At 45.2% G+C, this 248,520-nt stretch overlaps 1 protein-coding gene across 1 annotated transcript; it reads right to left on the minus strand.

Annotated features, from left to right (window-relative positions):
- Positions 1 to 65,954: 65,954 nt before the first annotated feature.
- On the minus strand, positions 65,955 to 231,563 carry Znf536 (zinc finger protein 536). Its single transcript, XM_077792817.1, has 4 exons — positions 231,545 to 231,563; positions 230,439 to 230,591; positions 216,606 to 218,171; positions 65,955 to 66,199 (listed from the first exon to the last, which is right to left on the minus strand). The coding sequence occupies exons 1-4, from the start codon at positions 231,561 to 231,563 to the stop codon at positions 65,955 to 65,957; spliced, it is 1,983 nt and encodes a 660-aa protein (XP_077648943.1).
- Between the last annotated feature and the right edge of the window lie 16,957 nt (positions 231,564 to 248,520).

A 248,520-nucleotide genomic window follows, 5' to 3' on the forward strand; every position in this document is an offset into this window, starting at 1 on the left:
CTCTTGTATCTCAAGATGGTTAGCCCCAAAATACCAAAATGCACTAGAAATTAGAAGGTCTAGAGGCTTGAGTATTTGCTTCTCTCTCACATCTTCTTTTAAGGACAAGGAATCATTTTGTGGACACTCCTATCCTCCACTCTGTTTTTGACAGATGCTTGCTTATGTCTCATGGGTCAGAAGGGAGTCTGTTTCTGTTTCTAAGCCCATCGATGACCACTGAACCAAGGACAGTGACCATGGTTAGTGTAGACAAATCAAACCAGAGGGCTGAATGATATGGAGTTCATCATCAAGGACATTACAGAGGAGGGCCACATTTGCAACAAAGCTTTTTTTTTTAAGAAGAAAGGATGTTTTGGTGAGTCTATGGAAACATCTGAGTGTGGCCTTCATGGATTAGACAATGCCCTACAACCAGGGGAAGCCCTGGAAGTCTTCTGCTATGGGTTTCAGTGACACTAAGAGATTGCTACCTTCCTTCTGGATCTCACTTTCCTTTCTAAACAAAACAGGTTTGGGTCAGAGTATCTCTAAGTTCAATAATATCAGACATACATTTAGTATGTGAAATACACATGCTTCTCATCATGATCATCAGAACTGTCAGGGGAATATTTGTTAGGGTTCTTCCCTTTAATAATTAAGAAGGAAAAAAGGAAGGCAATCCAAGAAGGGAAATTACCCGTATGTCCCCTCATTCTTTTTTAACTAGAACTCCTTACTCAAAGTAATATTGGGGGAAATGTTGTCAAGTGAGGAAACTGGGCTTGACTCAATCTAGACCCTTGGCTATAAGAGATAGAAGAGGCAATTTAGATAAACTTAAGTAAAAAGTATGTGTTGGGAAGATGGCGGGGGGGGGTGTCTTGGCCAATAACCATGGGAAATATAGTTTCCCCAAGGGAAATTCAGGAAATTCTGTGATCTACAGGAAGGCAATGTGTATGGGATGTGAAGAAAATAATCTAGGAGCACCCATATATGGGACTGTAAATACTCCAAATGTGTAATGTCCTCCGGATGAAAGTATGGTTAAACACAATTTTGCACCCACTTCCCATCTTTCAGGCAAACAAACAACTGGTTTCATTTGATTTGATGGAGACACGGAGGCTTGGGGTAGTAAAGAAACTTGTCCAAATCAATGGCACAGCTAGAATTAATACGCTAGATGAAAAAAGTCTCTCTAGACTTTTTAGATGTCCTCTGGGTGAGCATGTGCTTTGGACATTTGTGGCATAATAGAGAGAAATAGTTGTGATCTCTGACCCTCACATTGACCTCTGTCATGAAGGGGAAGCCTAAAGAGACCTCCTGGACAACATTGGAGACTGTGTCCATTAAAGACTCACACCCCATAGTCTCCATGTTTTCTGAAGTTCTCCCAGGCAATTTCTTTCTATACTATGAAAATCATCCTCGTGGTACAAAGAGTTGAAGTAAAACGTGTGCAAAAGGGGGTTCATTATGGGGGGGGGGGGTCTGCTTCACTGCAACCTGTGACATAAGTCCAGATTGCCTCCACCCCACCCAGGGGACCTTCCCACCTCAAGGGGGTAGCAGGCATATGTACATGGAGTAAGCGGGTAGCTGGCAAGGAGGCTCCCCAGAGGGGCCAGCCTCACTCTGACTCCTGACTAGGCCTGGCCTTTGCTACAGCTGGACTCTTGGGGCCAGGACAAAGTCTGGCAAAGTGGCAATGTGTGTGGGGGCTGGGTGTGGATGGGAAGGACACAGAACGCTTTGTAAGCACATCTGGGCTGCTCTGCGAGGAGAAGCTGCTGACAGACTGTTTGCCAATGAAGAAAGTCGCGCAGCCTAATAACAATCAGATGGCTCTCCAGCCCATCTCTGTCTTGGCTGGGCTTTGCAGGATGTACCTAGGCGGGTCCAAACAGCTCTTCCCTTGGGGAACCCAATACAGTGGAGTCTTGTGGGCCCTTCCACCAGCCAACAGCCAAGAAACCTCTGTCCCTTGTACAAAGGTCAGGAGTTTGTACTTTGGCCCTGATTCTTCTGAAACACTACTCCCAAAGCTCTGGCCCATGCAGTTGGTTTCTCTTGGACCATTTCTTGATTTAGCCTATTACTGTCTGAAGCCAAAAATCTCTGACACCCAGAATTCATTGCCGGCTCGTTATCTCAAATGGTCTTCTTCCCAAGGTGACTCCCAGAAATGAAATTTGTCTAACTTAACAAAATATGTTTCCAGCTTCCTGGAGGCAGAGTTCCCATTTTGTTTTTTCCGTCCCCTGCTTGGTCTCATAAGACTGAGACAAGAATGAGTTACCCAAATGGTTGGGAATGTTCATCAATGGCTTCAGCCACCCAATAGTGGACATGCAACCTGCAACACAGAGGAGACAAGAAGCCAAAAGCAGCCCATGGAATAATTTGGCCAGCTGCAAGACTTGGATGGGAGATCACTGAATACTCATTAAATCTCCTACATTCAAAATTTTCAAAACCTTCTAAAATCAAAAATTTACCTAAAGGCTCAGTAAATAAAACAGAGAAGAGTGGGGTGCCCTGAACAGGAGTATAGGGTTTTAAATGGTTCACCTGATCCCTCTGCTTCTCTACTCCTTCTTCCAAGTGTCTTTTTGAGGGAACCCAATGGAAATTCCAAGAATGTCTCTGGGCCCAGTGTGGAAATCCTTGCATTGACCCTGCTCCCACCTCCTGCTACCTACCTTGTAGCAGATTCAGATAAGCAGGTGCCTCCCCCAGGCTCGTCTGAAACTAGGAAATTGATGAGCATTGTTTATGCCTGGACTTCAATCCAGAAGCCCTGACTTCCAGTTCTAGCCTTGACACCGACTGGTTAAGCACCCTTGGACTTAACATCCTGAACTTCAACTCTCTTATTGTAAAACAGGTTGGTGCTGCCCACCTTGCAAAGAAGCAGCACCTGCTAAAATCCTAGCCCAGACTTGGCACTTGACAGCTGCAGATTTTGTAAACCCACTTGTGCCCCTGTGATGTCTGATCTTTGCAGAAGCAGAAGCAAGACAAAGAAGGTATACGTGGGACGAAACCTTAAGAGCAATAAATCCAGGAGGCCACTGCACTTTCATAGGACCATGGAGCAAAAGTGGAAAAAGCAGTGTTTGGGTACTTTTCCTTGGACACATTTGGTGAGGCCGCTGCAAGACATCCTGTACATTCTATTATTAGGAAAGGAACCCAGCCCGGGACACAATCATCACAAACCTCAAACTGCTGTTTACAAATGCGGGGAGTTTGGTGAGACCTAAAATGCTCTTCCCCAAATGCATTCTCCCCCGCCCCCTTGGTTTTTAAACCCATGTGGATTCCAAGGGAAATTGAATCCATATGTTTCTGGTTCATTTACACTGAACTCATCAAAATGTAATTTTGCAACATCTAGTTGACGTCCAGGATGTCTTTAGAAGCCTCATTTTTATGCCTTTTTATAAGCCCCTCTCCCTTGGAGACAGGAAGTTAAGCCTTGCCAAGAGTGGATGGAATTCAAGCCAAGCAGGAGTTCTGCCTGGAAGACCCAGGAGGCTGGAAGGGCTTCTTATCTCTGAGTCGAGGACCTTTGCCCAGGTCCCCATCTTCATTCCCAGAGCAGGAAGCTGTCAGAGGTGCCCAGCGGGGAGGTGCTGGACTTCCAACTCAGGCTTCAGTGAAGCGCAGGCTCCTTCCATTGAAGCTTGACATTCTCTCACCTCCCTGATAATTTCAACCACATCAAAACAAACAAACAAACAAACAAACAAAAAACTAGTTGCATTCGGTTGATGGAGATGCTGAGGCTCAGGGTAGTAAAGAAACTTGTCCAAATAGATGGCATAGCTGGGATTAATAAGCTAGATGAAAAAAAGTCTTTCTAGACTGAGATGTCCTATGGGTGAGCATGTGCCTTGGACATCTGTGGGATAATGGAGAGAAATAGATGTGGTCTCTGACCTGCTTCACTCTGAGGCCCGACAGGATCCTGAGGTATTACATTATCAGTGTGCTCTGGGCTCCGAGTAGGTTAATGGTCCATTTAAAAGTAAAATTTTGACCAGCTAATAAGGCTTCGGTCACAGGCTGCAGTTTACACATAAATACGAATGCAGGGAAGGAGAGGTGCACCTCAGGGTCGCCGTGGTGGAGGCAGATAAGTGGGAAATTTGGATTCTGGTCCTGAGTCCGGCACGCAGTGGCATCCTCAAATACCTGCTCTAATTAATTAGAACACCTTCTCTGGCTCCCTGCTCAACAATTATGCAGGCAGAGAAAAATAGCATGTCTTCCAAGGGTTTGCAAAGGTCCTGGTATGTTTTGCATTGGTCATCTGCGGGGTAGTGACTGCCAGCTAGCCGCCTGCAGAGGAGGGTCTGAATGCAAGATGTGGGCTGGAACAGCAGCCCACAGAGAGAGAGGCCTCTTGGTCCCTTTTGGCATATATTTGGAGGAAGTGAGGGGCACCCAGACTTCGGCAGCTATGACAAAGTCAGGTCCAGTTTCGGTCATCTCTATGCCCCTACCCCTAGCATTCACCAGGGACATGAAATTAACAGGAAATGCCTGAGGCCAGGTGATCCATATTCACTATTATGGATTGGTAGCCTTTGGCAGAAGGCAGACTGTGGATCTGCAGCATTATGACCCATAGTGTCTCCCAGATACCATGAAAATGACTTTATCTTCCATTAACCTCAGTCCCCTTCCTCCCCCAAAAGCCTAAGACTGGGTCTGCCCTTCAGTGGGTTGTTCCATGGAAAACCCGGAACTTGCCAGAACTGCACTGGCTCTCTGAAAAAATCCGGCCACCATGTGGGTGGTCTGCAGCAACCATTTCCAGTAGAGAGATGAGTATCTGCCAAGTGTTTTCCCAGATGAATGGAAAAGTCTCAACCATCACTGCCCTTCTTTCTTTTTCCTGCCTTAAATGTAGATATGATACCCGAGGGCTTAGCAGCTATCTTGCCACCATGAGGCAACAAGCATGAGGGGAAAATCCAATATACCAAGGAAGGTGGAGTAGGCACACGGCACAGGGCATTGCCGATAAACTGAGGCATCTATAACTAGGATAATTGCTACATGAGTTAAAGAAGCCCTCTGTGCCTCCAAACTCTTTGCTAGGTTTTCTATTTATTGAAGCTCAAGGTGTTCTTCAGCTAGTTCTAGTTATAAAGAAACAGAGTTGAAATACTGCAAGATGTTGAGGCAGAAGTTATTGAGAACAGGGACTCAAAGTTCTCAAGGCAAACTTGTAAGTCCAGAGAGACCATATGTCAGTCCAAGAACCTGGGGTTCAAAGAGAGCTGGGAGCCCAGGACAGCCATACAAGAAGGAGTAGTTAGCCAGTCCATGTGTCCCAAGCACTTGAAGCATGTGTAAAGACAAAGAGTCTGCTCCTAGCACAACCCCAGGGACTTGACCTATGAGAGGGGCTTCTGTCATGTCCATGCACACACCACAATGTGATGCTAAAGCTTTAGGAGTGACATTCTCTGATGATGTTCCCATTGGACACGGTACAGCCAGCAGCCTCGGAGAGCAGGTTCCTAGAATAGAAGCCGTATCCTGGTAACTAGCCATACACCGGGGCTGAAGCCAGATCCTCCCTGGGTGCTGGCCACATCAGTTGTGAGAATGGATAAAAACTTTGCTCTCTCCAGATAAGTGAGTGGGGAGAGGGACAGAACCAAGCCTAAGCACAAGGTAGATCCTGGGGATGCTGGAAACACTGGGGGGCGGGGAGGTGGGGCAATCTTCAGGCAACCCAAATCTAGACAACAGGTAGACATAAGACATTAGCCCCCTTCATTTTGACCCAAAACATGAATGCATTGGGGACTGTCTGGGTTATGTGGATAAAACGGTCATCCCTCAGCACATGCATGATTTGAAAATGTAGGACTTGGGAGCTTCCTAGTATCTTTGTTGGTGCTCATGTTTTCTCTTCTTCCCCCTAACATGTTCTCTTCCTACAGAATCCATGAGTCCTGGAGCTAACCCAAGGGTCTGAATAGACTGTGGGGTACTTGTCCCCTCCTCACCAAATCTTGTTTCCTCTGAACCCTTTCTTTCTTTGCACCATAAATCTCAAATCTATTCTGTTAATCTAATAATGAGAATAACCATTAGTACTGACTCCACCTGTAAAGGAGAGTATGGGTGAGAGCATGAGCAAGAGTGGCCTCTTGGTCCCTTTGGGCACATATTTGGAGAAAGATGGGGCACCCAGACTTAGGCAGATATGACAAATCAGGTCTAATTTTGGTCATCACCAGGGACAAGAAATTAACAGTCTTCCATGAGTTCACTGAGTCCCTCAAGGATAGGTTCTCCAGCACCTCTCTATATCTAGCTGCATTTGGGACATTTCAGACCCTTCCTCATCCAGAGTAGTTCCCTTGCTGAGCCACTCCTAGCAGGGCTGAGGCAGGGTGGTGCCCAGAAAATGCATACCAAACAGCCTGGCATGATTCTTCTGCTGGGTGATGGATGCACTCTGGTGGCCCTCTGGTCTCTGGAAAGCACCTGAGTTCTGCAGAACTCCGTGCATTGGTCACCTGGACAGCTAGAACCTGGATCCCAGAAGGGGAAAGCAAACCCTGCCCTAGTGCCCCTCCTGCCCTGATTCCCATCAGCAGGTAACTTCACGCTTATTTCCACTGTCTAGATATTTGGTCCACAGAAAATTGAATTAGCTCCATTATTGATTCTCACAGCACAGTGGGTCCAGCAAAGTGACTGTCTTTTCTGCCCATGAAGGAGGTAATAGTCAGCAATAGAGCAGAGGCCAACATTATTTTGAATTAACTACTAATGGATAGGATTTCTATAGCTATTTTTTAATACCTGTACAATTTGATGAAAATCAGACACAAGAGGAACTCAATTTTGTTTTTCATTAATATTCACTTTGTTAACACGAACAGATGATTTCTGGGAGCTCTCCTCGCCCTTTTAATTTGTTTCCGCATAATGCGGCAAAGATATTCTCCATTATTAAACTGATTAGCAAGTGCCACAAATCTTTTCTTGTAGATTTCTTCATTATTACTTATGCAGGACAATGTGTTTGCATTTTGTGAACCGGAAGGCTGGGGATGGGAGTGCTGGGGATCAGGGGGAGAATGGCTAACAAGAGCATGCTACAGGGACACTGCTACATCGATGTTCATAGCAGCTCAATTCACGATAGCAAGACTGTGGAACCAGCCTAGATGCCCTTCAATAGATGAATGGATAAAAAAAATGTGGCATTTATATACTATGGAGTATTATTCTGCATTAAAAAATGACAAAATCATAGAATTTGGAGGGAAATGGATGGCATTAGAGCAGATTATGCTAAGTGAAGCTAGTCAATCTTTAAAAAACAAATACCAAATGACTCCTTTGATATAAGGGGAGTAAACAAGGACAGGGTAGGGACGAAGAGCTTGAGAAGAAGATTTACATTAAACAGGGATGAGAGGTGGGAGGGAAAGGGAGTGAGAAGGGAAATTGCATGGAAATGGAAGGCGATCCTCAGGGTTATACAAAATGTCATATAAGAGGAAAGGAGGGGTAAGACAAGTTAATACAAATGGAAGAAATGATTTACAGTAGAAGGGGTAGAGAGAGAAAAGGGGAGGGGAGGGGAGGGGAGGGGGGATAGAAGAGAATAGGACAGACAGCAGAATACATCAGAATCTAGAAAGGCAATATGTCAATCAATGGAAGGGAAACTGATGTGATACAGCAATCTGTATACGGGGTAAAAGCGGGAGTTCATAATCCACTTGAATCAAACTGTGTAATATGATGTATTAAGAACTATGTAATGTTATGAACGACCAATAAAAATTTAAAAAAAAAAAAGAATAAACCTAACCAAGGAAGTGAAATGCTTGTATACTGAAAACTATAAAATATTACTAAAAGAAATTAAAGGAGACAAATTAATGGTGAAAAAAAAAAAAAAAGAAAATCCAAAGAAGTGTGCTAAATGACAACAGCACATCTGTCATCAGACGGCACACTTTGAATTCCTTTAATTAGGGGGATGATATGGCACAGGTCACAAGTGGGAAATCACATTCTTGAAGACTCAAAGACTACACAGGGCCTGGCCATAGCATCCAAAGTAAGGAAAATACTGACCTTTGTTCACGAGGAGAGAAAACTTTTCATGGACCCTCTGATAGTGCTTGATCCTCCCTGTAATGGGCAGCTCATCACCTCACAGGATAGCCATGACCAATTTAAGATCTCATATTGTCCAATCCTTCATGAAAGCATTTGAAGCCACTTTCTCCAAGGTGACAACCTAGAACAGTGACAGAACACTTTGGAAGCAGGAAGCTTGGCTGTTCTGTGAGGTGTTTGGAGACCCAAAATCCAGAGAAAAAGGGAGAATCAGACTCATCTTAAGCATCTCTCAAGTAACTTTTCCTTGGACTGATTGAAATCTTCTTACTCCCAAAGCCCCTTTAGAGTTCATTTCATTTCAAGTTCAAAGCATAACCTCAACTGAACAGGACAAAAATTAGTACTAAACAAACAAACAAACAGCAACAACAACAAAAGAAAATAGAGATCTCTGAGGAAAGTAAGGCCAAGTTAAATGACCTGTTTCAAAGTTACCAGAGCTAGTACAGGTGTGGCTTGAGTGGTGTATTAGTCAGCTTTCCACAACTGAGACAAAATACTTGAAATAAAAAACTAATAAAGAAAAAAGGTTTATCTTGGCTCATAGTTTCGGAAGTTTCAATCCATGATCCCTTGGTCCTGTCACTTTGGACCTGTGGTAACACCAATTGTCATGGCAGGAGTGCATGGTGGCTGGAGAGCAAAGAGAAAGGAAGAAGCATGGATCTCCATATCCCCTTCAAAAGCACACCCTCAACAACCTGACTAGGCCCCACCTCTTAAAGATCCCACCACCTCCCCAAAAAGCCACAGGCCAGTGACAAACCCTTCAAACCTGGTCCTTCTGGAGTCACCTATTCACTACAGCATATGGTTCTACAGCTTGGATCCTTGGGCTCACCAGGCTCTAAATAAAAATGCTGATTTTTCCAGGTTGCCTGAAAAGAAGTCATCTGCCCAGCACCTGGTACAAGACTTAGTGCTGTAGGTCACTATTCCAGCATTGCTAGAGCAACCGATGGCTAGCCCACCTTTTATTTCAAGGGGATCTCTGCTCAATTCTTCATCCAACATTTGCTGCTCAATGAACTTGCATTTTCTGAGAAACCTAAAGCTGCATTCGCTCAGCTCAGGGAGCTCTCATTGTCCTCTGTCTTCAAGAAAAGAAAAATCAAATGTCTTGGCCTGGTGGAATACAGACCAAGACCTGGTAAACAGATTCATGTTATTTCATACTTCATTGTTCCTCACTTTTATGGTAGTGGTCTCTATTCAGTTCCCCAGGCGTCCAGGCCCATTCTTGGCTTTTTCCCTCTGGTAGACAGTTGATCTTGTTAGTCCACCTTGCTACCAGACTGGGCTGGCGAAGAAATTCAGCTCACGCTAGTCTGAGCACAAAGAGAGTGTATTGATGTCAGTGAATGAAAACAAAACAAAACAAAAATATATATATAAGAGTTACTGGCTTCTGGCATGGCTGAATCCAGAGTCTCAAACAACATCTCTAGACTCTGGATGTCCCCATGTCCTTGTCCCCAGGTCCTTTGGCATTGACTTCACTCTCCAGAAGCTCTTCCCTCATTATGACAAAGATGGCCACCAAGAGCATCAGACTGTCATTTTGCCTTCTTTTCTGTAATTTTTCTAGATTGAAAGACTCTGTGAAGGATTGTCATGTGGCCAATCCTGAACTGATCCCTGTGGCAAAGATGAAATATGCTGATTTTCTTTTTTTTATATTAGTTACACATGACAGTACAATGATCTTGACAATTCATACATTTGAATCAAATGGGGGTATTTTCTACTGAGTCTTCTGTCTACTTCCCAGCTGGTCAATGGTTAGTTAAGTGTCGTGAAAATACAAGGATAGAATGTATGGGAGTGATGGTTGAGGTTGGTGTTACCAGAAGAGAAAAGATCTGTTAGAACCCTTAAAATAAGAGTTATCTGCCACACCCAGTGTTATTAAATCTCACATAACCGTCACATAGAACAGAACTTGAATCTCACTCATTTTGCATAGGATGATATCTGTGACACCTAGTCTTCTTAGTTCTCTTCTTTTATTGACCCTTTGGAAGTCATCTTTCCCCAGTCCTAGAAGGAAAGAATTTCAGCATTAGAGATTGTTCTACAAATAAGCAGACTAAGATCCTAAAATAGGTACAGTATTGTCAAAGGGCTTCAGACAAATAAATAATACAGTACAGGCTTCTTCTCAACCTCCAATCAAAGGATCTTACTATCATAACTCACAAACTAAAGCAGATCACTGCATCCGTACTTCAGTCTCTGTTCTATAGCTCCAAGTTGGGTCTAGATTTTTTTTTTTTTTTGAGCTGGCACTTGGTAGGTAGATGAATGACATTGGAATGAGATAAAGGATAATATCCTTATCTGTCATTTAGTGCTATTAGATTTTAGAAAAAAAAACACAACAAAAGGAAACAAATAATCTTTTGGAACATCTGTATTCTCAACTACAAAATTGAAATAAGAACAGCTACTCAGGTTCTAGTTCGATTTTACATGCAGAAAGTACACTTTGACCTGTCTCCCTCATTAACTAAAACTGAAATCCTGGACTGGGTGGATGGTTCATTCCCTTAAGGATTCTAAAAAGAAAATGGTAGAAGTCAAATTGGGGAAGGAAAACAGATATTAAAGGGCTACTAAAATGGCAATGAATCTCCCTTATTTATTCCTCCCTCTGTTTTTTTTTCCAGGCAAACTCACATGCAGCTCACATTCTTCAACTGTAAACCAAGTACAGGCAGGAAAGAGACATTTCCAAGGTAAGATCTCTCTTTCTGATCAGAAAAGCAGAGAGGGGGACCCTAGGATTCCCAGACAGTGGAGGAAATTCTCTGCTTTGTTTGTTTGTATTTCATTCTTTCCTGCTCCAATCACTAAGAAATCCCTCAGTGACAGAGAAAGAATGAGAGAGGGAAACCCTTCTCTCTGACCAGAGAAACTGTGGTCCCCAAAACATATGGATAACCACATTTTTTCCCCTATCATTTTGCCATTTGTCCTTGAGAAAGGGAAGAATGGAACAGAACAAGTCAGAAAACCAGGAAGGAAAGTCTTCAGGAGCAAGAAAGTATTGAGGAGAAGCCGAGAGAAGGGATACCATGAAAATGATCCAGTGAAGTTGCGTATGAACTGGGTGGTTGACACCCCAGCAGCATATGCCTGGGTCTGATGTTAAGCAGCACACTAAGGCGTTGAGATCCACATTACAGAATAGATTACTTTCCAGGTCTCAGACAACGTAGTTAGCGACAAACACAGCGACTGTATTTGAATACCCTTGTAAAAGCCTTGAAAATTGAACTTAAATTGGAACCAGAACTCACAGAATATGGGCTTTTGTGTTAAACATAACTGCCTTATAATCTAGTGAAAAAAATGAACCAATAAAAAAAATAATAAGGATTCAATGTTCTTCAAAAGATTCAGTATTCTTCAAAACAAGATCCAGAGTCCCATAGTATAATAATCAAAATGCCTTATGTATATTCAAAAATTACTTGAAAATGGAAAAGCAAAAAAAAAAAAAAAACCAACTTTACATTGCTGAAGAAAAAGATGATGAACAGACATCACCAAACCTATGATGACATGGAGTTGCAACTATCAAATAAAGACAAAGCAGTTATTACAACTATATTCCAGGAAATAAGGGACAACACTCTTGAAATGAATGAAATCTACAAAGTCTTAGCACAGAAATAGAAAACATATAAAAGAATGGAATAAAAAAATCATAAAATTGAAGAATATAATAAAAATGTCTTAAAAATTCATTGGACTGTCTCAATATTAGGATGGGTTTATCAGAAAGGACCACTGAACTTGGAAGTAGATCAATAAAACTTTTCTAATCCAAACAACAGATAGAAAAATAATTATGAACAGATATTTATTTCCATGCATATATAGGTTTAATGAGATGAACCCAACTACTATGTATAACCCTAAAATTTTAATTAAAAAAAGAAGTTGAAAAATAAAAATAAATAAACAGAGCCTGAAATACCCATGGGAAAATACCAAAATATCTAATATTTATGTCATTAAAATCCCACAAAAAGAAGAAAAGCAAGGTGGTGTATCAGATATTAGATATATATTTAATAAACTGAGAAATAATGGCTGAAAATTTTCTAAGTTTGATAAAAGATATAAACTGATTTGAGAAACTCATAAAGCTCAAAAAGATAAACTCCAATAAATATATATTCAGATACTTCGTTATCAAACCACTGAAAATTAAAAATAAAGAAAAAACATTCAAAGCAGCCAAAGACGAAAGATACATTACCTACAGAGAAACAACTACTTGAATGATTTTTAGATTTATTATCAAAAAGCATGGATATGAGAGGTATGTGGAAGAATGTTTTTATAAGGTTTAAAACTATGATTCTTATCCTGAAATTCTATATCAAGTGAAAATAATTCTTCATAAATAAAAGAAAATAAAGATAATCTCAGATTAATGGAAAAAACAATAAAACAACAACAACAAAAGAAAAATCACAAAGATGTTTAGAATGACAAGAATAAAGAAAAAGTAAAGAATTGTAAGTACTTGGGTAAATATAATCGACTGTTTTCTTGTATTTCTTGTTTCTTATAATGTAATAAAAGTTGAAAGCAGAGTTTTCAATGCATATAAATTTTAAACAACATAAATGAGAGAGGGTCAAAGTTTCTACATCCAACTTCAAGTAATACAATAAAAGGAGGCTGTGAGAATTTCTGTACACTGTAATCCTTAGAATAATCATTAAATATAACTGTTCAGACACATAGAGTCAAACACAGAAAATTGTGTTGTTTTCCTTTTTGTTGTTAACTCATAGGAGTTCAGTATATATTCTGGATTCTAGGCTCTAAATATATTGAGATACATAATTTGCAAACATTCTCTTCCCTATGTAGTTTTTTCCCCCCACTTTCTTGGTCGTGTCTTTTTAAATATCTAATTGTTTTCATTTGGAACAATATCAATGTACGTATTTTTTTCTTCTGTTGCTCATGCTTTTGAAGTCAGATCTAAGACTTCATTGACAAATACAAGATTATGAAGATTTACCCATTTTATTCTATGAGTTTTATGATTTTCACTCTTAGATTTAGGTCATTGATCCATTTTGAGCTCTATTTATTTATTTATTCATTTATTTATTTAGTATAGAACTTGAGGTAGTATTCCAGCTTCATTCTTTTGAATGTGCATAGCCAGTTGTTGTTTCCCTATTGAATGTTCTTGGTACTTATGTAAAAAATAAATCAACTTAAGATGTAGAGACTTACTGATGCACTCTCATATTATCCTTTGGTCTCTATCTTTATAGACATCAAATTGTTTTGATTATTGCAGCAAAGTGTTAATTTTATTTTTTGTAATTTTTACTCCAAAATTGAAAATATAAAAATAAAAAAATAACACAAAACTATTTAAATAATACAAAAAAAAGAGAAGGGGAAAGAGAAGAATAGAAAAAAAAATTTAGGAATCACTGTTCCTTCTCAGACTCTTCCAAGACATTGAAGAGTTCACCCCCTAATTCTTTCTACTTAGCCAACATTACCCTACTACATAACTAACCAAAGTTATGACTCAGTAAGGTATATTTCTGGAATTTATTTTCTTATTATGCCCCTTATTCAATATACAATGTGTAAATATTTTCCCCCAATCTTTGGGTTGTTTTTTTAATCAATTGTTCCTTTTTCTGTACAGAAGTTTTTTAATTGGACACAGTGTCCTTTGTCTATTTCTGCTTTTGTAAGCAGTGTTTTGGGGATTATATCCAAGAAATACTGCCCTGATCAATGTTGTAGAACTTCCCTTTATTTTCTTCTAATAGTTTTACATTTTTAGATCTTGCATTCCAGTTTTTCATCCATTTTGAGTTGATGGTTGAGTTAGGGTTCCTTTTTATTCTTTTCCATGTGGATATACAATTTTTCCAACAGTGTTTATTGTAGAAACTATCTTTTCCCTATTTCGTGTTTCTGCAACAATGAAATATCACTTCATACCATTAATGCCATTACATTGGCTCTTATCAAAATAATGAAGAATAACAAATGTTGGAAAGGATGTGGAGAAAAGATATATATATATATATACACATATATATATGTGTGTGTGTGTGTATATATATGTGTGTGTATTAGTATATAATATATTTATGTGCATAATATATAACATGTGTATAATATACAGTATGCGTATATATACACTAATATTGTCAACTAAAAATAAGTATTTAAAAACAAATAGAACTTTAAAAAAATAGAAGTTTAGCAACTTAGTGAGGCCCTATCTCAAAATAAAAAATAAAAAAGGCTGGGGACATAACCTCAGTGGTAAAGTGCCCCGGGTTCAATCCCAGTACAAAAAAAAAATGAACAATATCTGAGTACTATGGGAGTGATTATAAAACATGTACCAAACATGTAATGTGAATACCAAAGGAGAATAAAGATATGAAACAATAAAGTATTTAAATTTCAAATGGTTGAGAAATTTCCAAAATTATTGAGAGGCACCCAATTGCAGATCCGGAAAGTACCAAGCAAGATAAATACCAAAAAGTACTCCAAGACAAATCATATTCAAAATAGTAGAAAATCAATAACAAAGAGAAAAATATTAAAAGAAGTCACAGGGGAAAATTAGCTTCTCTTGACCTCTCTTCAGTAATCATGTAAGCAAGGGGAGAGTGAAGTAGAAATATATTGAAAGAAGATTCTGTGTCCGTAAAATAATCCTTCAAGAATGAAGATGTTATAAAAGACTTTCTCAGACAAATAAAAATCAAGGAATTTATTACCAGTAGATTTGCCCTGCAAGAAATGTGGGGAAAAAAAATAGTCAGGGAGAAGGCAAGTGATAAAGGTCAGAAACTCAAAGCTAAATAAAGAAAAGAGAATTGGAGAAGGGATAAATAAAATAAAATATATTTTTATTCTTAATTTTCATAACAATAATAGCAAGAGTGTTTAGCTAATGGATGATGAACAGGAATGACAGTTGTTAATTAGAGATGGGAAGGAAGAATGGAGAGTATTCTTAGATATACTACCCTTGAAATGATATACAGTTATTTGTTAGTAAGTGGACTTGAATGAGTTACAAAAGTATATTGCAAACTCTAAGGCACTCACTTAAAAAATTTTTTAAAGTCTGATTGATATACTAAAAAAGAGAAAAAAATGGAATATAGAAAATAATGAAGAGCAGAAATGGGAGGGGAAAATGGAAGACAAAAAGAAATGAAAAATAAGGGCAACAAATTAAAAATAAATTATAAATTTGATAAATACTGATCCAATTCTGAATTAGTAATCACTTTAAATGTGAATGGTCTAATTATGACAATCAAAAGACAGACACCTCAAAAGTAAATTTAAAAAAAGGAAGACTCCACTATATGTTGTTTATAAGAAGCCTACTTTAAGCTACAGCTAGACTAAGAGTAAAGGAATATAGAAATATATACCATACTAACATTACAAAAAAGAAAGTTGGAGTAACTTTATGTGTTTCAGACAAATCTGATGTTGGAGCAAGGAAAATTATAGGAGATAAGAGGGATACTACATGATAAAGGAGTCAATTTTTCAAGAAGACATAACCATCCTTAATATGTGTATTCTCCCCCCAAAAAAAGCATAAAAAAAACTGCAAGGAGAAATAGACAAATCCACTATTATAATTGAAGATTTCAACACTCTATCAGTAATTGACAGATTCAGCAGGCAGAAAATCAGTAAGGATATGGTTGAACTGACAACACCATCAATCAACTCTATCTAACTGACTTTTATAGACTACTTCATTCAAAAATGCCAGAATGCACATTCTTTTCAAACCCACATGGAACATTTACCAAGATGGAACACATTCTGGACCATAAACACACCTTCACAATTTCAAAAGAATAGAAATCATACCAAGTATGTTCTCAGACCACAATGGGACCCAAGTAGATACCAATATCAGAAAGATAGCTAAAAAGTCCCCAAATCTCTTGAAAATAAATGTACTTCTTATAAAATATGGATCAAAGAAGACTCAAGGGAAATTTCAAAATATTTTCAACTAAAAGAAAATGAAAATTCAAACTTTTAAAATGTTCATAATGAAGTGAAAGGCATTGATTAGAGGGTATTTGTGTCATTGACTATGTAGTATTTATGTATTTTTAAAAAGAAATATTTAGAATCAATAATCTAAGCATCTGCCAAAGGGAACAAGAAAAAAAAGAAGAGCAAGTTAAATTCAGTCTAAAAAGAAAAAATAACCAATAATAGTATTAATAGAAAAAGCAATGAAATGTATATAATAAAAAGCACAGAGAAAACCAATGGAATCGAAACAAGTTTCTTTGAAAATACCAAATAAGCAGGTTAACCAAGAAAAAGAGAAAGAATACACAAGCTACATTGACCAGAAATGAAAGGGGCCATCACTATTGATCCATGGACTTTAAAAGGAGAAAAAAATGGATTACTACAAACAATTCTATGCTCACAAATGTGATAACTTAAATCTGAGACTGACCAATTCCTTGAAAGATACAATCTACTAAAATTTCTACAAGTGGAAAAAGATGATCTCAACAGTTCTATATTTATTTGGAGAAATTAGATAAATAATAATAACTTTCCAGCACCATATCAAGATGGTTCCATGGGTGAATTCTACAATAACAATAAAGAAAAAAAATGATAAAATTTCTCAAACCTTGGTTGCAGAAAGTAGAAGATGCGTGAACACTTTCTTATTCTAAGAGGCCAGCATTACCTTCTTATCAGAATCCAACAAAAATACAAGAAAGGTAATATCAACATCAGATCAATATTTCTCTTGGGCACGGATGCCAAAAATCCTCAACAACACATTTAACAAATTGAATCAAACAATGTGTAAGAAAAATTAGACACTGTGATCAAGTGGGACTTAACCACAGTAATCAGGGCTGGTTCAACATTCAATAATAAATTAACCCATCAATACCAAAGACTAAGGGATAAAAATCACACCAAAAAGTGCAGACCAAGTACTAGATTGAACTCCAATTCCTATGAATTTATGAGTGAAGAAAGAAACTCTCTGGAAACTAGGAATACAGGAGGTCATCCTCAAATATACAAAAACCCTATAGCCAATATACTTAGTGGTGGCATCACTAAACAGGTAAGGGTGTTCCTTCTCACCTTTATTATTCAAAATTATACTAGAAATAATAACTAAACCAATAAGACAAGACAATGCTTTCCTATATACCAGCACTGAATAGTTGAAATTCAAAAATAAAAACAATATTACTTATATTAACACCAAAAAAAAAGACACACAAGTAGAGATCTTACAAAGTATGTTTGAGAAATAGATGAGAAAAACTAAAAATCTCTAATTTTTTTAAAAAGAGTTAAATAAATGGAAATATATTTATTTAATATATATATTTATAAATAAAATATATTTATCTATACTGCTTATAGATAAGAAAAAAAATCAATATTTTAAGGATATCAGTTCTTCCCAATTTAATCTATAGGTAAAATGAATTCCCAATCAACACTTCAAAAAGTTACTTTGTAAATACGGAACATATGATTTGAAACTTTATGTGGAAAGCAAAGACTCAAAACAGCCAATCTTTACAATTTTGAAGAAGAGCAGGGTTAAAATGACTGCCATTACCCAATTTTCAATCTCAGTAATCAGGACAATGTGGTATTAGGAAAAGAATAAACAAAGAGATAAATGTAATAGAACAGTATGCCCAGAAATAGAACATGCAAATATAGTCAACTGATCTCTGACAGAAGAGGGAAGACAATCAGATGAAGAAAAGATAGTCATTTCAACTTACTGCTAGAATAACTGGATATCCACATTTAAAAAAAAATCTTAACACTAACTTTAATCCTTTCACAAAATTAATTCAAAATGTATCATAGACCTGAATATAAAATGCACAACTATAAATAAAGGTGCTAGAAGATATCATAGAGGGGGGAAGACCTTGAGTTTGAAAATGAACAATGCATGAAAGAAAAATAAAGAGATACATTGAACTTTACGAACACTGAAAATTTATCTTTGAAAGACACTATTAAGAGAACTAAAAGACAAATCACAGATTAGGGGTGGAATGCAAAACAGGTATCTAAGAAAGGACTTGTATCAAAAATTTACAAAATATTTTCACAATTATGAAAATAAATAAGAAAATAAACTAACCCAATCAGAAAGTGAACCAATGATCTGAATAGACCTCTGACCAAAGGACAGACACAGATGACCAATAAGCATATAAAAATGCACAGCATTACACATCACTAGGGAATTAAAAATTAAAACAATAAGGCAATACCACCGCATGCCTATCAGAATGGCTAAAATTCAGAGCACTGACATCACCAGATGTGAGTGAGGACGTGAAGCAACTAGAACTCTCATTTGCCGCTGGTGGGAATTCCAAGTGGAGCAGTCACTTTGGAAGATAGTTTGGTCATTTCTTACACAACTAATATAAATTTCCCATGCAATCCAGCAAGCAGTTCCTAGGTATTTAGCCAGTTGGGTTGAAGATACATCTACAAAACAACCCTGCACACCATGCTTACCGCAACTTTATTTATAATGAGGGAGAACCAAAATCTCTTTCACTGAGTTAAGTAATAAATAGCAGTACATGCACACAAGGGAATATGATTCAGTGACATAAAGAAATGAATCATCAAAAGGTGAAAGAAGGTAGCTTAATAATATATTTCTCAGTGAAAGAACCCAGGCTGGGAAGTATACGTACTGTATGATGCCAAACTACATGACATTTTGAGAATGTAAAACTGTGGAGACAGTTTAAAAAAAAATCCATGATTTTCAGAGCTCAGGCATGACCTAGTGACAAGATGAATAGGGAATACAGGAGATGATTTAGAGCAGTGGATCCATTTTGCAGGGTAATGCAATGGTGTAGTCTAACCCATGACATTATGCACTTGGCAAAACCCACAGAACTGTACAACACAAAGACAGAACCCTAAATATAAATTCTAGGCTTTAATTAATAATAAGATATCGACATCAGTTCATCAATTATAACAAATGAACTGTACCCCATAGAAGATGTTAATAATAACAGAAACCATGGGGGGTGGATGTGGGAACTCTGTACTTTCTGTTCAACATCTCTGTAAACCTACGACTGCACTGAATATTTCTATTAAGAATCGTATGGGTCACAGAAGAAATCTCAAAAAAAAAAAAATTAGGAAATAACTTTTAATGGAACACAAATGAAAAGACACCACATCAAAATATGTGGGATGCACTTAAATCAAGGCTTGATGGAAATTTTATAGGATTTAAAGTTTATATTAGGAAAGAAGAAAGAGCTCACATCAACAGGGTATGTTTCCACATTAAGAAACCAACTAATGACGGAAGGAGGCAGGGAGGACCTTCTCCTGCAGGGTGGTCTCTGCTGTCCTCCACTCTAGTTGCTAAATATGGGGCATCCCTGGAGAGTGTCCATTCTTCATGGAGGCTGCTCCAGGCTGCTCCCGAGCAGTGGCCAGGCTGAGCCACAGAGGCCATGTGCTGCCAGTTCTGGGGCTCCTTCTTGGAAGCCGGGAGACCAGGCACACCCCATCCAAAGGTTTTTCTTCCCAGCTCATTTGTACTTTCTCCTAAGTTAATTTCCTCTTCTGGGTCTTCATATTTGCTCTCAAAATATGAGGAAGGGAGTGGAATATCTGAAAACCACATATCACAGGGGGCAGCCTTGGAAGGCTTGCAAGGCATCGAGTCCACAAACCGATGTTAGTTACCCTTGCTACTTTGGCTGTGTTACCTTCAGCAACCTGTTGATCTCTCTGATGCCTGACTGGAGATTTTCATAAAAGAAAGCCAAATAAATAAATAAAAACCTCCCTTGTTGGGGCAAAAGTGAAGGTTTATAAAGATGCTGTTGTTAAGAGCATTGCTTTAAGGAGACGAACAAGGGATAGGCCAGGTTTCCTTTCCAGATGGGTCTAGATAACATGCAAGGAACTGAATAAAACAGCAACCCACAGGGACTTTTAGTTAAAAATGAAAAGCAAAAGCAAAATGTGAATGTAAGAGGAGAATAAAGAGAGCATTAAAGAGGTACGACCATCAGGATTGAGTGACCAATCCCGGACCCACCTGTGCAGGAAAGTGGGTTAGAAAGAGGTCCAGCCCAACCTCAGACCCAAATACCAGAGTCCAGAATCCTCGGGCCATCGGGAATCCAAGAGGAAGTTTCTGCAGGGTCCTCTCTGAACCTCAGAACTTGCTCAGGACCCATTTCCTCACTCCTTCTCATTTACAAGATAAATAATTTTAAAATGTAACTAAAATTATTTTACAATCTTTTAATCACTAGAAATGGTGCATAATTATTTTACCTCCACTCCAGTGCCAAGAACTGCTGTGAATTACTTGGCTTCTCAAAGTGTAGAAAGAAAATGCTTCACTTCTGCATTAATTAAGGTTTTTTTTTTTTTTTTCCATTCCTGTCCATTAGCCGCCACCACACTATGGCTATGAATGGTCATTACAACAGACAGAAATAGGAACATAAATTTCCTGCTAATGAAAATGTCAGTAGGAGATGCCGTCGATCACAGAAGGTTCTGATAGGGAGAGGGCTTTTTTTCCCTGCCTCGTGCCTTTTCCCAGTTTCTGGGAGCCCCACGTGGAAGGGCAAGCATCTTTTATTTATAGATACCTGCGCCGCATCCTTGACAATAGATGGAGGACTGTACTCAGGTCTCTAGTAAATATTCCATTGATTTTTAAAATTGCTCCCTTTCTTATCAGACCTCGCAGGGTCTCGGCCTGGGAAACCTTGCTGACCTTCTCCCCTCCTTATGAGGCCAGTTTTCTTGAGATTGGAGGCAGCATGTGCATCTGTCGCCTGATAGTTCCCCTTGCCGTTTCATGAGGTGCGCCGTGCCCATCAGTCAGTGTGTGCGTGGTCTCCACTCTGCTCTTTCCCCTTGGAGTGGGGAGCTCCGTGGTCACTCATGGTTTTGAGAGCTTGCTCAGAAACACCCTCAGTTCTTCCATAAGCCGATGAATGGATGAATATCGGGTGGTGGGCCACACTAGCTGTCACCGACCTATTGTCTGGTTTCACTGGGTGACCTGGGCAGATGACTGAGGACTAGATCATTGTACCCACGTAGGGCTAAAAGGTCCCTGGCTGGGGTTTTTTGCCTCTTTCTGGAGAAAGCCATTTCTCTTCTGTGCTTGTCAATCCCATGGAAGCTGTTAAAAGCCATGAAGCTTTTTTTCATAACTGAACCCAAAGTGGTGATCAGCTGTGTGTGGAGGTGCACACCTGTAATCCTAGCGGCTCAGGAAGCTGAGGCAGGTGCAACAAGAGTGAGAGGCCAGCCTCCTCGGCTACTTAGCAAGGCCCTAAGTGATTTAGGGAGACCCTGTCTTCAAATAAAAAATAAAAATAGAAAGCACTGGAGATGTAGCTCAGTGGTAAAGTGTCTCTGGATTCAACTCCCAGTAAACATTTGTCCCCACCAAAAAAATAAATAAAATAAAGTCATGGTATTGCCCATTTTAGAAAACAACAATTTATTCATAGGATTATATGGAGTCAAGGAAGTGCTTTTGCTTTTGGAAAACGTGTGTGCACCAGCCTATGCATGGGTATATGGTGGATTCTGAATTACCTTTGCCCAGTATGACTATGGAGAGGCCTCTACTGTGGACATTGCTATAGAGCAGTGTGTGGGGGGGTCTCTTCACTTGGGACAGATGTCAACACCCAGGAGTTCACAGGGCTTGTCCACTGCAAAATCATGCCTAGCATTCTGTATGCACTCAACAAAGCTCACACAAGAAGCGGGGCTAAGAGGCAAACTGACTACTCATTAGTCATTCTCTACCACAATTGCCTGGCCTGACTGTCAAAAAGATTCCAAAAATATCTATTCTCTCCAGAAAATTTCCAGACAGGTTGTGTTAGATGACTATTTCAGAAATAATATTTCAACGTGTTAAAGTGACTACCACAGGCCACCCGTTTGGATCCAGTTCAACTCAAAGATGAATAGATGAAATCAATTTGCTGGATCAGAAGGTCTTGGGTTCCAATGACTACTAGAGTAACTGGTTCTACCTAATTTTTTATATTGCGCCTGAAGTAGAGATGACCTAAAGGTTGAACCACAAAGCATTATAGAAATCCTTCCCCTCTTTCAACTCGTGTTAATGAGTACTTAATACATACTGTCACCAAGACTCTCCATATTTAAGGACTGGGATACCTCGAGAGCTTCCCTCCATCAGCTGTTGTCATTCATCATTAATACCTGAAGGAGGAGGGAGCCTGAGGCCACTAAGAAGTAGGATGAGTCAAGCAGGAATGAGTAGATTAAGAAAAGCAAGGGCTATGCACAGACTTGGACTCAGATCATCCAGGATACAGACGCTGGAACCGGGGATGGGCGACTGAGGCAGGCCAGGCTGAGCAGGTCTCGGTCAGCTGTCTTTGGCCAGAATGCTATTAAGGCTCTTTGGACCTTGATGATGTTGTACCTTTTCCACATCAAAAAGGAAATTTTGGATATACACATTACCAGGTGCTTAAAAGAACTGTCATTCTTCAACAGTTACAACGGTAAAGGCTATACAGCACTTTGTCTCAGAAGTATAGGGTGACTTTTGCTCCTGAAATAATCCCCCCAAACCAATAGAAACCCCCAAACTCAAGAGGACCTTAGAAAACACAGCTCTTCTGGATAATTGATCAAAACTCAGGAGTGATGGTAGTAGAAGTGTTAAGGTTAGATTAAGGCTGGGATCGTCTCTGCAAAGTGTCACATGCCCACTAGAGACCCTGTCAAGTCCATCTCTTTATAAAATACCTCCTTCACCTCAGGATCCAGAAAACACCAATATTTATTAGTCACCAACCCATCAGAGCCACCTGGCAGCCTTGAGGCCCCCAAACAACTTCATAGAAAAAGGAAGCAATGAGACAAGCATGAGCCCTAATTTCCTCTCGTGACCTCATGTGGTAGCCCAGTGGGTGCTATATATCAAACTGGGGTTTTCTTCCCAGACATAGAAAATTTTCAGTACACTTTTCCTGAATCCTTGCCCCATCCTATGCACCATGTTAATCACTAAAAGATGAATAAGATACAAAGTGCACCCTCTAGGAATTCACAGAACCATCAGAAAACAAAGTAGCCAAATAATGACGGCATAAAAATAGAATACTATGCCTCAAGGGCTTTATGGGATAACAGGATAGAAGGTTCTCCTACTGCTAAGCCAGGTATAGGGCTTTCCTATAGGATCAGAGCTGAGCACCATCTTTGGAGCACCAAGATGGAAAATGACGCACCCCATTGCTCTGCTGTGTAAGATCCAAGACTTAGAGCTGGATTGGATCAGAGGGTTCCTGCATTCCAGAAAATCCCAGCAATGGTAGGGTTGTATTTGGGAGGCAGAGAGCAGCCTCATGGGCTTAAGGAAAGTTCAATAGGAAGGTGAGGTTGCCCCCAAACTTCAGAAATCTTTACAGGGTTTTCTGAGATTGTAACCACCATCCTGCCTCAAGGGGTGCACCCTGATGCGTGGAGTTTCCTGGGCACCTTCAACATGCCACAGGGCCCGGTAGAACTGGGTCTCCAAGCAACAAGACAGAAACACAGATGCAACTTGCCCACCATGACTGTGCTCAGCCCCTCCTTCCCTGTTCTGCACTCCAAGTGGGAGAAGAATAATCGTAATAAATAATAACAGGTAATATTATTGGTTGTTCTGTGCCAAGTACTTTGCAAAGCATTTTGAACACACTGTGTCATGGTAGCTCTGTGGTATTTATTACTCATCTTATAGAAACAAAGGCTGGGAAAGTAAAGTCCCTGATAAAGGGCACGGCTGGCAGGTGGAGGAGCCAGGATGTGAGCCTGCCTGTGAGTCGAGATTCCTGCCTCTTGAAATCCAAGCTCCAGTTCTCAAGAGTAGCATCTTGCTTCACTAAGGCCCTTCCTTGTCTTTTGTGCCAAACTTTTGTCGATATTGTTATTTAAAGGGACACAGCCCAATTTATTCCCATATCAATTCTCTATATCATTTACCTCAGCACTGATGGTATCATTCGCAAATTAGCATTAGGCAGCAATTTCGGGTTCCATATAAAACTATTTAGCAATCTAGCCAAGAAAATGAAAGATGCAAAGCAAGAAGCCAGGGTGCCGAACCTAATTCTCTTCCTTATCTTCTTGTTACATATTGACATATCTGAGGCCATTCAAAAGCATCCAACTTGTCTTGCCTGAGTGCAAATCAGATTATTGACAAGGAAGAGCCATTTAACAGGTTATTTAAATGTGGGAGTCCTATCTGGATGGGATCTGCTTCTTGACTGCCTTCTACTGCGGAATGGTCAACTTTTGTTTCTAGGGAACAGAATGTTGGTTTATTCTGCCAGCCAAACGCGGTATCCCAACAGACCATCTTCTGACACACGCTTATCCTAGATGCGGCTTGCATCTCCATAAATTCTGTGATGGCTAGCTACCCTGCTGAGAGGGGACAAGCCGGGAAACAGACCCAGAACCACTTGACCTGGTGGGTCTTGAGTTCATCAGCCAGACCCACAGCTCTGTGGCTCCAACTGATACCCAGCACAGAACCATTTTCTATAAAGGATGTTCTAGAAACATTTTTGCCCACTTCTATTCATGATGTTGTACACTGTTCTAATGGATGGGAGAGAGGAACAATAATGCCAGTAAGAGCTATCACGGTGTATACTGTGAGGGACACTGTGGGGGACACTCATGCTGTGTGGTCCAGATTTCTCTTCAGTGAAACCCTATAGACAGCCTTCCTCCGTCAGTCCTTCTGGAATTATCTCAGCTGTAGATAGTCACTTTACCCAAGGTCATGTCCTTTTCTGGGTACCTCACGTTCAGTGACATGACCTGGGGTAAAAAAAGTTTGGCCATGTCTGTCTGCTTCAGAGCTCCCTGGGTATTGCAGTTTGATCACCCTACTGCTTGAAGGACCTTCCGCTCCCTCCTTCCCACAGCTATTGAGCCCAAGTGCACACCTGCATAAACATGAGGCCTGCTATTTTAGACTAAATGCTTGTGTACCCTAAAAGTTTATGATGAACCACTACTGACATGTGTGCATTCCAACCCCCCACCACACACACACACACACACACACACACACACACACACACTTCATGTGATAGTATTAAGAGGTGGAATCTTTGGGAAGTCATTAGGACATGATGTGGTCCTACTAGTGAAGCCTTCATACATGGAATTAATGTCCTCATTAGAGTCCTATTAGAGCTGGTTTCCTTTTTCCACCATGTTAGAAAACAACAAAAAGACCACCATCTATGAAACAGGTAGCCCGCCCTCTAGCCCTGCCAGAACCTTAATCTTGGACTTTGTGGGTTGCTGCTGTAACAAACATAGTCATGTGTCACGATGACGGGTATGTTCTAAGAAATGCATCATAGGTGACTTCATAGCTGAGCAAACATCATAAAGTGCACTTACATGGACGGAGATGGCTCTGCTGTTGCTGGGCAACACAGTCCAGTGGGATCACTGTCAATTACGCCATCCATCACTTATTGAAACCTTTCTATGAGGCATATGACTATAAATAAGAATGTGAACGCAGATTTGAGACTAGAAAGCAGAAGCTCTAAGGAGTTTGAGGTGTGTGGTAGAAAAGATCTACATCATGATGTGTGGGTTATCATGGGTGATTCTGGTGAAGTCTCAGAAAGAAAAAAAGGAGCTATCTAGAGAAAGCCTCAATCTACTTAGAGAATACCTGTGTAATCCTGAACAGAGTATTGGAAGAAATTTAGCCAATCAAGGATATTTTAACAAGGTCTCAGATGGAAATGAGGAACATGCTATTGCAAACTAGAGGAAAGGCCATCCTTATTACCATGTGGCAAAGAACTTCGCTGAATTGTGTTCATCTTCTACCGTTTTGTGGAAAGTGGAACTTGTGAATGATAAATTGATATTTAGCGGAAGCTATTTCTAAGCAAAGTGTAGAAGGCACAGCTTGGCTCCTCCTGGCTGTTTCCAGTAAATTATGAAAAGAGAGAAATGACTTTAAAAATGGAATTGCTACTCAAAAAGAAAGCAGAACTTAAAGATTTAAAAAAAAAAAAATCCCAGTCTATCTAAATTGAAAGGAATGAGGAAAAACTGTTCCTGAGAGAAAGCCAAGGTTGTGGACAAGCAAGCGTTTGATAAGGAGATGGGCCAGGAGCTAGCGTTCCACACAATGGAAGCATTCTTCCTGAGTGCAATTCAGAAAACCTCAGGGTTGTTCTAAGGATGTCGCTCAGAAGAAGAGCCATAGAGCAGCACTTGCCTACCATGCAAGAGGCCCTGGGTTCATCCCTAGCACTGCCAAAAGGAAAAAAAAGAAAGAAAGAAAGAAATCTTCAGGGCTACTCCTGGAATTACAAAGCCAGCAGGAAGCAACCCCAGAAGCAAAATGGTTTCAAAGGCGGGGCCAACTGGAATCAGTGAGACCCTGGACATGCTGCCTTAGGCAATTCACCTCTTAGGCTCTGCTCTTTGCACTCTAGTGCCCCATTCTCTAGCTGCCCCAGGTGCAGCTCCAGGGGACCCCAATGTGGCACTGATCATAGTGGCTACTGCTCCGGAAAGCATGGGAAACTTTGGTAACTTCGAGGACAGGAGCATCATGAAGAACCCTCAATAGAGCACTGCCCAGTAGAGCCATAGCAGTAGGGATAGCCCTCAACTTCAGACCAGTAGAGCCACTGAGGCATGATTTTCACCTGGGGAAACTACAGGTGCAGGATTCCAAACCAGAAGAGTTACAGAAATGGAACCACTGGTGGTCCAATAGGCAGAGTATCAAGTCAAATAATATTATTCGCAAGGCTTAAGTTTGCCATGTTGGGTTTTAGACTCATTTGGTACTGGTTACCCCTTCTTTCCTTCATGAGTTTTTTTTTTTCTTTTTTTCTTTTTTTTTTTTTTTTTGGCTTTCAGAATGAAAATGTCTATCCTATCCTGTCCCACAACTATATTTTGAAAACACATATCATGTTGGTTTCACAGGTTCTGGAGAGCAATGTGCCTCAGGATGAATCATATTCTCAGTCTTATCCATATCTGATTTAGATGATATTTAGATGAGACTTTGGACTTGGATTCTAAAGTTAATGCTAGAACAAGTTAAGATTCTTAGGACCGTTGGAATGTTATGAATGTATTTTGCAATCAAGAAGATCACAAATTTGGGGAACCCAGGGGTCAAATGTTATAGACTGAATGTATGGGTCCCTAAAATGTTGAAACTTAATCCCCAATATGATTGTATAAGGAAGTAGGGCTTTTGGAGGCAATTAATGTACTTATTAAAGAAGTCCCCAAGAGTTTCCTCATCTCTTCCACACTGTAAAGTAACAGTAAGAAGATAGCCCTCTAATGAGCCAGGGACATGACCCTCACCAGACACCCAATTTGTCAGCCTCTTGGTTGTTATAGCAGCACACATGGACACATGCACTCTATCTCAGTATCTGCTTCCCAGACTACCCACCTTATGACCCCTGGAAACAGGAACAATCCAAGAAAAAAGCAAGTGTTAAGGTGGAGTGTTGAAGCTGGACCATTTAATCACCACTCCACTAGCAAAAAAGGACCTCATCACCTGGTGTTAGTCTGCCTCTCATAGATGCTAAACAAGAATGGTGTACCTATACAACACGAACATTCATTCATGGTATTTATCAAGTAGTTAGCAAATATGGAAGAAATAAAACTAAAAGGAAAGGGATCCATCTATACTAGACTGTCATCTGGAAAAAAGATAAGAGCAGTTAATCATTAATGGAAAGCTACTGTGACGCTAGTGGCCTCTGTGATATCAAGACCTCATTTCCTACAGCAAGAGGGTAAACAAATGGGGATGAGGCCCAGAATGGAATCATCAGAGAAGCTGAGCTGTTAAAGGATAGTTTCCCAGTCCTTGACCTAGGCAGGTCTGCTATACCAAGGCCAAAGCTCGTGCTGGGAAAAGTGGGTCCTGAGCCTGGGAAAAGCATGTGTGAGTTCATGTCTTCAAAAATCTTAAATCTCCAGAGCCCTCTGAATCTGCAGATGTGGACCACCCTTCCCTATAAAAAGGCAACCCCTTGTAAGCAATGTAGAAGCCTCACCCAGATCAAGAGGTAAATGACCCTCAATGTTTGCCTGTATTTCTGCTGTTTTTCAACTAGGATTGAGTCATAAGAAAACCCAACTGGGTCATTCTGGTTCTGATAAGAGAAGAAAAAGATCTCACAGGACTTGATTGAGAAGACCAAAACAAGAGGTTGAATCAGACAAATATTATCATGCGGGTGTACTCTTCCAGAATACAGGACTTCATGCCCTGACCAGAACCCCAGAAGATGGAGAAATGTGCTACTAAGGTAGCTTGTAGGAGCATAGAAGAAAAAAATCCCACACTGAATGAAATCTAAATATCAGAAACTTCATAAGCTGAAAACACAAGTGAAGCTCTTTAGGAACTCTTAGAGAGTGAGCCATTCACAAAGGTGTATGAAACCCACAAGTGAGAAGGGCACTAAGGTCACTATGAAGTTCAATGCTAACTCCCCTTGGCAGACCAAAGACAGAAGTAGAGGAGGCTGTTAAAATAGCAGGGCTCTTTTTTTTTATGGTTTGGATCTGGAGTGTCCTCCAAAAAGTCCATGTTTTGAAAGCATGGTCTGAAAGAAAAATGGTGCAGGACTAATCACACACATACCTGGGATAAGTAGTGGATTTATTTGTCAGAAGTCTGACAGGCTGCTCTAGGCAGGGAGAGGGAGAGCAACAGCAACTCCTTCTTGAATGTTAGTCCTGACTGACATAGTAAGCATCCTGTGATCTTGTGGAAGGCAAGTTTTGTTTCTTGGGAACAAAGACAGGCTGTTTTCCTAGGTCTCAGAACGGGGGAACAGGGAAACTGGTGTGTCCTTTCATCTTCTCAAGGAGAGAACATGAAAATCAGGGGCCGGTAAGTTGTTCCTTATCTCTCAGTGAGAGAAGAAGGAGAGACCAGCAGGTCTCCAGACCAGTAGGTTTTATCTCAGGCTAGTTTCTATTTCTTGGGTATAAGAACAGTATTCATAAAGTGGGGGTAGAGGGAAGGAAGATGGCTGCAATTATGCCAACTTGGTCCCCAAAGCGGCAAGAATCAGAGGTGGAACTTTTAGGAAAAGATTGGACCATGAGGGCTCTAACCTCATTCATGGATTAATCCACTTAATGGATTCATAATTTGAATGGACTACTGGGTAATTGTAGTCAAGAGAGGCATAGCTGAAGAAAGTAGATCACTGGGGGAGTGGCCTTGGGGACTATATCGGTCCCTTTGCTCTTTTTCTCTCTGTGTCCTTCCCAGCTACCATGAGCTGAGCAGCTTTCTCCTAACATGCCCTTCCATCAGGATTTTCTCTAGTTCCTCTGGTGGAGTCAGTTGACCATGGACACCTAGAGCCAAATTGAATGTTTTTCTCCTCTTTTTTTTTTTTAGTTGTTGATAGACCTTCATTTTATTTAATTATATGCAGTGCATCACACATGCCAGGCAAGAGCACTACAGCTGAGCCACCGCCCTAGCCCGGTCTCTAAGTTGTTCTTATTAGATATTTGGTCATCTCAATGAATAGTTAACACACACTTGTAGCAATGGGGATGACAGAACGATGTAACAATAGAGGAAGAATCACAATGTGGCACTTTATTGTCAGAAACCAAGAGAGTGTACTGTTGTGGGAAGTGTCAAGGTTCTGAAGTAGCTTGGGACCCTGATGGGCAAAGTTACAGAGATCAGTAACTGAACAGAGTGCCCATGGGGGGAAAAATAGAAGAAGAGCAACTTGCAAGGTATGATTCGATCTGTAATATTAAGAGAAAAAGAACCAAAGATGAATGAACAAAAGACTGAGGGCCGTTGCCCTAACAAAGCCATGATTCTTTGTCTCCTTTGGAGACTTGGAACCTGTTGAATGAAGATGAAGACACCGGTCATGACAAGCGTACCTTCTAATATCCTCCAAGTTCTTTCCTAGAGAAGATTGCTGTGAAGTTCCAAACATGTCGAAGGCTATTGGTCACAGAGTTTGAATTGACACTGATGCTCAGAGACTCAGAGTTATCACAGCCCCTATTACAGGACAAAGGGAGCCAGGTAATCAATCAGTGGAGTCCTGGACACAGTCTGCCTCACAGAGACTCCATTAGATTCCCACTCTGATGTAACTTTTCCAGTTCTCTAATGGATGTCAGTAGAGATGTACTAGGAAATTGAATCCCTTGATTGGAAACCCTCCTCAAAAAGTCACGTTTAAACATAAACCAAAGAATAGTTTTCTAGGGAGACGACTAAAATTAGTGCTCCTTTCAAATATCTAAAATATGCAAGACTGACAGTTTCTATCACATCTCCATTTAATTCACTGCTCTAATCCCTGCAAACACCAGATGGACCCCGAAGTGTGACAGTGGACTTCTCACATGCAACCAAGAAGTTGCCTCAGTTGCCATTCCCTTCCCAGCTATAGTATCCTCACTACAGCAGATCACTACGTCCATCCTCAAGAACATAATAGGTAGCCTTTGATTTAGTGAATGTATTTTTTTTCCTTATCATCAGATTTTCTGTTTCTGATCAGAAACAGTTCTAGGATGAACAACAGTATTGATTGACAGCTTTCCCCAAGAGCTATATTTAACATTTCCTCCCTCTGTCACAATATCATCAAAGTGATTGGAAACATCAGGACATCTCACAGAACATTCCACTGATCTCCTTGTATTCATGACATCAGCTCATCAGACTTAATAAGCAAGGAGTGGCTAGCAACTTGGAGGCTATTACAGATTGTGTAGTTGTGGCCCTCTAAAATTCACAGGCTGAAACCCTAACCCCTAATTGGATAGTGGTAGGAGATAACCATTGGGATAGTATTAGGTTCAGATGAGGTCATGAGGGTAGAGATCCCATGACGGCGTACTTAGGAAAAGAGACTAGAGCTTTCTCCCATGCTCCGTGTGTCCGTGTTCTCCTCCTCCTTCCCTCCCTCATTTCTTCCCCCTTTCTGTGAGGACGCTGTAAGAATGCATCTGCAAACCAGGAAGAAGGACTTTACCAAAAACCAAATCAGTCACCGCCATAATCTTTGACTTCCAGGCCTCCGTAACTGAAAGGAATATTTTTCTGTTGTTTGAGCTACCCAGTCTATGGTACATGGGTTATAACAGCCCAAACTGACCAAGACAGGGGCCTTTGGTAAGACCCATGCATTCCAGAGGGTAGGAAAATACTGCTTCAAAGATTGAGGAAACAGTCATATCAGTAACATTTTTAGCTCAGTGTTCAAGAGCATAGCAGGACATCCCTTCCACAGCAAAAGATAAATTGTCACCTCTCCTCATGAAGATTGCAGCACAACACCTGGTTCTAGATCTGGACTCCAGAGGCACCATTTGCCACATATGTAAATACGGCTCTTACCAACGTTACTCAGAAACATGAAAGCTCTGTAGCAGGTCCAACCCGTGATACAAGTGGCCCTGTTGCATGGGTCCTCTGATCTGAACCACCCCCTATGGTATATGAGGTTCTCAGTGATAGCAAATGATACTACATGGGGTTTATGGCAAAGCTCAAAGGAAGAATCACAATGTAGATCCCTAGAATATGGGATCAAGGTCATACCATCTGTAGTAAAGAATGAGCCCTTTGAAAAACACAAGGTGTAAATATGGAGCTCTAATAATAAAAAGGGGATGGCTGACTGTGGGGCCCCAATGACTGGCCCCATCATCAGCTGTGTTCTATCAGGTCCACTCATCACAATGACGGGAGGCCCAACAATAATTCCAGGAGGACAGACGTGGTTCATCCGAGACCACACAGCAGGACCAGAGGACACAGGGAAGTGGCATGAGTAGGTAGATTCGACCTTGGGGTGCTCACCACCGGTACCAACACTCCCTGAGCTCACCCTATGACTTTGTGGACCCCTTGTGGCCTCCTGGTAGGTGAGGAGCAAGACCAGGCCTGGTCCACAGATGGGTAAACTCAGCATGTGGGCGAACGATGACACATTGGTCAGCAGCTACTCCATAGTCCACACCTGGGAATACCTCTGAAAGACAGAAGTGAGGGAAGAGCCTCCCAAGGGACAGAGTTTAGGCAGTATGTCTGTTTATCTACTTTGTCTGAACAAAAAGGAATTCAAGGTTACCGTGTATGTGAACTTTGGGGCAGTAAGAAGAGAAATTAGTGGGGTTTTGTTTGTTTGCTTGTTTGCTTTGCTTTGTTTTGCTTTTCTGTATTCTAGGATGCTTTGACATCTTGAGCATTGCTGACCCAGGAGAGAATTTTCCTTCCAGAGCTACCCAATTCTTAGAAAACTATTTCCCTGTGGGAATATTTCAATGAAAACTAACCAATCTGAAGCTCCCACTCTTGCCCCCAGCCACCTCATTTATTGGACTCTCAACAGTTCTCACACTCTGGGCCCTAATCACTCAAGAACCAGGTACCAGACAATTCAGAACAGTCCCTGAACCTTGGTGTACACCAAGTATTCCTATACCAAAATCATTCAAATTAGTCAATCCTAAACCTCTCAGTCTGCTTACACTGCTTCATAATTTCTCCCCATGAAAACCACAATAGAGACTCACCCAGGGCTTCCCCTCACTCCTTCACCCTCCTGGTCACCTGTGGTACTTACTGTCCAGGTGGCCCTGCATAATGTGACATCCCCCACCCCCATAGGAACTGTGAGTAGCAGACTATATTTTCAATGTCAGTCATCTTCTGATCAGTTGGCCTTGCCATACCTGAATAAAAGGTTTATTTAAAGCAATTAAAAGATCACAGATAAAGAGGTTGGAGCAGAGGCACACGGATACACATGTGGAAGGAGATCTAAGATCTTCATATCATTTTAATGCTCACACCATGGAAGGGACACTCCACAGACAAACAGAAGAAGCATTGTGGTCCACGGACATTACCAGCTCTTGTGAGTCACCCGAGCGTTATGCAATGGGCAAGGGAACAACAGAGGCAAGGTGAGCAAGGGATGGAAAATTACGCCTAGACTTCCATTTATCAAAGATACTGCATCTGTCAAATGTGCAACCTGATCCACAGCGAGAGAGAGAACACAAGACCCAGAGACAGCATCATGCCATGATAGCACCAACCAGCTCTGTGGTGATAAGTGGGTCCCACTTCACCCTGGAAGTTCTACAGTTGCTTCTGCCAGAAATAAATACCTTTGCTCTTTTTACTGACAAGGCCTCATCCACCCCATTATTAAAGGGCTTATGAAGGGTTTCAACTCCTACCTAACAGCTCCTCTGACCAGGAACTAATTTTATCCTGGAGAATATGTGGTACTGGGTTTGTGACCACGGCATCCACCAGTTTTATCATATACTGCATCATCTGGAAGCTACCAACCTGATAGAAAGAAACAGCCTGCCGAAGCCCCCCGCCCCCTCCCACCCCGGAAGGGCAAACTTAAAAGCAATAGTTTATGAGGATGCAAAGCCATCCTGGACATGCAGTGAATTAAAGATTATGGCACAAACTCATGCACCCAACATGAAAGATTGATGGCTCCAGAGACCCAGGTGGTAGGGTACTTACTACCATCTCCTGTGACTCTTGAGGAGATTTGTGCTTCCTGCACCACACAACTCTCGCTTTTCAGTTTTAAAGATTATGGTTACCAATGAGGGATACACTCCCGTTAGAAGGGTTTCATTTAATTACAAGCAACAGCTGTCTCCTGGGCACCTCAGATGTCTGTGTTAAGTGACCAGCAGGTAAGAAGAGCAGTCACCATTTTAGCAGGGTGTTTAACCCTGATCCTCAAGAGAAGACCAGGCGGCTCTTATATAATTCAGGCACAGAGGAATGTGCAGTCAGGGGATCTATTTGAGTGCATATTGGCACTTCTTTACCCATTGTAGAAAATGGTCAAATACAGCAACCTTAACCTAAAAAAGAAAAAGGTGTGCGGACAAGAAATTCAAACCCTTGATGCCTTCCTAGGTAAGGTTTTGGATAATGGCCCCCAGTAAACCTCTGAGACCAGTGTAGAGGCAAGCTGAGGCTGAGGAAAACTGAGAATGGAGGGCTGGTGGAATCAATTGAGACCTAAGACCAGGAACTGTAGTTTATCTCCCTAATCTTCCTCTTCTAGGTTTTCTTTAGGAAGAAAACCCAATGAGAATTCTGGAGAAGATTCTTGAATACGTAGACAGAAGTGGATCTAAGCCAAAGGGGTAGACAGTGGTGGGCAGTATGACTCGCTGCCTAGATTCCCTGACCAAGCAAAGGATCATTGCCCTCACTTCTACCAGATGACCTCCAGCGAGACAATCTCTTCCAGAATGGCCTCAGCTGCACAGAGCTTCCTCAACCATTGTCATGTCATGTCACATCCAGTGAATGGTTGACAAAGTATAAAGGCCTGTCATCTCAGGCCAGCTCTGAGCCATTCAGATGCTGCAGGGTCAGTCAGGCATAATGTCACCGGCATCCTCCTCTGCCCCATCGTCTTCTCTTCCCTTCCCTAGCTTTCCCCGAGTGTTGATCCCCAGGGCTCTCCCTAATGCACCTGATTCCCCACTTCAGAGCCTGCTTCCCAAGCAATGCTACAGGCAACACATACATGTGTGTTCTCATAGAGGGCTCATCTGTGAACATACCTCCATTTCTTCTTCAAGAGGACACTGAGGCATGCAGAAAAGAAGCAACTTAGCTATGGTCACAGAGGCTGTAGAGCATGGCCCTATTGGCAACCAAGGGCAGGCAGGCTCCAGATGGCATGCTCCTGAGTTGTTGGACCAGAGCCTTAAGGAGCTCAGAAGCTAATGGCAGAGAAACAGATATAGGGGCAGGAGACCATCCCACTGACTAGGGCAGAAGAGATCTGACTGTCAACCCTCTGGTGATGGAGGTCTTGACAGAGGAGTGGTGGGTCTCAGAAACCCAACTCCCTAGAAGGTCAGGAAGGGACAGTCTCAGTGCAGAGCGGCATAATGATCCCCCTGTGGCATAGAAGAGGATGACCCTACGCTGGCCTGGACAAGAGTCCCATCTGGACATGCTCTTATGACACCTTCATGAAGTTTCTACAGCTAAATAGGTAATTTTCACTCAGTCCAGAACAAAGATCCATGTTCATCCCTAATTATGAAGGGCAATGGCATCACTTCTTTGGCTAACAAGAAATGCCTGCCCCAGACCAGCCTCTGTGCACAGAGCTTGTGTGGACCTCAGTCCCACTGTGGAGTCAGAGCCTGGCATCAGCTGCACATGATGCCTTCCCCAGGACCAACTCCTCCGACTTGCCTCAGGGCAAGGTGACTCTCAGATCCACCTGTGTGAAGATGATCCTATCCCCTGTCTCTCTGACATCCCCTGCTACTTCCTTCAACATGCAGCTATTGGAATGGAGCCTCCTGTTTCTTACCACCTATTCATAGGTTCCCCTTAGGCAACCCAATGCTATGTCTTTTAAAACTTTTAAGTGCATTCAAGTTTCATTTGTATATGCTACAATATAATGATTCTTGGCATATATCCATTTTGATCAATTATCTATTCATTTATTTTTTGCTCCTTTATTGCATTCAGAAAATATTCAATAAGAGTCAGTTTCCCTCCTTGATGATCAAATAATCCTGTCTTGGAGATAGATGTATGACCAGAGAAGGTCTAAAAAAATGTGTTCAATAAAACACTCAAGATCCAGGCACACCTGTAATCCCAGCAGTTTGGGAGGCTGAGGCAGGAGGATCTCGAGTTCCAAGCCAGCCTCAACAAAAGCAAGGTGTTAAGCAACTCAACGAGTTGCTGTCTCTAAATAAAATACAAAATTGAGCTGGGGACGTGACTCAGTGGTCCAGTGCCCCTGAGTTTAATCCCTAGTACCCTAAAATAAATAAAGCAATCAAGAAATAATGGTGAGAGTTACTGCTCTCCTTCAAAATGCATGAGCACTATGTTGCACTGCTGCTGTTGTTTTGCAGCACTGGGGGATCAATCCCAGAGCTTCACATGTGCTAAGCAAGTGCACTACCACTGGGCTACACCCCCAGCCCAAACGCCCTATCCAAGTCATCTGGATCCTTCAGATTTCTAATTGTTCCCATTCCTGTCCAGTACAGCTGTCCAGCTGTCCCCATTTTGAAGAAGCCATGCTGCCTCTTAGCTCCTTGCTGTTCTCCTTCATCCCTGTGGTCTTATTCCTAAATGGATCTTCCACATGCCACCTCACCTCCCTCCAGCTCAACTCCTGCCCTCTCCTTCAGTTCCCTCAAGATACTGAGTACTGGCCTGGGATTGGGGACAGGGGAGGAACTAGTAGCATGTAAGAGTCTTCCCCCGTAAGTTGAGCCTGTGGGGGGCAGACAGTTGGCCCTCCTGCCCCTGCCCAGCCTGCCCCTCCTGCCCTGGGCACCCACCCAGCCCATAGCTGCCTCCCAATCCCAGCACCATGCCTACTGCTTGCTGAGATCTGGCTTCCACTGGACTCCACTACCAAACAGGAAAAGAAAATTGAGAATGGCCTTTCTCGCCCTTTCATTCTAACATGGAAACTCCTCTCTAAATAGGTCTGCTCTTTCCAGTTATGTCAGGAGGCAAATACTCAGGGTTTTCTGTTTATTTCTTATCCCTCTGGATCTTAGGGTCACATAAGGAAAGGAGGGAGAGATGAGGGGAGAGGAGAAAGAAGAGGAGGAGGAATAGGAAGAGAGACCGTATCCTGTTGGTAGTATCTGGAATCATTGAAATATTTAAAAATATAAAGCCAAAGTAAGAAGAGGTCGATGCGCTGGACTCAGTTCCCAAGATCCCCCACACACACTCCTCGTCCTCCTCGCAGTCCCCCTGTGCTATCGCAGCCTGCAGCACCTTTCTTCCAGAATGATCCTTTGGGACCTCCCCAGCTTCCCGGCTCGACCAGTCACATATCCTCTGCCCTGTGAGCCCATGCGCCTCCTTTCAGGCTTGCACATCACATGCCCTCCGTGTGACCCTCAGATGGCTTCATCCCCAGGGGACTGAAACCACAACTGAGCTTCCGACACCTCCCGCTCCCGCCCCTGGTTCTGACACAGAGCCGTCGCCTCTCCATCACCCCGGCCTCTGCTGAATTCCTGGCAGCGACCATCTGTCTCGTCAATCTCATTATTGCAGAATCCATCAAACTCTCTTCCACGCCAAAAATGATAGCTAAGGACGTGGTACTAAATTGTCAGCCCCACCCAGCTTTTCCCAAAAGGCCTTCGCTACCCATTAATTTATTCTTTTATCCTCTCATTTAAGACAGAGGTAGAGCTCTTCCCAGAGCTGATAATGTGTCAGGCACTGTACTTGGTGCTGGGGTAGCAGTGACAAGTGACCAAGGTCCTGGTGCCAGAGGAGTCCGTTACTGGAATAACTAAATAACCCATTGTGAGTGATCTGAAAGGTCATCCAGAGAAGGACGGGGTACTGAAAACTCAGTATCAAGAATCTCCAGCATCTCTCAGTTCCACATCCACCTGCCGGCCAGTCTTGGCTGGCTGAGGTACCCAACCCTGGGGCAGGGTGGATTTCCAAGCTGACGGGGAAAAATCTGGAAAGGATAACCGCTGGCCACACAAAAAGGTGGACAAGAAGCTGCTGTGACTCTATCTAAAGAGGAGGCTAGCCGCCAGCCCAGAGATGGCTCAGGGTACCACTCATCATCTCAAAGCAATTTCGTTGGTCGGTGAAAAGGTTGCTATTTTATTTGGGGGACAGGAATCCAACGTGCTCAGGAGAGGATTTGTGTATTCCTCACTCCCACATTCCCCTGGAGACACACTCCAATCACAGTGTTTCTCTGGAAAAAAAAAAAAAACTTTTGAGTCCTCTCCTAAGTCCCACAAGTGCCTGAGAGCACACGGCTGCCAGGCAGGGGTGGTTTCTGCCTTCACCCACGTCCACGTGGGCCCCCCTCTGGAGCCCAGAATGCACCTTCTCCCAACATGCAATAAAGAACCAGAGCACAGGCAATTTCCTTTCAAATTAAGAAATACAAATATTTCTGGCATGAAGAAAACCCGAGTAGCAACTCCGAAAAGTGTGCAGTTAAGTCCCTCTTATCCATTCACAGTATAAAAACATCTCATGCATATAAAAGTGAATTTGGGTAGCAGCGGACTCACAACCATCTCTGGGTGTTTTTCTGCACCCAGGTTAGTACATATTTACACGTCGAATGCACACAGGATTATGCCAGGACCAAATCCTGAAAGAAAACATGCGGTAAATGGTTGCTTTAATAAGTCCTGTTCCATTGAAAGGAAATAAAACCTGAGTATTAATGAGATATAATTATATATTTAAAATCTTTTCCCTTGTGCAGTATATAGGATTAATGCCAGTAAACTCACAAACTGCAACATTCTACTCCATTACATCTGCAATGATTAGAGATAGTTTGAACATCTGGCATATAATCTGTGATACAAAGCAGCATTCTGCACTTTAATGGACGTCTGGAGGCTACACATATCTGATTTTATTTCTTTCTGTTAACTCTTTCGTGAGAGAGGAGGAGTGTTACCAGGATGACACTCTTTCACTCTTTTCTTCCCTTCTTGGAACAGGGTCCCGCACTACTCCTGTTTGTGAATTTGTCACATGCTCCTTGCATTTTCAACAGGGGGCTCAAGATGGAAGCCACCGGATTTGTCCAAAGTTATTTATAAACAGCAAAAAGGGAGCGGCATTAGTATTCAGATTTTTACAAACCTTGAAGAATCCCTACCAATGAAAACAAGGACGTTTTTCTTATTCTGTGTGAAATCAAAAGCACACACACAAAAAAAATGAAGGGCGTTCACAGTCTCTGATATTTCAAAGGCGTTCTGCACACACTCTCTGAATCCCGCTCCCTTCATAATTGTGTACGCGGTAACGTGCCTGTCAATGCTGAAGATTCCAATAGTTGTACATTTTTGATGCATCTTAAGTGTGAGTAGGTAAGAATGTCTTTGACTGGCACAGGCTTTCATTGAAAAAATTAGATGATTTTTCTGCTTCCTGTAGGGTGTGTTTAGCCCCAAGCTAAACAAGGAAGGTTCTAGCCCTACTGGGTTTCTATAGGGAAAAGACAGACAGCTTTGTTGAAACAGGGGGAGAGTGATAGCACTAGCTTTTGCTTTATTTACTGAAATATTGGCTAATGCCACCACCTAAGGAAACCTTGAACTTGGACTCCATGAACAGTAATGAAGAATGATTGACATGCAACCTCAACAAATCAGGTGTTGTCACTGAGTAGCCTCAGCATTTGAGGGCCTGAGATAGAGTGCTCCCAGGCTTGGTTTTGCTATGAGAACATGCTGGAAATGTGCCAGTGGTAAGTGGATTTGGGGTGAAATAATCATTTTCATGCCTCAAATTTAATGGCTGGTGCTGAATGTTGTAATAAAGGCCGTAGTTACTGCTCATAACTACAGGTGTAATAAGGCGATGCTGGGCCTTCATACCCTTCCAGCAATAATTCATGTGGGAATTAAGAAGCCTTAATGAGTTGAATGTGTCACTTGGGACCTCAGAAATATAGTTCTTAGAAAAGAAGAAAGCAGAAAGCACTCGTCAGAATAGAGATTATGAGGACACTGACTAGAGACCGCGAATGGAGGCTTTTCTCTCCCTGGGTTTTTTGATTCAATGGCCTATGTGCTTCTCACTCACATGTGTTGCCATTAATAGTAAAAGTTTAAGCTCTTTGAGGGCAGGTTCTTGTGAGTATCCGGCACAAGATCAATGATTCCCAGCTAGGGGCAAATCTGTGCTCCCCCTGCCCCCCGCCCGGAGATATTAGACAATGTCGAGACCTTTTAGGTTGTCACAGCTTGTGGGGATGGATGTCCTAAAGGACCTATGGGTTCAACCTGAGGATGCCGCTAAACTTCCTACGATACACACACAGAGCCGTCTCCGTGGCAAAAAGTTATCAGGAGCATAACGTCAACCGTGCCCCAGCTGTTGGGCTTCTACTAAGCCAAAGTGCTTAGACTAAATAATTCTTCCCCTTCTCCAGAGCATGCCCTTTCAAAGGCAGAGTCTTTCTCTGGACTCCACAGAAGGCAACAGTTCCTTTTGCTATAAGGTAGTAAATGGAGGTCCATCCCCACCCCTTGATGGATCCACCACGTTGATTTGAAGGCCGTGGGATTCCTGATCCAATCGCTTTCATAAATTTGCTCCTAATTATTATTTTGGAAGATGTGGAAATTCAGATATGGACCAGACAGACTGTGTCTTATTCTGTCTGTGCACAAAAGATTTGCTGAGCAAGGGCTCTGTGAGCAGACACCATGGGGCACCATAAGAACCTTTTAAGACAAGGAGTTTTCAAGTGTCTCTGGCCTGCCCCGGGGGGTGCCAGCCATTCTTGCACTAGTCACAGTGGTCCTCGGTCCTTCAGGAGCAGATTCAGCAGGACACCCACTTGTCCATACTTAGGAGCCATTAGCACAGGTTACTAAGCATACTCAGATTTAATGAACGGTTTGGTTCAAAACAGTCCTAGAATTCTCATTTTTAACCCTCTTAAAATCAGACGACTGTTAGTACCAGATCCCTAAATAGTTTCTTTCTGCATCTCCAGTTCCCTGCCTTAATGTGATCCAGATGTCAGGTGGATATCAACCCCAGCCCCAGCCTGATGACCTGAGAGTTCCAGAATCTAGAACTCCAAAAATTCCAGCTCTGGACAAACTAACTAACTTCTGGAGTCTTTATTTCCACCAGCTTCTACTGTCATCCAAACCCCTCTGCTTCCCACTTAAAGTAACACTCCCTGGAGGAAGCTGGCTGTGATGAATCCAGGGTAATAGTGTTGAGGAGGTTGGGGGGGGGGGGGGGCTCACTTCGACATAGCAGATAATTTAAAACAGAATGATAATTTAAAACAAAAGAGCTTCATTTCTTCTTCTTTTTTTTTTTTCCAGGACATCTCTTTCCGGGGACTCATGTTAATAAGTGCATACCTGCACATCCTAGTACTTTAGTGTGCAAAGCAAATTAGCCTCCCTCACCTGCTCCCCCAGGCTCTGGGCCAGGCTCCACTGCCCTTATGCCATTTCCATGCCCATGAACCTATTCCTAAGTCCAGTAGTCACAGCCCTCGCCAGACCAATTCTCGAAATTTCAGCTTCCGAAACAAAGGCCGTTATTCCCTCCCCGATATGAATTCTGTCACCGTAAATACACATCCTTAGCAGCCACTTTTTGCTCTGCAGTATTTGTTCCTGTTAAAGCCCAATGTGATAGGGAAGGCTGACTCTGACCTTCCCGAAACTGGGTCAGGTGACAGGACATCATCTGTCCTCCTCAGCCAGGTGCCTTTTCTTTCCTTCCTCGAAAACAGCCTGGAGTGTGATTGGAGTGGGTCTGATTGTCTGATAGCGTGTGTCTCTCCCACTAGGCTTTGAGTTCTTCAAGGGGCGGGGGGGGGGCCATACTGCTCTCTGTTGACCCCCTGACACATTGCCCGACCTCAGTGGTCAGTAGTCCATATGTGTGGAGGGAAGGAGGCAGTACACATCACAGTCTTTGGTCTGACCACGTCGGTGGGGGACATGAGTGTGAGGGCGTGAATGTGTGCAGCGCTTAACACTTAACACTACATTATATGATGGACACACTCCTGTCTTTTAGGATTCCTGAGACACAGTGACCTTGTGAATGCCCCTAAGCTGACCATAGAGTAAATGGCCCCTGATTTGGTTTGGTACCTGCCAGGGTGACTGGAAACAGGCTTTTTTATTGGTTGGACATATGCAATAGAGCTTCTAGAAACTTCCTCCCCTGGGGATTTATTTCCTTTTTTATTTCCCAACTTCCTCACCTGCCTTCCCAAGGTCTTTGGAACCACCATTCCCAATCTCAAGTGGCCTGGTCTCCAAGGTAGAAAAGCATTTCATAAGCCCAAAGACTCAAAAGGTAAAGATAAAAATATCTGCGTGTAATGTGATTTGTGCGGCATCATCCGGAGCTGGAAGCTCCTGGCATCCCCTTAGTCTCACCGGCCTCCATAGTTGGAATCATCTGTTCAATGGGAAGTCCAGGCCCAAGGCCATGGCTGCTGTCACCCTCAGAGAAGGGGACTTTATGCCTTGTCCTTTCTCCCTCTCTTCCAACTACTGTTTTCCCCTCATGCTCTTTCTGAGTCCAGGAGCACATACTTGGATGTTGTCCCCATGTACTGGATCAGCCTCATGGCGCCCTATAGGAAGCAGTCCCTGGCTCATCCCCAAACCCAAGGGGTTCTTCTCTCTCCAGCTCACAAAAACTATCGCTGCTGCTTGTTTCATTCCTCCTCTCCATTCTAGAACAGTGACTGATCCCCTTCCACTGAGGGGCAAACACAGAAGCCCCAGCTCTGCTAATGCCCACAGAGGAATGGTCGATCCCCTGGGAGGAAGGAAGCTCCCAGGATATGCTGACTCGCCCCGGGACAGGTGTTGTTAAGTGCCTGAAGGGCATGACAGGAAACCTTTGGGGTCATTCTGCTGGGGATTTGGAAAGGCTTTCTCTAGGAGATGTCCCTGGCATTGGCCCTAAAAGTCCTGTAGGATTGAAAGCAGAAGACATGGAAGAAAGCCAGCCAGGCAAAGTGAATCAGTTTAATCAGTTCATCAGACCTGTCACACCTTGACTTTGAAATTTACCCAGATGATAAAGATCTTCCTATAGTCTGGTCTTTGTTTCCCATTACACTATGGGGTTTTTCTCTTTTATTCAGTTGTTAAACATTGATCTGGAACTGCAGAAGAGCTGATTCTTCCAGGGGTCTGGAAATAGTGAAAATATTACAACTTCTCAGAAAAAGAGGAGCAGGCAGCCCCACAGGCAGAGGATTCCTTGTGGGGCCTGCAACTATGGGTGGACAAGTCTGTGGGGTGGACACAGATGAGATCAGGGCTTGGAGGCTGGCCTCAGCCCTGTGGGGAAAATACCTGAGGCCTCTGTCTGCGGTCTGACACCTCCTTGCTTACAGAAGAGTGATTATTTCTAAGTGACTCCAAGTGCAGAGAAGGATAAGGGGTCTCCTCAGTGTTGATCACTGCAGCTAGATTTCTATTGAAAATTTATTTTACTGGTTCCTATTTTATGTCCATCCTATTTCCAAATGGATCTGAGACCACTTCTCATAAAAACGGATATAGCTATTTATATCAGCTGTTGAAAATGCAGGTACGTGTTAAAACTCAGAAGGCAGATACGGTGTGATAAGCAAATGGCTCATGGACCAACATCACCCTCCTCCTCCATGTCTCTGATCTCTCTAGGGTCTGATCCTCAAGACTTTTGAAGACCTTGTCTCCAGGGTTCCCCTCTATGGACAAACTAGGTGGGGCCCATTATCTCCATTTTAGCTGAGCGACCTGAAAAGTTAAGGGATGAGCTCGAGATCCAATTAGCAGTAGAGCTGGGGCAAGTACCTGTCCTCAGATTCTCTTTAATTCCTTCTCCTTTACTCTGAGAGCATCTGTGGGCAGACAGAAGGGGCCTTGGTCCTCAGGCTTCATTGTGCCTTCTGCACTGACATTCCCAAACGGCTGCACTTTGAAGCAAACCTGTCTGAGCAAACAGGCATTTGCATCTTTCAAAGAAGGGCCTTTGAAGTCCTGGGTCCGATGCCTGAAGATACCTTCCTGTGGCTGGAGCAGGGCCATGGACACACACACATGCACTTCCTCCCAAGGCCCTGTGTTGGGCAGGGCTGGCCCTTTAAGGGCTCACTTCCTCCTCCTGATCTGTATGGCATGTCTGTGACTGCAGCTTTCTCTTCCCTATTACCCATTCATCCTCCCTGGGTTTCTCTGGAATGGTCACTGGAAGTTCCACATATGGCCTATCACAATCTGTTAGGAGAATAACAGAGGATTCAAAGTGAGAATCAGTAAGAAATATGTTTTATTCTCCCCACGGTCTAGTCCAGGGTGTGAGCGGCTGAGCTGTTTTCTTTCCTCCCTGTAGTTCCATGCTCCCCCCCCCCACCCAAGCCCGCCACCCCCGCCCCAGCACAAGAGAAAGGCAAGCTGATGTCTACGGAGAGCCAGGCAGATTGAGAACAAACACATGGCTTTAAATACTTGTCTTTCTGCATTATGAATTGTCCCGTGAGACTTTGGTCCACAAGGCTGGGGTCCAGCAGAACCCAGGATTCAGGCACCATGGGGGGAGCAGGCACACTTTGGGGGTTGAATGAACTCAGTGCCCGCTTATCCTCAGAAAGATTCCAGTCAATGCAGAAATGAACATTTGTGCATTTTTTTTTCTCTTACTGAAATTATCATTTTTTTTTCTTGCTAAGAGAAACAGCTCCCACACCTTAAGGGAGGGAGCCAGAGACAGAGTGTTATCTAATGCAAATCCATTCTAAGAAGGTTGTGGGGGCCATCTGGTGTCCGATGCAGACAGGACCTGCTGCGAGATGAATTGGGAGGACAGGGGACAGGGTGAGAGTGAGGGATGAGGGGTGAGAGGCTAATTTCCTTTCATCCGTGTCAAAAAGCAGCCCATTTGGGAGGATAAGAAGAGGGGGAAAAATCACCTTATGTCGTGGGAAGCAGATCAAAGCAGAAAAGATAATATGTCTAAAAGGAGAGGCCGTTGATGAACAAAGCCAGGGAGAGGTAGAGGCGGGGGCCACCTGGGGCCAAGCTGGCCCTAGCAACCGTCTGGATGGGCTCCTCTGGACAGCAGGAATCCCGACACCACTTGTTCAGGGTTCAGACCCACAGACACTAGCACTTCCTGCGAGTTTTCCCTCTGGGCTTTATGTTTCCTGGAAAAAAAAATGTAGTCCCCATTGCCGCTTTCTCTGCGAAGCTGAAATAATTCATCAAATATTTGGAATGTGTAATTAAATATCTAATGCCAATTAGCAAATTACTAATGAAATAATCAGGGACTTTTATGGTTTATAGTTCGGCTCGAATTTTAACTCTAAGTGGTTATTGATTCTAAATAGAGCATAATCTGAGCTGCACAACATTAGGTAGGTATATGGATATGAAATGAGAAAGAAGAAGAAGGTTCAGGGTCACGGTGATGAGCACGGCAGGTGCTAATCATCATAATGCATCCTGCGCAAGGGAGGGCCAAGGCCATGGGCTGTCCACTATCCAGCATCAGTGCTGAGAGCAGGGAGGGCGACACAGAGGTCTGCTTGCTTCTCGGGGCCCGGGAATACTGTATACACCTCCCATCCCGGGGAGCTAAGGGTCATGGCTATGTGACCTCAGACTGATGAACTGATACCCCACCATGCTTCAGTTACACCATACCCAGGCTCCAGGGTAAGCAGGGGTGGGCCAGAGTATGGGAGCTTCTAAAGCTTGTTCCTTTAAGGTAGAAGGTGATGGCAACACTCTTGAAAATTTGTGTGTGTGTGAGAGAGAGAGAGAGAAAGAGAGAGAGAGAAAAAAAAAAACAGCTCAGACTACAAGGAAAACATCACTTAATTCTAAGATGGTTGAGGCACATGATGTTCAGGGATACATGGTTACCCATAGGATGTGGGGGTACATGTTCCTCTGTAGGGTTCTGGGAGTTCACAGTTATTTATGGGGTACAGGCTTACTTAGGGCATACTGGGGACCCATGGTTCCCTATGAAATGAGAGTGAACGTGATTTCTTATGGGAGTACATGAGTCCATTTGGGATGTGGAAGTACGGAGTTTCTTGTAGAGTTCAGGAGCTGATTGGTGACTTTGGGGAGTCAGGACCATAAATATGTACAAGCCGCTTGTGACAGTTTGTTATCAAATGTCCTTCTCTTCTTGTATGAGAAATAAAGTGGTAATCACACGCACACACCCATTTTAAACACTGAAGCAGGGCCCCTTCAGGATATCATTTTGCCAGAGTGTTTAAAAAAGCTAATGTCACGAGAAGGTATGAAAAATAATGCAATTTCATTTTTTTGTGAGAGAGATTTTTTTTCACCCATCTTATTTCACCTGTTCCCTACACAATAAGATTTATCGTGGTTGCAAACAGTAATCATCCCTGTTGCCCTTAATTGTCTTTCTATCCAGTCCCTATTCCTGCAATTCTTCATAGAGGCTAGTTCATGTAATTTTCATAAATGACACTTTGGCCTCTATATTTTCATCACCCCATTTCACAGATAAAGAAATCGAGACCCAGAGAATTTCAACAACTTGACCACGTTTGGGACCCTGTTAAGTGCTAAAGCCAAGCCTAAAGCCCATGCACATCTAACACCAGCACTGGGACTTTTACCAGGCTGCCACTTGGCTGTCACTTACAACAAACCAACCAACAATGTGAAGAGTAAACCTGAAGACACAAGAAGCCCAGGGGATGGGGGGAATGGGGCAGAAGTGAGCTCCAAGGTGAACCTGGACCCAAGTCTGGCCAAGCTGGTCCTCCAGGGCCAACGGTGAAGGAGGAGCTGGCCCAGGCCTCTGCCAACTGTGAGGTGGTCCAGGGATGAGATGCAGATGGCCCTCGGGTTGTCTGGCACAGGTCTCATGGCTGCCTCTCCTGCTCCCGCCTGGGCCAGACCTGGCTGCCCTCCCCCAAACCTCGATGGCATCTCTTAACAAGAGGGGACGAGACGGCTCTCTATACAGCTCAGGAGTGATTTAAATACTCCTCCGGCTCAAAGGGGAATCTTGGATTTCATTAATTAATACATCAATAGGAGCCAATGGAGAAAAACATGTCTTGTTATCTGGCTTCTCAGATGCTAGACATGGGCTCATTAGCCTTAAGCATATCAGCCCGATAACACTATTTATTCCATACAGAATAATGATCTACTTTCAGGAATACCGCAGTGAACCGAAAGGCCGAGTCCATCCATTACCGCGGCTCCCCCGCACACACGTGCGTGGTTGCCACCCTCCATCAGAAGGGCTAAGGGGGGCACAGCCCCAGCCCTCGACCCTGTGGGCCACCTCAACACGCTGCTCTGCACAACAGACCTGCAGACACACACAGTCACCCCCCCACTTCAGAGATGAGCTTAAGTAGCCTAGGCAAGGTCCGTCATAGCTTGAATCAAGGCAGATTCCAACCTGGGCCAGATGCACAAAAGGGATCTGAGTTGTTTCCACGGATCCATCCAAACTCCTTCCCCCAGAGAGGAGGGAGAGCAGCGTAGGAAAAAAAGAAGAAGAAAGTGGTCAACCCACGAGTACTTCTCGCTGACCATTGTCTAATAAGGAGAAGCAATTTAAGATTGTGCCATTGTTATTTCTGTTTTAAATTACATAATCTGTTTAATGACAGTGTCTTCAGAAGGGGCCATTAGAATTATAATGCAGTCCTGAACCAGTCAGCCTTGAAAGCCAATGCAGAAAAATAAGCATAATGTGGTGTTCGCGGGGCCATTCTGAGAGGCTAAGGACCCTGGTAGAGAAAGCGGCTATCAGCTAAACGATGACCCCTTTAGTGGGCAAAGGAGTTTATTCAGCCAGACTGGTGACAACTGAGCAGAATTTAGTGCCCCTGTAGTTCTAAGGTACTTAATGTGGGACTATAGAACTGCAGGACAAAAGACTTCTAGAAAGATCTGCCTCCATGTGGTTCTCAGCTCACCTTGTGCTTTCTGACCTGGGAAACCCCAAGGGGGTTCCTAATTCACCAAACTGTGCAAACCACAGGGTCCTGGGATCCATATCTCCATCCATGGGTCACCCCCCCACACACAGGATGAGCGTGTTTTGGTCCCTCCTCTGCGTGTACTCTGAAGACACAGAACAAGAATGATCTGAAAGCCTGGTCCCAGAGCCCTTCGAGGTCAGGGAGGCCAGATGTGAGCTGAGACTGTCTTGATCATTGAGGAGCCATTACTAGGGCAGGCATAGGACATTCACCCTGACCAGAAACACCCACCGCTGCAGGCAGTGGCCTTGTTTACCAAAAAGAGGGGTAAACATTCTAAGGAGCAGATGCATCTCCATCTTGGTAGTGGGTCTTTAGTAGTACAGGTAAGGGGACTGGTCAGTCTTGTGCAGAAAACAAGACGTTGTGGGGTGTCATTGAAAGTGCCATATATTGTCCAGTAAATTACTTCCCAGAGGCACAAATACTGCAGCCCTGCTCATGGCGACAACCCAAGGAAAGCACCGTGATGTTTAACAGCACCAGCTCTACAGTCACGCACTGCCCACAGCAGGCTGTTCATGATCCCGACAATAAAAAGTCCAAACAAAAGGCTCCTCTATGCGGGCAACAGCCATGCGGGAGGAGGGAGATCTGGCTCCGGGAGTCATTAAAAATATTTTTTTTTCAAATTAATAAAATGCAACCGTCCACACTCAAGACCAACAGCTTGTAAAATTGGATTTCCAAAAGATGAAGGGGAAAGGAGACCAGCATTGGGCAGAGGCTGCAAAACAGAGACTCGGGAAGGAGCAGGACCAATAGCTACCAGCCAGGAAGCCCTAATGGGTGTCAGTCTTAGTGACATTAATGTGGTCACTCTGCTCGGGGATGACAATTTCTAAATCCCACCAACTAGAAGGAACTGTGTGGCAAGAGAAAAGTGGGGGTTCCTGCTGCCCTCACCTCCTTAGGTCCTTCTATTGAAAGGTGGCAGGCAGAGCTGGAGGCCCCACGTGAGGGAAATCACCATAAAATCACTGGCGATCTTTATTGGTCTTTGAGATGAAGTTCCTTAAAAATCCTCATGTATTTCTTTCTCTCCTCCAAAAGACTGAGCTTTCACACAGGAAGAAGCCTGGATAAACATCTATCACAGAGAAGGATTTTAAAATACATTTGAAGACTGAACTAAGGAAAGAAGGGATAAAGTTAGTGTCCTGTGTCTATGCTTACCCCAGTGTCCCCTGGGAGCAGAAGGACTGAGCCCATGCATGGGCTGCTCCTCACTGTATCCTAAGCCCAGCATCATGTCTTACATATGGTAAATGTTTAGGAAACACCAACCAAAGAAACAAGTGTGGTCAGCCACAGAAGCCATCCAGGGCCACCCTCAGGCTGCACTCGGTGTTCCCAGTGTCAAAGTTATGGTCACCCCGGGCAGACCAGGGAGCCCAGCACATCTATGTTGGTTACCATCTTTAGAAAAGTCAATCCTTCAGTTCCAGTCCTGTTCAAACCATCCCAGTTTATGAGTGGAGCAACTCTTTAACAAAAGCTAGAATTGTCAGTGAAATGAGTGGGTGACAAGTCTCCTGTGAGAGGAAAGAGCACAGCATGTGCTAAATGGATGGGTGCATTGGGGTTGGGGGGCCGTGTGCTTCTTAATTGACAGCATGAGCAGCACAGGTCGACTCAACCCAAGAAAGCAGTGGTGTAGCACTCTGCAATCTGACCTCGTGTTCCACGGGCCCTGGATATCACCTGTCCTGGTCTGCTTTGTGTCTCTATTTAAAAAAAAAAAAAAACTGAGACTGGGTACTGTATAAGAATAAGAGATTTATTTAGCTCCTAGTTCTGGAGGTCCAGGAACACAGCTTTGGGTGAGAGCCCCATGGTGGGTAGTGCCATATGGTAGGACTGTGAGCAAGGCAGAGAGATAGAGACAGGAGTGCTGTGTGGCAAGGGAGTGAACAAGAGAATGGTGAGGGCCCGGGCTCACTCTTTTGTAAGAGCTCACTCTTGCCTCCTGAAGATCCGCATTAAGCTGGGAGTGGTGGCACATGCCTGTCATCTCACGGGCGGGGGAGAGTGAGGCAGGAGAATCACAAGTTTAAGGCCAGCCTCAGCAGCTTAGTGAGCCCCTAAGCCACTTAGGGAGACCCTGCTTAAAAACTGAGAAATGAAAAGGACTGGGGATGTAGCTCCGTGGCAAAGTGACTCTGGGCTCAATCCTCAGTAACCCCCCCCCCAAAAAAAAGACCAGCATTAATTCCATCAGGAGGGCTGTCACCATCTGACCACCTCCAATGAAGCCCTGCTTCTAGAGGTCCCACCCCCTTTCAGCACTGTTACATTGGAGACTGTGTTTCTAGCACATGAATCTTTGGGGGAACAAACCGTATTCAAACCAGACCACCTTCTCCTCCATTTGTCACCCAATATCCCAGAGAAGTCCTCTGGCTTACTCCTCTCACCTCCTTCAGCAGCCTCTGTTTCCACCCAGCCCATCCCTGCCAATCTTTTCTAAGTGCATGGTCTCTGCTTCCACCCACCCCTCAAGCCTATACCCAGAACATTCGTTGATGGTCTTATGTGCTCCACTGAGTGGTCTCCTGGGCAGTTCTGCTATTCAGGGCTCCAGAAAGACCCCTAAGTCTCCACCTGAATCTAAGACTCAGCTTCTCCTGACCTCTTTCCTACTATTCCAGCCACCCCAGTGACCGCTGCCGTGGCTTCTCTTCCCACTTGGAATAAGGTGGACTTCTTGGCGGTCTCTGGTCGGCCTCTTACCTTCACTACTCCACTTATTCATCTTGTCCCTCCAAGTAGAATCCATGTTCTCCAGAGGCTGGGATGTCTTCCCTACCCTGTGGGTCCCTCAGTGCCAAGCAAGGGACAATGCACCCAATAGCCTCTGGTGACAGACATGGCCATTTATGTCACTCAGTGGAGGCAGAATGAAGGAGCCTGTGGTAGGGAGGTGAGGCCATTGTTCCTGCTATGAATGCTGCACCGTTTGCTTTCAAAAGCGATGGCTTTGCCTGCAGTCAAACAGGCAGAGGACTGTGCTGTAGGCTGAAGGTTTATATCCTTTCAAAATTCCTGGGTGGAAACCTAATCCCGAATGCAATGGTATCTGGAGGTGGGGAGTTGGGGAGGGGGTTAGTCATGAGGAAAGACCTCTTGAATGGGATTAGTGCCCCTATGAAAGGAACCTCAGAGAAGTCCCTTTTGCATGAGAAGACACAGAGAAATCAGAAAGTGAACCCTCACCCAGCACTGGATCACCCAGCACCTTGACCTTGGATTTTCCTGCCTCCAGAACCGTGAGAAATAAACTGTTTACAAACCACCCAGCCTCTGGTACTTTGTTATAGCAACCCAAAGGGACGAAGACACACTCTGAGCCCCCTTCACAACCAGGCTGAGGCAGAGTAGGGGCTGTGCTGCGGGGTTCAGACCGTTCCCAGGAAGTCTTAGGGAGCAAGAGTTCCTTCGCCATTCGGGGCTGGGTCTATTCTTAGCCAAGCTCACAGCCGGCCCTGGGGAGAAGGCTGGTTGTCGTTAAGCGCTCACCAGCGTCTGGCTTTCTCTGTCCAATCTTCAGTGGCGCCTTCTGTTTCCGCCTTCAGGTATATGGTTTGTTCCTGTCCTCGTATCAAAATGGGTGTGGGGGGTGGGAAGGAGCCATCTGGAAGAGGTGCCGAATCCTCTCCTCATTCGGCACCAGCTCCTCCATATTTCCCCCTCCCACCTCGGCTATCTGGGCCTTTCTGTTATTTTTTTACAAGACTTGGCTCAAAACCCATGGTCTTACTAGAGCCTGGATGATAATTCCCCCTCTGGGGTGACCACCATCTTTGTTAATGAAGTTCCACGGGGACTTCAGGCTCAGACCAGTCACAGAGAGGCATGTCCCAGGGGCAGGTCACTAACTGGCAGCCCCATCTCCACACGAGGCCTTCTGGGCTGCCTCCTGACCCCTGTGATCCCGCCAAGAGCAAGCCTGCTGAGACCTGGACCTCCACCGTGCCTCCCTCTCTGTCAATCCTTGGTATCCCGTTCTGAACAAGGAGGACGGAATGTGCAGAGGCAGAGCCTTCTAGAATCCTCTCATCGCTCCACAATCTCATTCATTCATTCATTCAATATTTATCCACTTATTCATTTTGTTCCTGCCCTCATTCAGTTGTCCCCAACAAGCAAGCACCTGTGGGTCAAGGGCACCTGACACAGGTACTTTACTTAAAGAGATGATCCCAGGAAACTCAAAGGAAGGAGTGGGAATGTGAGACAGGGAAGGTGACCCTGGGGGCATTCATGGGTAGGTGACCAGTGTGGGCAACTAGGATTCTCAATCCTGCAGAGGACCCTCCGAGAAACTGGGGAGAATTTCAGAGAATATAAGTTCCCGGGTGCTTATTCACAGACTCCTAAATCCCATTGATTGAGTCTTGACCTGGGGATATTAAATCCCCAACACCTTTATGTGTTTCTATTTTTTCTTTTTATTTATTTATTTTTTTTTAGTTGTAGATGGACATGATGCCTTTACTTAATTTATTTTTATGTAGTGCTAAGGATTGGACCCAGTACCTCACATACGCTAGGCAAGCACACTGCCACTGAGCCACATCCCCAGCCCTATTTTAATTTTTCTTTCCTTTTTTATTTTATTTTATTTATTTATTTTTTTGGTAAGCAGCTAAGCAAGCTTCCATGGTTTTTTCATGGAGGGAAGAAGTTGTCAGTGGCTGGGAAGTGTCCACAGCAGTTACTAAGAGATTCAAAGACCAAGAGGACACAGGGCAGGGCATTGAGAGCATGGGCTACGGCCAAAAGGTGATCCTTTTGCTGACATTGATGGGTTCACCTTGATGCCAGGGGCTGTGTTAGACTGTGAGAATGCACTTTTCTGGTTCTGAACAAACTTACCATCTAAGAGTCAACTCTACCTTTTGATGGGTTGAGGATTTTCTTTCGCAGAACTCCATGGGGGGGAGTGTGGTCCTGTTAAACGGAAGTTCAAGAAGTCTAGACTCTACTTCTTGCATGAACTTATTAATAAATGTGGAACCATGAGACATACTGAGGCTCCCATCACGGACCACCATGGGGGCCAAGCATGAACCAGCCAAGGTCACTGCTTCCCAAATGACCCATCCTAGTCTAGGTGGAGACAAACACGACCCTCCATGACATCACAATAGTGAGAGTTCCACACTCTGGTCCAGAGAGATATACTTTGGAACCACGGAGGAAATAATGAACCCAAAGTTGACCAGGAAAGACTTAGTGGAAGGGATGTTACCTAATTTTATACCCTTGAGGAACAATAATCATCAACCCTCTCAGGGGATTCCTTCTGTGGGGTACAATTTTAATTTTCACTTGAAAATTCTCCTGGGGTTTAGCATGAGTGATTTCCTTACAGGACAACCTAACTTCAGTCACAGGATCTGTCAGTCTCCCCTTGTTCTGCGTGACAATGAAAAATATTCAGAAAACAGTGAAGTGATCCTCTACAAGCTGACCTGCCTGCAGAAGCTTTACTCCCTAACCCTCACTGGATAACTCAGCAACCAAAACCAGACATTTATTTTTTGCAGTTCTGGAGTCTCAAAGTCAGATATCAGGATGCCAACATGGTTGGTGTCTGGTGAGGGCCTGCTTCCTAGTTCATAAATGGCCGTCTAATCAATTTGTCCTCACCTGGAGAAAAAAATGATGAGAGAGCTCCCTAGGGTCCCTTATCAATCTGATTTGTAAGGCTCCACCCTCCGTGACTTAATTGTCTTCCAAAGACCTCACCTGTTAATATGACCAAATTGGAAGCTAAGAAAGATCTCAAAACAGAAACAACTGGGGGCGAGAGTTTGCAGGGGAGACCGGCATGCAATATTCAGTCCATAATAACCCAGCATCCTGGTCTTTGGGCCCCAGTCTTCCTGGTCTGCTTGCTGATGGCAAGCAGGAGTCTTTAGATCTGCTTTGGAGCACACTGACACTCCCTGCTGGCACTTCCTCACCTACCCTCTCTCGTCCCCTCATATCCAAATTCTATTCTTCATTCAAGGTCCATCGCTTCATGTCACGGTGCTTTCCTGGGAAGTGTTTTCTCTCTTTAATTTTCTGTTCCCACTGCTCTTATGCTCAGTCACATCAACTTTGATGTGCATGACTGAACTCACTGAGGGAGGAATTGCAGACACAGATGGACAGGCCATCAAGGAGCTATCTGTGCAGGGAGACTGGTCCCAGGACGCAGTAGAGCACATTACATGAGTCACTGCAGCTTTTCTGATCTGGGTCCTTCCCAAGATCATCCAGCAGTTGTGAGTTTCCAGAGAACAGGGCCCATGTGTTGCTGGCCCAGCTAGGAACTGTGCAACCAAGGTCCAGCACCTACCAGAAACTAGTGAATGATCCATGAAATGTTGAGTTGCGTAGGGTCCTCACCAGGCATGAGACAACCAACAGGCCCTGTTCCCACGTTTCGCCTGACCATAAGGGATCAGAGTATCACATTCTGGAATCCGTGCATTCTTCTCTCTGGGACCACAAGTTTACTTCGGCGCCACAACAATCTTTAGATGTCGCCCTATAAATATGGCATAGATAATCCTCAGAGAGTGCAAGTGGGTTTATTTCCATTCTAGTGACACTGAACTTTCCTGAGCACTCAGCTTTCTTGTCTCTGGAATGGGTGTGTTGAACACGATAACCTCTAAGATTTCTTCCTGCAATAACACGCCAATGACTCTAAATGGAAAGTGTCGCCTGTTGATGACCTGCACTGGAACATTAGTCTTGCTGCCCAACATTTTCAAGGGACACAAAATACTTTAAATGCTTGGTGCCACATTCCTCACACCCCCCTCGAGAGCGGCAGACAATGAATGGAAGGCAGGGTGCGGGTCAGGCCATCATCATTGCTAACAAATGCTCTCACACTGCCTCATCTGTCTCCTGGCTCCTGGCTCCGCCTGGCCAGACACGTGGACACGTTCCCATCCTCTCCTCAGGTTAGCAGGACCTAAGTGCTGGAGGATAGGTCTTTGGAGAGAGAAATGATTCACGCCCCAGCAGAGCAGGCTCCCAGCCACCTGCTCCCACCACCCTCTGGGCCCCAGGGGTGAAGAGGCATGACCTGCAGGGGCTCAAGTCTCCCTGGGCGGATCTATTACATGCATTAAAATAATTTACGCCCGGCCCTATAAAGCGTTTAATTCGTTGTGCCATCATCTATTCCAGAAGCGTTCCTCTTCATCGTGAATTATTTTTGAAGTATTTATGGGGACCTCACCGAAAATCACCCCAGTCAGCAAACTGAGAAATGGAAAGGCATTAAGAGGAGGCGTTGACCCCAGGGCCACCAGCATGAGTGTGGTCGGGGTCAACAGGGTGGGAGAGGGAGCTGGGGTGGCCCGAGCTGATGCTGACCGGGCTTCTGGGCTCTGTCCTCTGCGCCCACACCTTGGCGTGAGGAGGGCACGCGTAGTTTTTACCACTGATGGCTGCAGTGACCGCTAATGGTGGAATACTTCTGTTTGGAAAGCCCCCGGGTTTGTGGGTAGCAGCAAGCAGGTGCGGCAGATTGGACGGCACAGATGAGGAAACTGACCCGCCGAGAGATGGAGGGAGGTACCCAGTGTAGCGGATTTGGAGTTGATTCCAGGTCTCCTACCTGAGGCTACCTGTTGGCAGCTGCCAGTCCTTCTGTAGGGAGGGAGCTGGTGGTCTCAGACAACCCCCTTGCACAGGGCTATCAGGTCAGCTTTGTTAGGACAGTGACCACCACCAGCCTCTCTCCACCGCGCCCAGATAACACCCACACTAAAGGCAACAAAGACCACACCCAAGTGGTCCCAGCCGCTTTGGGTCTCTGAGTGAGTTGAGTCAATGTACCTCTTTGTCTTCTGGGGGCCAGGGGCTCTTTCCTGGAGACTGCCAAAATAATTTCTTTCTTTTATTTTTTTAAACAAGCACATTCTAGTGATTACCACCAAAGATAATTGGGCCTGGAATCTTTATTTATTTAATAAGTATTTAATTGAGGTCCTATGTGGTACCAGGCAATATGTATGTGTACCAGGATTCCAAAATACAGGGCCCTAAGGTCATGGAATTTACATTCCAGTAAGGAAACTAGAACACAAGCATGTAAAGAGAGAGAGAGAGAGAGAGAGAGAGAGAGAGAAATGATAAGGAGACTGATTCATAGTGGGGTTGGGAGGGGGAGCATGGGATAGGGCAAAAGGAAAGGGAGGGGGCATGGGGGTAAAAAGATGGTGGAATGAGATGAACATCATTACCCTAAGTACATGTATGAAGACACGAATGGTGTGAATATACTTTATATACAACCAGAGATATGAAAAATTGAGCTGTATCTGTGTAATATGAATTGTAATGCATTCTACTGTCATATATAACAAATTAGAATTTTAAAAAAATTGAAGAGAGAAATGAGAAATTTGCAGAGTGATTGCTAACACAGGAAGATATAAATAGGGTGTTGGTCTGTCCCGTGATAAAGGGATCAGGGACATATAGATCCAGTGGTGACAGGAAGCTTCTTTGATGGACATCTGGGTGCCAAACATAGAGAGGGCAAGAAGAAACAGAACATACAAAGGCCTTGGGGGCAGGGATGGGTTTGGTCAGAGCTGGAGTATGGAGGGAGGGTGAAGGATAAAGTTGGAGAATGGCAGGGCTGGATCAAGCCTTCTTTATAGGAAGGAAAGACATGTGGAATGCATGAATGGATGTGCATGAACCTCACAAACATCATGCCAAGTGAAATAAGCCAGACACAGAAGGTCACTCACCATATCACTTCACATAAAGCAGGCTTATGGTCCGTAAAAGCTGGGGCAGGAGAAAATGGAGCTGATTCCTCCATGGGTATGGAGTTTTCTTTGGAGGTAATGAGGATATGTAGGATTAAGATAGTCTGTGGTTGCACACATGGTGAATGTTCTAGATGTCACTCTGTTGTGCACTTTAAAAGGATTAATTCCATGTTATGTGAATTCCACCCCCATACGTTTTTTTTGAACTGATTTTCCTTATCTTCCTTATCATTTCCACGTCTGTAGTTTTCCTCCCAAACCCCTGGAGGCCCTGCTTGGGCACCATCTCTACCCCTGGACCTTGGCACACCACACTCGGTTTCCTCCTCAATGCAGGCCTCTCTGTTTAAACAAGGCTTTCATGGATCTGCTTCGGAGACCAGGGACCACTAACGTGAAGGGGCTCTCCGCGCCCACTTTACCATGTTCTGTGGCCCCACAAATCACTTGTCTTTGGGGTTCTGCGGTGAATAACGAGGACACTCTTTGGTCCTCCGCTTTGTCCCCAGCACAGACAGTGCCTTGTGCCTTGAGCAAGAAAGTGTGCCCCCCACCCGGCTCCTCCCAGCAGCGCCCCTCCCCACGCCCCACCACCCCTAGTGCTGCTCCTACGCAATTTCTTACAACAGCAGTGATTCTGGAGAGGGAATGGGCAGCGATTTGATGGAAAACAGAGTTAAGTATCAATAACGTAAAAGCTACGAGGCTCTGACACGGCTTCCGCGGTAAAGGCGTTAACCCGGGCTGTTCGGGATCCGCGCTCACCCCGCGATGGCCCACGCCTCGGTGGCCCTGTTGCAGCGCGCTTGTCCCCGCCTCGCCCAAAGCCAGTCCTCTAGGGACTGGCGGCTCCCGGGGGGGGGGGGACCACACTTTTTTCTTGGGGCCAGAGGAGCTCCTCCCTTTCGGGCGAAGCTCTTTGGGGCTCCGATCTCTCATTGCTGCAGGACTGGTGGAGAGGCCCGCGCTGCAGCCGGCCCCGCCCGAGGACACCCCCCCCAGCCCCGCGGCGACACGAAGGCCCCGGGCGCCCCCGCCTGGCGCCGCGCCCCGCTCAGTGCCCGGCCCGGGCCACCTCTCCAGGCGCTCTGCCAAGCGCGGGGTCACCGAACTGACAGTGACCCGCCCCATTAGTCCTCAGGGGCTGCAGGAGGAAAAAAATGAAAACGAAGCGCTACCCAAGCCAGAGCTTCCGTGTTTGGCTAATTTGCTTGGGGGGGGGGGGGGTTCTCGATGGCTCCCCTCAACTGGGCTTGAATGTGGGTGCCTGTCGCCTTGCACTCCAGGAGAATAGTCCATCAAACAGGGTGGAGCCCACCAGGACCCACAGTGACTTTTATCAATTTTCTGGTATCCAATAGCCAAAAAGGGAATCTTAGTGTGCAGTGGAAAAAGAAGCAAGCCAGTTCAGAAGAGGCAAGGAATACCAACCTTCAGACAAAAGAGTACACCCAACTCGGACCTTCTTCGCAGGTGACTTGGAAATTCTTCCTGCCTCCATCTCTTTGAACTTGAACCTTTTGACAGTAGTTTCTGGTTTCTTCCAAGCCATTTGTCTGAACCTGCCACCAAAAATCACTCTGTAAACAAAGGAAAAAGGCACGAACCGCCTCCAGGTACTATGAACAATTTCCAGAGGTTTCTTTGGGGTTCCTTGAACCTCAAACCTGCATCCTAGGTTTCAAACAAATGTGACCCCTGACCTTCAGCTTGGCTATCTCTCTTTGCTCCACGGTCTGGTTTGTCTGGGAACAGGAGCCAGGCTGACACTTTTCAGACAAATCCCAGCAGCCCACTTCCTGTCCCAGCCCAATTTCTACAGGGAAGCCCTCCCTCCACCTCTCCTTGGGTACCAGGTAACTGGATTGATGGAGCCTCCTTCACCGCCTCTCCCAGCGAACTTCTCATAACCCGATGCATAAATAATCACATGTTTTATAAATAGCTGTGGACAAGAGGCTGTAAAACAACGAAGATATATTTGTGCCTTTATGTCCTAGGAATATTTTCTAAAACGACTGTTTTATTTGGTGTGGGTTGAATGGGGGCCTGTGTATACATAACAATCCCCAAAGTTTTCCTCTGCCCCCTCCCCCTTGGCAGGTCAGGCCAGCACTATAGTTAGCAAATTGATAAGGTTCCATGGGCAAGCTTTATTCGTTCTGACACAAGCCTATGACACTTTATAAAAAGAAGTAATCCAGAACAATCTCTAGGTAATTAACACCTAGATAAACAAACATAAATTTCTATATTGCATTTATTTGGACTACCACTCAAATATGCGTGAACCATGCTTTTTTAATTAAAAGATAAATCCATGTGACACTTAGCCTCAAACTTAATTATTCAGCATAGTATAATAAAAAATAGAGCCCATTAAATGTGTCTTGCACTGTATTTCTGTATTAACAGCAAAACAGTTCGGTCTGGGATCATTTAAATTTTCCCCCTCCTCTTTGCTTGTGATTTCCCTGTTCACATAAGCCTTTCCTCTCTCTCTCTTTCTCTCTTTCTCTCTCTCCTTTGCTCCCCCCTCCCACTCCACCAATATCGCTCCTTTCTCTTAACACCAACAGGTGAAGAGATTAAAACTCTGCACAAGCCCCTACGTGGAATGCTCAGCTGGGCGACATTTTTAATATTGCATTACAATATGAATTTTTTCCTTCCCCATGGAAACATACCTCTAGTTTGGTGGAACGTGCCCAGCCCTTCTATCTTGAAATGAAGATCACAATATTTAATACTAATTTCCTTGGGATTGTGCTTACAACCCACCAGGTGAGGTTTTCATAATATACTGTTACAATACAGATGTTAAACAGAGATGGGGAAGTATGCAAATCCCAAACTACAAAAGACATCAGGGTTATCATCTTTATAAAAGTTTCTCAGCACAAAACAGTATCTTAATGCTCAGCAGCTTCTGGTTACTGGGAAGAGAAATTCATGCTTGAACCATTCCTCACCTGGGTGTCTGTTCAGTCACTCAAGAAGAATGTATCAAGTGATGCTCATGTGCCAGGCCCCAAGAAAAGCACTCTGTGTACGCCGTGACCTTTCATCCTTTGCAGCAAATGTACCAGGGCAAGAAAGAGTCTAATCCAAGTTACACATTGACGAATGACTCTGATACCCCTGGTTCCCATGGCTCCCCTGCATGGGCCTTACAGTGGTGTCCTCTGTCACAGACAACTGTGGCTTTGGTTTAGCCAAGACGTATGCCCTGAGAAGAAGTGGGCTTCGATCTAGGATGATCAAACATTTGGTTTTTTCCAGGATGTCCCTGGTGTTAGCCCTGAAAATCTCATGACCTGGGAAACCCCTGAGTCCCTGGCAAACCCTATGTAGGCTCCACCAGTAGATGATGTTGTAATTGGCGTTGGCCAGTCGCTCACAGAGGGATCAGCTGGAATGGATGAAGATCCTGCACAGGAGCCCGGAGACTTCCTCCTATCTGCTCCTTTTCCCAGGGGACTGGGGTACCTAGATGCAAGAGATATCAGGCGTCCTCTCAGATCCTGTTCCTCTATTGGAGACGTCATATGCATTGTGTTGCGTTGACTCTTATCTTGCCTGAGCAGGGTCAGGAAGCTGTGCCTCTGTAGAATGACACCACTATTTCCATCTTGTCAGGGGTTGCTAGCCATTGTCATTTTGGAGAATAGTCTTTCTGATTTGGTGGCATCCAGCTTATTGTCCACACAGCTCTCTGTGTACACTCTCATTTAACCTGAGAAAGAATCTTGTGCTGTTAACGGTTATTTTCCAACTTATAGATGAATCAGTAGATTTGAAGAAATGCCTGGGCTTTGTGAGCACATCTTCCACCACCTAGCCAGCTCTCCTTCATCTCTGAGTTTGCCTTTGCCTCTGCAGGAAGTCTTCCATCACCTGGGAAATCCCTGTTCTCCTTGAATATCCTCTTCCAGATAGTTCATATTTTTTAAAATATGTTTTAGACATTGATGGACCTTTATTTTATTCACTTATTTATATGTGGTGCTGAGAATCAAACCCAGTGCCTCACACATACTAGGCAAGCACTCTGACACTGAGCTACAGCCCCAGCCCCTCATATTTATTTATATGATGATCTTATTAAAGTCTGTTTTCTCCTTAGACAGTGGTTTGGGGGGCTGAATTGACAATGTATCTCTATCTCATAGTGCAATGCCTGGCACATAGTAGTTCCTTGGTAAATATTTGTTGAACTAGTGGGACAACATCTAACCCCAAGATCTGTCTTTTCTTCTTGGATTCCCTCTTTCCCCAGCCATCTCTCTCCTACCCTCAAGAATGGTAAAAGACTTACTAATACTCCAACTTTCCAAATGAAGAAATTAGAAAACAAAAATGTAAGACATTTTTTCCAGGTTTATCTTACCTGAAGGAAACAGGTGTGGAGGAATTCCACTCAACTGACGACAAGGACCCTTTCCAAAGCATGAGGATTTTATTTAGTGTATAGCTTTTGTGGGCATGAAATTAATATCCAATGTATCCATAACTTATTATGCCACAGGAGTCAGGAACCCTAAGCATTTGCAGAGTACTTTACAAAATGTGCACATAATTTCCCCACCTTCTTTCATTTAATTCTCATAATTTTTCTGATATGATCAATGAACTCAAAACAGTTAAATTGTTCATGATCGTGCATTCAATAAGTGGGTAGAGTTAGTGCTCAAATTTAGGTCATTACACCCCAAATTTTGTATTCTTCACACTGTGCTGAATTTATCAGTCAATTCTCCAATTGTCTATGACTATTAGCTCAAAAATATGTTGATGGGAAGTATGTATATGGATGCTTATACATATCTTAAAAATACCTCCTACTTCCAATTTTATTTTTATTTTCTATAACAGTTTTATTGAGATATAATTCACATACCATAAAACTCACTCTCTTAAAATGTACAATTCAGTGGGTTTTAGTATATTCACAAAGTAGGCCAACCATCATTCCTATCTAATTTTAGAACATTTTTATCACCTCGAAAAGAAACTTCATCTTCATTAGAGGTCACCCTCCACTCTTCCCCACCCCCAGCCCCTGATGACCACTAATCCTCTTTCTGTCCTTATAGATTTGCCTATTCTGGACATTGCATAGAAAGGAAATCATATTACATGTGGCTTTTTGTAACTGGCTTTTTTCCATGTTTTCAAGGTTCATGTTGTAATATTTCTCAGTGTTCTTTATTCCTTTTTGTGGAAGAATAATATCACTTTCTTTTGATTCAGCACACTTTGTTCATCCACCACCCATTGCAGTTTTTTAAAACAAAATTTGAGCCAAAATGGAAAAATTAGAAGACTTGACCAAAAAAAAAAAAAAATCTAAGTGACTAGTACCTCATAATGCCACATATCAAAAGGTGCTCTCTCAGCCCACAGGAGATCCTATCTTTCTTGGGCTTCTCTCCTTGCCACCATGATGTCTCTCTGGCCCCTGTGGGTTTATTCCCCACCATGGATGTAGTTTGGGCAAAAGTTAGGACCTCTCCTGCAAACTTCTACATGAGCCTTTCTTCCCTAATGTGTTCATCCTAACAGTAAGGACTGTTAACCTTCCACTACACCTGTGATGTTCGTAATAACACGCAGCCCAGACTGATGACAATGTCATTGAACTCATCTGCTTTCACCCAAGGACCCCAATAGTCTCACTCTCTGAAACACAGTGAGCTTACAAATTCCTGTGGAATATGAGCAGCTGCGTGTGCTTTCAATACTCCAGGGCCCTCCATATTCCAGAACCTCGGCGTGCACTATACAAGCTTGTTTTTGAGACCAAAATAAAACAACACACACAAAAAAAGAAAAAAAAATCAAAAAGAAGCTCTGTACATCAAGCATTGAGCATACACTTCAAATCCTTTCAAATCAATGTCAGGGATCTGCTTTTCTGTAGTCCCTGATACCATAGACTTTATTATTCTTTGTTCTATTCCTTTTCTTCTAGAGGAAGAATTCAGACTCTCCTTTGATAATTTGGAGGTAAAAGACTTCCTTGCACGTAATGATTTTTTTTTTTTAGAAAAATAAAAAAGAAAAAAAAAACTTACTATACCAGCAAAGGGGAATATCAGACCCCAATGCTTTAAGTGTTTTATATAATTAATATGAGAAGCATAAGTATTTTCATAAGTTTACATTACTGAAACCAATGTCTGCAAACACTTAAAAAAGTATAGTGCATCCATGAACTTGCATGTGCACACATACACGCGCACTCACACACACACACTGCAGAGATACTCATTCAACTTGAAAAAGTAGACTGAAGATCATCCATACTACACAATATTACAGGACTTTTTATACGTGGTGTTTCACCCAGTCTTGCCAAAGTCTGACCGACCTAGAAAAATATGTTTTACTCTCCATAGTAAACATAAGCAAATAGGAAAAAGATGTTTCTTTCTTTCTTTTTTTTTTTTTTAATCTGGAGGTAGAGGTTTTATTGCATAAAACACTGGATAAAACCGGTCTGCTTCAAAGACATTTTATTCTAACAGCAGAAAGAAAACAGTCATTGCTGAAAAAACAACTTTTAATACTTTCTATACCAGAATAAAGTTCTGTCAACTGATGTATTATAATAATAAATAATGACCAAGAATAAACTTTAAATACAAAGTCTTCTACTTGTTACAAGCATAGCAACAAAATCCTCTACTCTATTGATCTCAGATTTCCTCCAAGATAGATTTTTTTGTTGTTGTTGTTCTTTGCGTAGGAATGTAGACAGTATTATGACCAGCATCACAGACTACAGAAGTTACAGGGAAAAAACTTGACATGTTTAGATATGAGAACCTGATGACATTCAGAAACTGACACTGTATCACGGCGGCTGTCACTTGTTTGTATTACAAGTTACAAATGTTCTGGAAAAGAGGCCTGTGTCAGAGGGGGGGGAATAAGGACGGTAGCACTGGACAAAATGGAATCAACACACACGCCACAAAGAAGAGGGGATGTTCCCGGTGTCACAAACAGAATTATTGCCTGTCGTATCTGACGATGCCCAGAAGACACGAGAGAGAATACTGAAAAAGAGCTCCGAAAGTGCTAGAAATGGAATGTGGCTCTCATTTTTTTTTCCACTTTTTTTTCCTCTTTTTTTTTTCATTTTTCTTTGTTTTTTTTTTTTCTTCTTTTTTTCTTTTTTTAAATTTTCTTTGCTAAGATACCAAAGGCGGGGCAAACACACAGAAAGCAAGCGACTGGCACAGTCACCAAACACAGTAGTGCAGTTAAAATCCTAAAGCTTAACTACAGTCAGAAAGTTTTCAATAACATTTTCAGTCCTTTCTCTAGGATCATAGAAACAGTTGCATTAAGTTTATCAACTCGATTTTAAGTAAGGCAGTGAAAACTAGACTAGAAAAACAAGAAAGCAGCCTGCTCTATGCCAGATGGGTCCAAGTTGCACATCGACCTCATTTACACTGAAACCTCCATTAGATGACACCCTTTTGACAGCATATGCAAACCGGATTCCTTATTAGCCTGAGATTCTTTCTGGTCTCAGGATAGCTCTAAGAATTATATTTACATTGATTGCAGTTTAGTATTTTTGTAAACTGCTGTAGGCAGAGCTAAAGTTTTTAAGGCCCTGGGGTTTTATTGTGTGCTCCCAGCCTGCAAGGAAATATTGACTATTTTTTTTTTTTTAAGTCTGAAGGATTCTGTTTTAGAAGAAGTTAAGACTTCAATACTTCTCTACCATCACAAGCAACAGCACCAATTTCATGTCACTCAAAGAAGTATATGGTAAAGGCAGAACTTTTAGACTGTTCGTGCGGATTCAAGAATAAACCTTGGACTAGTTTTCTTAAATCTGTCTTAAAAAAAACAAATTGAGTGTTTTATTGTTGACCCTCAAAATCTCCCTCTGTGTGGTGCAGAACTTGATAAAATTTTGGAGTATCCAATCAGTAGAAAAATCTAAAATCTACAAAAATATAGAACACATTTGTTTTACAAAAACAGACATTTTAACTCAAACAGTTTTCTTCATCAGAGATAGAGAGCAGGATGTTTAGATTCATATTTTAATACAAGCTATTTCATAAGTGCTTGCTGGAGAAGAAAATCGTGCTTCATGTCTGCGACACTCATAAAAACTAACATACGGGGGAAAAAAATCTGATAACGGGGGACCAGAACAGCCTTCGAAGTTCAAGTAAAATTTAAAAAATCATAATCAAAGACAATCTTTCCGTTATGACATAATTGCCATTTCTCACCGACACTTTTTATGGATAGGGTTGGCTGATTTTCCTAACAGCATTTGGTATAATATACCCTTTAAAATATTTTTTTTAATATCAACCTTCATCCAAAATTAAAAAAAAAAAAAGAAATCAACAAGAAAAAAAAATGTCTCTCAATACTGCAATTTGATCTAAAAAAAGGAATTACTCATCAAGCCTGCAATGGACAATTGTCTGCAGACACTTCCTGACCATTGATTCATTTGGCTGTGTATTTTTTTTTTTTTTTAAAATGCACATTTAAGATGGCAATCCTCTGCAGTGCCGGTCAGCCCTGGCGCTGGCTGCGGGCCGTCTAAGGTTTCTCCCAGAGTGCAGAACGACACCACGTGAATTGATTTTTCTCTGCAGTGACCGCTCCAGCCTGACTGGCACCGCAGCTGCCTCCCAACACATCTCATTAGGGTGCTAGGCAAATGGCAGCAGCTGGTGTCAGATTATAGAGGTGTTTTCAACAACGAAAACACAGCCCCTTCCATCTTCAAGGCAACGTTAAATCATTTAGATGGTATCGCTTTTCGGTTAAGAGCATTATTTTTGGACAAAGACGACTTTCCAGTTGGAAGGGACCCCAGCTTTCTCGAAGGACACCAAGCGTATTATTTTATTCTTATTATTATTTTTTTTTTTTTGAAATCACTTTTCTCCTACCTGCATTGTTTGGAAGTACTTGTTGCCGGGTAACAGTTTAGCAGCCATGTTCAAGGGCTGGGGGATTTTTTTTTTTTTAATATATATATAGATATCTTTTAAAATTTTTTTTAAATGTTCTATACACTAGTGGGGCGGGGGGGTTGTACATGATTTTTTTCCCCCCCTTGGAATTCAGTTAGCAAACTCTTTTAGGAGATGCATCATCTTAAAACTGGGTAAAATGATATTGCGGTGTACAGCAGGTCTGCTCAGTTGGTCTCCTCTTGGCCCTTGCTGACCTCCTCCGTGAGCTCCGCTGAGCTCCCCGCCTTGAGACCTGCGGGCTCCTCAAAGTTCCCTGAAGCCTCCGAGTCGACCCTGGAGCGCTTGAACCTGCGATCGGGATACTGGCTGTTGTCAAAAGGCATGCGATGGACGCAGAGGACGTGGGTCTTCAAGTTCCCCTTCTGAGAGGCACTGTAGGGACAGTAGCGGCACTGGAAAGGCCTGTGACCTAAGAGGGAGAAAAAGTGGTCGGTCAGTGCTGTGCTCACACCTCCCTGCCCCAACGCTCAAAGGACCATTATCACCAACACGTCGTCATGTTATTCTTAATAAGGCTTTTTGAAAATCAAATAGGAAATGATAGGAAAGCAACCGGTACAGTCGACCCATGAACTAGGATTTAAAATAACTCTTCATTGTAAACCCAGAGTTTTTAACCCAGACTTTTTAGGGGAAGAAGAGAAAGCACCTGATACCTGCATTTTTTTTTTTCTATAAAGAGTTAGATTAAAAAAAAAAAAAAAAAGTTTAGGCCAAGAAAGAGGTGAAATTAAAGATATTCTGTAAGTACTTTCAGAACAGAAAATAAATTACCCCACCTTTTCTATGGATGGAACGTTAAAACTTTAGTGATGGACACTGAAATTCAATTTTCGGGTGTGATGGAATATTCTCATTTGGGATTTTTTTCCAAATTTTTTTTTTTTTTAATGTAAAAACCATTCTCACCAAGCTCACCGGCTGTACTAAAACAAACCAGAGGCGGATCCGGCCCACAAACTATACTTCGCCGACTCTGGCTCTAACACAAAAACCGTAAATCCCTCCATCTGGGAGACTGACTCAGGTCTCAATGCAAAACCAGTTCACTTTCTTATCCTCCCCATGAACTCTTTATGGACGAGCAAAGCAAGCATGACGAGGGAGTGCGTTTGGAGGGTGAAGTGTGAGAGGGATGTTAACCGAGCTTGCTCTGAGGCAGGGGTGGGAAGGGCTGAGCTGGGGGGATTTGTAGAAGCTGAGAATTTTCAGGGGAGACAGCAGAAGGTATCAGGGGAGTGACCAGGCCGATCAGGGCTGATCAGATAGTCAAGGCCCAGTGAGAGTTTTAAAGAAGTTAGATTTCAAGAGTGACCCCTGAAATGGAACTCTTCCAGAAAGGTTCTAATTTAGAACAGAAGGACTCTTATGGCAATCCACCTAATCCTCCCTGTTTGATCTCTGCTTTTCCTCCTTATACAGGAGCACAGGAGACTCACATCTGCCTTTTTTTTTTTGTATTAGGGTTCTAACCCAGGTGTGCTGTACCACTGAGACACATTCCCAACCTTATTTTATTTTTCTTTATTTTAAGATAGTCTCACTAAGCTGCTGAGGCTAGCCTCCAACTTGCGATCCTCCTGTCTCAGCCTCTCAGGTCACTGGAATTACAGACATGTGTCACCACGCCCAGCTCATTCTGCTGCCTTGAAGAACTGTGGGTCAAGTACCTGGTTTGGAAACTTACAATGGACTGATGGCATTTCCTCCGATGCTGGGAAGTTGATGTCCCACTCCTGGGGGGGTTCATGAACGCTGTCCCACCCCTGAGAGGTCAAAACCCACAGCTGGACTTCATTTGCTCAGAAAAATAAACAAGCAAATATGTGGGCCAAACCATTTACCCCAGAAAATATCCAAACAGCCTAGTCAGCACCCTTTTCTAGAACAGTCATAGCATAAATCCTGTGTGTCTGATTAACAAAACAGTCTTGTCCCTGAGAATGTAGAAGCCACCAAATGTTGGTTGTTGGAGCTCAACTTCCCACCAAATGGGACCCAAGGCTGCATTCTTGCTTCACACGAACCCGTCTCTAGGACCCATCTGTTCTACTGGTCGAGTCCTTCTCTTTTCAATCCCCCCTTCAGAGCTGGGTACCCCAGGCACCAACTCTGGCCTGGACTGTGACCATGGCAGTCTCAGGAAACGTCTTCATGCTTCTGACTTCCCAATCTCCAGTCCATCCTCCCCAGGGCCACCAGAGTGAGCACTGGAGGAGAAGCTCAGTCTGTGATTTCTTTGACCCAAATCCTTGATGGCAAATCCTACCCCAAAGGAGTAACCAGCGTAGTCCTGGTTCAGCCCGATCATCTTTCCAGACTCTTCTAGAGCATCCTCCTCATCCCACAGGTGGCCTCTGCCAATAGGCTTCATTCTGAAGGGTCTTTTTTTTTTTTTTTTTTTTTTTTTTTTTTTTTTTTTTAAAGAGAGAGTGAGAGAGGAGAGAAAGAGAGAGAGAGAGAGAGAGAGAATTTTTAATATTTTATTTTTTAGTTCTCGGCAGACACAACATCTTTGTTGGTATGTGGTGCTGAGGATCGAACCCGGGCCGCACGAACGCCAGGCGAGCGCGCTACCGCTTGAGCCACATCCCCAGCCCCCTGAAGGGTCTTTTTGACCTTGCTGGAGTCACTCTCCCTGAAAGGTCATTTCCATTCTCTGCAGGTCTAAACCCCAGTCCTCTTCTGAGGCTCTGCTCAACGAGGTGCCTGCTTTGTGGACTCCTGTGTCTATACATAGGGATCCCCCGAGAGGCCACGCATTCCTGAGGCAGGAGTCATGCCCCAGCACCCAGCACGGAGGGAGCTGAACTATGATTATCTTTCTGCTTCACCTTGTCTTTGTTCAAGGCAATTCTAAGTTTGGGGGCAGAATTTTTGCTTCTTTTGCTTCCACCGTTGTACCCGACACAAGGCTCAAGTTGATCAGCTTTCCCACTGGCATAAGCCAACGTGCAGACATCTTGGATGTTGGACATAAGAACAAAATGAAGCACAAGAAAAATGCACTTGTCTTTGGTTTTTCCCTGACACCCCACCAGGGCAAGAGGAACGCAGAGCATTAGCGGCCAGGACTTGGGCCATGATGGCCAAGAAAGAGAAAGTTTCCCCAGCAGGATTCCTCTCCTGCCTTTCCCCTTACCCAGATCTGCCCGTGGGGTTTGGTCACCTCTCCACAGATGCAGAGAAGGCCCTGGGTTGGGTGGGGAAGAAAACTGAAACTAATATTTCTAGTGCAGATCTGGGATTGTACAAGGAATAGAGATGGTCCTTGTTCGTCACCATCTTGGAATTGGGGCAGAGACCCAGGGCAGAATTAGGATGCTACTGTGGTTCTGACAGGATCTAATTGTGTTCCCCAAAGTTTCCTGCATTGGAAGCTTAGTTCCCAGTGTGGTGACGTCAAGAGGTGGTTGAACCTTTAAGAGGTGGGGACTGGGGGACACTGGTTAGGTCCCTGGGGTCACTGTCCTCAGAAGAGATTCATGCTGTTCTCAAGGGAGCCTGATTAGCTCATGTTAAAGCAAGTTGTTATAAAAGGAGAAAGTCTGACCTCTAAATATCTCTTCGCTCTTATTTTTCCATATGACTCTCTCCCTCTTGAACATGCTCATGCCATGATGCTGTCTTCCATGTTGTGATATGGCCAGAAGTCACAACAGAGTCAAACAGAAGCCAATCCTGTGCCCTTACATCTCCAGAACTATTAACTAAATAAACTTTTTTTTTCTCTACAGCATACTCAGTCTCAGGGATTTTGTTACAGCAATGGATGAAAGACGAAGATGAGTGCCAGTTGGAAGCACTGGCATAGAGAAAACCATGCTTATTTTCACTACCGGAATAGTGGACCTAAGTCAGGGCTAACTTGGATTCCAGTGAGTTTCAAGAGGTCTTCCGCTCCAAACAGCTCTGAGAGAATATTGAGCCTCTAGAATTCTACCATCAATACATGAAGTTGCCATCTCTGTGCCCATTAAGCTGTGTCTAGCTCTTACTGAGAAAGGACTTGAGTTTTTCTAAAAGAAAAATTAGCAGGAGAAAGTAGAGCTCAAAATTATAGCTGGAGACCTAAGGCATAGAAGATCATTAAAAAAAAAAAATCAGGAAAATCTGAAATGCCAGGAAACCCAAGAAATACTTGTTTAAGGTTTTGTCCAAATCCTTTCACAAATGGATGGTACTCTAATGTTCCCACCAAGGGCAACTGACTGTGGCAACTCACATGTTAGGAGAGAACACTGTCCACCATTTGATTTAACATCATGGTAACAATTTGGTCGTAGAAAACATCACCACGATGACGCGTCTTTGGAGTTAAGCACTCCAATTGATAAGTAAATGAAAATTAAAAATAAAGTCAAAGCTTTTGGCACCGTGATGCAACGAGAGTAGCTGAGCTATGAAGCCAGATGACCCAGGCATGGATGGTTGGAGTCTATCTCAGTTCACTAAGATCAGATAGGCTCTTCCCTTCTTCAGCTGTTTCTGTTCATCGGCCAAAGCTGTTTATTATATTTTCTATCATCATGGCTGAATAATAACTTCATTTAGGAATCGCACTCTGCAACCTTTGGAAAAGCTGCCCTCTCTGCAAACATTATCTCCCCAGGAGCCAGGCAACTTGCCTCTTGGCACACTCAGCGAAGGACTTCAGATATCACCTTTATTTGCAATGAGAGCCTTTTTGAATTGGCCAACTTGGTATAAAAGCACTTAGTACATTTTTCCCCACCAATCGATTTTAAAATATTCATCACGATTTGATCCTATGGTTACATTCTGAAACTCCACTTCTTGGTAGAGTCAAAGATGATGTACGATAATTCTGGCAGATTTGGATACTTCAGCGGTCAAACCATTATTGAATTGGTTTTCTTTTTAACTTTGGTGCGATGGAAATCTATTTGTAAATGCATCTAAAGCTAGGCGTGCCTGCGTTTGTAGAAGGACGTCCATGCGATACGGGAATCATAAGAAATCCTGATCTTATAATATGCCTTGTAAGTAGAAACATTTTAGATAATAATAGTAGCTCCCCAAGACCCCAAAGACCTACATTCTACAATTCTTCACATTTGTTTCTGCATGTTTATCCTCATACAGGGGCTTTATGGCAATGCTGTCAAGGGGAAATGTACACTTCTTTGGACAGACAAGAAAGTTAAGATGCAGCAAACCTGCAAGATTTAATTTTAGAACAAATTTCCAGTGAATATAAAATGCTCAGATCCTTTAATTCTCCAAAATCCTTACAAGGATTATGATTACAATGTGTTTTCATGGGATAAAACACACACACACACACAAAATACATCATCTATGCATGATTATAATACAATTCTGTTATTTTTAACATTTACATATGCATCCATACACACGTGTTGCTTAGTGTATAATTATAATGCATTTTGTTATATAGATTAATATATTATTTAAACACTCACACACATCCTCCTGGGATGTTGGTGGAAATTTTCCATGAGACTCAATTAAAAGCAAGTGCTGGGAAGAAACTTGGGGTTCCCTCTGTGGGAAGGGGATTGGAGAAGTCATGATATATCCAGAGGAAAGCATTCTGATCTCCCAAGAATCAAATTTCAGCAAAAGGCTGATCCTTTGGTGATGGGAACCTTGATTCTCAAACAGAAAGCTGTTATTATGCAAAGCACTTCTGGACACTTGACACATTTCTGAGTCCAGCTAAATCGGGATGAAAAGTTTCAAACTTTTCTGTTCCCATCTGTGCATGTAAAGCCCCTGATATTGGCGCAAACACAATGACACTGAGGTCTGTTGGCTTTTGGTCAGAGAATATAAGCAAGGGATTGAGAAGGAGCCCCAGGAGCGAGGGCTCCTTCACATTATGTTCCCAGTGGCTGTGAGTGGGGAAGTCGGGCCACCGGAAGCCACAGGCAGCTGGAGAGACCCATGCAGTTCTGCTGGGAATTTGCTGACCTTCCACCGAAGTGGCTGTGGATCCAGGGGAAATCAGATCTCTAGATGGGTAGAGGTCATCCTGTGGCCAGAAAAGAAGCCATTTTCCCCCATCCCATTATAATGGGATACCCGCCATGTTGCCTGGGCCATCTTGTTAGACTAGAAATCAAATTGGTGATTCCCCAGGTTTAAAGGTGGCAACAAAGAGTTAGTAGAGTTTGTCTGTTTCTAAGAAGCCAGAAGAAAATTCAAGAACAAGGTGATACCTGTAATCCCAGCTCTGGAGGCTGAGGCAGGAGGATCGTAAGTTCAGAGCCAGCCTCAGCAACTTAGCAAGACCCTAAGCAACTTAGTGAGACCCTGGGTCTAAATAAAATATTTTTAAAAGGGCTGGGGATGCAGCTTAGTGGTTAAGCACCCTGGGTTCAATCCCTGTTTAAAGAAAAAAACAAGGTGAATCCAACAGTCTTTCATGGTGGTTGAACTGAAGGGAATAAGGAGCTCTCTGGTCAGTTTCCCATTGGAGAGTAGCATTAAGACCATGGCCTCTCCCAAATTTGACCCCACTGAGAAGCACCACACTCCAGCTTTGGCTAAATGCAAAGCCTTGGGGTCTGGCACCTTAGCCTTCTTTTGGGCATCCTCCTTGGCAGTGGGCAGGGTCAGATCTGGTAAGGAACTTGGGTTCAGAGGGTCACGTCCCTCCTGTCCTTCCTTCATGAGGTGGGTAGGACGCTTGCGGCTGAACTTCAGTCTCCCTCCCCTCTGTCTGGCTTTGAGCTAGCTCTCTCAAGGCTCCGGTCTGCACCCCCTGAAAATGAGGAGGACTAGTACCACCTCCCAGGAGCAGCATGGGGAGCCCCGAGGTGAAGAACTAACTACACAGAGCGTGGACAGAGTGGCTTTGTTACGGTCACAGTTTCCTTGTCGTCATTAGGTTGTTACCTAAGCTCCATTAGGGGAGGAGAGGTTTGTCTTTCATCTAAAGGACTGACCCCACAAGCCCTTGGTGGGCCGCTCTCTGGTGCCAACTGCCCCCAATTGCCTTGGTCCAAGCGTCAGAGATTGCCTCTCCTTGAGCCACTGCCTCAGACTGGGGTCTCCGGGAAACTGAGAGGTTCAGAGTCTAAAGGAACCAGAGAGGACAGGGTGAGGACAGTGAGGGGCTAGATCCAAGACAGCACTTGGAAACAATGCCGATTGTGACATGGTAGAGGTAATTAGGGGTTCCGCGAGTCCAGCCAGGAGGAATGGGGTCCCTGAACATCCTTCTATTCCCCTCTCCCTCAAAGCCCCCACCTTTTGTGGGTCTCCAAATGCTTCATGCTCTTTCCTGCCTCAGGACCTTTGCATAATCCTTCCTCATTTCTTTAATCTGTAATTCTCCATGCCCCGTGATCTCATCCTTCGGTCCTCCATGGCTCTGCCTCTACCTCTGGAAGCCCTTCCTTAATGATTCTAAACCTGCCAAGGTGGCCATGAGACACATTATAGCAAACTCAGTAGAGAGGCTATCCCGAGTATCAGTAGAGCAATCAATAAACTATCAGTAGATGAACAAATAGAGCCATCATGGCTGTTTTCATCCCCCGATGGATTGTCAGTTCTACAGGGTCAGGGGCTGGGCTTTTACTTGGGTAGTTTGCTTGCTTTGATTATTGCTGTTACCGCTCAGCACAACGCTTGGCACATAACAGATGTCCATCACCTACTTCTCGGGTCCAGAAACATGGAGGAGAAGCCAACAGGAGAGGGGAAAGGGAGAGAGCCCAGTGCTCCTGCAGACAGAGGGACCTGCCTGAGCCAGGGCGCAGGGACAGGAAGCCAGGGATCAGCTCAGGTTTCTAGGAAAAGGTCAGGTGGTCGAGGAGAGGTGGACAGGTGCCAGGCTCACAGGCCCCCTGGGAAGGTGGGACCCCATCCCATGGGAGAAAAGAAGTGACGGTCCTCATCTGCCTGTAGCCAGGGCCCCCGAGCCCTCAAAGGTGCCAGATGGATTCCCCCCTCCCTGGCCGCCCGCCCGCCCGCCCTCGCTCTTCTCTCTCTACCTCTCACTTTGAGGCCATCAACATTTCCCATCACTGCCATGCAAAAAGTAAGTACATCATACGTTAATTTGTATTGTCACTGCGCCGTAGAGCCGTGGTAAAGAGCACATTCATTTTTAATCCACTATGAATAATATATAAATATGTATACAGTGTGGAGGGTCAAGAGGGGTAAGGAGAAAGCAAGTCGTACATTGTTTATAACAAAAGTGGGGAAACGAGATATTTTTCTTACTTGGTACGATGGAAATGTCTGTTCTTTCCCTGCACCTAAGGGGGAGAGGAAAATTCTTGCCCTTGGGGGGACCATCCATTCATTTACAGCTCAACACTGTGGGCAGCTGGTTGCGTGGGAGAGATGGGGGCTGCATCTTGGGGCCTCCAGACTTTCCAAACTAATGGATCCTCCTCAGGTGTGGGTGACGGATGAGAGAGTGGGGAGAGGGTCGGTGACCAGCCCCTGGTGATCCGTCCTGCTGGGTGAGAATGTGCCGATGCCCTCTCCTCAAAGCGCAGTAGCGGGAGGTTCCTGACAAGTGCCCTCAGGGAGGCAGCCTGGCAGAGAGGGCCTCCCGTGTCCCACGTAGGAAAAGCTGGCCAGGGAAGTGAATGACCGACCAGAGTCGGGGATGTACCGTGAACTGGTTTCTGATCGGGTAGTTTCTAAGCACATTCTTGTCTTGCCGCTCACTCCTGTCCTGTCTGCAGCCTCCTTCCAGAGGATTCTCTGCAGACTGGGATGTTTAATTAGGAACTAAAGGTGCTCCCAGAGGTAGTCCATGAACACACGTGAAGGGCGTGGATTGTGCATGTGTGTATGCTTATGTGTGTGGGAGAGACAGAGAGAGAGAGAGGGAGGGGGAGATGGAGAGATGCCATTTGGTCATCACATACCACTCCCCTTATAGGCACTGGATACTCCAGTGGTCTCCAGAAGCCCATCAAATTCCGGGACTTGAGAAATCGTCATTGGAATTATGGAATCAAGGAGTACAGTTGACTCTGGGTATCTGGAAGAGACTGACTCCAAGACACCTCCCACCATGGATACTAAAATCTGTGGCTGCTCAAGTCCCTTATATAAAATGACAGTTATATTTGTATATAACTTACATTCTCCCACATACTTTAAATCATATCTAGATTACTTAAAATACCTAATACAACTTTCAGTACTCGAAAAATAGTTGCTATGCTGTACTGTTTAGGGAACAATAGCAAGAGAAAAAAGTCCTTACTCGTTCAGTACAGACCCAACCATCATAGGACCATCATAGGCCTAACTACAGGACCCACAAGCCAGATATGAGGTCGGCAATGTGCAAACAAGAAGGGCTGGAGAGACTGAGGGTTTGTGAAATGTCAGGAGACTGCAGGAAGGCGTGTTCCGATATCACTTCATTCATGGTGCTCAGCATGTGGCAAAATCAAGTTTTGCTTTTTGGAACATTCTGGAATTTTTTTTCCCAAATATTTTTGGTCCACAGTTGGTTGACTCCACAGACGCAGAACCCACTGATCCATGATGTGCCGATCTAGAGAGCCAATTGTATTCTAAGCTACTCCAGACGGCTTCCATATTGTATGGCCTTGTCTTCTAGATTGGACCAGGTGAAAAGGTGGAGGGCAGTAACCTTCAGAGGCAGCTTCCACACACAGAGCTTGGGAGGAGCTGCCTCCATATGGCACCAGGAAGCTCCTAATAATGCCAGGTCTCCCCGCTGTACCCAAACCAGAGCCCACTGGATTCCTAAAAACCAAAGACATCTGCAAAATGCATGCCGGTTGGTAAAAACTGGCTCACCTCTGGGGCCAGTTGGGTATGTTAGAAATTCGGTCCCCATAGGTAGACCTGCCCGCTTGGGAGGAATCCATAGGTATGGTGGTGACAGCAAGTTCATGGGCCCGGTGGTGGTCTGGTGTCCATCTGGGTCTAGAATTCCTCCCAGACCTCATCTGCTGCTTCTTCTTGTACATTCCCTGCTTTAACCCTGAAGCTACAAATTGAGAGGCCCAGGACCGTCAGTCATCTTTTCCCAGGTTCACGAGGCCAGCAGGGGCAATGAGATCAGTAAGAATGTACATAAACAAGTACCAACCAGGCCTACATAAAGAGCCATTTTCTCAATTGCATATATTAGACCTCTTTTTTAATTTCCTTAATTCCAAATAGGCATGAATGGTTCCAATCAGGTACATAATTTATGTTTTCAGTTTTTTTAAAAAATATTCATCCATCTAATCAAAGATGCTAAAACACTCTGGAATATCCTTAGTACAAATAATTTTAGGTTTTAAATTTCCTGTGATTCGGGTTTTAATTTAAAAGGCTACTCAAAAAAAGGTACTTATTTTAAAAGTGAATTTTGATCCGGGTGGTAATAGATTAGAGACATCACTGTTAACTCATGTTTGGCTTAATATATGGAATATAGATAGGTTTGAAGAGAGGGATTAATATACATGCATATTTTTCCTTGTTTATCAACCGAGAGGGTCTAGTAGTTATGACATTGATTTCCAGTACCACTCTAAAAAAAAAAAAAAAAAGTTCAGACACAGTGGCACACATCTATACTCTCAGTTACACAGGAGGCTGAGTCAGGAGAATCATAGGTTCAAGGCCAGACTGAGCAACTTAGCAACACCTTACTTCAAATAAAACATATATATATATATATATATTTTTTTTTTTTTTTAAAAAAAGCTATATATAGTTCAGTGGTAGAGTGCTTGCCTAATAGGAGCAAAGCCCTGAGTTAAATCCCTAGCACTGCAAAAATAAATAAATGAATGAATGAATGAATAAATAAATAAATAAATAAATAAATAAAAAGACTCTTCAGAGAAATGGCTGATTCTAGGGCTTAGCAGGTAATGTACAAAATAATTCCGGAATATTTTGTCCTGGAAAATAAGAAATTGTACATATATGCATATAATTTCTTATCTCATATGTATCATATATATGTCATATATATATATATATATATATATATATATATATATATATTTTTTTTTTAAAAAAAAGGCACACATTGATGTGTATTTCAAAATGGCAAGGAAACAACTGAAGATCTCCCCGAAGCTCAAAGCTGGAACAATTTAAGTGAGAAAGTAGATGATGTGTCAAATCATAACCGCCCCCCCCCCAAAAAAAAAAAAACAAATCCACACATCATACGGACATCAATGATTGATTGAATCAGTCAATACACAGGAGAGCAGAATCAAATGCCCTGTGCATTCTGTGTAATCCACGTAGCTACTACCCCTGGAGGAGGTGGAGCATGTGTTCTCCCTTCTGAAGCATGAGCTGCACATGGTGACTTCTTTCCAAAGCGCATAGTGTGAAAAGGGAGCACAGAGTAACTTGACAGTGGAGAAACCTGACCCAGAGCACCTCAGCCAGGTGACCAGGGTCATGTTGATGGTGGGCACCCTTGATCTGATCTGAGAAGAGCACATCACCTCTATCATCTTTCTTCCCTAAACCCGTAACTTCAGTCCAATCCTGAGAAATTGCAATAGCCGGTCATTCTGCAAAACACTCTTCTGATCTGTCAAGGTCATCAACAGCAGGAAAAATCTGAGAAACTGTCACAGCCAAGAGGAGCCCAAAGAGAGACCTGACAACTAATGCAATATGGTCTCTGGATGGGATCCTGGAGCAGGAAAAGGACATTAGGTAAAAAGTAAGGAAATATGAATAAAATATGTACTCTGCTTAATAGCAATGTATCAATATTGGTTCATTAATTGTGACAAATGTACTGTACTAATGTAAGATGTTAATAATAGGGGAAACTGGCTGGGAGACATATGGGAATTCTCTGTGCTACCTATGCAACTCTTTGGTAAACCCAAATCCATGCTAAAATGTTTTTAAAAAATTACTTTTTAAAGTTTCTTAAAAAGTGAATCTGGTTGATTTGCAGTGAATAGGGAGATCCCAACACCCCACACAGGGAGATGGCCAGAACTGAGAATGATCCCAATGTCACAGACACGAGTCGGCGGCTCTTAACTTTCCTGGGTGACACTTAAAATTCAGCAGAAGGAAGAAGCCCATGGACTCCCAGCTGGGCCCACTATCTCAGGGCCCAACTGGGACCCTGCATCATTTATGACTCAAGCATGGTGGTTAGGACTGGCTGAGTCTCAGCTCACACAGCCACACTCAGACCTCACCTGTGTCTCTTCTGGGCTGTGTATGCTCTTTAATTTTTCTGAGTCTCAGTTTTCTTATCTATAAAATGGTCATCATCATAATAGCTTGGGCATAGAGCTGTTTGTTGTGAGGTTTAAATGAGAACAGGTGTTAATGCTTGGTCAATGCGTGGCCTGGTGAAAAGGTGACATAAACATTTAATAGATGACGATTGATGGGTATCAAGATACTCTCATTATTAAGTGCCTATGACACGGGAGCCATGATCTATGCACATTTTGATTCCTCTGACAGTGCTTAAGTCAAATGTTAGAATCTCCACTTGCCAAATAGGGACATCGAGGTTCTGAGAGGCTGCACGTTTGTCCAGGACCCCAAAGCCAAAGAATGGCGGAGCCTAGCTTCGGTCTGCAGCCAGAGTTTAGCCTACTGTGATTTACTGTCTCCCTGTAGCTTCAGGTTCAAGTTGAGTGCATATGCATGCCTGGAGGAAGACAGATTCCAGGAGGGGTCTGAAGAGAGCGTCTCTAGTGGGCGGCTGGTAGGGTGTGGGGCCCAGCTCAGCCCCTGTCCTACCTCACACACAGCCCAGGGGCTTCCTGCCCTTCCTTGGCCTGGGCTCAGGGAGGCCACCTTCCTTGGTGACTTCCTTCCCAGGCTGGGGCCACACCTTATGGGCTTGGCCTCCCATGTCTATTGTCTGCCCCAGGCTGCTGTGGTCCTTGGAGGCACCGGCCTGCCTGGGTGGTCAGTCCACCGCCCCGGCAGCGAGCGCTCAACAGCCGCTATTGATCCAGGATCTTAAATCATCCCCTGGATTGTATGAAAGCATTTATGTTTATCATTAAATAACCTTCAAAGGGTCGATGAACTTACTTTCCTTTTTTGAAGATTTTTAGATGTGTAATATAATAATACTCTAATGATACCCAGAGTTTGTCTCTGGGTGAGCGCATTTAATCCAGAAAGAAATGCTGGAGAGGCCAAAGTGAGAGGACAGTGGCCCCAATGTGAGAGGAACCCTGGGAGCACAGGGGCTGGCAGCCCCCCTCCCACAGGCAGAGACTGTCTTCTGTCTCCCAATATTGGGGGGGGGGGGGCTGTAACACTGCACTGGGAAGGGAGATTTTAAATGGAAGGAAGCAGAATTCTTCTTAATTTAATAGCCTTAGGAAAAAACGCTAGTGAATCAGACTTGGATATTATTATCACTAAAATAAATAAATAAAGGATTTTTTAAAAAAGTTTTTAATAAATCAATTTTTAAATATTAAGTAAAAATTATTAAGGCGGTACTCAAAATGGCAGAAAAATACCCACATCCCCCCTTCTTAGGGATACTGGGATAAACACAGTTATCTGAAGTCCCTGCGCAACAAGACAGGCCATGAGGACGGAGGGAATTTAGCAGCAGTGACAGCCAGTCCTGCCCTGTGTGAACTGTCCTCTGGGCACCATGAGGCTCACTGGGTCGACAGCCCATCTCAAAGCCACAGTGCCAGAGGATGCAGAGCACCTTCCAAGCCAACTCCCCAAATCCCATGTGTGCTTGTGTCCACCCCTCCTCTCTAAAACCTTCGATGGCTCCTTGTTTCGCCCACATCCATCTTGACTCCTCTGCATGGCTTTCCAAATGGAAAATCCTTCCTGCCTAATGCACCTTGCCACTCCTGCTCCAAACCTGCCTACTTCCAGCCCCAAAATCTCCTTCCAGTGAGACTTGCCAAAATCCTGACTCCTCCTTGAAGCACTTACCTAATGCACCACACAATTAGGCACTTCATTATGTCCTTTAAGGACTGCTCACAGAGGGCTTCACAGGATGTGGATTTGGTGAGTGACTTCCCCTGCCCAACCCAAATTTTCACTTTTACAAGAACCCGGGAGACATCCTGAGGTGGGAGATGAGAGACTGAGCCCCAACAAGGCAGCCCTGACCTTGGTCAGGAGAATCTTAGCTCCCGATCAAGTGGGGAGCACACATCTGCACCTTGCTTCCCTTCACCCTGAACTAGACTTCCTTCCTCAGCACAGGCCATCCCTTAGGATCAAGCAGGACCCTCCTCTGCTTGCTGCCGGTCCTTGCTGGTGCTGGTAGGTAGAACGCCCCACCTCTCCTGCTAATTGCTTCTCCAAGAAAATCTAAGTGTTCCATGTCTCCTTAATGCTGCCATACTCTGCCTGTCATTCTCCAGGAGTGCTGAAGGTCATGGCCATATTCAGGTGCACCTTGGCTCACTGGATGGCTTTGCATTTTCCTCTGTTTCCTACAGCAAGGCTCAGTTTCCCACTCACAGCTCCATGAACTCTGCTCTTTCCTGGCCACGGTACCCTCCAACTCCACCACTTCCTGGGGAGAGTTGGCATGGCACCACCCACTCTGACCTGAGTCCCCACAGCCCACAGATTGTCCCATGCAGTGGTCAAGTGGCAGTACCATGGATCCCACCACTACACTGAACACCCATTCTCCTAAGAGGTCACAAGCTGGAAGTTAACACACAATTTTTTTTGTCCCCAACACTATTTATTTTTTTTTAATTATAATGCACCCTCAATGTTTAAAAACAAAAAGATTTCACATAGAAATGTAGATTTCCAGTTTCTCTTAAAAACTCAGAGGTCTGGCAAGATCTTCCCAGAGGCAGTCACTGTGGAGCTAGGTCCCGGTTCCTCCTGCTTCCTGGAACTCGGTGCCTGGCACCCTCTTGCCCCTTGGCTCACTATACCCCTGGCCATCTCCAGCTGGGAACCGGAGGGCATCAGAGTTCTCAATCTCTCCAGTCTCCCAAACCCACGTCTCACCTTACTCAGGGGTGGGGTAGGGAAGCTGGGTGCGGCTTTTGTGTGTTTTCTCATTCAGCAGATGGGTTGCATTCCGGTACACACCCTGCGAAATAAACAAGTGGGTGGTCTCCGCTGGTTCAATGGTTTCCTGTTTTCCATTGTGTCGCTTAAAATGAACACATCAGCCTTTAATTGTACTTTCTGTTTTATTGTACAATTTAAATATGGGAGGGGGGCCAATATCGGAACTCCACTCGTGCCAAGGGTGTGCTGTTCGCGCTGTGTCGCACTGGCACAGACTCGGGTGGGGGCACACAATCCTTTCGGTAAATAAATATCAGTGCACTAAAAGCTGGTATCCAAGATTATCTGCGGGTAATCCGCTATCTACCCATATCTTTCATAAAAACATGAGTGCGTTTCTTAGGAGGTGGAGGTGCCTATGGGTTAGAGAGCATCTCACCAAAGATAGTGTTGTGGGAGCAGGCACACGCCATCAAAATCCAGTGCTGTTGTGTGGTGTTAATGAGAGTTTTATGTGTGAGGGAGAGAATCGCACATCCCTCTTTTCCAAAAAGGAACCAACATCAACCCTCGGTACCCGAGGTATAGATCCATACAGACAGGCACATGGATTAATTGAAAGCAGCTACTTTTTTATCGTGCCCCATTCAACAAATTGGTACCGTGAACAATAGAAAAATTACAAAGAAGAAAGGGAAGATGGAAGCCTAAACTTTCCAGCCTTCAGCCGTGGCTGAGTGCCACATGCCCAAAAATAAATAAATAAAAGGAAGCCTGGAAGAGAGGTGTTTTTATTTTTTTTCTTTCATGAAGTCACAAAGGAAATGCTACTCCTTTCTTCTCTTTTTTCCCCCCTATAAAAGGCTCTCTCTAAAAAATCAAAGGTGTCAGACTTTGCTTTCTCTGGCTGGCATGATCTGGAATATGGCTGAGGAATGACAGATGTCGGCACCCAGCTGCAATGAAGCATGCTAAAGTTTCCGTCTAATCCACTTATTTCTCTGTAGTCACGTAAACCAAAACAAATGGGCAGGGCTTTACATTAGGAAAAAAAAAAAAAAAGAGCCCACAGCAGCAGGACTTTGTTGCATAATGCAGTCTCCACGCCATCTTGGTATTACTTTCCCTTCTGCAGAGGGAAAGGCACCTTGCAGTTGAGAGCAGGTCTCTCAATGTGCTGCCCCAAAGGGGCCAATTTGTGTACCCCTTTATCCCGTGCCAGACACGGTTTCCCAAGGGAGAAGGAAGCTGGGCCAGGGTGCAGGGGGCGTGTCAGAGGCCTCAGAACAAGCACCCATGTGCCGGCACACACCGGCACCCCGTTGCACACTTACACACTAACCCACTCCCAGGTTTTGTAGCTGCTAAACTAAGATGATCGGTTTAATCACCAGCACCATCGTTTTCAACTACTTGAATAAATCCAGAGGAATTATAAACGGAGCCCGTGTGTAATTAAAGTGAGGGTTGTTAGACTCTTCATTTAATAAAACACTTGAAAAGAAAAGCCCTCGTAGGTTTAGCTGGGCCTCCGGGAGCAGGAGGGTAAGCGCAGGCAGCAGGCAGGAGGAGGCAGAGCTCCCTCCTTGGAGCGTGTAGGGCAGCCACCTCCTGAACCCAATCCCCTTTAAATCTTGTAAGGAGCGAGCAAGGATCAGGGGTCTTGGGGCTCTGTCACCGCCAGCCGTTCCAACAGCTGCGAAGCACTCTTTCAGCGCAAGTCACAAGAAGAGATGTGACGGATTTCGCCCATGGCAGAATGGCGTACAGTTTCTGGCCCTTCAGGCAAAAACAGTAAAGGCAAAGAGGAGAATTTGAGATTTCCCCCCTTAAACTTCCCACAACAACCTCAGCAAAACCACATGACTTGCCTTCTACAATCTCCCTGGTGTGTTCACTGCTACTTTGGCAGGGAATCAGAATTACTGTTATATAAATTCCATCTGATGCCAGATCGACCATCTGTGAGTAAAACTGCTTCACCTACGTCTGCCTGCAAAGCCACTCTCCCAGAGACAAGGGAGAAGGGGGAAAAAAAATTTGATTAATTTGCAGAATGCTTGTGATTTGCTCATATATTATTATAACTGCTCATCAGCACATGACAAATTCCCAGCCCTCGGTGCGGGCACCCGTTTGGTTTCAGCAGTTTCTTGCGTCGACACCTGACAGACTGCAGGGCCTCTAATGACTTTCAGATGCTTACAAACAGTAATTCTATCTTCAGAATAAAAAAGAAAAATCCGTAGGAAGAAAAGAGGAGCGAGTTCGTCTATTTCATTTCCTTCCTGTATATCAACATGATTTAACTGTAAGGGCGGCCACAGCTCCAAGAGGGGGCCCTCCCAGGCCTGACCAGGACCGCCTGCAGAGACAAAGACCCCCAGTTTCTGGACACAGAAGCGGACAGAGGCCACTCTAGGGGTGGGGGGGGGTGATGTCAGGCGGTGCTGGGTGCCTGCCACCGCGGGGTGGCTCTTTCCCTCCCTCTGCTTTGCAGAATCCCTTTCACGGCGGACACACTTTTAATACCCTGGTAACCTCTCCTGTTCTCTGCAAACACATCTGCCTCCTAAATGCAGTTGGATTTCTGGCTTTCCCCCTCCCACCCCACCCCACCCCCGCCTTTTTTTTTTTTTTTTTCCCTTTGCTTTTAAAACTCTGATTATGGCTTCTGAAGCCCTGCCTCTGTGCTTGATTGCCTGTTTTAGATTAGAGATTTTAGCAAGGAGACAAAGAGTTCAGAATGCACATCAGTCCCGCATATGAGGACCCACAGAAGGAAAAGCGATAAAATGCGATGTGCCATCTGTCCACAAACAATAACCTGCGTGTTTGGAGGCTCACAAATTATTTAGCACACAACCTTCCCAAATTACAGAGCCTTGAAACAGAGCAGAGTCTGGGAGTGAGACCCTCTTTGATGTCCCCTGGTATTTCCCACCACCACCCCCTCACCCTCACCCCTCAAATTGATTGCTAACAGTTGAGGAATGTCCCAGTGACAAGTAGATTTTTATTATCCGGATCTTCCTATTACATTTGGCCTGGGATCCCAGCAGGCACAGACTTCCCCCACCCCCACCCCCACGCTCACCCCTGACACAGACCTTTGGGGACAACTGGCCCAGATGAAAAGTCTGTCTCCTTTGGCCTGCCTATGTGCTTGGGAGAGAGGGGAGGTGGGCTCCTAAGCAGACCCCAGGACCAATGCAGAAAGATCCTGCTAATCAGCCTGCTCAACATCTGCCTGAGGATATGCGAGAGGGTGTTTAGGAGGCATCCAGTCTGCCCAAGTTAGTCTCCCTCCCACCTCCTGCCCTCCCTCCAGCATGTCCTAATACCTTTCCCAGCTCAGACTGTTAGGAAAAGTCTCACTGACCCACGGGCCATAAACCACTCATAATAGTTAGCCAGTGTCTTTACTCAAGCTATGAAATTCCTTCCAAGATGATTTACTAAAACGGTAGAGAAAGAAGGAGTGAGCATCACTGAAAAGGAAAAAAAAAATATTTTTTTTTATTTGCAGTGGGTACATATTTTAGCACACACTCCTTACTCTTTGTTTCCAGAGTGGGATGGCAGATGAGGTGCCAGGCTATGACAAAGCATCTCATTTAGCCCTCAGACAACCCTGGAAGTTAGGTCCTGTTCTTATGATCCTCCCATTTCGCAGATGGGGAAACTGAGATACAAGATCAAACAGAAATCAGGGCAGTAGTGTTTGAGACCAGGGGCATCTGACTCCAAAAGCCGCCTCTCCAAACCACCAAGAGCCTCCAAGTTCCTGCTTGAAGAGGAGGCAGCAATGTGGTGTCAAAGAACCCAATGGAAAACTTTGCATGATTATTAATAAACAACCCAACAAACATGTACTTTGCAAATGGAAGCATTTCTTTCCTGAGTCTCAAAATAGACACGTCGTCGTTACAGAGGGAGGAGAGAGAGAGAGAGAGAGAGAGAGAGAGAGAGAGAGAGAGAGAGACTAGACCTGAATGTGAACTAAATGAGGCTTCATTACCAAATTCATTGCAAGTTTAATTATTCAGATTCAAGCCCCTTTCCAGACGCTTCCTCCCAGGGTCCAGCAGACTTCAATGCTCCCTAACCTCTGTAGGACTTGAGTCTGCCTTGGGTCCCTTGATAGGAATGCTCTTCTCTCCTCTTATGTGACAGTGACCCAATCTTACTGGTGTTTGTTCCCAATCACAAATGTACACTATAGGTGGCCATTTCTATGGCGAAACTACTGGAGAGATCTCAAGGATGTCCACTGGAGCATCCTGAATGCGAGATTGTTTTGCAGCCCCCACTTACCTGAAGTCAACTAGGACGGGGAAGTTTGGCTGAAACCTGGGTGCGGGGATGGGGGGGTAGGGAGGTGGCAGTGGAGGGAGGAAGAAGAGGAGCTCACTAGCATTCAAACAACCAGATGTTTGTTTTGTTTTTTTAAACACAAGATGACAAACGACAAGCCACACTAAGTTCCCTCTTCGGGTAGCTAGCAGTGAAACAGAACTCTGTGTGTTTCAGTCCCAGGTAGAAAGCATGGATGGCTATTCTGTTCTTCTTCTTTTCACTATTGCTATCACTGCCTTCTCTTACATGCACATGCATCAAACTTTATAATTCGCTAAGAGCCTTTGCACACAAGAGTTCACAGAACACAGGGCCTGGGAAGCTGCCCCAGGAAGTTGAGGGCTGCCCAGTGGCTCTGCACTCGCTGGGCATTGAAAACACAAAGGGACATGCAGGCACCTTCCCAAGCCGGGAGCTAGCTTTCTTTCAGAGGAAATCTCCTAATTTTTATTTCCTTTGTGATAACCATGTTATCACAAAAGTAATCCCAGGTACTCAGAAATCTTAACCCAAATAAGTGAATTTTCCAAACTCCTTTCTCTCCTAAAATAGATTTTTTAAAATTGGAAAGGGAAAGAAGAAATGAATCTCTTTTTCAAAGAGAAAGTTTCTGTTATGGGTGGGGGCATGTGCCTGTCTGTCACATGCCCCTCCCTCCCTCCGCATCATTTTTTTGGGTTTTGTGCTCAAGTACTGTACAAGGATCATCATCTCATTGATTCTTCAAAAGAACAGAATAGTTAGTATCCAGTGTTAGGATAAAGCCCAAAATTAGTCCAATCATGGGCAAACAGGTTCCAGCAACACAGAGGATACCTTGAGCAGGCTGTTCAGGGCAAACAGCTCTAACTCCTGCACCTGGATGTATGACCTTGAGCAGGCTCCTTCAGATTCCCAAAGCCTCAGTTTCCCCATTTATCAAAGAAGTGAATGCTAGTGCCTCTCTCAGACAGCATGGCTAGGCGAAACGGGGTCCTTAGCATGGAGCACAGAGCATGGAGTAGACAGGGCTGACCTCATCTATAGCTATCATCATAAATTTCAGCTGCTGTTATTCATCAGAGGCCAATGTCCCTGGAGGTTCTGGCCACCATCACTCCAACCAAAATATTTCTTCATTCTGGGGAGAACAGGGGGCAGCTATGTGCAGCCCCATGTGCTGATCTTGCTCCAAAGCAGAGCTGCCACTAGCCTTGGATATGTGTTGCTTCTTCTCAGGTACACACTTAAATGATATATTGAAGTCCATCAGTATAAAGTGGAGGTTTCAGAGGCTGTAGTAAGAAAATTAAAGCAACCAAGTGAGAGCATTTTATGCATGCAGGATAACTGCCTTTTGATATAGCTTTTTACTACACATTTGCTATTATGGATCCATAACAGATAAATGTGTATCGTGGAATATATAAAAGTGCCAGCAATTGTCAATATGCATTCACATGCTGTATTAAGAATATTCTATAAAAGACTCTCAAAATATGATGGATGTGCATAACTCAGTGAGTGATACTCTTGATGAAAATTTGGGAAAGTGCATCTTAAGCCCTAAGGAGGTTTATTAGACACAGCAGCCCAAACTCAGCTGACATTTAAAAAAGTCCCTTGATACACAGAACAAAGAGTCCTCAAGCACACACTTTTCTGCAAAGCAAGGATTCAAAAACACACATAACAATGAAATGTATAAATTCCAAATTCTGGGCTTGGGTGGGAGGAGGGAAAGGATTTGGTCACCTGAGTTATTAACCTAGAACAAACGTGAACATCCATTCTTCAGACACTTGCTGGGCCCCCTGTGTAACCCAGGGCGGGAGAGAGCTGGGGTGCATTGAACTGACATGGGCTCTGTCCTCCCATCTTTAATCTACATATTTGCTGGGCGTCTAATCCTCAGAATGAATTTTAAACTTGGACATGGTTGTTCTGCTGCCTTCACTTTCCTGGCAACCATAAACACATTGTTATGCTCTTAAAAAAAAAATAATAAAGTAAAACACTACTAGCTTCCTATACACATAATAAAATCAATCTTTTGCCTCTAGTGCATTCAACAAAATCGCATGTCTGAAGAAAACACGTAATTGTCACTGTCTACAAGAATCATGGAAATAAAAACCAAAAAAAATTAAATTAAAAATTTAAATCCAAAGGTCAGAATAAAATACTAAGCCTATCCTACGAAAATAGATATAAATATTTGCATGTATTTTTATACACCATGTGTCCTGAAAAGTGCCCATCAAAATGGATGCCCAAATTCCTAATATGCATGTTCCTTTTTTTTTTTTGATAGTTTGATTTGTTTGTGAAGTCTTCCTATTTTCCCCAAGATATAGACATTATACACATCAACAGTAAATATACCTTTTTAATTGAACTGGTAGGTTGAAGGCGATGTGCCCTTGAATTTGCACTGAAAGATAGACAGTGATTATTTATAATAAGGGATTTATCACTTCTCGCCCTTTTGGCTAAGATCAAGTGCATAATAAAGGATTCAACCACCGATTTCCCTTTTGTGTGACGAGGAATTATCAACAGACCATATTTAAGTAAATAGTGCCAAATAAAATTCTGCAGTAAAGGACAAATTCTCCCCAGGCCGGATGTGGGTTGCACAAGGCCCCATTGATGCCATGTCCTCTATTCCACACCAGAGAAGGGAGACCAGCAGACACAGGGCTCAAATCCATCAAAGTTCACATTTGACTCGCTCCTCCAAGCCCAGAGTGTGGGAATGTGGCAATCTGCGATTTATTTAATTTTAATTAAATTTTGTTTCACATCCTGTTTTGCAAGTCAGCAAGATGGACTCGATTTGCCAAAAGGGGGATGGAAATAAAAGAAGCAAAGAAGTTTCCCCCCCTCTGCCCCGGTGTAGGCATGAATTAGCAGCCCAGTGTTTGCCTGGCTGGGGCTGAAGCCTTTCTCTGGAACACACAACTCTGTCGGTGGAGCCTGTCTTGCCCACAGTATCACAGCCCTGCTATCTCCTCGCTGAAGGGCCTATTTGTCTGCTTTAAGTGAAATCACTCAATTCTCAAAAGTCAGTGGAGGACTCTAGAAGGGGGAGGGTTTGGATAGGCTACTCCAAATAAGTTCCATTAATCAAAAGACACAGTGTAATGTAACTAATATTTTACAATTAGGGGAGACAAGATGGAACTAAAAGCCATCTATCTCTCTTATACCACATGATCATCGATTCATAATCGGGGACTGAGAGTTGCACAAAGATGCATTTACTGGATGGGGGGAGTGGGGGGAGGGCCGGCCTGAGCCGAGATAATGAACGCGATGAGAGAGCGCAGCGCTGAAGGCTGAGGAGAGATGACAGAGGAGCTCAATGCTGACGGATGACATGAAGACACGAGCAGATACCTGACAGCCCGCGGGAGCCGCTGCGCTCCTTCCCCAGCATTATGATCCTCAATTATCTTGGTAAGGGACTAAGAGGGGGAGAGAAGGAACGAGGAGGCTGGCTGAGCTTGGCGGTCACTCAGCGCTGGGCCGATGCGCGACCGTGCCACGCTGCCAAGGCGAGCCCGTCGTCGGTCCCCCGTGCGAGCACCACTTTGTGCAGCCGCGGTTCCCATTGTCAGCGCTCCTGGGCACACCGGGGACAACGGGGGATGCCCGGCGCTCCATCTGTTTTGTAATAAAATTCCTAACTCTTCAAAGGGACACATTTTTTTTCTTTCACTGCCACCTTCAGGAAAAAAAAAAAAAAGAGTTGGCCCTTTCCAAAATAAATAAATAAATAAAAGGAAAAGAGAGTGGGGAAGGGGCTTCCTGGGGGCTTGGGGAGGGGAGGTTCTCCGCTGCTGCAGCAGGAGCTGGCTGGAGACAGCTCACTCTCTGGAATGGTCTTCAGAGAACTCCTGCAAATGAGTAATGGGAGGAGGGAAATGAGCCTGTGGGAGCTTAAAGACAGAAGCTGAGAAAATTCGAGAGTGGAGCAGGAGGGAAGTTTGGCAGGCCCCATCCGTGAACCTGGGGAATTACGAATGAGGAGAAGGAGAAACTTTCTCTCCCCCTTTTGTCCCGTCTTGTATACATGGGTGTGTGAGTGCGGGCGCACAACACAACACTCAAATGAAAACACTGCCCAGTTTTCAGAGCCTCCAGTCCCTGCCAGAGGCCAGGGTGTCCCATTCCCAGGCATTTCCTACCCTGCCCCCAAGATTTCTTTGTAAAGGTACAGATGGCCTCACGCCAATGCTCCTGTACCATGTCTTCTCAACAAAGAGAAACCAAATGATGCTCTCTGGGAGGCAGCGAAACTTGGGGTGTCAGCAAAATGGCGGGACCCAGGGCAGGTGGCCGAAAACAGAACCCAAATCCTTGATGGAGGTGGAGGCAGCTGCGGCCTGGAAGGTGTCCTGATTCCCTTGGCTACCTTCGCATGGGCCCTTTCTTTAATACCCGATATGATAGTACTATGGTGACACAAATATGCACAAATCCCAAAGTGGAGCCAGAGGGCCCGAGAAAACACGATTTTTATGGCATTTGATTTTTTGAATCAAAACTTGACTACTGGATGGGTTACCTAGGGATGGTGCCCTGACTCCTCCCCCTCCCGTCTGTCTGGCTGCCTGAATCTTTTCACCTTGCAGGGGTCTCTGTGCCCAGTGTGCAAGGGAGAGTCAAGCCAGATAGACACCCTAGAGTTTGATTTCCCTACAGAGCAGAGGGAATTCTTGTATATACGGGTGTGTAAGTGTGCACACACAACACAACACACAAATGAAAACACTGCCCAGTTTTAAGAGCCTCCAGTCACTCTGGCCTCCTTGCTCAACTGGAGAATCCAACAGCTCCGATGGGCTAAGGCAAGGGCAGGTGATAAAATTCCAAAAAGTCTTCTTCCAAACCACCCTCGATCCATCTTGCCTCACCCCTGGGGAAGGTGGGTGGAGCATGGGAGACAGGTACACCACTCCCACAGCTGGGAATCCAGAGACCCAGGGTCTTAGATGGAACAACACTCATCCCTGTTCAGTGTTTTGCCTACTTTTTTCTAAAAACTTGGTGAAGTCTTCCCTAACCCTTGCTGCACTGCCAAAGTTGCCTAAAGGTGCCAAGGATAAGGGACCTCTGGGTATCCAAAAAAAGGTGTTGAATGCAATATGGTAGGCTTATCAGAGGGCAAAGGTACTAAACAAAATCCATCTGTCTGGCCCAAGCAACTGTAATCCCCTTCCCACTTGACCCTCTGGAACCTGCATTGAAGCTATAAGTGGTCCCAGGAGGCTAAGTTTGAGTGTCCCAGGTTTGAGTGCATAAATAGGGTGCGAGTGTGTCTGCCCTGGGAGGCTCGGCGAGGGCCGCTTTGCTGGTCAGCCAGGGGTCAGGTCCCGGCTGCTGCAGGCGGTTCTGCAGCATCAATCAACCCCTATGAAGTCATCCTGTGAAGCCAACAGCCCTCTCCCTTGCCTGAACTTAAGATTTCCTAGTTCACATGTAGATCCTTTGATGCAGAACGACTGAACCAAGCTGTAGCTGGGTAAAATGAAGCATGAAAGCCAGCAAAGCCAAGCCTTTGAAAATGAAGTTCCAGGGCGAGAGTCCTTACTCGTGGTTTTAACCTTTCCATGGCCACGATTTTGCCCTTCAGCAGAAATGAAATGAGAACGAAGAATTTTCAGGGAGGGTGAACAGATTGACTGAAACCTCTTTACCCTGGAATCCATGGAAATTCAATTTATTGTCTTTGGAAGCAGTCTATGCAACGAGACATTTGTGTACGTGTGGATCATTGTGGGTGCTGGCTGGTGGCATGATTCTTTTATCTGTGGCTTGATCAGATACAAGATTCAGAAGATAAACAGTGTTCTAACAGGCATTTCTAAAGTGAGCTCTTCTTACAAAATACCTACATATATAAAGTCCCGCAAGCTTGTCAATGCATTTTTTAAAAGCAGTGTTATGAGCCTGCATTCTTAACTTGAATGAGGGAAGAATAAAGGTGTGAATTCCGAGTTGGTCTAATTAACTGAGCTATGTTGATTGATAAGAAATGAAAGTTGAGTGGATCCCAGTGACAGTCCCCTTGTGTTTGAGAAGTTACAGAATGGAATCGAGTAGACGAGGTGATCGCTCGGTGAAATGCTTTAAGATTCCACAGGTTCTAGAAAATTCAGTCTGTGATGATCATGGATTGTGGTCACATAACTCTCCAGTTCCTGCATTGGAAAGTCCGTGTCTTTGAAAAGATATTTAGTGAGCAATTCTCCTCCCCTTTATGGGGACATCCGAATTTCAGATATGGCTAACCCTAGTGTGGAAGGCCAGTGGAAGACATCAAAGAGCAGAAAGATGGCCACTCGGCTTGCCCTCTTAAGTCTCAGACTAGGTGGGCTGGCGGCCACTAAAAATTAAATAGGAGAGGCTCTCAAAATGAAAACTGAACATTTCCACAATCATAAAATCAGCTCTAACACTGTAATACTCCTTGAACTCCAAACAAATTATTTGGAAGGATATTAAGCCTGGAAGGTCTTTCAAATTCCTTATTAGAATGGAGATTACTTAGAGCTCATGGCCAAATCACATACAATTTGACCCAATTCTTTTCCACCCTTTCATATCATTTGATATTAGACAGAAACTATTGTTCGAATGCAGAAATTCATTATCCTCTTCTCCAGCCAAGGCCAGGCTGAGAAAATTCCCTGAGACCTGGCTTTCAACCTTTTATTGCAGCCATAAAGGTGGTCTTTCGTGCCACCTAGCGGAGAGATGGGAGCATAGCAAGTGAGTCACTCGGAGGAAAATTAAATACAGCTGAATAATTGAATGAGAGGGCAAGTTGAATCAGGGGTCACCATCTGTTTGACTAGAATTGTTGGCACATTTCAGCTAAGCCTCGCGCGCCTCGTAAACATGCTTACAGTTATCATAGCTCGCATTGCCCTAAAATAAAAGAAAATTGGTCCTAAAATAAGCCTGAACTAATTAAACATATACCATCTTGTCGTCATGGAGACCAGAGTGAAGGTCATCAGATTCTGATGGCATGCAGGAGGGTGTTGGTGCCAAGAAGAGACAGGTGATTCTTTCAACTCCTGGAGAGAGGGCATCTCGGGGGCTGGATGGTGGGGAGGTGGGGAGGGAAGGACCACCAACCATTCCTGTCCCTCTTTCCTCTCTGGGCCTGAGGGGAGGCGGGGAGGGAGAGCAGGGAAGAAATGGCACCATCTCTGCAGAATCCAGGAGGCAGTGAGTGTCAGGAGGGACGGTGAGGTGCCCCCTGCCAACATTACTTCACGTTATGCCCAATTGGCACATTTGCCCCGGGGGTGGGGGTGGGGAAGGCATCTTTCCAAAGAAATGGGGTGTCATGTCTGAAGCGGATCACTCTGCCAGCTTCATCTGAGAGCTGGTCCTTTACCAAGAATCTAGATGCGGCTGGTTGGGAGTGCACGTGTGTGTGCGCGCGCGCGTGTGTGTGTGTGTGTGTGTGTGTGTGAGAGATACTGTACTCTGCATGCACATACAACCAGCACAAATGAATGTTTTGGGGGAGATTCACCAATTCAAATTGTACATCTCGTAAATTTCCTTGAGAGTTGGATCCCCACGACCTTGGAGAAAACATGCAGGACTGGAGTCCTCAGCACACAGTGGGCTCTCTGGGGCGGGGGGGGGCATCTCGGGACCATCTAGAAGCAATCCCCAAACTTGGAGAATTGTAGAATTGGGGTTAAGATTTAATGTCTTTGCATGGCTGGGTGAGGAACAGATGATCCATGGTTTGGAGATATAAAGATGAGGCTCCCCTTCCTGGGGGCTTCCGGTCCCTCCCTCTCTGTCTCTTCTGCGCCCTATAAAAACCCTTTTCCTTTTCCCTCCCACCCTGCTGGGCTGGGACTGCTCTTCCTTTCTCTCTTCCCTTTTGCACTGTCGATTATGCACAAATCACTTATGGAAGCCACAGTGGAGTGACCCCAACTTCAGAGAAGCCTCCTCGGGGACACAATTAACGTTTGCTGTCGCCCACGTTGGCCGGGCTGACACCGGCTCAGATTCCAGAGGTGCTGTTCTCTCTCATGTGGCAGAGATGCCACTGAGAGGGGGGCCACTGCCCAGAGACCAGAGGTTGGAAATGGACCGTGAGGACTTACGCCACTTCTGTTCCTAAGTAATTAGGACCCATCCAATGAGGCTGGTGAGCACCAGCCTCCCATCTCCTAAACCAGACTGCAGGCTGACTTCTCAGAGTCCAAATGATGACGATAGGAGAGAAAGGATCAAAGAAATGCCTCTAGAACCTGTTGGGCAGAGTGGTGCCTCACGGCTGGGAGAAAGTACCCGGAGACCGCTGCAGAGTTTCCACAGACTAGTGTCCCAACAAAAGTGGGTCGGGAGCACCGATGTAGAATTTCTTGTGCTTTGGACCAAGAGCTCACTTGCTGTGCTGTCTGCTGGTGAGGTCCCCTCATACCTTGCTGACGCCCATGGGCTCCTCCTCCGGGTGGCCCTTCCTGTTGCTCCATGTCCCACAAGTGGGCACACATGCATCCTTGAAGGTGCTTGTTCTCTCCTACTTTCAACACTCAACTTCCTCGGCACCTTGCACGGGCCTGGCACAGGGGTCTGCCTGAAGCCTGACAAATCAAGACCCTCCATGTTCCTCTGCCCTGGGCAGACCGGGTAGGGCCATCCTGCCCGTGCTCTGCATTTCATTTCTGCACATAGATTTCCAGTGTCCACAAAAGATACAGACCTATTCACTCCAGATCAAGTGGGGTTTCCCTGGGGCTTGGAAATTCAGGATGAAGCTGTCGTAAACCATGGGAAACATAAAGAGTTGGGGTAAGGGGCACCTTCAGGCAGGTCCCACCATGATTCCAGGACAATTGTGGTCATGAAACAACAGAGTCCCTGCCTCTCCCTCCCTTGTTTCTGATGTGACCGAAAGGAGTTAGATCTGAGAGCATTTTTCCCACTCAGCCTGGCCCTTTTTCTGCCACACCATCCACCCCAGCCTTGTCCAGAATCTCTATCCCTGCACGGTGAAGACAGGAGCAGTGGGTACCAAAACCTCACCTCACCCGGAGGTAGGAATCCCACCGTCTGTTCTCCAAACAAATATCTCCAATTTCTGACATAGGACAGGCAGTGCTGGGTACCCAGAGTCCCAGGCCCATCTACAGGGACAGCAGCTGCCCACTCAGGGTGACTGCTGCCTCACAGCAAAACAGACGAGTCTTGTGAGGCCTCTGAATTTTCCAGAGAAGTCAGAAACACAGCTTTCCATGTGAAATCCCCTGAGTTCTAAATGTTAACTACCAATTCCAGGCTTTCAGAGGCTCCGTGGGGGCCAAAACAATCAGGTCTGTAGACTGTTGGGAGCCAACACACACCTGCCTTTGACCTTCCCACCGAGACAGCCTGGGGCCCCTCACCCACCTGGCCCTTTCCTGCCGCCCTACATCAAGGGCCGGGCTCCCGCATGAAGGGAGGCGATACTCCCCAGAAGTCCTGAGAGGCAGCTGGCGTGGGAGACACTTAGAAAACAACCTCCCATGATCACGGGCCACCCTTTGGGATTTGCTCCTGGCACCACCGGCTGCTGGGACTCACCCCCCAGGGGTCCCCTGAGCACCCTCCTCAGTACGACTGGTGTCTCTGCCGACATCTCCTTCCCCTTCCTTCACGGCCCTGGGCCTCACCTCGGGAGTCTAGCTGTGGGCCCTGAAATTGCTCTCTGTTTGGAGATTATTGTGGAGCAGCGGTGAAGGGGAAGGAACTATTGATAATCCACCTCACGGATGGATTAACTCTCAGAAATAAAAAAAAATCAGGCTGGTGCTTGGATAAAGGGAGAGCTGAGCCTTTATGGAAGCAGCCTCTGCACACACATCTGCGTGGCAACAGGATTTAAGGCTCGGGCGGCCACTCCACCCCTCTCTCTACATGGAAGAATAAATCACCTGTTGCCAGCACCCAAGGAAGCCACTCCCACCCTGCTGGCTCGGCGTGGAAGAGCGCTGCAGGGCTCCTGCAGCTATTTCCCAGGACTTGTCCCATCTATAACATGAAGCTCCCTTCATTTCTGAATGAGGATGTAACTATCACATCGCTGGAATGCAGAAAGAACAGTGAACCCTGAGCAGTAAGGATATGAGGTTCGGGGAGTGAACTGGGGGTGGAGGGGTCACCTTGGAACCCAGGAACCCCAGAGGCAGCTCTAGAACTAGAACCCGCCCCAGGCATCATTATGCCACCCTTTCTTTGTGAGTCTGAAGCTGAAAGCTAACTGGCTTCCGAGGATCGGGGGCTTCCTCCCTTTACCATGTCTTCTCCAATGGCCCAGGCACAGGTGAGAATCACCTGGGGGAGGAAGGGAGTGGCTCAGCCTTGAGAAAATGCAGATTCCCTGGCCCTCTGCAGCAGCAGCTCTGTCTCCATGGGAAGTTGGGTGGAATTCAAGGTGAATCCTGAGCTCGGGGAGTCGGGTGGGGCTCTTAGGACCATCCTGACTTCTCCCAATGTGCCCTCTCTGATCCTGGGGGCCAGCAGACAGGACAGTAGCTCTGGAGGCTGGTGGCTGTGTCTGTGGATGGCACTTTGAGCTGAAGGGAATGCTGAGCTGGAATAGGTGGGTTTTCGGGTGAAGAAGAAAGAGGGGCCAGAAAGACAGGAGAGGTGGGACCTCAACCTTGTGGGCATCTCTGCCTACTGCTCAATGCGAGATGTCTCTCCTTTCCGTTCCTCTGGCCCCTCTGGAAATGGAAACCAGAGATCGTCTGGACCGTGAGCCTCTCTGGCCCCTGCCAGAGACCCCAAGCACCCCACAAAACCTGTTGCCCCTTCCCAACCCTGCGAGCCTTCCAGATTTCATTCAGAGCCTGATGCAGAGGAAACCACAGAGTCCCTTGAGGCTTCTGTGGGTCTGTGGATTCAGGTCCCCTGGCTTCTCTTGGCAGGGGCTGCGTACTTCTAGATGCTGTACATCCTGTTTTTTCATGGACCTTTCACAGTCCGATTTCTCACCCCAGACCCTCTTGAAATATTTTGCTTTTTAAATGTAAACTCTCACTCAACATGCAAACTCTTGACATTCCCAACCACAGCAGGGAGATGTCTCTAGAGTCTGCCTCGTAGGCGCCCATGGAAGGAAATATGGTGGTTTGGGGTGACAGCTGGGGCTACCAAGCTGAGAGGAGAGGGAGCCAACAGCCCTCTGCAAGAGCCCTTCCTCTCCTGGACAGCCTCCCACCCAGGGCTTACCAAATTCCTGGAATCGGAGCGCCCGGACTTGGGTCTTCATCAAGTTCTTAGTGGGCTTTTAAGAGGGTTTCTCGGTGCCGAGGAAGACAAAATACCCAAATGATCAGTCACTGGTCGTCTCTGATGTTCACAATATGTCATACACCAAGTAGCACAGTTACATATTCCTGCAACCTCCGGGGCTCAGAACCAGTTGAGACCCAAGAGGTCAGTGTGCTCCAGCTTCTCCTGTCCACAGGAAGCCTTGCTACTGGTGAAGAGCCGTGGACATCCCAAAAAGGTAGATTTGCTATGGTGGAAAGGGCTGTGGCCCAAGATCCCCATGTGGGTAGACAAGTGGCTGAGATGGTCATGTGGGTCCAGAGAGATGGGTGAGCAGTGCCCTGTCCTCTCAGCCTGCCAGGCATTCTGTAGGTCCATTAGGAGCTGACCCAGGACCTTTCAGAGGGCAAATTAATGGTGCCAACTGTAACTCCGCACACTGGTCACCTGACTGCTAACATCATGTCTGCAAAACCAATAAATGGGCAACCTTGAGATATCAAGGTCACCATGTAGATAAAGTCTGGGGTCCAGGAACCTGAGATTTCTTCCAAGACCAGATAGTTGACTGGTTTCTGCATAGGTCCAACCTGACTCAGCCACAGGGTGATCAAGGGCAATACCACTCGATAAGAACCAATGTTTGCTTTAATTTGGACTCACCATCTTTAAGAAACTATTATGCAAAACTTCATAACTTTCTCTGACTGTCAAAAAGTCATGAGTTTGCTTCTTCCACAAATAAGTTCTGTGCCCTAAAAACTGTTCACCTCAAAAGAAACTTTCTTGATAATACTCTGTTTTAAGTCCTTGTTAAAGGGCCTCCCTGCAAGAAGTTCCTCAAAAATATATTAAAAATCATATTAAAGTCATTTTCATAAAAATGTGTGTTGAGAAAAGACAAGTTTAATTCTCAAAGGCTCCATTATTGGAGCAAAAATTAATATTTGTACTGTTTCTAAATTGGAATAAAATTGCAAAGATGCAAACACCATCCTATATCATAATCTATAAACCAGTCACAAATGTTAAATCAACTGTAAAAATGATTTAAAATCTACATGAATAATTTTATTAAACTGATTTGAAATCATATTTTGTGCTACCTTCATTTATTAACCGAGTCTCCAACAACAATGGGGTTAGAATGGATTTTTGCAAATAGAGATGTTCTGCTCCCAAATAATGCCATCTATGAACAGGCTCCCCTCTCCCGGTGGGCGTGTCCTTCCACCACATGGCATAGAGAATGGACTTTTGGAAAGAAAGCTACTGTAATCACACATTACAAATTGCCACAGAGTCCCAATCAGCACACTTAAGAAACGGTACACAAGGGTTCTCGTTCATACTGTATAGAAAATTATTTCCTGTGAGCACTCAGTATAGACTGTGTGCAAAGACCTTACATGTGAAGGAATTTCTCAAAATATTTTGAATTTAAAAGTAAGGTTATGTAGGCCTGGTTTGGTGGTTCAGGCCTGTAATCCCAGCAGCTTGGAAGGCTGAGGCTGGAGGACCTGGAGTTCAAACCCAGCCTCAGCAGCTTAGCAAGTCTCTAAGCAAGTTGGCAAGACCCTGTCTCAAAATAAAAAATAAAAAGGGCTGGGAACGTGGTTCAGTGGTTGAGCACCCCTGGGGTCAATCTCAAGGTTACATACACAAACGCGCCCGTGCGCGCGCGCGCACACACACGCAGTAAAGTTATGTAGCCATGTTTAGTTATCCTTTGCTGGAGAGGGCCTGGGGCTCCTTAAGCATGCAGCCCTCGTTAATCACTTAAACTAGCAGCCTAGGGTCGATCTTTCTGAGACTTCTGAGGTCCCTCTCCTCTGCCTTCAACGCTGATGCAGATCCGCAGAGCACCAGATACCAGTTTGCCTCTTAAGAATAAGAGGAGTTTAGAACCTGTGTTAGGATGGCCCTTCAGGATGCTGGTCTGACGTTCTTTGCAGACTTGTTGGCTTGCTGAACAAATCCTTTTCCTTGCCCCAACAACTTAACCTCAGTCATTGGGCCCTTTTCGAGTGATAAGTAAACAGACCTGGATTGGGTAGCAGGTAAACTTCTGAAAGGCCTCATTGTTGAATATCCACTTGTGAGAGAAGCTCAGAGAGCTGTTGTCTCTACATTCCTCATTGTGCATGAAGAACAATAGCTAAACCAAAATGTTAAGGAATATCTTCCCTCTGGGTGCCAGGAGACACAGAAATCAGAGTGGCGCACACACTACCTTGGCTCTGAAAATAGGAACTCTCAAGCAGAGAACTCTTCCACTAATATACCCCAGCTTAGAATGTCCCCCACCTCCCTCTCCAAGGCTTTTCTTACTGGCCCCAGGATAACAGAATGATTGGGGACTCAAGGCTCATTGCACCCAAACACTAAGTCAGCAAACTCAGGGGCAAGCCCTTTGGCCCCAGTACACAGCAGAAGAGAGGATGTCTTGCTAAACTTGCTCCACATCTCCCTGGAAATGTCTAATGACCCCAAATTCAAAATTGCATAACCAGTTCCTAAGAGGTGGAACAAAAGAACTCCAAGACCAATAGGCACTGTCCTGTAGACAGCACCAGGACTTAAAACCATAAAATATGAGGCCAGCTGGGGAAACTGTGCCCCAGGAGGCTTTGGACTGCTTGCTGCACCTCTTGGGGAACTTGGTAATCATGGCCTCCTGCCACCACAGCTACAGGAGTTTCTCAAGGGGACAGAAAGGGGTGTTAGAGATGTGGTCAGGACAGCAGAAAAGATGGCAGTGGAGCCACAATCCCATGCTCACATGACCTGTTCACACAGCAAGTGTCATTCTCCTTGGCCACTCACTGGGTGTGGCAGGAGGGACCATCTCTGTGTATTTAGACACCTCCTTGGCCCTGGTGTCTGACCTCTGTTCCCAGCCAGAAGCAGGAGGAAACGGTGGTGCCTGACAGTGAATGCCCCCAGATGCCCAGCTGATGATCAGGGATGTGTGAGGCAAACCCCACGCCCTCCACCTCTCAGGTGGGGTCACTCTGAGGGGTGTTCCATAGCAGCTCTCCGAGTCCCCAATGCCCCATCCACCCCCGGGACTGGACTCGACAAAGGGTGCACTTTGCTGGATTCCTTCCCTTCCCAAAGGGTCCTCCCTGCAAAACTCAGATGATCCTGGAGGACCTGAATCCTTACCTCCAGTTCTGCTTCCCCAGAAACCACCACCAGAGAGCGATAAACAGATTCCCACCGGCAAAGTATCTTTCTCCTGCCCTGATGGTATTCTTTTCTGCCTGATACTCTGAAACCACTCCTGTTTTAGCCCCCGAGGCTGCACTGCAGGGTGCCTGGGACAGGGACACCCAGAGAGCACACCAGCACTACTTAGCAGACAGAGACTCGGACTATTACCTATTCCCCTTAAGGAGCGCGTCCCCTGACCATGCCCCCCACCCAGGCCCCTATCAAGTCTCCCACTGCCAGCCTGCCAACCTGCCTCTCCCAGATAAATAATTCAGAGCGCCTCATCTCTGAAACACAATATCTGCCTCTTGGAGGTGTCGTGTGACCTTTCACATCATTTCCCCCAAAAGTTAATTTCTGTGATGAATGCAATATACTCAAACCCATAAATCGGACTGTCTGAAGGATTCAAATTAGGAATTATTGACAGCTGATGGAACCCAAGTGCAGAGATGAAGCGGGTTTTCACATCTGTCCGTCTCAATGTTGGAATGTGTATTGATTAAAATATGACGCGCTACAGAACCCAACATAAATCTAAACTCTATTAGATTAACACGAGCATTCAATTAACATAAAATGACAACGGAGGAGAAAAGGGCTGCGTGTCGGTCACTGGTAATATTTTAGCCATAAACATGGGGAACCTGCAATCGCGACGTGTGTTTGTTGCGTGTGTTGGGCTGGGTGGGGGCAGCGCCCGAGGGTCAGGTGGGCTGTGATCCCGGAGGTGGGTCCCACCGGACAAGGAAGAAAGGGCAGCTGTGACTGGTTGGTTAGGGTCTGTGTTACCATCACGTTTACTTACGTGGTAGCAGGCAATGGTGCCCACGGTGTAGGGGGACACTGCCCTGGAGGACATGCCACCAGACCAGACTACACGCAGAAAATCTGAGTCAGCTTCTAAGAGACAAAGAGGACACTCTGGGTGAATTTAGGACCCCAGGGTGGGGCATCTCAAATTATCCCAAGGAAAGGAAGGTAGGCATTTGAAAATGAACTGAAAAGATTAGTAGAGAGAGAAAAGGGGAGAGGAGGGGAGGGGAGGGGGGATAGTAGAGAATAGGACAGACAGCAGAATACATCAGACACTAGAAAGGCAATATGTCAATCAATGGAAGGGTAACTGATGTGATTCAGCAATCTGTATACGGGGTAAAATTGGGAGTTCATAACCCACTTGAACCAAACCGTGTAATATGATGTATTAAGAACTATGTAATATTTTGAGAGACCAATAAAAAAAATAAAATAAAATAATAAAAAAAAAAAAAGATTAGTCCCTTCGTGGATGGAGGAGGATGGAGCAGAAAGGGGGTAATGGGAGAAAAGTGATATTTTTCAAAGCCTCTGAAATACCAGGCTCAGCTCCCCCTGGTGAGGAGGACTCTATCACATGTCACGCGTCACGTGTGTCATGTATCACCTGGAACAGCTGGCTTTGCAGATGGGGAAGTCGAGGCTCAGAAAAGTTGGATTCCCATGTGTCCCGGGCACTTGGGCTGCCCACCCATTCCCCTGCCCCAGCAGACTGTTCTCATATGTTCCCCAAGCTCCCAGGGTCTCTGCTAAGGGTGTTCTCCAGCCATGGGGTGTCCTTGGATTGAAGGGCCCAGGGGCTAACACTCCTGGAATACATACAATCAAAAAAGGAGGCTACTTTATAAACACCCCTGTTCTTATCTGGACAACCCTGAGACCCACTCCATGGGGTTCCTCAGAGGGTCCCCAGTGGGACTGAGACGAGGTCTCCCACAGCAGTTACCTGTTCCAAAATGCAACCGCCCCAGCATATCTCTCTCTCTCTCTCTCTCTCTCTCTCTCTCTCTCTCTCTCTCTCCCTCCCTCCCTCCCTCTCTCCCTCTTATCTCCTATCTGCACTCCTTCCTTGGGCTTCCTACAAAAACCCCATCTGTGCCCAACTCCTTTCTCAGAGTTTAATTCTAGAAGAATCCAAGCAAAGAACTGAGATCACATTTTGTAGTAAAAGAGTTTTATTTGTTTGTATGTTTTGTAGTCTAGAGCCTCTCTTCGGCCTCCTGTGTTCATACTAACAGATTCTCTAGCTAGGAATAACAAGGAACCAGGAGAAAACGTCCCTATAATTGAGGAGCGGGTTTGGGGACTCTATGTGTCAGTTGTGACCCTGTTTGCCAAACGGGTCCTAAAATAGACTTCTCTGTAGAAACAATGCCCCAAGTCGAACTGAATGCCCAAGACAGTCCTCCCCATGAAGCACCTAGTTTATGTGTTCACCGATGACCATTCTAAAGTCATGTGTTGCTGTATAACATATCACATTTGAGAGCACCTAGTTGGGAACACTGAGGAAACACCTGGGAGGTGACAGCCCTGGGGGCTGTGATGGGATGCTCTGGATCATCAGTACAATCATGGCCTCCCCAGGCACCCAGACACCTTCGTAAGAAAAGACACCCACGTGACCACCTCTCCCAGGTTCCTAGTTGCAGAACTTTCTAAGTTCAGTTTTTCTGGCCATGGAATTGATCTTACTATGAATAAAATATTCTTCCAAGAGAAACATACACATTGGGTTAGGAAGGAGGTGACCCAGGTCAAGACCTAGAAGGCCCCACGGTGGGGCCTGGCTTTGAGGAGCTGGGGCTCCGTCCGTGTTCATGAGCACCTGCAGCTGCCAGCTGCGGACCACATTCTTTAGAGTCCCACTGACAAGGGCAGACTTGGGGCAGGCCTGTCCTGAAGAGGAGAGGGTGGTGGAACCCTCCCTTCTAGCTGCACCAGACCTGGGGGATGCTCTTGCAGAACTTGTCAAGCCAAGGTATTGGCAGCGTCCCTGGAGGAATACATTTTGCGATGGAACTCAGTTGAGTTGAGGCTGTTCATGGCTGCAGCCGACGTCGACTGAGTATCTTGTCTCTTTATACTTCGTGCTTTTTATGGGACAGTACCACGCTAGGAACATGATGAGTTAGACACATCTCAGTGTCACTACAAACCACCCACCTCCTCCCTAACTCAGGTCACCAATGAGGAGCCACCTCCCTTCAGTCTCAGGTCAGGACTTCTCAGGGTTTGGGGTCTCTGCTCAACTCTTCTCTGGTTCCACTAATGGTCCCTGCTCTACCCTCTGCCATCCAGAGCACCCTAGATGAGATGGACAAGATAGCTCACAAGATCACCTTGACCTGGCTGCTGTCTATTCAACCCTGACCCAGCCACTGCCTCCACCCCACACCCTCTGTTCCAGTATGGGCCTTTTAGCTGCCTGGCTGGACCAGCCTCTCATGACTCATCTGTGCCACTCCCTCAGCTAAGGAGCTCTCTGAAGGCTTCACCAGCATCTAGCGATTCCCCTCTTGGATTCCAGTTGACCCCTTCCTTCAGGAACTTCAGACCAGACCTCCCTCTGGGCCTCAGGTGTGAACAGTATCACGGGGCATTGCCCAAGAGCATGACCCACCGTGAATGACAACCACCCAGGTACTCGCCCATTACACCATGGTGATCTCCTAGCAAATAACCGTCCAGCCAGCCTTGTTTCTCCAGGGCCTACCGTGGGCCTGCCAGGAAGTCTGAGGCTGGCAGATGTTCATCCAGGGCTTACTGTGTGCCAGGCTCCACACTGAGAGCCTCCTCCATGCCGATTTCCCCATTCCGTCCATATGACCTTCCTAAGCAGGAACACTAATTGTGACTCTCCTCATTTAACAGGCAGAACAATCCAGCCTAAAGAAATGCCTTAGCTTTCCGACATCACTCAGGTTGTGAGGGCAAAAGTCAGGATTCAAACCCAGACCTGACCCCAGAGCACACTCTGAGCCTCCCTTGTACCAGGCCTCAAGGCACCTGGGTAAACCCTCCATGCTTGTCCTGGGAAGAGCCCAGAGGGATGCCCAAGGTGAGGATAGCCTCCGGCATGAAGTGACCCAGAGCTCATGCAGCTACCAGGAGAAGGCACTGTGGGATTCCTTGAACCCTGGGCCAGCCCGTGCCCACCCAAGCACAATGAGCAGAAAAAGAAGTGGTTAGTTTGGGGTGAGGCGGGTGTAGACCTGTGTGACTCGAGCCCAGCTCTCCTACCATGTTCTCCTGCCTCCACTGAGAAAAAGGAACAGCCTAGGCTTGCTCCACATTACACCCTTAAGTTTTGCACACAGCAAACATTCCACGAACGCACACTGTCTCAATGAGCACATAATCGAACAAAGCGATCAGCCTGAGGTCTCTTTTACTTGTTTCTATGCATTTATTTTTTTGTATCTCTCTATATTTTCCCAATACTCTGGTGATGACAAACCTGAACATTTGTGGGTTGAATCTACATACCCCATGCAGCCCCCAGCAGAGCCATCTTGCAGGGGTTATAAACAGCAGAGCCCAGTCCTTCTGTAAGTATTGGGTGCCCTCTAGTGGCCATTTTGGGATTGAAACGCACTAGGGTCCTTGCAGAGTGAGATTCTCTGGAGCTAAGGACAGGGACACCACCTGCTTAGGAGAGTGGTCTGCCACCCCCAGATTCCCCGGAGCCTGTCCCTTCTTTCTTCAGTCAAGTTGGATACTGAGGCTGAGCCCCCAGAGAAGTTGACCACAGACAGACCAGGGCAGGCCTTCCCTCATGCACTGGGCTCTGAGCTGTCCAGTCTCCAGTGGTCCTGGGGACACATCTGCACAGCTCAACCTGACAGATGCCCAGTTTGGGGGATTAGGAGAGGAGACCTGACCAGAGAGGACACAGTTCCCACAACCCCAGGCCAGCCTTGGCGCACTTCAATGTGACATCCGGGCCACTGCTCCTGCTATAGCTCCTGCTCCAACCATGGTCTAGCTGGGTTTAAGAGGCCTTTGGTCCTACCACTGATGACTCCTGGGCACGAACCACCTGGGGAATGATGCCCCAGGAGTGTGAGTGGCCACTCTCTCACCTCTCGGCTGCCCACAGAGCCCACACCCCTGAGCTGGGACCAAGGCCAGGTCCTCAGTGGCATGGGCCCCTGAACTTTTGGCTCCTTCTTCTAGACATTCGGGGTATGGAATTCGTTTCTAATAGAACTCAGATTCCTCCGTCTAGCACTGTGGGAACGAGGCCTGGGCACCCAGGAGGTTCCCAGGAAGCTGAGCTGAGTTGGAGAAGGTGGGATTGGGAGCCTCTTGACAGCTCCCGTGGTATCAGCTGGGAAGACCTTGCCACCCGTTAGGACCTGGACAACACTCAGGCTGCTGCTGCCACACATGGCCTGGGGGCTGGCACTGCTACTCAGATCACCCTATGGCAGGGCCACCCACGGAGCCTCTGAGCAGCCGTCCGCAGTGACATGCAGGGCAGAGGCTAGACAGCCTCAGACCCTGCCGCAGGCCTGACTCCACACTAAAGCTTGGGTGGCCCCACTTACCAGATGCCTGGCCTCTGTCTGCACAGCTCCTTGGGGTTGCCATGAACTCCCAACGTGGACCCCAGGGTCCCGGATGAGAGCTCCCAGCACTGTACCCAGGTGGGACCTCCACTGTCCAGACCCCAGGAAGCACCAACAGCCTGGCCTGGGCCAGAGGATGCAGTTTATTGGGGGACAAAAAACTCTATAAAAGATTGGACCAGGGATACCGGATGCACCCCAGTAAGAAAGAGAGAGAGAGAGAGAGAGAGAGAGAGAGAGAGAGAGAGAGAGAGAATCAGTCTCCCCTGGGAGAGTTATTTAAGGCAAGGTCAGAAGCTCCCAACCTAAAGTGACTCCGCAAAGCATCAGGGATAATCCCTAGAGCAAATGTCCAAATTTTGCCAACTCTTATTTCCTGGAGAGAGGGGCTAAAATGTGACCAGGGCCATTATCATGAACTGAAAATTGAATATTTTTCTAATACTGTGTTTAACATCCCAAAAGAATCCAGATTGCTTGGGGCAGTTAGTACTTCTAAAGAGCACTGCAGTCATTTTAGAGATAAATTACACACCTATTTAAATGATATGACTTGAAATGACGGTGCCCTCAGGACCTCGTTTCAAAGCTGCCTGTTCTGATGGCCAGCTGTGTGACCTGAGGTAGAGTTACTTAACCTCGCTGAGCCTGATTTTTCCCCATTTTGTGAGATGAGGCTAATAATAATTCATGACTGGCAGGGTTTTAAGTTCACAGCATAGTTTTGAGCACATTGGAAGCTATCAGCCCAAGCTGGATACACTACTGCTCAACTATTATCATCTACTACTATAATGAATGGGTCGGTAGGTGTTCATGCATCACTCTGTGTCTAAGATCACTTGACATGCTCCAGGCTCACAGAGCAGGTAGGTGTTCACTTAGGAATTTGAAAATCGTGGGATTATCTCATTTCTTATTATTGGGAAAAAAAAAAAAGGTTAAAAAATCTGTATCCAGTCTTGGGCCATGGTCTTATACACAATGTTTGTCAGTTATTTCAATTAACCTTGATACAAGATCTTCCAGATGCTTTGCTATCCTGGTGTCTCCTAACCACCCACCTCTCCATCTCAGGCCACTTCAGCATGGACAAGGCCCCTAGATGGACACAGAGCAGGAAACACAGGTGGGGAGACCATTGGTGCGGGAGGGCGAACTTTCCCAGCCCAGGGGCCCTTCCTGTCCCTGTTAGCCTGGCAGCACAAGGAGCCAACTCCCCACGCGCCAGACCTGTGCACATCCCAGCTCTGCCCCTGGGGCCCTCGACAGTTCCTCTGAACCTGTTTCTTCTTCTGCAAAATCAGGACAATGACACCTGTCCAGAAGGGCAAATGCTGCCGTGTGAAGAATACCCCCTGATGCTGGGAGTCCTGGAACACACAGTGGTAGGTGTTGATGTCACAGTGTCGCAAGATGCCAACAAGTTAGCTTCGACAAGAGGCTCCTCGCTCACAATTCCTGGCAGAAGCACACACCAAGGTGTATTTGAAAGTACCTGAGCGGCACAAAGAGGCAAGAGACACTCAGCCCCTGACCCAGGGTCAAGCAGATCTGAGTTCTATGTTTCTGTGTCTTTCGTTTTTCTTTTTGTACCAGGGATTGAACCCAGAGACACGTAACCACTGAGCTACATCCCCAGCCTCTGTTATTTTCAGACAGGGTCTTGCTAAGACACTTAGGGTCTAACTAAGTTGCTGAGGCTGGCTTTGAACTCACCATCCTCCTGTCTCAGCCTCCCAAGCCTCTGAGGATTACAGGCATGTGCCACCATTCCTGGTTTTTTTCTAGACCTTTCCAGAAATTGACTGATCTGCTCTGTAAAATATCCTGGATTTAGAATGCAAGTCAGCCCTCCCCCTCACACACACACACACACACACACACACACACACACACACACACACAAATGGAGAAAATAAAACACGTTCCTGGGCCTCAACTCTGAGACTGGGGAGACTGGACCAGTGATATCTCTGGCTCCCCTCTCACCCCAGGTGTGGGGTTCTGGAACTCTGTCACCCTCGCGGGGTTTCCACCCTCAGCCCAGGACTCTAGGGATCCGAATGCCTAGAGGGACTCAAGGGGAGCTGAGCTGGCTGGATTTTAGCCGAACAGAAATAGGAGTTCCCATTGCTGTGCAGAGGCCGCCATCTACTGGTCAGATGAGGTAATAGCAGCCAACTCCCGCCAGCATCCCCAGGAGAGGATCAGGAATAAAGAGGGAGGGGAGAAGGAGGAGGGGAAGGAAGAGGAGAGGGCAGGAGGGAACATGTCCAGCCCAGCCAGTAGCTGATGCAGGAAGGAACCCAGCGGCAGGGCCCTGAGCCACCTGGGGCATCAAAGCTGAGAAGCAGCTGAGTGCTGGGGGGCGGGGGGCAGGGGAGGCAGGCCTGCACCTGCTGCTGGGAGGGCTGGGCCTGAGCACTGGGTCTCCTGGGAGACAAGTACCAATGAAGCAGGGAGCATGCATGCGCATTCCTGCCTGTGGCGTGTCTGCAGACAGGCACCTTCCGTCCCTGGCCAATGACCCCTCCTTCTCCCTCAGCTCTCTGATCCCAAATGATGTACCTGCTGCTCAGGGTCCCTCAGAATCCTGCCCCCAAGTTCTTGCTTCTGCTGGTCCCCCATCAGGTTTACAGGGGTGTTTTGTGCAGCTCGAGGAAAACCTGTCTTGATGCTTTGGGCCTGGCTCTGATATGTAAAGGAGAAGAAAGAGTCTCCCCATGGCTTTAAAACAATTGGCTGGGTGCATCCTCTCTTGCTGGGCCAGCCACCCAGATTTGGACCAGCCAGGATCTTCAGGAGTCCCCTTCAGGAAACCCAGACCAGCAACAGTGGTGTGGCCCTGCGGAAGCCCAAGCCCAGGCAGGCCTCCCACAGCCCACAGGGCCACATAGCCAGGCTGAGCTGAGTGGAGCTACCCCAATTGGTGCCCTGGCCTCTGTGTGTAGGAAGTCACAGGGAAATGTCCCCTGAGATAGCACTGAAAACGATGCAATTCTGTTTATCTCTTTTAAATTTTTCAATTTTTTTTTTTTAGATTTTTTTTCAACCCCAAGCGTTTCCTGTAGGTTAATTCAGGGTTCCCTCCAAATATTTCGGAAGCAGGTTGTGCCCTTTTCACAGGTGGATACACAGAGGCCTGGGGCAGAGAGGTGGATAACTGCCAGCCTGCTCATCTCAGCCAGCAGCTGGGGCCTCAGTCCTCAGCCCTCCCAGCCAAGGAGTCCACACAGTGCACCTGGAATCAGAGATCTTTCTAGCAGAAAGCTTTCTTTGATACCAGTTGCACTGACTCACCAGGGAGCAGAGTGTGTTTAAAAGCCCGAATTTTATTCCCCAGCTCCACCCTCAAAGACTCTTACCACTTGCCAATTAAAAACAAAAACAGATAAAACCAGCTGTGTCCACCCCAGTCATTGTGTGGCAGGAACTTTCTATACATGCACACTGTCCCGAGACTACCATCCCGTGAAGGCAGACAATTTTTGTCTCCTCCGTTTTGGTACGAAGAATTTGAGACTCAGAGGAGTTAAGTGACGGACCTGAGGTTACACAGGCAGTGTGAGTGGAGCCACAGTCTGGTGCCTGCTTTTATTCATGGCTTGTTCCCAGAGCCTGCAAATGCCACCCACCTCCAGCAGCCCTTTCCTCTATTGGAAGCACCCTGGCATGATCCAAATGTTAGGACTCCCAGTTCCTAAAACACAGGGTCCGGCAGCCCAAGGTCAGGGTTATTACAGTTTATACAACTGCAATCACTAAAGAAGAACTAAGACAGAACAGGCAGATTCTGGCAGCTGTTGAGAGATCGACTTGGTGGGGGTGGGAGGGACGCGGCAGGAATTCCTCCAGATAACACCCTTTGAAATCTTCCCATGATGAAATTAAAAGTGGGCCTTAAGTGATTTATTTTTTCAATCTGTGAATCTAAACAAATGATCTCCCTTCTAGGTACATCTATCATATGATCTCCTTCGCAGCTGTGAAAAAAAAATGCTATTAGTGCTTTCAAAGCAGTTTTATCACAGATTAAAGAAGCCCAGGGGAAAAAAAAAAAAAATTGGCAGCCAGAGTCAGCCATATGCCTACTTGACCTAGGACCGTAAACCTGTTGTTCATTCCAGAGAGGGGATTACGGCATTACTTTTAGTAAGTTGCTTTTCATATGGAAATTTCTTTTCACAGTAAAGATCTGTCTTTAATAGCATCATCCTAAAAACATGCCTATTTTTTAATTCCCTGATCATGGACATATAGATTTTTATAGTGTCTGCAAGCATACATTAATGTTAATTTCTCCATTCTCCTTTGTATTTTGTTAATGTCACAATCTGCTGTAAAACCTTGCCAAGTTTCTTAACTGTCATGGTAATTCCAAGACCTATTCTGCACTCTTTGACATTTCAGGACAGAACAAGGCAGTAAAAATAGATTAGAAACAGCTTATAAGTATTATAAAATCTAGAACTTTACAGATGGCGGAATTAGGTCTGCTGAATGGAAATTTAGCAACTCTGAACACAATAATATTAGAAAAAGGCTATTCATTTCGAAGGTAAATATTTGGAAGTGGTGGTATAATGGCGACCAGAGGAGTGGGGGGGGGGACCTATAACATGCAGCGGGGTTATATTATTTTAAGCAGCTTACTGGATGCATAGACCACATCCTGAAGAGTTTCTGGTTTCAAAGGTTCTCTCTCCCCGCTACCCCCATATAAATAAAGGACACATAGTAAGAGTTTGATTTTATTCATGGTCAGTTCAAAGATCACACCAATTATTTCACTCAGAGGATTTGTCTGCGTTTTCCTAAGTTAAAGCAGAGCGTTACTGTACTTAGATATTAAATGACACTACCACATGCTAAGAAATTTGCACGAACCGACAGGAAATTAGACACTGTTTTCTTAAACTGATTGCTACAGAATGCACACGGTTTAAATGTGCACTATCCATTTCAAAGGGAAGCGTTGGTTGATTTCAGGAAGTTTAAAATCAGCTCATGGTAAAGCAGGACAGAGTGAGGGTTAAATGTGTTTTTCTTCCCCCCTAAAGGGAAACTATTTCTTAAAAAAAAAAGAAAGAAAGAAAAGAAAAGAAAAGAAAGAAAAAAGAAAGAGAAAAACTTTCCCCTTTCTCTTTAAGGACTTATTATTTCCATCATCCTCGTTGAGTTGTTGATGAATAGTCCGCATCCCTTGCCAAGCCCCACCCTCGTCTTTTTTCTAAGCTCTTTTCTCATTATTTGCCCAGTCATTTTCCCACAGCCCCAACTGGCCGTCAGGGCGGCTTAAATACAACACTGTATTAACATGGGGGAAATGGCTTTCAGTTCCCAATTGATCCCCTAATACGTTATGTTGAAATGATAATTGGTACACTCTTCATTGAAAAATAAGAGAAAAACTACTTTTCAGTCACCGTGAGGTATTATCTTAGCCCATGTATTCAGCACTAACTGATACATTTTTTTTTAATACAAAAAAAAAAAAAAAAACTATACCCCCATCTGCGGGAGAGACTGCAGTCCGCAATTCCTTTCAGTTGACATAATCCAGATTGATTCGTTCAGCAGATAAAATTCAGGCCACTTCTGCCCTTTATGGGAGCAACATAATACCAGTCTTTATTCAGTAACAATGTAACATAATGGGATCGGAATGTGCAAGATGACTGTTCTTAAATTACTGAGCCTCACAAGGGCCCAACACAAGCTGGGGCTTAATGTAAAAAATCATTAGGCACAGATTTCTAAAGTGCTCCTGCATTAAGGAGGTCAAACCGAGCCTGTTTATGGAATTTTTCAGGACAGAAACTCTTTGCTAATATCTTGATTATGGCTGTGTCCTTGGGGGGGGTGGCCATCCAGGCACCCACAGCTCAGCTCAGCACTCCAGCTCCATGCCACCGCCACCCTGAGAGGGACAGGGCCAGATCAGGTGGAAATGAGGGATCAGCAGGGACCCCACACTCAGAGGCTATTTTCAGGACGGTTTGGTGCATCAAATAATTTAGGGTAGGAGCTATTAAACTATGCTAATTTCAAGATCTTCGGGGCTGGTTATTTAAACACACAAGAAGGTTTAGAAAATAAAGAAAGGATAAAGAAAAATCGCTTACTATCTCAATACCTAGAAAAGACACCCTGGGCTTTCTGAAAGTAAATTCACCCCATCTTTATACTGTGCACAGTGACAGTGACTGTTTCCTATGTTTTTATAAAATTTATGCTTCGAGCACAGCCTTTCACTAAATGTTACAGGTACTGTCAATATTTCTCCATGCCATTAATTATTCCTCTGCAATATAATTTTATGGCTACATGGTGTTCTTTCATGTGAAGACACCCTAATTTAACTTTATTCCTATCCTTGGGCATATAGGGTGTTTCCTAAGTGTCCCCTGTTATAAAGGATGTGTCAATCAACATCCTTATACAAAAAAATTTCCCCCCATGTTGGATGATTTTCTTTGGAGACATTATGAGAAGTAGGATTGCTGGGTGAAAGAGCACACACATTTTATATCTACTTGAGACGTATCTCTTCTTTGGCCTCCAGAAGTCTTGTACCCATTTGTGCCGCAGTGTTTAGAGTTGGGGCCCATAACATCAGCCTCTTTCTTTGCCTGAACAACAAACCACAAAGACTTCTTAAATGTTGCTTTGTATCTGCTGATTCATACCACTCAAAGAATATGGTGAAAATTATTTGATTCCACACATTCACATAAAAAAAAAAAATCTACCATCAGGAGAAAGACTATATATAAAGAGAGACAGGGAGTACCAGTTCTCCCAAACCTAAGGTTACCTAAGAAAATTCTAGAGAAGTAAAATGGAATAAAACGGAACAGAGAGATTGTCCCTGAATGGAAATGATTTCTTTCAACTTGCAAGTCCAAACCTCATGCAATTTAATTTTTGAATTTGAGAGCATTGCTGGTCTCTTATCTTGTTTAAATAGAAGAGTTCCAAAATTCGAATCACGGAATCATCGGGGGGCCTCCGAGATGATGCAGTTACTCTTCGGAACACTGGGTTCACGTCTGGAGTGGGGCTGAGATTTGGTCAATGTTTGCAATAAATGAACCAAGCACCATGTGTATGCACAAGGCCACCGGCGCACGAGTTCGAGGCAGAAATTTTGCGCATGTCTGTGTACACACATGCGCGTAAATATATTTATCTCCAAAACGAACATCGCCATTGTGGTCTCATCGTTGAGACTCACACCATCAGAAATATTTGCATGAGATTACTGGCCTCTGCTGTCAATCATGTCGGCATAAATCCAATACTCAGGCCATATGGCCTTGAAACTTTCAATCGATAGGAACCTTTTAAAGCTGAAGCTTCAAAAAGTTGTATCAAATATATATTCAATGAGAAGAAGGTTAATTGAATAATTGATTACTCAGTAACAATTAAGTGCTCTTCAGATATCTTTGGGAAATTGTGAAATGTAATGGTGATAGATATTTATTAGTTTATCAGTTATTACCGCCTTATATATTTATTTTTAGGCCTCAAGTCAATTTCTTTCATTTATATATTTTATTCTATATTTTACCATCAGAGCCTCTGGGGTGAAATGATACATCTATTTTTGCTACCACAGGGCCAAGGAAATGGCAGTCAGGAGAGCATCTGCAAATGCACTCAACACTGCAGCCTTTCCCACCAGAAACAAATTCCTCCTGAGGAATTTGTCTTCTCAGGTCAAATAGTCAAAAGGCACCTTTCAGAAAGGTCCCTGCTCCAACATACAGTCATTTTTTGTAAAGAATGTATGGGTGCCAAGGACTATATGTGACCAGGGCTCTTGAAGTATGGTTGGGGGAGGTCTTCTGCCTCGTTTCCCTTCAGAATCAATCAGATTTGGGGGCCCTCCAAAGACAAAAATACAACTATTATATCTCCACAGAGAAGTAGAGGGAACCGTGTATCCCTAACCTTTGTTAATATGTCCCTGTGATCTGCCACCTATGGGTTTTCCAAAGAGGTGAAATCACTGAGAATTTATCAAAGAGGACAACTACACATACACATGCCTCTGTGTCCAAGGAGATGGGAGCAACAACTGAATCTGGTTCTATTCTGCAGGAAAAAAAAAAAAAAAAGAGAGACCAAGGGCTCCTTCTGTAGAGCATGATGGTATGCATCTCTACCAGTTTTGCCCAAGCACTCAGAGGAACGTAAGTGGTAGAAGGAATCTCTGAAAAACCCCCCATGCAAATTGTAAAGTCCAGCCTCCTGGATAAGGCTTCGGTATTCATCTCAGGCAATACCAAAGAGAAGACTTGCTGTCCAGGCCCCAAACACCAATTCTAAATTCGAGGGAAAACTGAAGTGGACTTGAGTACTTGTGAACCAAGCCAGAGCTCAGCGCATGCTACCCACTTCCTTCTCTCTCTCTCTCTCTCTCTCTCTCTCTCTTTCTCTCTCTCTCTCTCTCTCTCTCTCTCTCTCTCTCTCTCTCTCTCTCTCTCTCTTCCCCCTCCCTACTCTCCATTCATCCAGGCACAGGACTGAACCTCCTCTGTGGGCTGGGTACCCGGATGGCATAAAGGGATTAACAAGACAGATAAGATGGTACGATCTCTGACTGCTTGGAGTTTCTAGTTTGGTGAGAGAGTCAAACTAAACAAACATCAGTGATGGAGAAACTGAACACATACAAGTTTTTAAAAACTGCTAAGAAGGAAGGAGGGAATGTAGACCAGGAAGAAGAGCGTGATGAGGCATTTTGGATGATCATAAAAAGCCTTTGTCAAAGTGTAAAAGGTCAACTGAGAATGAGGAGTTGGCCAGGAAAAGCTTTGTGTGTGTGTGTGTGTGTGTGTGTGTGTGTGTGAGAGAGAGAGAGAGAGAGAGAGAGAGAGAGAGAGAGAGAGAGAGATTGAGATGGGCTGTGAAGGGAGAACTTGGCATTCATTCCAAGTGGTGGGAACTGCACATTCAAAGACCCTAAATATCATCGAAGAGCTGGAGGTGTTCAGACGTCAGAGAGAAGCTCAGTGTGACCCGAGTGCAGTGTGAATGAGGCCGCAGGGTGGGCAGGGACCTGCTCATTCTGGGTTTTATAGCCAAGGGGAGAAGAGTTTCAATCAAAGGTCAATCAAAAGGGGTCGGAAAGCCAGGAAGGGGTGCTAAACAAGAGGAGAGGTGTATGGCCTGATTCACGTCTTTAGAAGCTCACTCCAGCTGAAGGGCATAAAAAGGTCTGGACTAAGGTCTGTCCAGTTGAGCGTGGTCCAGTAAGACAGGGAGGTCACCCACATTGACTGGGTGAACAGGGGAATCCTCAAGTCCCTGTTGAGATGGGATCAACAGGTCTTTCTGGTTGGGTGGGTTCTGAGGATAAGGAGGTGGATGTTGTGAGACATTCAAGTGGGAAAGTCTCCGATGGCCTTGAGCAGAAGTCCTGGAGGAGAGAACGGGATGATGGGACGCTCGTTTCTGAGGGTCCTCCACGGAAGAAAGGCGTGAGATCTTGGAGGAAGCATCCGATCACCCAGGAAAACAGAACAGAGGAGAAGAAGAGGAAGCGGGTCCTAGTCTCCAGGACCCCGAGGAGGACAAAGGGAAGAGGAAGAGGAAGAGTATCAGAAAGAAGACCCAGAGAGAGAGTGACTTCAAAGCCCCCCGGAGAGTGGTGGCCTAGGCAGAGGGTCTGTCCCTGGCCCTTCCTAAGGACGCTGCTGCTTTCTTAACTCGTGTCCTCCTGGAGCCTTGTTGTCTTTGGCCTCTTGGGATCCCAGAGTGATGAACTCTCAGAGGTGGGTTCTAGGCTCATGGTCATTCCTCAGAAAAGACGGCATAAGGTTCACAAGGCTCGGTGACCAAGGGACATTGCGGACTAGCTGGAACCCGGGCACTGCCAGCTCCTAAGCTCTTGCTTTCTTTCCTCTTTGAAAGACATTCCAGGATTGTGGGTCTAGTTTGCCAAGTGTGGCCAAGACATGCCACTGGGAGAGTGGAGGAACGTGCCCTGAATACCTTCTTGATTTTTAACACTTTCCCGGCCACCACCTGTGGGGTGTCCGGGTGAAACATGGAGCCCTGTGTGTCCCACCTTGCCACTTCAAAAGGACCAGCCTCAGCCGGGCGTGGTGGCGCACATCTGTAATCCCAGTGACCCAGGAGGCTGAGGCAGGAGGATCTCGAGTTCAAAGCCAGCTTCAGCAAAAGCAAAGCGCTAAGCAACTCAGTGAGACCCTGTCTCTAAATAAAATATAAAATAGGGCTGGGATGTGGCTCAGTGGTCGAGCGACCCTGAGTTCAATTTCTGATACCTTCCCCTCCAAAAAAAAAGGCCAGCTACAGATGACCTGTGGATTGCCTCCAGGAGAAAGAACTCTGTGAAGTAGATAAACTAAAGGAAGGAGAGCTCTGTAAAGTGGGTTCTCAGCTTCCAGTCAGGCTCTGTGCCCAGCCCTTAAGTCTCCCCCCAGCAATTGACATGGTTCAAGCCAATCCTAGCTGTAGAAGAGACATCCAAATGAGGCCCTCCAAGTCCCAGGGCATCTAATGACACTGACTTGGTGGCCCTACACTTTCCGCCACGTCAAGGGTGAACCAGGTTTCTCTGATGCCTTATGAATGGATGACAGGCATCCCTGTCCGGGGACATAGCTAAAGAAGACAGTGAGGCGTCACAGACCAGAGAGCAGATGTATTATCACGTCCCTGCCGAGACAGGAGTGACATCCTTCGACTCTGGAGTGTGTGCTGCAGAGAAGCTGACCTTCCTGTCACAGTCGTGCACACCATAGTATTGACCGTTCACCATCCCAGGTCATCATGGTCACACAGGGCGTCGGGAGGCCACGCGCTTCACAACAGGGCTGTCCTGGAGAAGGCCCAGTGTGCTCCAGCAAAAGGGCTCACCAAAACCATGCCGGAGTTTTAGGATCGTTTCAACGTGATTTTAAGATGCTAAGTTAATTTATTTCCTGATGCTAGAAAATAGTCCGGCACCGCCCTATTGTAACCTGTACCCTGAAGAGCAGTCTGATAAAATTCATTAGAAAAGAATTAAATGGATCACAGAAAACTCAAGTCACTTTATCTTAAGTAGTTCCCGATTCCGAAGACCACGCAGTCATTTCTTTGAGTAATGCCAAGGACAACACCCGAGAGGAAGCCCGTGGAAGGGCCCCACGGCACTGTGACCTGTTGCAGCATGAGGACCTGCCTCTTCTTCAGGCCCTCCCAAATGTCCCAGCCATCAGGGTAAAGTGGGATCCCTAACTAACTGTTCAGAGAAAAGAACACCGGAGCCAAAAGGATATCCTTGCTCCCATAGGAAGAATTCTAAGACATCAGTTTTTGAATGGAACCCTTTCCATCGTTGGAGGCCCAGCGCGATCCCGTCCTCTCCCTGCCCTCCTGAGCCTCACTTCCTTGCCACTGCTTACTCTGACTTTATCACTAGGTGTCTCAGGTAGCACTGTTCCCTTCCCCCACGTAGACGGCAGACTCCTTTCAGGAGAGCGCTAAATCCATCCTTAGTTTTCCCCAGCCCTTCCCCATGTAATGACTGACAGCTTCTGTCCCTCAGCACACGGGCTCCTGCTACGCTTTTCCTCTTGCCTGTGGCTACAGTTGGGTGGCATTTTCTTTGAGTGCAACATGTAATAGATTCTCTTGTCCATATTCACAAATGGAAATGAGCAGAGCCCTTTGAGAATACGATTAAGAGAGGGGGGGACCCTCTTGCTATCAGCTGGCTATCCCCAAGCAATCTGTCATCAAACTAACTATAGCAGCTCCCTTAGTCACAGTTTCACAGTCCAAGATTTTTATTTACTTTTTTTAACCTGTGGTCAACCGTGGTCTGCAAATACTAAATGGAACATTCCAGAAATATACGATTCTTAACTTTTACATAACTTTTATTATGGTAGGTTGTTACAATTATTCTATTTTATTAACAGTTATTATCATTAATCTCTTACTGTGTCTAATTTATAAATTGAAATTTTATCATAGGTATGTGTGTAGGAAGAAACTTAGTTTGTATAGGGTTTGTTACTATCCAAGATTTCAGGCAACCATTTAAATTTTTAGAACGTAATTCCTGTCGTTAAGGAGGACTACAGTATAACCCATTTGGTGATGGTCTTACTCCATCTTATCATGAAAGAGAAGTTTTAATTCACATGAGATTAATTTGACCAGCAACAAAATGCTGACAGCCGCCAAATTCGGTGACCTGTGTGAGCCTTCTCTCTAGATGCACCCAACATTAACATCCCTAAAAGCAGAGTGCTCAGTCACAGGAGTGTGCCAGGCACCTGGGGCCACTTGTTCACTCTGCAGGGGGTGGCAGAAGGAACTTGGCAGCAGGAAGACCCTGCTCTAACCAGCACCCGACAGTGAAAACTTCTGAACTGTTTTCCCTGAATTCTTCTTGGAAATAAAAATGCCGCGGCTCTAAGCAGTCTTGGCCCAGCACCGCGGGGCAGACACAGCTGATACGCAGCAGAGGCATCTGCTCGAGATCCAGCAGGACCTGCCCAAGGCAGGCTCTCAGATCCACCTGCGGCGTCCATCTTCATTTACACTCTGGGCTCCTGGTCCACATGCAGAGAAAACCAAGCCTTGGTCTGGTCTGCTGACCCGTTACAATGACCATTCCTGTTAAAGGGGCCAGAGACCAAGATGGACACTGCCTGGAAAGGCAGGAGGATCCTTATAGTTTCACCTTAATTTCATCCAGACCCTGTGGCAGTCATGGGGAAACCTTTTGGATGAAAGCATCCCATGTTTTTTTTTTTTTTTTTAACCATTAGCAGCCACGGACTTTAGCTGCTTTTTACCACATCAAACCCCGACACAACCCCTTGGTTTCCAGGAGTGACTGGATTAAGTGGTGGAGAAGTGCAAGAGACCAAGAGGAAAATGATCGGATGAGCACACTTTTTCTCCCTAAGTACTAATGAACATTCCAGACTACCTCTCTAGGAACAGGATTGCTGGAGCCACCTGCCACACCTTGTGCATGCACAGCCTACCAGACCTCACACAGCCTGGGCACCCAGGACACAGGACTCAGAGCTGCTACCAGGAAGCAGCAAGGGAGCTCCCCCAGCCAGCCGGCTTGCTTCCAGCAGGTGTTGGCCACGGGGAGGGGGGGTTCACAGGCCTTTAATTAGCTGAGAATTTCACACTCTCTGGTGGCTTGCAAGTGACAAGGGGAGCCAAGGAACAGCTCCACAGACTGAGCTGCCTGCAGGCAGAGCCCAAGCCCAGGGAGAGCTCCGACCTGGGGTGGGGGCAAGAGTTCTCGCTTCTCTGCAGAGAAGAACCTGCAGCAGGTGGTCCCGCACCACAGCCTCTGCAGACTTCCCTACCCCAGTGTGTGCCAGGTCGGGGGCCTCTGTCCTCTGGATCTCAGACTCCATCTGCAAATCTTTGTTTAATGAGCCAGCAGCCTGGGCGGAACACGTTGGTGTGAAGAGCCCTGTGCAGAGTCGGGGGGCTGCCTGGCAGCCCCCCGCCCCGCTTCTGTCACGTGTCCTGCACATTCCACTTTTCCAGAGGATCTGGAAACCTGGATTTGTGAGTAAAAATCTCACAGTTTTAGGCTGTTTGCAACTAATTGGAACCAAAAGTGTAAACATGGTACGAGCCAAATGAAACACATCTGTGAGCTGGACCCAGCCACTAGGCCACCCTTACAGCTCTAATGACTCTCGAGTCCCGCAGAGGGCCTTGTCTCACCCTCCATACCTCAAGTGGGTGAGCGACAAGAAGATGGTGAAGACCCTACTCAGGGTCACCGGGTGGTCCATGGACCATCAGCATGGACATGACCTGGAAGCCGAGAGAGACAGAACTTTCCACCACTCCCAGACCTGCATCAGAATCGGCATTGCAATGAGATCCACAGCGACTCATTTGCACTTGACTTTGAGAAATAGACCCAAGTAGGACAACGGGGTTGAGAGTGGTAAAAACCCTTTCTTCCTCCGCAGATGCAAACGCCCACCCCCAGCACCTTCTCTGGAGTTGTATCTTTTCCATCCACTTCCTAGACCAGGCACAATCTCCGTTTGGTCCTGGAACATTGATTGACTTTGAGAATGAATGCAGCACGGTCGCTCCGGTCACTGCCTGGTGACCAGTCACTGCTTCTGTAGCCTAGATGGGGAGCAGGATGTAGGTTCCAGGAAAAAATAAAAATCCCCCTCTGGCTTCCACCACGACAGGAGACTTGACACTTGCAGAGAGATGACCCCTAAGCTCCCACCAGGATAAAAGTCAAGTAGCCAGAATGATACCGCTCAACTCAAATGACCAGGCGGTGTATCCCAGAAAAATTTTTCTTATAGACGAGCCTTTCGTAAAACCAGAAGTTTCATGCTACTGACTCCAGACTCCAGAGAAGACAGCCTGGACAGAGTGAAGAAGGAAAAGTTTCAGAGGGAGTTATAAGGAACACCAGGGTTCATTTGATTCTTAGAAAAAGTCCTTCTCCTTAGTGTCTTGAGGGGCCTAAGGAAGGCAGTAGAAAGGGGACTTTTTTTTTCAGTTTTGCTTTCCCGACTCTCCCCAAATCCCCAGGCCTTGTCAGCAGAGACCCATCTCTCGATAATTACAGAATACACAGCTTTGGGGGCATTTCACTTCTATTCACGACATTTACTGGTGTCAGTCTGAGCATAAATACAATTAGATTTGAGAGTTCTATTACAAAAGCCAATAAAGCGGGCCTCAGTAGAGATTCTAAAATTACTTAACTTTTCTTTAGAAAAATATTAAAACAGTATTATCACATCAATGAGAAGAAAAGACAGGAAGATAATAAAGTTATGTTAAACCTCCCTGTATTTACTCATGTGTGAAACAGTTATGTCTGGTCACATAATTGCAATGGTTCTGAGAAATATTTCATATTTTATAATGAACATTAAAAGAGTTTGTGGATCATTACTTTATATGAGTTCCAAAGTTATTACATAAAACCCAATAGGAATGGTTATAAATTATCGGATCCTCCGGCCTGGCCTTGGTAAACATAACGTGAAGACTGAGACATTTCAGCAGACAAGATTCATGAGAGGAGGTAAAATCCGCTCTCCCCACCCCCTCTGCATTTTAAGGGGAATGGAGGACCAGCTCTTAACATTTTTGTTTCTGTTTCAAAGAAATCCTATTGAGCCACTAGCTTAAGCCACACACAAAAAAAGCTTCCATTAGAACAAAAGAGAACTGGCTTTCAGACACTGCGCCCATCTTCCTATCTTTCATCATCCTATCTCTGGCCTTAAGGTCATTGCAAAATTCTTGAACTTTTCAACACAGCATGGGTTTAGAATACTGTACTTAGCAGAGGCTCATCTGATCGCCGACAATTACTTATTTTCAAAAGCAGATCCTGTCTTTGAAATCTGAAAATGCAGCATCTTTGCAGAAACCAGAGAATTGATAACATTCTCAAGAATTTTTCTTGTGGGGTCTGCAAAATAGGGTGGAAGAAGGCAGCACTTCCATTGGAAAAAAACAATCGTCTGAGAATCGCATTTAAGAGGAGAGCGGGTGTTCCTCTCTTATTTATGCTTATTCTCTTTTTGCTAACCACCGTTTTATATTTGATTTTTGAAAAAAATCACACCTGGAGCTTCCTTTGGACCCCCAGTTTCTGCTTAGTGGGAGAGTGAAATACCAGAAGAGTAGCAGCCAGGATATAAAGATGAGGACCAGAACAGGGAAGTTTAGATCCTCTGGTCAGTATCTAAGAAGTGTAGCATCAGACTGGCCCCTTTACGGATGCTGCAAACTGGGGAGAACTCTCCAAGGAAGCACAGAAGGCAACATTTGCTACCTGGCTCTAAGTAAAACAGGCATCTCCCTCACCTACGTCAAAGCCATGCCTCTCTCTCTACCTGTGGAATGCAAGTGGTCACTGGCTTTCCCCAAACCCTTTGCCTGACACCTGGGAGGCTCCTGTACCTGCAGGATTCCTACCTTACCCTGGGCTACCCCCCCCCCAATGACTTGGAGCAGCTGTTAGTGAGGCCCTCTCAGCAAACAGATGTCTTTTGGAGAATTTAAAGCTCTGAGTTGGAGGCCAGCTTCTGACTGTACTTTGAATTATGTCTGCCTTGATCATTATGCAGTCATTCACATATATTTTCGACATCAATATTGTCTGGAAATATTCTCCAGTTCTCAATGCTATTTATATGCTTCGATTCTCCTCTTTGCTTCTGTTCTGACGGTATGCTCCAGCTTCCCAGAGCCACCGACTGCTTGCAGATCATCTTAATAAATATTTTTATTGGAGAAGGGTTTGCCATTTCCTTCTGAAAGCTTTTCTCTCTGAATTTAAACTAAACCCAGACATTCTCGAGACCTCTACCAAGGCTCCTAACCTGTTTGGAGGAAGAATTTACCAGTTTCAGTATGTTTAAAGATGAAACAATGTCACATGCTGCATCTTCCCACAGAGAGCAAGTTTGACCAACAACAAAAGATTATGAAAATGCCAACTTACAGCGTGGGAGAAAAAAAAAATCTCTTCTTGTTTGTTTCAGAAATGCTAGTTCGGCTAAAATCCTAGTATTTGACATAATGTAAGTCTGAAGGTGGTTTAAAAAAAAAAAACAACTCAAAAGTGTGAAGGGGAAAAGAACCAGAGATTTTCAGGACTTAGTAACATGAAGAAAGTAGAAATCTTTGGGGTGTTATAGGACATTTAAAAATAGGCCAACTTTACAAAGCCCTTTGTGGGACCCTCAGAAGCTTACAGAAAAACCACACAAGCCAGCTAGATTCAATGCCTGTGTTCTTACTTTCCAATGGGGTCAGGGCTCCGACAGGCTCACACTCATCTTCAGATCACCATGTCCTTGTTTAGAGAGCATCCTTTTTCAAGTATCTTCATAGTGGCCTCTAGGTGGCGCTAACACTGCATAGCTTCAGCTTTTGGGCACAATGAAAACATTAATTTGCTATGAGATAATTTTTGACGTAAATGTAAAATGGTGCCCATTCGAACTCAGTAATGAAGCATGGTGCATTTCTGCAGCTCCTAATTTGACTAGTTAAATGACTCCATTACGTGTCTAACAGACAGAAGCAAATAATTTCTGGTCAGTTGATGTTCACTTATCCGTATCATTTTGCCCTGAAAATAAAGTCTCTAATCTACAATTCCTTTGTCTTAGGGTTTTTTTTTTTTTGGTTAAGATTATTAAAGCAAATATATTTAAATAATTCAGATTAAACGGGCACAAACTAACAATTAAAACGTCAGAGAGCACAGGCAAATCAAATACGTGTAATAGAGGAGGCAGAAAACTGGAAATCCCTCCTGTATTACTCCAACCTTTGCCCCTATCACTAGGTCTGGGGGTTAGGCTGAGTCTTGGGCTTCCAAAAAACAAGTGTCCGTCTTCCAAGTCCATTGTTTTTGGATGGTCTAAAAGGGACTGCTAGCCGTTTGGTCCTTCTTTTCACTTTACCACATAACTTTAAGGATGTTTGGAAATTTTTCAGCAGGATGCGTCTCACTATAGCAAAAAAAAAAATGTTGCTTTAATAAATATCAAGTGATGAATAATTTTGCCCAAAGGGGAAAAAATGGTTAATATTGAATCTTAATGTTCCTCATCTAAATGCTTTTTTCTTCCTGCTAAAAACAAGTTTAGAATTAAAGCGTATCAGTTTACACATATTGCATGCATATTAGTGAGACACAGCTGTGTATGTCCCCCTCTTAAGAGCCATATGATTAAGTTATGGGATATCATATAATCCAAACTCCGTTTCTATTGGTCACCTTTCACAGACAAAAGCTTTTTAGTTTTAGGTCTATTAAATGACAGAATGTCCGATTCTGTAAATGTGCAAGTAATTATTATGAAGCACCTGTGACTTTTATTTTTGCTTACAAAATCCATCTATAAATTGCTTTTGGAGTGGCACTGGGAGTGGACAGTGGACTCTACTCCCCGTCTGGGGCAGCTGTCAGTTGCTCAGTGAGATGGATCAAGATCCTGGGCCCAGGTATCAGGATCTTGGGGAACTATGGAATTACAAGCTCAAACCATTTCATTCTACAGCCATGAAGTGAAGAGACAGTTGCCTCTTTTGGTAAAGAAACAGAGAGTGGAGAAGAAAACCTCAAAACTCAGAGAGACTCTATGCTTATCCACTTTTCATTGGTGTGTCTGGGTAGACTGTCCGCTAGGACTGCACTGAGCAATCTGTTTTTAAAAGACAACATGAGAACAGAAAGAACCAGTTTAAACGATGTTCATTTTTCCCCAATGTAACATGCTATTTGACCCAATTAAATGCACTTAAAAAAAAAAAAAACTGACTCAAGTGTGTGTATACACTGCCTTTATTAAGCTTTCAAATTTTCAAATCCCTCTGTGTGTGCAAATTTCAGCCATTTCCAGGTTGGGGAAGAGGGATGAGGGACCCAGAACACAGATTGTGTGCCTTTTGATGTGAAACAAAGTCAAAAGGAACTATTTATGACTCATACTTTGTTGAAATTTTTGGCTGATGTCGTTTCTGCAACTTGACTGGGGTAAGTTGCCTTCCCGGGGAAGGGCAGTGGCTTGCCCTTAGAGGGGTGGGACCTCGCCACCTCCACTGTCCCTGCAGAATGGGTACTGATAGCCGTCAGTTACAGAGTTATGTAGGTCGAGCGGCCTGTGGGTTTCCAGGAAGGATTTGGCTTTTTGATTTGGTGTAGAATTCACAACCGGCGAGTGATGTTTCAGCACACAGATCTATCTGGGTTGTGTTCCGGAAAAGGAAATGAGGTCAAGCTGGAAAGCAGCAGTGCATCCAAGGAGGGTTCCATGGGGGCCTTGGGTCAGGGGCTCAAAACCTTCCCCTGGGGCCCGCCCCCCTGACAAGGGCACCTGTTGCTCGAAGCATCTGATCGCTGGGCACCTTCCACGGATGCAGCTCTTTAGATGCGTCCTGGGAAGACAGGCTGGAAAGGAAAGAAATTCCACTGGAGGATGAGCCCAGGATACTGCCTGAAGGTGAGAGAGCCCCGGGAGAGTAGAAATACATCCATCAGGCAGGCAGGGAAATCAGAGACGCTGTGTAAAGGAAAGCAAAGAGGAACTTCCAGGCTGCGGCTAAGTTCAGATGAGAGACTTCCAGAATGACACGTGGGAAACTCTACGACTCTCCCAAACCCGAAGTGGGAGCTGGGTTCTCCTCGTACTGGCCGATGGGGAGGCCTCTGGTCTTTAGCCTCCCCTGGATCATCAGCTGAGGCATTGAAAGTATGAGAACCGCCCCACGCTCAGCACTCCCAGCCCTGAGCTGAGAGTTGATAATGCTACCAGCCCTTGGGGAAGGAAATGCTGGCTTCTGAATTGGGGGCTCAGCAAGGTGATGCTGGCTTTTACAAATACTTTTTCTTAAAATGCCAGACGGCGGAGAGCCGAGTTTGTGGGAATAAGGGGGTGATGGCTGCTAAATAAATGTGAAAGATAAATTATTTGTCTTCCTGTCCATAAAGGGAAGACGAGAGAGCAGATGCCAGCCGCAGACAAGCATTTCCCAAAGAGAGGAAAATATTTCCGAAGGAAATCGGCATCAGGTGAGAAAGAAATGAGAGTATCTAAGGACTGATAACTCCGGGAGCAGATGGGAACCATCTTAGACTTTGTGCAAGGGAAGGCAAGGAAACGGGGGAACGATTAGCAAATACCTTTTAAAAATATCCTGGGAAACTGGAGAAGCTCCGGTGGACGAGAGCCCTTATGCAACACCTATATTTAATAACGACTCTGAGGGAGATCAAGGAAATTAAACACCAGTAAGCTTGACTTGAGCGGTGGGGAAGATATTGGAAACACTAATCAGGGACAAAATAGGGAAAGTTATGATTTAATTAAAGATATTCAGCATGGATTCACAAAAGGGAGATCATACGTAACAAAACTAATAGAATATTTTGAAAAAGTAACAAAAAGGAATTGAAGAGGGAAACCAGGGGTATAATTTACTGGGACTTTAAAAAAGCTTTTGATGCACTGCCTCACAAAAGACTAATCTCCAGCAGTGGGGAGTTTGGGTGTGAGTGTGGTGGGGGGTGGAGAATGAATGAAGAATTGTCTGGACTGAGGGTACTTGTGAGCATTACCATGAAGAGATTAGGATAAAGGGAGGAGACTGACTGCTGGAATTTCCCGAGATCTGAATTTTTTTTTAATTAATTTTTTTTTTTTTTTTAAGCATAGTGCCTCCACAGTGTTGCTTCGGAAATGTGCCCAAATGTGGTGACATTTTCTTGCAGGCATAATTTTGGAAGGCAGGTGCCAGTTAACACCACACGGACAACAACATCGGGAAAAAATTGTTTTGAAATTTGATGAATATATGACTGTTCTTTAAATATGATGAGGCGATTTGTGACTAAGTGTGTATGGGGGGGGCGGTGCTGAGCTACTAATTGCCACATGAATAATTAACGCAAATAAAGACGGAGAATATGGCTGTAAGGAGCAAAACTCCACAATCTGGGCAGCTCAAGTTCAACAGCAGTGCACACACTGTTGGGTAAAGTCACACATTTACATGCACACGGGGACAGCTTCACACACAGCATGCACATACCCACATGCACACATTCACATATTATGTGGGGACACTCACAAGCCCACCCTGATGCTTCCCAAAGATGTGCACTTTTGTGCACCTCATGGCCACGTGCACACCTTCATGAACACGCTCACTGTCCACATTCATGCTATAGACTTGTGCAAACACATCGTCAGGAACCTGTATACACGGGTTCTTGTCTCTTTCCCTAGAAATCACTCACAAATGCATAGGTGGACACAAATAGCCCCACAGGATAGGAGAACATGCTGTTCTCCACCAGGAAATATTGGGAAGCACATTGGAGTGGGGGAAAGGTCCCTTTAGTCACATTACTGTAATAATAGATGCCACTGGAATGAAAGAAGACGCAGAGGGCAGAGGATCCACAGGACACAAAAAGATCTTTGTTAGTACAAGCCAGACCAGATCTGAATACCTTCTCTGAAAAAAAATAAATAATAATGGCAGGACTCTCCAAAGGGGCCCAATGCCTAGATGGGGACAGAGCTGCAGATGCGGTAGCAGGAGCCTGAGGAAGATGGTGATGACCAGGTCTGGACCTGCTGTCCGCAGGGCTCCACCCCAAAGCTGGAGCACAGGCAGAGAACTAGAGAACTCTCCCCCAACTCTGATTTGGTGTTCAGCAAACAAATGACTCTTCGTTCTTAGGAACATACGAATGATGTTTGGGTCAGAGTATGGCCAATGGCACCAGAACACAGGTGTATTTATGGGACACCCCAGGCTGCAGCGTGATCACCATCATCTAAGCGAGTGGCAGCCACCCACAGACAACTCCCATCCATCGTGGGGGTCGGTGCTAATGTCTCCTTGCTGCTTACAGAGTTTTGACAAGCCTACAGAGAAGATACAGATGCTGACGACACAGATTCTAACATGTGAGTATTTGAGTAACTTGAACTTCATTTACCTTTGACATTATTCATTAATGTTAAAATGTGACTTGGACAGTATCCATATTTAAAAGGTCACTTAGGATGAAGTCTACATGTCCTCCCCATTAATAATCACAGGAATATCGCCCCCGTGGTCACCTCCCCCATTGCAGAAGGAGACAATGCCTTCGTTCCTAAATCAAATATTTTTAAAAGCAAATGTCCACTACAACCTTCTTCTGTTTCTATAGTTCCAACTCTGGAGATGTACATCTCTTAAATGCAACAGTGACAAAGTAATATGCAGAGACTACAAAAAGTGAAGGACAAAAGGAAACTTTTAATAAGGAAAAAAAAGAGGAGGTACCAGCAGATTTGACTGCACCCAGCCATGCAGTTACAGCTGAGTCCCTCTTCCAACATCTCCCAGAGACATGGTAAGTGGATGAGCACTTCTCTTATAGGTGAAGTTCAAATGCAGGACTCACTGGGGACCTGTGGCTTCACTGACATTTGACACGCTCATTTCTGAATCTCTCACCACTATGGGGATGAGTTTTATAACACTCTTTATTAAAAAAAAAGACATGGAAGAGATAACAGCCCTCTTTCCCTGACGCCCCCCACCCCACACACACCCACAAAAACCAACCCAACCAAAGCAACAAAACAGAATCCTGTCTTTCAATATGATCCATTCTATCGATCACTTCCCCACAATTTCTCATTCAAATAAAATTTGGGGATTTCTACATTGTCTTTTTCTTTTTTGTACCAGGGATTGGAACCCAGGGACTTTTAAGCACTGAGCCTTTTTTAAATTTTTTTTTTTTTTATTTTGAGAGAGATTCTCACTAAGTTGTTTTGGCCCTTGCTAAGTGGCTAAGGCTGGCCTCCATCTTGCGGTACTCCTGCCTCAGCCTCTCGAGTGGCTGGGATTATTACAGTTGTGCACCACCATGCCAGGCCTACTTTGTCTTTCAAAGCAAGGAAAATCTTTTCCAGTATCCAGAATCAACCCAGGCAGTATCCAGCAAAAGGAGCAAAGGGTTAAAAAGGGGGACGTTTAAGCCTTCCTCAGTCTCCATTGTTCACTCAAAGCAACTCTAAATACACATACAAGGGAGACCTCACCTCCCACCTCAAACACCCCCAGCACCCCCATGGCATTGCTGTTGCTGAGAATATCCAGAGTAGAACAAGGCAGACAAAGTGTTAAAAAGTACCTGTCAGGAATGTCTCTTGAAATCAGTCTTTGAGAATCATCTGTCAGCAAGACAAAATTGATTACTACATGTAAAATGAAGAGAGCAACGTAAATTAAACACTGTATAAATGGTAGAAAAGTTTAGGACAACTTGATTGTTAAATAATCACTGATACACGTATGAATTCCCAACAAGCCCCCATAGGGAGGTGACTCCACGGGATTCCCTCCCAATCTTCCCAGAGTCAAGTTTGGGTTTCGGAGTGTTCCTCCCACATTCCCCTGCGATAGAGTTAGGAGATTCGAGCAATCCCCCAGCAACTACAGAGTAACTTGCAAAGTTCAGTGACATTTTAGCACGGTTGTCAGCGTTCCCAAGCTGGTACGGAAGACACAATCTCTGATGAAAGGTTAGATTCGTGAACTGAGCAGAAGGAAAAGCATCCCCTGCCACGGGATCCCCAAGAACTTAGAAGATTATGCCACCTGATGAAAATATTGTATTAATGGAGGTGAAGCTGGCTTTACTTATAAAGTCAAATCAGTCATTACAAATACTTGAAACACGGTCATCATTTAACAGGTGCATTTCACACTCTGTTGAGTTTCCAAGGGCCACCTCCATGACTTCTTGGGGTGGATTATAAAAGGATAAAGAGAAAACCCAACACTGAGGCTATTGCAGGTTGCACCCTTAGACATGGCCCTCAGGGAGCTGGGCTCTGACCCTCCAGGCCAGCATCTTTCACTTGGGTTCTTGGGACAAAGGGACCCAAGCCTGCTGATACTTGATCCGCCGTGTAAGAACTCAGAGAAGGTTCTGGAGGAGGCTCTCATCTCATCCTGTGTCAGAGCCCTGGGCACCACCTCCTCTGGCCCTCCTGGGACACTCTGTGGCTCTCTCCTCTCTCAGTGGGATCTCATCTTTTGGTGGAATGGAAGAAGTGCCTGCAGGCACCTCTGACGATCAAAGTTTCCTTCTGAAACTTCAGTCTTCTCTCCTAGTGAGAGCCCAGGGCTTTCTCTCACACCTTGAGTTCTCTCTAGTCTCCCCGACAGTCTACCTGCTAACCAGCCAACCCATTTCATTTTCCTCTGAAGCCTATGGGGACATTTCCTCCTTAGTTGTTCTGGTCCCAGCATTGGGCTCCACCAGGAAGACAAATGCCATCAGCCTTCAGCCAGAGGTCAAGGACAGGCTGTCCACCCTCCAAGGAGAACTAATTAGAAGAAGCTTTCTCCCACCGAGACCTCCAGACTCCCTGGCTGAAATGGACTGCAAGTGTCCTCCAAGTGTACTTTGCAAAAAAAAAAAAAAAAAAAACCCGATATACAAACATAAAAATTTCACAATATACAATTTGTAAAATTAAGGAGCTGAAGATTACTTCGGAAAGGAAGATTTGCAATGCAAACGAACTTTCTGATTTATAGAGTCACCACGGGGGTTCCGTACATGAGTCAATCTAAAATAGACTTCAGCTCGCAGTGCATCTAAAAGAGGATTCAGTCGCCAAAATTCAATAAGGCACACCGTGTCCGCCACAGCCCCCACCAATACAACCACTGCAAAGAGCGAGGGGTGCCGGAAAACTCTGTTTCACTTCTTTCTCAAGATGTTTTTCAGCAGAGGCGGGATCAGATTCGTTATCCTTTGGTCTGTAATGCTGTCCTTAGCTTTTGGTATGCAGGGTCCCTTTTCCATTCACCACTGTGATGGTTTAAATGTGAGGTGTCCCCCAAAAGCTCATGTGTGAGACAATGCAAGAAGGTTCAGAGGAGAAATGATTGGGTTGTAGGAGTCTTGACCCAATCAGTGATTTAATCCCCTGGTAGGGATTAACTGAGGAGTAACTGAAGTGGTAGGTGTGGCTGGAGGAGGTGGGAATTCAGGTGTGGCTTTGGGTATATATTTGTATCTGGTCAGATCCTTCAGTCCCAGCAGGGAAAAAGCTGACTAAAACAACCACTCACCCTTCACACGCCTTCCTAGACTTGTCTCACGCAACAGAGGGCCTCGCAACCTTTAGGCAAAGGCTGGGTCTCAGTAGGGGGAAGTTGGCCAATTTCTGCCTGGCGTCCTATCTGAGATGTGGTGGGAAGTGACTTGCCATTGGAGGGGTTAATTCGAGGCTTCAAATTTCAGCTAAAGAGCCTATAAATATCCCATTATTTTGTTGTAGCAATTCCAGCTTTGCTAATCTGCCTTGGAGAAAAACTCAAGGATGCAGAGGGAGGGGAGCCGAGAGGTGATACCTTTACATTCAAAGACTTTCTCTATGTTAATTTGGTAATTTTTTAAAAATTGGCAACAACCTAACTATTCAACAGTAGGGGATGTAACTATAAAATCCTAAGCAGGGTATTTTAGGATAGCCATGAATCTATGCATACAAAGGATTTTAATAATTTGAAAAAAAATCGTAGTATGCACATATTTTACACATGTGACATGCAAAAATCACATGTACGTAGGATACAGTTACATAAGACATAAGTACAGGAAGAAACCTAGAAGAAAATAGACTGAAATAGAAATCTTTATGTAGTAAAAACTAGCTAGGAGATTTTGTTTTTGTTTTCCCCCTCCTATATTCTTACCAACTCAGAAAGGAAAATTTGCATTTATTTTAAGAAAAAAATGCAAGTCGATTTCTTTTTTATAAAGAAAAATATATTGGGTTAAAAGTAGCAAATTAAAAGTAAACTTCAATTTAACTTCAAGATTTATTGTAATTTATTGTAAAATTAAAAAGTAAAATTTCTATGAATGCTAAATAGTTTCTCTAAAATGATAAAATTCTTATCTTATATACCTTGTATTTGAGATATTATGAGGTCCTAGCTGCCAGTCCAGAGATAACTATGCCAGATTGAAAGTGAGACTGGAGCCTCATGCGGTTAGGAATATGCACAGTTTCATAGGGTTGTGATGTTTCCATAGCATTTTGGGCCTACATCCTACATCCTGGTACCCAGCCAGTGGAGGTACAGACCCTGGTATAAAGCAATATCTCAATAAAGCAGCAGAAGAAATGAGGGTCTTTTGAATATGCCTCCTGCTGTCTAACTCCCAGCTTTCCCCAAGTGACAGCCAGTGTGGCCATCTTTACACATTCCTACATGGTGAGCTTGCAGGGAGGGCAGTTCAGGAGATGCTGGTTCAGCACCAGGTCAGCAAACCTCTCTGTCACCAAGCAGGCTGACAGGCAGTGGGACACCCTTGGGGTGAAGACCAAGACAAGACTGACAGTTTGGATCTTGGCCTTGACTCCTATTAGGTACAATCTCCTGGTCACATTTTGCCTATCTTTAGAATTTGGAAATAATCCTATTTCCCAGGTGCTGTGGTTTGCATAGCAATTGTTCCCAGTGAGGTTCATGCCCCAGGGTCTTGGTCCCCAGCATGGTGTGCTGAGTTGGTGGTGAGGCTCAGCCTGCGCTGTGAATCACGCTAATAATCCCAGCGATTTGGGAGGCTGAGGCAGGAGGATTGCAAGTTGAAAGCCAGCCTCAGCAAAAGCGAGGCAATAAACAACTCAGTGAGACCCCGTCTCTAAATAAAACACAAAATAGGGCTGGGGGTGTGGCTCAGTGGTTGAGTGCCCTTAAATTCAATCCCTGGTATCAAAAAAAAAAAAAAAAAGAGAGAGAGAGAGATGAGACTTAGTAATTAGGTCGTGGGTACTCCACCCTCAGAAGGGATTAATGCTGTCTCACAGGAGTGGGTCAGGTCTGGTTGGAGTGGATTAATTCATGAGAGAGAAGCTTGTCCCAAAAGGAACAAGCCTGGTCCCTCTCGGTCTTTTGCTTCCTGCCTCACCATGTGATCTCTTCTGCAATTGTGATGTCATCAGCGATAAGTCTTTCATCAGAGCTGAGCAGATATCAGTGCCATGGCTCTCAAATCTACAGAACTGCGAGCTAAATAAACCTTTTTTATTTATAAAGCACCTATTCTCTGGTATTCTGTTGTAGAACTATAGAACCAACTGAGACACTCGATTTGGTGTACTGAATCAGAGAGAAAGAAATAACCCTTCTTTCAAAGGCTGAAATAGTATTGATTGCCAAATAGAAAAGAAATATATGGTTTTAGCTGATTAAGATGTTATTTTACTCCCACTTCTGGCCATCACTTGCACCAAATCAGCTATCTATTGAGAACAACTATGTAAGTTGCATTAGAAAATAGGAAGAGAGGGAAGATGGGAGGGGAGGGGAGGGGAGTGGGGATAGTAGGGGATAGGAAAGGTAGCAGAATACAACAGTCACTAATATGCCATCATGTAAAAATGTGAGTATGTAACAGATGTGATTCTGCAATCTGTATTTGGGGTAAAAAAGGGAGTTCAAAACCCAATTGAGTCAAATGTATGAAAGATGATATATCATGAGCTCTGTAATGTTTTGAACAATCAATAATAAAAAAAAGAATACAAGTAAAAATAAATGTTGGCTAGGATGTGAGGGAAAAGGTACACATATACATTGCTGATGTGACTGCAAATAGGTGCAAGCACTTTGGAAAGCACTGTGGTGATTCCTCAGAAAACTTGGAATGAAACCATCATTTGATCCAGTTATCCTCCTCCTCAGTATATATCCCAAAGGATTTAAAATCAGCATACCTATACTGACGTGGCACATCAATATTTACAACAGCTCAATTCACAATAGCTAAACTATCGAACCAACATAGGCGCCCTTTAACAGAAGTGTGGATAAAAAAAATATGGTATATATACACAATAGAATATTATAAAGTTATAAAGAACAATAAAATTATGGTATTTGCCAGTAAATAATGAATCTGTAGACTAACATGCTAAGTGAAATAAACCAGTCCCAATAAAAAAAAAATAGGAATAAAAGGTGAGATCAAAGAGACCAGGACTTGAAGGTTCAAGATTCTAAAAAGAAGGGAGCTCAGAGACCTTGTTTTCCTGTGCGTCTTTCCTCTTAGGGCTATTGGAATCCACAAGTGGCAGCTAGACTCTGAGAGGCTAAGCAGAGATTTCTATGAAATCTTGGTCCAAGGGACCAAGAAGACAAAAATTAGAATCGAGGACCAGGGAAAGTACAGGTTTATTGGTGAGCACTCTACACATATAGTTGTGATCCCTTCAGGAACACAGGTAGGACTAAAAACACACAAGAAATAAACTAATCTTTGACATCTACTTAATTTCTGATTGATTTAAGGTGATCTGCCCCAAGTAGAATACATTGCTGGAGAAAAGCCAATCTTCCCTGGAGGAATGTGACATGGTCTAGCGTGCTGTCTGATAGGGCAACTCCTGGCCACATGGCTATTGGACACTTGGGATGTGGTTTTGTAAGAACTGAAAAGTGCTGTGGGTGTAAAAATTTCAAGACTTAGTACAAAAATGTGTGTAAAGTAGTGATTTTATATTGGTTAGATGATCAAGTGATTTTATATAGTTGGGGGGCAAGTACTAGGAATTCTACCACTGAGTTGTGTACCCCCCCCCCCCGTTTTGTGACAGGGTCTGGCTAATTTGACCAGGCTGACCTTGAATTTGCTATCCTCCTGCCTCAGTCTTCCAAAATGTTGGGATTTCAGGCATGCCCCATGGCATCCGGCTGCAAATAATATTTTGTACATACTAGGTTCAAGAAAGTATATTATTAAATTTTAATTTAACTATCTCTTTGAACTTATTTAATGAGGCTACTACAAAAATGACATTCATGGTACACATTACATTTCTGCCTTTCTCTATTTAACTATTCTGATCTAGAGCCCAGACTTATCTCTATGATTTTTATATTCAACCTCTACTGTTTGATTAAAAGTTGCCAGACATACCGGAAAAGGAGACCAAATGAACAAGGACCCGATGGAAAATCAGGCAACAGGTAATAGAAGCAGACCCACAGAGCATCCACAAGTTAAGCTACAGGCTTAAAAAAAAAAAAAACTATAATCAACATATTCAAGAAAGTAATTGACAAGAGAAAATTGAGGTGAAAATTGGAATCCACAAAAGGAATCACATAGAAATTATGATACTAAGAATACAATGTCTGAAATTGAGAACTAGATGTGTTTTTTTTTTCCTGGAGTCCTAAAAATATTTTATTTGTTGATTTTGGTGTTGGTTATAGATGTTCCACTTATATTTATTCTTTTTTAATTTTTTAATATTTTTTATTTGTTTAATTAGTTATACAAGATAATAGAATGCATCTGACACATCATACATAGAGTATAACTTCTCATTCGTCTGCTGTACATGATGTAGAGTCACACAGGTTCTGTGATCATATATGCACATAGGGTCATAATGTCCAATTCATTCTACTATCCTTCCTACCCTCCTGCCTGCTCCGCTCCCTTCACTCCCCTATGTCTAGTTTATAGCATTTGTTTTACTAGTATAGCCTTACAAGCAGTTATGTCTTAGATTCAATGAGAATAGTCATATGGGCGTGAATGCCTTACAGTTTAAATAGTTGGCTCATTTTGATCATCATTATAACCTTGTGATATTTTACCTATATCCCCAATTTCACCTATGAAAAAAAAAGTAAGACAGATTTCAAATACCATAGAGTCAGGATCTAAGGACCCATCTGAATTCAGTCCTGAGAACTAGATAGTTTTGAAACAACTAAATAAAGAAAGCAAACTAGAAATACATTCCAGTTACTTGGCATTCCAGTATGTCCTGTTGCTGGCCCTAACTGTGATCAGTTTTGCAGTTGTTGGTCTGGCCCACGGCTCCCTGACTGTCCCTTCAGAGCGAGATCGACTCCCAGAGAGTCTGAGGGTGGATCAGTATTAGGTGTCCAAACCCTCAAAGGTCGTCATGACAAATTCAGAAGACATGGTCAAACAGGATGGAGCAGTGTCCAGACCTTAGACAGGACCAGCCATACTGGCCAGGGATTTCTGGCCTTCCAATAGCTTTGACCTCGGTGCTCCCTAGAAATCGGGAGCACTGCTGACACAGGAATCCTGTAGGCAGTACAAGGTTTCCTGCAGCTGTCTGGAACCTTCATGGGGGAACCTTCTGGGGACATAGAAACCGCCTCTGGGTAGTTCATGAGGAAGCCACAGATATGTTTACGTTGCCCTGTGGTGTGACACAGTCACAGCAGAGGGAGAAGGACACAATGGATTGGTCGTTGAGCCTCACAAAACCCTCAGAAATACCTTTCTGCCTTTGTCTAACCCTCATCATAAAAAAATAAAAGGACACAGCCTTTCTCAGGAAAGCAAGGTGAGAGGTAACTAGCGCAATCAATTTTTATGTACCAGAGGGTTGTTGTAAGTGCAGAACTAATAAACTCTCCCCACGGATCTAACAGGAAGAGGAACGGAGACTCCAGAAGAAGAGATTTGAGTTTAGATTCTAAAAAGGGCTTCGTGATAACCGAGGATGTTGGAATATAGGTTTCTGGAGCTCTTTAGGTAGAAGCTCCAAAAGGCCCATCATGAAGCCAAATGGATGAGTCTGGCTTTATCCAAATTGAGATGCAGGGCTGGCAAAGGAGAGTCAGCAATGCTCTGCCAAGGCCCAGTTCGAGGCTACAGAAGGATTGTATTGGAAAAGGCAGAGAGCGTTAAAATAAAGGGGTTCTTTGCGACGAGTGGGTGGACAAGGGTGATCGCCAACCCTCCTTCACTGGGGAAAAGACAGGGGTTGCTTCCTCCACTTCAAACCTGGTGAGAGGCACCTCAAAGGCAGCCTTTCCCATGGCCCTTGAAATCAGGTGGACCTGAGTCCATTCCAAGATTCAGCTCTGGATAAACCAGAGGGCTGGTGGCTGCTCAGACAGAGGGTGGAGAAGAAGAGCTGCCTGGGGAATGGCTCCACTTGGAGCTCGTTGGAACAGATGAAGAGCGTTCCCTAAGGTCCAGATGTAGGTCACTGTGGAAGGAATCCTCTGCCTAAAGCCACTACAATGGATTTTGTCCAAATGGGTCTCATAGAAAGACACTAAACCACCTCAAACCAGAGATGACAGAATCCTAGAGATGCAGGTGGGTCCCCCAGAGGGCTCAGAAAGCATCCAGGGGAGGTGCCTCTACTGTGTCTATGTGTCTAGACCCCATCCAAACCCCAGAAAACACGGGAGAAAGCGGAGGAGGCAGGGAGAGGAAGAAGAAAGGCATTGACTTGTTCCACCCCTGAGCTAAAGCAGGATGAGCCAGCTCTGGGAGAAGACTCAACTCTAAATAAGTTTTGTTTGGAATTTTGATGGTTGCCTAGACACATGTGATATCATGACCCCAACGAGGCTCTTTCACAACTCAAAGGGACATAAGACCTCTGTAATAATTTTAAAAAGTGACTAAAGATTGTTGTGGGACCTCTCCTAGACTTTATCCCAAATGGTTGGGGAAAGATTGGAATGGGGAGAAAGAATGACATTGTTCCATGCCTCCAACCCTGTGGACACTTTTAGACATGAAGATTATAAATGTTTATTTGTTAACTGGTCAAGAAGGAAAGAAGGAGGCTGTTCGAGGAACATTCAGAAACATCAGCAACACCTTCTAACACCTTCTGACCCTTCAGTTTTATCAGTGAAGAGATGGAGACCCAATAAGGAGTGGAACCACAGCAATAGCAGAGGGTGACAAGCATCTGGTCCCTAGTCCCTTCAGATGTCCCCAAACCACACCATCAGAGGGAAGATGGCCATGCATCTTGGAATCAGTGGACAGGGCCAATGACTTTCTCATGTAACGCTGTCTGTGTGACCCAGATTGTCTCATTCTCTTGATCACTAAAAATGTGAGTGTCCAGGTCCAGATAAGAAAAACCAACTCCTATTATTATGTGGTGACCATTTTTAATGACTGGCCACTATTTTTGAAGTGCTGACCCCACCAACCAAGAATCTCAAACCCAGAGTGACCGGGGTGAGAAGACGGACTTCAGCCAGGCTTATTCTTGATGCAATCCCTTGAGAGACCCTCGTGGATAATGTTGCAGCCCCAGGCATCCTGCACAGTACCCCAGCGGCCACCAGAAGGGCTGCACCCAGTACCTGGGGTGCCCAGGAAGATACGCAGCCGCCAGCTCAGAAGCGCCACATGGCAGGGAGCTGGGCTTCCAGCAGGCAGAAGAGGAGGTAAGCTCTCTCCGTAGTGTCCTGCTGTGTTTGGAAACCCCATCCAAGAGGCAGCGTATGGATCTGTGTATGGATCTGCTGTCGCGTAATGAAATGGTAATGGGAGGCAGTCCGGAACTCCTCTTTACGCAGCCACCAACGGATGCCATCCGCAAGGAGGGCAGCTGCTCCTCCAATCTGCCCTGCATTTTCAAGTCAACACTCTCTTTGGAGACCAAGGACACCCCCAGCCACACCCAGGAGCTCTCCTTGCCTTAGAGAACCGTCTGCACTTAGATGACCTCCCTGCACCCTCCAGGCACTCCCTGCTCCAGGCCAGTGTGCCTGGATTGCTGAGAAGCCGTCCAGGGTGAACAGGAGAGAGCCTCACAAGAAGGACAGCTCCGGGCACAGGCAGGGAGCCATCTTGGAGAGCAGTTGTCCCCGTGCCCAGTTCTGAGAACTGCACACTCTCCCTCTCTTTGTTAAGATAATCATAAACACAGAGACACAACAACAGCAACCACAAAATCCAAATAACGATAAGCTCCAAAAAGAGCAGGATGGGATTGTTGTCTTTTCCAGATACCTGTTCACCACGGCGGATGTCCTGTGCCAATGCTGAGCCACCTCCAATACACGCCATATGCCTGTTTCTTTACTTAGCGTTGTTTGGGATGGGAATCCTTCAGAGGATGGAAGGTCCCCAAATATTTGGCAAGCCACCCAAGGACACCAGCAGAATGTGCACAGGGATAGTGTGTCCCTGAACACACACCCCCCCACACACATGCACACACACACACACACACACACACACACACAGCTCTCTCTCCCAGGCTGTTTGTAACTCTGCTCATGAGTTGTTTTTGCTAAGTATAGCAACCAAATTAAAATAAGCCCAGTGCTAGGAAAGCAGATCAAATTAAGACTGACTTGTTCATCCTTTTGGTGAAATCACCCAGCTGAGAGTTTGGCCAAGACACACGTGCACCCCAGGTACACAGACACTCACGTGCAATCCACTTGTGGTTCTGATTGGTCCAGAAAAGAGTTGGGAGAGACAACAGTCATGAGCTGTACCCCCCAAGATGAAAACCCTTTCTGGGGGGGGGGATTGTCTCAGTGTGTCATGTGGGCCAGACTGGGGTCTGGCCTCTTTGGACATGCGTGGATGCAACGTCCCCGGCATTAAGTGGTGAGAACCACAGCCAGAACAAACTTAAGCCAGCAGGTAATCGATGGTGTTTTATCATCTTGGGACTTTCCATTATGCCGGTTGTCAGCAGGGGATGTGCTCGGCTGCCACTGGCCGACTGGCCGTGGTGTGTGGGAGACTCTCCTTAGCAAACGCCTTCTGTGATATCCTGGAGGGACTGCCCTGACTGGTGGGTTGTGGACTCTGGCTGGGACCCAGGAAATGGTCCTCTTTGATTTTTTTTTTTTTTCCCCAGGAAATCAGGAAACTGGAAACATGGCAAGAACCTCTCAAGGGTAATCGTTTTTTCCTGACTGGTATCTTAAGCTTGTCAAGTTCTTAGCCAGAGCCTTCCAAGGCGAGTTTGGAGGAAGCATATGGTGTTCGCCCGGTCCATATGACTGGCTGAGCGTCGACCACTACTGTTGATACAATATCTCACTTTTTCCTCAATATTATGACAGCATTTGTCAATGAAAATTAAATTACTGTCAAACTTATCCTGCTAACTTACGGCACAACCATCAGAGAAAGCCAGCGCCGTGCCTTAAGCCAATGGGACCTTGTCGTTATGCTCCACCAAGAGGCAGGAGAGAAAGACATAGGGACTTCAGTGCCAGTAGGGATGGCCTGCCAAGCTAGTGCCAGGAGGCAATAGAAGGTACCTTCCTGCAGCCCAAGCTACGGGGAAGGGAGTGTGCCTGGGCAGGGGCAGGGGAAGTGTCACGTTGGCCACAGACTTAGGACCCGCAATCCTTTATAAGACAAATAGCACCACACGTTGCAAGTACATGCTGGTTAAAAGGAGGGAGGAAAAGATTGCATCTTAAAAATCAAAGATCCTTGGGCTATGTTTAAAATCTACTGTAGACATACTGGAGCAATCATATGGGAACATTTAAAAAAGCTAGGTGACATCAGAAACTAATTTCACTTTTTTCTATACTTTGGAACAAGCTCGGTTCTCATTCATTCTGGTAGCCAGGACTGAAGACTTGGAGGTTGAATTTTCCCACTAAGGAAGTGGATGCACTTTGAAATTGTGCAAGTTCCAAAAATTTCCACATTAAAATTGAGTGGTTTCCACCTTAGGCACCTTACAGGAAAGCGCTTGAAAGCAAAAGGGTGGCTGGTGGGATACTGGCAGGAACATCGAGGAGGCCCATGTAGGAATTTATAAACTTGTGGGCTCCTTCCTGCCTGACTCCTACCTTTCAGCTCCCCTTCCCCAGGAATCCAATGGTCCATGTCATCTGAAGAAGATGCCTTGGAACGGAGAAGAACTGATCAGGTCAGTTTGGGTTTTTGACTTTTTAATTTATTTCTCTGCATCTTTCAAGAGCAAAATATATCACTAACCTCAGCATTCAGTGACTTCAGCAAAATCAAACTAACTGTCACGATTAGTATTCAAACTTCCTGGCAGAGGAAGAGACAGACTAGGCCTGAGCAGGACTTCTGGTGTTTATGGAACCCTTTCTTTGCATTTCTTCACGTCAGAAGACTCTAAAGTAATGCCTATGGCTCATCTAGAAACAGAAAACGCATCTCCACACGTAGTAGCACATCACTTTCCTCTTTAAGATCACACTGAGCAATCAAAAACAAACCAACAGCAACAAAAAAGACAGCTCTCAATAAACTATTATTCACCATTTAATAGTTTCGAATGGGACCCATTCTGTCCCCTAAAAAAAACAAAAACAAACAAACAAAAAAAACTTTACCTTGCTTCCCCTCTAAGAGAAGAGCTCTCTAAATGCCATGTTCATGGGCTCTGACATGGGGGGAGACAGTGTCCCTCTGCACCCTCCTCACCCCCATTGTTTGGAGTGGTTGCCTGCGGAGTTATGTTTAAAAGACTGAAAAGCAAAGAGTAGCACCAGTCTTTGCAATGAGTCCCCAGCTAACAAGTGCGTCCTCAGTGGTTCGGGAAATGCAATGGGTTCTCCCTTGACCCTTAAGTAGAATTACCCCCCCGTTAAACCTTGAGCGCTCTTCTAGGTATGTTCAAGCAGAAGCAAAGGATGTTTCATCATTAGGAATAAACACGTTGCCTTCTAAGACCTTGGGTTGGAACGGGAAAGGAAGTGGCCTGAGGATCAGAGCCTAAGCCTCCCATACCCCCTTCCTGGTGGCCCCAGAGAACCACCCTTGGAAAGGTCTCATCACTCAGGGACAGCTGTGACAGTGGAAACAGGTCCCTCTTTTCTTATTAAATAAAGCTGTCATACATATATATATATATATATATATTATATATGATATATTATACATGATATATTATACATGAATATAATATATGTATTCACCTTTACTTTGTGTATATAAATATCCACCTTTATTTTACACACACACACACACACACACACAATGCTACTGCAAATTTCTCCTTTATGGCTGGATCCAAATGTTTGTGAACTGCTTTACCCAGCAAAGTAAAGAAAAAAATCAAGGAGCAGTAGTCTCTCCACTCGTCAAAGCCCTAGCCCTCTGATAGAGACAGGTCCATGGATCCTGACTGGGAGAGCCAGGTCTGGAGACCCAGCCAGCCTCTGGCTGCGGGATCTCAGCGCAGCCCTGGTGAACTCCCGGCGCCAGCAGTCAGATTTCCATCCCAAAACTGTTCTCCCCAACACAAAGAGGGGCAGCCTGGCATGGTAACAAAAGCCAGTGTGGGTGGCAAGGTGACTGCACATTTCAGCTTGAATGCTCCGGTGTGGGGCTTGCACCTGATCACCAGATGCTTCAAGCAGATGGCCAGGGAGGGGAGAGCCGGCTCCTGGTTGCTTCTGAGGGGCTACGGGAGAACCAATCCAGAGAGCCGGTCGGGAGTGCCCGGCTGCCCGGCCCAGCCTCCGCTCCAGGAGCCCTTGCAGGATGGAGTCCTGAGCCTCCAGTTCCGGGGAGCCTTCCAAGTACCCACAAGCCAGCCTCGAGTGAGGCGTTCAAACAAGGAGCAAGCTCAGCCAGCAGCCGTCCTTTTGTCCACTGCATGTTTTCAGGGTTTCTTCTCTGGATGGTCTTCTGGAACAGGCCAGACTGCATCTGTTCTCTGATCCAGAAGGTCTCAATAAATGTGATTCATTTGCAAATTAATTTTTCAGCAAGTGACTGGGTGAGCAATAAAAAAGGAGCCTCCCGGTGGTGCCCAGAGCAGACTCACCTGCAGCCTTGGGTGGCTGCTTTTGCTGACCTTGGTCCTGTGAGTGGTGCGTCCGGACAGGGACCTAGCCTGGAAGGTGGGAGCAGCCCCCAAGATAGAGGGCAAATGGGATGGAGGCAGAAAGGATGGAGGCTTTGCCAAGGGGGGGCTTCCTAGAGAACAGAGGATTTTTCAAGCTTCCCTCTCAGCAGAAGCTGCTGGCAAGGTCTGCAGGCCAGGGCTGAAAGGGGGGCTCAGCCTGCTCTTGTTCCTGCCCAGGGTCTCCTTTCTCTTCCAGGAAATCCATGTTCGTGCATGCCCAGGCACACACAGCCATGCAAATGCAGGAACACGTGCACACAGGCAGGTACACACACACGCACACACACACACACATGCACAGAGGACACCTCATTAAGAACACAGGCTTTGGCTGTTTTATTTATTGACGTATTCCCCCTCCCCCACCCTAACTCAGAAAATGCCGGAGACATACAAGATGCTCAGTAAATATTGCTGAATGAATAAATGAATGAGTGAAGACTGGGTGACGCCCTCTTTCAACCTCCAGCACCTGTCCAGCCCAGCGGGGGTAGCAGCTAAGGCCCCTGGTGCTCTCCGGGCCCAGGGAGCCTCTAACCTATCGCTGCCTCAACAGATGATCTTGTAAAGAGAATGACACCTTCTGCCCCTCCAACAGTGTCGGCTTCCCAAGTTCACACTTCCTCAAAGTTAGGCCTGAGCTGGCCCAATGTCTGGGCCCAGTGTCCCTCCTGCAGAAGCAGGAAAACAGAGCCCGCCCCTATGGTTTTGATGGCTGAGCAGGAGCCATTATGCCCGTGTCCCTGAGAACTCCTGGGCAGGAGGGCCCTCGTTCTCCTTGTTCTAACCCTTCTTCCTGCCAGGTAAGGGCGGGGTGCCCTGGTGGATGCAGGACACAGGAGTTCCAGGTGAGCAGACAGAAATCCCAGCCTGTTCTGGGCCATGAGCCGGACCAATGCTTATGAGAGCTAGGACAGGTCACACTCCCTTTCCCTGTGACCATTCACCAGCTCTGCAAGCTTGAGCGAGTCACCTGACCTCAATGACTTTGCCTCCTCGTTGATAACCTGGAGATAAGGAGGACGCCCACTTCATCGGACTGCTGGGAGGATTTGAAAGGCAATTGCGGTCCACTGCACAGCCCAGACTGTGGCACTCTGCATTTGGTGACAATCCTTCACAGCCCCTCTTCCCCATACCCTCCCCATGCCAGACAAGGTCTAAGTGCCATCCATAGTATCTGCAGAGGGCCTGGTCTCCTCTGTCTCTAATGACGACCCCTCCCTCCCATAGGCATGAGCATCCAGTAGGTGCTTACGAAGTGACCCCTAAAAGGACTGGGACGAGGCAGCCTATAGTGTGACATTCTCCATCTGCCTGGGCACAGGTGGGTGCCTTTCTGTGTCCGCAGCATGTTCAGAGAACAGGGAGTGGAAGGGGTGAGCAGGGGCCCTCCAAGGTCCTTGGGGCAGTGACAGGGCTGCGGGGGCCAGCACTGCAGCAGGAGGCTGTGACTGGTGGCAGACCCTCCGGCCCCAGGCTCTCCTATAAAGGCAAGGATTAGCCCTGCCGCCCTGGCCAGCGGCCAGCTCAGATCATTTCATTTGGCCTACTTAGTGATCCCCCAGGGGTGCTGGGAAGGGGATGATTCATCACTGTCTGGGGCACCCTCATGCAGAGAGGCTTCTACCCAAGAGGGGGCCGCGTCCCCGTCAGTCCGTGTGACATGACAGCCGCGGGCCCCAGGCCCTCCCCACAGGAAGCCAAAGCAGGCAGGGGTGAGAGTGGTCCTGGGATGAGGCGAGATGGGTGTTCAGGAAATCAGCAGTGAGTCGGGAACGTGCAGCTCCTCCTGGCTGCAGGATTGGATTTGAACCGCCCAGCCCCGGGCAAGCTGTAGGTGGGTCTTGTTGATGCTGAGCCCTGTCACAATCACCGTGTGGGGTCAGGACCCTGCAGAGGGGTAATGCTCCCCACACAGTCACCCCTTCTCATTGGTCTCCTGTCAATCTCAGTCCACCTCTACAATCAGATGGATGCTGGGGGGAAAGTAAAGCAGGAAAACTCCTGATCTCTGCCTGTGGCAACGCAGCACCTCACAGAATCTGAGAACCCCAAAGGCTGTACCATACAGAACACAGTTCAGAGAGCTGAAGCCACCTTCCCAAAGTCACACAGCCCCATAGAGGCAGGGCTGAAATCCTGTTCTCTTGTCTTCTGAGAGAGAGCTTTGACAGTTTCACCCCAGGGACAACAGAATCTGTCTCAGAGACAGACTGGTGAGTGGAGGCTGTGGGGAGTTGGACCCTGGAGTGGCTTAGGGGGACACCCTCAGGCAGGAGCTCTACCAAGATGAAAGCAGGAGCCAAACCTCCCCTAGGCTGGGGCTTGAGCCCTGGACATGGTAGTGCCACTCTGAGTAGCCTGCCTCCTTTCCCACATTTCAAGAATTCGGCTGATTCTTAAAATATCCACAGCCCCAATCGGGTGGGGACTGGAGCTGAGGCTTCCCCCCTGCGGGGACCGAGCTGGCCGAGGTGGGCGGCCACCAGGGCAGCAGCGGGTTGACGCTGACGGACTGGCTGGCCGGGGTCCCCAGCCTGGCGCGGTCACCATTACTGCACATCCGCTCAGCATTACCTCCCCTTCTGCACTAGTAATTAAGAAACACCTGGGTTTCTGCGTCAGGCTGCGCGTTTGCAGAGAGCGCCCCCTCCCACCGTGGAGGGGACCCTAGTCCTCCCCTCCAGGCCCTGGTGTGGCCCCCGGGTCTCCTCCCAGGGTCTCCCACGGTGGGGGTCGAGGCCGGGGACTCCAAGGCTGCACCCACCCCCTTCAAAATGGCCGAAGCCCCCCCAGAACTTGGAGGCCGATCGGGCTCCTCGAGGTGCGTGGTTGCCAGCGCTCTCGCCCATGCCAGCTTTCTCACAAACGAACAGCTTGTATCCCCATGAAAATCAATGGATGGAACAAATTGTATTAAATTATGTAAAATGATACTAAAGAGCACATTCTACCAGTGAATAGGAAAAAGAAATCACACCCCCCCACACACACCCCCACCCCCAGAAAATCTTATTTTAATAAATCTGGCAAAAAATTATAGAAGACAATTAGGAAGAGGTGGGGGGGGTGCGGAACCATGCTTAAATTTTTATGACACTTAAAGATACTTCTCCTGGCCCATCAGCAGAGACTCGGGGATTTATCCCCTCGTAGGTCAGACACGCGTAATTCTTTTGTGTGTCTGACACCTGTGAGTTATTTATCGCCCCTGCACTCTAGCCAGAGACATCTCCTGCCCGGCTCCCTTCCATGGCGACAGACTGGACCGGGCAGCAGAAAACCAGCACACATTTTTTTTTTTTTTTTTTTTGGAACCAGATTTCCTTCGCTTTTACATGGATTATTATTATTTTTTTTTTTCTTGGTAAATAACTGTAATTAGCATTGAACTTGCAATATAACCTCTCGCCTATATGAGGGGGGTAAAAATCATTTAAAAATATTTTAGCCATTTCCATCCCTCCAAGTCCCTAGTGCAGCTGCCATTAACAAAAGAAAAACAAAACAAAACAAAACAAGACAAGAACATCCTGAGACATGAGGTCTAATAGGTTGGGAGGCCTTCCTCAGCCTGAAAAAACTCCAGCCCCAACCCCAAGCCCCCAAAAGGGCTGTGCCAACCACCAGGGCAAGTCTGGTGCCCACCTGTAAGGCACAAGACAATCAGAAGGGGAGGATATGCTGGTCTAGGGATTGTTTCTGCTCAGAATCTATTTGAGCAAACTTAGGGGTGGGGCTGAGGGGTGGGGCTCCCCTAAATGAGGTACATGGAGGAAGGGACAATTTTGAATCTTGATTCCTTCACGTCTTAGCTGAATGATCTTGAACAAAGTTTTAAGCCTAGCTCCAACTCTTTCCTTATCTGCAAAGTGGGTACATTCATGCTAATTCTGCCCCATGCTTATGAAAATTAAAATGATTCAAATAATATCAAATTTCTAGCACAATTTCTGTCACCAAGAAAGCATGTCATAAATGGTTGCTTCTAATGTTGTTGTTGTTTGTAATAATAATTATCACTTTTCCTGTTTTAGTCAGCTGTTTTGCTACTGTGACTAAAAGACCCAATTAGAACAAGTTTAGAGGACGAAAAGTTTATTTGGGTATTCATGGTTTGAAACAGGCGGCTCCATTCCTCAGGGCTCCTGGGAAGCAGAACACCATGGTGGGAGAGTACGGCAGAGGGAAATGGCTCACATGACAGTCAAGAAGCAGAGAGAGAAAATCTCCACTCACCAGATACAAAATATAGATTCCAAAAGGATGCTCCCAATGCCCACCTCCTCCAGCCACACCATACCCAAACCTTCAGTTCCCACTCAGTTAATCTCATCAGGGAATTCACTGATTTGATTAAGGCTCTCATAACCCAATCATTTCTCCTCTAAAACTTCTTGTATTGTCTCAAACCTAAGCTTCTGGGGGATACCTCACATCCAAACTGTAATACCGACTGTAACATATAATAGGGATAACTGTCCCTTTAGACCCTATTTGGAAAAGTGTTATCACTTGGGAAGTCCAAACAGGCGATTTGTAAAATCAAATGTTTGTTAAGCATCCATTGGTCAAGTGAATGACAATTCCCTTGAGTGGTGAGTGACCTCAGAGTAGAGCCTGGTGGCCACACTCCTGTGGTGTGGTGGGCAGAGCTCACCCACGCTCAGTCACCTGTGCTCACCTGGGGGCCCACCCCGGGTTCTGTCCTCATTCTGAGCCCTGACTCTGGCTCCCTGGGCCTCCTGCTGTCCTGGCCTGCAGAGGACAGAGCCAGATGCCTGAGCTCCTATCAGCTCTGCTCTTTCGCAGGCCCATGAGTCTATATTTTAACAATGCTAAGACTCACTAGCATTTTAAACATTGAAGGAATAATGAGTCTTATGATAGATGTAGTGTTTTTAAGTTTCCCCCTAATTTGAGAGTGCCTGAAAATCAACAGTGATAATAAAAATGCTGCCATGGAGGCCAGCAAAGTGTACGCGGAGGGCCTCCTCAGCACTGGAGGATCATCCGGGGCCTTGGTCCAGCTCCCTAGGGGAGCACGTGACCAGGGAGGTGTGTGAAGAAGCCTGAGGTTCAGGGCAGGCCCTGCATTTGGGGAGCAGGCGCTGGTACTCTGACTGGAATGAAGAAGCTCCAAGCTGCCATAGGTGCTCCTGCCCGAGAAGGCAGGCAGGCATGGCTGGGAAAGCAGGTGGGCATGGCTGGGAAGGCAGGTGGGAGTGGAGGGGCGCCAATTCTGAGAGCCAAGCAGGGCCACATGGGCGAATGGCCAAGCCTGGGCACCCTCTTCTGACTGCTGTACCATCTGAGGGCTCCCACAGCATGCCTACACCCCAGAGTACAGCATGCCCCACGGTGCTCCCCAGTCAGGTCCTGGACCTATGTGAGCCATTTACTAGGGAGGCCAGAGAGGTCACCCCAAGTGTTGCTATGGTTTGTACATGGACTGTCCTTCACACATCCCGACTAGGTCCCCGTTGTGGCAGTGTTGAGACAGAAGAACCCTTAGCAGGAATGCCCAGCGAAAGGGAATGAGTGTCCCATCCTAGGGAGTGAATTGGGGCTGCCCGGGCTGCCAGAGTTCTTGAGGGAGCAGGTTAGCACCAAGCCAGGCTGTCCCATGTGCTCAGACTCTTCCGCATGTAGCCGTTTCCCCTTGTGACTCACCCTCAGATTGTGACACAGCCAGGGGTCCTTTCCCAGGATGCTGGTGCCCTACTCCATGGCTCCTCCAGCCACAAGAATCATGAGCTAAATAAACCTCTCTCTAAGTTACCCCGCCTTGGGTGTTTTGAGTAGCAGCACAAACCAAACCAATACAATAATCATGTCCACACAGCTCACTCTAAAGCTCTTTTCCAATAAGGCACACAGCCTCTTGCACTATGAAACATGGGACTCTGTGGAGTTGATTGTTCATTCATTCATTCATTCATTCATTCATTCATTCAATATGCATTGAATACTCACTGATACCAGGTACTGGTTCAAGTTCTGGATGTCCATTAACCAAAGAACAGACAACACCCTAGCCCTTGCAGAGGATCACGAATGTTTAATTGCAAATGGTGATAAAGGTCCTAGAGACAAACTAAGCAGAAGGGAGATCTAGGGTGGGAGTGGCCCAAACTTTAAATGGGAGTGGGGCACTCAGGGAAGGACTCACTGAGATGTCACAGTTCAGCAAAGACTGGAGGTGTGTTGATAATATTGCAAATGGCAGAGGGTGCAGTTAAGCAAAGGCCCCCGAGACGGGAGCCAGGCAGCCTTCACATAAAGAAACCAGTGTGGGGCTGGGATTGTGGCTCAGCGGTGGAGCGCTTGCCTAGCATGGGCGAGACCCAGGTTCAATTCTCTGCACCACATAAAAAAAAAAAAAAAAAACAAAGGCATTGTGTTGTGTCCATCTACAAAAAAAAAAAAAAAAGATATTCTCTCTCTCTCTCTCTCTCTCACAGAAAGAAAGAAAGAAAGAAAGAAAGAAAGAAAGAAAGAAAGAAAGAAAGAAAGAAACCAGTGTGCCCAGAAAGAGTTGGGAGATACCAAGACTCAAAATCATGGGCATGCCAGTCAATGTGCCCATGCCATGCCTCGTGACACAAAGAGACATGGACAAGGATCTGAGCATAGTGGGGAGGAGATCTAGCATACTATTTAAGAGTCACTCTGATCAGTGTTGAGACTAGGGACTTGGGACAGAGGTAGGGAGACGGCTGGAAGATTGCCAATGGTGTGAATAATGGTCACCCCGCTTGGGACCAGGTAGTGGAGCACAAGAGGGGGAAGCGAGTGGATTCAGTCTCTGGATGTATTTTGAAGGTGGAATTGGGGTGGGAGGCAAAGGGGGGGTGTCAAGAATGATACAACTTGCTTATCTAGAGACAGAGGGAGGATGCTGCTGTCAGCAGAGAGAAGGCTGGAGGAGGAGAAAGCTCTGGAAGTAAGATGGGCAGGGGCTTCCCAGGTGTTTTTGCTCTGGGACAGACAGAGGGTCCAGAAGGATGAGGCACTGGGGACCCCGGAGTCTCAGGAGACCAATTTGGGCCCATCAGGGCCAGCAGCCTGCTGTTCCTTCCTGAAGCACCACCTGGAACATCTGGCCGCCTCCTCCCCCAGGTGACTGCCAACCACCAGGCAGCCATAACGGCATAGTGAGGGGCCAGGGAGGCACAGGTGAAGAAGGAACATTTGATCTTCTTCAAATTTCCAAAAATACAGAGGCGGAAAGCACCACATCCGGCCTCCCCCACCCCCCAAGCCTCCCTCTAGAGGGACTGATTTTAAAGAGACCTTAAGAGGTGTGGAAGTGAAGCTGTCTATTATGTTTCCCCAGCAGGGCACCAAATCTTAGGTTTTCTAACAACCCTCACGGAGCAGCCACTTCTGACCCACCAGTGGCCAGGAGGCTCCTGCCCACGTGTGGCCCCAAGCCAAGTACGTCTCCAGGGGGAAATAAGGGACCTCAGGGCCCCAGACGGCCCAAACAATCCAAAGGAAAATGGACCTCTTCTAACACTGTGGGTTCATAGAATCTGAATTAAGCTGGAAGTTCACTGATGTCGCTGAGAGTTCGTTCCTGCTGAACACCGTTTAAGTCTGCGTTATTAGTCCCCTCCTCGAGGAAGTCCAGCTGCTGCCGTACTTACAGCTTTTATATCCAGCAAATTGCCCAAAACACCCAAATAAATAACAGGGAACCTATTCTTCCCTCCTGCCTAAGGGTCAGTTGAAAGCCGGTGGAAATAACTAACTCTCTCTCTCGCATCAGCGGGAGAAATGGACATTTCAAGCCGGGAAGTTCATGGTGAGCCAGTTTTGATGACTAAAGGTTTCCGTTTAAGTGCAGAGGCCAGAAACTTATTTTTCATCCTTTGTTTTGAGGCTATGAATTGGAGGGCATTGTACAACATCTAGAAAACCTACTCAAACTGCTTTAGATGGAAATGCAAATTAATCAAGGAGAGGAATCCCAGGAGGGCAGAGTTTGAAAGAGAGACAGAGACCTAAGCAGCCAGGTGGTTGCAGATGACATTGGGAGTGTCTCAGCCCATGAGGGGCTGCAGTGCTCCCTTCTGGTCAGCTGCTCCCTCCATCCTGGCCCCAGAACCCCCTGAATGGGGTCTTTCCTGCTTTGGAGCCTCAGCTCCCACTGTCAGGCCTTCCGCAACCAATTTTAACGTTTATCATAGCCTTAAGAGCTATTTGGTTTAAAATGAAAACGTGGTTACTTAATCATAATAAATTATGGTTGGTGGTGTAAAGATATGTTTTTAGTTCTAGCATTTAGAGGCCACTCTGCTTAGCTTTCCAAAAAATGGAGTGCTCACAATGGAGGTGCATGCCTGTAATCCCAGTGACTCAGGAGGCTGAGACAGGAGGATCACAAGGTCAAGGTCACGCTCAGAAACTTATCGAGATCTGTCTTAAAATGAAAACTAAAAAAGGCTGGGGATGTAGCTCAGTGGTAAAGCACCCCTGGATTTAATCCCCAGTTGGAAAGAAAAGAGAAGGTAAGGAGAGAAAAAAAATGGAGTGCTCTTAGGCTCAAATTTTATCTCTCATGGACTGTTGGATTCATGCAGAGAGGGAAAGGGATGCTTGATTTCAGCCTCTGGGTTCCCCCAACTGAGGCACAGCCCCTTTACAACACAGAGAGGCCGTAGCCCCCTCCTGCAATGGAAGACCTGGCATTATTTGCGATGAGAGAGGTCACTTCCCCCCAGGAAAACCTTCAAATCGTTTATAATGATCTATAAAAGACACTTTTGACTGTTCCTAGGAGAAAAAAAATGTATCTAATCATAGAAGTCGAGAATAGAATGGTAGGTACCAGAGTCTGAGCAGAACAATGGAGAGGGAGGGAAGTACTAAGTTATAGTTAAGTAGGGGAAATAAGTTCTGGTGTTTTCATTGCAAAATAGGATGGTGCTAGCAATGGTGTACCGTATATTTCAAAAAAGCTACAAGAAATCTATTTGAATATTTAAATATAATTTGAATGTTTTCATCACAAAGAAATGATAGACAAGGACATAGATATGCATGCGCTGATTTGAACATCGAACCATATATACATTTATCAAAACATGACATGGTACCTCACAAAAAAATAGATACGATTTTTAGGCACCAATTTAAAAAAAATAAAAACATTTAAAAACTGATTCAAACATCTAATATGCAGCTGCTTGATTCTTTGTAAATTTTTTTGTTTTTAAGTCTAATACCTCCTAAATTTATCTATTCACCCCGACCCCACCTGGAAAGTATGTTAGATGCTGCTCTTCAAATGCAACTAAAAATACTTTCTAAAGACAAACATGCTATTCTAAATGTCACCGCAGAAGACTATAAGAGCAGTTATTTTCTATTTATCACAAATATTGTCTGATGCTCCATACCTAAAGAATACTCTTGATTAGAGAGGCCCTTCTTTTTGTTCTGTGTTTCTAAAAATATAAAGACTATCATGAAAAATAAAATAAAATAAATTCCTAGTACAGGTGACACAAATCTTTCCCATCAGACTTTTAATTTTTTTTTTTGCCAGAATTGGGGTACTGCATTATTATGAGAATTCAAAAAGAATAATTAAAGATCTACATGGACACAGATCTGCCTGAGGGAGGACCTTTTATGTTGTTTTGCATTTTGTGTGTCATTCAAAAGGTTTGCAACTGGGAAATGATGTTGAACTAAAATAAGACAAGAACACATTGACTGAAATTATACCCTGTCCAATGAGTTGACACCCCCTTTAGACAGCTCACCACGACGGCTCTGGAGCCACCACTGCTTTACATGGGGGTGACATTTAGACTCCGCTTGGTGGTGCAGGGAGAAACCGCGTCAGAGCAGGGAGCATGCCATAGATCCCCGGACGGCAGAAGGAGAAGCCAGGAGTCACCTGGTCGCTGCGACTGTGTGAGCATCACCACCCAGCAGCCCTCCTGGCCATGGTCCCATTTAGACCCTCATAATTTTGATTGGTGCCCATGGTGGTGGCGGTGATGGTTTCATGGTTTTGTTTTGCTTTTGTAATATTTGAGCCACTTTTAGCAAACAGGAGTTCTCCCACAAATATGCAGAGGCTTCATTTTTTAAACTGGCAGCTGGGGCAGTGCTGGGCAGGTCAGTTGACCTTTCTGGCAACACTGTAGAGCAGAGGGGCAAGCTGCCCTTTAGGCAGGGCACTTGTTCTCCAATTGTCTGCAGTCCCCACCACTCCCCATTGCACCTCAATATTACAACTGCCAGCCAGCAATTGTCCTTGCACTTGAGTGTTCTTTGTGTGTAGCTGGTGCTGTGGCGCACACCTGAAATCCCGGAAGCTCCGGAGGCTGAGGCAGGAGAATCAGAAGTTGGAGGCCAGCCTCAGGAACGTAGCAAGCCCTTATGCAACTTATTGAGACCCTATCTTAAAAAGTTAAAAGGGTTGGAGATATGGCTCAGTGGTAAAGCACCTCTGGGTTCAATATCCAGTATTCAAAAAAAAAAAAAAATCTGTGCACTATATGATTATAACATTTAAAAGAATACAGTAGAAAGAAAAAGAAAAAAAGGAAAAAGAAGATATGAGGAATTGCTTCTAAGAAAGATATGACCAAGTGTTCTTTGTAAAAGTAAAGAACAACCCAGTAAATAAATATAGCAATTCCCACTTTATCACAGGGGATATATTTCCATTCCAAGTCCTCAGTAGATTCCTGAAACCAAGGATACTACAAAACCCTACATCTACTACTTTTATCCTATACATGTATGCCCGTGATAAAGTTTAATTTATCAATCAGACACAGTAAAATATTAACAATGATGCCTAGTGATAAAATAATTCAACAATATATTGTAGTAAAATTACAGATGTTCTCTCTCTCTCTCTCTCTCTCTCTCTCTCTCTCTATATATATATATATATATATATATATATCATACAGTACAGTAGCTGCCTTCTGATGATGATGATGATGATGATGATGTGACATGCTACAGTGGACCTAGATAATGAGATGAATGACATGGGTCAAGGGCTACTTAAACACAAGCACTGAGGTGCTACACCAGTCCAAGTGATAACCGAGAAGCCTACTAAATGACTAATGGCCAGATGGTGTATACAGTGTGGATATGATGGACAAAGTAGTGATTCGCATCCTGAGTAGGACACAGCACAAGACTTTATCATGCAGCTCAAACTGATGATGTGCAATTTAAAACTTTTGTTTCTTTCTGGAATTTTCCACTTAATATTTTTGGACCACAGTTGACTGCAACTAAACTGAAACTGCTGAGAGTAAAATCATTAAAAATGGAACCCTGATGTATATGTAGATATCAGGCTACGTCACTTATTCATGTAACTCACCTGACCCCTGTAGACATTTATGCATTCAACAAATATTAACTGAGCATCTACTGAGCACCAGACACTGCTCCAGGTACCACAAATATATCAACTGGAAAAAGTAAACAAATTTCTTCCCACATAGAATTTGCTTTCCCAAAAGGGAGGGCAAGAAATTAACAAACTTAGACATATAAGTGAGTCATAAAAATGCTAGGTAGTGAAAAATGCTAGAGGGGAAGAATGGAATAGAAAAAGAGATATGTGGAGTGGAGAGGGTTGCAATTTTAGTATGCTTTGGGGTTTGTGAGCTCTGGCTTTGCTGTGGCTGCCGTCCGGATCCTATGGAAGGAAGTCTTCCCTGCCTGTCTCTTCCCACTCAGCTCTCTCCCCTTCCCTGGGAACCACGGCGCTCACACAAGGCCACACGCTTTGGTTCTAAATGAAGGATATCTGTTTTGCTCTTGCAAAGACCTTGGTCCTCCAGTGACTTCAAACAGGAAGCTGAATCCCTGACCTTTAGGAGCTGACTCTAGCACTGAGATGAGGCAAGTGCATGAGTCACTTTCACATTCCGTAGGGAGTGCAAAGCATCCTGAGAGAGGTAAGGAAAAGGTGGAGGTGAAGTTGACAGGGAAGGCCTTGCCTAGAGCCCAGAGTAAGGGAAGGAGCAACTTTGAAACTGTGATCTTCCCACCTCTTTGCTCTTCCACTCAGGAACTTGGTCTTGACTCCTGTTCCCTATGGGAGGCCTTCAGCCTCGACCTCAGCCTTTTCCAACCCAATTTCCCCAACCCGTTGCTTCTAGCGAATGTCTTCACTGATACTGACACATGCAAAAAAAAGTCATCAGAAACGCATCTACAATCAATGAATAAATAAATAAATAGGATGGAGAATAGAGAGTGTGTATCAAGAGGAACATTTTTTCCAGGAAAGATTTAAAAAACAAAAACAAAACAAAAAAAGTCTTGTGAAAATGTTTCAACTTGTAAATAAACTAAATATGAGACCTTGAAACAATTCATGAGAAAAAAAAGATTCATATTACTAAACAGGGGAAGGACCTCAGGAAAGAATGAAAGGGGAAAAAAAATAAAGTCATATGTTTAGAAATAAAGCCCTATTAGAAGCAGAATGAATGGAACAGCTACTGCTAAGAAAACTAGGAAGAAGGGCTTGATAAAAATCAAGGAAAATAAAGTTTAAAAACTGAAAACTAAGATTTATGAAACAGAAAATGACAGACAAGATTAATAAAATGCAACATATACATAACTGGAGTACCTGAAGAAAAGAATATTTAAAAAGTAACAAAAAAATTAGAAAATAAACTCACAAGGATAATAATAATAATAATAATAATAATAAATGTTCTTAAGTAAAGAAATGCAATGTTGAGTTTGAAAGAACCCAAGGAGTCTTAGGAAACCCTGAGGTATTTTGGATCTCAATAATGAAAAAAAAACAAAAAGAACCCCACAGATTCCATATTAAAATAACAGCAAACTAACAAACTAAATGAATAAGACAAAAACTGGACAATAAGCTCCAAGAATATTGATAAAATATTAAAATATTTTAAATAAAAGGATATTTAAGACACTGGAAATTTTTCATCTGTTAGTGAGAAACACAAGAAAACAGAGAAAGCTCAGAAAATACAGCAGAAGATGAAGGAAGGTTCCAGAAAATTTAACCGATCATTACAGAACGAGAACCAAACATGCTTCTCACTTCAGTGAGGACAAATGAGCTAATTTCCTGGTGTGGTTCAGATCTTGAACGTCCCCCAAATGTCCCCCAAATGTCCATGTAGGGTCCAGCCTGGTGCCCAGGATGGTCCTATGGAGAGGTGGTGGGACCTGGGAGAGGTAGACCTGGTGGGAACTCTTCAGGTCTTTGGGGGTGTGCCCTTCAAGGGGAACACAGATGCTCCCTCTTCCTCTTCCTCTTTCCGGTTTTTGCTTCTTGGCCCAGGGAGGAGGGGTTTTGCCCCACTACATACCCACCCTGGTGGGCTGCCTCACCACAGGCCCAAAGCAACAGAGCCAGCCTGTTATGAACTGGAACCTCTAGAACTGTGAACCCAAGTAAACCTTTTCTCTTTATGAATGGACTACTCCGGGTGTTTTTTAATAGGGATGAAACTAACTAATACTCCTACCTATCAAGAGAAAGCAGATACATAGTCAATGAGACAATTGTGCTTGTCACTGGATACATAGTCAATGAGATAATCCATACGTATCATTGGATGATAAAAATAAAACCAAGTGTTGGACTATACATGTGACTCATCTGAGGAAAAGTAACTCAGAAAGAGCAAAATCATGATGCTTGACAAAGGCATAAAAAGCAAGTTGGAGACCAGCCTCAGCAACTTAGCAAGACCCTAAGCAACTTAGTGAGATGCTGTTTCAAAATAAAAAAAATGAAAAAGGGCTGAGAGTGTGGCTCAGTGGTTAAGTACTCCTGGGTTCAATCCCTGGTAAAGAGAGAGAGAGAGAGAGAGAGAGAGAGAGAGAGAGAGAGAGAGGGGAGAGAGATTTGATAATTATTTTCAGGTAAGTTTAAGTTGAAGGTGAAAGGTAAATTTAAGAAAAACAGACCAAGAGAGACACTTCATAATGATCAATTGAACTAGACGCCTAGACACATTTATCTAAGTGGATCATGTGCAACCAAAAATTTCAAAAAGGAAAGAAAAAAACCACAAAGTAGAAATCATCAAAACAAAATAGTAATAGATTTTAATTCATGTGCAGTTTGTCACAAATCAAGTAGATAAAAATTAGGAAGGATGTGAAAAATGTAAGGAACACAACTGAAGAGAGGCATCAGATGCCATTCTCTTAAAATAGAAAGCAATCTTTTCGAGCGCCCACGGAACACAAGCACAATTGACCATGATTTGGTTATAAGAAAATCTAGCACATGATCGAACTGGAGACAGAGAGATCACAATCTGTGGGCAGGATGTTAGTGGATCTAGATTTGAAATTCTAAAAGAGCAAAACAGACAAAAACAAAAATAATCAAACACTTAAAAGCTTTTAAAGACGAAAATGACTCAGGATAAAGTAGAAATTAAAACAGAAACTGCAGAATCTCTGGTTTGAAAATGATTGTACATCAAGGAGTGAGAGCTGAGGGGGAAAACACAAACTTTAAAACCTAGATCATCCAATAAGAAAGGAAAAAATCAGGTAAACTAAGCGTGCAATTCACAACGTAGAAAAAGAAGGACCCAATGTATTTAAGTAAAGCCAGAAGAAACATTCACGAACCAGCAGAAAATGAATGAAAATGAATCTCGCAGATATGTCTCTTTGTAGTGGGGAGTACCAAAAAAAAACAAAGATCAACCACTAGCCATCTCAGTGGCCCTCGCTGGAATGACAGGTTTTCTTTTTTTTTTTTTTTTATTGTTGGTCGTTCAAAACATTACATAGTTCTTAATACATCATATTTCACAATTTGATTCAAGTGGGTTATGAACTCCCAATTATACCCCGTATACAGATTGCTGAATCACATCAGTTACCCTTCCATTGATTGACAAATTGCCTTTCTAGTGTCTGATGTATTCTGCTGTCTGTCCTATTCTCTACTATCCCCCCTCCCCTCCCCTCCCCTCCCCTCCCCTTTTCTCTCTCTACCCCTTCTACTGTAAATCATTTCTTCGATTTGTATTATCTTGTCTTACCCCTCCTTTCCTCTTATATGTCCTTATGTATAATCCTGAGGATCGCCTTCCATTTCCATGCGATTTCCCTTCTCACTCCATTTCCCTCCCACCTCTCATCCCTGTTTAATGTACATCTTCTTCTCAAGCTCTTCGTCCTTACCCTGTCCTTGTTTACTCCCCTTATATCAAAGGGGTCATTTGGTATTTGTTTTTTAAAGATTGGCTAGCTTCACTTAGCATAATCTGCTCTAATGCCATCCATTTCCCTCCAAATTCTATGATTTTGTCATTTTTTAATGCAGAGTAATACTCCATTGTGTATAAATGCTACATTTTTTTTTATCCATTCATCTATTGAAGGGCATCTAGGCTGATTCCACAATCTTGCTATCGTGAATTGTGCTGCTATGAACATTGATGTAGCAGTGTCCCTGTAGCATGCTCTTATTAGGTCTTTAGGGAATAAACCGAGAAGGGGAATAGCTGGGTCAAATGGTGGTTCCATTCCCAGCTTTCCAAGAAATCTCCATACTGCTTTCCAAATTGGCTGCACCATTTTGCAGTCCCACCAGCAATGAACAAGAGTGCCCTTTTCCCCGCATCCTCTCCAGCACTTATTGTTGTTTGACTTCCTAATGGCTGCCAATCTTACTGGAGTGAGATGGTATCTTAGGGTAGTTTTGATTTGCATTTCTCTGACTGCTAGAGATGGTGAGCATTTTTTCATGTACTTATTGATTGATTGCATGTCCTCCTCTGAGAAGTGTCTGTTCAGGTCCTTGGCCCATTTATTGATTGGGTTATTTGTAATCTTATTGTCTAATTTTTTGAGTTCTTTGTATATTCTGGTTATTAGGGCTCTATCTGAAGTGTGTGAAGTAAAGATTTGTTCCCAGGATGTAGGCTCCCTGTTTATCTCTCTTATTGTTTCTTTTGCTGAGAAGAAACTTTTTAGTTTGAGTAAGTCCCATTTGTTGATTCTAGTTGTTAACTCTTGCGCTATGGGTGTCCTATTGAGGAATTTGGGGCCCGATCCCACAGTATGTAGATCATAACCAACTTTTTTTTCTATCAGATGCCGTGTCTCTGATTTAATATCAAGCTCCTTGATCCATTTTGAGTTAACTTTTGTGCATGGCGAGAGATAGGGATTCAGCTTCTTTTTGATGCAAATGGATTGGAATGACAGGTTTTCTAATGAGAATGTCTGGAGACATTTTGGCTTGGTTGCCCCATTAGGGAGAAGCTTGGGCATCTCTTGAGCAAGGCCAGGGATTCTGCTAAGTACAGATGTCAGGCCCCTTACCCAGCAGAGAATCATCCTGTCTAAAATGTGAAATGTAAATAGTGCTGACCTGAGTAATCTTGATCTATCTTAATAAAGAAAAAAGAAGGAAATTCACCAATTCACAACATTAGGAAGGAACCACGACATTAGGAATAAGCGCAGATGAAAGCAATATTATAGGAAACAATACATTATTTAATTTTGTGCAAATGATTTTCAACCAACACAATGGACACCTCTGTAGGAAAGGAGAAATCACCAAAGTTGACCGTGGAAGAGAAAGAAAAACATGTAAACGGGCCAATGACCACGAAAAAAAAAATTAATTTGAGAGAATCATGAGCTACCTGAAAAATGCACCAGGCCCAGATGTTTTCACAAGTTAATTCTAACAATCCTTCTAAACACAGAGGATACAAAGGCTATTTTAACAACTCAAGGACTTAAGGAGAAAAGGGAAAAATCTCCAAATTATTTTTTTTGAAGGTGGTATATATAACATTGATACCAGAACCCAACAAAGAGATTCTAAAAACTCCCCATCCATCATACGTCTGAAGAGCAACATGACAAATTCTAAATAGTATTTTAAGAAAGTGGCTTAAAAATAATACTGAGCCTTGATCAAATAGGGCTAATTCTGTAAATAAAAAGATGGTTGAATATAAGGGTATCTATTAATATGATTCACTCTTTTAATATGTCAGAGAAAAAATATTTGATCCTCTTCACAAATTCTGTAAAGAGGCATTTATAAATTTAAACACGAATCCCTGATTAAAACAAATAAACAATCAACCAAACAGTGATAGCAGGGTATTTCTGTAACATGCAGATACAAACGCTTAGTAGTGAAGTGGAAATCATGCACATTGAAGTTGGAAACAGGAGGCTGCCTCCACACACTTCCACCCAGCATTTTTCCCCAACAGATTCATCATTGCAAGGGAAAAGGGAAAGAAATATGAAGTTCTAAATTTGTTTAAAAAAAAAAAAGAAAAGAAAATTATTATTTGCCAAGGATATGATTCCGTGCCAGAATCCTTATGAAAACCTGATGAACAGGGAGAAAGAGAGACAGACGCAGAAACAATAAGAAAATGTAGCAAGGTGGCTGGTTTTAAAAGGAATATGAAGAAAACTCTGTAGTTGAAGTCCCCCTCCCCCACATAATAAATAACCAATCAGAAAAACATAATGGAAGAAAAGATTGGATTTATAATTTAACACCATGTGAAAGAGAGAAAGACAGACACAGAGAACGTAAAGAGGAGACAGAGGAGAGCACCTACCTAGAAATAAACCTAAACATGAATCTGGGGCCTAAATAAATAAATGTCATTTAGAATGACTAAGCAGCATGACTAAAAAGTCTCATTTTTTTTCTTAAACGGAAGACACCAACTCATAACAATGTTAATTCTCCTTATAAACTTATTGCATTTCTTAAACCCGCATCCTCAAAAGAATCTGCTAAATATTTTCTGGGGAAGATAATTTTTAATCTCTGATGAAGGAAAATATAATAATAATGTGAAACCAGATATCAAAATTCTAAGAAAGAGAAAGAATAGCGTTCCAGATAGTACATTGAATTCTATAATTATTAATTTGGTTGGAACAGGTGCAGAAAGAGCTGACAGGTCAACTCAGTCAAATAGAGTGCAGAAGTAGATGTGAATGCATATGAGAATTTAGTAAATGATAAAGGTGCCTTTTTTAATGAGTGAAAGGAAAAAGGATTATTTAATAAAAAAAAAAAAGTGTTTGAGCAACTGGCTAGCCACTGGGGAGAAGTATCAAAAGAATAAAACTGGAATCCTAAAACACTTCCTATATCAAAATAATATCAAGATGATTACAGGTAAAAAGGTGGGAGTGGGAAGAATAAAAGAAAACATGAAATTGATATCTCAGATGAAGCACATCACAGAAGCCCTAATATGACAGACAAATCTAAGTCTAAAAATCCTAAAAACCTCACTATGATAAAAACATAAGCAGAATCAAAAGGCATATGACAAACTGGGGAAAATATTTATAACATAAATGACAGGAAAAGGCTAATTCCCTTAATATATAATAAGCTCTTGCAAATCAGTGAGAAAGATATCAATCATTCAATAGAAAAAAATAATAATGGGCAAAGGATATGAAGAGCCAATTCACAGAGCAAGAAATATAAATGAATTTAAAACATATGGAAAGATGTTAAATGTCACTCATAATTAAAGATATGCAAATAAAAACAATGAGAAACCTGTCCGATGGGCAAAGGTTTCTATCTTGGATCAGTGCTGCTTCTCTCTCGCTTTCTCCCCCACCCCTCTAAAGGTGGCCGGTTATAAACAAAACAATCTAAATACCTTCTCTCTCTCTCTCTCTCTCTCTCTCTCACACACACACACACACACACACACACACACACATATGAATAATCAAATTGCTCATGAACAAGGCACTGGTTATATAAATTATGATAGATTTTTACAAAGAAGCTAGAAATTCTCTGTGATTAGGAACACAACTATAAAATAGATGCAAAGATGTGTTTCACATATTAATAAAGAACAAAGGGTTATGATTTAGATTTCAATTGTCACCAAAGTTTTTATACTAGAGTCTTGATCAGCAGCTTTTAGCATTATTGGGAGGTGGTGAAACCTTTAGAAGGAGGAGCCTAGTGGAACAAAGTTAGGTCATTGAGGATCTGGCCTTGAAGAAGATATTGGGACCCTGGCCTTTTCCTGTCTCTCTCTTTGCATCCTGGGTACCATGAGGTGAAAGGCTTCCTCTGCCATGTGTTTCTGCCATGATAAACCACCTCACCAGAGGCCCAAAGTGTTAGGGCCAAGCAACCTGAATATATAACACCAAATAAACTTTTCCATCTTTAAGTTGTTTTATCTCAGGTGTTTTTGTCACAGCAACAGAAAGCCAATTAATACAGAGAGGCATAAACCAATGTGTATGGTAGGTTTCACTTTGTATTTTAAAATGAACACATACACGTACACATTTGTATAGAAAATATATCAAAATATATACATTGACTATCTCTGATATCAATGGGCTTGGACTAAGATTTGGAGGGTAGGGAGAAGATTCAATTCTCCTTATATCTATACTTCAGTCATTCAAATATACAGAACAAAACGCCTTCCTGAGTCCTTAACCGTGATCTAGGTATGTCAAGAGGATACAGCCAACTTGAAGCTGCTTCTAATGGTCAAATCCGAAATAATTTGAGTGAAAAAACATCGACAGCAATGGTTTTTAAACCACAGGCTAAAATACATATTGGAGAGTCCATACTAATTCAAAACATTGAATAACTAATAGGTGAGACTCAACAGCTTTCCTTTACAGAAGAATTGTGACTTAAGAAACATAGGAGCTAAGTATTACCATAGTGTTTCTCAAAGTCATCATATCGGCAAGATCCCCCCAGTGGACATAAAAATCAGGGGGCAAAAATAAGAAAAGAAAAGAACATTTACATTGTCTCAAAGTAACACCCCACAGATACTTTTTCTTTACAAAGGGAAAAAAAAATGATCACATTACAGTTGAGAACCCCAGAAGACAAGATCTTAACCCAGTGATCAAACGTGAACCTCACCAGTAACGAGCCACGGAGGCTCCTGTGCTCCCTGATACGGGCACCTAGAGGACAAGACACCCTTCCTGCGACCTTCTTGCCTCAAGTGCCCAGCCTCATTCTTATCCTAAGAAAACAGCAGGCAACCTGAGCAGAGGTGCGTTCTGCAAATCCACTGGCTGTTAACTCTCCAAAAGGGTCAAGGTCATGAAAGTCAAAGGAAGACTGAAGAACTGTCCCAGATCTGGAGGAGGCTCAGGAGACAGACAGCTAAGTGCAACGTGGAATGCTGGATTGGATCCTAGCCCAGAAAAAAGGACATTAGTGGGACACTGGTGAAATCCAAACATGGTCGGTCTGTAGATTAATTAATAATATTGTATCGAGGTTAATTTCCTGGTTTTGATTTTTCTTGAACTAAGGAAAAATAAAGATGTTAATAGTTAGGGAAACAGGGTGAAGGGTAGGAGAGAATTCTTTGTCTGGGTTTCTTTCTTTCTTTCTTTTTTTTTTCCAAGGGGGGCTAGTTCTGATATTATTTCAAAAAACAAAGTTTAAAAAGTAAATTGGAAAAATTTCTTCTTGGAAATTCCATGGATATCAGCAATCAAAGGTACAATGAATAAAAAAAAAAAGAAGAAGAAAAGGTCTGAAAGTCACTAAAACAAAGTAGAAAATTCCAACAGTGTGACCACGTTTCCCTGGGATGTTGAGCCTCCCTGTGGGAAGAATTCCTGATTATTTCTCGCCAGCATAACTGCCACTTAGATAGCTCAGACAGATGCAGGTGGGCACCCGTTTTCTCTGGCTGGAAAAGAGATTGGTGGTCCTTCAAAAATTAGGCCAGTCACTTGTGAATAGGAATCTATGCGACCTCAATCATATGTCTAAGCCCTACCCTGAAATCTAAGCAGAACTAAGTATTTCTAGCCAAGGGTCTCAACAGACCCTGTTGGATCTGGAGTACAGGGCAGATTTCTAAAACGACCTACCTCTTCTCCATTTGAGTGGCCTTGGGAAGTGACCCACCCTTTCACAATTTTCCACTTTGAAATGCATAAAAGGTAGAGAATAAAACTCACTAGAAGGACAAAACTTGATTCCATTTGGGAGCCCTGAATCCATAAGATGACTGCTCGTTTGATGACCTCCAATCCCCCGTTAGGAAAATAGAGGGGTAACTAAGGTCATGAGACCCATCCTCAGTTCAGTGTATAAACCCAGGAAACGAAAACTAACACCCCAAATGCCCAGGACCAGACTGCAAAAGAAGACCAGTACAGGGGAGCATTGACTCCTCGCTCTCGGGGCAGCCACCGATTCACGCTGAAGAGATGAAAATTATTTTGAAAACCAAGGCCAAAGGCCACAGGCATATATTTGCAACAGATTATTGACACGAGTGTGCCATGGACCTAGCCAATCAGAAAGTAATTTTATAAACACTGTTATTAAACAGAAGGGCAATTACTTTAAGTACTGGAAAAATGTCAGGGTCATACATGAATTTTGTGGGTATCACGTTTTATTTGACACTCGGTGGATCAATGACTCCAAGGAAATTTATTCAGAAATAATAGGCGCCGTGTCACACCAACCTTAAAGCGAAACCTCCCCTACAGAGATGGCCCAAATTTAGAGAGAAGAATGATTTCTGGTTTAGTCCATTCCGTAAGTATCCAGAAAAGCAGCCCAAGCTCTGTATATATAAAAGTCTGAAAGTCATTAGGATTATGTGGCAAGTATACAAATAGAGTTTATAGGACTGCGTCTTAGGAAGGACCCTTTTTTATTCCTGTCTTTGTAAATGGGACAGAGCAGAGGGTTTAATATACTGTAATAAGAATGTGTAAGAGGGGCCCAAGGGCAGCTGTTCTGCAATGCCTGTTTATAAACGGAGTGGCACTGAGGTCCTTCGCTGCCATGCTCCCCGACTCTTGAGGCTTCTGCTGTGACCAGAGATGTCTCCACTGCATTAATGACAATCACATCAGTGCACTGAGAGAGGGAGAAGAGGGGACTCCAGGATTCTGCTTCCTATCACCTTGGAGGACAGATTCCCTGTAGTTTCAAGTGGTCAGGAAACTTATTCTACCCCAAGGGAGTGTGGAAGGACTCCCAGTAGTTCCAGGGTCCCTAGGCCTCCCCTTCCCCTAACCCTGCCGTAAAAATGACGTTTCTATTTTGCCATGAGTGGTCTGTTCATTAACTACAGGAAAGCAGAACATGGGGGAAGAACATTCCATGTGCTTATAGTAGACCCTCAATAAAAATACAGTGACTGAACTGCCGAGCTCTTAAAAGTCAGCAAATACTGTAAGAGTAAATAATAGAGATTAAGATAGTCCTCTCTCGTCCAGTTTTGCTTTCCAAAGTTTCAACTGTGGCCCAAACATATTAAATGGAAAACTCAAAAAATCAACAAGTCATGAGTTTTAAATTGTGCACTGTTCTGAGTAGCGTGAGGAAATGTCATACTGTCCTGCTGTCCCGCAGGGGATGTGAAACATTCCTTTGTCCAGAGTCTCCACACCGTATATACTATCTTCCCGTTAGTCACCTGGTACCCATCTCAGGTATTAGATCAGCTGTTGCCACCTTGCACTATTTGTATTCAAGAAGTCCTTATATACCATCCTAACACTACATCACAGCACCTAAATCCCTGAAAAGCCACTGTGTTACCTCACATAATCACAAAAAGAAGAAAGGTGAGTATAGGACAATAAAGTATTTTGAGAGAGAGAGAGAGAGACCACATTCATGTAACAGCATATTATAATAATTGTTCTATTTTATTATCAGCTACTGCTGCTTTTAGTGTGAGTTCTTTATAAATTAAACTTCATGATAGAAGTCTGGACCCTGCTTAGATTTAAACAGAAACAGTAGAAGCACCTTATCTCAGATAAACCCAGCGGGGAGTCCTAAAACAGGCTGTCAGGACAGAGCAGGCTACAGATTTCACTTTCTCAGTCCTCCAGGGAGGACTGTGAGTCAGGCCCCCCAGGTCACCAAGGAGGTCATTGTGATCCCCAAAAGTAGCCCAGCCCCAGGTATGGAAAGGACCATTGGGAAGCCTCTTAGAAACTGCCTGCCAAATGGTAGTGTATTTTTATGCTCACGGTGACACCCCTCTTTGTCCCCAGCACTGTACACAAGGCAGCATTTCAGCTGATTTTTTTTATATCTAAGTAAATTATAAGCATTTTATTTTCTTTTTAGTTAGAAAAAGAGAAAAAAAATGTGTTTTGGTACATTGTAACGTCTTCTCTTTTTATTTGACTTCCCCACTAGAAAGAAGCTTCTGGGCTGGGAATGTGCTTCTGTCTTTCATCTTTGTATCCACAGTGCCTAGCATATAGTAGGTTCTCAATAAATAGGTGTAGCATGGATGGATGGACAGACAGAATGATAAACGAGTGGGTGAGCAAGAGCAGAGGGGTGGGTAGACGGGTGAGTGGATGAATGAATGAATGACTATGAATGAATGAATGTGAATGAGTGCCTCAAAGCCCTGAGTTAATTGGCAGCGTAGCAAAAACACTTCTGTGTTTCTCAGTGCTGATGACCGGTCTAAATATATAAGCCTCATCACAGGCTAGGACCAAGAACCTCTTAATCATTTCCAGAGCTTTCTAGTTAAGAAAGCACTTTAAAAAAAAAAAAAAAAAAAAAAAAAAAACCACATCTCATTGGGCCCTTACCATAGATGTGTGAGAGAGGCCTGGTGGGAATTAGTATCCCATTTGCCAGCTGCAAAAATTGAGATTCAACAACATTAAGGCCCAGTCACAGAGCCCTAGAGAAGCTGAATCAGAAGTAGAATTTAGCTATAGAAAAATACAGTTGGGTTTCTTTATAGTCAAACTCATAAAAAAGCAATTAGAGATCATAGAGGAAGTGTCCAAACGTGATTATCCACAAGAGATATTTCGTTGGGTTTTGGTGACTCATACACCCGGTCATGTTTCCATTTTGGCATCAACTGCTAGAAAACTCAGATCTCAAATTGTAGCCTACCTTGTAGAGGCAAAAAAAATCTCATTTTAATATGTGGCTATGCATGTGGAGAGCAATGGAAACATTTAAAAAGCACAATTCCACTCTCAGGGTCTAGAAGGGCTCTCTTTACGAGCTGCTGCCATCCAGCAGACTCAGCAAGCACTTATCATGCTATAGTGAGCAAACAGAAGGAGACCAGGCATGCACGGGGCCTGGGTCACCTGACCTGCTCCAATTCTGAGCCTGGCTCCTGGTTTTGAGATGAGAGTGAACATTCCCCCACAAGTGACCACATGACAGTTTTAGTTTCTGTTCATAGCTCCGTGGCAACATTAGGACTCCCATGTCCACTCCTTTGGCATCCAGAAAGCCTGCAGATGCTCATGCAAAGGATTCCCTTCTTCACTCCAGGAAACGTTTACCTGCAAAAAGGGGTCCCAGGCAAATTCTTCCCGTGATGTCGAGGGGAAGAGGGACAGAGGACCATCACACAGAGTAGAAATCCATTTCATCTGCCCGTGATTATCTTTTGTCAGATTTCCAGGTTCATTCTGGTCTGACACTTGATTTTAAAAAGTCCATTTTCATGCTAATTATACCATTTAAGATTTCATAAATATTATTCCAAACAAATCCATTAAAAAAAATCAATCGTAATTTCTCTTCTATGAATTTATTGTATAAATAAAATTGCACAAGTACACAAAAGATATTTGGTAAGGTATTGTTTGAAGTAACAAAAACTCACAACAAACTAATATCCTGTGTAGATATGCATCAATATGAGACCAGTTAAATAACATAGCACAGTGTATAATAGAATACTACACAACTAGTAACAATATAACTTGAGACTAAAGTAAATACTTCTACATATTTCTCATTCATTTTTAAGTGAAAAAGCAAGTCGTACAAAATATTAATTGTATGATCAAATTTTCAGAAATAATAACTATAAAGTGATACATGTACACATGTGTTTCTATTATACTATGCATATATGCAGAGATTTTTTTTTTCTGAGAGCATGTTAATTTATTTTAAAAATATAATTATTTCAGTAGAGAGAGAATGTGTAAGAAAGCTATTGATGGACAAAGAAAGGCCTAAATACAATTATCAATAAAAATATCTCTATGACAAAATATTAATAAAAATCCTCACTTTACACACAAAAAAAAATTAAGATAAAGAAAATGACATAAACATTGTTAAAATCATTGGAGGGTATGTTATTGTACACTTAGCCCCAAGGAAAGTGTGAGGAAATACTGATTTAAGAATTTTTCTTCCATAAATAAGTTTGACAAAAATCATTACATTGTGGATCTATAAGAGTTGAGGGCATCCTTTGATCTAAGCTGATCAATCTGTAGATGAAGAATAAATTTTTGGCACCTGAGATGGATGCGTTATGCAGAGACAGCCTGGGTGAGGGGAAGTCTCAGCCTGGCACCCTGGTGCCCCCAAACCTGGTCAGTGTGCCCTACATCACCCTGGGGGACCTATGAGCATACCTTCATGACCACTCTGCTTTTTTTTTATTTTCTGTTCCTTCTTCTATTCCACATAGTGGCCCCACTCTGGCCACTGTTCCCTAAATCTTTGGACTCTCCATCAAGGCCACCCTCAGTACCTCACAAGCACTGAGGAGACCCTGGCTCCGTGCCTAGCACTTTACAAGAATTCCCTTCATGTCCACCCATTTCTTCGATGGAGTTCACCATGCAACTCTTTGCTAACAGAGGAGGAAACCGAGGCATGCAGAAGCTAACTTCCACAAGAGCTTAGGAGGCACCTGCTGGACTGGAGCCCACACTCTGCACAGTCCTGGTTCCTTCCTCCCTCTCCTGCATGCATGCACTCAGCGCCATTCCTCCCTGTGTCCTTCACAGAATGTGACCATTTCATCGTGGCTCTACAGTCACACAAGATAGAGGACAACCATCCTTGCCTTCTGTGATATTGTAAAATACATGTTTTGTCTTTGTCCCCATTTCCCAGTTAGATTCTTAAAATCCTTAGTATCTCCCAAGTGACAAGTGTCTCTGTATATGCTAATGAGCTGGCTGATGGTTGACAGTCTCTAGGTACCTCAGAGATGTGGCTGGTCACCAGAAAGATCAAGGCAGGATGAGAGGGTTGGGATTTTCAGACACCTCACCCCCAACATCTAGGGAGGGGAGAAGAGAAGTCCTGAAGACTAAGTTGGTTAATGATGTCATCAATCATGCCTGTGTCATGAAGCCCTCATAAAACCCCAAAAAGACAGGATTAAGAGGGTTTCTCAATTGCCTGGAGTGGGGAACACCCTCTGTGCCCCTTCCTATATGACTGGCCCTATGCATCTCTTCTTCCGTATCCTTTACAATACTCCTTATAATAAACAAGTAGTTCATTTATTAACACAACAATAGTCAGTCTTGCCCTAAATTCTGTGAGTCACTCTAGCAAATTAATAGATCCTAGCCAGGGACTGTGGGAACCTTGATTTATGGCTAGATGGTCAAGTAAAAAATAATCTGGGGCTTTTGACTGGCACCTGAAGTGGGGAGTGGGGGGGGCAGGCATGGGGTCTGAGCCCTGAACTTGTGGGATTTCATGCCATCTCCAGGTAAAGAGTGTCAGAAATGAACCAAACAGAATTAGAGAACACCCAGCTGGGATCTGCTGCCGGGCCATCTCCACACACTTCTTGGTGATCAGAGGTCACAGAAGTCCTTTAGGTTGATCAGCTAGGTAAGAGAATAGAAAAACTATTTAGGTTTTCTCCTCTAGATTTTCAGACCTTCAAGTAGAGTCTTGACATAAATGCTGCCAGGTGCTCAGCAGTGGGGTAAGCATGGCCCTGCTGAATTCAGGAGCCTCAGCACCGTCCCATGCCCTCAGAGCAAACAATCCACTCTACCTGCGTAGCCCTAGAGCCCCCACGGGATGCCACTAGAAGCCATGGGATGCCACTGACAGCTGAAAGCATCCACCACTTAAAGAAAGGAGCAGTGCCACTCCAAGGCCTGAGAGGTGTGTGCCTTGCAGATCCAATGTTCTAATAACATCTGCTCTTGTCCCCAGCTCAAGGTCTCAGGAGAAAGGTTACCTGGACCCTCCTAGCTCCTCTTCTCTAACGCCTGGCTTTTAAAAAATGGCATGCCTCTCTAGTGATTTGACTCCCTTGACACATGAACGAAAAGTCTGTCTGAATGACCCTGATCTTTTCTTCTCAGGAAATCATCAAAGGGGGATCAGTCATAGAATTAGGAGAGGAGTCGGGTGATGGAAGGATATCACCCCTGTCTGTCTGCCAGATACAGCCATGTCAAAAGTCACCCCGTGGCATCTGCCATTACCTCCCCAGGGGATCAGCAACAGGAATATCTGCAACCCAGTGGAGGATGAGTTTACATATATGTTAAATGGGCACAGTGGAGTCCTTAATCAGTTGAGCGAGAAGGCGCTGTTTTAACAAGATAATGAACACAAAAATCTACGGTGGGGTGAGTTAGTTGAAAAGCAGGCCACGTGGGTGCATGCCTGGAAATCTTACTGTCTCTGAAGGGACTGCAGATCACCGCAGAGATGTCCCTTCTCCGGACACCCTGTCGTGCTGAGCACACAGGTGTCCCAACTCTTCTTCAAGCTTTTCGAGCAACCTCAATCTGGCTACTTGCCCTTTTTAAACATCAACACCTCCATAAGAGAAGTAATCGTGTTCACTTCATGACCTTAGTGCTGACCACCTTTGAATCCAACAACTCTATCTTGATGCACCCCGTAAGCCTCGACTTCTTGACAGGTTTTATCTACCAAGAAAAAGCTCATTGATTATGGAACAATTCATTCATTTTCCCATGTTTACTCCTCAAGTGCATATAAGATGACCAATCAGTGCTCATGATAAGAAAGAAGAAGCCAGTTATCCTACCAAGTGGCTTCTGTTCTCACCCTGCTTGACATTTCTGTAAAGCTTGGTAGGCTTCTTTTTAAAACCATGTCGTTATTAATTTTTTTTATTTCCCAGAACGAAAAGATATTTTTCCTATTATAAATGTAATATACACACATTATGAAAATATAAAATACTACTCAAGTGTATAGATAGACTTGGAATATAGTCTTCAAAATGTCCCCATGCATACATAAATACTATCGATGCAAATATTTTTTTACAGAACTGAACTTTACTGTATGTATTTTTCATCATTTAAAAAAGTTTAATAACATATTATTGACAGCTTTCCATGCGTATTCACAGAAATTTCTTTTATTGTTTCAGTGTCTTACCAATTATTCAATGAATCCCTCTCCCTGGATGTCTAGTTTGTTTCTATGTACAACAGTGTGATGAGCATCCTCGTTGTTTACTCTGTGCATATATTTAATTATTTGCTTGATATTAATTTTTAGAAGTGTGATTAATGCTTCAAATCACATGCACTTGTTTTTAAAAAGAGATTTTACTATGTACATTACTGTTTTATGAAGTCACCCTTCACCAATAACATACTAATTTTTATTCCAGTCATCAGTATGCAGGACGGGTGGTGCTTCCTTGTTTTTCTCTTTTAAATTAATTTAAAAATTATAGGTTTAATAGATACAAAATCATATCCATAATGTTCAATAAGACGATAACAGCAAGAAATTCAATACCTGGATACTTTCCACCTAGCCTAAGAAACAAACACCACATGAATTTTTATAGGTAGATAGGTGGTTTCTTTTCATTTTTTTTGTGTGTGTTTGTTTTGTCTTGTTTTAATTCAAAAGTTGAAGACCATTCTATCCCTATTGAATCTCTGGGTTAGAGGACACAGGTTGGGCACCAAAGAATGCACAATTTCTGTTGTCATAAAATACTGATTTTTTTTTCATCTGTCAATCCATCCATCTACCCACCCACCCATCTATGAATTCTTTCTTCCCTTCATTCACTAATTTTTCTCATCTTGTAATTCCTAAGTGCCCCAACATAATTTTACACATTGTGCCAGACCCTAAGACCTTCAGATGACTAAAGTGGACCATCCCTGACCTCCTGGAGCCCCTAGTCTAGAGTACCTGGCAGTTATTCAACGTGTCCAAGCCACAGATCTCCCTGTATGATTACGATTTTCCCTGCATGTGCTCAAAAGCACAACGTCAGAATGTCACAAGAGCCCAGAATAGGGGGGGCCACCTGGACACGCCTCTCAGGCCATGCCATGAGCAGGCACCTAACACCATTTCTGATTGCAGCTTCTAATCTCTTCTTGTTTGCTGGGGGCGGGGGGGGGGATGGGAACAGATGTCTAGCTTCTCCCATCCACTGTGAAGATTTATTTAGTAGTATTATTTTTAAGCAGCTTTTCAAAGGCAGGATTAAGGTCTCTCAGGAGAACCCAGCCAGCAGCTTGCTCCCAAATCCCAGGTCACAGCAGCCACATTCCAAGCACAAAGCACCTCTCCTCCTCTGCAAAGACTTGATACTGATTAGGGTTCTCAGACTTGGGCTCCTCTCCATCTGTGACACAGCTAGAGCAGACCTTGCATCAGCTGCTCCTTGAACCCTGCTCCTTTGGCCCTCTGGCCCCGTAATTTCAGAGAGATGAAGATGTCTTCACAGGCTTGGTGGGCCCAAGCTTTCGGCACGACTGACTCAACCTTTTTTTGCACAAGCAGGCTAGCCTTCTGGAAGGAACGATATCACCCACCTGATGAGGACTTTAGGGTATCCATGGGAATCAGATCTTCCCATATAGTTCTAAAGAGAAATAAATGCATTGTGTGGTGTTAGCATGCCACATAGCCCACATTGTGGGCTGCACAAGGTCAGGCAGGACTTTATCTGCCTTTTCGCTATTTTATCTCCACTGTCTTAAACAAAGTAGGGCATAGAGCAGACACTCAAGGTAAGAAAGATGTCAAACATGTGATCCATGAGCAGATGTCAATATCCACCAGCTTTCTTAAAACTCAGCATTTTATCAAAAGGAAAAGCCACCAAGACTCCAAGACCCTACCCACCACTCCAACTCTGAGATGTTGTCACCATTGCAATAAAACTAATGAGTGAAGAGAAGCTTTTCAACAGAAATTTGCTGTGTTCAGATCCTGGATCTCCTGCTCAGGGGTGAATTGAGGTTGAGTGACATCACTTCCTAGTGACCATGGGAAGGTATCATTTCAAGTCTCTCAGCTTTCCTTTTCTGAGTCAAAGGCCGGAGGCACGGTGCACAGTTCTCATCCTCGGCTGGCAGGTCCTTGCATGGGGATTCTGAGTTTCCTACTAATCCCTCATCTACTGCACTTGCTGCATCCCCTCCCTCTTTTTAGCATCATAAAAACTGCAGAATCTTGCAGACCTGCCCCAAGTCTTTACTCATAAAAGTGTATTGATAGCTCAGTTTCTCCCTAGGATAGCCAGGTCTCTTGGAGACCTTTCTATTTGTCTCTTTATTTATTTAGGTACCAGGGTTTGAACCCAGGGGTACGTAACCACTGAGCCACACCCCCAGCCCATTTTTAGTTTATATATATATATATATATATATATATATATATATATAATTTATATATATAATTTATATATAATATATAATTTATATATATTATATATATAATATATATAATTTTGAGATAGAATCTCACTAAGTTGCTGAGAGGCTGGCTTTGAACTTAAGATCCTCCTGCCTCTGCCTCCTGAGCTCCTTGGATTACAGGTGTGCATCACCATACCCCCGTGCTTGGTGTTTCTTAAGGATGGGTTTCAGGAAGGGAATCTTACTGCCCCATGAGTCAGGGGTTCATCTGAGGATCTACTGACTCTTTTAAGTTCTTCCCCACTTCAGAGATGCCCATATTCCAATTTTATCTGCAGTTTAAGGGGTTCCCACATTCCCTGAAACCACTCGCAACCCCCAAAGTCGCACTGCAGTCTGTTGCTAGCAGCTGAAGATCAGAGAGCAACTCAGGATGGCCTGAATGTGGGCGCGGCTCCAGTCCCTTGGATTGCAGGTACCAACCAGGCTGTATCCCCATCCTGGGCTTCCTTGCTGACACAATGTATCCAGGGCTCTTCCTCCCTCAAATATACACCAACTGGGTGTTCAGGAGATGAGGGAGGATAACATGGAGCGTGGAAGTGAGGAAGTGTCCTGAACCCTGAAGAACCACATTAGGTACATTCAGGAACTAGCCACCCCGAGAGGGGAGCCTGACACCCCGACCCTGCCCTGGGCTTGGCCTTGATCATCCCTTAGATTCTTTTTGTTTATTTGTTTGTAGCTTTTAGAAATGAAAATCAACAAACACAACAATTTGGGTGGAACACAGGCCCAGATTCATAACCCCCCCCACCCCACCCCCCGTCCCAGTGACTCTGGGAGAGAATCCTTCCATCAAAACCGTGGTACACGCACATGGTGGCTGAGGCTCAGATCCAGATTGGGGAGTTGTCACTTAATTTTGGAGGGGACTCTATGGCTTTTCAGGAAACAACAGAAAGATGAAACTCCTGTTGGTCCACTAAACAGCCTGAATAGGGCAGAATGCCTCGAGGTTGCCAGGGAACACGGAGACAAATGTGCTTTGTGAAATTCATCCGCCACATCAGGTCCTGTCCGTCCGGCCATTGTTGGCTAAATTCAATGCCTCACTTGTAACTCTCATTTTTCATATGGCTAGAAAAGAACCTACAGTCTCTGTCGTGTCTTGTGAAGGGGCTGCAAATGGTACAGGTCTGAAGAAATGGAATAGTCCATTTTTAGGTTCTGTAGACCAGGCTACATGGCAGAGGTCTACAGAGTGAATAAAGAAATGAATAGACCAAGGCTGGTGGAAGGAAAGAAGGAAGGGAGGAAGGGAGGAAGGGAGGAAAACCAATTCATTTCTAAGAAAAATACTTAGTAAACTAAGGAGACAAACCTCTGCTGTCTCTTAAGTTTAAATATAAAATATACTATTTCCAAATTAAAGCTTCAGATTAGAGTTTTGCTGTTCAGCACAATAAATCATGGAAAATAATGTTCCACCGGGTAAAATCACCATGTTTACCCAGCTCAAAACATGGTAGAGTGAACAATTTTTCTATAGATAGGACTCGTCTGGGTAGATGGAGTGGATAATTACATTTCATTCTCTCTCCCCCACACCTACCCATTTGTTTTTCTTTAATTTTGTCTTAATTACACAGAAAATTAAGAAGAAAGTACAGTCCCTAGGTTCTTGAAACATCTAGACGATGATGGATACTCAGTGTGACTTTAAAAGGGATTCCCAAATTATTTATGTGGCTCAGGGTGGAAGGGTTTCCATGGGACCTGGCTCTGTAGAGATTCTCCTGGATGGCACTTGGGTACCCCCATTTTCCTTCTCTATCAGAGAACATGAGGGGAAGTTACAGTGAATGGAAGCTTTGTTAGCTAGGTGGGGCACCTGAAGAGGTGAGGATCGTCTCTCAGTTGATGGAGCCGGGAGGTGACTTGGAGTTTCTCTACCCTCCTGCAGAGTTGGTGGAGGAGGGGATAATTCCAAAGCAAGGACATGGGGAAACCGCTCAGGGCCTTCTTGTATCCTCCAAGTCAGAAAGATGGTGGGCAATTTCACCAGCTGCATCACTGATGCCATCCGTCCTGCCCTGAGTACCATGTTGTCACTATACTGCAAGGGACAGTGACAACTGCAGTAGCTAGGCTCTTGATGGCTCAATACACCACTTCATTCAACTCATGGGGTAACTTTATCCCTAATTTAGCATCTGAGGCAGCAAACAGCTCATTTGAGCTCACACAACTTACAAAGTGGAAGAGCCGGTCTTCAGATGCAGGTCATCTATCTGTTTCCAAAAAATGGTGCTGTTCACATGAATAGAAGAAAAACCATGGGTATCCATTGCATTCCTGGGGAGATGAGACCTAAAAAAGGCAACGACTCAGGGTCCTAGGGAGACCCCATCATAAAAGTCCCTGGAACCATGGACCTCCAAGCCCTGAGATGGAGGTAGGAGTGCACACTCTCGCCACTTGTGGGCCTCACCACTAGCATGACTGGTTCAGGGACTGGGGGTCTTCCAACAAAATGCCCAGATAGGGAAGCCAAGCAAATTTCAGAGGTTATATAACAAACAAAAATATTCCTTCTCCTTTCACTTAAATATCACAGGAAACCGGAAAGGATTCAGCCTCTGCCTTGGCCCCAGGATGCAATGGTTCCCCCAGCAAAGGCCAACCTAAGTGCACAGAGAAACGAATCCACTAACATGACAGCCTTCTCCAACAGGACAAATTTCTTTTTTCCCAGCTATAAAAAGAGACTATAGCATATGAAATCTGCCTCATCTCACAGCCTCAGTTAACCTATGTGGTCACCAGACCCAAAAAGAAAAAAAAAAAAGTTTCCTTAAATATGGCTTGGCCATCTACTGTGCAGAGAGCCTCTTCTCCCCGCAACGGAACATGACTACTTTTTTTTTTCTTTTTGCAGCTTTAGAAAAATAGATAATTACTTCAGTTAATTTCAGCAAAACAGTTCAAACTCATCAGGGCTGAACAAGTATAATTTACTGCTCCTTCTGACTTATTGTTGTGACTAGATGTGGATTGATGATTAAAGTGGTAAACAGTAACATTTTTGCAAAATGGCTGACTCGGCTGCCAGTGTGTCAGAGGGAGACACCTGCCCCCATGGCTGTGCCGCGATTGTGGCTGTGCCCAGGCTGTCAACAAAGAATATAAGTATTTGACAAGGTGTTATCTAATTGTGTTTTTAAAAGCCGCGATACATACATCTTTTAATGTGTCACTTGGAGCAGCCGGAGAAATTTCTTTTATTACAAAGTACAAAGGAAAAATGAATGCCTTGCAGTTTCATTCCCCCCACCCCTTCTCTCTCTCTCTCTCTCTCTCTCTCTCTCTCTCTCTCTCTCTCTCTCTCCTCTCTCTCTCTCTCCCCTCTTTTTTTTCCTCCTCCTTTTCTTTTCCGGGCTCTGCCCTTTTGCCATCGTTTATTGGAATATATTTTTGATTTTTAGTCAATTTGGCTTTTATTTAAATGGTTGCCCAAAATAGCTCAGCTGCAGTAAGTCTATAAGAAGAAAGAACAGGATGTCCCATGGACCATCTTCCCTTTGGTCCACGGTCACAGAAGAGCAAAGATCTTCTCGGATGCTGTAAGCCCTAAAGCGAGGGGCCCATGGGGCTTCCTCTGGATGTGTCTTCTTGATCTTTTCATTCCCTGGGTCTCCAAGGCTTGCTCTCTCCTGCCTTCCTCTCCCCAGCCTGATGCTCACTAAGGCTCAGTCCAGAGAACCGGAAGCCGGAAGAAGATGCCTCCTCCCTCCAAGAAACATGGGCAGAGGGGAGCAGGAGAACCTCAAGGAGTTGGTTGGCTAGAGGCCTGAGCACACCCAGCTAGAAAACCATGCAAGCTGAAGGTCCCCTGCAGAGTTGAGATATTTAAAAAAGATCTTAAGATTCTCCCCCAGGAAAAGTGCTTAGAGAAGGCAGATGGCGACTTGGGTGGAGAAGGTCAGAGGCACAAGGAACCACAGTCCATCAGGAGCAGCGAGTTTCTTCCTGGTCACCACTTTCTGAGGGGTGGAAGGAGGGAGGGCAATAGGGCAGAGCCCAGTCCCTCCTCTGCCCCTGGAGAAACTGAGGTCTCAGTTCATACAGTCAGAAAGTAGAAGCCCAGCCTGGGAGTCAGACTAACTAAGCTGTGGCTGGACAGGCCTGCCTTCATTGGTCTCCTAGCTGTGGCACCTTGGTCCCCACTTTGAGACTCCTTCTGGGCTGTGTCCTGCTACACTGCCCTGTGCCCTGGGTCCCTCCTGTCCAAACAGGAAGCATCTGAGAGGGAGGACACACTTCCTGGAAGATCTAAGCTGGAAGGGAGAGACTGAGCACACAGGCATGGCTCCTCTGTGGGGGACTTTGGGCTGCTATGGGGGGGGGACAGGTTCCTGGGGGAGGAAGGGGTGTCTGGAATCCCAGCCCTCATATCCACGTCCAGTCCTCCTCCATTGGTCCTCGGAGCCAGCCTGACTCCAACATTGACTTTGGTTTTCACTGAATCAACTACAGATTCTGCAGAGTGGTTTCTGTCTTATAGGAGATGGGACAGGGGGGCGGGGAATGAGGACAGGAGGAAGCAGGGCAGGCCAGCTCTATGCCACCAGCGAGGGAAGCAGGACCCCCACCCCCAGCCAGGAAGCCACCAGGGGCATCCCTGCCTCCCTTCAACAGGCTCTACCGGGGCATGCTGGGGACAAGGGCCTAATGATCTGGTCAAAGCAGCTATTCAATCTGTCATAGTCGACGTCATGTGGAGAGTAAAGCAATTTGTTCGCAGCTATGCAAAGAAGGCAGTGGTGGTGAGTGAAGGAGGTGGGAGAGAGGAGGTCGGCAGGCCACGGTTTTTACCTGGAAGTGGGGACAGACTGAAAAGCAAGGAACAGGAGGGAGAACCTGCATCCATGGCCTGGAAGGCCACCCCCGCCAGTCTGGGGCCGATCCTGCTTCTTGCAGGGGCCTCTCCAAGAAGTACCCAGAGGTGCCTGTGGAGCCCCTGGCTGCTGGCCGGGTGTGGATGCTGGGAGGCTGGGTCCCACGTTGCTGGGCTTGGTGACTGTGATAGGCAAAGGAGATCTGAGGCAAGCCGTTCTCTGAGCACCCTCAGTGTTGAACGCCTATTGATTGCTCTTCCTGGGGAACACGGAAAAGTCTCTAGATCATTCATTGAACTCTGGTGTTTGGTTTGGTTTTTTGTTGATGTTTTTAGTGTGTGTGTGTGTGTGTGTGTGTGCACGTGCAGTACAATGTAGTTCATCACAGTTCCAGGAAAGACACTATAGGTGACACAGATATAGCTGATATGAATGAGAGGGTGATAGTGAGCTAAAGGGACAGAGGTCAGACTCTGGGAGGCTGGCTTCTCTCCAGGCACAGTTGATGCTATCATTAAGTCTAGCCTTTTTCTCCTCCTCCTCCTCCTCTTCTTCCTCCTCCTCCTGCTCTATGTGGCTGTACCTTGAAAGTTTCACTCTATCCAATTACTTAATTTCATCCCTTCTCTGAAGACCAGCCAGGTTGGCAGGCCCCAGGTCTCAAGACCAAGGAGAAAGGCTTGATGTCTCAGAGGTCACTGCAAGTTGGGTAGATGATGGCCAGCTCTGGTACTGATAGCCTTTCTCCCATGTTAGGGTTCTCATGTGCCAAATAGGGGTTGGGGCATGGAGGCATGGGGGGGAAACCCAGAACAGCAAGATGACATGGCTCTCTTTACCAGGTGGGGTCAGAGCCAAGGTTGACTTTTGCCAAAGACTAGAAGGATTTTTGCTTTGCCAAAGAGTCGCCACAGGGTTTGCCCTGCCTGTCTGCCTGTCTTTTTAGGAAATGCTCCGTTTTAGAAAATGGAAGTCATTTATGAGAGATGAGCCTGTGGGATGCTGGCCAAGGATGGCCAGTCTGTTGCAGCATCACAAGAGTTTGCTGGACCAAATGCACAGAAGGTTTGAGGTACCTGCCCCAAATCTCTCCCCATATGGAATACTGGGTGATTCAACATGGAGTTCTCCTCAAATCAGCACCAGGATGATCCTTCCTTGTTACTCAAGTCCAAGGACCTACTGTCTTAGGATATAGGGAGCTTTCCTGGAGTCTCGGGAATACTCCAAACTGGAACCCAGGAAATCTGAGACTGGCCTGCGATTGGATCTGAAAACAATAAAGAGAAACCAAAAGTCGAGAAAGAGAAGGAAACCATACAGAGGGAGGGACCACTGTTTCATTTGGAGAACAGGCCCCAGCCCCACATTGTTAGATGCAGGTATTTGTGACCAGTTTGAGGCAGTATGGTTTTCTAACAGCATCTTCTCTCTGATCCACCGGGCTGTAGTTATAAATACTTGGTAGAGTTTGCATGAAAGATCTTTTTTACAGAAGGTTTAATGAAGGGTTCTGCTCTAGATACATGGAAGAGATGCTGAACCCGACGATGGCTTGTAAATGGTATGAATGTGAAAACCCTCAGCAAATAATAAACGCATTTCAAGCTTTATACCTGTTTATTTCACACTTTCTTTAATATACCAATTATTCATGTAACACCTAACTGAGAAATGTGTTATATCTAGCAATCACTTATAAGAATTTGCTAAACAGTAGCACAACGGATATGTCCATCACCCAATCACTTATCATCCTTCTATAACCATGAACTTGCTGGCAAATGGGGGGTAAAGTTGATTTAATCTTTGGGTTTAGAAAAAAAAAAACAAACTCAGAAGATATTTGTGATTATGAGACATTTGCTTTTCATTTCCACAGCCAGTTAGGATTCACAAACATGAAAATCCATTATGGAATGGTGTATAAAGTGTGACCGCATCTTGTTCAGTCAATTAGTGAGCTGAGCTTGAGTGTGCTGCTTATCTGAAAATCTGCATCTTTAGTCCTGACAAAGGTAAAGAAGATATTCAGAGAAGGGGGCAGGGTCATAGAAGGCCTTGGTTCATCCAGCCATATTTTACATCCGGTTATCTACCTGCCTGACCTATTTTCATTCCACATCCTATGAAATGGGTCCAGCAAAGGAATACGATCAAATAAGTTGGCAGAAGACGATTAGATGGAAAAATCCCTCTGCTTTCCTGGAGCATTGGCGCCGCTTGATTTAAACATCTCCCCGTATTCTACTACTTGAAATCCTTTGTGCCACTTTGACACCTTTATGCAACACCAATGGATAATTTATCCCAAAACGGATGCTATTTTTGCTTTGCAAGAATTTGATGCATAGTGACTTGTGCATGGAAATTACCCCGCACATCTGTATTCTGATTATGATATTTAGTGCAAGGGTCATGAATAATAATATTGCTAAATATGCTTATTGCCATCTATAAATAAAGGTTATCACACCAGAGAAGGTTTTGTTTTGGAGTGGCAGAACAAGGCAGGTTAGTTGCAAGACAATAGAGCTTTAATTTTAATATGAAAATAAATACTTAAATTTATAAATATTCAAATGATTTCCAAAGTGTAGGAGAAATGCTTCCATACCTGCTCAGCAAGTGAGGACTAAACTCTCCAAACTTGGCTGAGAAAGTTTTCCAAGGCCACCTTCTTCATGTTGAAAAGAAATTCTCAAGGGCAGAGCCCCTCTCCAAGGGATGTGTTTCTCCTATATGTTAATAGAATTACAGTTTGTGATTGAAAGCCCAGTGCAGACTGTTGTTTCTCCTTGAGCTGCTTCAGCAACCTGTCCAAGGTGGTTGTGAATCAGACAGAAGAGATTCTCTGGAATTGTTAGAAGAGATTCTCTGGAATCGTTGAACAAGGTGCCTGAGGGAGGTTAGAGGTTATGGAAGAGAGGTAGTAGCAAGTAGAAAATGTGGGCAGCAAGAACACCTGCAGGCCCTTACCCTGACATCTCCTGCATGCCCACTGCCTTTGCAAAAGGAAGGGCCATTTTACCTCTGGTGGCATCTGCTTCTGATCTGAATTTTTTCCTCCAAATGAGTGAGCAACATTTATCTTTGTCCCCCCTACCACCACCGCCATTGAATTATCAGTGTCTAATTGGTACCCATTCATCTGCTCGGGAAGTATCTCCCATTTATTCACACCTGGATCCTGTGTGGGGCCATACGGCTCAGGATGCATGAGATTTTCTTGGTCTTCCCCCCTTTTTCTATAGGCACCCTTTGCCACTTGCCAGCTTTCCCTCATACGGCTAGACATCAAAGAACTGTGCTGGATAAGCAAGTTATACGAACTGACTTATTAAGAACAGCAGAATTAGGAGGGTCATTTGGCACAATCATGTCCAAAGTCTTTGCTCTTTTGCGATGGGCCCAAGAGTAAAAAGGGCCTGGAAAGGTACTGGTACAGTGAAGTCCATGTCTTGACCCCTCTGGGGCTGAAATGTCAGGGAGAAAGAGGAGTGTTCATGTCTCCCTATGCAAGCAGATTGTGGACTTCAGTCCAAGCTGATAGAACATGGGGGAAAAGGAGAGTCCAAAATCTACTATAGGAAGGCTCTGACCTTCCCAAAACCAACGGCAAAGCAAAAGCTTTGACAGTCAAGAAAGCCATGCTGAAAGTCATTAAAGCCATAAAGAGATTTGCATGTCACCCACTTTCTTTTGCCCAGGACACCAGGGACCAAGTACCCTGGGAACAGGCAGTAAAGAAGAGAGAAAGACAGCACTGGGGTTGTGGCTCAGTGGTAGCACACTCGTCTGGCACGTGTGAGGCACTGGGTTGGATCCTCAGCACCACATAAAAATAAATAAACAGACAAACAAATACATAAAGGTAGCGTGTCCATCAACAACTAAAAAAAAAAATAAATGAAAGAAAGAAGAGAGAAAGATGGATGTGAAGCCACAGTCCAACACCTCTCCACCATGGATCAGCCATAATGAGAGCACAGCAGCACCCTGGTGTCCACCGAGGCCAGCAAGGCCCACACGCATCAGATCAAAGAGCCGCGGGGGAACTCCATGGCACGGGCAGGACCAAAGTCTCCAGTGTCCCGGCCTAATGGAGAGGAGGTACAGGTTTGAGTCTCCTGGCCCCATCACACTTTGGGAGTCACCAAGAAAAGGGAGTCACCTGGATGGAATCCAAGAGCTGATTTTAATTAAAATCAACTTTTTATCACCTTAAAAGAAGACTTTGGGGGCAGATGATAATAGTGTCCCATCCAAAGTCCTCTCTACAGGCATCTCTATGCACCAAAGGCTGAGAGTTTTGTTCTGAAGGCATTTCTATGGACAGGAAAATGTGCTCACCTATGTGCAGGGCAGAGCAGAAGTGCCAGAAGGTTGATCCATCTGGGAGCAACCATAAGCCTATGATGGATGGAGAGTTGGAGGGTACATGCCCCAGCTTTCTTGCAGCTAGATGGTGATAACTCTGAGGCAAGTTCAACATTTTCTCCTGGCTTTCTCAGGAGAATGGAATCCCAGTTGCCCACAATATCTGGCTTGGTGATATATCCTCTGTGGATTCCAGTCCTTTCTTTGACTCACAACCCTCCCAACCCCAAACTTGTTCTTCCTGAACAAGTAAGCCATTTGCACTTGATTCTCAGATATCCATAACCTGGGGACCACCCCTAGAAGGAGGTGGTTAGTATGAGAACTAGTTCTTCCAACAGCATCCATAGTCAAACAAAACGTGGCTTATAGGTGGACCCCTCAAGTTCATGGCTCAAAGCAACCTCTTTAATTGCCGTCTCCAGCAGCAAGAGTCAACACCACTGCCCTTCTGGGTTTGCAAGAGCAACCACCTGGGAACCAGCAGGGTCCTCAGATTGACACAGAGCCCCTGTCTCCAGGTAGATGCAGCCACTACAAAGAGAGCTCCACACCGTCTCCCAGGCTCCTCCCAGGTTGGAAGGTGGTCATCAAAAGGGGATCTCTTCCTATTCTGAACTTCAATCTCACGTCTTCCAGCTTTCCAGGAGATTCTTCAGCGTATCCAAAGACCCCCACCCTTCACCAACACACCATCCCAGCAGCTTGATGAACAGCCTGCTCTTCTGGCCACACCTCGTATCACAGTGTTCCCAAACTCTGCTTGTCTTCCTAATGCCTCTGTGACTCTGGCCATAATCTCATATTACCTGTACAATTATTTCCTTACTTAAAAAAAAAAACAGCTCTTTTTACTTTTTAATAAATTTATTCTGAAAGAAAGCTTTATATCAGAACCATAAGTGGAAACCCAGTACTACTTGACATAATTAGAAAATAGTCACACTAATGAAACAATGAAAACAGGAGAGTGTTATTAAATTCCAGCCAGAATCAACTGCCTGAAAAGGCTCTGGGCCTAAGACCTTCTCCCTCTGGGTTAAAAACTGTGATTAGCAAGTGTTGGAGAGGTGTTAAAGACAGAGCAGCACCGAACTGATATTTCCTTTTTAGTTTTAGTCAAAAAGACCAGAAGAGAATGAGAGAGAGGATGCATTTCCCATGTTTCCATGGGCAGTGGATCCTAGGTGAACGGCATGTGCCCCACATTGGAAAACTGTCACCTCATGCGATTCTACACCTAGCATCCTCTTGCTTCTTTTCTTCAGCTGACCCCCCATTCTATCAATCTCTTCCTCAAATGGGGTATTGGGACTGCACCAATAATACCTTGGTCCTGTCACTGACCAGAGCGAAGAGAACACACTCAGCTTTTACTGACGCAGTCGGGACCACATCAGTATCTGAACAGGACCTGTGCTCCGGGGCTGCACCCCATCCTGTGGTGATGCCCATGATCCGGCGTGAGAGCACCCTGCTCATTCTGCAAAAGTGCTGCTCTCTGCTAGGACAGCCCCAGACTGCAGCATTCCATTCGCTGGTAAAGATCGGTTCCTAAGCAATTTGACCTCCAGCCCAGCAGGTGCATCTGCAATTCAAGGCACAGCTGCCGCCTGAGGGAGCTCCCCGGGAAGCCACATGTTGCTACTGGATGAAGATTGAGTGCACTTTGCAGCTGGGGCCTGTGAGATCTACTAGGACTCCCACAGGAGGAAGCAGAGTGCCACAAGTAGAAAGGCCACATGGCAAAACCACACCTGCATCCACCAAATGCAATAAGTTAGTAAACATAAGTGGCTTTCTAATGCTCCAATTACAGAAGCCTCTCCAAGTTAACCTTGTGAACCTCAGAGTTAGCACTGCTGAAGGCTGCAAATTTAATGGGGAATAAGCAGGTCAGGAAGGGTTTGCACACAAGCAGACTCTAGGCTTCTCCCCAGCCCTGACCCCGTTAGCAGCACAAACACCAAGCACCGCTCCCACAGGCCTTCCTCTGTGGGTGCATTGTCCCTTAGAAGGCTGCCACCTAAAACATGACATGAGCAATGAGTTCGGGGAATGAGCTCTTTGGGTGACCAGGCTGAAGATCAATAGCTCAGTTGAAAATAAAGGGTGTGAGTGACTGTCTGCAGAAGGGGGCTTCCCAGGAGCCTGAGGAGGCCTATCCCACCTGCTGATAAAGGATGCAGATGCCGGCGGCAGCACGGGGAGACCAGCACCTCCAGAGCTTCGGAATGGGTGGTGGAGAACGTGCTTGCCATTCTTGAGAGCTTTGGAGGATGGGAAAGCAAGGCCAACAGATCTTGATTTAGTTGGGGAAAATGCATCCTATCATTTGCTGTTAACTATTAAAGTCATTTCAACCCTTTAGAGAATAGATCTAACAATGGGTAGCTTTGAAGGTTTGATATGTCTTGTAATCCATAGATTATTGAAGCAAATTTCTCTGCTGAGATCTTACTATCAGTACAATTGCATGCATACTCAAAAATTGCGGGGATGGGGAGGAAGAAACAAAGAGAGATTTTTTTTTAAATTGGATTTCTGGATTTCTGCTATGCCTCCATCCAGAAAAGTAGCAATGGTGGCAATGGCTGGTTGATGGTCCAGAAGGATAATGGTATCTTAACTCCCTTCAAATCTTTTCTCAAGATTTGGGTGGACAGGGTTATATTATTTGCATCAATATGTCCTTTGCTCATTCAGGAGTCTTTTTTGGTTGTTGTTAGAGAGTCCCTTATAGGATAAGATAAAGTGGGCAATAACCGTGTGCTGATTTATATCATTGTGAATCATTTTTTCCATACTTTAAATTAATTTTAATTGAATCTCATCCTCTTGACTTTCATTTACTTTTAAATGAGTTTCGGTTGTAGAGTTAGAATGCAACTGACTCTGGGAGTTGACAAGTTTTAGTGTTTTGATCATAGATTATTATATAATGTTGACAAATGTTTCTTGGACTACAATACTGCATATTAAATACTATACGATACTCGCGCTACTCTCAATCCACACAATATTTCACAGGTAGGCAAAAAGCAGGCTAACTGTGTTAAAAATGTAATTAATTTCCAGAGGGTACAACTGCTTCAAGAGGGGATAGCAAATAATTTCCTGCCTTGCAACTACCTTCTAAGAAGTTGGCTGGCCGGGAAAGCTTTTTTTTAAAAAATGATATTTGATATTGGAAATGATTCCAAGTGCCAGAAGGAGAAAGGAAAGAAGAAAATGAGGAAGAAAGGAAAGCACACAGTTTACCAGGTTGGTTTTCAAAGGTGCTTTTCCACCAATTCCTCTTCCAGCTACATTGGTCCATTTGGCTCTGAGTTTCCGTGGTGTTCCTCTACAGAAGGTGAGACTTAGGAGCTGGGAAGCTCCCACATGATTGTGGACACTCAATAGAACATGCAGGTAAGATGTTCTTGCCAACTAGTCTATGCCGGTTCCCAATTATGGTGTTACCTTCTTGATACAGCCTGAAGTTACCTGCCAGAACCTCCTCCATCCAGGGACAGAACAAGGAGACGCAGAGGGCACTCAGGTGTCCTGGACTAGGACACAGTCCTGGACCCAGTGCATGTGAGTTTCATTTTTTTTCCCTTATGAAAACCCTGGAGGCAGAGGTGGTTCTGGATGATAAAACACAGTCTTAGATCTTACAACCCACCCAAAGACACATTGCTGTTCAGTGCTAGATCTGGGTTTCTAAGTGGAAGCTCCAGGAGGTCTGTGGTTATTTTGAGGGGGTGTGTAAGGGGTAGGGGATCTTTGTCTGACTGACATATAGAAGCTTAATGTACATTTCTTGAATAAATGAGGAATTTAGGTCAAGCCCTTTCCACATCAGTATGACAAACACTGAAGTTGATGTTTCCAATGTCAATCGGTTTTGCAGACAAATGGGAGAACGTTCTTATGGTCGTCAAGTGGGAGAAAGGCTCTTGTTACCTAGAGTGACAGGAAAGGCTGTGAGGCCTGACGGGCCTTGAATAATGGGTGTGGGTGAGGAGGGAGGCACCCCAAGTGGGATGCATCTCAGGAAAGAGGGGAGAGTGCAGAGGTGACATGAGAAAGGAATGTGTGTCACAGAAGCAGTGAGACAGCTTGGAAGAGGGCTTAAGGCTCCAGATGACTGTTTTGACTCAACACACAAAAGGCTTGGTAACCCCACACCTTAGCATCCCACCCTGAGCCAAAGGACGGTTTCTGTGAGTGAGAGGACTGCTTCCTAAATTTCCAACCCACACTCCCAACGATCGCTAGATCACTAGAGTCAAAACTACAGTTCTTGTGTCTCCATCCATAGCCAAGCTTGTCAAGCCAAGCTCATTAACACTTCCATCCATTCATTCATCATTTTATTTATTATTCTATACTTTCTTGAGGGCCTACTGTGTGCTCAACACTGTGCCATGAACTGACAATACAGTGACTGATGCTGTCATGATGATTCCCCATCCCTCCAAGAGGCTATTACACAGAGCACTGCTTTAAGTTCCCATTAAGCCAGGATTGCCACGTACGAATAATTTCAACATATTTCTTGGGCATTCTCAATGTGTCTAAGACTGGGTCTTTGAGTAGTTATGATCTGAGAGAAAAGGTGGACTCAACAGCAGACGGCAAGGTGAAAAATTTACAAACAAAGATCCAAGTTCTGCAAGGTGCAGATTTGAGAATTGATGAGGAGGTTAACAGGGCAGAAACCTGTAGGGTTTTGGAAGGCTTTTTAGAGAACTGAAAAAGAGTTCATTCTGAAGATTGGGCATGGATTGGCTGAGAGGAGCGAGAGAGCATCCGGGCTAAGTCTCTAGTATCTTTGAATACTCTGAACAGTGCTTTGCATAGATATATTTCCACATGTAGAGATATTCACACACACTTCTATTTAACCAGGAGTAATGTCACACTACAGGGAGAGAAATCGCAATGGCTGGGCCGTCGGGGGAACCACATTTTCACTACACCCAGACTAAACACACAGCACCTTCACCAACAGCTTTCTTACCACTGATCCCTTATCCTCCTGCTGCCAGGGGATTTGAGAGTGTAAATAACACAGAAGCTAAGTGGCATTATCTGCCCAAGTCCCTCAAGGAGCAGTGGAGAGGAAGCCCCTCCGCCTGCTGCTAGCTGCTTGCAGTAGGGTGAGCTCTGCACGCCAGAGCCCAGCCTTGGGGACCAGCCCTGGCCAGCGCCCCAATTTGGAAGTGTGCATCCACTGTCTTGAGCAAGCCCCAGGTGTGGAGTGCCCCTGAGGGTCTGGGCTGGGTTGCAGCAGTGCACCATACACACACACACACACACACACACACACACACACACCCCACAACCATGCCCCTGCCGGATTCCGAGGAAGCCCTTCTACAAATAAGGCACAGCATCTGCGGGCCCCCTTGGCCTTGCTTATGAACTCTCCTCATCTCAAAAGCCTCCCTCCCAGCACTGCAGCTGTGAGGAGTCCTCTATTGGAGTCCTCTGGGGAGGTCAGACTATCCCAGAAAGGGCCAAAGGTGCCGAGTCCCCTTCTCCCTAAACCATCCCTTAGCATGACCCCAGCTTGCTAGGGAACCCCCTCCTGAGACTCCCCGCTTCTGCCTTAGCAAAGCTGCTCAGTGACTGGGGTCTCCTCCCAACAGGTCCTGTGACTAACAATGCTTCTGAGGCCACAGGGATGCCATAGTGCCACCCCTTTCATGTCACAAACAGAGAACCTGATAGAGTTGGAAGCTTTCCCAAGGTCAGTCAAAGAAGGAACTGGTGAGAGAACTCCGATCATCAGCCACAGTAACCAGGGAAACTGCAGTGTGTTTCTGTTGCTTTCGATAGTTTAGCAGCAGCATCTCCTCCTGATCATGACCCCTGGGCAGCAGGTGTCCCAGACAGCTTGGGCTCCCTCCCTTTTATTTGGGGGATGAGCTGCCCACTCTGAATGTTTCCCTGCACTAACAGGTTCTGTGGCTTTTCAGCTGCTGGCCAAAGTTTCTGGAAGCAAATAGAGAGTTTTTCCTACCAGGAACACAGCTAAAAGCTGCTTCATTCATGCTAAGACACTTGTCCTCTTTCTATCTCAGTTTGGTCCCTTAGAGAATTCCACTTGGAATCCTGTGACATCCAACTGCCTTGGATTCTTGGGCACCTGTTCTGGGACACAACTTCTTCATTCCTTTATCATCCTGTTTCCAGCCAGAAGAGGTCCTGAAAGTCCTCCTCAGGAGGAATGCAGCCATCATCTGATCTTGGCCACTCTTCCTCTTTCAAGAAAAAAATCATTTCTAGCCAGGCACAGTGGCGCACGCTGTAATCCCAGCGGCTACAAGGCTGAGGCAGGAGTTCAAAGCCAGCCTCAACAAAAGCAAGGCGCTAAGCAACTCAGTGAGATCCTGTCTCTATGTAAAATACAAAATAGGGCTGGGGATGTGGTTCAGTGGTTAAGTACCACTGAGTTCAATCCCCAGTACCTCGCCCCCCCAAAAAATTTCATTAAAGAAAAAATCGTTTCTGAGCCTCAAAGAAAAATCTTCTACTATAGCCAACGACTATAAGTTCATGATGAATATCCAGGCAGGGGGAGTTAGTTTGAACTTATCAGTTGGTTATTGCTTCTTTTCCTAAAAAAGCTCTTGTATTCCTATTGGTGGATTTTCTAAGGCCAAGTTCTCTAGGTTCAAGTGGAATCCTGAATTTGTGGGCTTCTAAATAAAGAAGGTTGTTAATGCTTATAATTCCAGAATTTAATACTAAATTCTTCTGGCAAACTATGTATATGTTAAATGGGGCCTAATGGGCTCATACAGATCTTGGAAAATGTTGGGCCAACCTGCGGCACCAGTTGCTCCCTTCCTGTGGACACAGCCTCTGCCCTGCCCCGCCCCCACCCAACCTTCAGGGTTCTGGGCAGGTATTTGTGGGGTTGCTCAGTAGGAAGGGTTTCAAGCAGTCAGGAATTGGGCTTGCCCTGTCTACCCTGGTGGATACCCAGGTGAGAAAAATGCAGGCCCCCTTGGCCTTGCCTATGGACAAAGGAAAAGACACAAAGCCTCCTGGGGTTTGGGGATAAGCAAGGATTCTCTTAAGTCCCCATTTTTTCTGCAAGTCCCTGCAGAGTCATAGTCACCTGAACTCGGAGGGCTTTGATGATGGCTACTTCCCTGCCAGAGCATCTATCAGTGGCTCCTGGGCTCACCCAGTCCTCCTTTGGAGAAGTGGATGAGGGAGTCTTGTTCCCATTCCCGCCTCCCTTGCCCACAGGCTCACATGGGTACCCTGCTCCATAAGCAGAGTGTGCCTTGCTCCCTGCTGCCTCTCAGGCATCTGCCCACAGCTGCCCTAAGGAGACCCACACTTCCCGGGGTCAGATTTCTGATGCCCTGAAAGACATCAGTTCCCATCCATCAGGGACAGGAGGCCCATTCCAGGGACCTGTTGTGTAGACTCTAGTTGTCTTTAGTGCTAGTCCTTTACTGCAATGCAGACCCAGACAGCACAAGGGGGCGTCAGAGCTCAGAGAGGGGTACAGCAGGGAAGGGCTCCTCAGCCAGCTGCTCTCAGTGTCGTCCCCCAGGGGGACTGGAATGCATGGTCTGTCCCAGGAGCCCTGGGTGAGAGACGGTCCTTAGGGCAAGATGGAAGAGAGGAAAGAGAGAAAGGTCAACAAGGAACAAGAGGAAGAGGAAGGGCGGGGATTTTCACACTCAGCAAGTGGCATTGTGGGATCCCAGCCACACACCTTTGGGACTGGAGCAGCCCGGGTCTGTCGAGAAGCTGCAAATCCTTTCAAGACAGCCTTTTAAAAGACAGCCTGCCAGCAGACAGGGGGCCCAGTGGCATCAAAGCAGCAGCTGCAGGAAGGACCTCAGAACGAACGCATCCGAAAAGCCTAACGGAGCATCTCATTGTAGAGGAGCCCTGAGATTGAAGGAATTAAAATAATAACCTGTAAAGCATTTGATCCCGACCTGTCCACACTGCTGTTCCTACTGCGTGACGGGCCCCTCGGGAACTTGGGCATGGAAAGAGACTGATTATGCTTGGGGCTACCGTTTTCATGCTTCTCTTCATTCATGCCCTTTGCTAGTCTCCTGTCATGCTGACTCTGGGCCTACCTGTGTAACTTGGACCAGTGGGACAATAGTTTGCCATATAAGCAGAATCATGTAAAAGTGTTTGTATATTTCTACTTGCTCTCTTGGAAGAGTCTCTGGCATGAGAACTAGCCCAGGCTGTTCTGCTGGAGAATGAGAAAATGCATGGTTCACCAAGACATAGTCCCAGCCAAAACCATTCTAGACCAGTTAGCCCCCAACCAATCCTCTAATGATTGACAGAAGCCTGAGTTAGTCCAGTTAAAGTCAGTTGAGTCTAGCCAGGACCAGCTGACTCAAAGACCTGTGAGAAAACATAAATTGCCATTGTTTTAAACTACTAAGTTATAGGATAATTTGTTACACAGCAGTAGCTAACTGCTACACCTGTAGTGGGAAAAGCATGCTTATTAATCATTCAATCAAGGATAAATCACTTATTTTATCTCTCTAAAATCTTTTGCATAAGGATGTAACTTAGCTAGTGATTTTCTGGATTTGGTCAAAACAACAGCTGTTTTTACCCCCACAACCCTATAGCCAGCAATTCATACCCAATAATAAATAACTAAGTGTCAGAAACAGGGCTAAACCATTCACAGGCATAATCATACTCAGTCAAGTCAGATCCTTACTACAGATGGTCCCCAACTTAACGATTATTTGACTTAGGATTTTTTCAACTATACAGTGATGCAAAAGTACTACACATCTAGTAGAAACCATAAATTTAAATTTTGAATTTTGTTCTTGTCCATGACTAGTACATAAGATGATGTCTTTTCAAGATGCCAGGCAACAGCAGTGAGTCACAACTCCCAATCAGTCATGTGATCACAAAAGACATCACCCAAAACTATACAGTATGCTGTGTTGCCACAACATGCAATAAATTACATGAGCTATTCTACACTCTACCATAAAAGCAGCTTTGCATTATATGGTTTTGCACAAATGTAGGTGATTGTAGGGGTTCCAAGCACACTTAAGCTATGTGAGGCTAAGAAATGGTGGCAGATTAGGTATACAGTAAGTGCATTTTTTTTTAACTAACTCTATCTTCGTCAAGATATCACCCATTGTAGGTTGGGGAAGTTCTGTGAGATGATCCCTCCAAAGCATCTGAAACTCAGCCAAGTTAACAGTAAACAACCCAACCATGGTCACATAGCTACAAGTGGCAGAAATGGAGCCAAATCTCAATTCCAGTTGATATCCAAGCTTGTGCTCTTAAGTGGTGCATCAAGGCATAAACCGAGATAGTCCAGAACCTGGGTAATCCTCTTTTGACAAACTGCAGAGTCTAATAAATGATAAACTAAGCCCCTTCTCAGGAACCAACTTGCACGTGGCGCATGCTGAGTGCTACACACGAGGTAAACAGCATCTGGCTTCTAGTTAGGGTCCCGCACCAGGGAGTGGACAACTTCCCAACCCAGAAATGTCTTGGAGATGCTGCTCTTTCCAAAGCTCAAGAGGTGCATTAACAATCTGTAAAAATCCGGACTTTGCAACCATTCTTCTGCACTAGCAGCGCCCGGCATAAGGAGAGAGCTTGTTCACGCTCATCACCCTCATGCATCAGCAGGATCAGCAGGAAAAAACTGGAATCCAGGCCACATTCCCAATGCTCAGATGTGACCAAGACACATCCAAGAAGCCCAGACTACCCCCAAGAGGCAATCTGAACCAGAAGGCCTGAGGATACTGTCCTAGCCAAGCCAGGCATTCAGCTGGGGCTCAGAATTCCCAGGTCCCTCCATGTGACCCATCTCTTAGGTGACTGAGATGGGTCATAGGTGAAACTCGTGTCTCCATTTCTTGGAGCAGCCCCAGTGTTTAGCTGGCCAACCTCCCCCCCTGGAATCCGAAAGTGACTCGGTTTCTAAAATATCAGGTCTCTAAGTCAGAAGAATGTTTTATAAAAAAAAAAAAAAAATCTGAAATTGACAGACCGATTTTTACAGCTTTCATCCAGAAACCTCTTTGGATTCCACCTCTGAACTTTAAAACAACAATTTTATTTTGAGAGCTGATTTATTCATAAGTAAATAGGATACAGGGTGGGTGAAGTCAAAGAAACCGGGAGGCAGTTATTGGATTTATCAGCACAAAAGCCTCACTGTTGCCGGCAGCGGAGGCTCTCCCGTCCCTGTACCTTTCAAAACTAATATGTAACCATATCTGTTTTAAAAGAGTGATTCATTTTCCTACCATCGCCTGCGAAACTCTCTTCATCCCCACCACAGGAAACTTGAGTCTGATTTTAATGAGCTTCAATTGGAATGTGGCCTTTGAAAAGTAGTGCATTTGAAAAGATGGAACATTAAATTTTGTAATGATGTAAAACATCTTCAATTTTTGACAGGACAATGGTGCTTATTGTACTTTATGAGTCCACTGGCGATTCAAAGGTCACTTTGTATATGACTCCACAGACAGGGGCAGCACTGAATGAAAATTAGGTTACATGTGATCAGCTTTATTATTAATCAGACGAAAATGGATTTTTAACATTTTTCTAATGAGCAACAGAGAAGGAAGAAAATACCAGGAATAAAACTACAGAAGAAGGAGAATGGCCGAGGCTTAAAAAAATGTGCCAGGGCCATATCTAAAAATGGGCTTTAAATCTAAAATACTTAAATACTATCTCAAGGAATAAAATGCGGCCGCATATTTTCATGTCATAAATACATACAAAACGGCTGAAATACCTTCTCTAATTTACTATCTCTGTCCTTTGTTTATAACTAACTAATGAACTGATTTCTCTGCACAGTATATTACCAGGGCCCCCAAGAACACCAGGCTGGGTGAGGTTCTGTCACTATTTCCATGATAAATCCTGTTTTCCAGGGGCGTATAACTCAGCGGTAAATATGTAATTCAGACTAAAACTTGGCATACAAGGCCTCAGCCAGGAAGCAAATTTACACTACAACCACCACTCCACCCCCATTTAATTTTTTAAAGCTTTTCTATGTGGGATATTTTGGCATTGAAGAGATGAGGTATTGAAATAAAGGAGAGAGAAGAAACAATAAATAAATGCGCAAGAGTTGGTGATTTTTTTGTTTTCATTTCTTATTCAACTCATAAAGCTATTTTTCAAGGTACTCCTTGTGAAGTATATCAAAGTGTTTATATATATATATATATATATATAAAAAAAAGACTTCAAATTCCCAACAAATAAAATCTGGCCGCAGAGGTGTATTTGAAGTGCAGCTCCTCTGAAGGAGTCTGTGATCAGGGAAACTGAGGCACAGACATTCAGGCTTGATGGTGGGTAGCCAGGTCCTCTCAGCTGACCATCCACCTGGAAAGAGAGCAACCCCGGGACCAGAGACGGACTAGGATGAATGCGCAGGGTAAGTCACAGCAGGAAGCAGGGGAGAGAGTGAGGATGGTGTGGGCAGCGGTTCTCCCTGCTATGAACACAACCCTGCTGTGTGGCCCAAAGTATCAGATATGAAAAGGATGAGTGTAGACGCTGCTCTGTGAGAGCTCAGCACCACCCACATGCAGCTAGTGGACACCCATTTGTCTCCCCAGAAAGTCAGAGAAGAGGGTGCATAAGAAGACAGAATAAAGAGATTGAAGTTAAACCATGAAACCAGGTCTCCCAACATATCAAGGCCAGTACTAGGGCCTGGGGAAAGGGAAGACCCTGGTCAGACCTGACATAGCAGCGGGGAGAGGAAAGGAAGGAGACCGAGGGGATGCCTGAGCTTCAGCCAACAGAGGGCACACATGCAGGCTCAGGGGGCAATGTCCTATCTGCGGGCCACTTGTCGCGTCACCACTGATACCCCAGGGAGGAGCTGCCATCCTTCCCTCCATCAGAATAGCAGCTTCCCGCTTGGACTCCCACCTTCCCAGTTTGGGCCCCTACCTCCATCAGGCAGCACGGTCCAGATCTTATCTGGACACTTCTCCTCCCTTCCAGAGGCTTCTCATTTCCCTGGTAGAAAAGCCAGGGTCAAGACTGCAGTATGATTTGTGGGCGTGGTTCAAACACAATGCAGACTTCTGGGTGCCTGTCAGACATGATTCAGGATGTCAAGACTGGGCAGTAGAGCATTGCACCAGGTGCAGAGTTCTTCTGGGCATGGGCTTGTGGAACCCTCACCTGCAAAGGTCATGGCTAGAGTCCTGGGGGTGTCCTACAAGGACTCCTCCCTTGTTCTTCATGCGTTCTCTTCCGTGTTCCTCCAGCTGCACAAGCTTTAGGTCCTTGCCGTCCCCCCATCTGGGATGTGCTCCCCGTGTCCTCCTGCTAACTCACTGGCCTCCTTTGAATCTTTGCCTGGATGTCACCTCTCAGACCTCATCTCCGTCTACCCCTTGTAGAGCGGCCGTCTCTGCCCCTGCACTCCCTGAATTCCTTGCTTGCCTCACTTTCCTCTCTCCTCGTCTCCCCCCAACCTTCCTGCTTTTTCATTTGTCTGTTGTCCAACTCTTTCTCCCAGATGAAGCTTAGTGGTGAGAGTCAGGTGGCTTGGGAATCACACATCTGGACCCTTCTCTGTAGAGGAATCCACCAGGGAGCCTTGCCCCTTGCCTCAAACAGTCTCTTCTCCCAGTTTGAGTTCATATTTACCCTGATCCTCTGGCCCCATTGCAAATCCACCCTTATGTATGGAGAATGTTATAAATATTTCTAGAGAGAGAGAGAAAAAAAGCAGCTCTTCCACTTTCCTTCTCAATTTGAGAGCAGATAGGGTGTTTTAAGGTTGCTATAGTTCCTAATTTTACCTTTCAATATAAGGAAACAGATACTGCAGCAGCTAATATGAAAGGTGGGCTAGCCCCTGCCTCCCACGGAGGCCAGAATGGCGTGCTATGCAAATAACAACTACCAGCTGGGAAAAGAAACACTGAAAAAAAGATCCAGAAATAGCTATTCATTTGAAAGCAGTCTGCACAGACAGGAACAGAGATCCTGAAAAGAGAATGGAGCTGCCAGTCTTGGCAATGGTGCCCACTGTGCCCCAGAGTGACAGCGTCTACCATTTTGTCCACCAGGCTGGGAGGTGCAGGAGAGCAGCGGAACCTGAGGCTGACCAAGGTCAGCATGAGATGGGACTTCACAGCCAGCCACAGGCTCGTCTGGGGAGCCGTCATTAGTGGGAGTCCATCTACCTCTCTCCAAGGAAACTCTGATTGCCAAGGGATTGGCCCATATATTCCAGGCAACTCTGTTGGATATGGCCATCAAGAGTCTTGACTGGCTCCAGCTCTCTATCTATTGATACCTAAAAGGAACCCTGGGTAGGTCATCATTCAAAGAATGGACTCTGTCGTGGGCAGTCTCAGTCTGTGGAGAGGAGAGACCCCCATCAAGCAAGCATTGACAATGCCAATGTTTCTCAGGATGCCTCGCCCAAGATCACAGGACTGATTCTCTGAGTTTCTGCATCTCTTCCCACTCTGGAATGGGGTTAGTGTACAAAGATTTCCATCTTGGTGCCTCTCCTAGAACCAGTCATGGTTCAGTGTGGCTATTTGGACTTAGAGGAAGCCCTCACGTCCTGGAATAGGTAGAGATGCCCCAAGACACTAAAAAACAGCCTAGTGTTGGGAGTCAGGCGGGCATCTAGCTGTTCTTTGCACTGACACTAACTAAAAAAAAAATGCAGGTCATTATTTTCTCTTCGAGCTTCAATTTCACCATCTGTAAAATGGGCCAATAGCTCTACTTCCAGCCCTGCTTACCTCTGAGAACCATGGAGAAACTCAAATGAAACAAGATACCTGGGAAAGTCTCAGGAAACACTGGTCATGCGTGCAGTGAGCCACGGGTCCCTCAGAAGCTCTCCATGTTCCCTTCCTTTCCTGTCTCGGGGTCTTTATCTGGCCACCTGCTCTCCTGGAGATAGGCCCCAAATCTCTGTCTGGCTGGCTCCTTGTCATCACTTAGGTCTCTCTCCAATGGTCCCTCCCCTGACCCTCCCTGACCAGCTGGGTCTACACCCCTGACCTTCTCATGTTACTTTCTAGCCTTTCTCCACCTTCCCCACCTTTCTATCACTTCCCACAAGCTGAATCTCTATCAGGCATTTACTGATTATCAGTGTCCCCCACAGAACCTAAGACCCATGAAGGTGACAATGACCTGGACTGCTTTGTTGGTAACCATCTCCCAATCCTGGAACAATTCAATATGTGCTAAATAAATGAACAGATAACCACACTCATCCCCTGGGACCGAATCTTCTCCTTCCTAAAAGCTTTGGAGAAAATGCCTTTTTTTTTTTTTTTATCCTGGAAGAAAGCTGGTGGAGAGGTGAGGCCAGAAGTTGGAGGCAATGGACACCATCGGTCTCTTCAGAGTAGCCCTCCACTCACCCTAAGATCTGCTCCTCGTACCTCCTTTCTACACAACCCACAGTGCTTCCCTCCTTGTGCTTCCATTGCATGATCTGCTCTTAGGACTGGGGTCTGTAATCCTAGTGTGAACAGCAATCTCAGATTCCCCTCTCCCAGGGGTGTGCAAGGATCAGATTCCTTCATACAGAGACGAATAGCCTCAGGAGATAAATTTATTTTTTTTCATAGAAGAGTTTCTCTCAGTTTTTTTTTTTTTTTTTTTTTTTTTTTTTGCAAGTTGCTCCTGATGCTAGCCAGGGATGACTGCAAATCCAAACGCATAGCCCATTTGAGCCAGGGCTGACTCTTACTCTCGCTTCTGTTCCCCTGCAGTCACAGATGCCCCAAAGCTATAGGTAAAAGCCATGAGAACACCTCCCTTGCTTGGGTACAGATCCACCCAGAAGAAGCTGCCCCCCAGAAGGCAAAGTGATGGCCACTTAAGAGGGACCAGCTTGGACCTGGAACACAGCACCCATCCTTGGACACATCTCCGGTTCTAGGACCAAGTTCAAGTCTTCTTCCTGATCTGCCGACTGGGGATGACCTCTAAGATCACGGCTACCTCTGAGAGTCTAAGAATCTTTCATTTCATTCTGGAGGACTGACTCATTGTAGGACTCAATGAATGAGAACAGTCGATCGGGCTTTCTGCTGGGTTGTCAGAGGGGCTGTGGGGGACACTCATACATCTGATGGTACAGGCTTAGGACTCTGGGATGAAGCCAGATATTGGAGTCACACTGACCAGAGGGCTTGGAGAAGCAGAGGGAGGAGGTAGGCATGGAAAAGATGAGAGCAGGACCAGGCCAGCGCCAAGAAGGTCACGTGCACCAGAGACAGGCATTCCATCCCTCTGAGTCTTCAAAGCTATTTCCTCTTTTTTTTTTTTTTTTTTTTTGCTGAGGATGGCTGTGTTACTGCAAGGGGGACACTCTCCCCAAGTTGCCTTTTACACTTTGTTAGAGTGGACACCATCATTCATGATCCTCCCTGAAGAGGGCGTGGCCATCTTCACCCTTCACCATGGACACACCTACCAAGGAGTTGTTTTTTGACCTCATCAAAGCAGACCCTCAAAGTCAGGACACCCTCAACTACTTGATCACTCTCAACTGCCAGAAAGACACACTTCCTCGCACAGAATGACCTGACTGGGGGTTCAGCTTGGGCTGGACTTCCTAGGGACACAGTCCCCAGGCCCTTCTGCCCACTCCCTCTCTCAGGAGCGACTCTTTTTCTTAGGAGAGTGTCTACAGGGTTTCTTAAAGAGGGAAGCATGCTAAGATATAAAACTGAGAGGGGGGGAAAAATGGAAAAATGCAACTGTTAAAAGAGTCTGGCTGCAAAAAAAAACGTCTGCCTGGAACATCTTAGAAGCAGTTAGGCGTGCGGCAGGCCCAGCGTGAAACCCACTTGCACTCCTTTGAGGAGCAGGGGGACAGCTGACCGCTTGTCCGCAGGATGTGTTTTGATAACTCCCAGAAATGAGAGGGTGTTTTATGGGAGGGTAATTGGGCATAATTCCCTTCATGACTTAGAGTCAACAGGCAGCCTCTACAGCTGGCCCTTATTTGGGACCATCAGCCGCAAATGCTATTTTCATGGCCAATTTATTAAAGACTCCCATGTTTTTTTGAGGAGACGTCACGAACACAAAGAGGGGTATATTTATTGATATGTTTAAAACATAGGTTTTTAACTCGATTCCTGCGCCCTTAAAAACAAAGTAAAGAGATAGACAGATACAATTATGTTCTGACTGGCTTCCGCCAGCCTGCCCAATGGGAACGTTTGTATATAGTTCTCAGTGGCGCTGAAATCCGCTTAGGAAAGCAACAAGTCCTTTGTTCTGTTGACAACAGTTATTACAATTAATTCATTTTGTGATTGGTACTTGCGCTGAGTGACAAGGTGTTATTTTACCTCAGTAAAAGTTAAAGTGGTAATACCTACGTGCACAAGAACTTCGAGGGCTTGCTATCACTCAGGGGAGAAGAAAAGGCTGCCTCTGGGCTCCTGCAGAGCCACCCTCGCCACCCCCACCCTCACTTGCTGCTCTGAGCTGGGAGGGATGTGCTCCCGTGCTCAGCTAAAAGTTTCTGCCTCCAAAAAACGGTCACAGAGTTTCCTGAAAAGTTTTACATGGAGGGTTGAGATCCAAAGGTGACAGGATTGGGAGGGAGGGGAGTGTCCAGGGAGCCCATGGAATGACATGAAACTGGAGGACAAGCCTGGTCACTTGCCTGGACATCATTTGTCCAACATGGAATTTCACTCTCACGGGGGAAAGCTAGTTCTACTACTGAGCATTGGGATTTCTCAGCCTTGGCATGATCCACACTTGGGCCTGGGTGATCTTTGCATTGGGTAATCAGTGCACTGGTAACACCCCTGGTCCCTACACATTGGAAGCCAATAGCACTGCCCAGTGCCCCTCCAGACAGTGCTAGAGGTCCCCTGGGGAAGAAAATTGCCCCCTGTTGAGAACCCCTGCTGTATGTAGTCCTCTGAGCTGTTTGTGGAGCTGTAGATGGAAGGTTCCAGAAGCCTCCTCTCACTCCGATCTCATCTCAAGCTCTCTTAGAAGGTGGGCTACCCAGCCAAACCAGAAGCAAAGCTATACAGTAGAGTAGGTCTGGCCAAAGTACCCCAAAAGAAAGGGCACTAGAGGATGACAGACTTTTTGTGCCATCTGAAAACTGTTGGTGATAGAGAAGGAAGAGAGAACTAAAGACCCCAGCCAGGCTGTGTCCATGGAGTCTATCTCAAAGGACACTTTCCCTGGGTATCTCAGACTCCCTTTAGCTAGGATGACCTAAAAAGTCTACTTTCTGGTTATAGGGTCTTTTACCCTCACTAGAATCTTCAAAAAATGTGTAACATAACAAATACCTGAACACAAAAATATATTGAAGAAAACTTATCTGTACTCAGTTTTAGGAATGTCCACAGTTACCCACCAGGCTTCCAGAAATTCTCCTTATCTGAGTGCTCCAGTGGTCTGCCTTCTGGGTCAGCGGTTCCTCCCCTCTGCTCCTGTGTTCCTATTGGCTGGACATTTGCCTTCCTGCTTCACTTCCTTAGCCAGCTACCATGGCCTCTCATCTAGGACGGGGTGCTGACAGGAGCGAGACCTCCCAGTTCTGGGTGAATTGTCTCAGGAAAGACCTGAAAATGTGTTCCTGGAGAGAAAGGAGGTAGAGCAAGGGGGCAGGTGACATGTTCCTGTGACCCGAGCCTCCACCACTTCCTCTGTAAAGTAGTCCTATTGGTTTCCTGCAGCAGACTTCAGTGGCAAAGTCCCAAGTCCTGGCAGGTTTAACGAAGGCCCTGGTGCGTCAGGACTGAGGACCAGTCCTCTCAGCTGCCCAGAGCCCAGCTGAATGGAGCCAGCCAGGCGACATCTTTTTGGATATGTCCAGCTCAGCACAACTGAACCAGCCCTGTACGTCTGCCTTGGAAAGCCATTGATAGGGAGCAACCCTGGAAATCCTCCTGATTTTTTTTTTTATTATTATTAACAGTATTTATCACCTTCTCAAAATCAATTGCATATTTTAAATTAAAACAAATGACTATTTCTAGACTAATCGATACTTGCATCTTTGCCTTTTAACAAGTAAAAAGTTGAGTGTAAAGAAATCCTCATCCTTGCTCTCATCAATTCCATTTTAATATAATTCAATATTTAATAAATATAATCCTCTTTGTGCGGAACAACGTCATAAAAAATGCAAAAGATTACATGGTATCTAAGATCTCGTTAGGTGGAAAATGTTGGGCCCCCCCCTCGCCCCCGCCCATGAACTCCCAGCCCTGATGCCTCTTCCCCCTCTGCTCCTATCAGGAGCTGTTTATTCCTATTAAGTCTAAAAAAAGGGGGTTTATATATTTAATGATTTTTAAAGCCAAAAATGCTACCTACTATCTGCACAATTGCCATTTTATCTCTTTAAACTTCTCTGGCTTGACGTTTTTAAAAGGGCAAAAGCAGAAAACCCTTCTATAATACCTAATTTGTACATCTGCGGTTTCTCTCTGACTAGCACAGGCACCATATGTTTTTAATTATCATAATAGCCCTAAAGAACCTGTTCGGTGGGAAACACATATGATCCTTTTATTACTGGTTTGTAATTTAAACAGTTTTAACAGAAAAGGTCTGGCTATAGGGGAGTGACAGGCTCAAAGGCCTACGATCCCAGCCACCGACCTCGGGAAGCTCAAGTTCAGATCCCACCCACCAAGGGGGACCTCCTTCCCCTGCTTGACAGAGGTAATTGGTCACATGTGAGGCGGCTCTGTGGGACCTTAAAAGACATAATCTGGGATCTCCAGTGACGCTGGGTTTGGGGCAGAGCTTGACACCATGAGAATAAGGTTGATAAATATTATCCCAGTTTGACCTCTGCCGCTGTCGCGGTGGGGGGCTGGGCCTGCAGCAGCCCTGGCCAGCAGGGCTCGCTGGTGCCCTGGGCCACCCACTCTCCACTCCTGCGACTCCTGCGACCTGGACCCCGGGGAACAATTGCAAGGTGAGAGGTCAGGTTTCCTGAGGCCCCCTGGCTGCTCTGAGGGAAGTGGGGGCAGGCGGCAGGCATTTTATTTTGTTGTGTTGTGTTTTGTTTTATTTTGTTTACCTGAGGCTGAGACATAACTGAAATATATATATATAGTTCTAAGAATAAATGATTTGCATCCTGCAAAATGGAAGGACTCTCCAGGCTATGAATGTGTCTTTTATCATTTTTGGAGCAGTGAGGAGGGCACTGAGGTCAGATGGGCAGTCTAGGACCATCTGAATCACAACCTGTTTGCAATTGAAATTTCTGCTGCTTTGAATTGCCCCATCCTCTTCTGGGACCCGGAGTTACAGGTTGGCAAGAGTTGGCTATTTTTATTTACTTGTTGTTGGTTGGTTGGTTAATTTTCCATGCATCTCCAATGAGTAATAAAGGCACAGGAGAGTAACAGCAAGGGACAGGGGCACCAAATGAATGGTCAGAGGTCTCCACCACCCAGCTTTGAATCTCAGCTTCCTCATTTATTTGCTGGTGATCTTGGGTAGGGCAAAGAGCATCCCTGGGCCTCCATATCCTCACATCCAAAGCAAAAATAATGTCATCACTCTTACTTCATGGGATTTATATGAGAATGAAAGGAAAGTATATCGTTTGCATTATCATCTATATGGGACTGAGAATTGGTCCTGACCCTAGCTCACAGTAAGTACTTATTATTTTTAAATAATCTGGGAAGGTGAGAAGGATAATTCAGATGATCAGATCCTGCTGCTAAGGCTGCTGGGGCCATTCCTTGGGCATAGGGTGATTATGGAGGAACAGCAATATTCACCAAGCCAAGATAAGCCAACTAGCTGATATTTTGAATGGAACAAAACCTCTGGGTTCTGGGATTTCTGGGTCACATCTCACAGGCCCCCAGGGTGTGGGACAAGGGCATTAGGAGCCATGTCTGAGGTTTTCCCTCTGCAGTCCAGATGAAGCCTGATTCCACTTCACCGCCATGAAAGTGACTCTTTTCCACCACATCTTGGTTTGCACATCTGTGATATTTTGTGACTTTTATTTTTGTTTGTTTGCTCTTGGTCAGAACCTGATATTGAAAATGCAATATACTCGACAAGTGGGATCACATAGTTTTCAATATCAATTTCCATTGTCTATTGAGCCTATGCTATTGCCAGCCCTGGTGCTGGGCAGCCAAAAAGTCTTCTCCCTGACTCTGCAGAGCAGTTATCCTCAGGCCTCATGTGCCCCTAAGTTGAGGTTCAGCTAGGTCCCCTACGATAAGAAGATCATGACTTGAAGATTGGGGAGAATTTTCCGCAAAGTAGAAAAATCACTGGATACGAGTCACCTAACTTCTCTTGGACTCTATTTTCTCACTTATAAAATGGATCTGGTCACCGATGAGATGAGTTTGGTAATGCAGGGGTGGCTGGGAACCTAAAAGGGCTGGAGGACCTGCTGACTTCCAGGACTGTGCACCAAGATGGGCCAGTACTAGGGTGGCCCTGCTGCCTCCAGAGCTAGGTCACCAGCAGGTTTGGTATCAGGGTGAGTCCTCCCACCCCACCTCATCTTTGCTCCTCTTGTCAAAGTTCCCTCCCTGGGCCAGTCCATGGGACAGGCATTCATTTGGCCAATACTACCCTCGAAGAAGGAGGGAAGGAGTTGAAGCCCCGGTCTGGCTCCCCCAGTGACCCCAGAATAGTCAGAGGAAGCCCTCTAGTAAGTTAAAAAAAGAGAGAGAGGAAGAGAGAGAGGAAGCCACACAGCCCCCACCTCAGAAGGGTTGCTCTTTCCCTTTGGCAAGAAGAGGACCAGATGGCCACCCTCATTTGAGATGTCAGCGGTGACCTCTCAAGTCGACACATAGCACGCGCATCTTAATCAGAGTGAATCCTTCCTGTCCTGGACAAGGCGATGGCATGGACCCGCCCCTCAAGGAAACCAACCTTCCTAATCACAGGCTGCTTGGAGGGGCCGGGAGGACCATAGCCCCTGCCTGGCCCTGCAGCCAGCAGTGACCACCCCTGCCCGCCCAGTGCCAGCCGCTGAAACGAAGGCGCCTCCAAGTTTCCAATCCTAGGAATAATAACGCACATTACTTCCATCCCATCTGCACCCAGTGAAGATAGAGCAGCGAAAAGAGCATAAAACACAAAGTTCCCACAGACAACATCTGTCTTAGTGCAAACAATGGACCATTATCTTGTAAATAATTCTGATTAAGCTGCAGCATTTCCTCCTGAAACTAGCACTGGGGAGCAGAGGGGGAGGGAGGAGGGTGCAGCTGGAGCTCCAGGCCAAGGCCACCAGGTGCTGCACTGGGGATCCTCATCCGACCCTCCCTGCGCCTGCCTCCCCAGCATCCTTACCTGGAACTACTGTGCCCACTGCTCCCCAGCCCCCCACCAGTAGGAGGCTCCCACCAGACCAACACCCTGACACCCAGGCTGCTTCCTCTTCTTTCCCCTGGGTTGGCTCCTCCCGACCCCATCCTCTTTGACCCTCCCCCCATGCCTCTCCTCCCCCCCCTCTCTATTTACTTCTTTGGCTCTCATTTTCTGACCCTCTTGGGCCTGGCTTCCTTTATAGTTCTCTTTCCCTCCTCTCTATCCCTCACCCCAAGCCACTGGGGCTGAGTCACCCCAACAAACTGGGAGCAGTGTCCAGCCTGTGGACTTCAAGGCTTTCAGACCCCAAAATGTTCTTGGCCATCTCTTTAGGGGCCGTCAGTCAGTCCTGGGACCCACTAATGTCTTCTTCCTAACTTCCGCAGGGCATCCCTACCAGCCCCCAAACACAAGTCCTTTTCCCCTGTGTCCTCCAGCGCGGTGAGGGCTGTCACCCACCTCATGCAGGGTCTCCTGTTGAAAACTGGGGACTTCACAGAAACCAACCCCAATATTATGGAAATTCGGGTGTTTAACCTTTTTTAAGGTAGGGGCCCATCACCCACTTGGCAAGGACATTTACCCCAAAGGCCTCAAGAACCCCTAACGGTTTAAAATCAAACAATTGGCCCAAGTATGATTTAGAAAAGACAGACACTTCAAGCCCGAAGTTTTAATGTAAGGCAAAAGCCACACTGGTACAAGAACCTTGTTCTCACTGGTTGATCAGAGGTTTCTGCTGTTGTTTTCCTAATTTTAAGTCCTTTAAACCATTGGTAAAAGACAAACTGCTTGACTAGAGCCAACAGGGGTGTGTCTGCACATCCCAAGAATAGGATCACTGGATCCTCCTGTAGGTTACCCCCTATCTAGATCTCCAGGTATGTTCACTGTGGGTATGAGAAGACCCAAGCTGGGCATCCAGACACAGGCCTGCAGGTAGTGAGGACAGATTGGCAAGAATGTAGAGGTGCCCTGCTTCACAATACCCTACCCAGACCCTCTACCCACTTGGCAGGGTCTCTGAAGGTTCTAGGTTGACATGGGAGCTCTGCCTAGGCCTGCTCAGCAACAGAAATCCTAAAATGTTTGAAATGAGGGCGACTTGTTAACCTCCAAGTCCTTCATATTTATTTTATTCTCTTAAGGGTATACTGGTGTACCACTTTATGGAAGGCCATACTGAGGCAACCAAGTTAAAAAACAGCTGGGGCAGACATTCGGTGGAAAGCCAAAAGCCAAGGGCTTGAGGGGTTCACACTTGGAGCTCGTCCCAAGCTCAGGGCACTTGTTAGCTGAGAGTGATGTGGAGTGGCCAAGGGAACCCTGAGGCTGTGTGGAAAGAAGGTAAAGGTCACATGGAGGGAAGGAAGTGAACGTGACTGTTTTTGTGCCCATGCATTGGAGATGCCTCTTGGTCCCTGTCTCCTCCCCCTCTGAGAATTGCTAAGTATGTGCGTTGGGTGGAGGTGGCAGGAACAGGGCCCACTGGATTAAATGATTGGTAAAGTGTCTGAGGAAGTCTCAATCATAGTGCCAACCATCTGCTCAAGCTCAGTTGTGAACTCAAGAGGTTGATAAAGAAAAAGAAAAACATTTCAAGGGATTGGCTTCTTCTTACACTTCCATGAAGCTGAAATGTCCAACTTCATCGACCTTCTCTATTGCTTTCCTTTTTTTTTTTTTTTTTTCTATTTTGACTAACTCCCTGAATTAAAAGAGAAAGTCTTCAATGGTCTTCTTATAATGGAACATAAGCTCCAAGTATTGCCATGGGCCACGCCCCATAGTAATAAGTGTTCTTGTCCAAACTGAAGTTTTGCCAGCTCCTGTGTTTGTGAAAATATCAGTGTGGCTCCCACATTCCAGTATCCCTTCTAGAGTGAGCGACCATGAGAGCTCTGGGACTGACAGGGTCTTAGAATATCATCTGAAAAGTTAAGGCTCAGAGGGGATCATGAAGACCAGACATAGAGTTTGAGGGCTAGAAGGGTCTTTGGGAGATGTCCAGGCTGCCTCCTCCTTTCATTGAAAGGGACATGGTGCCCAAAGAAGAGAAGTGAGTTGTCTAAGCCCCTTGGAACACGGCTGGTGCTAGGTGTCTCCTGACTCCAGGCGGGATGCAAACCCTCCGATCCTGCCTCTACTCAGCCTGCCCCTAAGTTGGAAGGCCGTGTACTTCCCAAGCTTTAAAATCAGCAGTTCACCCCACCACCAAGGAACCACGCAATACACACATTTGTTCTGATGCTTGGGCGGACAGGTCTGTGACCTTCTAGAGTGGAGGCAGGTAAGTGTGAAAATGTTCTGGTCGAGGGGCTCCCTCCCACTTGTGGACACTGTCAGCTCCCTGCCCTTTCCATTCTGGTTACCTGGCATGCCAACAGCCTCCTGTTTCTCTTTACCATGAGGAAAATGCTTGGCCACAGGGTGGATTGCAGTGACCCTCAAATAACGAGAGGTGCAGAGTCAGTGGATAAAAAGCCCAGCTTCTACAGTGCTCGCTCGGTGGAATAGTTCTGTGGGAAACTCCACAGGGTACCTTAAAAGGTCCCTGGAAGAATTAATCCCCAGTCCACCCCCAGTGGTGAAGCTCTGGTGAGCAAACCTGGGCTGGCTTTCCACTCTCTCTTTCTCTCCCTTCCCTGTCCTTGATCATGCTTCGGGGAATTGCTTCCCACATCAGCTACCTGCGCCCAGGTCCAATCTAAAGACCTGTTTTTGTGGACAATTCTAACCATGTCATCAAGGGAGTCTTGGAGAACTGAGAAGATTAATGGCTCCTCTCCTTGACAAGAAAAGAGTTCAGCACAGTGTGGACCCCTAATTACCCACCCTCAGAGGCCGCTCTGCCTCTCAGCAAAACATCCACCTCCAGCCCTTCCCCAGGTGTATGGCCTACCTCAGAGTGGTCTGTTCTTGTGGTCAGCCCCAGTGCTCCCCCCCAGGACATACAAAACCCTGGACTCCAAAAACAGAAAAGTGACTTGTCCATCATATAAAAAGAGCAATAATTTGGTAAATTAATCACAAATTTGCTCTCCCTGCTTGGTTGCCTTTCTCCCTTTATGTGGATAATTGAGAGCATATTATGTTAATTTGACAACAACAGAAGTTCAAAAAGGAAACTTAACCTTGGGAGCAGTGGGTTACCATTAAATGGGTGTGTCTGGACAACTCCACAAAGAACATGAAAGACAAACTCCTCATGAAGCCAGCCAATGTCTGGGTGCACAAATGGATATTTTTGCTAATGAAATTAGCTGCGCAGAGTTCCCCAACTTTAACCTTGAAAAATGCGCATTGTTTGCTCAAGAGGCAGAATCTGCTCATGCAGAGATAGTCCTGCCAATGTGCTGCTGCATATTTAGGGATGCAATTTAATCACTGTGAAGTTTCTTTGAGAAAAAGTGACCGTACATGTGCAATAATCAGGTCCCAGAGTCTAGATTCCACCTCCCTCTATCAGGATATCTAAATTCCGTCAAAGCAAACACACTTCCAAATATATGTGTGAACCAAGAAATGGATTTGAAGACTCTGCAAAACACCTTGACCTTCTTGGTCTCTGGAATCTTAAGTCACAGATACCTCCTTGAAACACTAGGGTCCATACACAATGGGGGGATCTCTTATGCACCACAGACCAGTGACCATCTAAGTGATGTTTGTGTTTGCCTCAAATCTAAATCCAAACAAGTGGGGTTTATTATCACCCCATATGGGGTTGGGTGAGAGTTTAGGGGGAGAATAGAACCAGCGGGAAACAGAATTGCCAGCTCCCATGCAGAGCTTTGAAGTGAAGTTGTCTCATTTTGGAGGCCCAAACCCACTCAGCTCTCTCGCAGGAAGCAGACAGGATGTTCCCAAGAACATTCCACTAGTGAGAAGGGAGTTGTTACCCAGAAGTTGGAAGGAGGATGAGGAGGCGGGCAGGGGCAAGGGGATCCCATGCCTGAGCAAGGGATTGGGAGGTGGGGAGGAGGCTGGATTGGGAGGTGGGGAGGAGGCTGGGGCTGGGTTCATAACAATGGGAGAATAAGAACCCACAGAGGTCTCCTATAAATTTGAGAAGTTATCACTGGGGAGCGACTCAGGAAATACCCCCTGCTTTAGAAGAGGAAATGCTCCCTAGTATTCCAGCTTAGAGACTCTGTTAGGGGGATTGGGCCCCCGTGAGAGGAAGAGAGAGAGCAGCAGATGCCTGGATACACAGCTCCAGGGAGTGTTCCTGGCTGTCAACACAAGGGACTGGGTGATGCACTCCTTCCACGTTTCCCTCCTCCCTTGCTTCAGTACTCCCTCCTCCCATTTCCAGGGCCTGGCACCTCAGATTGCATCTGGACCCTTCTGAGCACCATCCTAGCTGACTGTCAAGACCAGCAGGTGCCATGGTGTGCCCCAAGGCTCCAGAGAGGGTTCAGAGTGACTGTAAAGGATGAACACCGCTGGGGATAAGGTGCTCAACCCCCGGAGCAAAGGCATCCCTCAAAGGCGCAGGTGAACGTGCCCTCTTTCACACTCCACTTCCATCAGGGCAGTTCCCCAAACTCGGGCGACACTGGAAATAAAGAGAACCCTTTCCTGGAGCCTCTCTCCTTAGGCAAACTCAGCTGCACACTGTGGCCATGTGGACCTGGGCCTGGACGTGAGGTCCTCATCCCTTTGCCCTTGCTAGGGTTTCTGGGATCAGTCACATTGTCTATGGGAACCCACGGTGTGCGCTCTCAGATTCACCTGAATGGGATCAGATAACGGTCGAGGTTACTGAACTCTGGGAAGTTCTACAGTCTAAACTTTAAAGTTCTATTTTCAACAGGTGAGGTGGCCTATGCTTATAATCCTAGCCACTGGAGAGGCTGGGGCAGGAAGACTGCAAGTTCAAGGGCAGTCTCAGCAACTTAGCGAGCCCTTAAGCAACTTAGTAAGACCCTGTCTTGAAAATTTTGAAAAATAATAATAATTAAAATAAAACGGGGTGGAAATGTGGCTCAGTGATAAAGTGCCTCTGGGTTCAATTCCCAATGTCCCCTGCACCCCCTCAAAGAGCTTTATTTTTCATTTGGAGTTCTCATCACATCTTTCTTAGACTTGGGATCTGTCAGTGGTCACCTCTTTTTTTTTTAATAAGAGAAAACTTTATGCTGTTCTGTGGTCTTTAGGGTCAGGATGGCCCAACCAGTTTTCATGAGAAATACAGGAGGAAATGCTTCAGTCAAAGCAATAGAACTGTCCTGTTGCTAAGGCCAAGTTTGTTCCAATGGACATCTCTGGACTTGTATTTCCCTGTCGGATACTATTTACTTGGGGGAGTGAGTAATAGACTTGGGGCTCCAGATTCTCTGCCCTGACCCCACAGGATCACTTAGACAAGGGAGCAGGGATATGCATGGAATTTAGACGTTTACAAAACATAATCAAGCAAAGGAGCTTTGGAGACGCTGTTGAAATGGCAGGACTCGAAAATCCAGCTCACGGACGACAAAACCGGGCAACACAACCAAAAAAGCAAATTCCTTCCTTTCTGTATCCCTCTCCAAGAGGAGGTAAGATAGGGGAAGAACAGGCAAGAGCCCATTACGAAGAACATACATACAACCAAAAAAAAAAAAAAAAATCTCAGTAAAACAAAAAGATTCCTAAACTCCTCTGAGTTTCCTTCCATTAAAATTGCCCTTCCCAGAATACAAAAGAAACGCTGCTAAGGCTTGCTGCTGGCAGGCTGGCTGTGAGCAGTCTTGTCCACATCTGGGGTGGGGTAAGGTGGCCTGCGGTCTCTGTGCCCAAGGCCTCCCCATCTGCGGGTCTTGTGAGTGGTTGTGGGGTCCAGACAGAGAGATGGGCATGTGTCCTCTGACTTTCCCCCCACCCACCACAGTCATCCCACCCACATCAGGAAGTCCCTTTCCTTTTTGCATGTTTAGGAATTGTCACTTCCAGGGCCCCCCTTAAGATGGGTGGGGGGGGCAATGCAACAATAATTCCCTGAATGTCCTGTTGAGGCTTCCAACAGAGAGAAGAATGTCAAGGGGCGAGGGGGGGTGTTGTGGAGTGAATTAACATAATGACTCAAAACTGCACTAATGTTTCACAGCTTTTTTTTATTAGCAATACCAAGATAAGTTATTGAAGCATTTTTAGTATTGTTTTACATTCCATTCATAAATGACCTAACTTGTAACTCAGCATACAGCACACTTAAAGATATAGTTTGACACTTATTCAGAAAGCTACAATTATGATAACTTACATGCCTTCATTACCAGGAACACCTTAATATATCTTCTAATTACTTCAACAATACTCTATTCCAAAGCACACGATAACCCAGTACAAGTTTACACATTTTGCTTCAATCACCAGGTTTTTTTTTTTTTTTTTTTTTTTTTTTAGTTGTGAATGTCAAGGTGCTGTTTGCTGGAATTTTACTGTCTTCTGTTCCTGGTTAATACGACAACCTGACACAATATTAAACTAGCAATATTTCTGCTTAAATACTATGGAGAAAGATAATTACTGCACTTTTCTGTATTCTTCTAAAGTGTTACAAAATACAGGACAATCAGACACAAGCGGTAATGCCGACAAAACCATCAAGGGGCCCACCTGTTTGAGCTCAGGTGAGCTGGCAGAATGGAACCCCCCAGCCAGGATTTTTTTTTTTTTAAACAGGTGAAGGGGCCTGCAATCCACCAGCATTTGTTGCTCAGGATTTATGACTTTGAGGGAATTTTCTTTCCATTCTAAGCCTTTGCAATCCATGACTAATAGTGGAACATATGGGGCAATATTTTTAGCCTCCCTGATACTTTGCTATATATACTGTAGGTTGGTGTGCCGTGTGTATACACATACCTATGCCAATAGTAATTATTTATTCAACACACATATGTGTATACGTTCTTCTCTTGACTTTACACGATTAACAAGCTGCAGATAACCACCGAGGAGCACGAACAGACAAGGGCAAGTCCAGATAGACCGACTAGGACAGGGGGTGTCACTTACCTGCAAGAAAACGTGCAGATTCATTAAACAATCCAGAAACCAATTGAGCTAGAAGCATTTTGAAAGCAAGGGCAGGGTCACATCCCCTAATTGTTTAATGGAATACTGACAATAAAGCAATACTTATAAAATTTGGTCCTTCCATCTCTGGTGAAAGCAAGAATAGTCTACATGATTAGAGCAGGTTGGCAATTAGACGTAGAGGTGCTGCTGATCAGTGCTAAGTAATAGGAGATAATTATTATTTATTTGAAATCTGGGCTTTGCATACAACATCTGAAAATTCAGGAAAAAAAAAAAAAAAAACTAGATTCCTCCAAAAGCTAACATGTGGGCCCGAATCTGGATACTCATCAGTTCCAACCATCACTTCCAGTCAGTAGCCTAATATAGACACCAAAGCTTAACCCCAGGGAACCTGCAGAGTGTAAGACATCAATGGGGTCAGACTGCTCCTATTCTAGATGGTGGTGACTTGGGCTTCCTTGGAGAGTTTGTATTTCACCAGGGACATGAGGGTCTATTCTCACAACACACTCTCCTCTCAATACTCTCTTCTTCCCTCTCAATCTTAAGTCATTACTGAAGGGGTGGGAGGGCTCGATATATATATAAACTTTTTTTTTTTTTTTTGAAACTATAGCTTGGATGCTCTCTCCTCCCTCCCGGGGTTGAACCTGGGAAGCAGGTATCACGCCATCCAAAGGGAACATGGACGCAGCAACCAAAATGAATGCTACCAGAATTTTCTCCTGCTTCAGAAGCACTGTTGATTCAGACAGTAGCTTCTGAAGCCAAAAATATGCAGCAAAAGGAAAGGAACATAAACAAGGCTAAATGTCACCAGTGTTTGCCGACTTACAGACACCATCCATTTGTTTGTTCTGAAATGACGAGTGGACCATTTGGCAAATACAATGGTATTCACACAACAGTTCTGTCATCCTGCAGTGCAAACGACATCACATCAATGGCATTCCCATTTAATTTAAAAAGAGGGATGGGGAGGAGGAGAAGAATGCCGAAAGATTTCAGAGAGGGCTGCCATCCAAAGGGGCTGCCTCTGCATCCAATATGGTGGCGCATGGAGCACAGCTCTGGATGAGGGCACAGGAGTGCCTACCTGGGGGTTCTGGCTGCTGTAGGAGATCCTAGGGGGGCCTCACCTGTACTTTGTCTTACCACAGTCAAAGAGGAAAGCTTTGTAGGCTATTTCAAGGCAGCCGGCAGAGGCAGAGCAGGCACAATGGAGTAGTGATTTGCATGAATTTAAAAGTTTCTGCCTTTAGACTTCATGGCAGACCAAACGGTCCTCCCTACTGGAATCTAATAACAAACCCTGGACACCCACTAGGACTGGGAGCAGAGTAGACCATGGAGCCCACTGACTACCCTGTAAATGATCAAATTGGAAATTGAGTGCAAAACGGTGCTTCATTCACAGACTCTGAAGCCAAACCACGTGAGAATCAGTTCATACAGAAGAGGAAAAGGAAAAAAAAATAATTGCTCATCTGGCTTTAAATAAAGCAAGGCAGCACCTGAGACAACAACAGACATCTCAGGGTTGTCCACACTCCCAGGCTAATTGCCCTCCCTTGGGTGGCCTTAGATGTAGCCTGGGCTCCCACGTGCTTGGCAGGCTGGAATGTGGTAGTTCTCTTCCTGTGCAATGTTCCCGACTCAATCTCCTTTGTTCATGGGAACCTCCTGACTTCAGGGCCCAACTTAGATTGTTCTACAAGTCCAAAAAAAATGCACCAACTGCCATAGGCAGTGCATCACAGTCTCTCAGATACACACATTTGATTCTCATGGTATTGCACATAACGCCAGCCATGGCTCTCCTTGAAGTTTCTAACTGATCAGAGACCTTAACTATTTCTTGGTTAAAGATGGAGAGGGCTGGACTTATTTCTACCTATAAGCACTTTGCCTTTTATCAGGCATAGATCTGGAAAGGTATAAACTATAGGGGTGAGATATCACAAAATTGCCAGAATCACCTTCAAAGCTAACTTTCCCATGTAGCAAGAAATAGCTCCTGACAGTGTGGCATGGTGCAAATGAGGATATAAAATGTGCTTCTAGAACATCAATGGACAGTAAGATTGGTGCTTGATTAAGTGTCCAAGGGACAATTACAACTACAAGATGGGCATCATTTCCTTACAACGGCCTCTGCACTGTAATGCAAACTCAACTGCAGAACATTTATCCAAGCTCTTTTATGTCTACCATCGTCTTCCATTCCTACACTCTGTCCATCTATGATGAAACAGTCTTTCAGGAAGCCAAGACAGAGCTACACCATCTTCTACTTTTATGCACACTTGCTGTGATGGGGGTGGGGTGGGGGGTGCTCTGGAATGATTCTCCTGAAAGTTTTTCCTGCCTAGGCAGAGATATGGCCTTCCAGAAACAGGTACCATCTGGGTCTACAATTCCTCTGTCTCTGGAAAGTCTCTCTGGCGTCATGTGGCAATAGATGGAGCCCTGCAGTTACTGATGTGGGTCCTCCCTGCATGGACTCACTGTCCAATGGAACAGCAGAGGAAGGTTTCTGCATCTTCACCACAGGAACACATCCTTCTTTACAATAGAACTGGAGGTGGCCGACTAAGACCCATGGGCCAATTCTAGCCTGCCCCTACTTTAGTTCATTAAGTTTTATAGGAACAAGCCACACCCATTCATCTGTATACTACCTTTGCATGCTTCTGTGCCAATAGTCTGAGCTGAGTAATGATGACAGGGACCACATGATCTGAAAGCCTAAAATATTTACTCACTGGTCCTTGAAGAAAATATTTGCCGATGTATAGCTGGCAAAAGGGTGGATCTTTTCAAACAACCTATGTTGAGAAATCACAGGAGGACCAAAGTCACATTTGAAGAGAGCTCAGTTTGGATATCCTGGTCCGGCTCATAACACATTACAGAGTACACGAGGTGAAGATGTTTCAATGGGCCCTACCTTTTGGGGGTGGGTTCCAATGTTTTCACTGCGGTGGAAGCCCAGAGGACCTTTATTCCTTTGTCACAGGCATAATTTGAATTGGGGAAGCCAGTTGCCCAACCACCTGAGAATCAGTTGGAAATATTGGGACTATTCCTGTGGGTGGCCTTGCCTTCCCACTGGCTCCCTCCTGGGCCACTAGAAAGCAACTATGGCCTCATGTCCACAGCTGACATGCGGGCAGATTCTTCTTGCTCAGCTGGGTTTCCCTAAGTAATGGTAACTCCAGGACAGGACTTCTCAGGTCAAAAGGATTATGCCCTTCTCCCTGCCTTTCCCTTAATCTGATTTTAATGTTCCCCCATCAACCCTGCCCCTAGGGGGCTCCTGAAGGACCCAGAGCAACCCCTGCTTATGAAAAACAAACACAACAACTTCACGCCCTGGCTGTCTTAGTTTCCAAAGGGAAGGAGGAAGGGTGATCCTGTTGTTCTCCACATGCACCAACTCTGGGGTGAAACGTGGTCTTTACCCTTCCTATGTAGCTAGAAACAGGTGCTCTGCAGATGGGCCTCGGCATCGTCTGGGCGCATGGCAAAGCCTGGGCCTTCCATGTCTTTTTGGATCTCCAAGCTATCCACTGACCAGTGCTGCCATCACTGTTTCTCAGATTGGACATGGGGGGCTTGTCTGTCTGGCCCAGTCAGTAGTTGTGCACATTGTTCTGGTCTGCCCTTGCCCCCTCAATCTGAATACTCACGTGGAGCCTGTCTTATTGCAAAACCAAGGTCAGACCCATCCTAACAAAACCCAGGGCAAATTCAAGTTCTCCATTGGCACTGGAGGGCTCTTGTACGTTATAGAACTGATAGAATAAAAAAAAAAAAAAAGTGTAGGCCGTGCCTGGAGCCAGGAAGTCATCTCAAGAAGCTAACACTTTGATTCGAGGAGAATTTCATGTAACGAGATCAAATCCATAGTGGGACCTGATCCACTCCAACCGCAACAATACATGTCCTCCAGCGTAATCCAAGGTGGCTCAATTTCCTCCTCAGGATCATCTGTCACATGTCCCCGACATGCAAATGTGCTATTCTGCATGGATAGATCTTTAAAAATTCACTCCTGTTCTCAACATTGGCCTGTGCTACTGAAGTCTCCCTAATCAAGTGGTTAGGGCGGCCTCTTCTTGTCCTCTCTCTTATGCATTCTAGTTAGAAAAGCACACGGGCCAGGACACCAGGTTTTTGACACTAAGGAATTCAGGGCAAGTTTTAAAAGTTAAGAAGCAGAAATGCAATAATTAAGGGAAGTACCTGTTTGTACAACCCACTAAAAGAGAATCACCCATAGAGTTAGGGCGAGAAGGTTTGTTCTCCAACCAGCTAGGGCAAGAGAGACTCTGAGATCTGAGATCCAGGGGAGTCTACAAGACTTAAGGTTTTTACTGATGGTCTCTTCAAACACTTTTACACCCCAGGAGAACAGCATTCTTCCTTACACAGAGGAACAAGACTCTTTCCACAAGCCTGTTTCTAGGGTGATCTAAGGGGGGACTTGAGCTTACTAACCAGACAAAAATCAGAGTCCAAACTCTGAGATGAGAAACACAGGAATAATTCTTTGGTTTAGCTAAGCCCAGCTTCATGAGAAAGATCAGCTATCGACCTGGTGGACCTGTTTGAAAATCCATATCTACTTTTAAGTGGAGCAGAGAAGAGGGAATAAACATTAGGAGTATTTTATTCCTTATGCCAATATCATTTCCACCCTTGCAAAGTGCAGCCATTTGGGGTTTGATGCTTGCAACAGTCACTTGTGCTTCTTGCAGCGCTACGAAAAGAGTGAATTAGATTGAGGGGGAAAAAAAAATCATGACCCAGTGGATTGAAGTTTTCCTCTGAGATATTAACTCTTAGCAAGGATGACTTATGCCTGGCCCTTCTGGGTCCAAGGATGCCACCGCAGCCAGCATGAAAATGAGAGGACTAAACACTTCTGGTAGGCCAGATGTGGGGGCAGGGAAATGAGAACTGGACGAGGCCAGGATCCTCCTGGAGGTAACAGAACAGTGGCCCCCAACTCCAAACAAATGCAAAGGACAGAAAAGCACTGTCCCCTCCTGCTTCCAACTAGAGCAGAAGGATGCAGAAGAAAGGAGGCCAGATGGAGTACAGAAGTCAGATGCTCCCCAAACAGGCGGTTTGTGGCCAGAGTTAGGGACAGAGGAACATGAACCTTTTTGGGGGAAGCAACCAAGAAGCCTTCTAGCCTAGCTGGTCCAAGGATCCTCATCTCCCTTGAAAGAGAGGGTCCACGGCTTACATCCCAGAGTCTGGCACTCAGTGGCTAAAAGGTTGACCAAGCAAAGTTTTTGCACATTCTCTGGAAATGTCAGAGATGCGTTATGAGCTGCTATTTGGGGTTGCGGGTGAGGGTGTGCCTGTTCTCAACAGGCTGCTCAGAGGGAAAAGACTCCCCTGTGCTCCCCTCCACCATCCCTGGTGCAGAAGGACACCACTGGCCAAGCTTCCTCAACGCAGACAGCCTTCCTTCAACAATGATAGGAAGATGGGAAAATTAATAGGGGTAACATGAGCTCATTTAAATAATAATGAGCTTATGCACATGCCAGGTTTTGATCTTTTCTGATGCATAGATTCCTGGCAGGAACTATGGTCCTAGAAGGTAGTTGAAAGAACCGAAAATAGACTTAAAAAAAAAAAAATCCCAAACCACAATAAAAAAAGAAGCCACCCCAATCATAAACTTAGAACAACAATGAAAAAAACCCCAAAAATTGAAATGTTGCTCCCCCAGAAGAAAAAGGGGAAAATTTGGACTGGCATAAAACCCTTTTCTTCTTCTTTTAAATATTGTTTTTAACAGCTTCAAAAGTAATGAATTACATGTGACTAAAAATAGATCTAGGGGTACTGGTTAATGGGGCCTTTTGAATCATTCAGCATAAGGAACTGTCAATATTTTTTTGAGCTGTCAGAAATCCATTTAGTGATTTTTGACAATTCAAAAAATATTTCCAACTGCTTGATCCAGTTCTTAGTGAATTAGGGAAGGAGAGGGTAAAAGAAATATATCAATTTAAATTATGAACCCAGGGTCTAGCTTCCTGAATCCTGTTTTGTGCTAAAAGAAATACTAAGATGCTGATGTTCACAAAAACTCTCTTCTATTTCCTTCTTTCCTTTCTCACATGAAGTAAAAATCACCAAAAAATATCCATTCATAAATTAAAGATGGAAAGGTACCATGGCCATTTGTCTCTAGTGGGAATATTTGGGGCTGGTTTCAAAGGGAATAATACATTGAGCTTCTCTTTGGAGACAGGTTTTTCAAATATGAACATCTGGGTGCAAACAAAATTGCATGGGTTCTCCCTGACCACCCCAAGCTTCATTTGATTGGACTCTAAGCTTCAAATTTAGGATTATGTTTTAAAATTTAGAACCACTTTAGGGGTAACCATTTTCTTGAAGGAGGTAAAGAAGTACCAGTTTGCTACAAGATCAGACAGGCGTAAATCCAAGACACACAGAGTCACAACACTGCTAATCAGACTTGACAATGTACATTTCTTGTTAGAACAACAGACAGGGAAAGACACACAGACGGACAGAAGGCAACAGCAGAAGGCCAAAGTCAGGTAACTGCCATTTGGTATGTCTAAAGATGAATCACGAACACCCCGAAACCATCTCCCTGTCTGGAGAGGTCACGTTATTTCTCTACTGTGGTTAGTGTGATATGATTTTAGTATCCTCTAAGTCAGTTAAAGGAAAGTTTAAGGAAGCAGATTTGGCTTAGCAAAGCAATAAGGAGGTGTCTTTAGGCATCTTTTGCAAAAGTCGAAAATACTGAAAAGTTTGCAAGTTACCATGTCTTTCTTTTTTTTTTTTTTTAATAGTTGTTTTTCTTCCTTTCTCCACTTAGGAATGAAAAGTCAGGGGAGTTCACACATGAGACACCACCCCCTTTTCCATACCTTTCAGTACAGGCATGTGAGAACATTATAATGCAAATCAGAACCCAAAAGGATGAGTTTGGAAACTTCAAAGTGAAATCGACTTTTATGATTGTCTACATTGCATATATAGCATTGGGTTTTGTTTGTTTGTTTTTTCTTTTTTTAGGGTTTTTTTTTTTTTTTGCTAATGGGTCAGTCTACCTCATTTAAAAAAAAAATGCACAGGTCAGCACTGATGTTTTGGGAAATGAACTAAAGGAAGAGGATTCTAAAACTTACCACACAAGTCTGGCCTCTTGATACATCCAGAATTTGCTGTGCTACTTGCAAGTCCGTTAAAGGCTGCTAAGCCATCGGAGCTGTAGGCCCTGAGGACCGACAGCATGTTCATTGGCTTTTCCAGGCCCGGGGGCCCCCGCTCCGGCTTTGGCAGACCCACTGAGGGGTCCTGGGCAGGAAGAAGGCCTGGGCTGTGCCACTGCTTCTCAGACGCTTGGGCTAAAGGTGAGACTAGTCCCTGGACGGGCTGGGGGGTGCCTGTGGGCAGCAGGCTGTCCCCGCCGTCGCTGTTGCTGTCCTTGCTGAGGGCAGACAGGGGCTTGCTCATCACTTCGGGCTCCGTTTCGATATCCTCTTCGTCGTTGTTTTCTCCCTTGAAGGAGTCCATGTCCTCGGAGGAGGCGATGTCCGAGAGGTCATCCGTAGCATTCTTAATTGTGGTTTCGGGGATCAGGATTGGGGCGTCCTCTTCGGGGTGGGCTTTCCCATCGGGATCCTTGTTGGAGCAGGAACCGGAGGCCCCGGAGCCCACCACGCCCGGGTATACGCCAAACTGCTTGTAGAAGTCTGATGGGAAGTTACAAAAGGCAGGGTCCACGTGGCTGGGCCACGGGCCACTCTTCTGGTCCCCCAGGGTCTCTTTGGCCTGTCCTTGGGCCATCTTCTCAGAAGCAGAGTCTAGAGAGCCAATCATCCCCGAAAGGCCCATCTCCTTGTTGGATTGTGCTGCGGGCAGCAGAGCCATCTTGCCCACCTCCCGGGCCTGCTCTTTGCAGTTGATGGCCACCCCCGCGGCATTCTCTTTGCGTTTCGCTTTTCCCAGGTGGTTAGCCTGCAGATGGAGGGCCATCAGCTCCATGGATGACGTGGTGAAAGCACAAAACAAGCAACCGTGCCAGGCGATGCTGTCCTGCACCGTCACCGACGAGCCCGGGAGGGAGGCGTCCGGCCGCACAGACAAGTCCAGAGGCTCGTGCTGAGATTTCTCAGCCTTCCTCTGAGAGGACCTGCCGCTGGGTTTCTCCTCGCCACCCTCAGCTCCGTGGGCTTTCATGGAAGAGGGATCTGACAGGGCTTTGTCCTTCATGTCCCTCTTCTTCAAGGAGCTGAGGACGAAGCTGTCCATGAACGCTTGCAAGGACCCCTGGAAATTCACACCGTTGCTCACGATGCTTTGATAAGCTCTTCCGATCTCGGAGAAGTGGGTGCTCTTGGAAGGAAGGTCGGTGCCTTTCAGGGCGTCTGCAGGAGCCTCTGATGACATACCGGTGGCCTGCCCCGAATGATCTCCGGAGGAGATCACTCCCGATGTCCACTGCTGAGAGGCAGGGCCACCTCTGAAGTCGATTCCGGGGAGACCCTTAAATGCCCCCCTCAGGATGTCTGGCCTGATAAACAAAGATGCTTTGCTGGACATCTCGTCCTTGTGGTCTTGGTTCGGGGGCTGTCCAGACAGCGGCCCCGCTCCATTCTGTCGCTCACGATGGTGTCGTTCTAGGTGGTATTTTAAGGATGCTGACTGGGTGCCGGCATAGTCACAGTGAGGACACTTGTAGGGTTTCTCACCTGCAAGATTTTGATAGGAGAAAAAGAAAAAGTGTTTATCTCATTTTGGTGTGCAGAACAAGGCTAGAAGGATCAACATTTGTTCTTTGAAACAAAGCAGCTCAAACTAATAATTAGTTGGAGAACAACTGTTTTTTAATAGAAGAATAATTCGTACTCTTAAGCTTTTTTAATGATTTTGTACCATTTGGGACTATTCAGGAATGACATACTATCTACACACAATTAGCTATCTTTTTCTTTATCTAACATGTGAAAACGGCTGTAGATTTAAAAGCTATGATTATGAAAATTAAGCATAATAATTTCAACCACAGTGATCATTAAAAGTAGAAGTTTAAAAAGACAAAGTATGTAACAAATGGGTGGTTGCAATATTTTGTGTATACAATAGCTCTAAAATTTGTTTAAATTATACACATGGAAACCATTTTTAAACCTAAAAATTTTATGGCACTGTTACGCAAGACTGAAATGAATGATTTAAGTCTTGCTCTGCAGTAAATCATGGATATAATTAGCAAATGGCATACTGCACAAGTAATTTATCATTATTTGGAGGGCACCATTCCAGACGGGCTCAGATATCTGCAGACCTACTGCATTGTTTCTAAATAAAGAACTATAAATACCGATTCTATAAAATATTAATACCATTACAGTGCATTATGATTGCAGCATGTAAAGACATATAGTTAAGATAAAAAGCAGTCAATAAAACTTAAAAGAAAATGAGTAATAAAAAGGCACAAAATATATTTAGTTTCTGTATTTGAAATTAACATTATCTACTGGTCTTTGTAGTGCCTTAAATTTGTACTAATGGCAAACCTAATGCTCCGGTAGTAAAATGTGTAATTTACCTATAATAAGCGCTTTCTAGAGAATAAAAATAGCTTTAAAGAGTGTTTTAAAACATATAAGATAATTTTCAGGAATTAAATATTTATTTAAATTCAACACCCAACTTCTATTGTTCTTTCCACAATAGAGAAGATGCTAGAACAGACAACTTAGATCTGCTGGCATGGTGGGATAGAGGAGCAGAAGGAGGTAAACAAATGTGGATTTCAGTATGTTCCAAGAATTTGTTAGCAATCCTGGGTCTTTTCTAGACTTTGCAACCAAAAAGCTCTTTGGAAAGAACGAAGACTTTGACAGTCCCTGTGTTAGCTTACTCACAATAGTAACCTGTCAATATCCACAATTATTTCTCCCAGGAAGCTTAACTACCTCCCACCCATCCTTCCTCTGTTCTATTGTAAAACAGACTGATCTAAAAAGCACCAGCAAATCGTTGGTGAATGATGTATTCTGAAGACATTTCTCTGTGTCTACCCTCAGCTGAAGACATGATTCCCAGTTTGCCAGGCATAGGATATTTGAGGGCCTGGATTTTGTAAATGTCTTGTTTACCACCAGTCCAGGTTCTGAGTAGGAGACACCACCACGTCATCTCTAGGTTGTGTGCCAGAACTGTGGAGATGCTGTGCATGGTATCAAAATGAGGGGGCCGACAGTCCCTTATTTGTACCTACAAGCTGCTGATAGCTCCCCTGGACATGTCTTCAGAGATACCCTTTGGGTCTGGGGAGGGGACCCATCTGAGCATCTACTTCTATAATCATAAACGTAAAGGTCACAGTCATCTCTGGCTATACCAATGACGTGGATCTAGGGACCTCTATTCTTTTTGAGGTGAAGGTACAAATGGTTTCAAGTACCAGTTTCCCACTTCTTGAAGTTGATCCCCATGTTAGACTCAGACATACTTCAGCCACTGCTATTTGGACAGTCTACTGCAGGTCAGGGAGTCACCACTGGGGTAAAGCACATCTGGGCAGCTAATGTCCCAACTGATTCAGCTGACTTGAAAGTCCAGTGACCAGGTGCAGCAGAGGCAGGCCCCTAAAGCTTAGGGTGTGGGCATGGGGCTCCCGTGGGTTAGTGCAGACCCTGTGAGAAGGCCTAGTAAGTGAGAGCCAGCAGAGGTGAGGCCCACAGGTACTGGGGTGACTCAGGTTGCATTTCAGAAATGCACCTGGAAATGATTAAGTGCATCTGGCAGTGAGACTGTAGAGAAAGCATGGGCCTTCATTAGCAGGAGCTAACGAAGGAGAATGTAAACTTTGACCTCTAGACCTGAGGTGGGTGGGGGCTGACTTTTGTGGTGGGGACCACAGGGATGCACAGAGGATGTCGTATGTATATTTCCCAGGGTCACACATTTGAAATGCACAGTGCAGTGGGGTTCTCATAGCACATAATTCATGCAAACAAGCAGGGGAGTTTGTTAGTACACGAGTTCTGAGTCCTAGTATGTAGCAATGCTGGCTTCTTAGGTCTGAAGTTGGGGGCAAAATCTGGTATTTAAAACAAGTGTCCCTCATGATTCAGATGCAGATACTGTAAAGACTACACTTCGCAAAAACAATATAGAATTGTCTGGGAAGCTTTAAAAAGCACTGATATGTGATCCCATCTTTCAATTCTGAGTTAATTGGTCAAAGGTGCACATGGGGTTTGGGGATTTTTCCAAACTCAGGTGACCCTCTTTGGAGCTTGGATGAGGGACCATTGTATTGAGCCTCCCTGGGAAGCACACTTTGATAGGGGTTCTGTGGCATGGCTTAGCAGTGAAAACAATCTAGGCCCCAGGAGGTATCTGAAGAGTCCTTATTGGGGACTGGATACCCCATGCTACTCTGACCTCCATAGGACATAGCCTTGGCTCATTACAAGTTCTCATAATGTGAGATGTTAGGGCTTGTATTCTCTGAGGCCTCATCCCCACTCCAAACTCATGGGAAGAACTAAATCAAGTCTCCTGAATGGGCCAGAGATTTTGCATGTACATGTTTGCAACTGCATACCCTTCAACACACAGATTCACTTCTTCACATCGTTTGATTGAATGAACCAGTGGATGAATGAGCACTTCCTACCTCCCAAGCACTGTTCATAGCACTGGAAACTGAGGGAAGAAGCATAGCAACTCACAGCTCTCAGAGAAGACCAATCATGTGGCTATTAAAGCAAGGGACACACACACACACACACACACACACACACATACACCATCACGCGGTAGGTAGGAGGATAGCATCTCTTCACTCAACCTCCTGATCCTTAAAATTCAAAGGATGAACTTGGCCTCCCCTGCCCCAGAGAAAGGCCATTGCTGAAATCAGAACCCTTCATCTGAGCACTGGGGTCTCCTTGGGCTCAGGCCCTGGCGGATGAGGGCTGCTTCGTGAATGCTCATGGGTTTCTCTGGCTGCAGGTGACAAGCACGGGCTCTGAAAGCCCTCCATCCAGCCACCCTTTCTCTGAGCCCGTGGATGGAAGAGCCCCTCTGTCCGTGCAGTTCCATCTCCTGCCTAGCTCCTAAAGGCCTTGGCTTGGGTGACTGCTTTCTCTCAACCCAGTTCCCCAAATAAATGCTTCAGAGTGACATTCCATGGGACAAACCCTTTGGACTTGTGTTACAAAGAAAGAAAAAGCACCTCAATTTTAATTTCTTTCTGTAACCCCCAAAGGAGGGGTATCACCATCCCCACGCTCTGCCCTGCAGCTTCCCTGGGCTTCCTCTCCAGCCAAGGGGCACAGGAAAATGCTTTTAAGATGAAAGCTAGCTCCCGCCAGCCAGCGTGTGGTTCTGGCCATGGCAAACACAAGGGATCGAAGTTGCCTAGGGTAGGCTTGCCCTCCAGAGAATCCTACACAGCCCAAGGGCTTCATGTGCCACTGAGAAAAATCCCAGCTGTTTCCCAAGCCTCTTTCCCCCAAGGACACATTTCAGAGTGCTCAGGAGGCAAACTTCTCACAACATTGGCCTGGATGGGGTGCAGTAACGACTGAGAGGAGGGACCTCCGCACATTCAGCAGACTCGGAGGTGTGGTCAAGGGCTGCTCCTCCATTTGGCCAGCACAGACAAATGCTGAGTCCACCTGTGCTGAGCTACTTCACAGTCAAAGCCACCACATCTGGACCCATTCTTCAACCCAAGCGCTCTGGGCTGACTGACAAATCCCAGGTTGCAGACATGACCAGACTTCTGCAAGGAATCAGGCAGCGGGCCTGCCCGGTCGGTCCCCTCCCAGCTGACTGGACTCTGCCCGAGACTTGGACAGGCATTCCCTGTGCAGCCTTGTGGCACAGGCTACTCCGGGCCCTGCCAGCAGCTCTGTCTATTTGAATGATTGGCCACTTAGGCCATAAATGAGTCCAATCTCCTGGGGGGTCCCTCAGATTGCCTTGAGCTTTCCAGGGGGTCATGAGCCCTCTGTCGGTCACCTCCATGCAGTCTGGGATTTGCCATCTCTGCGCCTGCCTGTGGCAGGAGCCACACACTCATGTGCCTTCAGAGTCAGGTAGAGTACAGGGAACAGTGGGGAGGGGGCCGAAGGGTTCTCCTGGAGAGCAGTCACCACTCGCTTCTAACCAGCTGTGGGCACCTGGATCGCCAGTTCTCTAGGAAATCCTCACTTTCAGATTTCTATATATGGCATCTCAATGTTTATATATTGGTGACTACTTTGAAACTTTTTAAACACTGAGAAGACCATAGTGTCGTATGTTGCAGTCTAGGTCTGGACCATGCAGCCAGTTTGAAATTTGTGCCTGGGACAAGGATGTGCAGGAGGGGCCCCCTCACCCACTGGAAGTAGCCAATGAAGACACTGGTGGCTTTCTGTAGAGATTCACAGTGTTTTAAAGGAACATCATGGGGGTCCAAAGAATACATTTCCAGAAAAGAGAGTTTTGCTAGGAAGGACTTCATGAATTTTTGTTTTTAAAAAAATCAGCTCATCATTCCAGTGCACTAATGAAATGATTGGCACCACCTTGACTTGAGCTAGCTTCACATTGACCTGTGGTATAAGATATTCAATTTTGGAATATCATTGGTAACTTCTTCCATCACTCCTAAATTTTTAGAAATATATAACCAGGTGGTTTAGTCGGTTCGCTATGTCAATTTTTATAAAGTCCTATCTTTTATTATTCTGAAGATTCACTTTGCACTTGAAAGAGACCAAAGGAGTCCTCACTGTACCGGGGAGCTCTTTTGGAGCTACTCACAGCAAGTTCCCAACAGCTCCTCTCTGAAAATAACAGGTGGATTCACATCATTCTCTTTGGAAACCCCTTGATTAAGCTTTGAAGAAGTGATTCATGCTTCTATTTTCTTTCTTTCTTTTTTAACAAAATCTCCAAACATATTTTCACTTTTAAGTTGGGGGACGGAGTATTTTCCCGTATTCGCATCCTCCATTTGATATTTATTTAGTCTTCCTACATGTCTTTACTTAGTTAATACCAGGAGAGATAAATATGGTGGCGCCTTTGCAGCCAAGCTTCAGTACATTAATATAAATTGTACACTAATTCCCCCAAAGCATATATATGTTGTAAACCTGAAGACTTTTCTCACAGCTGCTTATTGCTAAACAGTGCCTTGTCCAGAAGGGGACAATCTGTGTCTCTAATTGCTGTCACTGAAGCCGAGATTCATTATGTGACTTTCCCATTAAAATGTGAGCATTAATTTGTATAATGAAATATCACCCACTGCAGTGTTCATTAGCCATGCCCTACTGTATACGGCACATTGTTAGCTACCTAGAAACTGTAGTTAATTTCACTAATGGATATTTCCCTACTTAGTGTTTGGTAGGAAATTTATACTGTAACATTACCTCTTAAACTTTTAAGGAAATTTAAATTCAATCAATTATTTCCAACAAAAGTTTGGGATGTCATTAAGGCAGGAAGAGCAAGGATGAGGGACTGTGGAGGAACAAAATGGGCTTTCAGTTTGTCTTAGAAATAGAAAAACAGTGGAGCTTGGATTCAAAACAAAAAAGAAAAAAAATCTTCTTTTTGGAGATTTAAAAAAAAAAAAATTGCTCATGTGGGTGGGTGTTCCCACACTGAGGACAGTACCACATCCTCTCTTTGGGGGGAAAGGAGATGGGAAGAGCTTCCATTTTAGCAAACTCATTTTTGGAAATGTATTCAGTGTGCTTTCATATTTGTTCAAGGTGTTATAACAGCCTGGTTACCGTATGGAGATGAAGAAATATGGAGGCATCAGAAGGCAGGTACGTATACCCCAGACAGAAGGTACCTGGATGAGGTTAGTGAAAATTTCCATTTCCACCCACATTTATGTGCCCGTCAGTGCTTGGAAAGCTTTTGGAGGGGAGAGGCAGCTTCTAGGATGGCACAAGAAACTGATCATCTCCATGCCACAGGGAGAAATTCCACCCCGCCATCTATCCCAGGGGTCAGGGTATCTGCACACACTACCCTGGCCGTTCCCCTGCCTCGCCACCTCCCTAAGCTCATTGTGCTAGTGGGGAAACTGAGGCACACGAGGTCAAGGAGTCCTGGCCTCGGGCCAGTCTGAGTTAGGGGTAAAGGAGAAGCCGGGGTGCACAGTACTTCCCTTTTAAGTCACCTGGAGGCTGCGTCAACACAACTTGTGAGTATAAGTCACTTCCTTCTCTCCTGCTGGTTATGGTGTGGACACATGCTGTTAAAGAAATGTTGCATTAATTCCCTAAAGCAAGCAGGAAATTCACCCAGAAAAGTTAACAACATCAATACGGTGCAGGGGTCACAAGAATGGCACTCTGGGTGACAACCAGATTGCAACCTGTAATACAGAACTGGACAACGCTGGGTAGGTAACTTCCTGTCTCTGGGGCTAGGTGTCCTCCCTTGCAATGGTGCAGGGGATGGAATTGAGGTCATCGTGAAGTTCTGTAAGGATCAGGGGCAAACTGATATGCAGAGCCCAGCTCAGCACCTGCACCTAGGAGTGCAGGGAAAGAGGAGGCTGTGGCCGATGATTGCCCCTGCTGCCCTGTCCTCATGGGCTGAATTGTTCTGCATTCAGCCAGCCAGTTTCCTCTTGCTATGTAGCAATCCCCAACTCCCACTGTGGGTGCAGCCCTCCAGGGCTTCAGGGGAGAAATCTCTCACTTCCACCACTCTCTTTGGTCCCACATAGACGGGAAATCCCATGCTTGGTGGCAGGAAAGCCAGCAAGGCCAGGAAGACATCTCCCTGTTTCCCACTCAGCCAGCACTCTGCTGCAACATCACCAAGGCAGCCCCTGGGGAATGGGTAGTGCCAGGCATGCCTTTCAGCCCCAGGCCAAGCCCCCGACCGTGGCTGATACCCCAGGAAAACCACCCTGTGCAGATCCATTCTCATAAAGAGGTTCCCAAGTCAGGGCTAGACCAGTGTGTGCAGCACATCAAAACCAGATTAATAAGCCACCCGCATAATTTGAGAGGGGGGAAAAAAAGTAATGAGATTTATTTTTAATTAGATGCTGAACTTTAGGGCCTCTGAGTCATCATGAGTGAGGTTGATTATTACATTTCTCTATAATGGTCATTCCTGAGACCACGGCACTCTCCTGGGAAACCCTCACACCGGTGGGTCACCTGAGTGGATCCAGCCTAGAGTATCTCAGGGGGTTTGGGGGGAAAACACACGCTCAAGTCTTCCAGGAACACCTGCCTGTCTCCTGACCACCTCCAGAATACCCCTAAGCATTCACCTCCCCGAGTTGGGGCCGGAGAAGGGGACACTGGGCAGTGCATTTGTGGGCAGGCAATAATGAGATAATTGGCTAACCTTGAGAGAGAGCTTGGGACAACGCTGTCTCGAGCTGCATATTTTGACTAAATGTTTGCCTCTGCATGCTTATGATAGTTAATTGTGTGTGTCCACCTGAGTGGGACCCCGGGGTAGCTAGATATTTGGATAAAGGTGATGCTGAGGATGTGTGTGAGGGTGTTTCTGAATGAGATTAACACCTGAATCAGTGAGTGGCCTCCCCAAGGTGCGTGGGCCTCCTCCAATCTGTTGATGGAAGGCCTGGATGGAACAGAAGGCTGAGGAAGAGGGAATGTGCCTGACTGTCTTTGAGCTGGGCATCAGTCTTCTGCATTTGACCCTGACTCAGTATGAAACTTACACCGCTGGCTCTCCTGGGCCCCCAGCCTGCCAACGGCACATCTTGAGACTTAGCCTCCACAATGGCATGAGCCAGTTTCTTATCGAAAATGTTACGTATAAACACACAGAGTCATGTGCCGCTTCACAACAAAGACACATTCTGACAAATGTGTTACTAGGCAGTTTCATCTTTGTGCAAAACATCACAGAGTGAACTTGCACAAGCCTAGATGGTACAGGTCAATCACTTGACCTAGCCTTTCTATGTAGTCAAGCTATAGTACATACAAGGTGTATGGGGTTGCTGCCATCATGATATCACATACTACTTTACAGTAAATTTTTTTGTAAGTAGGATTACATTCTAAAATAACAATAAAAATAAAGTATAGGAAATGCATGAACTAGTTACAGAGTAGCCTGTTAGCACGATCAAAAATTATGTACTATACATAATTGGATATGCTACACATTTATGTAACTGGGAGTGCAGTAGGTTTTTTACACCAGCATCCCCACAAACACCTAGGATGTTGTTCGAGGAAGAGATGATGTCAGGAGGTGATAGGAGTTTCGGGCTCCATGATAATGTGTACCTTCCATCTGTCATAACTGAGTGTCATTCTGTGACATGGCTGCCCCATCTTCCGGGGGTTCTGATTCTCTGGACAACCCTGACACAAACTCCTTTGTACCCTGCACTGACTACCTTTGAATTCGAATCACAGCTCTTGGGCTCTAGAAGAGACATTGCCTGTGCCCAGTGATCTGGTCCTAATCAGCCCAGGGTAACGTTTACAAGAGAAGAGAGGGTTAGTTTCCCCTCAGCTGCCCAACTGAGGGGGAGCCTCTAGGATCAATCAGGTGTTAGGGATTCCCAGGGTCCTGCAGGTGCCTCCCCTATGCCCTTCACAGATCTGGCTGAAGCCAGGGGACAGCAGAAACATCCTAGTTACGCGCAGGCTGTCCCCACCCCGCAGGTGTTCAGAGCAATCTGACTAGTGAATGTACTCAGCGCTTCTAATAAACAGGTGTTGGGAGAAGAAGAGCAGTAATTAAGTTAATGCAGTGGAGAAAAGAAAGGAAAATGGTTTTTATCAGTTGATGTCATGCGATCAAGACTTCTAATAAGGATGGAGTGTGACAGAAAAATACAGAGAATGGGACCTCTTATAGCCCAACCAATTAAAATGTATTTATTACAGGTTGGATTTTTTAAATGCACTCCTCTGAGCCCACGATAGGAAAACTTTAGAAGATGACATTTCGGAGAACGTGTATTTTTCTTCCTAGACTTCTGTCTGCTGGCCATGTCACTTGGAAATTACAAAAACACAAGGAGCAGAGGGGAAGGCAGTTGGGGGCATCTCAACCAATGGAGCCCCAGGAAATCATTTATTAACAAATAACTTGATTTTGATTTTTAATTACTTGTGTAATCTACACTTTTACATTGTCATAATGGATGTTTACTTCGGTGATTTATAACACGGAACACTTTCTGTTCTATTCAAATGCACAAGTGTAAGCATTTTCCAACTTCTTTGTTCTTAGATAAAAAGGAAATTGATCTTTATCTGGTTACCATTCTGCTTTTTAAATACGGCAAATGCTATTTCCGAGGGGGCTGGCGTTGGTGGAGATGTGATGTTTCCATGGCTTCTTCCATTTTCTCCCTGATTCTAAGGAAGTTTCTGGAATACCTCTCCCGTCTTGCCTCTCTCAGCGTCTCCTAAGACGATTGGTCACAAACTTCAGAAGTTTGCGAGGCAGAGGTTTGGAAAAAGGGATCTTCTTCCAGGTTTAAAATGGCAGAAAGCAATAGCCCAATATCCGTTCGCTTCCATCTGGGCTCTCCAGACTTCTGGCCACTTTGTTCCTAACATTCCCAGATGCACTCTGTGGAGTGTCTACTCTCCCCCCGGGCAGGTTGATGGGGATGGGGCCCACAGAGTCGGAGATGCTCCTCTTTGAGAGGCACTGAGGAGCCTTTTGCTTTGCTGATCTACTCTCCCTTGCAAGGCCAGCCTCACCCAAGGTGACCTATCACCCACCCGGCAAACCCAGCCCAGGGTGCTGAATTCATATCGGATAGAAGCATAAGATGCACCTGGCCTCGTTTCCACTGTCCTGCAGAAAGTGGGTACCCTGCAGACCTCATCCCTGTGCTGTGGTCTGTGGGTCTCAGAGCTACACAATTTAAGGAGCCCCCAGCTCCAACCTGGGTAGGAAAAGAAATAGACATTGGCATGAAAAACAAGGTGTCCGAGATGGCCCGCCTTGAGCCTGGCTCCTTTCACCAACTCCCTTACTGGTTCATTCATTCAGCAAATACTTCCTGAGTGCCTTCCGTGAGCCTGGTTCTGTCGTAGGTATTGAAGACATGGATGGACAAACAGACAAAAGCCTTTGCTCCCACGGAGCTCTTACTCTGGTGCATGAACAGAGACAATAAAATGTACGAATGCATTGTTGGTCTGTCAGAAGAGACCGCTCCCTGAACTGTGGGGGGTGGGAGGTCTTCCATTCCATCCCCCACCCCACCCCTGGGGATCCAGCACTTCAGTCTGACTGTCATTGTGGTTTCTGATGGGTTCACGTGCTCCCTGCAAGATGAACCACATTCCCTCCTGCACTTGACCCAATGTCACCTTGCAGGGAGGGTGGGAGGAGGGCCACTCACTCACTCCAGGCTGGGTTCTGTCAATCAACCTTTCAAATAGACTCACTGGGCCCCTACTAGGTGTGAGGAGCTCTTGTAGGCCCCGGAGTTTACAGAAAGGATATCAATTAAAACGGTGGACAAGACTGCCACCCTCATAAATCGTAGGTTTTGCTGGATGGGAGACCAACAGCGCATTAGGAAACGAAAATTAAACCAAGCAAGATCAGTTCAGAACGTATTCATTTATGAAGAAAAATATAAGGCAGGGCGTGTGAGGGATATTTTAGACAGGGAAGTCAGGGATGGTGTCTTTGAATGGATCACAGCGAAGCAAAGCCCCCAGAGACCTCACGGAGGAACAACGTTCCATGTAGAAACGGGTGGTACAAAGGACCTATAGCAGGGACAAGCATTCTGCACTAGAGGAACAGGGAGAGGGTGTCTCAGAAAGAGGATGAGGATGGAAAACGGTCCAGGATGGGGGGCAGATCACAGGGGACTTCTGGGAGAGAAGCGGGACCTAGTACATACTTTAAAGACATCCTTCGGGGGCCCTGGGATGACGCTATGAGAGGCATGCTCCAGGACAGGCAGGGGCAGGGACGAGGCTATCAATGAGAAGGCCGTCTGTGGCACACTGTCACCTGTCCCCAGAGCTCCTCTTGGTGGCAGGGAGATTTGTGGGCACCAGGTGGGGTTCCATGGGAGGGGGCTCTTCGTCTTTAACCACACGATGCAGACAAGGCCCGAATGTATTTGATATCCCTGCACAACCCTGAGCATTATTGATTCCTTGGGAAATAGACCACAATTATTTTTGAAAATAGATGGCATATTTGTCTATCCTCTGAAGCAGCTCATACTCCAATAGATAAAGTGTCAGGAGAAAAATCAAAGAAAATGGAGGTGTCCATATCTCAGATAGATTTTTTTTTTTTTAAATATTGGCCACGTACAAACAACTAGCAGAAAAGCTCAAAAGGAGAACAGCTGAGGGACCAGGAAGAAAGCAGAAGAGAAGTCCTCACGGCAGGGGACCAGTAGGATGCCGAAACAAGAGAAGTGGCCAGAGCAGTCCGGTCACCATTTCCCTCTGCTTGGTTAAGAGCGTCTTGATGTTTTCTTTAAGGAGACAGAGCAGGGAGCCCCCCAACCTCCACTTCATGTAGCCTGAGAAGACTGACACTCTCTCTCTCTGTCTACCCCACTATGGCCTTATAACCAGATTGGGCCAAAGGAGCTCCTTAATCCTTTCTGAACTTAAGAAAGGCAAGCTGGGTGGGTCCCACCACTTCCACCCCAAAGACTCCTGGTTCAAACATGGGTGTCAGGAGGCTCTACTTCAAAGAAGAACACCATCAGCTCAGACAAAACATCAACAGCCCAGACTGGGAACGCAGGAGGGGGTGTCATTTGGTGAGATGATCGTGAAGCACCAAATCGGGAAATTCGGGTCATCGCTGACCCACCCAGTGCCACGCAGCCAGGCCAGCTGAGGACGCGCCAGTGTTAGTGACTGACACAGTTGTGGACCTGGGCCAGAAACACGGCCAGGCGAGGATGGGGGGTGGGTACACCTCCTCCTCGGCCCTGGGCCCCCAGCTGCGCCCAGATCTCTCACCTGTGTGTATCCTCAGGTGGACCTTAAGGTGGTGGGATGTCCGGAAAGTTTTCCCACAGTACGGACAGTCCTTCATGGCCGAGCCCAGGCTCCTGTCGCGAAGCAGCGCCGGTTGCTGGACGCCGGCGGATCTCCCAGCCTCCTCGCCAATGTCTGCAGTGGAGGAGAAGGATTCTCACATCACTTCAGCACATGTCAGAAGTTGTTCACACCAAAACTGCTAACACCACACAAAGTTAAACATGTCAATACTACACCTGTCTATTTCATTCTTTAAATCTGACAGAATGCTGACAATTCATGTATTTTCTTGTTATTCTCTTAAATTATTTCATCTTTCCTATCATCATTTTAAGCAGCATATGGTACCTTTATATTGAACTGAATTAAACAAGAGAAGAAACAGCTGTGTCAGCAGCTGGTTTGATTTCTTCTTTTGCTTAGTTCCTATTAAATATTTTTTTTCCAAAAGTTTAAAAATGTGGGTGTTTGTGGAATCTGATTAATTTATAATATGGGCTAGCTGGAGAGTTCACTATAGGATCGAAATCAGATTTGCATTATAGCTGGCAACCAATAAAGAAAGAAAGAAAGAAAGAAAGAGAGAGAGAGAGAGAGAGAGAGAGAAAGGGTCTCAGCTGATTCCCTAAGACATGCAGACATACAGCTATTTTGGGACAGGAAAGAAAATTATCCAAAACCGATCATTTCTTCCTTGTAGAGTCTTGTATCCATTGCTGGCTGGTGTAATCGCATGAAAGGGAGAAGAAAAAGTATGGAAATGCGGTTCCACAATTAGCCCATGATAAACATATAGTGGCATATTCGAAGTCATGTGCAGAAACTCAGCTGCAAAACTCCCATAAACTTAGAGCCCTGCATTTAAATCTCCATGCAGTGACTTGAGAAGTTCCTCTGTAAAGTATCAATACAAATTTTCCTTCCTGCTGTTATTTGTTATGTAACCCAAACCATTAGAAAATGGAATAAAATTTACATACGGCTGCCTTCTGCACAGAAATGATGGGACATAATAGTAAATAAAACTGTGAAAATATCTGGTGGTTGGAGGATATGTGACTGCAGTACCCAGGGCCTCACATCACACTGCCGCCCAGGCGACATCCGGGGAGCAGGACGGGAGTTTGGAATCTGCTCCCTGAGGAGGGGAGACAAGGGAGCCCTCTCTGGACTCCTTCCTGATTCATGGGCCTCCCCACAGAGCTGGAAGCTGAAGGCCTGGCCCAGAATCCAAGCTCCGGGGGCTCGCAGGGTCCTTGCCGCAGATTCTGGTCCACCCTCTAGGCCTTGTGGTAAATCCCACTATGGGAACAAGGGGACCTTCTGAGATAATGAGCAGATCTGTGAGTTCTGCAGAGATGAGAATAAATAAAATTTGTACCTTCCAAGCAATGGAAAATGCAAATGGCTTCTGTTCAGCAACATTCATTCCTGGTGTTCTCTGCTAACGGCCGGAAGGGACAGACTTATAGACCATGAACAAGATGAAGGCAAACACGCTTTATTCTTATTTGAATGTTTGCTCCAAACAACTGTAGAAGAGCTTTGGCTTGGAGCACCCTTTGAATTTGGACCTTGGTGTGACCAGATAATCACCCTGGAAAAGTTCATTAAAACCCCACTTTTAATCCTAATTTTCTCAACTCTTCTAGCCATTTGGAAGAGGCATTTTTTTTCCCCACCATTTTGTACAAATGCAAAATGCATTTGGTGGACGAGGCTCATCCATGTCTACAACTCAAAGTCAGTCACCACAACTCAAAGTCAGTCACCACCCTACCAAGCGCTACGTTAGTGGTCATCTAAGTGAAAGCAGGCCGAGTCTCCAGGGGTTGCTCTAGAGGTGGTTTATCCTCAGCCCAGAAGAGCAATAGACAGTTGTCAATCCCAAGTCAACCAACCAAGGTTTAAACTGGGGTAACACCAGCTCCTCCTACCCATCTCCTCCTAGCCCAACGCACAGCTTGCTGCCTTTGTCTCCTGGCAGTACCCAGTTTTCCTTGTGCTGGGACCATGAGGTCAGCTTAAACAACCATGATCCTCATTAAAATTCTGCCCAAGCGCCACTCAAAACATAGTTCAGGTGCCCAATCGAAGTTCAGAGGCCACCCAGCTGTCGGTTTGAATTATTAACCGGACTTAAGTGTCCTGGATGTTGGCTTTAGGTAGAGGCAGGCAGGTGCAGACTTTTGAAGGTAAGTTCCTACAGGTCCTCCTGTCCTGTGACCGGCCCCTCTGCCCAGAAGCTTCTTCTCCTGTTCCCCACCCCACCCCTGCCCTATGAACAGCAGCAAGGTGGCAGCTATGGAATAAAAGCTGAAGGAGAGCCGACGGAGGGAATATTTTCCCTTGGAGAGTTTGGTTAGTGCTTGTCCAGAGCACATTCTAGATAAATATCGAGACAAGACTGACGCGCTCCTCTGGAAGACTTTACAGAAGTTGGGGATGAGCTGCGCCTCGGTATATGTCACTCTACGTGATGGCCTGTATCTGTTTCCCTTTTATCTTTCTATCTTGGGTATGTGTGGCCCAATAAAAAGAATAAATTTGTAAGATAAACAGCTTTCTTTGCAGATTTAAGAGTCTAATTTTCACTTTACACAGGAATGGCTTTTTTTCTGGGAGGGCCAGGAGGCCTATAGAGTTTACTCTTAGACTAATCCTCCTAGAAAAACAAACTCTGCGCAGCAATGAAGGGGAAGGTGGGTGGTCCCAGGAAGTGTCCAGAGAGGCTGGAAGCCAAGTACAGTGAAGGCCGGGGAAGTTCTGGCCCGACCGACCGCACATTCACAGGCCCTGTGTCTAAGTCCTATCTGGTGCCTGGGTGGGTGTGTGCTGGCCCAGCCCTGCCCAGAACCCAAAGAGCCCCATTCAGAAGGAAAGAGGCCCTGCTCCCAATGCTGTCTCTACCTGAGTGTAAAAGTCTGTCCCTTTGCAAACTGCAAGACCAACTTCCACGGCTTGGCCTGCCATACCACACAGTCACTGGCCCTGGGTGCCACTCCAAGGAGCAGGTGGTAGAAAGGAAGAGGTATGAGAAAAAGTGCCTCTGTGATCCTTGGTCAGACCACCTGTGCGTTGGTCTGAATTTTGTTTTTTGTTTTTGTTTTTTTTTTTGTTTTTGTTTAATTTCCTTTTATCCAACTTGCAGTTTTTCTTTTCTCTTTTATCAGACACTTTCTCTAAGTGTGTTGGGTAGACTACAGAGGACAGCTCTGAACTTACCACCTAATCCTACCTGCTCTTCTGAGAAAGGAGGAGCCGCTCTACCTAGCAGGGGGGCGTTTGGCTACAGGTGGCCTTTGCTTCACACACCCTCCTCTTGGCTGTGCTCTGGGGTTTGCATGGTGGAGAAATGGCTGGGAAATACTCCTGAGGATGCCGTTTCCTTTCTTGACCCCACTGAATGCTTGGTATGGGTGCCACCCGTGACATTCCAGAGACACCCAGACTGCATCTGCCCTCTTCCCGAAGTACCAGCCTAGGACCAGTGGAATGAAAAAGGGAAGCAACAACTCTGCCAGCTTTTCTCTGCGCCTACCAGCAGAGACTTATTTATTTCCTGTAAGAGAGGAGACAGATCCAAACCAGTTCAAGTTTTGTTTCACAGATATGTTATTTGGGAGTGAGGGGGCCATCAGACAACAGACCTGACTAATTTCATCTTCTCAAGGTCAGAAACCGTGCCTTCTGTATTTCCATTTTCTTGTTTTAATGAATCCTCCAAGTGAACTGCGAGTTTGCCTAGGTCAAGTTGACATTAAAGAGCATACCTTCCCTGCGTCTTCCTGGCGGGGGGGGGGCCCACAGCTGTGGGCTGAAGAAAGAGATGGGGGGGGTGGAGGGAGATGGCCACCGACCTTCTTAGAACCGTCATCATCCAGTAGACCATAAACTGACAGTACTGGAAAGACACAGAGATGCTTGGAAAAACAAATAACATTTCAAAGTTGAAGTCTAGACACAAAAGTTAGAGTCCAGATACTGGAGTGATTGTTCAACGCCATCCCTGAGACGGGCTATCTTGCTGTACGCAAACATGATTCGAATTTTACGGCTGCCTCATTAGACACTCAACCTTATTAATATATGAAATATTTAGAATTTGAAAACTTGGTTTATAAAATGCCTTTGTACCTTAAGGGCAGATTTCCCTGCAGATTATCTTTAAACATACTTCCTTGGTTTATTTAAAATAGGCTTGTTTGCTGAGAAGTGCTGTCCCAGGAGTTGGGTGGCGGAGTCCTTTCCTCCTGGATAGAGAAGCCTGCCTGTCCTTGGGCAAGTTTCTTCACCCTTCCCCTGGCCTTTAGTTCCTTTCTCACCCAGGGGCCTACAGCTCTGGCTTCCTGTAATCCTGTGATGCTGGAAGAACCCAAGCCCACCCCAGGCTGTCTCTGCCCACGGCCGCATAGTAACCTCACTCCAGAACTAAATAAGAAACTGCAGGTGAGTCTTCCAGAGAGGGAAAGAAATGACCATCAAAGGGACAATAACTACTCCTGGAATATTCCATGGACCCCTCCATTTCTCAACTTCCTCTGTGCTAAGTGGAGACCAGGTGACTCATTCCACCAACGGATGAAAACAATGCAGAGGATTTAGCAAGCCCGCACCTCTGCCCCTTCCTCACCAGATGCACAAGGATTGAGAGAGGGGAATCACCAGATGGGTGGGAGCCGACCCAAATCAGACGTTGCATGAATGAGAAATAAATCTTGGCAAAGTTAAACCACGGAGATTTAGAGGGCTGCTGTTGTGGGAGGTGGTCAGGAGCTGTCTAAGAGGAGTAGACCTACTGATGCGGGGTTCTGGGTTCTACCTAATCTCCCAGCTAGTCCTATTTCACAGAATGAGAGACAGAGCCGACACCCAAAGAAGCAACACGAGACAAAAGAAAGACAGGTATTTTAAGTCGTGCCTGTTTTCTCAGTTCTTACTTCATCCTGCTGCTAGACAGCCTGATCCTTCACACTCCCAAGAGGATATTTTGGAAATATTTCTGCTAAAACCAAAAGGACAGTGGTGATGATGGTATGGATGGCGGTGATGGTGGTGCTGAAATCCACGCAGTGGATGGAGACTCACTCCAGCAACCTCACGAGGGAATGGCGCTCTCTGTACACATGGGCGTTTATTCCTTCATTGCATAAAATGCCACGGTATTTTAATTTCTGTGGAACTTCCAGTTCTACAGTAAATACGTTTTCCCTGATGACTTGTCAGTTAATTCTGAAAGTCTACCTTGTGTAAAGAGATCTCAAAAGCACGGCTCTCACTTCATTAATGGAGGGGGGAAAATCTATTTGTGGAGATTAAGAGGGGAGGGGCTGTTTAGCAAGACCCCCCCAACTTCACCTCTCTCTTAATGTCTTTGCCCACATGTACCAGCATGCTAAGATCTTTTCAGGGGTGTTCAATAACTAACACCCTGGAGAAAGTCCTAAGGAATGACGTATAGTTCCTCTTAAAAGCTTAACACTTTCCCTGAATTTGAAAACTTTAAAATTAGTAGGCTCAAGTAAAACAGTGATCAAGGTGGTCAAGATTCAAGGTCAAGGTAAAAAAAAAAGGGGGGGGGCCTCCTTTGGTTTTAAAAAATGATTTTAAAATTAATGGCATGCATAAAATTGTAACATCACTGTAAACAACCCCACTTGTTCTTGGAAGACATAACTCGTGGCTTGGGTCAGTATTAACTTCTTGTCTCTACTGTTTCATCAGAGTTCTGAGTTTTATGATGGCCATCTATAGTCCTGTTAACCAGCTAAGTATTCATATGGATCGGTGAAATTATTTGTTTAAACAGAGAGTTATTTCAAAAAAAGGATACCCACTTATAAGAAGGCAATAGCCTACTTCTTGGGGTATTACTTGGAACAGGAGACTGGCCTGGCCCCAGAGCACATGAGGTGGAGAGGTGTAATGTTCTGTTTCACCATTTCCCACCTTCGCCCCAAACTCAAAGCTGAGCAGAACTCCAATCCTATCTTGGTTTTGGCAAGACAGGATTTCTATTGGGGAAATAGGTCATTAAGAGGCTAAAACTTTCTTTTTAAAAAAAGACAGAAAATATAAGATACTTGGATTTCAAATAGCTTCTCTAGAGCAACATTTTGATGAGTTAAGTGAAAATGAATCAGAAACACATGGATTAAATTTCCCTTAAAATACACAAGGGCTTTAAAATCAAGCATTGTGGGCCAAATGTGTTTCTGGTTTGACCAAGCCCAGAGCCCTTTCTTAATCGCCTGGGGAGTCTATGAAACTCTCCTGCTGGTGATCGGGCCACCCATGGGGGTCTCTTTCCTCCTGCATTATGTGATGCCACTGTTGACAGTATCCCCTGTAATCCTCAGGCTGCCGGCTCTTGTGGCCCTGAGGGTCAGCTATGAGCTGATTAGGGGCAGCCTAGGGACTGTGAGCCAGTGCTGTAGCAGGTAGGGTGTGGGATTCATGGAATCCACTGTGACATCAGGTGTGATGTGCTCTCTGGGCTTTGCACAACTCTCTTCCTTCTGTCCTGGTCAGGGACAGTGGGCTGTAGCCCAGTCCAGACACCACTAAGGGTGAGTCGGGACAATTAATATCATCCACAAACCTGGCCTTGGTGAGCAGAAGCAGAGAGAACAACAAATCTGCAAAATAGCCCAGGGAAATGCTGTCCCCTGGATCAGCCTCTAGTTCTTTCAAGGGACAGATGGACTCCTGGATTCATTGCTTTCTAAAATCATCTCCAACTCGTTGACATCCCCAAGCCCCTCTCCAAGGGGCCCCCATTATTGCTTTGACCTCATTCCTGCTCCCCTGCCTGTGCTCCGGCCTCCATCTTTCCGTTCTCTGCAAGCTCCCCAAGGCTGGTTCCCTGTTTAGGACCTTGCCCCTGCTGCCCACCCCCCTCTTGAACTCTCTGCCCCAGAACTCACAAGGAGACTTCTCATTCAGACTGTCATCCAAAACACACCAGCTCAGGAGGCCACTTCTGACCACCCTATTGGACAGAAGGAACCTCCCAGTCCCTGGCTCTCAGGACGGCTCTCTCCCTGGTAGGCTCCTTGACAGCACATAGGGCCCTTGCAGACTGCAGTGACCTGGATATTGTGCTTACTGCTGTCCTCTCCCTGGAACCAGGGGCTCCAAGACAACAGGGTCCAGTTATTATTGTCTAATATTATATCACTAGCACATGGCAAGTGCTCAGCTCATAGAAGGTGCTCAATGAATACTCTCTTGATTACACTGAAGAATCACAGGAGGCAAGAGAAATGGAATTTAGATGCTCAGATCAGCTCCAGTGAGAGGAAAGGTACTTTGATGAGCCTGGGAGGAAATGGTCCTAGGACACAGTCAACGTATCTGAAGTGCTTCAGAGTGCTCAGTGCAAGAACTTGGGGTTGGAGTTGGAGGCAACGGGGTAGGGGAGGCAGGGGATGTCTAGGGAGGCTTCTTGGAGGAGGTGTCCCAGTTCTCTCTCTCTCTCTCTCTCTCTCTCTCTCTCTCTCTCTCTCTTTCTCTCTTTAGGTGGAAGAAAATACAAATGCGCCACTATAAACATCAAGGCCATGAGTAAGCTCTTCAGAACGTGAAGGTCCACGGCTGAATAAGTCAGCTTCTACCACTACAGATGCTCAATTCCTGGCTAAAGGGCACCAGAAGAAACAGCCCACAAAAGCACAAAGGGACATTAGTCCATAGAAGGGCCAACAGAGCACATATTTGTGAGGTAATCTATGACCCAGGTGCTATCATAATTATTCTAAAATATTTGTTATATCTTCCTCTTTTTTTCATAATTTAAGTACTCCTTTCTCTCTGAAAAAAAAAATAGAGAAAACTATAGAAGGCTCTACTTTCAGTAAAGCATAAATTCCCAAAAGATTTCTACATAATTTATTTTCTTAAAAAAAAAAAAAAACTATAGCTTTTAAGATCCTCTTAAGATAATTTACAGCCCCCTCCTAGATGGGTGGGAGTGGGGGTGGGGAGAAGATCGGGGGGAGATCTAACTGCAGGAATTCTTTCCTAAATGACACCGAGAACTGGCTGGACCAATCTTTTTTAAAATGCATTTGGTCAGTCGCCATAACTTGTGGAGCTGAGTTTTCTCCTGGGAATCGCGCACATGGAAAGGAGAGAGGATGATTTGGAGATAACGTCTCCCCTGGAGACATGTTTTGCCATATTCTTTTTTAAACAAAGAAGACATCTTAAGCACCTTGCAATATCTTTCATTTAATAGTTGGCAGAAGGCAAGTCCCTGATGAACGCTGGCCTGTGTCTTTCTCTTTAACCAGCTGAGTGATCCAAGCTTTTAATATAGCCGTTCCAATTATTGTAAAAGTCATCTAGTACCTTATAACCACAAATATTGACAGTTTATTGCACAACACATTCCTGACATTTGAAGGTCACACCATACATAATACATACTCTTTTATAAAAGTGTCTGGAACAAAGAGATACATGATAAGCAATTACCTCTCCCAGCTTGTACGTATGTATGGTTCGGGGCTGACTTGGGGTTGCACGGGAGGTACATGCACCATTTTAAATAATCTATTAAGGCAGCACGGAGACATTCATGATGGATAATTATGAAATGGCTCATGCACACGCTGCCGTCGGATTGGCTGGCCGGGGCGTGGGGTCTGGGCAATTCTCCTCCACTGAGTTCGGGTCACAATGCCACTTCGCCACAGAGAGCCCTGCTTCACTTCACAATCGGATTTTCCCCCAAAGCCATTAAGCATAAAAGACTCACAATATGTTCTTGTTTTTCATACTGGTTTACATGTGGCTGAAAGGAATTTTAAAAATCCGCCAGGCCCAGTTCAGATGCATCGCTAGGGGCACTGACCACAGCTTGGACACAGCCACACCACCCCTCCCCAGGGCTGTGGCATCTACAGGAACCTGTGGCATGCCAGCCCTGACTTGAGCCCAGCCCAGGGGTATGAGGCTGCCAGGCTTGGGAAGGGAGTTTCAAATAATTTGATGGATACTGAGGCCACCTGGGAATCTCAGGGGAATATCTGGAATAGAAGGTGCTCTTCACTCAATCCTTCCCCAATAGTTTCTCCGTCTCAGCCCCACTTCCAGAGTTAAATCTGATAAACAGATTCAAAATACAGAATGAGTGGAGAGGTTTTTGCGATCCAAAAGGCCCCAAATCAAAACCAAGTTCCAAGGCTGGGGATGCCGCTCAGTGGTGGAGCACTTGTCTAGCCTGTGTGAGGCCCTGAGTTTGATCCCTGTACAGAAAAAGAAAACAGCACAAGTTCCACCAATTCTTAGTTGCAGAATCGGGGCAAAGTTCATAACCTCCCCAAGATTCAGTTTCCTTATCTGCAGAGATGGATCATAATCCCTACCTCAAACAACTGAATACAGTAAGGTCCCTAAATCACTTATCACAGTGCCCTGCACAGGCTAAGCTCCAGTTAACAATGGTCTTTCACATGAATACTGCCAGAGTGACATTCTGTCTGCAAGGTTGCCATGGGGTGCAGAGAGACTTGTGGTCACCAGCTCTGTGGACTCAGACACATTCAAAACCCCAGAAGGAGGGTCCATGGTCCCTTTCTAAGAAATCCAGGTTGGAGCAGTTTCTCCAAAGCTTGAACACAGGCAATTCTCCCAAGTGCACAGCGAAAAACAATTCAGGCTGCAATTGAGCTTTGCATAGATGACAATCTTTAATCACAGATGAAGCGGCAGGTCATTAGAATCTACACCAAACTCCCTTCCAGATGATGCTGATGACTGCCGCTTTATATATATATATATATATATATATATATATATATATATGCGTGTGCGAACGCAAGTGTGTGTATATATATATATATATTACATATATATTTTTAGAACCGTATTAAAATAATCGGCAGACCCTCAAGATAATCAAAAGTCCCTCCAAGAGTAATTTTATTTAGGCTTCCAGAATGAATGTCCTAAAATTTAAGACATGGGATGGAAATGATTTCTATAAAGATGACGCGTTTATTAGCATTAAATCCCAGGGAAGAGGGCTTCCTTATAAAGAACACATTTTTGCATCTGAAAAGCAAGCCTATTAGGCTGTGTGTGTGTTTCTTTAAGAAGCTATTCTGTTTTAGAGGGTATCGTGTAAGATAGGGCACCACGTGACCAGGAGGTTGCTATGGTAAATATGCATTTTTTATTGAAGAGTAAACAGTGGCAGAAAACAAGTGTCAATTGCCAGCTCTGAAGTTAACTGCCATTTTTGAGCTACACGGACTTGGCTAGCCCTTTTAATTTGAGGATCTTTATCAGAAGGACACCATCATTGAATCAAGATTTAAAATTATTTTGAACAAATGCCGAATTCTTCAATACCTTTTATCAATAAATATTTTATTTGGCATGTAAAAAAAAATCTACCCAGCTCTGCCAATCAGACTCAGCACAGAGATGTTTCTAGAGATCTGTTGCCCAGCTGGTGGGTCTCCAAAAGACAAAGCCTTCAGCATTGGCTCAAGCCACAGAGCAGAGGAGCCAAGGAGACAGCCGAGACCACCCCATTGTCCCCATTGTCCCCTGTGTTTGTACCTGCTGCTGACAAATGGCAGCCAGAGCTGATGCCCTGTGAATGGCCCTCCTGATTCAGCCTCAAGTGCCCCCGACAAGACTGATGTCTCAGGCTGCTCAAAGGGCATTGCACTTCAGCCAACATGACTATCACACATTTAGCAAAGTTTTCACTGATTTCCCTTTTGTAGCCATTGGCAAGAGTGTGAATTTATTCCTGGTGGTTCCTGACCGACAACTTTGTTTTCCTCTGATGTATCCACATGTGTGATCTTTCTCAACTATCAATCAGACCATGTCCCTCCCAAGTTAAAACCTGGGATGGCGCCACATCCCATCCCTAGTGGGCCCTCAGCTAGCTCTGCTGGTTAGATGAAGTCTGCACTGTGTCCTTCTCTGTCACCAGTTCTCTTTCTAGCCTTCAAAATGCATAGGACTCAGGCATGGATTCTTCATCCTACACCCCAGCACATAATAGGTCTCTAAAACTACATGAGGAACGGAGGTGTCAATCCATGAAATAGCCCTAGCTCCAGAGCTAGCTGCCCTAGCTAGCACTTTCATGCAGGAGGATCAAGTTTGGACATTCCTCCTAGGATCACAGATGTACTAAGCATTGGCAAAGTTCTCAAAGGAGACTTTCTAGGCTCTGGGAATCCCACAGACAAGTCCAAAGGAATTTTAACCAGTGACAAAGAACTGACAAGACAAGAAGAATGTGTCCTTCGAGGTCTCCCTAAAACTAGTGAAAAAGAACCAGCAGCCCTCATTGTGTAGGAGGGAGGGGAGCAACAAACAGTTGAGCAGCATCCACATAGTCCCCAAAAGGGCACAGAGAAGGTCTGGCCCTCCCCAATCCCTGGGAGACACATAAGCAGATGTTCATTCCACCTGAAGGCACCAGTTTGGGCATTAGAACACCTCATAACACTGAGGCTTGTTTGATATCTGAGTTCGAATCTATACTCTGCCAGAGCTAACTCTGTGATCAGAGCGAACTGCTAAAGCTTCTTGAACTTCAATTTTCTTGTTTGTAATAGTGGATCATTCTTTTGTGCTTAACACAAAAGAATCAGCATATTTCCTGAAATACAGGTAGTGCCTGTGTAAGACTTTTGTACATTTTATGCCTACAATGGTGCCAGGTCAAATCGGGAAAGCCCCTGGCTCTGTCATAAACAACTCTGGGCTCCAATATGGCTGCCACATCCAAACTATGTATTTGCAAAGGTTTCTGACTTTGCCCAGCCCCTAACAATGTCAGATGGGAATAAGGACACCTGTTTTACAATCCCTGATGAAAACCAAATGAGATCACAAGGGGAAAGAAATCTTGTAGTTTCCCAACGTGCAGTGCCTTTTGCTCACCCAGAAGGTCCAAAACATAGATAAAGCACCGACAGGCCAGGGACAATGGAGTCACACTGGGCCCTCCAAGGTCAGTCCCTCCCCTGCAGATTCCAAGTAGGATTTATATTGTCATGGTGCATTGTGCCATCAACCCACTGTGACAGGAACCTACATAGGTAAAGCAAGCCATTACACTCCCCCATTCTCTAGCCCTGAACTTACAGCTCATTAGGCACCTGTCCTCCAAACATCACTTTGAGGTGAGTCGGTGAGAGCCTGGAGGAAGGAAGACGTGGGAGGAAGGTAGGGGATTCGCATGGCAGGGAGAAGTGGGGTAGACAGGTCACAGCAGCTCAGGCCTCATGTCCCCTGCTCCATCTGGAAGATAACTGGTGGTGAATGACACGGGGAGCTGCCTCTCAGCACCTGTGCCCAGTGTCCCACTCGTCTGGATGTCCACTGGCCCACAACTACACACGTCAGCCTGTCAGTCCTGCACCTGAGGAATCTGTATCCTGAGAGAACCCCTGGCCAGCCCATGTTCTGTCCCAGGACAGCTCAACCCCAACACTGAGAAAGAACTTCAGAGCTGTCTGTGGACAGAGGGCTGTGACATGGGACTATGATAGGATTTGAGGGACAATGTTGTGATCCCTCCTGGGAACTTTCTTCAGTGACACCTAAAGAGGGCTCGGAAGCTGCTCCCACGCCTCCTACTCGGCTGTTCTGGGTCTGTCCCGGGCATTTCCAGAACATCCTAAACTCCTTATGCCAGCCCTATTGGCATGCCAGATGGAAATCTCCATCACACCTCATAATCTCAGCACACACTCTTTCCTCAGACACCAGCTTGGAACCCCCACCTCCCTCCAGCCTGAGTCATCCTGCTTATTCTTGTAGGTTCCACTCCAGTGACACTTGCTTAGGGAGATATTCTCTGACCTTCCACACTAAGTTCAGTCACCCTAGAACTTTACCTGCAGGACACCTGTTAGAGTCTGTGCTTAGTACAAGTTGAGTATCCCTCATCTGAAACACGTGGGACTAACAGTGTTTTGGGGGTCTATAATTTTTTTGGAGTTTTGGAATATTTGCACATATACAATGGCATATCTTGGGGCTGGGACACAAGATAAAGTAAGAAATCTGTATATGTTTCATAAACCTTCTGCCCATAGCCTGATGATAATTTCACACAATAATTTCAGCACCTCTGTTTTGACTAAGGCCTGTTACATGAAGTCAGGTGTAGATCATATCAAAGTTTCAGACTTTGGACTATTAGGGATTTTGAATTTTCAGCTAAGGGATGCTCGATCTACACATATGTGTGGGATCACCTGTTTAATTTTTTTTCCCCCATGACACTGTCCACTCTTTAAAGGTTGGAATGAGGTCTATTTTTCTCGCTCCCATGTCCCTTAGTGTCCTGGCACTGAGTGAGTACTCAGTAAATACTGGTGACTGAGTGAATGGCGTTGGGAGGGCCTCCACTGATCAGCCCTTTCTAACAGCGTGAGATCCAACACCAAGTCCAGATGGCCTGTCTCTGAGAGGGTAGAGGCTGCAGTGGCTCTCATCAAGAAAGGAAGGTGACACATGACAAAGGAAGTCTGATCTCTGTGCAACCTGTTCCCACTTCCTTGTCCTCTGCCAGTCTAGACACTTCTCCTGGGGCTCCAGCCAATTGCTTGTCCAGCTGCTCAGAGTGCAGAGTTCTCACCACCCAAGTTCAGGCCCAAGGAGGAGGAGGAGGAGGAAGAGAACTGGAATGTGTCCCTGGAGCCCCACCTGTCCCCCTGAGCCTTTCAAGGCTGCTCCAAACTCCTCCCACCTCAAGGCTCCTCCCTGTCCACACCTGCCCAGCCAAAGCCTGTCACGCGCACAGAGACTCTGCAGCAAGCTGAAGGCTCTCAGGAGCCCCACCCCAGAGCGGGGCCACGTGAGACAGGTGAAATCATTTGTGCAAACAGAACCTCAGGATGTGATCGGCGGCGTGGCTGCTGGCCCAGGACCGTGGCTGGTGGAGAAAGCAGAGTCCAGGCCCCGGGGCAGTACATCAGGCTGTTGGCTCCCACCTGGGTACTTCCACTGAGTTTCTGAGCCTGAAGGAAAGTTCTGTCCAGACATATGTTCTTGGGGGCATCCCACATGCACTACCAGAATGAGGAGGAATGCTGGGCTCTCTGTCTGTGGAGTGGTTGCCGGACGATCCTTTTCCTCAGCCCAGAACCTACGGCCCCCCAGCCTTGCTCACGGCCTCCCCCAAGCCTCCATCCCTCTCCCCTGGCTCACCCCTAGTGGGCATCACCCACTATCAGCTCCGCAACAACTCTTGGGTCTGCCTGGTTAGCTGTGGCACCCAGTCTCTAGCAAGGTGCCTGGCACACAGTTAGCACTTAATAAGTCACAATTTTGACAAGACAATACCACTTTGCTCCGCTAGATACTGGTGACTTTTTCTTTCATTTGGAAAAATCACTTTCTCCTTCCCTTTGGAAACCCCTGTGCACTAATATTCAAACAGCACTGTGCGCACAGTGCGCATGATCCGAGATGCTAATTTCTATCCCATAACTGGGAGAGACAAGTAAATGTTGCAAGGTTATTCAAAACTCCTGCCCCTTATCCTCTGACTTCTCCTTAGGGGGAAACGGCACAGGAATACATTTCCTCATCTGTATGTTAAAGCACGGTTATAATCCACCTATCATGATTGCAATTTTGGGAATCAAAATGGAGATCCAAAACAGCAGTGTGATCTACATTTTAGCCACATACATTATAATAAATTAAGTCAAAGAAAGAGTTCTGCATTAACTCTATCTCTGTTTCTTTAATACCCTCTAAGGATACTGAAGCCACCCTCCAGAGCACTGGGCCTTCCCTGCCTGCTGCCCAGGCTGCTTCAATGCGCTTGCCCCACCACCTGCAAAGGGACCTTACAAGGCCAGGTGCCTGGTGACAGCAGCATTGGGCACTTGCAGCATCTACTTTATCTGGCTTCTGTGAAGCCACGCAAGAGAAGATCCTGGCCATGGGCATGCAGAAGCTTCTGGAAAGAAGCAAGGTGGGCAGCAGACTAATGGGAGAGTATTAGGCTGACACTTGTGGACCCATAGCTCAATGGATGGACCTGGAGCAGGGAGGTGGAAGGGATGCACAGTGCCCACTGTCCAAATGACTCAGTTCAAGTTCTATTCCACCCTTGGGCCTCTTTTTACCACTTCTGTAATCTGCAGGGCTAGGAAAAAGGTCCCGTCCCCACAGGATTTTCAGGTGCTAAATTTGTTTATAACATCTACAAATTCGGGACATTTCACTCTCATGTGGTCAGGGTTTCTAGCTCCCCCTAAGAAACTCTGCCATCTCCCAAAGCCAGTCCTTGGTCCCAAGGATCAATGGCTGCTGTGACTGAAGAGTCAGGGCTTCCTCCCCAGCCATCCCCTTCCCCATCGGAGCTCCCTACCTGACTGGCTCCACCCTGTAGGCCTCTTTCTGGATTTGCCATCTTAGCCCAGAGGATCCTGGACGCCCTTTCTACCTCTAAAAAACACTCTTAATAACCTCAGTTGAGCAAACAAGGCAGAAGCCTCCAGACTAATTCTCATAATTATGATGGGTCTATTATTTCAAAGCCAGCGATGATTGTGGGGTCAGGTACTCAGAGGAAGAGGGAAAGAAACATTCTTTAAAGTGATAGCAAATATCCTCTGCTTTCTTTGCTATGATACCAAATTGCATCCAGAAATTCTGAAACGTGTGCTCAGAACCTTAATCAAATTTCAAAGAGCCCTCAGGAGGAAGGGCAGCCATCGGAAAGATGGGGGCACTGGAGGGTCAATTTGAGGACCATATCACAGGTTTTGGTGCTATGTCCCAAGTGAAGAGGGTGGTGACATCTTCTCCCTGCTGACCTGGGCCAAGGGTCTCTGTCCCTCACCATCGCTGGCCTTTACCCACCTGCTGCAGGCTTGGGAGGCCTGACCTTCTTTCTGCCCCCTCGGGAGCTTCCTCCTCTTTCTCCGTGGCTGCCACAAAGCCTGGCCCGGCCTCCCCAGCACACCTCCTCCCTCTGCACCTTTTCCCAACATTTCAGCACAGTGCCTTGCTGCTTAGGACTGCTCACTAATTTTCATCACGTGTTTTGATTCCAGCCTGCTTACCAAGAGTACCCCGTGGGTTTGTCTGTCTCCTAATCACCGACAAAGCCGGGCGGAGGGCTGGCCCACAGAGTCACTCAATAAACACATGTAGGTTGACCTTTCCATTGTGAAAGACACCATTATGATCCCCTCTGGGGCTTTCTTCCTAGGGCCTCTTTCAGGAGAAAGACAGCCCCAACCAAGTCGCTCAAAACACTTTATAGACTTTCCGGCCTCTTTCTGGCCGCATTTGGGCCCCCGTGTTGGCTTCCATGTTCCCCTCCTGTAACTCCTGAGCTAATTTACCTGTCAAGTACGAATGAAGTGCCTGAGACAGCGGCAAAGGAACCACAATAGGCCACTGGCCCGGGCAAAGAGAGGCTGCCCAAGAGCACCATGGTGGACCGTAGAGGAGCATCTGGAAATTTCCAGATTCACCCAGGCATCTTACCCAATTCTCTCCACGGTCCTCATTCATTTTCAAGAATCAGGCTACTGCAAACGCACCCCCTAGAACACACTCTTCCTTTCTGCCCTTGCCCTTGGGGACAAATAGCTGGACCTATCTAAGGTTCTCAACTGGGTCCATTGATGAACATTCTTGCTTTCTTTCTGGGAGCTTCCATGAAGAAGAGGAAGAGTAGGAAGCAATTCTGTGCCCAATTCCACTTTGTCCACCACGGATCTGAAGCTAAGCGATGAGTCCCAGGAAGCCCCTGTTTGGTCGACGACACTCGGAGGTGCCTTCATTGCTCCTGTGCTCTGTTTCTTGCTAAGCTCCGGCTCTGGACCCACAGCATGAGACACTTCCAATGAGGAAGACTCGAGCTGGGATTTTTACCCTAAAGGAGCTCCACATGCATGAAGAAGGTCAAAATAAACATGCCGAGTATCACGGCAATCACACTAAAACTGGAACTAGTGTTGACATAACCCATTATGATGATTATTATCATGAGGGAGACTGACATTCATTAACTGCATCCTCTGTATGATCTAAATCCATTTACACCATCCCATTGAACAGGTGAGAAAACTGAGGTGGAAGAAGAAATCCTCGTGAGGGTAGAGCCGATAGAGTCAAGGTCTCTTGACTCCGGTCACGGGCTGAGGTTATCAGGGAGGGTTCCTGACACTGTGAGGACAAGATGGAGGTCAAGAAGAGCTGTTGTGTGGGGGCCTGAGACAGAAGCTTCTGGGATGCAGGGTGGGAGTCCTTGGAGAAGCAGGCGGGTGGGGGCAGGTGTGTCTTTCTGGAGCAGAAAAGGCTGGTCTCAGTGAAGAAAAAAAAAATTGTCCCAGAATAAGAGCAAGCAGTGGCAACCTGCCAAAAGAGGGTAGTGTCCCCTTGGAGGTGGGGACCCTGGGCCTTCTTATTTACCGGCCTCTCTCCTCTTTGGCCAACGGTCTTTGCTCCCACACAATCACACTGTTTCTCATCTCATTGAGAGCCTCTCTGACCCCCTTCAGGACCTAGGAGCCCTGGCTGGCAGATACCTCCATTGTGAAATCATTACTAGAATACAAATCAGAAAAAGAGCATGCAAAACCAGGCACCGCCCCGACAGACCCACAAGATTAAGGGGAGGCTTGGGGTGAAAACAGACTTCTTTTTTTTTTTTTTTTTTGCATGGTAGGAATAAATTGAATAACCTCTCCATTGCCAACCACCCACTCCAGTGATGACAAACTGCTTCAATTGAATAATCTGCGGAGGCTAGTGGAAGGGGTGTCTCTGAGGCCCAGGCTCTTCTCCTTGGGGGAATTGCTTGGAAAACATATGCTATTTGGTACAATCTGCTCAGCTTCCAAGGCACAGAAAATCTTTTCAGGGGGGTCAAGGACCACTGTGAGGCAGGTAGAAATAATACCTGGCTCACCAGGTCCTGCGGGGCCAGCACGATGCTCCACCACGTGGGAAGCTAAGGGTCTCTCATGTGTGACATACAGCACCCAACAAGGAGAGCTTCCAGCTGTCCCTTACCAGCCAGTGGACAAAGCTGGTGACGAAGTAC

Source organism: Urocitellus parryii, chromosome 15 (assembly GCF_045843805.1).
Source record: "Urocitellus parryii isolate mUroPar1 chromosome 15, mUroPar1.hap1, whole genome shotgun sequence".
In the NCBI taxonomy this organism is placed as follows: Eukaryota; Metazoa; Chordata; class Mammalia; order Rodentia; family Sciuridae; genus Urocitellus; species Urocitellus parryii.

What these genes read in the sequence shown, in the direction of transcription:
- Znf536 (XM_077792817.1), bottom strand. An exon ending in CCACCTGAGGATACACACAG is followed by an intron (nt 218,172 to 230,438) that starts GTGAGAGATCTG and finishes AAAATCTTGCAG; the next exon opens with GTGAGAAACCCTACAAGTGT. An exon ending in CAAGAGGCCAGACTTGTGTG is followed by an intron (nt 66,200 to 216,605) that starts GTAAGTTTTAGA and finishes TCTCCCTCTTAG; the next exon opens with GTCACAGGCCTTTCCAGTGC.